Source organism: Pristis pectinata, chromosome 4 (genome assembly GCF_009764475.1).
Source record: "Pristis pectinata isolate sPriPec2 chromosome 4, sPriPec2.1.pri, whole genome shotgun sequence".
Taxonomy (NCBI): Eukaryota; Metazoa; Chordata; class Chondrichthyes; order Rhinopristiformes; family Pristidae; genus Pristis; species Pristis pectinata.
Genome location: NC_067408.1, coordinates 101345032 through 101565010, shown reverse-complemented (window position 1 = coordinate 101565010; position 219979 = coordinate 101345032). Strand labels below are relative to the sequence as shown.

The window sequence follows — 219979 nt, the reverse complement described above, 5'->3', positions numbered from 1 at the left end:
GAGTGGAGGTAGAGACAGAGGCTGGAAACACAAGAGGCTGTAGATGCTGGAATCCCATAAGTAAGGAAGATGTTAAGTGGAACAAGACAGGGAGGGATGATGGGCATATTGAACCAGGTGAGAGGGGAATGAAACTGAGTGACGGGAGTAGGGCACAGGAATTCAGGTTACCTGAAATTGGAAAGTTCAATTTTTGTACCACCATTAGGCTGTAGATTCCCCAGGTGGAATACGAGGTACTGTCCTTCTAGTTTGCGTCTGGTCTCACCCCGGCAGAGGACAAGGCCGAGGACTGACAGGTCGGTTTGGGAATGGGAAGGGGAGTTGAAATGGCATCCAACTGGGAGGTCAGGATGGCCATTGTGGACAGAGCACAGGTGTCCAGCAAACAGTTCACTAATCTGCGCTTAGTCTAGCCAATGTAGAGAAGGTCATATCAAAAGTACCAAATGCAATAGATGAGGTTGGAGGAGGTGCATCTGAACCTTTGTCTGACTGGGAAGGGCTGTTTGTGTCTCAGGATGATGGTGAGGGTGGAGGTACAAGGCCAAGTGTTGTATCTCCCATGGTTGCAGGGGAACGTGCCAGGGGATGGGGAGGGTAGGAATGAGCGAACCAGGGAGTCATGGAGAGAGCATTTCCCACAGAAAGCAGAAATGGATGGGGAGGGGAAGACGTGACTGGTGGTGGGATCCTGTTGCAGCTGGCAGAAATGATGAATGATGATGTGCTGGAAGCGAAGGTTGGTAGGGGGAAAGACATACCAGTTCAACTCCCCTGCCCATACTGACCCATCCTCAGCCTTCTCCACTGTCATGGTGAGGCCAAACACAAGCAAGAAGAACAGCACTTCATGTTCCATCTGGGTAGTCTATAACCCAATGATATAGAACAGGAACAGGCTCTTCAGCCCATGATGTCTGTGCCGACCATGATGCCAACCCAAACTAATCCTACTGCCTGCATGTGGTCTATATCATTCCATTCTCTGCCTCTTCATGTGCCTGTCTAAATGCCTCTTAAATGTTACTACTGTATCTGCTTCCACCACTACCACCATCCCATCCTGGCAGCACAGTTCAGACACCTACCACTCTGTAAAAAAAAACCTACCTTGTAAATCTCCTTTAAATTCTCCGCCTCTCACCTTAAAGCTATGCTCTCTGGTGTTTGACATTGTTGACATTACCATCCTGGGAGAAAGACATTGACTCTCTAACCTATCTATAACTCTCATTCCACCCCACCCCCCCACATTGTTCTATCAGGTTGCCCCCTCAGCCTCCAATGCTCCTGAGAAAACGATCCAAGTTTGTCCAACCTCTCCCTATAGCTAATGCTCTCCAATCCAGGCAGCATCCTGGTGAACATCTTCTGCACCCTCTCCGAAGCCTTCACATCCTTCCTGTAATGTGGCCACCATTATTGCACACAATACTCCAAATGTGGCCTAACCAAAGTTTTATACAGCTGCAACATGACTTCCCAACTGTTATAATCAACACGCTGACTAATGAAGATGGTATGAACATTGAATTTTCCAATTTCAGGTAACCAACACTCCCTGTGCTTCTGTTTCTTACCTCAGCTCTACCTCCCCTCCCACCCCACTGCCACTCAGTTACATTCCCCTCCCCACCTGGTTCCATCTGCCCATCATCTCCCCCCTCACCTGGTTCTACCCATCGCCTGACAGCTCCTCTCTGACCCCTCCATCTCACCTCTACAATCTGTCCTGATTCAGGGTCTCGACTCAGGATGTTGACTACCTCCACAGATGCTGCTTAACCCAGGGTTCCAACAGCAGTTTATTTTTTTGCAAAAGAGATGAATCATGCTGTGATTCATGGATGAGTGTGCCTGATATACAGGTTGACAAGTTGCAGATATCTAGTCTACGTAACAGATTGCACTCTCTGAAACACAGCTCTGCAGCAGAGCCATCTCTGGACAAAGTCTTAACCACCTATAAAAACATTATTAGTAAAGCCCATCAACACTTTCCTCAGGGCTATAGGATTTTGGAAAATTTACAGGTTCACAAGCTGCAAGAAAATGTCTGGATTTTGTCAGCAGCAATGAGCTACCACAGTTGCATTGATCCATGTGAAAAGTCTACATCTGCCTTGTGTGAATCCCCAGTGTAAATTTGTATTTCCAAGGATGCAGAGTTCTCAGTTGCATGGCCCTGTAAATGTAAGTCCTGTGACTAGGAGCGACGGAAATGAAACCATAGCTACTACCGCGCTGGCAAATACATCAAGTCCTGGTTATTCACATGGGATACGGACCCTGCGGATAACAAAAAAAATGCAGATACCTCTAAGGCTGCAATGATCTACAGCAGTCCAGTCCTCTGTGAATATAATGAACTCTACGCAAGCATCAGCTAGCAAAAGTCACCTAGCAAGTTTTGGCTTGGGAAAACACACTGCACACTCTAGTTCCAGTCACATTCTTGACCTCCCCAGTGATCCCAGTCTTGGCTCCAGCTCCAACAATTTATATTTCACTACTTGCCAGCACAGATGCAATCTATCTCAAAGCAAACAGGATTCACCAAATACCACAGGACAGAACACTGGAGGATTGCAATGTATTTAGCAACACACCCAGTAATACACGGCCGATCACGCGAGCGCGTGGATCCGCAGGTAATAAGTCAGTGGATAATTAGGACTTCATGTTCCAAAAATATTTTGACAGATTAAACTATTTCCCTCTTACCTGTCTACAAAATTACTGAATGGTTTTGAATACTTGTGATGAAAGTCACAACTCAAAAAATAAGTTTGAATATTAAACTTTGAATATTTAAGTTTTGAGACATCCAAAATTAGAATTAGAAAAATAAGCACAAATGTATTTAAAACAGGAAAAACTGCTAAATAAAAGAATTGTAAAGAAAGTAAATTTAGTAAAACTCTCCTTAGTCCCTCAAAGCCATTTTGTCCATTAAAATGAGACACTAGTCCTGCGTCAGAAATATCAGGAGCAATCTTTTGAATGGATTCCACAGTGCAAATGCTATGAAATATCTGTAAATCAGCACCTCCTCTTTACTATCCTTTACTGACTGTCCTTACCCAGACCCACAGAAAGTATTTGGAGTGGCAACTTAAAAGGTCTGTGCAATATCTTATAACATGGTGATCCAAAGCTTCCAACGGGCATTTTGACAAAACTTCCACATTGAATTAAACAGGCTCAAAAACCCTGGGAATCAGGGCGAATGTTGAGAATGGATAAGAAACCTGATCAGTAGAAGTAGCAGGTCATTAGATAGAATCGTTACAGCACAAAATGAGGGTATTAGGCCCATTAAACCTTACCAGATAAGAGCATAGTATATAATAGATAGATAGTATCACTCTCTGCCTCTTTCCATGTAACCCTGCAAATATTTTTCTTCCAAAAACCTTCTGAAAGACAATTGATCTGATTCCACCACTCCTCCAGAATTCCAGATCCTAGCCACTTTGTGTGAAGAAGTTTTCACTCATGCCATCTTTGGTTCTTTTGCTATTCATCCTGAACCTTCAACTTGTTCTCCATCCCTCCCACCAGCAGACATGGTTTGAAAAACACGATGACACTGGAAGAACTGTGCTTTTCTCCATGGATGCTGCCTGGCCTGCTGAGTTTCTCCAGCGTCATCATGTTTTTCATTTAGATTCCAGCATCTGCAGTCCAGCAGATATGGTTTATTTGTCTTGTTTAGAAGCTTCATGATTTTGAATAATTCTATCAAATCTGCTGAAAGAACCACAATATCTCCCATCAATCCATGTAACTGAAGTTTTCCACCTCTAGGATCATCCCAGTAGGTCTTCTTGCCAGCTCCTCTAAAGTGTTCACAACCTTCCCAAAGTGCCATGGTTAGAAATGGAGACAACTCCAGTTACAGCCCAATCAAATGCTGATGTTCCTTGCTTTTACACTCAATGCCTTTTTAACTTCCAGGATCTCATATGCTTTTTTAATGACTTTCCAAAACAGTCCTGCCACCTTCAAATTTGTGTGGACATATACCCCCAGGTCTCTGGTCTTTCACTTGCTTTAGAATTATGCCTGTATACCGCCTCTTCTCATTCATCTTACCAAAGGACACCATTACACACTTCTGACTGTTAAACTTCATCAGCCATGTTTCTATCTATTCGACAATCATGCCTATGTTTTTTTGAAAACGATCACTGATCTTTTCACTATTTACCACATTTCAGGTCAGTGTCATCTAAACATTTTTATATTTTAACCATATACATACACAAGTTAAAATTATTAATGTGCTTTATGAAAAGTTGTGGACTGAGCAATGAACTCTGGGGATCCCATTCCATATTTTCCTCCAGCCGGAAAATCAATTTCCCACTACTTTCTACTTTTTGTCACTAATCCAAATTCTGTATCCAACATATTTTTTCCATGACGTTCAATTTTTGTTGACAAGCCAATTTATGAACTGCCATCTAAAAGTTCACACACATCAACAGTATTGCCTTCTTCAAAAAAAAATCTAGTTAGCAAAATTTACCTTTAATAAGTTTGCGCTGTCTATTCTTTATTAATCTGCATGCCCATCTAATTATTAGAACACCAAAACCATACACTACTTCACAATAAAACTGGACATTGACTAGTCACTACACTTCCAACGTGCTTAATCAAGGAGTCCAGAAAGACACTTGAAATGGGTAAATTCTCTTTTCTGTTCCAGAAAAATCACAAATAGAAAAACACATATGAAATTAATGTAAAGATATTTAAAAAAACATGAAAAGTTAATCCTGATAATAGCTTTAAATCATGGAAGTAGAAGATGGGAATACATATTTAAAGACTACTAACGAAAACATATCCGAATGTTTCTCCTAGGCAGGGCCAAATTACATGGAAGAGCGAAGCCTTTGAAGCAGTAGTCTGGTTGTTTCCATAAGACATAGGAGCAGAATTAGGCCATTCGAGCCTGCTCTGCCATTCGATCACGGCTGATTTATTTTTCCCTCTCAACCCCATTCTCCTGCCTTCTCCCCGTAACCTTTGACACCCTTACTAATCAAGAACCTGTAAACCTGCACTTTAAATATACCCAATGACTTGGCCTCCACAGCCATCTGTGGCAATGAATTTCACAAATTCACCACCTTCGAGCTAATGAAATTCCTCCTCATCTCTGTTCTAAAGGGATGTCCTTCTATTCTGAGGCTGTGCTCTCTGGTCCTAGACTCTCCCACTACCGGAAACATCCTCTCCATGTCCACTCTATCCAGGCCTTTCAACATTCAGTAGATTTCAATGAGACCCCCCTTCATCCTTCTAAACTCCAGCAAGTTCAGGCACAGAGACAGCAAACGTTCCTCATACATTAACCATTTCATTCCAGGATCATTCTTGTAAACCTCCTCTGGACCCTCTCCAATGCCAGCACATCCTTCCTTAGATATTCAGGCAACAAGTCAACACTGGTAGTTCTGGAAAAGGCAAGTCCATATTTTAAAATTGTTCTCAGTAGTGAGCCAAATACGCTTGCTGCTGACATAAGTTATGGCCCATTCAGAGTTTGGTGAAGCAGAAACAATGGTTGTATGACATGCCAGGTTGATAACATAATTGATAATTTGGTTGAATGCAGAAAGCTCAAAGGGGAAGTGAGAAAGAAAGTAACAAGAGTAAAACAAGAACAAGCATGCTGCCAATGTCAAAGTTGACTTTGGGCATCTAAATGGCAAGAGGACTGGTTAGGAACCAAAAAGATGCAAGCTCATGGAAACACTGAGTATGAATGGAATACAAAATGAACACTTTATGTTGGTCTTGACCAAGGGAGAGAATGTTGGCAAAATCACAGTAGAAGGCGAGATGTTAGGGAGAGTGTGAAAATTAATAGTAGTTATTAGAGATGCAAATAGAACTGAGAATGCTTAAACTAGATAAAATACATAGTCTGGAATGATCCTTGGATGTTGAGGGAAGTTGGGGTGGGGATTCTAGGAGTAGGTGTAATCATCCTCAATATGGGGTGTTGCCAGAGGGCTGGAGACTGGATGCATTACACCCTTGTTCAGAAGTGACGTGAGGACAATCTGGCAACTGCAGGCCGGTCAGTGTAATTTTGATTTAGAGGAAGCTTTTGGAAAGAACTAGAAAGCTTTAACAACTTGGAGATGTAAATTCATAAAAGAGAGCCAGCACTGTATTGTTTAATGGCAAAACTGTGTTTGACTCACTTGGTTGAATTTTTTTTTGATGAGTAAGTAGGGAGGGTTGAAGAAATTAATGTGGTAAATTGAGGAGGTGACCAGGAAGATTGATGAGGGTAGTGCAGTAGATGTGGTCCACATGGATTTTAGTAAGGCATTTGACAAGGTTCTACATGGCAAGCTTCTTCAGAAGGTCAGAGGGCACGGGATCCAGGGAGGCTTGGCTGTGTGGATTCAAAATTGGCTTGCATGTAGAAAGCAGAGGGTTGTGGTGGAGGGAGTGCATTCAGGGTGGAGGGCTTTGACTAGCAGTGTCCCACAAGGATCGGTTCTGGGACCTCTTCTTTTTGTGATTTTTATTAATGACTTGGATGAGGGCGTAGAAGGGTGGGTTGGCAAGTTTGCAGACGACACAAAGGTCAGTGGTGTTGTGCATAGTGTGGAGGACTGTGGAAGATTGCAGAGCGATATCGATAGGATGCAGATCTGGGCTGACAAGTGGCAGATGGAGTTCAATCCGGAGAAGTGTGAGGTGGTACACTTCGGAAGGACAAACTCCAAGGCGGAGTACAAAGTTAATGGCAGGATTCTGGGTAGTGTGGCGGAGCAGAGGGATCTGGGGGGTCATGTCCACAGATCCCTGAAAGTTGCCTCACAGGTGGATAGGGTAGTTAAGAAAGCTTATGGGATGTTAGCATTCATAAGTCGTGGGATCGAGTTTAAGAGCCTCAAGGTAATGATGCAGCTCTACAAAACTCTGGTTAGACCACACTTGGAGTACTGTGTCCAGTTCTGGTTGCCTCATTATAGGAAGGTTGTGGAAACGTTGGAAAGGGTGCAGAGGAGATTTACCAGGATGCTGCCTGGTTTGGAGAGTATACATTATGAGGAGAGACTAAGGGAGCTAAGGCTTTTCTCTTTGGAGAGAAGGAGGATGAGGGGCGACATGATAGAGGTATACAAAATATTAAGAGGAATAGATAGAGTAGACAGCCAGCACCTCTTTCCCAGGGCACCAATGCTCAATACAAGAGGGCATGGCTTTAAATGGGTGGGAAGTTCAAGGGAGATATCAGAGGGAGATTTTTTACCCAGAAAGTGGTTGGGGCATGGAATGCACTGCCTGGGGTGGTGGTGGAGGCAGGTATATTGGTCAAATTCGAGAGATTGTTAGATAAGCATATGGATGAATTTAAAATAGGGGGATATGTGGGAGGAAGAGGTTAGATAGACTTTGGCGAGGTTTAAAGATCGGCACAACATCGTGGGCCAAAGGGCTTGTACTGTGCTGTACTGTTCTATGGTAAAACTGCTCACAATACTGGTCTGACCAATGCCTTATAAAGCCTCAGCATTACTTCCTTGCTTTTATATTCTCCAAATGAATGCTAACATTGCATTTGCCTTCCTTACTACTGACTCAACCTGCTAGTTAACCTTTGGGGAATCCTGCACTAGGACTCCCAAGTCCCTTTGCACCTTTGATTTATGAATTCACTCCCCATTTAGAAATTAGTCTATGCCTTTATTCCTTCTACCAAAGTGCATGACCGTACACTTTACTATGCTGTATCCATCTGCCACTTCTTTGCCCATTCTCCCAACCTGTCCAAGTCCTTCTGCAGACTCCTTGCTTACTCACAACACTACCTGCCCCTCCACCTACCTTTGTATCATCCGCATACTTAGCCACAAAGCCCTCAATTCTGTCATCCAGATCATTAACATATAACGTGAAAAGTAGTGGATCCAACACCGAATCCCTGCAGAACACCACTGGTCATTGGCAGCCAAATGAAGGCCCCCTTTATTCCCACTCTTTACCTTCTGCCAGTCAGCCTATCTTCTATCCATGCTAGTACCTTTCCTGTAATACCATGGGTTCCTATCTTGTTTAGCAGCCTCATGTGTGGCACCTTGTCAAAGGCCTTCTGAGAATCTAAGTAAACAACATCCACCGACTCTCCTTTATCTCTCCTGCCTCTTACTTCCTCAAAGAATTCCAACAGATTTGTCAGGCAAAATCTTCCCTTCAGGAAACCATGCTGACTTCAGCCTATTTTATCATGAGTTTCCAAGTACCCTGAAACCTCATCCTTAATAATGGACTCTAACATCTTACCAACCACTGAAGTCAGGCTAACTGGCCTATCATTTCCTGTCTTTTGCCTCCCTCCCTTCTTAAAGAGTGGAGTGACATTTGCGATTTACCAGTCCTCTGGAACCATTCCTGACTCTAGTGATTCTTTAAAGATTACTACTACTGTCTCCACAATCTCTTCAGCTACCTTTTTCAGCACCCTGGGGGGTAGTCCATCTGGTCCAGGTGGCTTATCTACCTTCAGAGCTTTCAGTTTTCCAAGCCCCTTCTCCTTAGCAATAGCGACTACATTTGCTTCTGCCCCGACTCTCTCAAATTTCTGGCATGTTGCTGGTGTCTTCCAGTGAAGACTGCCGCAACATACTTATTCAGTTCATCCGCTATTTCTTTGTTCCCTATTACTATCTCTCTAGCGTCATTTTCCAGCAGTCCGATGTTTCAATGGGAAATGTAGTTTATTTTTCAAGACAATGTAGCTTATTTTATAAAAATGACCCAATTTTTCAGCGTGTGCCATCTGTGGCTGTGTTGGTAGGACTTGCCCGAGATCAAGTCCCACTTCTGAGATTTGAATCTAATCAGAGACTTTAGTGCTGCACTTTTGGATGGCGTGTAAAATTATGATGCAAAAGACCTCTTGATGTTATTTTTGAACAGCGGGAGAATTATCCAGCTTTCTCAATCAATATTCCTACAATAAATAGATTCTCTAATCATTATCATACCTCTGTAGCAGCATGCTGTACACAAATCTGTGGCACTGATTACCATTCAACTGTATTTCAATGGCTATAAAGCAGCTCTGAGATGTCAATAATTTCATTGTTCTTGCCATCTGAGCAGAAGTTTGGCTCTGTGTGGAGGTTGCAGATCGGTGAGCCTATGTAAATGACCACTTAAGCACCTATTGGAACTAAAATTCATTACGTGAGCCATGGTCAGATTCAGTGTCAATGTAACTGCACTGTGTAATAAAGTGACCTGTACGATCCGTTTGTAAGACAAGCTTTTCACTGTACGTCGGTACAAGTGACAATAATAAACCAATACCAAGGCACTCCAACGGGGGATATTTTTCGTTTCCCACTCGTGAAGAAGAGCATGGACATCCTCTACGGGACGCGACAGGTGCTCTATTAATGCAAGCAATGGGCCCGAAACGTCAGCTGTTCGCTTCTCTCCATAGATGCTGCCTGACCTGCGGAGTTCCTCCAGCACTTTGTGTGCGTTGCTCTATTAATGCAAGGCTGACTTTCTTACCTGTAACTGTGAGCTGCAGCAAGACAGGACCAACTTGCAAAGTAACCCGTTACAGCACCGAGCCCTCACGCAGGACTTGCAAGAATAGCCGAAACTGAAAAAAGAAAAAAATAACCTCGGTGCAATACAAATAAACCTTTTAAACAAGTAGCACCGCCCTCAATCTCGGGGCGCCGGCAATATACATCAAAACGCATGCGCTTGAACGGACCATCGGCAATACACATTAACACGCATGCGTACTAACGGAGCGTCGGCAATACACATTAACACGCATGCGTACTAACAGAGCATCGGCAATACACATTAACACGCATGCGTACTAACGGAGCGTCGGCAATACACATTAACACGCATGCGTACTAACGGAGCATCGGCAATACACATTAACACGCATGCGTACTAACTGAGCGTTGGCAATACACATTAACACGCATGCGTACTAACGGAGCGTCGGCAATATACATTAACACGCATGCGTACTAACGGAGCGTCGGCGATACGCATTAATACCCACGCGTCCGAATGAGGGTTACGTGAATGCGCATGCGCTCAAACGGCACCTTAAGCAGGTTCTAGTAAATTCTTCCGGGTTGTCGCACGTTAAGCGCTCCCACGGTCTGACTTCGGAGAAATCCAAGCCTGGGCTGCTGCATCTGCCGGGTAAGCTGCATCTTATTGCGTGGAGGTGGTACACCTGATTGCAGCGGCGCCGTGTGTTCTTTCTCCCGTTTCGGAGCTGTTGCATTGCGAGGAGTCGTGTGGTCACCATGGCAACGTGGTCCTGTTGCAGAAACAGCGCCATGGGTCCGGGCGGCGTGAAATACAGAAACAAATAAAGATGCTGGAAATACCGGGCAGGGCGGGCGCCGGCGTCGTCAGCGCTCCGGGGTTGCCGTCTTTCATCAGGTTCGGGAAAAGTTGCTCAAAACACGTTCAACGCACAAAGCGCCGGAGCAACTCAGCGGGTCGGGCAGCATCTATGGAGGGGGAATGGACGGTCGACCTTTCGGGTCGAGACCCCTCCTCAGGATTGGAGCACAGATGCTGCCTGACCCGCTGAGTTCCTCCAGCGCTTTGTGTGTTGCTCCAGATTCCAGTCCTGTTCTTCGCCACCCCCACTTCTTTGCGTCTTTTATCAGAATCGTTCACTATCACTGAGTTATATGACGTGGAATGTGTTGTTTTGCGGCAGCAGTACAGTGCAGACATAAAATTACTATAAATTACAAAATAAATGACAGGAATAATGAGGTGGTGTTCATGGACCATTCAGAAATTTGATGGCAGAGGGGAAGAAGCTGTTCCTAAATCGTTGACTGTGGGTCTTCGACTTCCTGTACCTCCTCTCCCCGATGGTAGTAACAAGAAGATGGCATGTCCCAGATGGTGAGGGTCCTTGGTGATGGATGCTACCTTCTTGAGACACCACCTCTTGAAAATGTCCTCGATGGTGGACATCTCACTTTTTTTTCCAATTCTGATGAAAGTTCATTGATTTGAAACTTTTGCAACCTAATCTGCTGAATATTTCTGACAATTTTCATTACTTATTATTTCTAATTTTTTTTGTAATTTGACACCACTTCTCTTTCAGGACAGCCCACCTTCAACAAGTTCATCTTCACTGACAGGGTTTTTGTTCATGTCATTTACCTCATTTATCTTCATTGCTTTTTATACCTCGTGCTTATAGGTAGCTGGCTGCTGAAATACATCTTCAAAGCTGCATCTTTTTGCTCAACTGCCTCTGGCTTTTATTCCACAACTATTCCAACTGAAGTTGCACCTTGACTTTACTGTCCTCTAAGCTCATTTCTTTGGCCAAGAGTCATCCTCCAGCATAGTGGACCCAAGCTTCCCTAGATATTTTATTTGCAGACAGCCACTGTGACGATGACCTCTTCAATTTTTCTGCTTTTGTACATTATGTTCATCAGTATCCAGGCCAACCTCTGACCTTGTACAACGTGATAGGTGATCACTAGCTCCTCCTATCCCCATCTGGACCATGATCTAACCACTGAATATCAGCTATTATTTCCCAGACCACACTTCCAGGAATCTTCCCACTATTGTTTTCTATCCACAGCTCACTCTACCTCCTTCCCAAGGTACACACGTAGGCTGCAATGTTCAACCCAATCTGTCCTTTCCTTGTGGCACTAGTTTCCTCCTTTTTCTCTTGCATATTTGCAATGCTTACATGACATTTTTACAGCTTGCTGTTTCCTAACCTCAACCTGAATAATTTTCATGTAGGATGTTTAATGCTACTAACGTTCATCTTTTACCAGGACCACCTGTAGGCCCTTTCCTTGTTGAATCACTTTCCCTCACCTGGCCAAACTAGTTCTTGCAATGAACACCACTTCCTTTAATAGCATGCACTTCCCCTATTTTAGTTTTAAAAATAGGTGCTCTTATGGTAGTGGGGGTTATTTCATGTCTTCATGGGATATGTGGAAAATCCTTTCAATACTATTCCGGTTCCTTTCCTTGCTTTTTTCTGATTGATTGTGCTGATGCCTCTTGTTACCCTCACTGCAAAATTATCAACTTAGTCAAATTCTACTCTCTCCTTTGAGTGGCTGTTCCTTTTCCTGTGCTTTCACTTTCACTTTTTCTCCTCCCTCCCAAAAACCATAAAGGGGCTCTCTTTGCCCACTCCAGCAACCTCCCTAATCACTGTCCTATGTCCTCTGTGTTGTTCTTGTATACCTGTTGAGAAGATGTGCTACTAAATATTGCTTTTTTCATTCTAGCTATGGTTCAATTACACATCAAACACGGTAGTGAAAGCCAATTTTTGCTTGACACCACAGTAGATGTTACAGTGGAGGATCTAACCAAGCAAGTATCAACCATTTACAATGGCAGACTCAAAGTGGACAGGGTTTGTTCAGGTGAGTATTTGATAAGCTCTTGAAAATATGTTAGTAAATTGGTATGAATAAATTAGAAAGGTAAGCAAACATCATTAATTGAGGCATTATGTTTAACTGTTTTGCACAATTAAGAAATTGACTCTCACCATCCATTACTGAAGGATTATCATAGCTGAAATAGCAATTGGATACCAAAGGGATGGGTTTATAATCTTATGCTCTTGTACAGTTTCTGTTTGGAATCAACTGAATGTAATCAAAGTGGAAATGCTTAGGAGAGTAGAATGACATTTGTAGAACCCTTATTGACATTGATTCTGAAATCAGTAACTTGGCACAGGCAGATAATTCAGGATGAAATTTCTCTTTATTTACGTGGTTCATTTTTACAATCCAGAACAACGAATGTTCTGCTGGAGAAAATCGGCAGTCCAAGGGGCATCTTGGGGGGAGGGGAAGGAATGGTTGATGTTTTAGGTTGAAACCCTGTATTAGGACAGAGTGGAAAGGGGAAATAGTGTTTATAAAGTGGAGAGGGGGAGTGGTGAGACATAGGGCAGAGATGGTTGGTAGACTGGGGGGGGGGGGGAAGTTGGATGATGGGCAAATCGAGGCAGGTGTGGGGTGGTGAATGGAATCATGAGGTGAAGGAAGTTGTGGAAACGGGGACAAAGATAGGGGAACTGGAAGAGGATTTTGGGGAGGGGGGCGTGGGGTGAAACCAGAGGTGAGGGTTACCTGAAATTGGAAAACTGAATGTTCATACAATAGGGTTGTAGACTACCCAGGTGAAAGGAGACATTGTTCCTCTAGTTAGCATTGGGCCTCGTGCTGGCAATGGAGAAGGCAGAGGATGGACAAGTTGGTGTGAAAATAAGAATGGGAATTGACATGGCATACAACTGACAGCTCAGGAAGGCCATTGCAGCCAGAGTACAGGTACTCTGCAAAAATCACTTGCCTAGTCTCGGTGTGCTTGGTCTTGCTGATATAGAGGAGGCCACATTGAGAGAACTGAATGCAGTAGACTGGGTTGGTAGGTACCCACCACCCTTTGTGTGGGAAAAGTTGCCCTCAGATCTCCTTTAAATTCTCACCTTTAATCTATGTCCTCTAACTTTCAGACTACCCTACCTGACTATCTATCCTTTCTATGGTCCTCTTAATTTTATAACTCTCTAAAATGGTAAATTGGTTTATTATTGTCAAAAGTACCAAGGTACTGTTACGGGTCAGGTTGATATTTGGTGAATGTCCCTTTAAGGCACCTGGACAGTAGAGTGGTGGTGTGTGTGGTGTCATCACGACAGCAAGATAATAACGTGCTAAGTGAGTCAAGGAGAGAGAGAGAGAGAGACACTGACTGCTGGTCTTTGTAACAATGGATGAAGAACAATAACTGTGCTTGTCACTACAATCTATGTATGGATTTTTGGAGCAAATAAGTGGAGTCCACTTTGTCGTTAACCTGTAGTGGGAAACAGGTATTTCTGTGGGCGGCCACGTATCGAATGCCTTCGGGGTGGCAGATACTTTGGAACAAAGCAATGGAGATCAGTGATTGAGGTGTCATATGGGTTCCATCGTGGAACATGTGGATTTTGTAATTTCTCTCTACATTTTCTCTTCAGTCAACGGTGGTTTTGCAAAAGCCTTTGCTCACCTTTCACCTGATGACTTGCTGAACTGAACTTTGAGAACTATTCCTAGACTTGGGGGTTTGGGAATTTGCCACACACACACTTTGAGTTTAGTTTTGGGGATTATGTTTGCTATCTGATGTTTTTACTTATTATCATAACTAGTTATTAATAAAATAGTTTCTAACACTTATACATGACTCGGTGTGTTTCTATTGTTGCTGGTACGTAACAGTACAGTGAAAAACTGTTTTGCATGCCAGTCATACAGATCATTTCATCAGTGCATTGAGGTGGTACAGTGAAAAACAATAACAGAATGCAGAATAAAGTATTACAGTTACAGAGAAAGTGCAGGCAGACAATAAAGTGCAAGGTCATAACAAGGTAGGTTGTGAAGTCAGGAGTCCATCTTATCATAGTAGGGGAACTGTTCAATTGTCTTATAACAGTGAAATAGAAGCTATCCTTGAGCCTGGTGGGGCATGCTTTCACACTTTTGTATCTTCTGCCTGATGGGAGGGGAGAAGAGAGAATGTCCAGGATGGGTGGGGTCTTTGACTATGTTGGCTGCTTTACTGAGACAGTGAGAAGTGTAGACAGAGTCTATGGAGGCAAGTCTGGTTTCCATTATGTGCTAAGCTGTGTCCACAACTCTCTGCAGTTTCTTGCGGTCTCAGGTAGAGCAGCTGCCACAAGGTCACCCCTCAACCTTCTCACTGAAGCATGAAAAACTCGCAGCCTATCTAATTTTCCCTTTTATCTAAAACCCTCCTTTCCAGGCAGCATCCTGGTGAATCTCTTGTGCACTTTTCCTAGTACTACCAAATCCTTTCTATAGTGTGGTGACCAGAAATGCACACAATATTTCAAGTGTGGCCTAACCAATGTCTTGTACAGCTGAAACATGATGTTCCAACTCCTATACACTGAACCCCTGCCTGTGAATGCAAGCATGCTAAACGCCTTCTTCACTACTCTATCCACATGTCAGTTTCAGGGAGCTATGAACTTATATGCTTCTAATGTCCCTGCCATTCACTGTATACGTAGTTGTACATCTGGCTCTGATTTACTGTTAACCTGAACTGTTAAATCAGAACATATTAACAGCTTCAGATCAGAGGGAGGGATCCACCCAATTTAGCTGGGATCTCCCAGGTATTCTACTCCCACACCAACTTGCTTTGTGTATGTTGCAACTACATCAGAATGCTCCAGCTTTCACTTCCTTATGCTATTAATTTTATAATTCTGCATTCTGATTGTTTGAGATAATTGCTTATCCTATTCACTCAGAAGATAACGTTCCATTTCCACCATTCTTTTGGTTATGTGGGTTTGAATATACATGTTGGTCAGGAAGCTAAGAAAATTCTCCTGCTTTGAAAAGTGCCATGTTGCACACCCAAGACTATCTTTGCAATGTCTATTTAATAGCAGTCCATCTGAATGATAGCACCCCTTGACTGCACAGCACTCTCAGAATTGGACTGAGATTCTGTTTTGGAATTTTTGCTGAGTCTCTGGAATCTACAAACTTTTGATCTATTGATGACTGTGACACCAACAAGTAAGGACTATTGCTCAAGTAAATACATGATCTGTTGTGATGAAAATCCCTATGGTTTGGTGCAAGTGTTACTTGGAAAACTGTGTTCAACATCATATTTATAAGCTTTTAAAATGGTGTTTCGTTTTGTAGAAATAAGTGAATTGGCAGAGCATGGCACCTTCCTTCCTATTAATATGCAAGGACTGACAGATGAGCAGATAGAAGAACTCAAACTGAAAGATGAGTGGGCAGAGAAATGTGTACCAAGTGGAGGATATGAATTTAAAAAAGATGAAATTGGACGGAGAAATGGACAAGGTAAGACGGTGAAGGTTGTTAACATTCAATACCATTTGTGGCTTTTTGGTCCTCCATGTTTCGTACTCTGACTGAGAAGACTCCTTTCTAATTTGCTGTACTATTGGGACAGATGAAGTTGCAGAAAATGAGAACTGCTGCAAGCTAAAATTAAGTTTAAACTTAAAGAATTCTATGGAAATAAAAATTGCAAAACAACCATTAAAGAGCCATCTTAAAGATCGGGGATTATTGGTACCGATTGTTTTACTTTTAAAGGAAGTTGATGTGAAAATTTATTTGGGAATTTAGTCTGAAAATGTATAACCTTTTCCTTTACTTCCAGCTCCAAATCAGTCAATGAAAGCAGTTTTAACAAGGACTAAAGAAGAGGCTAAAGCGCTTATTTCAAAGGTACATTGGGCAATCTTAATGATAAAAAAACAATGCACTTTACAACTCAAGTATAATCACTAACTAATATATTGTAACAAGTTAGCTGATTTGGGCATAACAAGGTTGCAGGAAGCAGTGAAGTACAAAATAAATACCGTTGACTTTAGTGTTGTTGTTTGTGGGTTAAGTATCGTCCTGGACACCAGGAAAACCAACTTTTCTGCCTTTTTTTTTTGAATGCTCCTTTGGGATCTTGAAAAGATAAAGGACCTTGGTTTAATAAATCTGAATGATTCTACCTCCTGAAGCAAAGTTCTTTCATTTTAAAAAGAGTGTAAATGGATTGCTTGTCATCTTCTATTAAATGCTTGTCTCAAAAAGAAAGTTAAAATCTAAGTAATAAACAAGATCTAAACTTAGGGGCTTGGGAAATAAGTACAGTAAATTATTCATAAAGAAGTATTGTAATTAATATAGGCTTTAGAGCAGTTTTATTGGGATGTCTTGTTTTAGGGGCAGGAATAATAATGACATTGTACATTGAGTAATTTGTTTTATTTTAAAAAACTTTACTGTAGAATGATGTTCCAAAACTAAAGAATTCAGAGAATTAATTTGACTATCCAATTCTGTTTAGAAAGCCTTCAAAGGATGAGATCTTATCATTTATGAATGCAAAGTATCATGCATGACTTTCAGTAATTCTTGAGATTTCAGAAGTTTGAACTTCAAGATGAAAAGCCACTTTCTTCTATATTGCTGACCATTCTAGGTGTCAACAAAATAGTTCAAAAGAATATTATAAAGTGTCTCTCTCAGAATTCCTTAACCATAGAAGGATGGAGTTCCACTGTGTACAAATCTTGGAGAGAAACTGTTTGTGATTGAGGCTGGTACATATTGGAAAATATGCCAATTTAAATTTATCCGAAGCCAGAAAATTCTTCACCAGATCTTTTGTGCTCTAATTTCAGAAGAGAAATTGATTTTTTTTTCCAATCTTCTCGCTCCTGAAGTAGTGCTGAGTGGGAAATAAGTGAACAGAAATTAGAGAGGGGCACACTGTTCAAACCAAGGCTGTTTAAATTTAACTAAATTCAATTATTAATTTGTGCATAAGCATCACTAGTGTTTAAGTATTAGTAGTTTTAATGCATTACTGGTTTCTTCAAAGAATCATAGAAATATACAGCAGAAAAATGGATCCTTTCAGCCTACCTCCCACATGCTGACTGTGATGCCTACCTGCACTAATCCTGTTTGTCTGCAGTTAACCTGTATCCTTCTGCCTTTCCTATCCATGTACCTATCCAAACACCTTTTAAACATTGTAACTATATCTGCCTCCACTACCTCCTCTGGCAGCTTGATCCAGATATTCACTGTGGAAAAACTTACCCTTCAGATCTCTCGTTGTCTTGGTGTAGCAGCCAGCATAATCAAAGACCCCACCCATCCAGGACATTCTCTCTTCTCTCCTCTTCCATTGGGTAGAAGATAAAGGAGCCTGAGGGCACGTACCACCAGACTTAAGGACAGCTTCTACCCCACTGTGATAAGATTATTGAACGGTTCTCTTATACAATGAGATGGACTATGACTTCACGATCTACCTTGTTGTGACCTTGCACCTTGTTGCACTGCACTTTCTCTGTAGCTGTGACACTTTACTCTGTACTGTTATTGTTTTTACCTGCACTACTTCAATGCACTCTACTAACTCAGTGTAACTGCACTGTGTAATGAATTGACTTGTATGATCGGTTTGTAAGACAAGCTTTTCACTGTACCTTGGTACAAGTGATTATAATATACCAATACATTTCTTCCCTGTGCCCTCTAGTTCTAGATTCCACTGCCCTGGGGAAAAAAGATTCTGATTACCTATCCTATGTTCCTTAATTTTATAAACCTCTAAAGTCACCCCTCACCCATGTATGGTCCAGTGAGAATAAACCTAGCCTATCCAATCTCTCTGGTAGTGTGGCAACCAGAAATGTACACAATACCCTAATACTTAATTTTAACATGCCAGAAAACAATTTTGATCCAATGAGAGACATTTCATGGTCTTCTGAGCAGTTAGTTTTCTATTTAGTTTGAATGTAATGAAATTCTATGATTGACAAATGTGTTGAAAAACTGTTCAATTACATCATTGGCACAGTTAAGCCTGATCTAACCCTCTATTCTCCTCATGTCCACAGACTCTTGCTTTCTAGCAAGAGTTTTTTTTTATTTCTGATTGAAAGCAGAAATCTTTAATTTCTTTCCTGAGCTGACAATCACTTTTCTTTCTAGGCAATTGCCCAAGTTGAGTTGAGCTGCTTCTGTGTTGCCTGGTTTAAACATACACTTAAGGGTGATTCTCATTGAGAACCAATATTGAAGGTTTGTTAACTTAGTTATGACGGAAACAGACATTCATCTCCAGTGAAAGCTTGGTTCTCTCTTTTTTAAGAAACAAGTTCAGGCCAATGTATGTGTAACAATGGAGATGGTTAATGAAGCACTTGACCAACTGCGAGGAGCTGTTATGATTGTTTATCCCATGGGGCTTCCACCACATGATCCAATCCAACAAGAATTTGAAGGGAAAGAAGATCTGTCAGGACTACAGGCAAGTAGAAAACCATATGTACCATAAAAGAGATAACTGATAGATGAGAGGAACTTGAATTCTATTTCTTCTTTGGTTTACAGCTGTATTTGTTTTGGGGGTAAGTGAATATTTACAGCTTATTTTTTTTTAAAAGGTTCAATAATATGGAATCGAGCAGCTAATGATAAAAGGATTGTTTCATGCTGTATTAGAGGTTGTATTAAATATTGTATGATCATGTTATTTTTGTAGGCTGGGAAAATGGTGATTGAAGAGTCCGAGGCTCGTCTGTGGTGGGCAGGAAAAGAGTTGCAAAGAGGAAAGAAACTTTCTGATTATGTTGGCAAGAATGAGAAAACTAAACTTGTTGTAAAGATACAAAAAGTAAGTGCATGGGTGAAAGAGTACTTTAATGCAGTCCCAGCCTGGTACTTAAAGGATTTAATTGCAAATATGAGTTGAATAAACTTGCTTCCTTTTTTTCCCCTATTGAGTTGCGAAATTTGAGGAGTGACCTAAATGAGGTGATTTTTAAAAAAGCAATTTGGCAGACAGAATAAACATAAAATTAGATTCCCAGAAGTAATTTTAAATTGCTTTGAAGTTTAAGAATAAAATCAAAGAGTAAAAATATCTGGAATGTTTTCTTTATTTCCTCTTTTATTTGAACCCCACTACCACTTCGAATTTAGGGTATAGTAGGAGAATGGATGTGAGGTAGTGAAACTGAGTTGAGTAAATCCTGGTAATTTTGATCTGTTAACTTTTAGACATGCCCTAATCATTCAGTTGTAAATACGCTATCTTAACCATCTTGAGGATTGAGGGCTTTTGCCATGTTTCCCTGAAACTTCCACAAAATTACAGGAGACCATTGGCAGAACCCAACAGAAAATTTTCCCCCACATTCTTTCAAAATTAAGATGTAAAGAGCACATTAACTGATAAATGTTTGCTGATGATTCACCTGGTTAGGACAATGAGAAGTGAGGCCATAGCAGATAATGGGTACAGTACCTGTTCTATGCTGATCTTGGCTTGCTAGAAAAAATATTTTGTATCTACGTGGTAGAAGACACTGAAATCCATGGGCTAAAGGGAGGCTGGAAATAAATAAAAATCAAAGGTTCTCGACGAGTAATTAAGGAGAAAGCCATGGAAGATGGCAGGTTCAGAGAGGAGTATATGAATAATCTGGAGCAGGTTGGTATTAGGGTGCTGGTGGTGTTAGATGTTATGGGATGCATGAGGGTTGATAAATTCCCAGGGCTAGATGAGATCTATCCCAGTTTGCTGTGGGAAGAGGAGATAGCTGGTGCTCGGACAAAGATTATTTGCATTTTTATTAGCCACAGGTGCTAGAAGAATGGAGGGTAGCTAATGTTCTTTTATGAAGGGCAGCAGGATAATCCAGGCAACTATATGACAGTAAGTGGTATCAGTGGTAGGGAAATTATTGCAGAAAATAAGGGGTGGGAATCATGTATATTTGGAAAGGCAGGGGCTGATCTGGGATAAATCAGCATGGCTTTGTGTGGGGCAAATGCTGTCTCACTAATAAAGTTTTTTTTGAGGCGTTAAGAGGAACTAAGACGATTGATGAAGGCAGTGCAGTAGACATCGTCCATATGGACCTCAGTAAGTCATTTGACGAGGTCCCATGTTGTAGGTTGATCCAGAAGGTTTAGGCACATGGCATTTAAGGTGAGCTGGCTAATTGGATCAAAAATTGGCTTGGTGATAGGAGGCAGAGAGTAGTGGTGGAAAGACACTTATCTAATTGGAAGTCTGACCAGTGGTGTACTGCAAGAATCTGTGTTGGGACTGTCATTTTTGTGATATGTATTAATGACTTGGATGTGAATATTGGAGGAATGGTTGTCAACTTTGAGGATGACGTGAAAATTAGTGGTATTGTGGTTAGCAAGGAAGGTCGTCTAAAGGCTACAGATGGATATAGCTAGAAAGTTGGGCAGTGTGTTGGGCAGATGGAACTTAATCCCCTCAGATGTGAGGTGATGCATTTTTGGGAAGTCAAATAGGGATAGATACAGTAAAACTAGAGAAACAAAGGACTGCAGATGCTGGAATCTAGATTCCAAATACAGTAAGAGGTAGGGCACTGCAGAAACTTGCTGAAACAAAGGGATCTTGGGTTCAAGTCCATAGTTCCTTAAACGTGGCAACACAGGTAGATAGGGTGGTGAAGGAGGCGTATAGCATGTTTGCCTTCATAGGTTGTGGCACAGTATAAAAGTTAGGATGTTATGTCCTTGAGAATAACCTGAACACGTCTAAAGAAAGCCCACTGGAGTAAAGCAGTGGGGGGAAAAATTAGGACAGAAGGGAAAGAAAGAGGAGAAAAGTAGTATTTCTTTTTTTTAAAAAAAGACAGTAGTGATAAAATAACAAAAGCAGCAAACCAGGCAGCTTTAGGAACTGAATGCTAATCAGTGGGTTGGTTTTATTTACAGCAAAGTCATGGTGCTCCAGCTAGAGAGCCAGTTATCACTGAAGATGAACAGAAGCAAATGATGATGTATTACTACAGAAGACAAGAGGAACTCAAGGTACAGTGATTTTATCTACCTTGCATGAAGTTTTATCCTTCATTTAATCTGAAAATCCCTCTGCTATTCAGTATGTGAAAGGAAGAAACCAGAGAATTATAGACAACCTAACATCAGTTGTCATGAAATTGTTGGAGTCCCTTACTAAGAGGGACTGAACAATTTGAACAGATACCCAGGTTTGTCAAGGATAATCATGCAAGGTGCACCGGACATTTCAGGAGTAAAGTTAGGAATTGCTTTTCTCTGTGTAAAATGTGGCAAATAATTGATGCTATTTCTATTTTTTAGCAAGCTAGTGATTGATAAGTTTCACGACCAATGGCATCAAGACATGGGGCAAGGACAGATATATGGAATTGGGCCGAACATAATTCATGATCATGTTAAATGATGTAATAGGCTGAAGGTCTAATGGAGGAAGCTGTATTAAACCTGCACATGGTTGGAAAATAGGAATTCAGAGTAAAATGGTTTGAAGGCCTTCATTGTTAAAAGGATTTGAGTGAAAGTTCAAGGTTATGTTGCTACAGTTGTAATGTTGGTGAGACCCTATATCTGAGTTTGTGCAGTTTTAATATCTAAGAATGGATGTTTCTGCCATAGAGGGAGTGCCACAAGGAATATAGCAGATTAATTCCTGACATGGCAGGACACGAGAGATTGGGTTGATCACTGAATTAAAGCAGAATATTAGTGAAATCACAGGAATTTATAACATTCTAGCAAGCTTGTATAGATTAGATACAAGGATGACATTCCCGATGCTGGAAGAGTCCAGAACTAGGGTCACAGGCTCGGGATGCAGGGCATGCCATTTAGAACCAAGATCAGGAGAAATTTCATCGAGAGGGTGGTGAACTTGTGAACCAAGAACAGAGTATTAAAATGGATGTTCAACCATTGATCGTGCTGAATGTAGGACTGAATAGCCTGCTGTTTTCTAAGGCTTTGTTAAAAATAGAGTGGCACAAGTACTGTATCATGTCCATGTAAACTGTCTAAGGAGAACATCAGGATTCTAATGAGGAAATGTCTCCAAACAGTTACTTTTGTCCAACCATTTAATCATTGTGATGTGGCCACCTCTATATCAGTGAGACCAAGTGTAGGATAGGCAACCATTTTTCAGAGCATCTTTGCTCTGTCTGCAATGGTCATCTTGAGCTTCCAGTTTCATGTTATTTCAGCTCCCCTTCCCATTCTCACCTGACCTGCCTATCCTCTGCCTTCTCCACTGCCACGGTGAGGCCAAACACAAAATAGAGAACAACATTTTGTGTTCCACTTGGGCAGTCTACAACACAATAGCATGAACATTGAATTTTCCAATATCAGGTAACCTACACTGTTCTTTTCCCCCATCCACCTCTCCAGTCAGGTGTCTCTCCCTTTGTTCACTTTTTCAACCATGCCCCCCACCCAATTTACCAAGACAGTGCACTCCCCACCTAGTTCCATCTGCCCATAACCTATCCATCTGGTTTTCTTCTTCCAATATTCCCAGTGATCATAGGCCTTGCCAACCCAATGTCTTATGTCAGGAATCAACCTTGTATATTCCTTGTGGCACTCTCTCCATGGCAGAAACATCCCTTCTATGTTTCTATCCTTCCTATGCCCTCCCCTTCTTCCACCTGATTGCATTTGCCCATCATCCCTCCCTTATCACCTACCAGTCTCTTCCTACTCTTCCCCCACCCAGTTCCATCTACCTAATCTTTCTTCACACCCCCACCCTATCTGGTTCCATCTATCATCTACCAGCCTCTGTCTCACCCTTCCCTCTCACTTCTATATACTGGCCATCTTCCCTCTACACTCTCAGTCCCGACGCAGGGTCTCAACCTTAAATGCTAACCATCCCTTTGTTTCCAGGCTGCTTGACCTAAGTTCTTTCCAGCAGTTTTTTTTTTGCTATTCACTGCTAAGTCAGTGTCAGACCATGATATGATTTAAGGAATTCTCATAGTGTACGCAAGACCTAACATTTGGCTGTTAGCAGTTTGTGTCCAAGAATGAGTGCTGAAATTTGGATTTGGAGCACAATTAAACATTTCAAACATATTATTGTACTATTTATGCAAGAGCAATCAAGAAGAATCAAACAGTCTCTCTGTCTTATTGGCTATAATGTAGAATGCCAGATAAATAGTCATATGGAGAGAGAACCAGGTCAGTGCTAGAGTTCTTGGTCTGTGCTCACTTAGTTCATAATAGCCACAGGAATGGAGGCATTACATTTGGTTTGTTTCTCTAGTCAAGCAGGAGAAAGTCAGAGCTAATGTTTCTCAGTTATCTAGTCATTTCTGCTGACATCTGCACTTGAGCACCTTGATTTGGCATAGATTTAATCTTAGCTTCTCTCTTCCCACAGTAGTTAGTCATCAGGCACTTACTGCCAAGGGTTAAATTGCCTATCCTCAAAGGGAACCAGGGAATCAGAAGCTGACCAACACAGGAGTGATGCAATTCCTCAGCACAATTTTTTATTTTCTTAAAGATAGAGGAAAATTCTGTTGGGAGCTGCCACTATTCAATTTGCACTTCTCAAAATGGATAATGTTATGCAAATTATCAAACAAGAATTGTAAAGAAATGAAGCATCACAGCTTAAAAATGTACTAGGATACAAAGACAGATTTAACATAGCTTTAAGGAGTTACTAAAATGCTTTATGACCAATGAAGTATTTTTGAAGCATGATCATTATTATAACATGAAACGCAGCTGCCAATTTGTGCACTACACCTTTGCACAAGAAAGCAATGTTTCAATGACCAATTGATTTTGTTTAAAAAAAAATTTTGAATAAGGGATAAGTATTTAACAGAACACTAAGCAGAGCTGCTCTTGAGTGGAGTGCTTCTCAGTGTGTTAGCTGATAAATGCCACCCAACTGTATAGCACTTCCTTGGTACTCCCCTTGAATGTCAACACAGAATTGGAATGGGACTTATTACTGAAACCTTCTGACTTGAAGCTACAAACTTGAATGTATCATCCATTGTTCAAAGGGTTATATTTTCTTTTCTAAATAAAAACCTGTTGGTTTGAAATGCATGTTTAAGATTTTTTTTTAAAAAGGAACATTTCTGACTTGATTATTTGAATTATTTCTTTCCAGAAACTTGATGAAAATGATGATGAATCTTATCTTGATTCAGCTTGGGCAGATAGGCATGCTCTGAAAAGGCAGTTTCAGGGTGTAAAAGACATCAGGTGGGGTCCTAGAAAATAGTGGCAATCAACTCGCATGGTAAACTTTGTTGCTTTACTACCACAAACAATGAGGATGCTACAATATTCCTATATAAAGTATTTGCATTTAAGAAAATCAATAGCTAATGAAATAATCCTCCATGATTTAAGCGTCTTTCACCTTTTGAACAAATGGAAAGCTCTAGACTTTCAAAATATTGTTAATGGTAAATTTGTATGGTAGATGCAGTTCTTTAGCCTAATTTTATATATTTTGGAATTCTGGAACACTTGTATTCATGTTAAATAAATATTTATTTTCCAATTTATATTTTGTTGTACTTTCTGCAGGGTTCATACACAGATTAAAAGTTTAAAGGATTCTGCAATAAGACATCTTAGATATGTAGGAAAAGGTCACTGGTTCAAATTTTACTTTGAGAAAAATGCTGAGGCTGTCAGAACTTGCTGTTAAAAGTTGAAGAGCAACTTCTGTATTATGCATGTGCACATTTAAAAAGTTTGCTTGATATCTAATAGTGCTTACCAATATCATACATAAACCCTTCAGTATCTCTTGTACTTGAGCACATGTATGTTGCAAAGTGGAAATCAAGTGCAAACATTCTGTATTTCAGTTACGGCATTGTTTTCTCCCCCTCTAATTCATCTCACTCCAGACAAATTATCTGAATTAACAAGCCTTCACAACCACCTCTCAGCCAGTATAAATACATTGTCATTCAGTTTCTCAATCTCCACCCTATCAGAGGCATTCTCTGTTCTCCCTGTCCCCTTTTTCTGCAACTTCAGATGTGCTTTTTTTTCTAAATCTCCATCTTGAAAGTTATCAACTTAAGTCTTCCCCCAGATATGCTACATGACCTGCTGTGTATTTCCAATATTTCTCAATTTCTTTTAAGTGCTGAACTTATCTGGCTTTGATTAACATGTTTTGCATTGTTATTGCACTATTAATTAAATTTTATCTTTATTTAAATATTTAAGTTGTTTATATTTCTGACATTTAGAAACAAAGTCTTTGATAGACAAAAACATTTGCTGCATTAAAAATGATTAGGCAAGCTGTCAAGGAATGCTGGGGGTGGGTGAGGAGTACCTCGCAATGTGATAATCAAAGACTTTTTGAAGGAAGGCTATACCACCTTGCTGGATGCCTCTTGGATACAGAGGTCAGTTGTCCAACCCTGCTCATCTAAAAAAATAGTGGTAGAGATTATGGGTGGTGAGGTCAGGCAGTGTCTAGGATAATCCAGCCCAATGTTTTCAATGCAAACCAATAGTGTGAATAAATTTAATTAATAGTGCAATAACAATGCAAAACATGTTTATTAAAACTTTCAAGTAGGAGTGAATTTTTCATCTTTGGGCAGTCATAATTACTAACAAACAATCCCTCTGCCCTGGTAATTGTAAATTTACAAATCTGGATACACAAGAACAGTTTTTACTCTTACTTATCTGTCTCTTAAATGTGTTCTTCCATTTTACTTCATCAATCTTTATTATTTCACTTTCTAAAGATGACTTAAAACTTATTTTTGCTTTATACTTCATGGTCTAGATTCTGTTCATCAGAGGATTCTTCTGCAGGTTGTGGGGGCCTCTATTTCCTCACTGTGTTCATATTGTCACATAGCCACTATAGAGACATGCTAGTGAATCAGGTGCCTGATATCAGTAAGTTTCTGCTTTTAAGAAAAGACACAAATGCCAGGGCTAGCATTTAACAAACTGAATACCAAGCATGATTTTTTTCATTACTGACTACAAAATCTAGATTATTAGGCTTTGGTTTTCCCAAACTGAATTGCCATACAGCATAAAACCACATGGTTTATGAAAAATCATTTGTTATAGGTTCATATCATATTTCCAGAAAGCAACTGATAAGGTGCCACATAAAAGACATCCATAAGATAAGGATGCATGAATCTGGGGGTAATGTATTAGCATAGAAGATTTGTTAACAAATAGAAGGCAGAGAGTTAGGATAAATGGATGCTTCCCTGGTTGGCAATCAGTGGTGAGCGAAATGCTGCAGCGGTCAGTGCTGGGCCTGCAAGTGTTCAAGATATACATTAATGATTTGGAAGAGGGGACAGAGTGTGGAGTATCTAAATTTGCTGATGACACTAAATTGAGTGGAAAAGCAAATTGCGCAGAGGACGCGGAGAGTCTGCAGAGAGATCTAAATAGGTTAAGTGAGTGGGCAATGGTCTGGCAGATGGAGTACAACATTGGTCAATGTAAGGTCATCCACTTTGGAAGGAAAAATAGATCAGATTATTATTTAAGTAGTGAGAGATTGCAGCATGCTGTTGTGCAGAAAGACTTGGGAGTGCTTGTGCATGAATTGCAAAAGGGTGGTTTGCAGGTGCAACAGGTTATCAAGAAGGCAAATGGAATGTTGGCCTTCATTGCTCGAGGGGTTGAATTTTAAGAGCAGGGAGGTTATGCTGCAACTGTACAGGGTACTGGTGAGGCTGCACCTGGGAGTACCATGTGCAGTTCTGGTCTCCTTATTTGAGAAGAGATATTATGGCTTTAGAGGCGGTGCAGAGGAGGTTTACCAGGTTGATTCTGGAGATGAGGGGGTTAGCCTGAGGAAAAATTGAGTCGCCTGGGACTATACTCACTGGAATTCAGAAGACACAGGGGATCTTATAGAAACATAAAATTATGAAAGGGATAGATAAGATAGAGGCAGGAAAATTGTTTCCACTGGTAGGTGAGACTAGAACTAAGCCTCAAGATCATAGGAGAATAGCTTCAAGATTCAGGGGAGTAGATTTAGGATAGATGAGGAGAAATTGCTTTTCCCAGAAAGAAGTGGATCTATGGAATTCTCTGCCCAGGGAAGCAGTAGAGGTTCTCATTATCTAACTGTTTCTTAAATATATAATAATTTTGCATAGTAGGGGAATTAAGGGTATTGGGGAAAAGGCAGGTAAATGGAGCTGAGTCCACAGCCAGATCAGCCATGATCTTATTAAATGGTGGAGCAGGCTCGACAGGCCAGATGGTCTACTCCTATGTTTTTATCGTGTACTTTTCCTTTTTCCTTATGAATTTACTTCAGTTTGGACAGAAGGGGGAGCTATCTTGAAGGGGAAAAAGATTGTTTTCCACAAGATGCAAAAGCAATTTTTTCAAATCCCAGTAACAAGCTGATAATCCAAACTGAAGAGAATTTTTTCTTACAAAATTCAGGTACTTAAATTTGTTGCATGACCATCTTGTGACAAATCATAACTTTTTAAATAGACCAATGAATGACCTTTAACTGTAGGTTGAGAATTTTTGTTGCTTACATAGTTTATTTTAATGTTTGAACTACAAGTAGTGACTACAGGCTTAGAATGGTCTTCTGCACTCAAGTTAAAACCTGATGGTCAAATTATTTTCAAACCACTTGCCACCTTAAATGCTGCCAAACGATAGTCTACTAAACAAGATGCTTGCAGAACTAGAAGATGGGTCTGGAGGTAGATAAGAAACTAGTTGAATCCTCATTGACAGAAGGATATTATGAATGGCAACAATTTGTTCTGGTTACTAGTAAAGTCCTGTAAGGGTTCAGTACTAAGATTGTTACTCTTTCCAGTTTTTATTATTGATGTAGTAGAAATTAGGGGATACTGTTCATGGGTTTGTAGAGAAAAAAAAAGTACAAGAACATTGCATAAGGAACAACTACAAGCACAAATGATCCAAAAGGAATAATGCACATGCATCAGAGCATGTAATAAATGTTTTATGTGAATGGGATTAATGCTAAGTACGTGCAAACCTTACAGAGCTTGCAGTTTAAGACCTGAGTGGAAAAGGAAATTGTCTGTTGTGGATATTAATTTCAAGGTTGATAATCAATACAGAGAGGCTACAGCCAAAGCAAAGATTTCTTTGGCAATAGGATATTGTTATGAATCCAAGCAAAACAAAAAGGTACAACAGTCCTAGTAGGGCCAGTTTTGTTCCCCTCATTAGGTAGACTACCTATCATTACTTGTCTTTTCATTTGTCATTCATTCATAAATTCAAACTCATAGGCCATTATTATTTGAAAGGAAAAGTATATTGAGGAATATCATAATCAGGTGGGATTCAAGGAGTGGTATTGGATCTGTTGAGAAGGTATGAAGAAAACTGCAGGAACATATTTGTGCAAAGGACCTATTTCTAAACTGTAACATTACATAATCATTATTGCATGTTTTTCAATTTGAAGCTTTCATTGAGCATGTAGTTTTTAAATATTTCTTTTACTTTCATTTTATTATTGCAATCATTCAAATTGTCCTGTTGGGGGGGGGGGGGAGGGAAGAGATATCACTAAATTAATATTGCAGTTCCAAACAGTCTAATTTTTAACGCAAAGGTGGCCTCTTGAATAGTATAAAATTTGGTCATTAAGTCAAGAGGGGCATCTGTTTCTAAAACCTAGATATCTTGCAGAACTTAATTTGCTCTGGGTTCAAAATGGAAAAGCCTGAGCACACAGTAAATAGTTGAGGGTAGTAAGAGGAAGGAGCAGAGAGCAAAAGTAAAATACACAATAGACAGAAAGCAACTGTGACTTGGGTGGCGATACGCACAGAGATTGATATGGGAACACTGAAGGACAAGATGATATCTACAGGGACAAACAGGGATAAAAAGGGGAAAAATGACAAAAATAGGTACAGTGAATGTTTTTTTGAGTACTATAGAATACATGTGCCAAATGAGGTCATGTTAGACCAGGGTTTTGAAATATGAAAAGTAAAATTATCTTGCTCAGTAAAAAGTGTGCCCACTCGAGTTGACATGTAGGCTAGGTGTTCTGACTTTTAATACCCAAATAAGGCTTGAGCTCCTTTCACTGTTTGTGCGCACATAACTAAAGCAATGTCTTGGAACATATTTACTAAGCAGTAACCTGGTCCTGAACTTGAGCTATTAGACTTGGTGCTGTTATAGTCCTTGATGCCACTTACATATATTAGACTGATAAAATAATTATTTTCCCATTCCTCCTTATAGCTTTGAGTTAACTGTGTATGCAGTTAGACAGTTGACAAAATGCTTTAAAGACAAGCAAATAATCTGAGAACACAAGGCTATACATAAATTCTACACCTTTAAGTGGGATCTCAATTTGTAATGTATACTTAACAGCACTGCTAAAAACATTTAATAATAATTGCAGCTTCTGAATTGATTTGAAAGAGAAAAATATACATGTGTCAGGTTTTGTACTATGGCTAATTGAATTAAACTCATTTTTGGGGTAAATTCTTGTCATTTTAGTAAGTACATATTATGTAAAATGGCTGGCCATTTAAAAGATTGAAGAGTTTGGTAGTCGTTAGTAATTCAACTCTTATTTCCATCGGCTTCAGTTGCTCATTATATTCTTTAGTAAAAATGACGCACTGCAAAATAAGAATTTCACTTTGTTTCACCTGAGAAATTCAGTGAGAGTGCATTTGAGTAGCATCTTTTAACAATAAACTGCTAAAGGACATCCTTCTTTGAGAAAACTGGCTGGGTGGTAATAGAATTGACTGATTACACAGTTGAAAATGGTTTTAAAGTGGCCTTTATAGGTAAGAGGAAAGCAGCAAGGTAGTTGATGAGATTCTTAGCTTCTGGGAATCTGCCATTAAAATTCCTGCTTCCAGCTGATGGTCACATTTAAGAGGCATTTAGACAGACACAAACATGCAGGGAATTAATACAGATCATGTGCAGGCAGACGTGCTGTTTAAATTGGCATCACAGTCAGTACAGACATTGTGGACCGAAGGGCCTGTTCCTGTGCTATACCGTATTATGTTCAATGTTCTAAGTGGTGCAGCAATGGGGGAAATAGCAGTTGGATTTGGGGTGAAGATTTATATTGCACTTTGGAAGAATTTGCTGGATGAGTCTAAATTTGAATTTACAGTTAAAATTCTGATGTTATGGGTATTTGTTCTGTTTAATTGTGCCCACAGGTAATCTGAGCATCTTTTAAAGAAGTTGACACTTCTTTATATACTTGTGCAATAGCATAGCCTAGGAACCAAACAATCCATCTACTCGATCTAGTGTTACATTTTTGTACTGTTATTGTTTTTACCTGTACTAACTCAATGTAACTGCACTGTGTAATGAATTGACCTGTACGATCGGTATGCAAGACCAGTTTTTCACTGTACCTCGGTACAAGTGACAATAAACCAATACCAATACACCCTGAAAACGGACACCAAGTTGACACTTGACAAGGTGAAGCTTCAAATGAATGAATAAAGTTTCATATCAAGTAAACAATTAAGATTTTGGCTGTTTGAAGTAATATAACTTTATTTAATTGAATGAACTAATACTACCTCATGTTTTCCCTCATTAGTTGGTTGTCTTAAATAGAACAATAGGACCAGCATCTTAACACACAGAGGGAGGGTAGGGAGGCTGTGGCTGCCCACCAGACCAGGCTGTGTTAATGCTTTGATACTTTGCTCAATCTTCCTTGCTGCCATGTAGCACTTCACCTCCAACAAAAGTCCTACAGCGTGGAGCTCATGGGAAACAATTCAACTAGTGGTGACTACACTCCAGACCCAAGGTCACTCCAACCCCAGTGGTCAAGCTACAGTATGCAGCTGATGCTTGGGTGAGTGCACGCTCAGAAACCAAGCTCCAAGCCATCATTGACTCACTCATCTCACTCATTACACAAGAGGATGCAACTTATAATCAACATTTGCTAGACAGAAGACTTCTACTGACCTACTCCCACTGCATAACACTCTCCTCCAACAATAAAGGTTCACAGCAAGACTGTGGAACACTTCCCACATCTTCGGAGATACCCATTTGTGAAGACAGTCAGTGATGACAATATGTACTGATCACCTTAAATGCACCAGCACACCCTATTCCTCAGTCAACCAAAAGCTATTTGAAAGTCAAGACCTCAGACTTTGCACAAAACTGTTTACAGGGTAGCAGCAATTGGTGGCCTCCTGTATGCTTGTGAGACTTCCCTACAGTAGGCACAAGGCACTGGGAAAATTGCATCAATGCTGCCTCTGCAAAATCCTCCAAAACTCACTGCAAGGTTAAGCAAAAATGTCAGTGTCATCTTCCAGGCCAGCATCCCCAGGATTGAGGCCCTAATTACACTCATTCAGCTACATTGGGCAAGTCACATTGTTTGCATGCCCAACACCAGGCTCCTGAAACTCTCGTTCTATTCAGAGCTCTGTCACAGGAAGAGACAGCAAGACATTGAAGAGACTGCACTTGGAGTATTGTGTGCTGTTCTGGTCATTATACCATAGGAAGGATGTGATTAAACTAGAGGGTGCAGAAAAGATTCACAGGGATTTGCCAGGACTGGACAGCTTGAGTTATAAAGGAGAGACTGGATAGGTTAGGACTGTTTTCCCCAGAGTGGAGGTGACTGAGGGATGACCTTACAGAGGTTTATAAAATCATGATGAACATAGGCACAGTCTTTTCTCCCCCAGGGTAGTTTTAGAGTACATAGGTTTAAGGTGAGAGGGGAAAAAATTTAAGGGGATCTGTGGGGCAAGTTTTCCCACAAAGAGGGTTGTGGGTAAATGGAATGAGCTGCCAGAGAAAGTGGTAGAAGTGAGCACAATTACAACATTTAAAAGACATTTGGACAGGTACACAGCTCAGCACATCACAGAAACCAGCCTCACCTCCATGGACTCGGTCTATACTTCTCGTTGCCTCAGTAAAGCAGCCACTATAATCAAAGACCCCACCCACCCCAGACATTCTCTCTTCTCCTCTCTCCCATCAGGCAGAAGATAAAGGCCTGAAAGCACATACCACCAAGCTCAAGGACAGCTTCTATTCCTGCTGTTATAATGGACCCCTAGTACAATAAGATGGACTCTTAACCTCACAATCTACCTCTTTATGGCTTTGCACCTTATTCTCTGCCTGCACTGCACTTTATCTGTAACTGTAACACTTTATTCTGCATTCTGTTGTTTTCCCTTGTACTACTTCAACGCACTGATGTGATTTAATGACCTTTAGGGATGGCATGCAAAACAAAGGTACCTGTGACAATAACAAATCAATTTATATGGACAGGAAAGGTTTAGAGGGATATGGACCAGATGTAGGCAGATGGGACTAAGGTAGGCACCTTAAATGGCATGGATGAATTACGCCAAAGGACTGTTTCCATTCTGAATAACTATGACTCTACCAGGTGGACAGAGAAAAAGGTCCAAGGATATACTTAGAACCCCCTTGAAAAATGCAACATCCCAATTAGGTGTTGGGAGTACCTGGTCCACAACTCCTCAAAAGAAGCATTCAGGCAATATTAAAAAAAACAGAAACTGCGCATGGGGAACGCACAAAGACCGTATTTAAATAGCAGGAGCGGCTCAGTTCTTCACAAACTCTCCATCCACTTGCTTTATCAAGCACCTCCTGCCCCATCTGTGGAAGAATCTGCAGTTCCCATAACAACCTTAGAACCCACAAAACTGGAGTAAAACTAAGTCAACCTTTATCCCGCCTTAGAAGTCAATGATAAATAAGAGGAGAACTCAGATGATGTTTACAGCCATGCAGATGGTAGCAATTTTGAACACTTCTATTGAATCTTCCCTTAACTTTCTGAGAACAATTCCAACCTCTCAATCTTTCCATATCACTCAAGTCCCCTATCCCTGGTAGAACAGAAAATTTCCTCAGACATTAAAGGCTTTTGTTGTTATACAGTACATGCTATTTTAATGCACTGTTCTCTTGGAATCCAGTATAACTGTCTATTTTGAATGGGCTGCAGACAATTCAATGGCACTTATCTTCATTAATTATTGTAGGCACACTGTAACTGATTCTCACAAGTTGTATGAAATATTCATTGGCATTTTAACAAAAGCTTTATTTCCTCTAGTTATTTCAGATCAAATTCTCTGCAGGTGTTGGCTGGTATAACTTAACTGATATCAACCTTCATGCTATGCCATTTTGTCTCTGCCAAACAAGTAAAAACACACCAAATGATTTTCCACAGTAAAATAGCTCAAGTGTGCTCTTTGGAACCAGGTGTATTTACTTTTGAGTTACAAATGTTAAGCACACTTCCTTACAAGTTTTATCCTGCATATTTGTAATGTGGATTGCCTAACCTTACTATGAAGGAATTTCAGGATTTTTGAGTTAAGGTTCTGTGTGGGTGTGCCTACAATGAGGAAAAGGATTAAGTAACACATTACTCTGACTCTGCCCAAATATGGTAACTTACTTAATTTAAAATAGGAGTCTTTCTCATGAAGTGGCAGTAATTTTACTTGAGCTTGTTTAAAGCCTTGACTGTTTCAAGGGAAGGAAAGTATATATTAAAGAACAATACAACGTGGGTTGGCAAAAACCAAAATTTCATTTTTTTTGTCAAACTCTATGTTTTGACAACTTAAAATCCCACCTTTGTTATGGAACTAAATTAATACATAGCTGATATATTTCAGTTCTGATAATTTAATAGGGCCTTCTTTTGAGCTGCTGAATAAATAAAATTAATGATTAAATGAAAATAAAATAATTAGTTTATCGCCATGAAAAAATATTCTGTACTGCTTTGTACAATTTTGTATTAACTCATGTACTGTAGTATTGCTACTGGGAATAAAATATGATCTGTTTCTCCTCCTCAATTCAAAGCTGATTAATCCAAATTGAAATGGTGCAGGTGTCTCCCATGCCATTTTATGGTTTCTACATTCTGCTGAAAATTTAGATTTTTCTCTATGCAGAAAGATAGATTTACAGGCATAAATAAACGTGATCACAAGGAAAATAGCAGATCAGGCAGTTAATAACCAATTAGCTATAACAGGGATGTCCTAATTGGGGCAGGGTGCGCAGAGGGGGAAAGAGGTTGAGAAAAACTTCAATGCTATTAATATTGTCTTTGAAAAATATTTTTTAAACATTCTCATGAAACACCTTGGGATATTTTGTTATATTAAAAGGTGTTAGGCATATACAATGTTACCAATTTCCTTATTGCTGTTCAGTGCTGGATCTTCAGATGACAGATTTCCACTGGTCCACATGGACAAAAGTTCTTTATCTTTATTACTTCATATAACCCACACATTAGTATTTGATGAAACCCGTTTTTACCATCTATGTTTTCAGAGAGAGATTATCAATGCACTATTCCATCTGCAAGAACCTAATCTTCAAACAAATCCAGCTCAGGACAAGAATGTCTATTAAAGTCATTAACTTTTACATTACCATGTTAAACTGCTGTTGAAGGGAAAGAAAAAGTGAAGTTGGCACTGACAGTTAGCTCTCAAAAGCAATGCAAGTAGATGTGAGCTCCAAGGAAAGAACAGGTTGATGTCACTCTGTGGGCCCCAATGAATTTCTGGGCCAGATTGTCTGGCTATTATCAGATTACTATCTGTGGGAGTTTCGTGCTTAATTTGATTGCATGTTTTCTACAATACAACAGTGTATATAACTCAAAGTACTTCATTGGATTTCCTGAGAGTGACACGAAAGGCACCACGTTAATATAAACCCTCTTTAAACATGCACCCCCTCCACCACTGGCACAGCATGGCTACAGTGTGCAACAATCTGAAGGTTGCACAGCAGCAATTCATCAGGATGTCTTTGGCAGTACTTCCCTCCTAAAGCCACAGGTACCAGCACTTAAAGTACAAGGAGAGCAAGTGCTTGTAGTTCATTACCTTAGAGTTACACATCATCCCCACTTGGAAATGTGTCATTTGTTATTCACAGTGTGAATAACACAGTGTTATTGTGGCACAGTGTGTGATGTGCCACAAAGTGTCTTCATCACACACTGCAACAGTCCAGGAATTTGGCAACCCACTATCTCATTGTAAGGACAGGTTAGGATAGGAGGTAAATGCTGACCTTGGCACTCATTCCCATAAGCAATGAAAGAATAAAAATAGGTCAAAACTCCTGAAATATTTGCTCCTCAATTCCCTGCCAAGATGCTGCCTGACCTGTTGAAAGTTTCTGCCATTTTACTTTTGTATCAGATTTATAATACCTGCCAATGTATAGTTTTGCCCTAAAGCTACATCAGTACAGAAGTCCAAACTTCTTTCATAATTCCTCCCACTTTACTAAGTAATTTACGCCATTGATCAACCTTTTCAAGTTTCCATAAACATTAAATATTATAAGGACCACGAGTATAAAGGACATCTAAATAACAAAATGAAAGTAGAAAAGTCTGAAACCCTATTGTAACATAACAAATATGAATATTGAATTTGAGTTATCAGATGTACATAAACCCATTTCACAGGGGCTCAATTTATAAATAGTAAAATAAAAATTAGTAGTGTAGCGGTTGCTACCGCAGAATAAAACAAGACTCTACTTGGAGGATTGCCAAACAGAACTGGTTTATTTTCCCGCCTTGCGTGGGCCCTTTAAGGGAGAATGTTCCCGCCCAAAACAACCGGCAATGATGTAAGTCCTACGTCATCAGGACTTTCCCGCGCGCGGGTTCTCCCCGTCGCTCGGAAAGACGAGGCCCGCCGCCATCTTGGGCCTCGTCGCTCCGACGCCGCGCGACCCGACTGCCGAGCCGGTTCACCCGACTAGACGGTGAGTCGCCACACAACCCCCCCCCCAGAACCGGCGATGCAGTCCCCAAGGTCCGTGGGCTGTGCCAGCTGCCGCTTAGGGGGGCGGCTTCTGCGTCGCGGCGTGGCAACCTCGACAGGCTGTTGCAGATCCAAATGGGCCGGTTTGAGGCGGTCCGACGTGAAAACCTGTTCCCTGCCTCCAATGTCCAAAATAAAAGTGGATCCGTTATTCCGTATGACTCGGAACGGTCCCTCATATGGTCGTTGCAATGGCGCCCGAGGTGTGCCCCTGCGAACGAAAACAAACTTACAGTCCCGTAGTTCCTTGGGCTGGCAGGATGGGGCTTGACCGTGCCGTGAGGTGGGAATCGGGGCCAAGGCGCCAAGCTTCTCGCGCAGTCTTTGTAGGACTGCTGGGGGTTGTTCCCCTTGGTCCCGAAGGGCAGGTATGAAATCCCCGGGGACAACTAGTGGCGCCCCGTATACAAGCTCAGCTGACGAAGTGCGGAGGTCTTCTTTGGGGGCAGTGCGTATGCCGAGCAGGACCCAAGGCAGCTCGTCAACCCAGTTAGGACCCTTCAGGCGGGCCATCAAGGCCGATTTCAGATGGCGGTGAAAACGTTCAACCAACCCGTTTGATTGAGGATGGTAGGTCGTGGTGGTGTGCAGCTGCGTCCCTAGCAGGTTCGCTAATGCAGCCCAGAGACTGGAAGTGAATTGGGTGCCTCTGTCTGAAGTGATGTGGGCCGGAACGCCAAAACGTGAGACCCAAGTTGTGAGCAGCGCCCGGGCGCAGGAATCAGTTGTAATGTCAGTCAGGGGGGGTTGCCTCAGGCCACCTCGTGAACCGGTCCACGATGGTAAGGAGGTACCGGGCTCCTCTTGAAACCGGCAGAGGGCCCACGAGGTCGACGTGTATGTGGTCGAACCTCCTACGGGTAGGCTCGAACTGCTGTGGTGGGACCTTGGTGTGTCGCTGGATTTTTGACGTCTGGCAGTGCGGACAAGTCCTGGCCCACTCACTGACCTGTTTGCGCAGGCCATGCCAGACAAACTTGCTGGCAACCAGTCGGACAGTAGATCTGATGGACGGGTGCGCCAACCCATGTACCGAGTCAAAAACGCGTCTCCGCCAGGCTGCAGGGACTATAGGGTGGGGCTGACCAGTCGCAACGTCGCAAAGTAGGGTCCGCTGACCTGGACCAACCAAGAAATCTCGGAGCTGCAGACCCGAGACTGCGGTTCTGTAGCTGGGCAGTTCGTCGTCGGCTTGCTGTGCGTCAGCTAGGGCCGTGTAGTCGACACCCAAGGATAGGTTGTGGATGGTTGGTCTGGAAAGTGCATCAGCAATGACATCATCCTTTCCGGAGACATGTTGGATGTCAGTTGTGAACTCGGAAATGTAGGATAAATGTCTCTGCTGACGAGCTGACCAGGGATCGGAGACTTTGGAGAAGGCAAAGGACAGAGGCTTATGGTCGGTGAAAGCGGTGAAAGGCCTGCCTTCTAGAAAGTATCGGAAATGCCGGACCGCCAGATACAGCGCTAGAAGTTCCCGATCAAAAGCGCTGTACTTCAGTTCGGGCGGTCTAAGGTGCTTGCTGAAAAATGCCAAGGGTTGCCAGTGGCCTTCGAGTAGCTGTTCCAGTACCCCACCCACCGCGGTGTTGGACGCGTCTACCGTGAGGGCAGTCGGGACGTCAGTCCTGGGGTGTACCAGCATCGTGGCATCTGCCAGGGCGTCTTTGGCCTTAATGAAAGCAGCCGCAGCCTCGTCAGTCCAGGTGATGTCCTTGCCCTTACCAGCCAGCAGCGAGAACAGAGGGCGCATGATACGGGCTGCTGCAGGGATGAAACGATGGTAAAGGTTGACCATCCCAAGGAATTCCTGTAGGCCTTTGACTGTGTCGGGGCGGGCAAAATGGCGGATAGCATCCACCTTGGCAGGTAGGGGTGTTGCCCCATCGCTGGTGATTTTGTGGCCGAGGAAATCGATAGAGTCAAGTCCGAATTGGCACTTGGACGGGTTGATCGTGAGGCCGAAATCACGGAGGCGGGAACACAGCTGGCGGAGGTGGGAAAGGTGTTCCTGGCAGTTACGGCTGGCGATCAGTATGTCGTCCAAGTAAATGAACACGAAGTCCAGGTCTCAGCCTACCGCGTCCATCAGCCGCTGGAAGGTCTGCGCGGCGTTCTTAAGGCCGAACGGCATCCGAAGGAATTCGAACAGGCCGAATGGGGTGATAATCGCAGTTTTGGGGACGTCATCCGGATGGACCGGGATTTGGTGGTATCCCCTAACGAGGTCCACTTTGGAAAAGATGCGGGCCCCGTGTAAGTTCGCTGCGAAGTCCTGGATGTGAGGGATGGGATAGCGGTCCGGGGTGGTGGCGTCATTCAGCCTGCGGTAGTCGCCGCAGGGCCTCCACCCTCCGGTGGCTTTGGGGACCATGTGCAGGGGGGAGGCCCAGGGGCTGTCTGACCTGTGAACAATCCCCAGCTCCTCCATGTGACGGAACTCTTCCTTTGCCAGGTGGAGCTTGTCTGGAGGTAATCGTCGTGCTCGGGCATGAAGGGGTGGCCCTGTGGTAATGATGTGGTGTCGTACCCCGTGTGGGGGCCTAGAATTTGTAAACGAAGGTGCCAAAATCGATGGGAATTCGGCTAGGAGCTTGGCGAAATCGTCGCCAGAAAGGGAAATGGAGTCCAGGCGCGGGGCTGGTGGGCTGATTTCTCCCAGGGGATAGGTCCAGAGAGTGCTAGAGTGGACTAACCGCTTCCTTCGCAGGTCGACTAACAGGTTGTGGGCCCGAAGGAAATCGGCTCCTAGGAGTGGTCGGGCGACGGTGGCAAGGGTAAAGGTCCAGGTAAAATGGCTGCCGCCAAAGTGTAATTGAAGCGTATGGGTGCCGAAAGACCGTATCGTTGTACCGTTGGCGGCATTGAGTAGAGGACCTGGTGGCCTGTCACGAGTGTCGCGGCCTGTCGGGGGCAAAATACTGACCTCCGCTCCAGTATCAACGAGGAAACGCCGTCCAGATTTCTTGTCCTGAACGAAGAGGAGGCTCTGTCGGCAGCCAGCCGCCGTAGCCATCAGCGGCGGCTGGCCCTGGCGTTTCCCTGAAACTTGCAGGGTGGGCGGCATTGACGGGCCTCCGCACCCCACCTCTGATGGTAGAAGCACAGCTGGTCACCCGTGTCGTCGTCTGCATTCCTGGGGCATGGCTGCTCGGTTGCTGGGGCCGGGCGAGGCGGGCGTTGGGCTCGCGGCCTGGTGATTTGACTGACGGACGAACCGCTCTCGCGCTTGGCCCTCCACAGGACATCTGCCCGGGCGGCCACCTCACGGGGGTTGCCGAAGTCGGTGTCAGCTAACAACAAGTGGATGTCATCGGGGAGCTGTTCGAGGAAGGCCTGTTCGAACATCAGGCAGGGCTTGTGTCCCTCGGCCAATGCCAGCATCTCATTCATTAGGGCGGATGGGGATCTGTCCCCCAGGCCATCCAGATGAAGCAGGCGGGCGGCGCGCTCATGACGGGAGAGGCCGAAGGTCCGGATCAAAAGGTCTTTGAAAGCCGGGTACTTATCTTCCTCCGGAGGCGACTGGATGAAGTCTCCAACCTGTGCGGCTGTCTCCTGGTCCAGAGAGCTAACCACATGGTAGTACTTCGTGGAGTCGGAGGTGATCTGCCGAAGGTGGAATTGCGCTTCGGCCTGGTCAAACCAGACGCTGGGCCGAAGTGTCCAAAAGGTGGGCAGCTTGAGGGCCACTGCATTGGCTGCTGCGCTGTCGTCCATTTCGCGGGTCCAAAAGCCGTTTGGACCGTCGGGGTCACCAATGTAGTGGTTGCTACCGCGGAATAAAACAAGACTCTACTCGGAGGATTGCCAAACAGAACTGGTTTATTTTCCCGCCTTGCGCGGGCCCTTTAAGGGAGAATGTTCCCGCCCAAAACAACCGGCAATGACGTAAGTCCTACGTCATCAGGACTTTTCCGCGCGTGGGTTCTCCCCGTCGCTCGGAAAGACGAGGCCCGCCGCCATCTTGGGCCTCGTCGCTCCGACGCCGCGCGACCCGACTGCCGAGCCGGTTCGCCCGACTAGACGGTGAGTCGCCACAGTAGGAAATATGAGAATTGATACAGTATTTAATTATTCATAAATTTGCATAACAAAACCACACTCTGTAAATGTAATATTAAGTAATAATTTCAGCTAGAAGAACAAATAAACCCAAGTCAATCTACCTGTCCTAATGCAAATAGGGAAAGCTCAGAACTTTCTCCTTTATAGTTTCTACAAAAGGTTCACAACATTGACTTCTGTTCACACCAGCAAAACAAGGAATTATTGTTTGTGGTTTGAAAGAAATCAGGGGAAACATACCAGCAATGCAATTGGGGACCATTATAGAAAGGGTATGAATTTCTTCACATGCCTGGCCATGATTGCACTTGGATGTTGAGTCTCAAAGTCAAAGTTACGTTTATTGTCATATGCACAGGTGCAATGAAAAGCTTACTTGCAGCAGCATTACAGGCACATAGCATCATTCACAAGAAAAACATAAACTAAACATAAATTATACACAATTTTTACAAGAAAGAACATAATTAGAACAGAAAAATCAAGTCCATTTTAAGTGCAAAGTACTCACAGTGTTGCTAAACTGTAGTGGTGATTAGGGTTTTGCCAGTCGGTTCAAGAACTGAATGGTTGAAGGAAAATAGCTGTTCTTGAACCTTAGTCTCAGTTACATTTAGTTTAATAAAATTTCTTATAGTTCTATAACTCAGTGCTTAAAAAGGATAGCATGGAATTAGGAAGACAAATTTTTGAAAGAATAAAATTAAATACTAATCTGCCTAAGCATAACAAATCTCAGTGTGGAAAAGCATCTGAAAGTTCTGTGGCATGTTCACTTTTTAAAAACACAAATCTTCAACTTGGTACATTAAAAAGGTGGAGCATCAAAATGATTTTCCCATTTTTGTGGCAATAATGGTTTTGTACATCAGTAAGTTTAAATAATAATGACAGAGAGTGAATACTCAAGAACGCAAGAAATGGAAGCAGGATTAAGTCAAATCAGCCCCTAGTGGTTGCTCTGCCATTCATAGGATTGTGCTTGATCTTTTACCTCAGTACCACTCCTGCAGTAACCTTATGTTCCCTTGATTTCCTCAATATCTAAAAGTTTATCAATCTCTGCCTGGAAAACACTGAGTGGCTGGGCGTTCACAGCCCTCTTAGATAGAGAGTTTCGAAGATTCACCGCCATTGGAGTGAAGAAATTGCCTGTTATCTCAATCACTAACAGCGCTGTGATTATTTTGGAGATTGCAAATCCTGATTCTGGATACCTCAGCCAGCGAAAGCATCAAATCCATATCTACCATCTGTAGCTCCTAAGAATTTTGTTGTTTCAGTAAGATCACCTCTCATTCTTCCAAACTCAAGAGAATATAGGCCCAGTTTGCTTAATCTCTCCTCATGACAAACTCGCCACCCCAGGAATCAGTCAAGTGAACCTTTGCTGCACCCCATAAATTACAAGCATGTTCTGGAGTAGGTATACCTGACCTATACACAATACTCAAAGTAAGGGGTGTCTGAAATTGTAACACCAAAAAATGTTTATCCTGAATAACTGATTTACTCTCAGCTCCTGAATCAGTAATACAAATTACAAAAGAACAAAAATCAAAATCAGCTGGTTGAATAGTTTTAGTTACTTTAGAATGTTTTGGAAAATGCAGAAAATATCTTGCAGCTATACTGTACTTACTGCCAGGGTGAACAAACCTACAACACATCACAAGTGTGGTAAAAATCAATATATTTGGAAGGTACTATAATTTCCCACATTTTTCTCCCATCATCTATATTACAGCCTATTTCTGCTCGTTTGGACTCAACGTCTTTCATAAACATAGGCATTTAGTAAGTACTCAAATTAGCACTGAATGCAGCCAGAGAAATTGGGGACTGATTAAAGCAAAATCTTTTTTTTTTGGGGGGGGGGTTTCTGACTCATTGTTGGTCTAGGTGTACCTCTGTGTTCATGCACTGTTTACCCATTAATTTTGCTAAATTTAGCAATAGTGCAATTAGCATACAATCAGCTTTACTTAATTGCCAACTTCATCATTTAGTAGTGAAGTGTGTGCAGTCACCGCGAACCTTGAAGTTTTCCATTAAGCAGGTACAGCAATCTCTACAATATGGATAGCCCCCATTTCTGAAAGCTGTTGCTTTAAGGCAACAAGTTCAAAAAGATCCCTGGCAACCAGCAGTGATAACATAATCCAGCCATCTCAGTAGCATATCACACTGAAAAATTCCCACAACAAAGCATGAAGTTACAAGTATTATCATTGTTTTTTTTAAAAATAATTTCAGAGTGAAATTTAGATAGGGCATAGAAGGGAGTCAAAGTATGTAGCAATCATTTTGAAAAATACTATAATACTTTATAGCTGATTATATTCTGAAATATAAACCAGAATTATAATCCATACATTCTAGGAGCAAAGATATTTCTAAACAGCAATTATGGTCAAGCACTTCATTAAGAACTAACTTACACTTCAACCAAAAAAACATACCCAGGCTAGATTATAGAGATTTGCGAGTAACCAAATTTCTTGTCAATTAACTGATTACTATTGCAAAGGCTGCACAACAACCTAACTGTAGAATCACTGACAGCACATTTTGGAGCTCAGTGTTTACTTGCATATGTGCTTACTCAAGAAATTGCTGCAAATTTCATGATGTAATCACAAGATCACAAGATAAGGGAGCAGAAGCAGGCCATTCGGCCCATCGAGTCTGCTCCAAGGAAAAGGGAAAAAGAAATGGGGTGGGAAAAAAAGAGAGAAAAAAAAACTATTCTAATCCCATTTGCCAGCCTTATCCCCATATCCCTTGATACCCTGACTATTTAGATATCTGTCTATCTCCTCCTTGAATACCCCCACTGATCTGGCCTCCACTGCTGTGCGTGGCAAGGAGTTCCACAATTTCACCACCCTCTGGGTAAAGAAACTTCTCCTCATCTCTGTCTTGAAACTGTACCCTCTAATTCTAAGATTGTGCCCTCTGGTCCTGGACACGCCCACCAAGGGAAACAGCCTAGCCACATCTACTCTATCCTTACCTGTCAACATTTTAAATGTCGCTACGAGGTCCCCTCTCATCCTTCTGTACTCCAGCGAGTACAGTCCAAGAGCCGACAAACGCTCATCATACTTAAGCCCTTTCATTCCTGGAATCATTCTCGTAAATCTCCTCTGAACCCTCTCCAACGTCAGCACATCCTTCCTAAGATGCGGGGCCCAAAACTGCGCACAGTATTCCAAATGAGGCCTCACTAGCGCCCCGTAGAGCCTCATCAACACTTCCTTACTTTTATACACTATACCTCTCGAGATGAATGCCAACATAGCATTCGCTTTCTTAACCACCGATCCAACCTGGTGGTTAACTTTTAAGGTATCTTGTATGAGTACCCCCAAGTCCCTTTGTACTACCGCACTATCAATCTTCTCTCCTTCTAGATAATAATCTACCCACTTATTTCTACTTCCAAAGTGTACAACTGCACATTTCTCAACATTGAATCTCATCTGCCATTTCCTTGCCCATTCTCCTAAACTGTCTAGGTCCCTCTGCATTCTTTCTATTTCCTCTATGCTCCCTACTCCTCCACTTATCTTGGTGTCATCCGCAAACTTAGCCACACAACCATTTATTCCATCATCCAAATCATTGATGTACAAGGTAAAAAGGAGCGGCCCCAACACCGACCCTTACGGCACACCACTAGTAACCGGTAACCAACCAGAACGAGATCCTTTTATTTCCACCCTTTGCTTCCTGCCAACCAGCCAATTCTCCACCCATTTTGCTACCCTGCTCATAATTCCATGACCTCTCATCTTATTAATCAGTCTCTTGTGAGGCACCTTATCGAAGGCCTTTTGAAAGTCTAAATACACAACATCTACCGCCTCTCCCTTATCCACCCTACCTGTGATTTCTTCAAAAAACTCCAATAGGTTGGTCAGACAGGACCTCCCCTTCACAAAACCATGTTGACTAGGTCCTATCTTGCCTTGCGCCTCTAGGTATTCGGTAACCTCCTCCTTGAGGATAGACTCCAATAATTTTCCCACCACTGACGTCAGACTAATAGGTCTGTAATTGCCTTTGTGCTGCCTCCCACCTTTCTTATACAACGGAACTACATTCGCTACCCTCCAGTCCTCCGGAACCATGCCAGAATCTATCGATTCCTGAAAAATAATCGCCAACGCCTCCGCTATCTCCACAGCCACCTCCTTCAGAACCCGGGGATGCACCTCATCCGGTCCGGGAGACTTATCAGCCTTAAGCCCCTTTAGTTTTCCAAGCACCTTCTCCCTATTAATCTCAATTGAACTCAGCTCCAATTCGTGAGACTCCTGACTAATGGGCACATTGCTTATGTCCTCCACGGTGAAGACCGATGCAAAATATTCATTCAATTCCCTTGCCATCTCACTATCATCCATTATAATACCTCCTGCACCGTTATCAATTGGTCCTATGTCAACCCGTGTCTCTCTTTTATTCCTTATGTATTTAAAAAAACTCTTAGAATCCTTCCGAATGTTGTCCGCCAGCTTCCTTTCGTAACTCATCTTTGCTTTCCTAATGACCTTCTTAGTTTCTCTCTGCAGATTTTTAAAATCGTTCCAATCTTCTGTTTTCCCACTAATTTTTGCTACTTTGTACGCCGCCCCTTTTGCTTTTATTTTATCCTTCACCTCCCTCGTTATCCACATCTGTGCCTTTTTTCCATTCAAAACCTTCTTTTTTCTTGGAATATATCTGTCCTGCATTGTCCTTATTTCCTGTAGAAATTTCTTCCATTTTTCCTCTGCCGTCCCTCCAGCTAACTTACTCCTCCAATCAATTTGGGCCAACTCATCTCTCATACCTTTGTAATTTCCCTTATTCCACTGAAATATCGATACACCAGTTATCAGCTTCTCCTTCTCAAACTTGAAACTAAACTCAATCATATTGTGATCACTTGTTCCCAGTGGTTCCTTTACCTTTAGTTCCCTAATCACCTCGGGTTCACTACACAGCACCCAATCCAAAACAGCCGATCCCCTGGTGGGCTCCTCAATAAGTTGCTCCAGAAAAACATCCCTTAGACATTCCACAAACTCACTCTCCTGAGTACTACCGCCTTGCTGCATTTCCCAGTCCACCTTCATGTTAAAATCCCCCATAATTATCTTCACATTGTCACTCTGACATGCTTTTTCTATCTCAATCTGCAACTTATGGTCCACTTCCTGACTGCTGTTCGGGGGCCTATATATGACTGCTATTATTGTTCTTTTACCCTTGCTATTTCTCAGCTCCACCCATAAGGATTCCACCTCCTCTGACCCAATGTCCTTCCTTTCTATTGATTTTATATCGCTACTAACCATCATGGCCACACCTCCCCCTCTGCCTACCCTCCTATCCTTCCTATATACTGTATACCCCTTGACATTCAGTTCCCAATCACATCCATCATGAAGCCACGACTCAGTGATTGCAACGATGTCATATTTATTAACCTGTAGTTGTGCCACTAGGTCATCTACTTTATTCCTGATGCTACGTGCATTTAAATATAGTATGTTTAGACTGGTATCTGCTATTGATTTTATTGTACCTGTATTGATCAGCAGATTATCCTGACTTTCTACCTGTCCATCCTTCTTACTATCTTCGCTACCTACTATCTTAGTTTTGCCATTATTGCCACCAAAAACCCTGGGCCAATAACCTGTCATGTCAGATAGAATTTAGTACATAACAAAACACCAGATTAAAAAAATTGCTTCAAAGTTCTGTTATTATTTTTGCTTCACTGGAGCCTTTCATTCCAATCTAGTTAATAATCTTTAGTTGCACCCAGCCTCATCCCTTGTACTTCAGAATGTTGTTTTGCTCAGTGTATGATGGCAACTTGCCATTTGAGAGTATCTAAATAGAGATCTGAAGGGAAGTCTTCCTCAAAAGTAGAAATGATTATGGTTACCTCCTTTAAATGGGTTTTCCTCTCCATCTTCTGCCTCCCCCCACCCACTGAAATTTATAGCACAAACATTGACAAATATGGTTACTTTCACTAGTTTATCATGACTAATGCAGAAGTTAGAGTAAAGTAAAGTTACTTGGGTATCTAGAGAAGATTATTCAGAGGAATTTGAAAGAGTTCTGGAATGCAATAGATATTATTGAAGATGACAGAAGAGTTCAAAAGGTAAAAGCAAGAGGATATGCAAACAAAAAATGCAGACTCCTTTCTTCAATCATTTGTCTATCTTTGTACTTGCTCCTCTTTTCTCAGACATTCTCTCACTCCCCAATCCCCAACTCATTGACAGCAAACTCCCTTATACAGAAAGGAGGGAATTTATGTCCAAAGCCAGAGGAAGTGGGCAAGATACTAAATAAGTACTTAGCATTGGTATATGATGATATTCTAGGGCATGTTGATATCAAGAAGGAGGTCGTGTTGAAGAACATTAGGGTAAATAAATTCCCAAGGCCTGATGTGATCTACCCTAGGCCATAGAGAGAGGCAAGAGAGGAAACTATTGGGACCTCGTCAGAGATCTTTGTATCTTCTTTAGCCTCAGGTACAGTCCCAGAAGTTTGGAGAATAGCCAATGTTGTTCCTTTGTTTAAGGAGGATAGGTACAAACAAGGAAATTATCAGGCAGTAAGCCTTACATCAGTGGTAGGTAAATTATTGAAGATTCTTAAGGATAGGACTTACTCACATCTGAAAAGCATGAACTTATTAGGGATCGTGGGCTTGTGCGGGGGAGGTCAAGCCCTATAAACGTTAGAGTTTTTTTTTGAGGAGGTGACAAAGATGGTTTTGTATACATGGACTTTAGTAAAGCATTTGACAAGGTCCCTCATAGTAGGCTGATCCAGAAGATTAAGGCATATGGCATCCATGGAGACTTGGGAGATTGGATTTAAAGTTGACTTGGCCATAGAAGACAGAGGGTAGTGGTGAAGAGGTGTTATTCTGACTGGGGATCTGTGACCAGTGGTGTTCCACAAGGATCAGCAGAGGGAACCTTTGGACAAAAATGTAGGCTGATTAGTAAGTTTGCAGTAGTGGGTGAGAAAGATTGTCAAAGGATATAGCAGGAATATAGATCAATTGAGAATATGGGCAGAGAAACAGCAGATGGAGTTTAATCTGGGCAAGAGTGAGGTGTTGCAGTTTAGGAGGTCAAACGCAAAAGGAAAGTATACAGTAAACGGCAGGACCCTTAAGAGCATTGATCTTGGGGTGCAAGTCCATACCTCCCCGGCATCACAAGTAGATAGGGTTTTAAAGACAGCACACGGCACAATTGCCTTCATCGGTCAGGGGAGTTGAGTATAAAAGTCGGGAAATCAGGTTGCAGCTATATGAAATGTTGGTTAGGCCATATCTGGAGTATTGCATGCAATTCTGGTCACCACATCACAGCAAGGATATGGAGACTTGAGAGGTTCACTGTGATGTTGCCTGGATTAAAGAGTACTAGCTATAAAGGAGAGGTTGGACAAACTTGGATTGTTTTCTCTGGAGCAGAGGCGGAAAAGTATATAAAATTATGAGAGTCATAGATAGGGTACAGAGTCAGAGTTTCTTACCCAGGGTGGAAATGTCAAATACCAGAGGACATAGATTTATGGTAAGAGCTGGAAAGTTGAAAAGGAGATCTGTGAGGCAAGTTTTTTTGTGTGTTTTTTTTTTAAACACACACGGAAAATAGTAGGTGCCTGGAATGCACTGCCAGGGGAAGTAGTGGAAGCAGAAACGATAGCAACATTTAAGAGACATTTAGACAGGCCAGGGATGGAGGGAGTGAGATCATGTGCAGGCAGACGGGATTAGTTTAAATTGGCATCAAGGACAGTGCAGACATCGTGGGCGAAAGGACCTGTTCCTGTGCTGTACTGTTCTATGTTCTATCACTACTAGGACTCTCATATTCAAGCACAAACTCAGCAAGAAACTGCAGAGAGTTGTGGACACAGCCCAGCACATCATGGAAACCAGCCTCCCCTCCTTGGACTCTGTCTTTACCTCTTGCTGCCTTGGTGAAGCAGTCAAAGACCCCACCCACCTGGGTCATTCTCTCCTCTTCCATCAGTTAGAAGATACAGGAGCCTGAGAGCACATACCACCAGGCTTAAAGACAGCTTCCACCCCACTGTGATAAGACTATTGAACGGTTCCCTTATACAATGAGATGGACTCTGACCTCACGATCTACCTTGTGACCTTGCACCTTATTGCACTGCACTTTCTTTGTAGCTGTGACACTTTACTCTGTACTGTTATTATTTTTACCTGTACTACCTCAATGCACTCTGCACTAACTCAATGTAACTGCACTGTGCAATGAATTGACCTGTATGATTGGTATGCATGACAAGTTTTTCACTGTACCTTGGTACAAGTGACAATAATAAAACCAATACAAGTTACACAGGTGTGTCCTTTTGTATGCCTACTTTGAAAAGCATTAACAACCCCAAATTGAGGGAAAAGGCATGCTGTGATGACCCACTACTGTACATGGACAAAATTTGTTCTCCCATTTCATTATGATCTCAGCATCCTGTTGCACAACATTTGAGACCAAATGGACAACCAATAACAAGACCCTTGAGAGAACAGGACTACCATCTGTGCTCGCTACAACTGATGCTCACAGGCTTTACTGGCTCAGACAGGTGGACCACAGAGCATCTACTGAAGACTCTGCCCCCTGCCCACCTCAAAACCCACAGCACCATAGAAGGGCAAAGCTCCAGCACAGCAACAAACTCATACAGTCTTCAGTATTCACATTGAAAACAGAAAACTCTGCCCAAAGGTGCCAAGTCTGGAGAAGCAGTGTCAAGTCTGGTATAGTCACTGTGGATGGTCAGAGAGCATAGATAGAAGACCACAGGTGAACTAGGAAGTAGATTGTGGACCACTGTCCCTCTGGTAAGAGAACCTGTTGACACCATGAGAAGGTTTCACTTGTGCATCAGGTGCTTCTCCTACAACCCTACCCAATGCCATTGACTTTGTTGCATCTTCTTTCTCCTGAGATCTTATGATCATGGAGTTGCAGATAGATACAAATACAATTTGTCTTAATTTAGTAAAGGCCTTTCTGAAACCAATTCTTTGTAGTTTACTCTTTTTTCTTTAGCTTTCTCAACCAGCGTAAATTTAGTACTTTGCTACTTCTCTGGTTAGCATGAACACTATCCAGTCTTAATGACACCCACATTGCTACTGCATTTTGAAATGCAGAATCAGCTACTTGTTTTGCAAATCTCCCAGAACTCTGACTCCAAGCATGATTTTTCAATCCATTTCCTACCAACATGGGTTTCTGCCAGGCTATAAACTGAAACAGTACCAAGTTGAACTATACAAGTGAAAGGGAAAAATATATACGAAGACACAAGAGATCCTGCAGACGCTGGAATATGAAGCAACACACAAAATGCTGGAATAACTCAGCAGGTCAGGCAGCATCTATGGAGGGAAATAAACAGTTGATGTTTCAGGTCGAGACCCTTCATCAGGATTGGAAAGGAAGAGCACAGAAGCCAGAATAAAAAGGTCAGGGGAGGGGGAGGAGCACAAGCTGCAAGTGATAGGCGAGTCCAGGTGAGGGGGGAAGGGGGGATGAAAGGGAATGATGTGAGAAGCTGGAAGAGGCAAAGGGCTGAAGGAGGAGGAATCTGGTAGGAGAGGGCAGTGGACTATGGAATAAAGGGGAGGCAGTGAGGAAAGAGGGCAGGTTTTGAGGGCGGGTGAGGGGAAAGAGAAGGCATGAGGGGGCCCACAGGAATGAGGGAAAAGAGGGAAAACAAAGGGGGGGTGAAGGGAAAACAGAAGGGAGGGGTTACCAGAAGTTAGAGAAATCAACTGTTTATTTCCCTCCATAGATGCTGCCTGACCTGCTGAGTTCCTCCAGCATTTCATGTGGGAAAAAATATATAATTTTCTCTCTCCAGATAAGTTGAACATAATTAATGTGAAGAACTCAATTATTATTTTAGAATTTGTAGAATATTTTGGTAATGCAAAACATAGTTGAGAGTTTCCAGGGTCCTTAAATAGTTAGGAGCCCATGTACTGAAATAAACGATAGCTTAAATGACAGAAGGGGGGTCTTGATCAATATGGCTAGTTGCAATTCTATTCTGCATCTGTATTCAAGTGATCAAAGCAATATATATCCATTCAGATTTTGTCTCAGTGGTCGGCCACAAGATTCGGTGGTTGAGGGAGCTTTTATTTCCCATCTGGATCTGGGATACCAGTTTAGCAAGAAATAAATCCCAGACCAACAAAAGCATTGTCTTCTCGGTAACCTGAGGGGACAGCAGGAAGGCAATTAATGTGAGAAGCAAAGAAGAGGACTTTATAATATTCTCTGTACTGTTGCATTATCATTTTACAGCATATATACCAAACTTCAAATTAAACTTAAGAAAATAGATGAGAATATACAGCATTTTACCACATAGTTGTGGCATACTACATTTCAAAGTTTGAATAAACATTTGAAAAATTACAGTATGCAATATTAAGGACCAGCTTGTGCAAAAGGATACAATAGCTGTATTATTTGGATGAAATCAGGTTACTTGTTATTCAGCTTGTATTATGCTAGAATAGGATCCCATAGGAATCAAAGGGTGTATTTGTTTTAATGGTAAATTAACAAAACACAAAAGAATTGTGAGATCTTAACAGCATGCATCTGTTCACAGTGAACTTGGTGGCCTTCCAATTAAACTTGAAAAGGAGAAACTGCAGTCGTATAAATACATGATGCAAGTGAAAATGAGCACGAGAGAGGACAGATGTTCATATTTATACACTTCAGTAATTCAACCATTTTAACTTGTGATGATCTGGCCAGTGTTCTCATTCATTAGTCAATCCTTTTGTCAGTGATGCCGCCTGACTTCATTTTATAGCCCGTTATAGTGGTCAAGCCCTGCCACAACTGAAAGGGAATGGAATGTCACCACCTGCCCCGATAGCCTCCAACGCACCTGAACCCACAGTCACCATTGCAGATGTCAGATCAGTTTTCCGGAGAGTGAACCAGTGGAAAGCAGCTGGCCTGGATGGTGTTCCTGGCCGTGTCCTCAGATCTTGCACAGATCAGCTGGTGGGGGTATTTGCAAACATACTTATATGCTTCAATTTGAGCTCCTACCTGCTTTAAGATGACCACTATCATCCTGGTACCCAAGAAAAATAAGGTAACATGTATTAATGACTACCGCCTGATGGCTCTGACATCCACCATGATGAAGTGCTTCAAGAAGCTGGTCACGGCACACATCAACTCCAGCCTCCCAGACAAGCTCGACCCACTACAATTGTCATGCCAAAACAGGTTTAGGGTGGACACCATCTCCCTGGCCCTACACTCATCTCTAGAGCATCTGGACAGTAAAGATGCCTACATTAGACTATTATTTATTGACTACAGCTCTGCCTTCAATACTACAATTCCAAGCAAACTCATCTCAAAACTCTTAGTCCTGGGGCTCAACAATTCCCTTTGCAACTGCATCCTCGACTTCCTGACCAATAGACCACAATCAGTGAGGATAGGCAGCAACACCTCTGCCACAATTATCCTCAACACTGGTGCACCACAATGCTGCATCCTCAGACCCCTACTCTACTCCCTATATACTCATGACTGTGTGGCCAGATTCTGCTCTGACTCCATCTACAAGTTTATAGATGACACCACCATAGTGGGCTGAATTTCAAATAATGACGAGTCGGAGTACAGAAAGGAAATAGAGAGCCTAGTGGCATGGTGTCATGGCAACAACCTTTCCCTCAATGTCGACAAACAAAAAGAGCCGGTCATCGACTTCAGGAAGGGCCAGTTGTGCACACACTCCTGTTTACATCAACAGTGCTGACATAAAGAGGATTGAGAGCTTCAAGTTCTTAGGAGTGAACATTACCAATAGCCTGTCCTGGTCCAACCACATAGATGTCACGGCCAAGGAAGCTCACTAGCGCATCTACTTCCTCAGGAGGCTAAAGAAATTTGGCATGTCCCCTGTGACCCTCACCAATTTTTAGGATGCATTCTACGGTGCATCAAGATCCAGATGCATCGCAACTCAGTATAGCAACTACCATGCCCAAGACCACAAGGGACTGTAGAGAGTTGTGGACACAGCTCTCCGCATCATGGAAACCAGCCTCCCCTCCGTGGACTCTGTCTACACTTCTTGCTGCCTCAAGAGAGCAGCCAACATAATCAAAGACCCCACCCACCCCAGACATTCTCTCTTCAGGCAGAAAATACAAAAGCATGAAAGTATGTACCACCAGGCTCAAGGTCAACTATCTCACTGTTATGACACTACTGAATGGTTCCTTAATATGATAAAATGGACTCTTGACCTCACAATCTACCTCGTTATGGCCTTGCACTTTATTGTCTACCTGCACTGCACTTTCTCTGTAACTGTAACACTTTATTCTGCATTCTATATTGTTTTCCCTTGTACTACCTCAATGCACTGTTGTAATGAAATGATCTGGATTGACAGCATGCAAAACAAAGTTTTTTTTAAACTGTACCTCAGTACATGTGACAATAATAAACCAATTTACTTATTTAATCTGCCCTTCCTTTTCACATGATAAAGCTCAATCACTTCCTCATCTCCGTAGAGTGTAATCCCACCCTACTAAATGAATACATGATGCCTACTATAAAAAAGACATACATACTAGGTTCCACACTTGTCAATGCTCCAGATATGACTAACATAATGCACTCTTTTCCATTGGAAAATATCCTGTGTTGTCTGATTACATACTTGAAGGCTTCTGTCAGTTTTCACTAGTGGAGGAATATGGACCATATGCAGGCAGAAGGGATTAGGTATCATATTGTGCTTAAATAGTTCAGCACAACATCATGGGCTAAAGGGCCTGTTCTTGTGCTGTACTATTCTATGTTCTGGATAGTGTAAAAGCAAAGGAGGGACTAGTGTTACAATGCTTATGTATTAAAATATATTGCTTCCAGCTTTCATTGGTTTGACACTAATCAATTTAGTCTTCCCACCCCCTCCCCCCCAAGTAGATGTGGTGATCATTAAAAATAATAAAAATCCCATGCAATCCTGCAGCTGGTTTGAGGAGTTCACCATCAATTAACTGACCACAACAAAAGATTAATATTTATATTGTGCTTCTGAAGTTAATGTTCAGTATTGGTCATGTGTACTGAAAAGCTAATTCCTGGTTTAAGAAGATAGCTAGATTTTTGATTTGTTCTTCTTGTGAATAAAGTGGCATTAGAGGACTTCAGATAATCTTAATCTAGAATTAAACCAAGATTTGTTTTGCAAAGTTTGCTGCTACACAGCAGTTATTTATGGAAGATAAGCATATTTCCAGTTGTTCTCTTCCTCTACTACTCTTGCAAGTCTTTAGGGTTAGGCCAATTAACATGAATGCTAAAGCTATGGCTAGTGAAGAAGATTGTCAAAGGATTCAGCAGGCTATAAATGAATTGGAAATATGGGCAGAGAAATAGCAGATGGAGTTTAATCTGGACATGTGTGAAGTGTTGCACTTTGAGAGGTCAGATGCAAGAGGGAAGTATACAGTAAATGCCAGAACCCTTAGGAGCATTGATGTACAGAGGGATCTAGGAGTGAAGTCCATAGCTCTCTGAAAGTGGCAACACAATAGACAGGGTGGTAAAGAAGGCATATGGCATACTTGCCTTTTATTAGTCAGGGCATTGACTATAAAAGTTAGAAAATCATGTTGCAGCTGTATAAAACTTGGGTTAGGCCATTTTTGGAGTATTGTGTACAGTTCTGGTTGCCACATTACAGGAAGGATGTGGAGGCTTTGGAGAAGGTGCAGAAGAGGTTCATCAGGATGTTGGCTGGATTAGAGAGTATTAGCTATAAAGGAGAGGCTGCACAAACTTGGATTGTTTCCTCTGGAGTGTTGGAGACCAAGGAACAACCAGAAGTAAGTATATAAAATTATGAGAGGCATAGATAGGGTAGAAATGTCAAATACAAGAGGGCATAGCTTTAAGGTGAGAGTGGGAAAATTTAAGGGAAATTTGAGAGGCAAAATTTATTTATTTTACACAGAGTGATTGATGCCTTGAATGTGGTGCCAGGGGAAGTGATGGAAACAGATACAATAGCAACATCTAAGAGACATTTGAGCAGACAAGGGATGGAGGAATATGGACCATGTGCAGGTAGGTGGGATTAAAGTTGACATCATGGTCAGTACAGACATCGTGGGCTGAAGGGCCTGTTCCTGTGCTGTACTGTACTGTTCTGTTTTATGCAAGGTCACCACTAAAATATCCTGTTTGAATACCAGGTAAAACATAAAAGGCTAGCCTACAAATTTAGATTGCAATACTCTTTCTTCTTTCAGTGTTGTATCAAACTTTCTTCCCCCTTCCCTACCCACCACCCACCCCCCACCCCCCAGAGCTGTTAGAAGCATTTCCAGATTGAATTGTGCCACCCTGGAAATTCAGCTGGATACTCCTAATCATTGCATTACACCAGTGCAACTCACATTTCCCACCTCAACCTAATTGTCAGGTTTTTCCAATGGTCTTGGAACAATTTGATTTCAGTAATACTGTTTCCTCTGTAGCAGCACAATTTAAAGAGGATCTACCCAAACGAATCTCAGACTAATGCTAGGAACCTAATCCAAGTAGATTGCCTTTAATTTACTTGTGTGTGCTTCCAGTCCTCCATGATCTATCCAAACCTCCCAGGTCTCCAAACCCTCAGGTCTCAATCCACATCCCTATCAATTCCCAGGCCTCAATGCACATCCCTCCAGTCCTGATCACCCCACTTCCCTCCAACCCCTATCCCCTTAATACCTTGGGTCACAGTCCATGACTCCCATCAGTAGTATCACCAGCACTGTGATCATGGTCAAATCTCTGGGCCTTCATTCAACGACACTACATCTATCAAATGTGTTACCTTGTAATTTTCTGGACCTGCCTACTCTTAGTTGGGGTAGGAGTCTTTCAGTATCAACCAAAACTTTGGACACTGCAGAATTTCTAAGCAATGGGCTCAGAACCAAAATGCTATTGATATTGTGAAATGATGGATTAAAATGCTCTTTTGAATTTATAACCAATAAAGTTTAAAGCTTGTTGTATATTTCTGCTCAAACCCTTTATCGTTACTCAAGTTTTACTCTTTCAGTAGACTTCCCAGCAAGCTATACATTGACAACTTGCATAATAAATGGATTCAGTACAAGAGGAATTGGTCAGTTTTGCTTTTGATAAAAAGCAAAAACATTATGATTAGTTAGGTTTTTCTAGTCCAGCAGATTTTATGGTATCAGCTTTTCTCTCTACTATGAATAGAAAAAATTGGTGAGTATTCCAATACTGCATTCCCCATCACTTCCAGGTTTCACTTTCTCAACTCGAGCAGAGGTGAACTGAGGAGAGTCTGAAGTACTCAGCTAGGTTGATGTGATTCACCCATTACTATATTCACTTAATGGAGCAGATCTTCAACAGACCTTCCACACAGGTTTGTCCAACTGACCCTTGGAGCTCAAGTTGAAACCTTCTTAAAGGCAGCAATGAGTCTTCTTCTTCTCAAATAGCCCCTTGAGTTTGAGGACAGCTTGCTTTCACTCCCATTTCTGAGTAGTAGAAGATGCCCACATACGAATTATTTTAATGTGCGATGGCTGTTGTGCACCCGCTGCCACACAGACTTAATAAAGGGAGGTCTTGATTCAATAGCAAGGAGGTCCAAGACAAATGGAGATCAGGCTTTGCTACAGAGTTAGCTCACACTCACATGGACACAAATGCACATGCCATTCCTCACTAACTATCCTAATCTCCTCCCTCCTTTAGCCCCCTCCCCTTGAGTCACACCCCACGTTTGGCCCCTCACTCAGTTCCTTCCCCCTTCAGTCACCTCCTTCCAAAAGTACGTGCAGAAATGATAATAGGACCAATGACGTTATTTTACCCTAAATTCTATGAACTCCATTTTCTTGTTCATCTTTAAGAATCAATTTAAAGTTCAGTTTGTCATCTCATTCTTCCAGGTAGATGCAATTTGTTTAATGAAGACCGTTCACAAACCTTGGTTGTAAAATGTATTGAATGCATTTTGGAACTCACAGCAGACCCAAATTTTCAGTTATATTCAAGAAGGCTCCTCTTGCTTTATAAACTACTTTTGGAAGCATTCTACTTCAGAATAGTTACTGGGTCTGAAAGTTTCAGAATGAGCTTATCCAATAGATTTGCTCTGCATGATGTTGGCAGGAAGCCAGATAAGTCGTACAGCACCAGAAAAATAGTTACCCTATCTTGCACTACTAATCCAATGGGCACCATGGACCTAATTGCTTTTTCTGGGACCTGTTTCTCAGTCAAAGCATTTGAGAGATTTTTTTTTCTTTACATGAATGAAATTTGCATTCAAGTCTACAACACATACAACACTAAACATGCCATAGAAAAGTGAACACAACTCTCAGCCTTTATCAACCAGTGCTTTTTGGCAGACACTACAAATTTGCTGTGTAGTTGTCCACAGTCTTATTTAAGAAAGGCCCTGTTTGCCAGAGTTGATCAATTTATTGAATCTAGCAGTGATCCCACACATGGCAATTCTAAACATTGTGGATGCTAAGTTCTGCAGTGTTGTGGGCACTAACAATTGTATCTATCTGGCACCGAGTGCCAGAAAGGTAACCATCCCCTCTCCCACGCTTATATTAATCCTAAAGGAGCAGCTTATTTATCACATTACTTTCTTGCAAATGTAGTTATAATAAGCCAACATTGCTAATGGTGCTTTTGTACTTCATTAGAAGTGGTTCAGTTCAGCTGCAGAGCAGATGGGCAATTTGGTCACAGGATGACAACGGAAAGTCACTCCACTAATACCTCTTGCCCAGACACCAGTGAGGCAGTGGGACTCTAGAATCACATATCAAGGCAAGATTAAGCAAAACTCTGAGATGTTCAAAGGAAAGAAAATATGATAGGAGGCTTTTATAATGTGTAATGCACAAAGCTTTAAATATGGCATCAGAAGTTTGGAAGATGCTTTTGAAGTTTTGGTTCCAAAAGATAAAATGATGAAATGACTGCTGTCTCTTTGACTCTTTAAAGTGTGATATCTGACATGTGATGAACCTTCACCAAGCTTTCATGGTTAGATATTGAAAATAACTTAAAGAAGAAACATTCATTAGTGTCCTAGATTTTTCAGTGTCAACCAATACCACTCACCTGACCTGGCTCACAGAGTGATCTATGTGATGAACTTGCCTTTTTCTGATATCAGTTCCTGTCAATTCAATGGGATCTCTGACACTTAGCAACAGTAAAGTCAGAAAATGACTTAGCATCACATTGTTGAAAATATCAGAAGATGATTCTTCAATTTACAAAGCACAAAATAAACACTAGATGGTAGTTTGATATTTCAAGTACTAAATTAAAAATTGATCGCAATTTGAACTTTTTAATCATCTAGAAAAATTAAAATCCATGCACTCATAAAAATAGATTGAGAACATGATGAGAAGCACACACAAAATGCTGGAGGAACTCAGCAGGTCAGGCAGCATCTATGGAGGGAAATAAACAGTCGGTGTTTCGGGTCAAGACCCTTCTTCGGGACTGTAAAGGAAGAGGGCAGAAGCCGGAATGAGAAGGCTGGGGGAGGGTGGAGGAGCACAGGCTGGCAGGTGATAGGCAAGTCCAGGTGAGGGATTGGGGGGGGGGGGGGGGGCGGGATGAAAGGGAGTGATGCAAGAAGCTGAGAGGTGATGGGTAGAAGAGGCAAAGGGCTAAAGGAGGAGGAATCCAGTAGGAGAGGGCAGTAGACCATGGGAAAAAAGGGAAACAGGTAGGGAATAGATGGGCAGGTCATGACGGCCAACCCGAAATGTCAACTGTTAATTTCCCTCCATAGATGCTGCCTGACCTGCTGAGTTCCTCTGGCATTTTGTGTGTGTTGCTCCAGATTCCAGCATCTGCAGAATCTCATGTCTTAGAAAATGATGAGTTACCAGGCACTAATTCCGCTATTAAAACTCTCACACCTTGTGCAAAGAAATTCAGGGTATTTGATTTTAATCTGTGAATAACTGAATTTTTGACTAAATCACTGCTTTCCCTAGATTGCAAACTAGAAAACAGAAGAAATACCAACCAGCCTGCAGGGGACCAATTCCCCAACTTGCTCCAATCCTTATCACCTTGGTTCGCTGACCTAGGTTACCTATTGGCTAAGCAACACCTTGATTTTAAACTTCTCATTCTTGCTTTGAAATCTTTTTAAATCCAGTCCTATCACTGCTCCCAAGGGATCAGCATTCCTCCAGTTCTAGATCAAGCCAATTTTAAGATCACTACATCTACTGAAACAGAACCTCTGGAATTCCTGGAAGTTTCATCACTTCTCTTTTGATATATTCCTTATATTCTGCTTCTTACATCTTATGTGGCTCAGTGTTCTGACTGGCATTGCTCCTGAAAAGTGACCTGAGATGTTTTGCTATGTTACAAGGAACTATATAAATGGAAAAATGTTGTCATTGACTGAAATCACCAATAGCCATTCAGGATTTCTGGATTAAAGCACATATGCAACAATTGTGAAGTTGCTGTCAGTTTCATGTTATAATATTACACAGTGACAATTTCATCAACATTATTCCTGCAAAATCTGGGTGCCCTTCAGGGGATGAGATTACCTAAGAGTATTATACAATAACATTATTAAAGGATCCAAATTTGTCACTAATTAGGACCATAGCAAATGTATACCTACAGCACATAGCACAGTTATACTCTGGAGGCAACATTGTTAGTTAGGCTGTGCTAGAACTCTAGGGACACTATCTGGGCCATCCCATCTTCTCACAGCTACTATCGGGCAGAAGGCACAGAAGCCTGAAGTCCCACACCACCAGGTTTAAGAACAGCTACTTTTCTTCAACCATTTGGTTCTTGAACCAACCAGCACAACCCTAATCACTGGAGTTTAGCAACAATATGACCACTTTGATCACTTTGCACTAAAATGGACTTTTTTTAAAACAAGAAAGAACATAATTGGAACAAAAAATTAAATTGTTTAATTTATGTTTATGCTTCTCTTGTGAATGCTGCATATATAATGCTATGTGCCTGTGATGCTGCCGCAAGCAAGTTTTTCATTACACCTGTGCATATATGTACTTGTGCATATGATAATAAACTTGATTTTAACGCTGCATGACAGAGATATTTAGCACCAATATCAGTCAACTATCATGATACACTCAACATTAAAGATCAATGCAGTTGTAAATTTCCTGCATTTAAGCCATGGAGACCTGGCAACAGCTTGATTTATATGTTTATTTCAACTGGCTGCTCTTAACGGCTCACTATGAATAAAGTGCAGAGTATCAACATAATCCTTAGACCTTACTTCTCATAAATCAAAATTTAAAAGGCTCCGAGATGTGGCTGAGGGACTGCACAAGCCTCTGGATATATTTAAGTCTTTGCAGTTATTAATTTCTTAAAATTTAATTTTAAACTGTTAAGTAACAATGTAGGCAAGAGATAAATTTTACTACTTCTGTAAAGCAGAATGATTTGGCAATTTTAATATTTAAAATATAAATGGAGAATTGAAAATGAGCTTTTATTGCTAGTAGGAATGTCAAAAACAAACAAAAAACTGGCATTATTTCCACAAGAAATGATTTACAAAGTGTACTCAATGTTTGGCACTCAATTACTCTGAGATATTCACTGCAGGATTTTTATCATCGGTACAAAGTACAATACTGGAGGACCAAAGAGCTCACAGAGTGGTTGATGCTGCTCCCCAAATTTCTCTTAGAGTTGCTGTAAGTTGAAGATCACCATCATCGTGCTTGCAGGTGGATGGAATCTGCACTGAGATTCTGAGGGCAGCCACTTAACTACTGCTTGCAGAGGACAATAGCAATGACTTTTCCGATGACCAGCTTGTTTGCAGTTATATCACAGCCTTGAGTGAGAAACAATGGCAAGAAGTGGTCTACCATTTTCTGAAATGTCAAACCAGAAGAGAAATGCTATCTTCATGAGGGTGAACTTTGCCATCAAGAATGAACTATTGTGGGGTCTCAGTCAACACCTCGTGACTCTCCAGCTCTCTTTAACACAAATCAGCACAACAGTCATCACCGTATATGGCCCAACCAGAGAATCCACAAAGGGGGCCAAGACTTCTAGACCTTGGAATACAAACGTACTGGCCCTATGGATTCTTTTGGAGAGTGAGGGGTTTGGAAAACAGCAAATCATGATCATACTCAATATGATCCTGGTCAAATCACATAGATGCCACGGCCAAGAAAGCTCACCAGCGCCTCTACTTCCTCAGGAGGCTAAAGAAATTCGGTTCGTCCGCTTTGACACTCACCAACTTTTATCAATGCACCATTGAAAGCATCCTATCTGGATGCATCACGGTTTGGTATGGCAACTGCTCTGCCCAGGACCACAAGAACTTGCAGAGAGTTGTGGAAACAGCCCAGCGCATCACGGAAACCAGCCTCCCCTCCTTGGACTCTGTCTTTACCTCTCGCTGCCTTGGTGAAGCAGCCGGCATAATCAAAGACCCCACCCACCCAGGTCATTCTTTCTTCTCTCCTCTTCCATCAGGTAGAAGATACAGGAGCCTGAGGGCATATAACACCAGGTATAAGGACAGCTTCTATCCCACTGTGATAAGACTATTGAATGGTTCCCTTATATGATGAGATGGACTCTGACCTCACAATCTACCTTGTCGTGACCTTGCACCTTATTGTTTACCTGCATTGCACTCTGTAGCTGTGACACTTTACTCTGTACTGTTATTGTTTTTACCTGTTCTACCTCAACGCACTCTGTACTAACTCAATGTAACTGCACTGTGTAATGAATTGACCTGTACAATCAGTATGCACGACAAGTTTTTCCACTGTACCTTGGTACAAGTGACAATAATAAACCAATACTAATAAAGGAGGCTGCAAAGTAAGTGCGTCACTGCAAGCTTAGCAGATAACAGATTCCTTGATGAAAATTAGTGAAATGAACTAATTAACAAGGCTGGGACTCAAGGTTACTTCTTCAGATTGCCACTAGGCCATTGAACCTGTTTTAATTTCAACCCACCCAGCCCTTCAAAATCACCAAAATCCACCTAGGCTTTTCAAAAGAAAGTCGAGACAAAGGATTTCTTTTGGAGGACGTAGATTTTGGAAACCTACTGCCGCTGCTTTATGAAGCTCCATCTTGTGGTGGAAGTGTGCAGTTGCTGGCATGACCATGTATCATAAAATATTGACGCGGAGTTAAGGTAGGTTGCAAGCTATTCAGAAATTTAATAACACAGATATGTTCCTATGTGCCAACTTGAAACACAAGAGAAAATTGGCAAGCGTAGCCATTTGGCATACCACATCACTGTAGCCTCTGGATTCACAGCAAAGTATTGTGGAGAGTTCCAGACTTTAGCTGCGCTGTATGGCAGGGCAGCATGTAGGCGAGGCATTTTTCTCACACAAAAAAACCCTGTAAAATAATTCAACCAATACTGCTCGTCAGCATTTGGTTACAGAGGAGTGCTGGCAGAAGCTTAGAAACAGATTCAATGACTACCCTTTTGATTGTGAAATGAATGTGATGTGATGGAATAAGGATGGAAAGATTAAAAAAAAAGAATGAAATGAAATGACGGTAGTACTCTGCAGTAAGGCCCTTGAATTATTGCCAGATGAAAGGTGATCTAAGCTTATGCAGAGCTTTGGCTTCCTGGAGACAGAATATGAATGCAAATAAAATAAGCCAGCTAAGTTTACGTGTTTTGTGTAGATTCCATTAGCAAAAGAAAGTAGGCTCACTACAAAGCTGGGTGGCATTTCCATTCAATCAAGTATAACAGAGACGGGCAATATAATAGTACAAAGCTGACTGAACAAAAAAAACTCAATATTTTAACTGTGCTCAAATCATTACCAGTTTTATTCAAAACTTGCCAAATCACATAAAAAGCTTTATGTTTAATGTAAACCTAAAAGGATCAAGGGGTCATCTAATTTCTGGTCTATGCACAAGACATCACACAGAAATAATTGTATTTGGGAAGTGACTGCCTCTAACTGCTCTTATAATCTCCCCCACCCCTACAGAATTCTTTTGTTAAAATGTGCTATAGCGCAGTTAAGAAGGTTGTACTTCCGGAAACTCTACTTGGCCTAAGCTTCTGAAAGGTCTGTCATGTGGTGTGGCAGCTGACCTCTGTCACTGCAACAGAATGCGGCTCTCATTCTTCACCAAAGTAAGACACATGCCTGGCCTCCATAGCAATGCCTCTCATTAATCCAGCCCGCACTTCACCACAGCCCAAATGAGGCACTTAATTCCACATCACAGATCAAAGCAATAAAGCATTGATAATAACGTTGACCACTGACATTTTGCCAGAGGTGTGTTTGATTCTGATTCATTACAAGTGTTGTGTGCTGTCACGTGTTTTCTCCTCATCTCCTTTAAAATCTCGTTTATCTTTTTATAGAAAAGTCAAAGTAGGCATATTTTCATTTCCTTAGCTATTTAATGTAAATGCAAGAGCCTGTGATGATATAACTTGTATTGATAAAACTTAGATTCTTTATGTATTGTAAGCATGTGGATTCCTAAACTCCATTTTGATTGTGAAAGGGATTAGAGTCCCGTAGTAATTATAGTTATGAGAGATCATTCTGAAATCTGAAGGAGCCTAAAAGTTTGAACTAGTAAAGGTAAATGGTTCTAGGACTTAAGCCCATAAAAACCTGTACTAATGTAATAATGTGGAGAGGAGTCACACCAGTTAGTCCTGGTGCCAGAAGAGAGTTATTTTTTGCAAAAAGGTATGTTTTTGAACCTGTTAATTTCACCCCAATTAACTGTGCATGGTTTCAGGAGTCCTGCATACATGCTAAAACTATTAGTGCCATCAGGTGCCATGGTTGCCTTCTTAAGGGGAGATGACCATTGATTGAAGTCACTGTGCACTTGAATCACTCACAGCAGCATTGGCAATGGTAACATGGATACAGTCCTGATGCAGGATCTCGACCTGAAACGTTGACTTACACCTTTATCTCCACAGATGCTGCTTGACCCACTGAGTTCTTCCAGCATTCTGATTTTTGTTCCACATTCCAGCATCTGAAATCTCTTTTGTCTTTATGGATGCAGACTCACCAGTTCCTCAGTATAGACATCAAAAACGTGGCGGAAGAGGAACTACTCTGAAGGGATGTCCTGCATACAAGGAAGCCATAATGATTGGCTCAGGTTAATTTTTTGATCACAGGATCTCTCTGTTAGAATAGACAATTCTAATGCATTGAATGTCAAGAAGAAACAGTGGGACTTCATTAACTACAAATAACGATTGCCAGGCACAAGCATGACGCAATAGTGATCTGTCACTTATCAATTCAAAATGAAATGGTAGCAAGATCTTGTTGCACATACCACCTCCCAACTAGCCACTCTTTAATGTATTGAAGAGCTACAAAATACATAGTAAAAGCAGGTTCAGCGGTCACCTCCTCTTCACAGTTTCTCCTCCTCAACCTCACCCTGGCCGATCTCCTGATGTTGAGCAGCACGCAAGGTTTAAAAAAAATCTGGCCACTGTGTGCTCAAGCCCACAATGGCCAGATATTTTTATATATATTTACAAACCTTACATCTGACGATGCGATCAGGGAATTTTCACCACTGCACTTCCTAAAGAGCTGTGCGTGCAGTCCAGCACTCCCTGAATCTTTTCGAAAGCCAGTGACATTGGAAAATCCATGTCTCAAATGACCACTGGTCTCTTGTTCAAGGAGGCAGCAGCAAGCTTAGATGGCAAGATGGTGTCGGATCATGGCGACTTGTTGCAAGCTGCTCTCTGCAGATCCCCTCGTTTACTTCTATTATAAACCAATTCCAAAATTTCCATCCAGAGTAGAGTATCCAAGGCATTCTGCAAGTAGTAGTTCAAGTTCATGTTTGTGTTTATTGTCATAAGCATAAATACACAGGGTATAAATGCCAGGAAAATTAGTTTTTGTTTTGCAGCAGCACAGTACGCTAATGCTGTGATATGTGGCTTATGTGCATTGGCTGGAATATTCCAGAAGCTAAATGGTTCTGGATGACAGTAACCTTCACCTCTCAGGCAACAGTCCAAGTTTGGAGTTCCATCTGTTGGTGACAGATTTCCATCTCATAGCCTTGGAAAACCTTAATCTCCGGCCACACTGCTAATCACCTGAGAGCCAGGTCTTCTTCTGCCCTTCTTCCTGCATGAACTTTACTGCTTGGCCCTAAATGGCCCCAGTACATGCATGGAAGTGGCTGATTTGCATTGTACTGTGCATTTGCAAGGTACTGTGCATGGAGACAAGATTCCAGTCCTGATGCAGGGGTTTGATTTGAAATGCCAACCAGTCCTTTCTCCCTACAGATGCTGCTTGACCTGCTGAGTTCATCCAGCAGATTGTTGCTCAAGGTACCATGCATGTTTCACAAGAGATTTTAAGATCAATTGCATTGTGCTTAAAAACACCGTTTTTGCTGTATTCAAAACTAGAAGGTTAAATACAATGCGGGAAAAGTACCTGAGCAAGTAGAGTTCCATATAGTTTGTGTGCAAGATCTACAACTAATTCAAAAGCTCATGCACAAGGTACTTAGCAAAGCTGACATATATAGTTATTTTAGCCCAAAATCAAATGTATTGATCTAGATGGGGTCTGACAAAAAAAGGTTCTGTACAAATGAAACATCACTTAACTACTTTCATGTTGCAAGGCTATTAATGGAGAGGCCAACTTTCCATTAGACTTTTTGATTAATTTTTTTAAAAATACTTTTCCATCATGGTTTATACAGGGACACCATAAAATCTACATCTTGCATAAAAGCTTCTAGCCCTCACCATTAAGAAAGTATACTTATAGGTTTTCTCAGATCCAAATCTTACAATCTCACATCAAACACCATCTGCCTTGATACTGCCAGATCATTTCCATATGCTTGCTTTGGAGCAAGTGCAATGCATATTCAAGAGAGTGATTCCTGGGATGAAGGGTTTGCCCTATGAAGACTTGAAGACAGTCTTTAATATCTCAGAATTTAGAAGAGCACGTGATCTTACTGAGACGTACAAGGTTCCAAGAGGTTTGACAAAGTATTTGGCAAGAGGCTGCTTTCTCTAGATGAAAGGTCTAGAACTGGTGAGCCTAGTCCTAATATAAAGGATTGCCAGTTTAGGAATTGTGACAGGTTTCTTTTCTGAGGGGTTAGTAAATCTTTGGAATTCTCTACCCAAGCTGGAGAGTACGGAGTCATAGAGTCTGAGAATTGTACATGTCCATGCCATCCTTTTTGCCACTCTACACTAATCCCATTTGCTTGCATTAGGACTGTATCCTTCTATGCCTTGACTATTTAAGTACCTATCTGAATGTCTCTTAAACATAGTGATTATATCCAATTCTACCACCTCCTCTGGCAGCAAGTTCCAGGTATCAACCACCCGACTTAAAAACTTTCCTTCCTCTCAGTTTAAACCTAAGCCTTCTTGTTTTAGATACTCCTACCACGGGGAAAAAAAGATTCTGACGATCTACCCTATCTATGCCTCTCATTTTTATATACCTCTATCGGCTTATCCCCAAGTCTGATTCGCTTTCTTTAACAATTCATCCTGGATTCTGAATTGTTGGGTGTATTCAAAGCTGTAATTGATATTTTAGACTAAGGGATACAGGGAAAACCAAAAAAAAACAGGTACAGTGAAGTTGAGGATGGAGCAGATGAATGCTCTGCTCCTGCTCCAAAGTGTATTCTAATGTACCTCCATGTCTCTTTGTAAATTCTTGCTTCCACTTACACAAATTATGGTGCCAACAATGGCTACAACAGCAGATCAGAAGTTAGTTATTCTGGGAGAGGTGATTCACCAGCTGATACTTCAAGGTGCTTCTAATAGCTACAAGGGAGAAGGCAGCAGTGTGATGGGATATTCTCTAGTTGCTTGGATGAGTGAAGCTCCAACAACTTTAAAAGCTTGACACCATCCAGGACAAAACAACTCACTTGACTGTCAGCTCATCTACCATGCTAAATGTTCATTTCCTCCCCCATAGGTGCACACTAGCACTGATGCATTTTATCTCTGACAGCACCTGTCACATACCACCAAGAAGGATAAGGGCTTCACCTGGTGCAGGTTTCCCTCCAAATTGCACACCATCTCTTGGAAATATATTGTCATTCCTTCATTGGGTCTAGGCCTGGAATCCTATGGAGTTCCATGGGCCATGCGAGTGCTGTGGAGCTCTATGGGCTATGGAAGCACTACAGGAGTGCCTTCATCAGAAGCACTGCAGCAGTCCAAGGTAGAAGCCCACCACCAACTTCCCAAGTGCAATTAGGGATGCTATCAGCAACACTCAGAACTCCCCAGAAAATTAATAAATAAAAATATAACTTGGCCTTATTTGCAAACCTGCATATACAAATACTTCTTCCTCTAATGGTATTAAAGTACACAGGAAGAAGGGCAAGAAACTGAGTTGGGTCATAAATCAGCCACAATCTAATTGAATAGCCAAGGGTTAAATTACCATTTTTGTTTTATTTTTATTCATATTTAACCTGTGCCAAAATATCCAATACGTCACCTGGGCTGCCCTAATAATACTTTGGAAGCACCCTCAAACAGAATCAGAGCACAGAAACAGGCCGTTTGGCCCAACTACTCCATGCCAACCAAGATACCCATCCAAGCAAGTCCCACTTGCCTGTGTTTGGCCCATGTTCCTCTAAACCTTTCCTGTCCATGTATCTGTCCAAGTACCTTTTAAATGTTGTTAATGTACCTGCCTCAACCACTTCCTCTGGCAGCTCATTCCATATGCAGCATATTACCACTCTGGGTGAAAAAGTTTTCCCTCAGATTCTATTAAATCTCTCCCCTCTAACCTTAAACCAATGCCCTCTAGTTCTTGATTCCCCAACCTTGCGAAAAAGACTATGTGCATTTACCTTACCTATGCCCCTTATGATTTCATACACCTCTATAAGATCACCCCTCATTCTCCTACACTCCAATGAATAAAGTTCAAGCCTGCTCAACTCTCACCATATCTCAGTCCCTCAAGTCCTGATAACATCTCTGTAAATCTCTTTCCAGCGTGATGGCATCTTTCCAAAAGCAGGGTGACCATAACTGAACACAATATTCCAAATGTGGCCTCACTAACGTTTTGTACAACTGCAACATAACATCCCAACTTCTATACTCAATGTCATGACTTTTGAAGGCCAGTGTGCCAAACGCTGCCTTCACCATCCTGTCTACCTCTGACACCACTTTCAGGGAACCGTGTACTTGTATTCCTTGGTCCCTCTGTTCTACAACACTCCCAGGGCCCTACCCTCATTTGTCTTCCCAAAATACAACACCTCTCACTTTCTGAATTTAACTCCATTTGCTATTCCTTGGCCCACTTACCCAGCTGATCAAGATCCCACTGTATTCCTTGATAACCATCTGCACTGTCTGTGACAACCCCATTTTAGTGTCATCGGCAAACTTGCTAACCGTGCCTTGTACATTCACAAAATTGTTGATACAGATGACAAATGACAATGGGCCTCACACTGACATCTGAGGCACACAACTAGTTATGGGCCTCCAGTCCAAAAAACAATCTTCCACCATTGTCCTCTGCTTCCTACCAACAAGCCAATTGTGTATCCAATTAGCTAGCTCTCCCTGGATCCCATGCGATCTAACTTTCCATAGCAGCCTACTATGAGGAACCTTATTGAAGGCCTTACTGAAGTCCATATAAACCACATCCACTGCCCTGCCCTCATCAACTTTCTTGGTCACCTCATCAAAAATCTCAATCAAATTCATGAGACATGATCTCCCATGCACAAAGCTGTGCTGATTATCCCTAATCAACCCCTGTCTTTCCAAATGCTTTTATGTCTTATCCCTTAGCATCCCTTCCACAGATGTTAGGTTTACTTGTCCAGTTCCCAGGTTTTTCTTTGCAGCCCTTCTTAAATAAAGGCACATTAGCCACCTTCCAGTCCTCTGGAATCTCACTTGTAGCTAATGATGCATATACCTCAGCCAGAGCTCCCGCAATTTCTTCTCTAGCTTCCTAGTGTTCTTGGATATACCTGATCAGGCCCGGAGATTTATCTACCTTCACATGTTTTAAATACCTCTGCTGTAATTTGGACTATCCCCAAGACATCCCTATCAACTATCACAAGTTCCAAAATCTTCATGTCTTTCTTCACGGTAGAAACAGAGGAGAAATATTCATTGTGGACCTTGCCCATCTCCTGCAGCTCCACACAAAGCTGCCCACTTTGGTCTTTTGAGGGGCCCTATTCTCTCCCCAGTTACTCTTTTTCCCTTAATATACTTATAAAGTCTCTTTGGATTTTCCTTAATCTTCTCTGCCAAATCAATCTCATCCCCCTTTTTGCCCTCCTGATTTCCTTCTTAAGTACACTCTTGCATCCCTTATACTCCTCCAGGGATTCACTTGATCCCAGCAGCCTGCACCCGACCCATGCCTCCTTTTTCCTGGCCACAGCCAGAATGTTCCTCGTCATCCAGGGTTCCTCACTCCTACCAGCCTTGTCTTTCACTCTAACAGAAACATGCAGACCTTGAACTCTCGTTATCTCACCTTTAAAAGCCTTCCACTTGCTGGACGTTCCTTTGCTTGCAAACAACCTACTTCAATCAACTTTGCAAGTGCCTGTCTAATATTGTCAAATGAACTGCAGTAAATCAAGCAGAGGCCATGCAATTCCCTATTCAAGCTAATTAGTTTCTCTAGTAACTTTTAAATGAATTAAATTCACAAATTCCTCTCCATATTTTAAAATAGTGCAAAACATCATCAGTACAATTGTATGAAGGATACAAAATACACATTTAAGATTTCTGCATTCTCCATTACAGTCTCATCAGCATCTATATTTAATTACACACATCTTCCATTAGTGTTCTCTTAATACCCATAGAAGCTTTTGCTCTCTGAACTTCCATTTCTAGCACTCGTGCAAACCTTTACTTTCACCTGGTAACTCTTGTTAACTGTAATTGCTTAACTACACAAATGGTCTTTTCACCTGTGTGTATGCACGGAATTCAAATTGTGCTTTGATCTTCACTGGTTTCTGTAAATTAATAGATTAAAGTTCAGCAGTTAATATTGCAATGGGAATTTCATTCTTGCTTACTGCATCTTACCCCAATCCATGTGGAATCATTGCTGAAAGTTAGCATAGAACACTTTTGAAATTTTACAAAAATAGTTTCAGCATTATCTATCTTCATACTTTGGCTACTTTTTTGTGAACGTGTTTTAATTTTGAGCAGTAGTGATTTTTAATGTCAATCCTGTTATTGTATCTCATTGACATGACAACACTCAATGCTCCACCAAAGAGCTTATTTGTATGATATTCATGAGTGGGCCATGTAATATCCAGCAAGCCTGTTTTAAGTGTCATGATGTTAGTATTTCTTAAAACGGTGACTGCAACATGAACCTCCTTGCTCTCAAGAAAGAAATCTAGTTAAATTTCTTGTAACAACATGTACACATCTCTTTCACAAGCTCACAGTTTGGTTTTCCTATGTTCTGTTCTAAATCTCATAATTAACTTTGTAATGTCTGAATTATGAAGTACTGTAAACTTTTCTATTTACTCAGTCATACCATTCCATAATGTTAAACACATTATTATGGTACCCTGTAATCTATGTGATTCTAACAAAACCTTAACCTTCAAGTGTTTCATTGCATTTGTAGTTCTTTATACTGAACAGAATTTTTTGCGCATTCACATTGTACTATGTCTAAAGCTTCATTGTTCTCTCAATAGTGTAGTGTCCACTAGTGCATACAATACTCTCACTGAGGTCTTCAGGTTTTACATTAAGTTCATCACCACCTCTTGGATTCTATACGACCTGTGATAAAAAGCAGAACCTTTCCCAGGACCTTAAATTGCAGAAGCAGCAAAATATTGCTGATGCTAGAAATTTGAACGGAAAGAAAAGGACCATGCTGAGAATGTTAACAGTTTTCTTTTCTCACTCAGGCTGTCTGACTCAAGAGCTTCCAGCATTTTATGGTCAACTGTAGAAGGTTATTCCTCCCCCAGCTTCCTCTTTCACAGAATATCTCCAGGATTTCAAAAATTTTCAAAATTCCAGCTTAACATCAATTAATTACTTGTCTGCTGATCGGATTCACTGTTTTCATTGTCTGTGTTTTATACTGTTCATCAACCTGAGGTTTGGTCTCTCACCTTGATTTCTCAGCATATTTTGTTGTTTCTAAGTATTCTTTTTTACAAAGTGAAATTTCTCACGTTGACCCATAGTAAACATATTCACATTATATCATTGAAAATGTTCTGCCATCATGTGGTTAAACTTCAGAACATGTTAATATCCTGACTTTAATCCTAATAATTGTATTTCTTCTGAAAAATTCTTGTTTCAAAAAATTTCTGCAATGTGGATTGTACTCTATGGTAAAGTATTAATTTTGACTTTATTACCTGATGGGACCTTTGCTATTTCCTTTCTCCACAATAAACTGGAAAATGCTACCTTAAAGGTTTAGATCCATATAAGCAGCCAAAATTTAGTAAGTGCATTTATTGGAAACCTCATTCATTTCCTATGACTCATTCATATCAAGACAGATTTAAAATGCTAGGAAATGATCTATGCTCTGGTTGTACACTTTGTACATCATCTATGATTGTGTTCCTTGCCACATATAAACACAGTTAAGTTGTTTATGGCCTCTTCTCACCCACAATTCAGCCGAGAGCTTAAAGTCTCTGATGGAATGGGGCTACTAGAGTGGAACATTTTACATCAACCATCACCTATAGGAAGTGATACATTTCCTCCCTTTGTCAAACTGGAATTCACTTATCACAACACTGGAAGCCCATTCTATTGCATAGCAGGAAATTTCATATACAACCGACTTTACTTCCAAAGGCAAGTCTCCTTTCCAGTGAATTATATTCACTTGTAATGAACTATGCACACAGAACTATTTAATCTTCTGAAAATTATATTTCCAATGGGGTTAAGAAGACCTGATTTAATATTACTTTTATATTGTGGATATTTTTGTACTACAAATGTGGAGGTGGTTAAAAACATCCAGATGCAAATGCTGAAATACCCTTGCCAGGTAACTCTGAACCTGAAGTTCCACAAAAAAATGTCCAGCTTGGTATCAATCTCAAAAGACCATACACAGGAGTGGTTAGGTAATTTGCCGGGGATACTGGATTCATGTGGATCAAGACACTTGTTTCCAATGACTCCCTTAACGAAGGCAAAGTGCACCAGCATTTTGCATTCTTAATGTGGGGGGGTGGGGGGGTTGCAGAATCCAATTCAGACTCAGCATCCCATATGGGACTCTCTTCCACCAATCTCACTCAGTTTATTAGCTGCTCACATTAGGTGCATGATGGGTTGAACTTACAGAAAAACCTAGCTTTGGATTTTAAGATAAGATTTCTTTATTAGTCACACACACATCAAAACACACAGTGAAATGCATCTTTGTGTAGAATGTTCTGGGGGCAGCCCGCAAGTGTCACCACGCTTCCGGCACCAACATAGCATGCTCACAACTTCCTAACCCATAGGTCTTTGGAATGTGGGAGGAAAACAGAGCACCTGGAGGAAACCCATGCAGACACGGGGAGAATGTATAAACTCCTTACAAACAGCAGCTGGAATTGAACCCAGGTCGCTGGTGCTGTAATAGCATTACACTAACTGCTACACTACTGTGGATTTTGTCCCGAGTCACATTCCATCAAATGTCAGTGACCTTTAAAAGGAGCAGTCCTTCTGCCACATTTTAAATGGAAAACGTGCCAACATCTCTGGGATTGTTCTGTGGCTTTCCTGTCCACATGTCATAAATACTCCCCCAAGTGTTATTGGTAAAACTACATCAACGAGATGGAGGCGGGTTAGATGTGTGTTTCACAGCAGTTGGACTATTGTACCACAGGTAAAGACAATTTTCTCATTCAAAGAGGGAGGCTACAAGCAACTTCTCCCATAAAAGAGTAATTTCCTTCAAAATACAGTGAATGGAGGATATTTAAATATATCAAAAAATAATCATCATTGATGGCAAAGTGGCCAGCAAACATAATTGATCGATGATTGATAATTCACTTCTCTACAGGCTATGACCTGTCACTATATAGAATTTCTCTTTCTAACCTTAATTGTTTCATTTAAGCTTTACATTGCTAGCAACTCTCCAATTTTCAAATTTTTCAACTCATGATTAAAATAGAACTGATATTATTGTGTTAAACCTGCACATTCAAGATTATTTTTCCCCCTACTCAGGAACAGCCATTTATTTGCTCAGACTTGTCTCACATACAATGAGATCATACCTGATTCAAGTCAGTGTACCTGCCTTCCTTCAACCCCCAATAGCTTTGTTTTATAAAATTATCTATCAATCTCAGATTTAAAACTAACAAATTGTGGAGCATAAGTTGGCATCTACAGAACACAGTTCCGAATCTCTCCTCTCCCATCATGTATTTAAAAGCATTTCTTAACTTCTGAAAAAAAGTCTCAAATCTTAAGACTCTGTCCCCAATGCTGAGTCCCAACCAGTTTAAACTCTTACCATTTCCACTTCATATCTTGACAATTGCTATCATATTGTCTCTTCATCTCAGGAAAATTTAATTCTGAAGAATCTTATCTCATAATTTAACCCTTGGGGTCTAGGTATAAATATGGCAAAACTGACAGTAAACACTGACTTAAACAATCAAAGGAATTCTCATTCTTTGCACTCACTTTTGGCTCACTTCCATCCATCCTTGTCCCCAGTCTCTTGTGCTTCATTTCTTAGACTTCTCACAATTCCTTGTTTCTCAAACCAAAAGCTTAAGTATCCTATTGCTCTTTGAATTGATAGAAGGGTGATTGACTGAAGGGAGATTTAAAACGAGACATGTCAGCGTTTGCAATCTTGATTGCATAACAGTTCTATTGTTCAACTGCAATGTAGGATTTTTAGCATTTTTGTTAACCTGAATTCCACCAGCAAAAGAATGGAAGCAAATACACATAATACATAAATTGCCCATTTTAATTGCAGTTAAAGTTACCAGCAAAATGATGAATAATAAATATTAGAACATTTGAAAATTGCTATCCCTGTTAAATATTTGCCCTTGCTGTTGAAGTAGATGCAGTGACCCTAAAGACCATTGCCCCAGCTCCCAAACTTCAGAATACATATTAACTCTAATCATTAGAGCAGTTAAGGATTAATGAATATTCAAGCATTGTAAATTGCGACAGATGTTGACAATCTGCTCTATCCAGACAACACAAAAAATATATTCAAACCTACCTCACTAAACTTTTGGAACTTTTATGAAGAATAGGGCCAGGAATTTAGTTAAAACTTTGTTTGATAGTAGATCAAATCCTGCAGCTGAAGGACTGTGCTCACAATTGCCAGCTGGTTCTCACTGGAGTACTGTGCATGGATTGTTCTGGATTTCTTTTGATGAGATTTCTTTGCAGAATCCTCTTTCACATCATAGTAGAAGCATTATATCACTGAGGTTCTCTGGTGGCTCCCTTGACAATTTCATCACTTTCTTGGCACTCAACATATTTCATGATTCAACAAAAAGAGAATTGGTTCTGATGTAGCTGAAGCAGAAATTCAATTCAGCTGTTCTCAGGTGACACATTCCTTCCTCATCTATGAAGTACTTCAAAAAGGGGCACAGTTTTCATGTTTGACCATATTTTTGTAACTAAATTTTCCTCATCTTTTGATAGCACAAACATATTCCTTCAATTGCAAGAATGCTTTGTCTGAAGTCTTGAACGAGACCATTGCATTTGAAGAGTTCAATTCTTTAGCTAACTGGCTACTTATTACACAAAGGCTTAAACAGTGATAGTTAATAGGCTGTTCAACAATGAAAGGTACTACAATTATGCCTAATCCTATGGTCAATCATTATTCTCACATCATGTTAGGTAGTGATACAATAAACAAATTCAAGTTCTTGTTTGGTCAGCATTTCTTCCAAAATCATGTTAAATAGATTTGTCCTGTTTTATGGTCTAAACTCAGGAAGCAGTATGGTACAGTGAACTCCTTTTCTGAAATCAATGACCCAAACTTAGGAAGTTTAATGCACTTTAAATTTCAGCACGTATGACAGAGGATGAATTTTTTTATCTGAAGACAAAAGGGTTTGCAGATGCTGGAATCTGGAATGAAGAGAACAGAATGATGGAAGTTGTACAAAGTCCTGATAAAGGGTCTTAACCTGTAATGTCTACATATACCTTTTGTCCCCATGGGTGGTGCTTGACCACTGAGTTCTTCCAGCTTTGTTTTATGTTCCACAGATTTTTTATCTTCATGATTACTCCAGAGATAATCAGCCACAGATGATACTCCTGAATTAACATCAAGCCACTAACCATATTGATCACAGGAGATCAACCCATAAATATCATTTTTTTCTTAAGCAAGAATTAGTGTATAATATTTAGAAAGAAGAATGCTTTTTGACCTTCCCTAGCTAGCTGTGTCACTTGGACCAAATATTAGCACTCTTTGTCAGCATCATACAGACTAAGTCAAAATACTATAGATGATAAAAATATAAATTAAAAGCAGAAAGTTCTGGAAAAGCACAGCAGCTTGGAAACAAAATGGGAGGAGACTCCAGACAATGCAGATGGTGTAATCTGGTGTAAAAAGCAATCTGCCGGAGGAACTCAGTTGATCAGGAAGCATCTGTGGAGGCAGAAACATAGTCAGCATCTCAGGTTGAGACTCTGCATCAGGACTGGGAGTGTAGAGGGGAAATGGCCAGTATAAAGAGGTGAGAGGAAAGGATGAGGCAGGGGCTGGTGGGTGATAGGTGGAGCCAGATATGAAGGGGAATGATGGACAGATGGAGCCAGGTGGGGGAGAGGCAGAGGTGGAGTTCGGAGACAGCGGCTGGTGGGTGATGGGTGAGAAGTATATAAAAATTTCTTCTCAGAGACAGTGGTGAATCTCTGGAATTCTCCACCCTGGCAGGAGATGGAAGCTGTATCATTGGATGTATTTAAAGTGGAGGTGGAAAAATATTTGATAAATCAAGGAATAAAAGAGGTTGGAGAAATGGCACAGAAGAGGAGTTGATGCCGGCATAAATCAGCCATGATCATATTAAATGGCAGGGCAGCCTTGAGGGGCCTGATGGCCTACTCCTGTTCCTATTTTCTTGTACCCTTATGAGGTCCACCTTTTCAGTGCCCATAATAAATCTGTGCCACACCGCTGGATTGCTGCTGAAATATGACAGGAACTCATTTAAATACTTTCCTATTTAGTATGAAAGGCAAAATGAACTGTGGCATTTCAGCTATAAATCTTAAATAAGCTGTTGATTATGTGGAGGATGCGTCAGTACTAAACATGTTCTCCCACCATCTGACAAGATACTCAAGGGAGACAATAAGTGGATTCAGGTGAGGTGGGGGGGGGGGGGGAGTGGGAATAGCTACTTCTGCAATGTTTGCACTTTTGTTTGTGTTTCCATTTCTCCTTCATGTGAATCAACTTATGCAGCATGAGATGGCAACTATTAACTTCTTCCAAAATCATAATACAAACCTGGTGTACAAATATCTGGTCCAGTTGATTATCTGAGATCATTAGAACATCACAATAACACTTTGAAATATCTTCAATAAACAAATTTGCATTAACAATACACTATTAAATATGCCCAAATATTTTAAAGGAAATGTGCACTGTAGATATTACTGGAATGCATAGATCATAAAAATTGAAAATAATAGCTAAGTCTATAACTCATGAAGTAACAAAAGAGGACATGGTAAAACAATGCAATACTGATTTGAGTCACAGAAGCTCTCACGCCTGAGGGACATTCCATAATTTGATCAAATTATAGAACATAGAACAGTACAGCACAGGAACAGGCCCTTCAGCCCACAATGTTGTGCCAAACTAATTAAATTAGTAATCAAATGCCCAAATAAACTAATCCCTTCTGCCTACACAATGTCCATATCCCTCCATTTCCCACACATTCATGTGCCTATCTAAGAGACTCTTGAATGCCCTTATCATATTTGCCTCCACCACCACCCCAGGCAGCACATTCCAGACACCCACCACTCTCTGTGTAAAAGAAACCTGCCCCGCACATCTCCCTTAAACTTACCCCCTCTCACCTTAAATGCATGCCTTCTGGTATTAGACATTTCAACCCTGGGAAAAAGATACTGGCTGTCTAACTATGCCTCTCATAATCTTTTAAACCTCTATCAGATCTCCCCTCAGCCTCTGCTGTTCCAGAGAAAACAAGCCAAGTTTGTCCAACCTCTCCTTATAGAACATACCCTCTAATCCAGGCAGCATCCTGGTAAACCTCTTCTGCACCCCTTCCAAAGCCTCCATGTCCTTCATGTAATGGGGCGACTAGAATTGAATGCAAGACTCCAGGGGTGACCTAACTAGACTTTTATAAAGCTGCAACACAACTTCCTGACTGTTGAACTCAATTGCTCGACTAATAAAGGCAAGGGTGCCATATGCCTTCTTTACCACCCTATCAACCTGTGTAGCCACTTACAGGGAGCTTTAGACTTTGACCCCAAGATCCCTCTGCACATCAACGCTGTTAAGGTTTTCGCCATTAACAGTGTACTGTCTCTTTACATTTGATCTCCCAAAGTGCCACACTTCACATTTGGCTGGGATAAACTCCATCTGCTATTTCTCCACCCATATCTGCTACTGATCTATTTCCCGCTGTATCCTTTGCCAGTCTCCTATGCTATCCACACCACCACCAATCTTTGTATCATTTGCAAACTTACTAACCCACCCATCTACGTTTATGACAAACAGCAGAGGTCCCAGTACAGATCCCTGTGGAACACCACTAGTCACAGACCTTCAGCCTGAGTAAGTCCCATTGACCACTACCCTCTGTCTTCTATGGGCAAGCCAATTCTGAATCCCAATGGCCAATTCACTGTGGATCCCATGCATCTTAATTTTCTGGATGAGCCTCCCATGAGCGACCTTGTCGAACGCCTCACTAGAATCCATGTAGACAACATCCACTGCTCTACCTTCATCAATCATCTTCATCACCTCCTCAAAAAACCCAATCAAGTTAGTAAGACATGACTTGCCCTGCACAAAGCCATGCTGACTGCCCTAATTAGGCTCTGATTTTCCACATGCTCATAAATCCTCTCCCTAAGAATCCTCACCAGCAACTTCCCTATCACTGATGTGAAACTCACTGGTCTATAGCTACCAGGAGTATCCCTATTTACCTTCTTGAATAATGGACATTATTAAATAATGAAAAATTATTTTAACACTTTTTGAAAACTTAATTTAATATTAGAGACCTTCTGGATCTTCAGTGGCTGTGGTTATGTGTGATTTTATTTAGTCTTCCATTGCTCTTTTTACAGATTGTACCAATGCTTCTCAATGACAATTAATTGTTGGATATAAATGTAATTCCTGAAATGATCTTCAATGAATACCATAGAAAATATTGGTGGCTGCATCATTTTCCAGTTTCCTGCTTGGGTTGAATGGGGTAAAACTCAATTTACACAGTTCAACTGATGTCTTCCAGTAACAGGAGACAGTATTCGGAAATATAAGATCAAAACAGGTGAGGCTGTCTGCTGACTTCATAATCTTAATTCTTCATTTGTGATATTCGTACTGGTGATACAGCAAAAAATGCTGGGCAGATATTTCTAAGTACCATTTGGTAGATTAAACTGTTGGATTCATCTTTTCTTAAATTGAAAGACATGTTTTGAAATAAGGACAAGAACACAAGAAAATAGGAGCAGAAGTAGGCCAGCAGACTCTTTAAACCTGCCCTGTCAATCAAAAAGATCATGACTGATCTAACAAACAAAATGCCGGAGGAACTCAGCGGGTCAGGTAGCATCTATAGAGGGTAATGGACAGTCGATGTTTCAGGTCGAGACCCGTCATCTGGACTGAAAGATAGAGGGGAGAGATAGCCAATAGAAAAAAGGTGGAGGGAAGGGGTGGAGCAAGAGCTGGCAGGCAACAGATGGATTCAGGGGAGGGGTGGGGGGAGAGAATGGTGATAGGCAGATGGGGGAGGGGACAGTGGCTATCTCCCCTCTATTTTTCTGTCCAGATGAAGGGTCTCAACCCGAAACATCGACTGCCTGATCTGCTGAGTTCCTCCAGCATTTTGTATGTTGCTCCAGATTCCAACATCTGCAGTCTCATGTGTCTCCTCATGGATGATGTATGCTGGCCTCAACTCCTCTTCAGTGCCACTTCCCCATAACATTCAATTCCTCAATCCTTTAAATATTTGTCCATCTCCACCTTAAGTATATCTAATGATCTGGCCTCCACCACATCAAAAGCATTTTAAAACCATCTTTAGCATCATTACTGTGTAAAAGAGTAAAGCAATAATGCAAAATACTGATATTTAAATGTCAGCAGGTGCTATCATCAAATCAGCTAGTGAAAAGTGGTACTTCTGCATAATAGGGCTACTCTGGAAGAATAAATATTTACACTGCTGCTTTTATATGCAATTAGATACTGTATATTCAAAAATTTTCAATGGTAGGTTTTATGGCCATAACAATATTTTTAGCAGGAGTATTACATCCATGGTACATTGAAACCATTCTCTAGTCCTTTAGCTTTATGCTCTTTTTATTCAGACTATGAGTGAAATGTACAACCATAAGCCTAAAGATTCTTAATATGGTCAACGACAGAATACATCTCAGTTTCAGAATGATTATGATGAATGACTAGTCTGATCCAGTGTACAGTGTTCTGAAAATTTTAAATTTACCATAAACTAGGTGAATTCATAAATTGTTCACAGTGGTGTCCCTGAAGCTGAGGTCTGGCCAAAAGATTTCACCTTGTTTAAAAAATATCCATTTTTGAATTCACTTGATGCTTTTTATGTCAATTTCCTTCATAGAAGGAACTTGTAGCTAAGGAGAGATCTATAGAGATAAAATAAAAATAACTTTATCATTATAATAAAGGCTATGTTGAAATATGTCTATCATAGCAAATTGCCAATACATTCACACTGATGACTTTGATTTCCTTAGTTATCAGTAATACTGATTAAGGTCCCTTATGACAGGCACTTCTGAACCTCCATTCATCCAGATTTCTTGTATGATCCTGTCTCGACGTTCTATCCTTTCAGCTATTTCTGCTGCTTCTGCACTGTTGGATTCCGGAGTCTCATAAAATTTTGTTAATCCTTCAAAAGTAAAGTCTGAGGAACTCTCTTCTTCATCATCATCATCGGTACTTTCAACTTCATCACAATTGTTGTTGCCTTCAATATCACAATTGTCCTGACAACAATCCATTTTCCTGTGGTACGTTTCTGATAAGTCCACTCTCCTGTGGTAGGTTTTTTGCAGGTCTACTCTGCAGGATACTTGAATCACTATTGCACACAGTGTGAAGATTAACCCAATGCATACACTGGATACAAACAACAAACCAACCATTTCTGGGTTACCTGCAACAACACAAAAAATTGTGCTATCATTTGACACAATTTATAAATAATGGAGAGGGGAGGATTAGTATATGATCCTGCTTGTGTAGAGTAAATAGAGCACTTTAAATTGACCAGCAAATTGCACTACTTTGCATCTCATTGGCAGATTTTTAATCCTTTGAACGTCGAGCTCCTTTCACATTAAATCCGCATTTATATACAGCTATTTTCCAGCAATTTTTGGGTCATTATTTTGACAATATATCTGTCACCCATATGTATGCCCTTGAATAAGACTTACATTTTCAAATCATAGTTTACAGGTTGGATAAAACACAGGTATTTTTTCTCTTTAAGATATAATATGCTTCCACAAGCAATACAGAGAGTGGTAGGTGCCTGGAACACCTTGCCAGGGGAGGTGTTGGAAGCAGATATGATAGTGGTGTTTTAGAGGCATTTAGACAAGCACATGAACATGCAAGGAATGGAAGGATATGGATCATGTGCAGCAGATAGGTTTAGTTTAATTTGGCATCATTGTCGGCATAGACATCGTGGGCCAAAGGCCTGTTCCTGTGCTGTACTGTTCTGTGTTCTATGTTCAATATTCTGTTTTTATGGGATGAGTAATTTTGTAACTCTTCCTTATAAATATGGCATTGTATTAACCATTTCTTGCTCAGCCAACATAGTACCTCACTCTATTCATGTTTTTATCTCGAAATATTTGATAATGAGTGAAAAATGATAAATAATGAAGGCTATCAATATTTTCGTCCTCCTGAATTACAATATTTCAGTCAGATCTAGTAAAATATATAATTTAAATATTTGAATCTTTCAGAAAGTTTTTTTTTGAATTAAGTATTCAAACTACCCCCGTCCAAGATTTTGTTATATATTTTGAGCTTTATTAAGTTTTTTTTAAGCTAGCATACACAATTTAGCACACAAACACTGCATGATTTTTATAATAAAATTGAAAATATTGGAGATGTTCGACCTTTTCTGTAACTTTGTTTAGTTCAAGTTTTTCTTCAAGGATCACTTGCACAAGATCACTGTAAAGTACAGTATTAGCTCTACATCAATTAGAATATACTAAAATAATGAACACTTACTTTTAACATAAGCAAATATAATGAGGGTGCTGATCACAATTTTTCCTTCTTTCATTGAAAATCTGGATTCTTGAGGGCCCAAGGACCTATTGGCTACATATGTAAAAAGGTAAAGAAAATTAATTGTAATCGGCAAAGAAAGAGCTTGTATCTCAAAGTGATTTACATGCCAGTATTTCAAAGTGTGGTCAGTATTTCAACAAATACTGCAAAGAAAGATTCCACAAATGGCACTGAGATAAATCACCAAGTTGCTTTATTTTTATTTCAGTGGTGTTGCTTGGTTGAATGTTGGCAAAACCCTCTTTGAAAAATAGAGTTTTTATTGAAACAGCAAGGACAAGGTCATTGTATGGACACACTTCCAGAAATTTCTGGTGCACAGTGTCCAGGGAAATTCATGCCTTTGGTGACTTTGGGATGCAGCACTCAAATTCTAACTTTTCCCACCCAGAGAATGCCTTCTAATGAGAGGTCAATCTGGTTGTCGGATAATGTAAAAGGACCTCTCAAAGTTATATTGTGCTTTCACTTCCCTGCCATTCTATTTAAAGATATGTGGAGCAGTTTCAATGCTGCCTGCTATAACATCTAATAGAAGACAACAAAGATCAAAGCAGGGATGCCAGAGAGTTCAGATTACACCTATGACTGTGTGCACATGTTAGGACCAAGAATGTCAAAAATCTGTGGATTTACAGATTCAACAGGAAGACATACAGACTTCTGCAATATGAAAGCCCTTATAGACAACCTACAGCATCATTGATGACAATCAAGCTAAGAACTGCCTTCCAGTTTTACACTTGTATGCCAGCACAGGGCATAACTAGAATATGTTTATATGGCGCACACAGATAATAGAACAGTACAACACAGGAATAGGCCCTTTGGCTCACTTTGTCTTTGCTGAACATGATGCCGAATTAAACTAATTCTCTTCTGCCTGTACTTGATACATATCCCTCCATTTCCTGCATATTCCTGTGTCTATCTAAAAGCCTCTTAAATGTCACCATCTTATCTGCTTCTGCCACTATTCCTGGCAGCCTGTTACATTCAATTACTGAACAGTTATGTTGAAATGATTCTGCAAAGAATGCCAGTAAATATCCCAAAATATCATGTTATCAGTGACTGAGCCCTTACATGAGAGGTAATTGGTTATAAACCTACCATTTTTATTATAAACCCATGAAGGGGTAAGAGCAGAGAAACCTGGATCAGCTTCCTGTAGCAACATTTTGGAAACTGAAAAAGATTTATAAAGTAAACCAATTAAATAAAAAAATAGCAGTTGCATCCATTTCTGTCTTAATGGAGCTTATAAGCCATACAATATCCTTACAATACATAGTAACATAGGTTTTCTTATACTGCCATTTTATTGATGTTAACAGCTGTTGGTAGATGCCTTGTTTTGGGAATTTTTACATTGTTGTTTACTGGAAGTCTACATTACAGATTATTCCTGTAAAATGACCACTTATCTCTTGTGGTCCATAGGGTATATTTCTCTATTTAATTTTTAATTAGACAATAACACGACTCTGTGACTGTTCTCAGAAATTTTACAAACTGCACATGAGTTCTAGTTTCATTAAGAGGAGACAGACTGAAATGCATTTCACCAAATCAAGACATAATTTCAAATCAGTAACTGTTTCATATAAAATAAATCTATGAACAACTTGCAATTTTCACAGGAAAAACATTAAATTTCCCCACGTAACTGAACAGCTGAATCTTTGAAACACAATAAGTAGATAAGTTTATTATATTTCAAAATGCAACCTCACTTTCACAGACAGTATACCTAGACCTATTAAAATGTGATAGGATCAGAAAAAAAGTAGCAGACTATCCATTGGAGAAGGTTTCATAGATTGAGAATAGTGACATTCATAAAGGGTTTTAAATCTGGGGATTTGTACTTTGAACTGGGTGTGCAAGGCAGCGCTGAATGCAGAATGGTCCATCAATGATGAAACTTTCATCCAAGCCTTTCTCATCTCTAAAATTTTAAAATTTCCAATGTACTTGGCCAGTTTTATTTCCCTTATCCTCCATGAAACATAGCCCATTCTGTATGAGTGTCACTCTTCCCAATCTCTGAAGCCTTCTCCAATCTTACAATCCCCCTTCATCTCCCTATGTTTTCAATCTGCCCTCTTATATGCCCACTCTAGAGTTATGGAAGGATAGGATGAGACTCTATGGAAACTGACCTCAATGGTCTTTTGAGTTTTTCTTGAATATACAAAAATCATAAATGTAACATGAAAAATCAAACTTTTTTCCTTTCTAGAAGACATTCTTAAAGTTGAAAGGGATGAACTTTTTTTGACTTAAGGGAAAATAATCAAGTTGGATGTGCATGTCTTCATAATGATGATGTCAAAACAAAATGATACAATATTATATTTCAATTTGATCACACCATTTGTAAACAAATGATAAAGTGCTTTGTCAAACTCCTTTTCACAAAGACACTACTCTTTTGGGAATAATGCTAAGACTATACATGCTTATATACTGGTAGTTAAAACAAAAGTACTGAATGTATCCATAGGAACCATCCAAACAAATAACCTTCCATTGTGGCATGCAAGTTTGAACATAACTGTCCACTTATTCAGTGACGTATGGGATAGCAGAGCTCCACATAATAACTGGCTTTGCTATCTGAATTAACGACTCCCAGCAGAAACTAGTTCAGGAGTCTTCCTTCATTTGTTTCAATTTGACAAATCCACCAATGTCTAATTCTGTTTCATCTTTTAATGTAGCAATTTGTCTTCACGCTCTGCCCCAGCTTGCTAATCTATATGCATGAGATAACACTACTTTCTTCATATTTGGCTGTTAAATAAAAATCATCCTTCATAGGTAAGTAGTTATTGAACAGTTTAATAAAACTATATTTGTTGAACATGATGAAGTAAACCGTCCAATGAGGAATATTAAAACAACTGAGAACTTAGATAGAAACATAGAAAACCTACAGTACATACAGGCCCTTCGGCCCACAATGTTGTGCTGAACATGTCCCTACCTTAGAAATTACTAGGCTTACCCATAGCCCTCTGTTTTTCTAAGCTCCATGTACCTATCCAAAAGTCTCTTAAACAACCGTATCGTATCTGCTTCCACCACCGTTGCCAGCAGCCCATTCCACGCACTCACCACTCTCTGAGTAAAAAAAACTTACCCCTGACATCTCCTCTGTACCTACTCCACAGCACTTTAAACCTGTGTCCTCTTGTGGCAACCATTTCAGCCGTGGGAAAAAGCCTCTGACTATCCGCATGATCAATGCCTCTCATCATCTTATACACCTCTATCAGGTCACCTCTCATCCTCCGTTGCTCCAAGGAGAAAAGGCCGAGATCTTAAGGAACTGCCTGATTTAGTTGAATTACTTTTTCTTTATTTCCTCATGGGATTATGAATGTTGCAGGCAAGGTCAGCATTTAATGCCCAAGCCTAATTGCCCCTAAAAAGATGATGGTGGGCTACCTTCTTGTAATCTACAATCCTTGAAGGTACACCAGTACTATGATTAGGCAAGGTGTATCCGCCAACAATACAGATATATTTGAAAATCATATTAGCATGTGACTTTGGGAGAACTTGTAGGTATTAATGTTCCTAGATGCCTACTTGTTCTTCTCTTCAATTTGTGAGATCATGTGGAAGACAGTTCTTGTTGCAGCTTTGGATTTCGTCACTGGTGCACACCACAACTACAATGAATCAATGGAACAGGGGGTGAATGTTCAGCATGGTAGAAGGGCCGTCAGTCAAGCTTGGTCCTGGATGATGTTGAATTTGTGGAGTGTTGCTGGAGCTGGAGTCAACCTGGCAGTATCCAGACATTAGTCCTTCTGAAGTGATATTCTCAAGGTGACATGATAGACCTCTTTCAAGTATGTTAACAAGTGTGATGTTATTATATGGCACATTTGATCATGCATCTATAGCTATGCATTTGTATCTAGTCTGGAAAGGACCTTGAATAAACCAGGCTCTCCATGATCCCCACATATTGCTCTACACACTCTGCATATTACTTCACTGCAGACTGATGGAGTTTTATTACCCACGTTGGATTCATCCTGCTTTTTGTGGACGGCATGTAGTTGGACAATTTTCTACCTATCAAGTAGATGCCAGTGTTATATCTGCTTGAAGCAGTCTGGCTAATGGTGTGGCCAGTTTTGGGGCACAAGTCTTCACTATTATAGCAGTGTGTCAGGTCCCATAAACTTTGCAGTATCCAATGCACTCATTTTTTCTTCATGTCATGTCGAACAAAACAAGACCCCTCAGGAAGATCATTCATTCAATGTGTCTGGCTGAAGAATAGTTGCAAGCACTTCAGCCTTGTCTGCTACACTTGTGTGCTGGACTCTGCCATTGGGAGGGATATTCATGGGTCCTCCTCTAGCTGTTAACTTTGTGGTCATTATTACTAATACTTGAGGGCAGAGCTTGTTGTCAATGCCAGTGACAAGTTACTTGTGTTCAGCACTAACCTATACATAACCTTTTGTGGATCCACTGGTGTTGAATTGCTGGTAACTGCCATCCAAATCCTTAGTGATGGGGCCAAACATGCTGTGAAGGCCATGTGTAACCTATTGCGGTCACATCCTACCAATATAAGCTCACCCACTCTGAAAGAACGTTCACCACTGGCAAACCAACCAGTCAGCTGCCAAACCTATGAAGGATTTTAAATGCTGCTAAATTTTCCTGACTTCAGAAACAGACAAATTATTTAAAAACTATTAAAAATAACTGAAACAATTAAAAGTAGAATGATTAAAAGTTTACAAAAATAAAAATTCAAATAACTTGAAAGTACTTTTAAATAAATGAAAACATGAAAGTAAAATTAATTGAAACAAAGTATATTAACTTAATCCTACCCTTCTCCCTGGCAACTGTTCCTCTCCATTTCAATGGATAGGCTCATGGTTCTATGTCAGATCTAACCTGCCAAAGGTTCATCAGGCAGCCTCCCTGGTACAACTGATGGCAAATTGCAGTAAATACACGTTCTGCCATCAGGGGTTCAGTATCTGAGCATGGTCATGGAATCATTGGTGAAACTCAGCCAGCAAGTTCGTCTGCAAATCCCAAACTTGGTAGCACTTACACTGAGAAAGGCCAGCACTTCTGTGTGGAATTGTTGGTATTTCCCAGCAAAGTGCTGCCCACTGAATTCTTCTGTGATTCAACACTGTGAGATCCTGAATCAAAAGTACTAAATTTTATCAGTCATCACATAGGCAAACACAACATCAAAGCTATCAGTAAGATTAGGAATTTGCTGGTGTGGAAAATTGCAGCACAAAGATTTTAGCTGCAATTCAGTGTGAAGTATGAAGATATAAAATACTCTGAATTAGTCATAGTGTTGTACAGCATAGAAACAGGCCCTTCAGCCTACCGATTCAGTGCCAACTATCATGTCTATTTATACTAATCCCATTTGCCTGCATTAATTCCCTTAGCCTCTAGGCCTTGCTCATTTAAGTATCTGTCCAGATGCCTCTTAAATGTTGTGATTGTTCCTGCCTCCAACACCTCCTCTGACAGCTCATTTCAGACACCAACTATTCTTTGTATGAAAGTTCACCCCTCAGGTCCCTTTAAACCTTCTCCCTCTCACCTTAAATCTATGCACTCTAGTTTTGGACACCCCTACCATGGGAAAATAGAGTCTGGCTATCTACCCTCTCTATGCCTCCCATTATTTTATATACCTCTATTGTGTCACCTCTCAGCCTCCTTTACTCCAGGGAAAACAGACCCAGCCTATCCAATCTCTCCTAATAACAGACCCAGCCATCCAATCCAGGCAACATTCTTGTGAATCTTTTCTGCACCCTCTCTAGCTTAATCACATATTTCCTGTGATGTGCCGCACACAATACTTCAAGTGTGGCTTAACCAATGTTCTGTACAACTGTATCATGACATCCTAACTCTTGTACTCAATGCCTCGGCTGCTGAAGGCAAGCATGCCTTATGCCTTCTTCACCACCCTGTCCACCTGTGTTGCAACTTTCAGGGAACTATGCACTTGTACCTCTAGGTCTCTCTATTCAACCACACTCCCAGGGCACTGCCATTCCTTTGCTCACTTTCCCAGTTGATTAATATTCTGTTGTAACCTCAGGCAACCTTCTTCATTGTCCACTATACACCAACTTTGGTGTTCTCTGCAAACCTACTAATCATGCCACTTACATCCTCATCCAAATCATTAAAATATATGACAATGAACAGAGGACCCAGCACCGACCTCTGTGGCATATACCCGTACTTCTCTGTTGTAACAATCTGATGGGATGCATATACAACTGTCATCCTTCAAGCCTCTAAAGCTGCCATTGTTAGTCAACAAAAGCAGCTTATGAAGATGTGTGTATATTTTGTCAGTGCCTTTAACAGATTTATCTGCAGACAGGCTGTTTTGTATTGAATTTTCAATTCTGATAATTCTTATAAGAGCTTTGACAAGCCGTGGAAGGAAATTTAAAAAAAAGCTCTTCTGAAGTCTGATCCACTTCTCCCTGAAAATAAGTATTTTAAAGCAGAAATGATTTATTCTTACCACATATATAGATGACACTGAGATACTTCTGCATTCCAGGTAAACAAGGGTCTCCAAAATAGTGGCTGCTGACAACAATTTTACAGTTTTGTTTACCATAACAGCTTGTTGCTACGACTTCCAAGGCAGTGTGTGACAAACATTCTGTAATACAGGAAAACAGGATATAAATTAACAAACACATGAACCATCCACATATGGCAGTGTAAGTTAACTCCTAATGTGCCTCCAAAATGGGCAATGAGTCATATACTTCGAGATGGCAATTAACTCCAGTCTTGCCAATGCAATCACCAGCCACGACAGGTTGTTTGTGTGGGTGGATGAGTTGGCAGAAGGGGGTGCTGAAGTGGATGCAAATCCAAACCAGTCATATTTCTGATTGTGTCTTTACATTACTTTTCTTGAGTGTTTGAAAATTTTTTTATCTCTTAAATTGTCTTTTAAAATGTTTATTTTAATGTTTTAAATGTTTCCCTTCTCCTGATCACAACTGATACATGACTAAGTTAGGGGATTCTCTGGACCATTTCAAGATTATGGTTATGGACCCACAGGCAAGCCATCCCATACCCTCACCATAAGATGGCCGCTAGAAACAACAATATGCTATCAATAGGGTGCCTTTTTAGGAAAAGGTGTTGTTCACAATATTTTGTGTTTTCACTAAAAAAATTCTACAATTATTTTGCCCTTGTTACACGGAGAATGCAAAAAATCTGTAAAAGCAGAGATGAATTAACTTTTACATCATTTGATTGTGATTACTGGCTTTGTTAGTACTTCTGACAAACAGTGGTCCAGCAAGCCATTGTCATGGATTAAAATAAAAATAATCTAATTTGTGTCAATCCTTACCCTCTCTCAAAACTCAGAATTTATGGTCTAAATCTTTTCATCCTTTTAAAACAACAATTTCCTCACATTTTCTCAACCATGTGCTGTTCTCCAGCTGTGATTGGAGAGGTGAAAACCTGTCTGTTGGCAGAACGTTGCAAATCCACTTGTGTTCTTTTTTTTTGCTCCATCCTAACCTCTGCGCTGCGACCCTCGGATGACTCATTAAGTCTAGAATGTAACTGGACCACCTCCTCAGTATATTTTTCAATACTGATGTTCTGCTTAATAGTTATATTGCAGATTTTATCGAATTCAAGTAGCTTTTGTTTCAAACTGACACCTGCTCCGAAGCATAACCACAGCAGTGCTTGATATTTTCAGCTCAGCATGTGGTCTGAGACCACTAGAAGCACAGTCTCACAATGAAAATACTCACATGATCAGACAGCATCCGTGGAAAGGTGATCCGTGAATCCTGGACCTGAAAATTCCACTGTTTCTCTTTCCACAGATGCTGCCTGACCTGCTGAGTATTTCCAGCATTTTCTGTTTTTATTTCAGATTTTCAGCATCTGCAGTTTTTTTTTTGATTTTCAGTCCCACACAATGCTTTAACTTCACATCAGCTGTTAAGATACTAGCAACCAAAATGAAACAAAATCTTTTTTGAACTTAATGGTGATTAAAAAAAATACTGACTGCTCTGTGAGCCTTATGGTAACACTACAAAATTTATCATTTGGATACCACGAAAGCTTTGGTGTAAACATACATTCGCAATTCCGTACCATGTGGGATGGATTCTACAGAAGAATTCAACGTTTTTCCATCTTTATAGATAATGTTTTAGGTTTTAAGTTATGATAAATAAAAGATGCTTTCAGAAAAAAAGCTTGAATTAACTATCTCCCTGCTGTATTTAACAAGAAAGTAGGATTGTTTTAATGGCTTTGGGTATTTTATGATGTAAAATCAGTGCAGCATCCAATCCAAATGTCATTTTGTTTGCAATTGATCAGAAAATGAGAAAGAGTGAAAGAAAGCAAGAGAAAAAGAGAGAGAGAGAATCCTGGGGTCTCTCTTAGCATCTCTACAATTGTACTAGGCTCACACCTCTTACTGCTAAGACTGGATCTATACTCTAGATTAGATGATTCTGAAATCCATGGTCCCGAAACAGAAGCGAACAAATTAGAGATCGTTTTTCCCCCTCAGGCCATATCAGATTTTCCATCACTTTGTTAATTAAAAGCTGTCACTTCCTCAGGAATTCATGAAAAATCTATCAGATTTGGCTCCGAATCAAACCCAAGGTTAACACGTAATCATTTTGACACTGGCTGTAATGCTTCAGCAACATTATGTTTAAAAAATGCAGAGCTGTTGTAATGACCCTGAATTCCCCTCCTGGAGTTATTAAACCCACATCTCAATTACTATTCTGACCAAACCTAAAGTTGAAAGGAAACACTTTTATCCATGAAGGGTTTAGGAGAATTTGCCAGCTGTGTGGACTTCTTTGGAACCATCATGGAATCCTTAGTAAGATTTGTGCCTGTCTTGGCTGCTGACACTGAAAGTCATCCAGTTGTGCAAATACTTAGCTCAAGATCTACAGTCACTGCCAAGCTGTTTGCTGCTGGTGACTGAAGTTTTTATGAAAATAGTGAAGCTCCCCCTGCGGCAGGTTGTGATTGTGATACAGATCCTACATGGTGTGGAAAACAAACTACTGGAGGAACTCAGCGGGTTAAGCAGCACCTGTGTAGGCAAAGGGATGATTGACTTTTTGAGTAGTGACTCTGCATCCCTTTCCCTCCACACATGGTGTTTGACCCACTGAGTTCATACGGCAGTTTGCTTTTGCTCCAATTTCTAGCATTTGCTGTCTATTGCATCTCCCTTATGGTGTGGCCTTGTGAGTGGACTTCTGTGATATAACGGGATCATGTGAAGAATGCTGGGTGGTTGGCAGAACAATACTTTATTAGTTAAGCTGCAGCTTGCAGCTCAGAAAATTGTCAAGGTTGTCAGTCTTTCAAAGTTTGAAATACAAAATCTGTTCAAGACAATTGCAACAATTAAAAACCTAAAAGAATTAAATTGTTAAAAAATTAAAAATACTAAAGTATTAAACAAAACATTCAAATATTCTCAAACAATTTAACAAAAAAATCTAAATTAACTTGTATCTTATTCCTTGCAGATATTCCTCTCCATGGAAGTGAATGGAGAAGTAGTCTCTGTGCCATGTCCAACATAGTGGGGAATCGATTTAATGTTGTGCTCCCTCACTGGGCTCCATGAGTGTCCTGCATCACAGCACATTGGAATGAACAGAGGTGACTTGCTGATTGCAACCTCGGGATTTCTGTGATAGCATGAAAACCCAAAGCTGTGCACAGTAACACAAGGGAAATGTCTGCAGACACACACGCAAACGGTAGTGTAGCAGTTAGCATAACGCTATTGCAGCACCAGCGACCCGAGTTCAATTCCGGCCACTGTCTGTAAGGTGTCTGTACGTTCTCCCCGTGTCTGCGTGAGTTTCCCCCCACATTCCAAAGAGGTACAGGTTAGGAAGTTGTGGGCATGCTATTTGGTGCTGGAAGTGTGGCGACACTTGCGGGCTGCCCCAGAACACTCTACGCAAAAGATGCATTTCACTGTGTGTTTTGATGTACATGTGACTAATAAAGATATCTCATCTTAAGTGTCAACATGTACCCACAAAATCTGGGACAGAAATCTGGTTAGTTCAAAAGGCTGATTGGCATTTTTAAACTGAGACAAGAGAGACTGCAAGTACTGGAAACCTGGAGCAACACACAAAATGCTGGAGGAACTCAGCGGTCAGGCAGTATCTATGGAGGGAAATGGACAGTCAACATTTTGGGTTGAGGCACTTCATCAGGATTGGAAAGAGGGAGGATAATCAGTATATAAAGGTGGAGGGGGGGGTAAAGGGGGTGGAGCAAGAGCTGGCGGGTGATAGGTGGATCCAGGTGAGAGGGGGAGAGTAGAAGTGACAGAGGGCTGAAAAGAATGGAATCTGATTGGAGAGGACAGTGCACCATGGAAATAAAGGGAAGGTGAGGAGGGAAACTGGAGGGAGGAATATGTGGGTGATGTGTAGATCGAGAGGGCAGGGGACGGGAAAGAGAAAGGGTGATGGGGTCAGTGGGATAATGGATAAAAGGGGGACACAGGGGACTGGTTACCAGAAGTTAGAGAAATCGACGTTCATGCTGTCAGGTTGGAGACTGCCAAGACGGAATAGGAGGTGCTTGAGCACCTTCGGTCCATCCACCATACAGCCAGGATCTCCTGGTTCTAGCATTTAAATTCCACTTCCCATTCCCACACCGACATGTCTGTCTACGTCCTCCTCTACTGCCAAGTTGAGGCTAGACACAGATTAGAAGAACAGCACCTCATATTCTGCCTTGATAGTCTCCAACTGGATGGCATCAGCATCAATTTCTCTAACTGCCAGTAGCCACTCTCTCCTGTCCCCCTTTTTCCCATTTGCTTGCTTTTGGAGGGGCTCATTAAATAAACATATACATACAATCTTACACATCCTCAATGTGCTTAACGACTGGGGACAGGAGGAGCCAAGATTCTGGTGGCCTCACCTTTTGTCCCCATTGCTCATGTCCCTGTGCTATTGAGGTATGAGTGCAACAGTCTCAGTGAATTTCTGGCGAATATAAAGAAGCTGAGATCAGTGTCAAACAACTAACAATGTAGAAAAAGGCTCAGCTATGTTGCGTCCTCAAATAACAGATAAACTCAACCTGGGTCCTGATGCAGGATCTCCATCCAAAACATTGACCATCCTTTTGCCTTCACAGATGCTGCTTGACCTGCTGAGTTCCTCCGGCAGTTTGTTTTTTGCTCCAGATTCCAGCAACTGCAGTCTCTCGTGTCTCCAATCCAATCTGGCAAATTACCACTCAACTAGTCTACTCTCCATCATCAGTAAGATGATGGAAGTTTAGACAACAGTACTAATTGTTCATCAATAACCTGCTCAGCAATGTTCAGTTTGAGTTTATGCAGGACCACTTGGCTTCAGACTTCATTGCAAACTCATGTGGACCACAAAGCTGAATTCCAGACGCAAGAAGAGACGAAGTGCCCCTTGATATCGAGCCAACGTTTGATGGAGTGTGGCATCAAGAGTGCATGTAAAACTGGAAAACTCTCCACTGTTGTGCCTCACAAAAAGGAAGATGATTATGGTTGCTGGATGCAATCATCTCTTCCCCAGGGCAGTGTGCTAGACCTTCAGTCGTTTCATCAAAAACCTTCCTTCCATATTGTCAGGAATGGGGATGTTTGTTGGTGACTGCACAATGGTCAATTCCATTCAAAACTCCCCATTAGTTGAATCACCTCCTTTCTGCATGTAGAAAAACCTAAGCAACATTCACATGTGTGTTGATAAGCGGCATGTAACAAGTCACCACCATCAGCATGCTGAGTGTCACCACTGAACAGAAACATTACTGGACCAGCTCATTCGTGACCAGAAGAAGTACAAGTTCAAGTTTATTGTTGTTATAGGTATACGTACACAGAGTATAAATATCATGAAAATTAGCTTTTTGCAGCAGCAGCACAGTGCATTGCAAACATGACAAACATAAGTTATATAAACTCAAATTGACATAAACTATACATAACTTACACATGCACAAAAATAAACAACAAAATAAACACACTTACACTAGTGCAAGTTGAGAGAGAGAAAAAGAAATATAGTCCGAGGTAGTGTTAGGGTTTTTCGGGTTGGTTCAGGAACCTGATGGCAGTGGGGAAGAAGCTGCTGTTGAACCTTGAGGTGTGGGTCTTCAAGCTCCTGTACCTACTCCTGATGGTAGCATTGAGAAGAGGGCATGGCCCGGATGGTGAAGGTCCCTGATGATGGATGTCACCTTCCCAAGACATCACCTCTTGTAGATGTCCTCGAGGGTGGGGAGAATTGTACCAATGATGAAACTGGCTGAGTCCACTACCCTTTATTGTTCCTGTGCATTGGAATTTTCATACCAGGCCATTATGCAACCAGTCAGAATGCTTTCCACTGTACATCTGTGGAAGTTTGTCAGGAGTTCTTGATGACATGCCTTAAACTTCTAACTCAATAGAGATGCTGGTGCACCATCTTTGTGGATGCAACTATGTGCTGGGCGCAGGATAGGTCCTCGGAGGTGGTGACACAGTGTACCTCTGTACCTCCCTCTGCAGACCCTTTCCACCGCAGTCCCATCAATGACGACTGGTACATGTTCAGCTGACTTCCACTTCCTAAAGTCCACAATCATTTCCTTGGTCTTGCTGACGCTGAGCGCAGGGCTGTTGTTATGACACCACTCAACCGGCTGACCTATCTCACTCCTGTACGCCGCCTCGTCACCATCCATGATTCTGCCAATGACAGTGGTGTCATTGGCAAATTTGTAGATGGTGTTGGAGCTATGCTTAGCCATACATTCATTGGTATAGAGAGAGTAGAGCAGGGTGCAAAGCACGCAGCCCTAAGGTTCACCTGTGTTGATGTTCACTGAGGAGGAGATAATATTTGCAACTCGCACTGATTGTAGTCTCCCAATGAAGAAGTCGAGGATCCAACGCAGAGGGAAGTACAGAGGTCCAGGTCTTGGGGCTTGATGACAAGTTCGGAGGGGATGATGGTTTTGAACGCCGAGCTGTAGTCAATGAACAACACCCTGACGTATGTGTTCCGGTTGTCCAGGTGGTCCAGAGCAGAGTGGAGAGCCAGTGAGATAGTGTCTGCTGTAGACCTATCGTGGTGATATGTGAACTGAAATGGGTCCAGATCTTTAATGAGGCAGGAGCTGATTTCAGCCATAACCAACTTCTCACAGCACTTCGTTATGGTGGGTGTAAGTGCTACTGGACGGTAGTCATTGAGGCAGGTCACCCTGTTCTTCTTGGGCACTGGTACAATGGATGCCATCTTGAAGTAGGTAGAATCCTCAGACAGCAGAAGTAAGTTGAAGATGTCCCTGAACACTCCAGCCAGTTGGTCAGTGCAGGATTTTAGCACTCAACTAGGTGCACCGTTAGGGCTGATGTTTTGTGAAGGTTTACTCTCCTGAAGGATGTCTTGAAGTCAGCCTCTAAGACTGAGGCTGACTTCAGAACTGATACAGGGTCATCGGGTGCTGTGGGCACTCACACAGGTGTGTCATTATTCTGCCTCTCAAAGCGTGCATAAAAAGACAATAAGCTCATCAGGGAGTGATGCTCATTACTGTTTATGCTATTTGTTCTCACCCTATAGGAGGTAATGGCATGCAAGCCCTGCCACAGCTGTGGAGTGTCCATTTGTGTCTCTGGCTACATCTGGAATTGCCTCTTCTCTCATGTGTTAGCCATCTGGAGGTCATACCTGGACTTCTTGTAGATCTCTGGATCACCAGTCCTGAACACCACAGATCTAACCCTCAGCAGACTATGAATCTCCTGGTTCATCCAGGGCTTCTGGTTTGGGAGACTTGATTTGTTTTTGTGGCACACACTCGTCCATGCTGGTCTTGATGAAGTTGGTGACAACTGTGGCATATTCATTCAGATCCATTAATGAATTCCTGAATATGGTCCAGTCCACTGATTCAAAGCAATCCTGTATGTGCTCCTCCGCCTCCCTTGACCATACCTTCATGGTCCTCTCCACTGGTGCCCCACCCTTCAGTCTCTGCTGCATGCAGGAAGTAGAAACACGTCCAGATGGTTAGATTTCCCAAAGTGTGGGCATGGGATGGTATTTTCTAATAAAAACAAAAAATGCTGGAACTACTCAGCTGGCCAGGCATTATTAGAAGAATCCAATTGTTATTTGCCAAGCACTGCTTAATTACTCCATTTGTACAATGGATTTTGCCTTGTGCATTAAACATAGTCCTGAACTAATTAATTAGCCAGCCAAGATAATGACATGTGTTTTAAGGGCAAGAAAATTAGCAGCGTGTGCATTTCAAGCTAGGCTGAGCACCATTAAGGTAATCTGAATGCATGTTCAGAGTGTTTGTGCGACTGTGGATGTACGCAATTACTGCTTTTGCATAATGTGGACACTGCTATCCATTATATGCCAATTGAGTCCTTAAGGCATAATTTGTTTGCCAAGTAACATTGAACTGTGGATAATTGTGGGCATAGCTCAAAGTCCCCTTGATAATTTGGGTGAAATTCTTAGCCACTGATTTGATTTTGCTTTCCATTTTGCGTACAAAGCTTGGAGCATCGATCTGTGCCATTTTAGGTTTTTAAAGAGGCTTGAAAACAGGAAAATGTAAATTGACATTGAATTCAATAAGGGTGGAGCAATGATGATAAGTTTTAATTTGGCGATAGTAAAGCCATCTCAGATAAATATGGAGTGATAACGATTACTGATACAGTATGTTATATACTGTACAATTTCTTCCTTCTTTTCCATTGTTTTTTCCTCCACAATATAAATGTGCCACTGTAATGATGTTGACCAATCTGGGCCAATGTATGGTCTCAAGCAGTATTTCCTTCGAAAACAGTGGGAATGTGGTATGAATCAATTTGCACAGTTTAATTTTGTTCCGAAATTTCCCTGATGCTTAATGTACAAGACTGGCAGTTTAAAAATACAGTATTTAACAATAAATTGATAATCATAAGTGATTATAAGAGATAGAAGAATGTGAACACCTCTCATCTCTAATGGATATTTTGGGAACCAATATCAGCACTAACTCAGAGGTCTGAGAATAGAAAAGGAAGATGCAGACCAATGATGCTGCTTCTCTGCCCCACAAGCAACTCAGCTTGAAATGTTACACATTAATCCTGCACGAAAAATTGACGGAAAATTCAGGTAATCTTGTGCTACGTAGAACTGGAATGAGATTACTTACATGTTTGGTGCTCTGTTACACAACGACCGTAAGAAATATGAGCAGGAGTAGGACATCCAGCCTTTGAGCCTGCTGCACCATTCATCAAAATGTTGGTTGATCTTCTACCTCAGTGCCATTTCCTTTGATTTCATTAACAACCAGAAATATATCAAAATCCGTTTTGAATGAACTCATTAACTGATCCTCCACAGCCATCTGCGGTAGAGAATTCCAAAGGTTCACCGCCCTCCAAGAAGATATTTCTCCTCATTTCAAATAGCCTATCCCTTATTCTCAGACTGTGACGCCTGGTTCTAGATTCCTCAGCCAGTGGAAACATCCTCCCTGCATCTCAAAGAATTTTGTAGGTTTCATTAAGATCACCTCTCAGTCTCCATAACTCTACAGTATCTACTCAATCTCTCCATATACAACAACCCAGTGTCCCTGGAACCAGTCTAGTGAATCTTTGCTGCACTCTTATTTCAAATATGCAGTTTGTTTTTAGGTAAGGAGACCAAAACTTTACATGATTCTTCAGGTGTAGTCTTGCCAAGGCCCTATATAATTGCAGTAAGACATCTCTACTCCTGTACTAAAATCCTGTCATAATGAAGGCCGACATAACATTTTACTTCTTAATTTAAAAAAAAGATGCTGCTTTCCTGTTTTGTGCACCAAAGTGGATAACTTCATATTTTTCCCCATCTGCCAGGTTCTCACCCAATTGTTTATCATGTCTTTACATTTTCCTCCATGCTCACAAACCCATCTTGTTTTTGTTTAAATCATCAGCAAACTGGGAAATATGCATTTGGTTCCCTCTGCCAAATTATTGATACAGATTGTGAATAGATGGGATGCAAGCATCGATCCCTGTGGTACTCCACTAGTCACACCCTGTCAACCTGACAAAAAAACATTTATCCCCACTGTTTCCTTTATTTGCATTAACCAGTTCTCAAGTTCCTGTACTTTCATATTGCCAGGCCTTATCAAAAGCTTTCTGAAAATCTAAATACAGCACATTCACTGGTTTCTTCTCAACTATTTTACAAATCATATTCTCAAAGAGTTCCAATAGATTAGCCAAACATGATTTCCTTTGCATCACTCCATGCTGCCCTGTACAATTCTATTATTTTCTGGGTTTTCTGTTATTACATCCTTCATTCTGGATTCCTGTATTTTCCCTACTACTGATGTTAGGCTAACAGGTCGGTAGTTCTGTTTTCTCTCTCCGTCCTTTTTGAAAATGGACTTTTAAAAAATGTTTTCTTTGTTTTAATTGTGTTCTTTCTTGTAAGAATTGTGTACAATTTATGTTTAATTTATGTTTTCCTTTTGAATGCTGCTTACGTGACCCTATGTGCCTGTGATACTGCTGCAAGCAAGTTTTTCATTGCACCTGTGCATACATGTACTTGTGCATATAACAATATGCTCAATTTTGACTTTGACGTTGAAGGCACTAGCCCACCTTACTGAACAACTGCAGTTTCTTACTAAACTACACATTTTAAAAAAGTATTAGGCTCTGCAGTTCACTTTATCACTGCTGTTGATTTAATGCTTACTGGAATATTACACAGTTTGCAAGGAATCCAATGATAACAAGGACAATTAAAGTCTTTACGTGACTATATTTATTTTTCATAAATAAATATCAGAAAATTACCGTAGGCAAGTTTAGATGACAAACTTTATCTTATTCTTCATCTGGAGTTTAAACCAAGTGATTTTGCTAATCAAAATTCCTTTAAATCTGTGCATGAACTTTATGTTTAATAAATTGGCAAATGCACATTTTTTGAAACTTGTAGTTTAAAAAAAATTTCTAATGTGTCTATTTTCAAGTTATTTTGAAGAACACTCTTCTTGGGGTTTGAAATAATGCCAGTTACATTTTGTGTAAACAAATGTTTTCCTGTCAGTTACAAAGACATTAGTTACATGCTTACTAGCACGGAATTCCAAGTGTATTGAACTGCTGACTTTCCAGAGAAAAATGTGAGCTGTGTAGGGGGTGAGTGACAGCCAATTGTATATGGAGAGTAAAGACAGCAGGATATAGCTTCCACTTCCTTCCTTTTCTAAAGAAACAGTAGGATCTTTTCAAGACTTCAGCAACAGATTTTTTTTTCTGATATTTTCTTTGTATTTTTGGATTGAAAAGCTCAACATTAACTCAGAAACAAAGACTCTTCCTTTACACGAGAAGGCATTAACTATTTTAAACTCAAGTAATCCCTTCATGGTTCTTTCAGTTAGTTTGGTGCAAGTTTGAAATGGCACCATACCGAGTAAGGCTAGATTCAATTGCTGGAAAATCCTGAGCTAGCTTTGGCAGTGCAACCATTGGTCTCACTGATTCTGGACTAAGAGGAAATAATCACCCAGAGCTCCTCTGCATGAAATACTGTTTGTTGGGCTTTCCTAAAATGTGCATTTGCACCCATTACCTCATTTTGCACAATTTTAAGATGGTTGATGAGGGGTGCTACATGGCACCCCTTTTCTCTCTTGTCAATGCCTTTGACTATAGTGGACTGTAGACCTGCCATGAATGTGCACTCCTTACTCCTGCTGACTTTGTGCCAAAGTTGATTGTATGAATTTGGTGGGCTCCACAGTCTCTCCCTGGTATAAGAACCAAAACTAGTTTCAGCAAGTCACAGAGGTATTTCAATGCAATTTTTATTTAAAGAGTTGCTGGCAACCTACATGCATTTGATAACTGAGCAATCAGTTGAATGGGGTTTTGAACCAATTTAAATTTGTATCTTCTGTAGCAATGTTGGATGCAAAATGTGTCCAGGGTTGCAATAATTCAAAATGATGAAAATACATCTGGTAATTACTTTCATTATTTTAATATAATTGCAATATGCTTGCTTAAGTGGTTGGCAATGGCTAGATAATGGAGACTGACAGAGTATATCCCCACTTAAAATAAGAAAGATCTCTCTTAATTACTTGGAAGGCCATTAATATCATGAAATAACACTGGTCCGGAGATGATTCTAAATTGCTAACTGACACAAATTACTCAATGAATTGCACTGATTCACAGTAAGCCTCTCAGAAATGGTAACTCAAAGTCCCCAATGAGCTTTGTGAAATTACTGCTTTTATGCATTTATTGTCAATGGCAGACACAAAAAATTCTGCAGATGCTAGAATCTGGAGCAATACACAAAAAGTGCTAGAGGAACTCAGCAGGTCAGGTGAAGGGTCTTGGCCTGAAACGTCGACTGTTAATTTCCTTCCATGGATGCTGCCTCACCCGCTGAGTTCCTCCAGCACTTTTTGTGTATTGCCAATGGCAGTTGTCTCAGAATGCGAGGGATGCCATTTAACCTTTTTTTCTTTGAAGTTTCTGCAATGCTGCACAAGATTTCTGGTCTGGAAAAGGAACGTTAAACTCTGGAGTATCATTCCCACAGGTGGTAACTGATGTTAGAGATTTTAGAATTTACATCTTAATTTTCCAGCAGATCGTAGTATTCTCTTCAGTCCTTTCTCCATCCTTATCCAATCTTTCTATGTCCCTTTATTTTTTTTTGTGTATTTGATTTGACTTGATTATCCCATTTACCTCTTTGTTTCTTTTTTAATCCTTAAGGAAGTACACTGCTGGCATATTTGTTCATCAAAGTCTCATCTGCCCCATTATTAATGGCACATCTAGTAACCTACAGAGCAAAATGTTTTGAGTTGACAGGAAGGGGTAAATGCCTAACAGGGCACACCACAAAATCTGAGCAAATAATGAACCAATGTGGAATATTCTACATTTTATGTATTATTCAGTATGTTGGAGATTGGCAACAACTAACAAATAGCCATTATCCTTTCTATCGCCAGCTAGTATGTGGGAATGTAACTATCACAGAAAATAGCATCTGTATTTATTATTCCTTTGCTGATGTTGCAATCCTGTATGCCATCTGTCGATAAAAGGCTTCTGAGTCAGCTTCCATTTGTTTTTGAGAAAGTGGTTGTGCAGATTCTGGGGACCCAGTTCACTAACTATGGCTTCTACAAGGGTGTTTATTTTACTCTTATTTACATCTCCTCTGGCCATACCTCTTGTTATTCACTAAACTTTACCAGCAGGTTCCAGCACCTGTGGGCAGGCATGGTAGTGTAGCGGTTAGTGTAACACTTTACAGCACCAGCGACCCAGGTTCAATTCCAGCCACTGTCTGTAAGGAGTTTGTACGTTCTCCCCGTGTCTGTGTGGGTTTCCTGTGGGTGCTTCGGTTTCCTCCCACATTCCAAAGACGTGCAGGTTCGGAAGTTGTGGGCATGCTATGTTGGCGCCGGAAGCGTGCTGACACTTGCGGGCTGCCCCCCAGAGCACTACACAAAAAATGCATTTCACTGTGTTTCGATGTACATGTAACTAATAAAGATCTTATTTTATCTTATCACTTTTATCAATTTCTCCTGTCCTCCATCCTACCACAAATGCTACCTTCTGTTCTCACCACCTTTTTCCATTCTCTGCTTTATCTCTTATTTCTCCTGGTTCTGAAAGATCTTCTCTCTCCACAGATGTTGCTTGACTAGCTGAGCACTTCCAATATTTTCCATTTTATTTAAGTTACATATAGGTTCACTGGTGCCCATATTTTTTAGACATCATCGGTGTCCTGAGAGCTTGAAAATGTTACCCATAAACACACACAGACTGATGAAGAAGTTTCCATACTTCCTAACAACATAAAAGAAAGCCAATTCAGTCCATCAAGTCTATGTTGACTCAAGAGAGCAATTCCAATCCCCACTAAATTTCACTGTAATCTATTCTCCCCATCTTCCTACAAACTCCTCTACCACCCACCCCTCATTCACCTACACACTAGGGAAAATTTACAGTGGCCAATTAATCTACCAGCACTTTTCTGGAATGTGTGAGGAGGCCAAAGCATCCAGGGGAAACCCATGCATTCACAAGGAAAACAAGCAAACCCCAAACAGCCAGTACTGGAGGTCAGAAATGAACCCAAGTTGTTGGTGCTGTGAGGCAGTAAGCTCTACTAGCTGCACCACTGTGTTGAGCTGGCATGCTTGCAGTGAAAGTCAGCCTGTCCTGTTATTGTCAACCTTATAGACAGCATAGCTGGTAAAGGGTTGCTGACTTTCAGTGGGAGACTGCACATGATGCTGGAACACAAGTTTAGGTGGTCTAGGGTAAGATCTGGCTGTGGACTGCACCATCTTAACATGATTGGCAGCTGTCCAGGTGGCTAATTGACAGCCTGCAGCATGGGCACTGGTGGAAGAGGTGTGCTGTCTTCCAAAGAGATGAGCAAGTTTATGCTCCATGGAGCTACTGCCAATTCTGCAAGACTATGCTTCAGCGATCCTAGTAACCTGTTGAACGCTAGCTTGCTAGACAGCTGTGACAACGCTGGAAAATCCCTTATGCACTGTAATCAACAGCCTTGATGTCAGCAACGGAGCATGCATGGCAGAAAAGAAAGCAACACACCCAACGGTGCTTTACAGAAGCATTATCGAATAAAATCTAGATCCTGCCTCTGATTGTGTGTCAGTTTTCCTGCAAGGGAAATGTAGGAGGGAGTGCCGTACAATTCTCTTCTGAAATGGTTGAATAGTTAGCAGAATGTGTAAGCTGCAAGATCTTAGTCTGAGGCTTACAGCAGTGCTAAGTGTGTGTGTGCGAGCCTATGAATGTTAGGTATGTATTCTAGTTGATAGTGTTGGTGAATAATGGTGAGTGGTGAACCAAGGAGTGTCAGATTCACTCTTTGAACAACTGCCAGGACTTACTCTAAATAAAAATAGACTTTTCTTTAAAAGATGCAATCTAGCATTAAGCTGTGCCAGCTTGCTAAACTGCTGTGGGCCACTCATGATATTGACCTCCTCTTGATGCATTCAGTACAAATGGGGTGGTCAATGCTAGCTGTGCTGAAATCATTGTAATTAACAGGCAGCACAGCAATCAAACATGTAGTCATTAACACATTGCAATCCTCAGGTCTGTTACTGTTACACCATTTTCAAGCTTGATCTGCAGCCAAAAGTGCCTCAGGTACCTGCCTCCATCCCATAGTTTTTACCCTGTTCCCTCAACTTACCCGAAGGCAGAATATAACCCAAAGTTCATCCCTGTGGACTTAGTTAGCTGCCTTTGATGACACTTTATAAAGGTTGTTGGTTGTGTACCTAAGAAGTGATGTGAATTAATTTCTATTATATCATAGTTTTGTAACTTGATGTATTGACTTAACTCCTTTTATGCCAAAGATACAAATTTACATGCAGTTTCCATGGTAATTAGTGGTGTGCTGCAATGTTTATAACTCATTTGGTAATATTCTTTCATTGCCAAATTATGTCACCACGGAGAATTTGCTCGGACAAGTGGTCATGTATACCTTGCTTCTAAACCATTTGTTACCATTTGATCTTTATAGTAAAAACAGAACAAAGGATCAAACTTTCAAACAATATGCATGCCCTTAATATGGGACTATTTTGCATGCCACCAATAGATTCTGGGACACTGCTGCAAATTTCTTTTGTTCTCAGGACCAGGTGATGCAGTGCCTTCGATTATTGTGTCTGGATTGGAGGATAGCCCAGGTTGCTGGGGATGAAAGTCTGTTCTCTTTGTCGTTCCCCAGTATTCAAGGTAAAACTAGTCCAGATAGTCGCAACCCACAGGTCATAATGTTACTGTTCAAAACTACACGTAATTAAAAGACACACCCTTTCTCTTAACCACTCAACAATGAACAGACAAGGATTAGGACCTTGTGAAGCCATGGAAGGGCCCAGATGGAAACACTGCACAGGTGATTATGGCCTACAGTTCATATTTTATGTAGCCCATACCAAAACACACCACTGAGTCAGGTCACTTCACTTTTTGTAGATCTTGACAATTTTTGTGAAAAAAAACATTGATATTAAAATTTTAGGAATCTATCTTTCATGTCCAATTTCTCTCAGAAGTCTTTTGGTTGTCAAATTGGAAGCTATCAATTCTCTAGTGTCTGGGCTGCTCTTCAAAATAATCTGAATATGTAAGTTGCAATCCTAAACCTGTTTTAATACTTTCTCTCAATTAAGCAACAACTATGTGAAGCCTGACAAGTGCCTGCTTTGCTGGACTAATCTGGGTTTGCAGCAACCTAAGCAGGGGTTCTCAAAGAGATTGTTGAAGCTGATCATAAAAGCATAAGCAAATGTTTTTATGGTTTTGTTTGTATAGAGCCAACAGGTGCTGCAGGTCGTCACAAGTCAGCCTTGCCTTGTTTGCCTCATTGTCCTCACAAATTACAAGTCGTCTGTGAGACCACACTTAAGAGTATTGAGTGCAGTTCTGATCGCCCAGTTATAGGAAGGATGTCATTAAACTGGAAAGGGTGCAGAAAAGATTCACTTGGATGTTAACCAGTTACTGGAGGGCCTGAGATATAAGAAGAGTCTTGATAAGCTGGGACTTTTTTCTCTGGAGCGTAGAAGGTTGAGGGATGACCTTATAGAGGTATATAAGATCATAAGGTGGATGGTCACAGTCTTTTTCCCATAGTAGGGGAGTGTAAAACCAGAGGGCAGAGATTTAAGGTGAGAGGGTGGTTCACACAGAGGGTGTAGATATATGCAATGAACTGCCAGAGGAAGCTGTAGAGACAGATACAATCACAAGACATTTGGACAGGTACATTGATAGGAAAGATTAATAGGGATATGGGCAAAACAGGCAAATGGGACTAGCTCAGGTAGACACCTTGGTCAGCATGGATGAATTGGGCTGAAGGGCTTCTTTCTGTGCTGTATAACTCTATGAAATTATTTGAGAATTATCTTAGAATAATTTTGATTTAAATCCATAGATCTTTCCATCAATGTTTTCAAAATATTTACATTCGTATGGCCGGTGGTGGAATCCTACACATGCTTATAAGCAAGTGATGCAAAGCTTTCACCTGAGGTCCAAAAGTGAAGCTGAAAGCAGACAGTATACCTGTGGTGCTGCTTTGCTGTTAGTGCAACTCCTGATATTGAACTAGTAGCTACAATATAAATGCGTCCCTGTTATGGTGAAAACATACAGTAACCACTGTCTACGATATAATGGGAACAATTGGACCATTGATCTCAGCTTTCCTGAATAAGTTCATTACAAAGTTGACAATGTTTGCAAAAAAAATCTTTAAGTATGAACTTGTTTGATGACCAGAGAGTTCTAAACTTGACTCTTCCAATTAGATTGCTACTGGGTGTTCTATATTTACCTTCCACAGTCAGCACACCTCCAAGAAAATTGGATAGACTCTAAAGCACCTCAGAACACACCAAAGTAGTGGTGGCAAATTTGCTGTATTTCTTAGGGTAACTAGATTGCCTGCAAACTCTTCAACAGGAAAATGCGTCCTTAACGCAAGCTCCCTGTACTTCACTTTGTATTAAATTCCTTCGTTTTTTCCTAATGTTTAACTTTGTATAAGCCATTCATTTTCTTCCATTGCAATTTATTCGAACCAAGAGGATAAGTTGGTGTCAATTTTGGTTTCCTCACCTGAGAATAGCAATAGATGCACTCGCAGAACTCAGGTTGAAATATGGAATAATACACCATGGGTCAATTTGGACATAATATCATCTCATCAAACTCGGGCATCTACTTTTCAATATTCTGTGAAGTAACAGTCTTCTATGTGCAATCTGGAGAAATTAAATAGATATATCAGTGGCACCACTGGTAGAACTGCTGCCTTACAGCACCAGAGATCTGGCTTCAATCTTGACCTCAGGTGCTGTCTGTATGGAGTTTTCACATGCTCCCTGTGACTGCATGAGTTTCCTTCAGGTGCTCTGGTTTTCTCCCACATGCAAAGGTATGAAGATTGGTAGGTTAATTGGCCATTGTAAGTTGCCCCTACTGTGCAACTGAGTAGTGGAACCTGGGGGGGGGGGGGGGGTTGATGGGAATGCGGGGAGAATAAAAGAAAAGTGCTCAGTGTAAATGAGTAGTTGATGATTGGCATAGACTTGGTGACCAAAGGGCCTGTCTCTATGCTGTATCTCTCTATCTTTATATACCTTTCTATATCTATTGTATATTCAGAGTATAATATGCAAGATAAATTTATTCATGTACATTGTTAGGTTTAGTAGATAAGTCTGGACATGACTAAAAGATAAACATTTGTAAATCCTTTCCCTTTTCAATGTTTAATCCACATGAAAACTTCTTTATGTTATTGAACAAACAAAAAAATTGTAATTGTTACAACATGAAGTAGTTTTGAAATGAAATTCAAATTATCAACACCAAACTAATTCTAGTTATTGATTCTGACTTTGGTAGTCTAATCGACACCACAAACAATGCTAGTCACTCCAGAGGCACCAAATAAAGCAAATTGCCTTGCCAGAACTTTACCAATTTTGAAGAATGATTTAACTTGGAAGCCAACTTAAAAACAGGATCTGTAAAAGCCTACATTGAGTTTGCAAGTTGCACTGTCAACTCTCTGCACAAAACATAACAAAGATTTGTGCATGCATGTTGTCTGGCATCCCAAGTCCAGAAATTGGACTTATTGCCCACATTTACAGGCATTAAACCAACAATGGTGCTCATTCCATATCAATGTGGCACATCTGCCACATTGCAATGAACTACTGGCCTAAAACTCATTGTATCTTTCTCTTTGGTATACAAGAAAATGAATGGTGATTAACGAGACTGCACCGAAAAGATAAGTCTCAATTTTTCTTTTGCTTTTCTCATTGTATACCTAACCAGGTACTAAGTTGAGACACTAATCCTGATTCGATCACTTACCCAAATTTCCTGAGAACCTAGGCCACAGAGTAAACCAAGATCTTCCATCAATTTCTCAATAAAGGCAATCTATCCTTGAAATTCATGGTTAATTTTGATTTATTTTATCACTTTAAACAAAAAGTGAATTTCAAAACTTTATACTTTAAACAGTATCCTTCAAGTTTACCAATTTTCCACCTATTAAGAATCAAGCTGTTACTCTTTTTTAGTAAACATTTGGATAAACATTTGCTAGAAAAGCTGTATCTCTGTATGACTTACCAATACCAGGCAGCTTAAGGTTTGAAGGGCAAGCCTTATTTCCATTTGACATTCTGCCATATGTTGCTGAATAGATATTAATCAATGCTGAGTTTTTACAACGAATTTTAAGTTCCTTGCCCTCACAGGCTAATTTGCTTTTGTATTCCTCTGCAAGAAAAAGCAATGTGTTAAACCACTGCTGCACTTCTGAGTGACAACAAATCCAAGTGTTGCTTATAACATTAAACTCTAGGTTCTATTTACACATAGATTACATCTAAAGTTTGTCACTTCTTCTTCCATCTGTCTGTGGAACACTTGTGAAATCATTTTAAAACCAACTTTAAAAATTAATGTCATTGAATTTCCCAGTCCAATTAGGATATCATAAGAAAGATGTTACTCCTTTAAAATAATTAAGGAGATTGGTCAGAAAAAATTACTCTTTCCTGAGTTCTTGCTGGATACTATTTAGCACATATATAGCATAGAGTTAATTCTCATTTTCCCAGCTTTAGGTTTTAAATTTAGAGGTCCTAAAATTCAATCGCATATACTGCTTGCTTCTCATCATGGTGGGAAACTAACAAGTGTTCCACATAATTGCATTAATATCTCAAAACTGTGTTGGAAAGAAGGTTCCATTTACTTCCCATGAAAGTTACAGCAAGAGACCAAGATAAATCTTTAAGCAATTTCCAGTCCATAGTTTCCTTTTATCAGGCTACAAGACCAGAGAAAATATTAATTGTATTTAATTATTCATGAATCTCATCATTAGATCCTCAGAGTCAACCTATAACTAAACAAATGTGAAGTTAATTTTTCTCAACTGTCTTAGGGAGAAGTTTTATTCAAGTTGTAACTGTGATTGCAGGTGAAATATATGCTTAGTGCTTAACAGGAATACAGAATTCTTTTTTTTTGTCATTTAAGGGCTGTTATATGGGAGGGCTTTTTGATATCAACATCATGCGATTACTCATCCATCTTGTTGCACTATAAGGTGCTGGTTACATCCTCACAAATGCTAATAATTGGCAAGAGCCAAGAGATTTAAAAAAACACTTTTTTTAAAACAATAATTTTTTAAGTTATGTCTTTCAATGTTAATTGTCTCTCATCCAAGATCTAAAAAGGGTAGATTTCATTAATGGTTAAATTGATGAAATATTTTCTTCACTCTTGTGTCTTGTTACAAAGAAACAATGAACTGGAAAATAGCTCGACTTCTCTTGTAACTTTGGTAGAGGTTAAAAGGGAAATTATTCCTACTATTGAAATCTTGTAAACAGTGTCTTCAGACATTTACACTCTGCAACATTGTGGTGGCACAGCTGTGTTTAGTGCAATTACCCTCTACATAACAGAAAGGAATAAGAGACATTCTATAGAATGCCATTCACATAGAACACATAAAAATGGCTGCTGATGCATGGAACTAGACAGAGAAAGAAAATCTGGATTACTGACATCACACAAAACCGAAAGGATTGGAACTAAGAGTTGTAATGCACATGCCAGTTATTTATATGCCAGGATTTTTGACTTTGGTAAAATCCTTCTCCATTTTTCACTGGAGCGTGGTGACTCATTGCAAGCTGCAGATCCACTCATTCCAATTCCAGTTCCAAGGATGTTCTCTCCATGCCAATGACCCATCACAGTCCCAGGCAAGCATTCGGACTTATTTTCATTTTTAACTTACCAAGGAGTTGTTCTCATAAATTTTAGATGCATACAGCTGTGCAATGCAGTATGGCCAGAGACCTGCATGAATGTTCTCCTATAGTCTTACAATTGCTGATCATAGAATTATAGAATGACAGAAATCTATGGCACAGAAAGAGTTCATGCAACTCATTCTTTTGCATTCTATTTAGTACTATTACACACTTCCTCTGGTGACCAGAACACTACATAGTATTCCAGCTGTGCACAAACTACTGTGCAGCTGGCTCCGAAACATGCCTATGTGATTGTCTCTTCGCACTGTTAATCAGTGAAAAATACAGTGGATTATTACACTGCAGACATACCCCTCAGATGCAGAAATGACCACATAGATTGTACACTTTTGTTTTGCCTTTCTGGGAATTTGGTCAAACCTGTTCTTAATGGCCATGAGCCAATAGAAAAATACTGGCATTTAGATATTTCATTCAGAGAAGTCACTGGATTACTTACAACAGCACCATGAGGGTGTTATGAGAAAGGTTCTTTCAGGTCTCAAAAGTAGAGGTATCTGGACACGTAGCCTTGTATTTTGAAAAGGAGAATTTATTTACAAAGACAGACACGGGAACAGAATGAAAAGGAATGGATGCACACTTGCACTTGGGTAATCGCGCAACGTGAGGGGAGTCGCAACGGGGGTGAAGTGCATACACACACACAACGAACTGGTACAAATGATCAAGGAATAAACAATACATTGCCTGAACCTCCAGAATCTGGAGGAGCAACGGCTCTACGCTACTGGGAATCTACTTAAGATGCCCCTAGACCCCTGGGGAAGTGCACCCTCTTACCAGTGGTCCCTTGGTGTGGTCTCGACCCCAGCAGCAATCAGCAAAGAGGAAGAGCTACCCATGTGTACCATCTTTTATAAGGCTGGAGAGCTGGGTGGAGCCCGCTCAGATAATTCAAACAAGCCAATGATTCAGGGTCAAGAACAAAGGTGTGTTACAAAGCCAATCCTTAGGTGTGCTTTTGATGGGTGGGGCAGAGCCAAACCTTTGATTGACATTGGTATCACTTCCGACCGAGTGGGCAATGCTATCATCTGACCATGGGGGTCAGTAGTGTTGTCACGGTCATCTGATAGCCATGGCCTTTCATACTACAGAGGGGTGATCTCTGAGGCTGTTGTTTTGGGATAGACAGAGCCTTAATCTGGATTTAATTAAGCCATAATCAACTCTGGGATGCACTTAAGCAAGGTGAGACTTATGCAAGGGGTTTATGAGAAAGGACTTAAAGACTACTGCGTAAAACTGCTCCACTCCTAACTCCACTCCCAGGTTTATTGTAAAGAAGTTAATGAAGAACAAAGCTTGTGTTTTGTGTTCCAAAACCAAGATTCTACTACATATGGGCAAGGATGTAACTATGTTGTCTGAAATTCTGTCTTTGAGTTAACTGTGAGTGTGTGACATTATCTTAATGGAATATAAATTTGTAATAAAAAGTCCCTATGCCAACAAAATATGACTAAAGTAGAAATGTGTTCCTTGTCTAGGCATTAACAATTCCCACTTTAAGTCATTCAGGCAGGAAAAAGATTTGTTTCATTAATGCAGTGGGTTGAAGGCCATACCACATTTGGAACATGATGAAATATAAAACTGATGTTGACTATCCAGGCTCTCTATATTTGAACTACTACCCCTGCAAGCTGTTGATAGTTGTCACTAATTTCTGGTGTCAAGAATATTATCACACAAACATTTCACCTTCTCATCTAGAACAGATCAATTGAATAAATTGCCAGTTGGAACACTGTCACATGTAGGGCTATTAAACTGGAGTGCAACATGTTCAAGTCGTGCTTATCCTTGGCTAGAAATCCCAGGGGGGTGATCAATCAATAAATTAACCCTGTTGTCATCAATGTGGAAAAAGATATGATGAAATTAAAAGAACAAATTAAAATAGAAACCATTACATTGACTGATAGGTACTAATATTTTTAAAATCTGAATTAGGGAATTGTTCGGAAGACAAAGTCAAAATAAACAGATAACTACAAATTAACTTTCAATAATACAAGCTTTAATTATTACTATCACATGCAAAACACATTTCTCTAATAATATAATTTTCACTTTTCACTCTCAAATGTGAACTGCAAGGCTTAATGAGAAAATGTACGTTCATTAAACTGTGCAAGTATTACTTACTGGGCTTGCATTTATAGGAGACAAGGAGGTATTTGCTGGTGCCTGGACAAGGGTCAAGTCCAAAAACTTTTCTATTGACTGGGAGCTGGCAAGATTGTTGGTCCTGGCATTCATCCAGTATTTTCTGGCAACAATGAAAGTAAGAAGACATGTTTCAGGAATAAAAGGTATTATCTACAAGTACAGACCCATGCACTATTTTCAGATTGAATATATGAGCTAACTAGTTTTCACAATAAAGGAACATTAAGTACTTTGTTATAATAAACAGAGTAATAGTCTCAAAATCTTAGCATAATCAGGCAAAAATTATGTAATGAACTCATGGTTCTATTTTGGCAACAATAATTAAGATAATTAAACATCACCTTGACTGTGAGCAGTCTTTCAATAATTAGACCTAGAATTAGAATTGATGTGCTGCTGGCAATCCAATTCATTCAGCAAGTTCAGATACAAAATGTTCCTGTAATGTCATTAATTGGTTCATGCTAATCTCATGATGCTTTGAGCCACTTTACCCTAAATGTTTACATACATCATCCATTATTTCTTTTTTATTAAGTAATTGTACTTTTATTTTTGGTCTCTATTTTGAAATTATCCCTGCACATGACTAGGTCCTGATCCACTCGGCTCTATTTTTCTCATCCTAAATCTTCTTTTTCTCCATGAATATGAATAGTTCGACCCCAAATATTATCTATATTCGCCCCACCAATCAGTCCAAAGTAACCCCATTTGCATTCACTCTACAAATTTATAGCTTCCTCGCCCGACCTTAATGCACTTGGCTTTATTAGCACACAACCACTCTCCTCGATGTGACAAACAAAATCTAACGTCTTCCTACTACCTAACCCTGAATGGTTTTGCACTGCAGGCACCAGCTCCTTTGAGGCCAACAGCTTCTGATCCAAGTTTAATTTTTCTCCTTCATCTTGCCAATTCCTGCTCTCTTCAATTCCTGGCAATACAAGGTTAATTGTATTTAAATTTCTGTCTTACTTCCACTGATACTTTAATTTATCCACATCTGACCATAGATAAAGCATGCTAGACTATATGTGGGGCAAGATATACATCATTTTCACTGAGGTAAACAAAGGTCATTATTTTTAATCAAGAAAATAAAGAATATAAGTGTATATGAATCTGGTTGTGATTGAGAGGTGATCATTTTGTATGTATGTGAGACCCTGACCTAGTACAAAGCAGTTCAATTGTTAGGCACCCCCAACAACTCCTTCAAATATTTATCTTATGCTTAATACAACGAAGGAGGCCTTTCACCCATTGGGTTCATGCTGGCTCCCAGGGGTGAATTCCATTAATCTCTCTCTCTCTCTCTCTCTCTCTCTCTCTCTCTCTCTCTCTCTCTCTCTCACTCGCTCTCTCTCTCTCTCTGTCACTCTCTCTCTCTCCCTCTCTCTCTCTCTCTCTCTCTCTCTCTCTCCCTCCCTCCCTCCCTCCCTCCCTCCCTCCCTCCCTCCCTCCCTCCCTCCCTCCCTCCCTCCCTCCCTCTCTCTCTACACCCCTGTAAATCATTCTCTCTCTCACATCCCCATCAACATACACACTCTGCACAGACTGTCCTCAAGGTCAGGATGGAACCCAAGATCGTGGAACTGTGAGGCAGCAGCACTAACTGCTGTGTCGCTTTGCTGCCCACCACTCCACCCCAATGCAGAGGTTATATATACACAAAGTGCAGGAACTTACCAAGGCTTCTTCAACAACACCTCCCAAACTGGAGACTTCCACAACTTGGAAGGACATGGGCAGCAGCCACATGGGAATGCCATTACTTGGAGGTTACTCTCTAAAGCACACACTATCCGATCTCTGAAATTTGTCACTGTCTCTTTATCATGACTGAATCCCCTACTCTTCAGTGTAAAACTGCAGTTGTTCAAGAAGGTGGCTCACCATCACCTCCTCAAGGACAATTATGGATGAGTAATAAATAGATGCAGTGTTCATATTTTGGAAATGAATAATGACCTGTACTTTGTTTTCTCCACTTTCCTGAAAGTGAGAGACTTAGGTTGCAGAGAGACTTAGATAGTTTAGGATCATGGGCAAAGAAATGGCAGATGAAATTCAATGTTGAGAAATTTGCAGTTGTACACTTTGGAAGAAGAAATAAGCGGGAAGGTTATTATTTAGATGGGGAGAAAATTCAAAGTACAGATGTGCAAAGGGACTTGGGGGTCCTCGTGCAGGATACCCTAAAGGTTAACTACCAGGTTGGATTGGCAGTAAGAAAAGCAAATGCTATGTTGGCATTCATTTCGAGAGGTATAACGTATAGAAGTAAGGAAGTGTTGATGAGGCTCTATGGGGCACTGGTGAGACCTCATTTGGAATACTGTGTGCAGTTTTGGGCTCCTTACCTTGGGAAGGATGTACAGATGTTGGAGAGGGTTCAGAAAAGATTTACGAGGATGATTCCCGGGATGAAAAGGCTAACATACGAGGAGCGTTTGTCAGCTCTTGGACTGTACTCACTGGAGTATAGAAGAATGAGAGGGGACCTCATAGAAACATTTTGAATGTTGAAAGAACTGGACAGAGTAGATGTTTTTTTTCTTGGTTGGTGAGTCCAAGACTAGAGGGCACAGTCTTAGAATTAGAGGGTACCCATTTAGAACAGAAATGAGAAGAAATTTCTTTAGCCAGAGGGTTGTGGATTTGTGGAATTCGTTGCCACATACAGCTGTGGAGGCCCGATCATTGGGGGTGTTTAAAGGAGGAGATTGATAGGTATCCAATTAGTCAAGGTATCAAGGGATATGGGGAAAAGGTTGGAAATTGGGGCTAGATGGGAATAGTTTAGCTCATGGTGAGGTAGCGGAGCAGACTTGATGGGCCAAGTGGCCTACTTCTGCTCCTTTGTCTTGTGATCTTGTGAAATTATCATGGTCATGGAGTCATGGAAACAGACCCTTCTGCCCTCCCTGTCCATGCCAACCATTAGGTACCCTTTTACACTAACCCCATTTCTCCATTCCCATCAACTCCCCCTGTGCCCCTCCCCCCCTCAGATTCTATGATTCACCAACACCCTAGGGGCAATTTACAGTGGCCAGTTAACCTACCAACTTGCACAAGATTGGAATATGGGAGGAAACCAAAGCATCCAGAGGAACTCCTCGTGGTCACAGGAAGAAATTGCAAAGAAATGGAGGTCAGGTTTGAACCCACTGTGAGGCAGCAGCTCTACCAGCTGCACCAGTCTGCCAGTCAAATTTATTAAGCTACACTTGTTTGTCCAGGCAATCCCAGAATCGACCTTGAGTAGTGGCAGGGCCAGGAACATGCATTATGAGTGTGGTAAGAAAAAGCCTCGCCCATGAAATTCCTCTGTAAGCCTTTGATTGAAAGTAAAATCCTGTCCTAGCTTTTCCATCTGTCAAACTTTTCCAATGTTTCTATGTTTAGAAACACAGAAATTTTCCTGAATAAATAAATAATTTGGAAATGGAGAAACACAGGCGTCTAAAGCACTTAAAACCTTTTTAAATAGTGTCATAGGGTCATAGAGTCATACAGCATGGAAACAGGCCCTTTAGCCCAACTTGTCCATGCCAACTGTGTTACCCAACGAGCTAATCCCATCTGTCCACTTTTGGCCCATAGCCCTCTAAACCTCTCCTACCCATGTAATTATCTAGATGGCTCTTAAATATTGCCACTATTTCTGGCAGCTCATTCAGAATTAAAGACAGTACAACCAGGAAACACTTAGCATTGGTCTGACAGTAAGTTCACGATTTCTGCAATCAGGTAGGAGTTATAAAACTTAATGGAACTCATGTTATGAAATGCTGGCAGGCCTGTGCAAGACCAGAAAATTGCAGGCCAAAATAAAGGACAGTGTGTGCAAGAGATTATGAGTGCCCAATCCCATCTCTTTACCTTCCTGGTTAATTCTTGCTCAGCATGGCCTCTATAATTTTTGCAACTGTCATGAAGTTCAAGCCTTGAATTTGTGTGGTGCAATGTACTTTGCTGTTTTTATTTAACCTTAACCTATCATAATCTTTAATTTCTTTATTGAATCACTTATTAACCATCTCATTTTCAGCTAAACATCTTAACTAAATGCCTTCCTCCTTGTGAATCTATACTGCAAGTAAGTTGCTTTGGAGATGAATTGGACACTATAAACAGGCTGTCATCCAATCAATAATGCAAATTTACAACAACACATCTGATAAATTACATCCTATTTCTGATTTTCAAATTGGATATACATATAGATTAGAAAGTTTCAAGCATGAGTATTCTTATCCTGAATCAGAAAGTGCAAATGCTGGAAAACTGAAAACACTTTTCTGTGTTCAAATGAAAAATCATGAACCCAAAGTTTTACTTCTGTTGCTTTTTCCACCTGAATGAGATTTTCCCACAGTTTTTGTTTTTTACCTATTATTTTGAGTTATTAGAATAGAATGATTAACTTTTAGAAGTGTATGATGTCAGACAATTATTATGTGCAAAATATGCTGGCAAAATTGGTATAATAGAAATAATGCAGACCAAGCACTGGAAAATGCAGCCTTGAATTTCTACAGGATTGAACATTGACAGAACTGTATCTAAAACCCAAATGAGTGTGGACAGTATACTTCAGAAAGCTGTGGTGCCATTCTCCATATGCATGAAGGATTCACAAGTGGAACTCACTGGATTTGTGCAGTGACATCAATTGACATGTGGAGACCACTAACACCACTCTTGTGATTTTCTACCATGAATGCACAATTCATAAATTGCCAGGCCTCAATTGTAGGAATAGGCATGGTTCCACATTACTTAAAGGGCTCATTGCAACCCAGGCCACTTTCAGGGAGTCCGGGTGTAAACTCATGACTTTTTTCCTCCCAGATGATTCTGAAGCCATCCATGTTGAAGGCAAGTCACTTCTTTGCTATCCAGGGTGATCGAGACCACTGCAATTTTCCCCTGGGTGCTCACCTCCAATATCATTTACCTTCAATTTGGATGGCCTCAGAATCATCTGGGAGGTATTAGAGGCACATGGTGCTTATCCTCATAACCCACCTGCCACCTGAGGGCAAATCTGCCTCCAAACTAGCCTCACTGGTTAAAAGCTCCCACCACCATGGGACATTATGAATAAAAATTGAACTTGTCATGTGACTTTGGTCCTGATATGCATTTTACATGCGATCATGCAAATAAAGCCCAGGATCCATGATTCTAACATAAACAATACATTGTACTTCATCTGTGCTGGAATATTGTTCCACTGAGGTCATGACTCTCTGATGCTGCTTCAATGTTTGCTTTTACAAGAAGAAGAATTTCTAACCCTGAATCTCAAATAGGGTGGTCTATGGCCAAACAGTGCAATCCACTGTAAAAAGCTCACTGATTCTTGTGGACATCTATCTAATACAGAAACGATTCAAAAAGTGCCACCTAAAACATAATTTTAACATAAACCTGTGTAAATACATTTGTTCCTCTATTTGTTGTGTAACATTGTTAGAGTAGTAACACATATCCAGTAATTTCTTGTCCTACCTGTAAAGTGGTTGGTGCTGTGCAGTTTAAATTTTCTTCTACAGTGTTTCCAGGATTTAAGCTTGGACACAAAAGGGAACTTGGCACCTTGCGTCCATAAAATGCTGACTGTATACTTATTGTTGTATCTCGAGGACAGCGTAGCTTTAGGCGGCTGCCATCACAAGCTTGCTCTGTATGGCTACGTAAAACTTTAGATAAGTAATCTATGGGGGATAGAAAGGACAGTATTGAGTACTTTAAAAAATGTATTTTAGGTGAGATTAGAAATCTAAACCTCAGTGTAATGCAATAATTGCAACATCAATAGACAGACCATATAATAGGAAGGCAATTAGTTTATCATATACAGCTAGGTAGTATTACATTAACAAAATTTGGTCAGTAATAATTTGACTGACAGAGTGACGGTAAGGCAAACAGATACTGAGGTGCTCATTTACAGTTCATCTTTTCTTTCGTTTCATTGTCATCCATTTGCTAACTTTATCACCACAAAATCAAGTCTTAAACTTAGCCCCAGAACTAAAAGCCAGATGTTCATTGATTACCATGAATTCTTGGTAATCATTAAAAGGTAAAACAAAGTGTCGAACTGGTATTAAGTCCTGAGAATAATAGTAACTCAAACAATTTCCATCTATCTACAAAAAACTTTTACTGCAACATGACAAAAAGCAATACTAGTGGGCATTGTACACCTGACTCACTACATACCAATATTAAATCAACACTCTCAATAAAAGCATAAGAAATGGACCTCACACCATCTTCATCTTTCAGTAAGTTCATGGCATGTCCACTTTCGTGCACTAAACCCATATCCCTTGGTTCCCTTAGTATTTAAAATGTTGTTGATTTTTGCCTTGAATATACTCAACAACTGAACCCCCATGACCATCTTGGGTAGAGAATTTGGAAAATTCGCCATCATGCTGGTGAAGAAATTTCTTCTCATCTTTGCCCTGAAAGGAAGTCTCTTAATTTTGAGACTGTGATCCCTGGTTCCAGACAGTACAGTCAGGATAAACATCAACTCTACTGTATTTTGACTCTTGACCTCACAATCTGCTTCGTTATGGCCTTGCACCTTATTGTCTGCCTGCACTGCACTTTCTCCATAACTGTAACACTTTATTCTGCATTCTGTTATGTTGCCTTGTACTACCTCAACGCACCGATGTGATGAAATGATCTGTATGGCTGGCACGCAAGACAAGGTTTTGCATGCCATCCATGCATGTGACAATAATAAACCAATTTACCAATATAATTTACCTATTTGCTCTGTCAAGCCCTGTAAGATTTTTATACGTTTCAATGAGATCACCTCTCATTCTTGTAAAGTCCAGGAAGTATACACTTAATGTGCTTAATCCTTCCTCACATTACGAACTCACCATTTCAGGAATCAAGCTGGTGAACATTTGGTGAACTCTCTTTATCACAAGCATATTCTTACTCGGTTGGGAGACCAAATCTGTGCACAATATTCCAAGTGCAGTTTCACCAGGGACCTATATAATTGAAGCAAGACTTCTCTTCTTATACTCTTAGCAAAGCTAGTAAGGTCCATTTTCTTACCATTATTACTGGTAATCTTTGCAAAACTATTAAAGCTTTGGAAAGATAAAGAGAGGCAATACCAATTAAAAGGTGTCATTTTAAAATGTACCAGAAAGACAGAGAACTAAGGGTGCACAAACAGGGACCTCTGAAGAAACTTACCTGAATAATGCTAGGGATAAGGGACTTTGATTGTGTGAAAAAATGAGAGAAAATTGGATTGTTTCCTGAGAAAGGGGAAACAGCATTATCACTATTTATCACTTATTTCTCTCCTCCCCCACCCCACCCCTCCAAAATTTTCACAGAAAAAGTTGAATTTAACCCCCTTCACACAGATGTGTCTTTGGGTCTTAATGTTCTGGACAAGTTGGAACACTTTATCCAATCCCACTGAAATCCTAAAACTATCTCATTATCAATCAATCTTCACTCTTCCCATGAGAACAGGACAATTGATATAATTTCTTGTCATTATCCATTTGCTCCAATTATTCTAGTAATTCTTCTCTGTATCCTTTCAATTGTTGCAAAATCTATTTTGTACTATGGTGACCAGAAGTCATGTAATTTGCATGTGATCTTTGTGTGGTCATACCAATGCTTTATAAAGTGTCAGTGTTACAGAAGATTTGTAAAGTGTGAGAATCACCTTACTGTTCTAGAGTCATAGAGTCTTACAGCATGGAAACAGGTCCTTCAGCCCAACTCATCCAACAAGTTGTGTTGCCCAGCAAGCTAGTCCCATCTGCCTGCGTTTGGCCCATAGCCCTCTAAACCTCTCCTATCCACGTACTTTTCCAAATAGCTTTTAAACATTGCTAATGTGCCTGCCTCAACCAAGACAGAGAATTTTTGTTCAATGGTGAGTAGCTAAAAAAATTCTAATACTTGTTTTGTTAGTTAGGACTAAGAGATTTCTTTTGTTTTCTATGCTCATTGCTTTCTTTTAACTAACAGTTCCTACCTGCATAATTTGTTCCCATCTGAAGCTCTTTTCCTTTCTATATATTGAATTTCTTAGTTTTCTAAGAATTCTCTAATACATCTTGTCTGGTTCCTGAGATTTATCTGCCTCACATCGCACAGCTGTTCTCTGCCAAATTTCCAAGGAGATTCAAATCTTTCAGTTATTGATGCTTTGCAGTTTTCTATCTTAAAAAGTTTGTATTTTAATCTACATACTTGTGAATTCTAGCTCCAAATTAGCCCAGAGAGTGGGGATTTTTGATGATGAATGTTGCTTTCTTGAGGCAGCACCTCCTGTAGATCCTACTGATGGCGGGGTGGGATGTGCCTGTGACATATTGGGCTGAGTTCACTACTCTCTGCAGCTTCTTACATTCCTGTGCATTCAAATTGCCGTACCAGATCAGGATACTTTCAACAGTACATCTGTAGAAGTTTGTTAGAGTGCTTGGTGACTAGCTGAACCTTCTTAACCTCCTAGGAAAGTAAAGACATTGGTGTGCCTTACTTGTGATTGCATCTATGTGCTGAGCCCAGGACAGGTCATCCGATATGTTAACACACAGGAATTTAAAACTGCTGACCCTCTCCACCCCCTGATCCTCCAATGGACTGGTGCATGTTCACCCTCCTTCCCCTTCCTGAAGTCAACAATCAGCTCTTCAGTTTTACTGACGTTGGGCCAAAGGTTGTTGTTGCAGCACCACTCAACCAGGTGTCCTATCTTGCTCTGGTAAGCTGACTCGTCACCACCTATCATTCATCCAACAACAGTGGTATTGTCGGTGAATTTGTATATGGCATTGGAGCTGTGTTTAGCCACACAGTCATGTGTGTATAGAGAGTAGAGCAGGGATTAAGCACACAGCCTTGAGGTGCACCTGTGTTGATAGTCAGTGAGGAGGAGATGTTGTTACCAATCCTCACTGATTGAGGTCTGCCGATGAGGAAGTCGAGTATCCAGTTGCAGAGGGAGACAGAGAGGCCCAGGTTTTGAAGCTTGATGATGAGCTTGGATGGGATGATTGTGTTATGGAAGCCAAAGTGCACGACATCCAGCATATAGTTCCTTCCCCTCACCTTCAAAGATATCCAATAAATAACACTGCCAAGATTTTGCAGGAATGCCTATTGATTATCTTTCATTATATTTTTCTATCCAAATTCTCTGTAACTGTATATTTAAATGTTTTCTATAATTTTCTCTGCAATCAATATTAAATTAATCATTTCAGGTTATTGGGTCATTTTTGCTGCAATTTTTAAAAATAGGAGTAACATCTGTCTTTCCTCAGTTTCCAGGCTCCTCTCCAATATTCACTGATTTCTGGAAGATCTATGTCCTGCGATTTCCTCTCTTAGTTCTCTAAGGATTCTCAGATGCATCTTGACTTGTTTTCGAGATTTATCTACCTCACAGCTGTTCAGTAATCATGCTGGTAGCTACATAAATAGTCTTTCAGTTTCCCTCTGCATCACCTCCGAGTAGTCTTTCCAGTTAAAAACTGACACAAAGAGCATATTTTGTAGCCTTTGTATCACCTGTTGTGATAGGTTCACCTAATCCCAGTTTCAGTAGCCTTTAACCATCCCTTAATTTTCCTTCCTTCTTAGTATATCTAAAAATAAATTATTATTGTCCTTTATTTCTCATGTTACATTCAAAATGGCACACTTGGCGTTTATTTTCTGGAGCTTCTGGAGCTCTTCTGCTGAAGTTGGTGTGGACTTCTAGAATAATACCAGTGACCTTTCTGGACTTTGCACAATACTTTCACCCAAATTTACTACAGATAAACTCTAAATATGATGGAAGGATTCTGCAAATCTCTCATGGAACAAAACACATAAAATAATCTCAAACTAATAATTTCCGCCTGGCAATTCCTGTCTGGTCAACCATTGGATGGCCACCTTTCCTCATTTGCTCACCCTTAAGTACCAAGCTATCATACATTTGGAAAAAGCAAACTGCAAAAGGCAAAATGAAAAAAAATAGAAAATAACAGATTCCTCAAATAATTATTACATCAATTACAGATGGCAATTATTAAGTTCCAGCTGAATACCTTTATGAAGCCCAAAATGTAACTGATGATGATAATTTTGAAACTTCTCTCAAGGATTAAAACTTTATATGTTGGTTAATAGATATATTTACTAGCTCCATTTAGAATGCTCTCATCATGCATCAGGAATCTGTGGTATTTCGTTTCAGATAAGAGTCTCCTGCTTTTTCCACTATGGCCTCCTTTAAAAAAAAATGTTCCATTGCTCTACTGTGCTGCTCTTTCGTGATTATGTATCTCCACACAAAAATAATATACTGATAAAACCAGAACATAATGAAAACCTGATATTTCTAGTTCCACAAAGTTAAGCAAACTATGGCTGATGATAATCATGAGTATTGCACAGGCCCAAACAAACAGTTCTGGTCTGTCTGTTACCACTAGAAGTACATAATTATTGAAGCATAAATTATATTACAATAGATCATGATCAAAGAAAGTTAAGGCAGGAGATATCTGAAAAAAGCATCTGCCTGCTGTGCTACTTGATGTACATGTAGTATGGAATAACAAGGCAAATGACAAAACGCACATTGATTAAAATAAGCGGAACATGTTTGAGATGGTTGATAAGAAGAAAGATTGCAACTTCAGCATCATGTATAGGATAAAATCAGTACCTTGGGTATACACTCCTTAAAACACAATCAAATTTCTGTTGCTAAAAGGTGTTCTGTAACTGGTAACAGCAGAAGTAATATTTAGGAAGATTGAAAGGCAATATTTAGCCAATGGTTTTGATAATAAACAGACCAGTAAAAACTCAACTGATGTTTCTTTCAACAGTTGGTACCTTCTCAGGTTTGGGGTCCTAGTGCATCATACCTCCCCTTGTCTGAGGATAAGCCACTTGGCAAACAGCTTGTAAGAACACAAAAATGGAGAAAAAGGACACAAGCAAAACACTATGGACTAACACAAGGCCGAAAATATTGTTCGATAGAGGTTTTTAAAAAAAATATTTTGCAAGACGTTTTTTATTGTTGGCAAAACCAGCATTTATTGACCATCCCTAATTGCCCTTGGACTTATTCTGTCATTCTGGTGGAGGTACTCCTGAAATACTGCTGGATTGGAAAGATGCACAATTAAAGCTAGTGACAATGAACGAATGGTGATATGTTTCTAAGTCAGCATGGTGTCCAACTTAAAAGAGAAATTGCAGTTGTTGGGATTCCCATGTAACTGTTGCGCTTATCCTTCTCAGGGTTAGAAATCAAAGGATATTAGAAATGCTATCAGAGTAGCCAAGGCAAATAACGGCAGAGTATTTTGTTGATAGTGTACAATGCAGTCATGCTGCACTAGTGATAAAGGAACTACATGTTCAGAGGGGGAGGATGAGGTGCCAATCAACTAGGTTTTCCTGTCCTGGATGGTGTTGAGGTTGTTGAATATTGTTGGAGCTACACTCATGCCTGCAAGTGCAGAGTGTTCCACTTCTGATTTGTAGACAGTGGGAAATGTTTATTGTATTAGGAGTTGAGTCACTGGTACAAGGTACCCAACCTGCATTGTAGCTGCAATATTTATGTGGCTAGCTCAGTTGAGTTTCTGATCTGGTAACTCCAAACATTGGATACTCAGCACTGGTAATCTCATTAAATGTCTAAGGAAGGCAATGAGAAACTTTCTTGTTGGAAATATTTTCATTATTTCATCAATCCATGAGAAATAACTAATTTGTTCATGGTCTAGTTTGCAGTTTGTCAGCCTACAATAATAAGTGTCTAGCATGTCATGTTGAAAAGTTAAAAATACTTCACTGAAAGAGATGTATTGAGATTAATTTGAGCTTGTGAGGAAGCAACTTATCAGCTGAAAAGCTGGTTACTCCTCTCTCGTGAAGGAGCTCTGTCTGCAAACTTATACTGTATTGTTCTCACTTTTGCTATTTCATGCCTCTACCATCCAGAAATCAGAGAGGTTCCAAAACCATGCACTATTTCATTTCTTCCAGTGTAAGTAGCATTAAGTACTTATGGACAGCTTTAGACCTGCCATTTAAATACTTCAATGAGATTTCTGTCTGCTTCAGATTGATGCATGGATCACTCTTTTGAAGGATCTCTCAAAATGGCATGACTGGATTAGTTCTGTGGAAATAGCGCAATAAGTAGAGGATCATGATTATTGGAGTGACCAACAAAGCTGTCAAAATCAACTTTGTTAAGTCAGTCTTACATGCCAAAATGGGCAATGGGAAATTAGCAAGAATAACTTTGCTTAACAATGGTTAGGACCTTGTGAAATACAAATATAAAGGGAATTGAAAACTGATTTTGAATGGTTTAATGACTGCATTAAAATATCACACTACATAATGTTGGCTGAACACTTTAAGCCTGAAAATGATGTCTGAAAATGATGGTTTAAAAATCTCCTATTTCACATCTATTTAGACACATCTTCCCTACCTCAAAATATTTATTTGCTGTGATGTATTGCTGTGCATATAACTTAGAAAGTGTTATACTATGCATTCCTTTTGGTTGACTTCCTCAGTTCAAGCCATTCCAATGGAGTAAATTAAGAAATAGATTTTTCTATTTTATCTCATATAACCGTTATTTTTGTCCCCAATTCTGGCTGTTATAAATTTGAGATGTTGCTTGGAACAGAATACCTAAGATATTGTTTTAGGTCAGTTTTTCAGAAAGGAACTGTATTAAATATGTCAGCATAATCTATCCATTCTCATCAATATAGTAATATAAATATCAAAAATACTTTTTAAATTTTTAAAAAAATTTTATTTACAGCGTGGTAACAGGCCCTTCCGGCCCAACGAGTCCATGCCGCCCATTTTAAACCCCAAATTAACTTACCCATACGTCTTTAGCATGTGGGAGGAAACCAGAGCACCCAGCGGAAACCCACGCAGACACGGGAGAATGTACAAACTCCTTACAGACAGCAACGGGAATCGAACCCTGATCGCTGGCGCTGTAATAGCGTCGTGCTGACCGCTACGCTACCGTGCCGCCCTTAAATGTACTTAAATGTAATATTAACACTACAAAGCAATACAAACAGCTATCACCTTGGTGCTTGATAGAAGATTACAATAAGACATTGGGATTAAAAAGCAGAATCTAGATAGATGCCTACTTGGCCAACCCATACAATTATTCATATCTATTGGTGTTATTCTATTCTTAAAGACAAGGATTGTGGCAAGCACAGTAGTGTAGCGGTTAGCGTAATGCTATTACAGAGCCAGAGACCCGGGTTCCATTCCAGCCACTGTCTGTAAGGAGTTTGTACGTTCTCCCCATGACTGCATGGGTTTCCTCCGGGTGCTCTGGTTTTCTCCCACATTCCGAAAACATTTGGGTTAGGAAGTTGTGCGGATGCTATGTTGGCACCGGAAGTGTGGCAACACTTGCGGGCTACCCCCAGAACACTCTATGCAAAAGATGTATTTCACTGTGTGTTTTGATGTACATGTGACAAATAAAGGTATCTTATCTTATTTTCCTACTATACAAATTCAGTTACAAGCACAACACCAATCATAGTTTTCTCTCAGAAGATTAGAAATCATTATAATGATAACTTTTACCTTTGCAACAAATTGAATGAAGACATCAATAAATTCAGCATTCCCACTGACAACTGGTATAATACTGCCCTCAACCACTAAATTGGAGAAACCAGATCAAGGCAAGTGCAGTCACCATGGAAAACTACCGAGAGCCCAGGCTGAGGACCATAGACGAAGCAGGATGCAGAATGTGCATCAACCTCCACTGGTGAGTAAACTTGCAACCACTGTGGGATGGTTTGCCACTCCCCATTGAGATCTTGTCACAGCCCACTGCCCCAAGCACCACTGGCTAACAGAATTTCCCACATTTCTTTACATCTGTCAAGATGTTGGATGGATTTCATTCACTTCTTTAGACAGACATAGCCCATTTGTACCAGGTACTGAGTGGAAAAGCCTTTCAAAGGTTGCTCAGGAGAAGGTTTTTGGTATATTCATTAACAAAAGGATTTTTTGAGGGTCAGATGGACATTCATGCTGTGCTTGCCGAATGAGAAAAGGTTTATGGCCAATAATCAGTCTTGTATAAATTTATACTTACTGACAACTCCCAAAATGGCAGCAACTGGATTAGTTCCGAGGACCCTATTATTCAATATGACTTAGGTTACTTTCACAAGATTTACTGAGACATGGTCAAAAGCCAGGAACAATACCACTGCTATTTACAAATGTTGACACTTCACGCTCTGAATATATCTATCATCATTGTAATATGGCTAGTTGCATTGCAATAATGAACTTTTATGCACACTACAGCAAGATATTGAGGCCAAGTGACCTGAATTGTGGTGTCAATAACCCATGCTTAATTTTCTCTGTACATTATCTTCATACAATTCTTTTAATTAGTAAATTGCAAAGATTTCCTTTCAACTCATTATTATAGCATACTTCATAGTTAAATATAACAATGATATTTAATCATAGAGCTAGGAAAAATGTAATTTGATGTTTGAATATTTCAGAATGTAGGTGTTGTAAAACCGGGCTGAGAAAATCCATAAACAAATCTTGCTCTTTAAGTAGAACTGGGCTTTATTACACTGACGTGAAGTAGAGCATTAATTGAATTATGATGCAGGTCAGAAGCCAAAAGTCCAGCTCCCTGAAAATTAACGGAGGTTAAGCAAGCTGAAATTTCTCTGACTTTGCTGCATCATTTAGAGTGGTGTGCTGGTCTAGTTCATATGTTCCAAGATGACCTGATCTGGCCTGAGGTGCCTAAACTACTTTGGAAAATGATAACAGGAAAAATATGTTTTTAAGATTTAAAATAGTTTATAAAACAAAAGAATTTACATTACCAAAATCTGGGAACATTTGAAATCCAACATGGTCTCAGCCCGAGGATGCCGAGTTTTGGATATTGTATCTGTAGAAAACTACTTCTAGTTTGAAATAAAATGAATCAAACAATATTATATATACTGTTGATTCAAGGGCCCATTTGTTGCAACCAGTTATGAACTTGTTGCTGCACATGCATTCAATACAAATTCTGAAACTGAAGAAATCCGATTCCAGTTGTCAGCATACTCAAGAAAGAATAAGAAAGGACTTGCATTCTGGCTAAGTCAACACGTATTGCTTCAATTGTAATTTAAGAAAATACAAACATAAAGAGTAGCCTATTTGCTCCTCAAGCATGTTCAGCCATTCAATAATCATGTCTGCATATTTACATCAACACTGTTTTCTTGTCCTACTTCCATATCCTTTGATTGCCTAAGTATCCAAAAATCTAGCAGTCTCAATCTTGAACATATTTAATGACTAAACATCCTCATTCCACCAGGGTAGAACCTTTTGAAGATTCACAAACCATAGAGTGAAGAAATTGTATTTGTTATTTTCATATTTAAAATATTCATATCACAATATAAATGCTGACATATTATCTTGAGATTGTTATCTCTAGTTGTAGAAAGAGATCTATCTCAGCATGTGTTCATATGAGATCACCACCCAATCATTTGAACTTAAGAGAACAAAGGTTTATTCTACCCCATCTCTTCTCACAGGGCATCCCTTTCATTAAAAGGAAATGAAAGATTGGTATATATAGTACACTTTGCAATCTCATGCAATGAAATACTTACTGAAATGTTGTCCCCATCTTAGTGTGGGCATCAACCTGCTAAATCCTTGTTCCACCAACTCTAAGGCAAGTGTATCATTCCTTACAAACTATATACAATATTCCAGGACTAATGAAAGGTCATAGGCCTGAAATGTTAACTCTGATTCTTTCTCTGCAGATTCTGCTTGACCTGCTGAGTTCTTCCAACATTTTCTGTTTTTATTTCACATTATTCCAGAGTAGCCAAACCAAAACCATTTATTAGTGCAGCAAGTCTTCCTTGCTTATTTTTCTTCAGACTAGAGGGATCAAGAAACATGGGGAGAAAGGTGTAACACATATTGGATCTAGATGATCAACTATGAATGGCAGAGCAGGCTTGAGTAGAATAGATGAGGGAAAACTAGTAGGTGTGATATGTTTGGACTTTTAGAAGGCTTCTGACAAGGTCCCACAGAATGGTTAGTGTGCAAAATTAAAGTACATGGAATAAGGATAAAATACCAACATGGATTGAGAATTGGTTAACAGACAGGAAACAGAGCAAACAGATCTTTTGCCAGATGGCATATGATGACTAGTTGGGCATTGCAATGATCAGTGCTTGGGCCCCACTACTTACAGTATGTATCAATGATTTGGATAAAGAAACTAAATGTAATATTGCTGAGCTGCATTCTTCTTACAGTTGTGCAAACAGGCTCCAACATAATTTAGATTAGTTGAGTAAATGGACAGATGCATAACAGATGCAGTTTAACATGGATAAATTGAGGTTATCCACTTTGGTTCTAAAAACAGAATGATTGTTTATTATTTGTATGGTGTTAAACTGGGTAAAGAGAAAGTGCAATGAGACCTGGCCATTTTTACACTGGTCACTGAAAGCAAGCTCTCAAGCGCAGCAAGCAGTTAGGAAGACAAATGATATGTGGCCTTTGTTGCAAGAGGTTTTGATGGCTGTCTGGTTGTAACCACAAAGGCCTTTGGTCCGACTCTATCTGGAGTGTGTGTGCAGTTTTGGTCTTCTTATCTAAGGAAGTATGTTCTTACCATGGAGGGAGTGCATTGAAGGTTTACTAAACTGATTCCAAGATGGCAGTACTAATGTGTGAGGAGATATTGAGTTAGTTAGGTCTATGTTCACAGGACTGCAGAAGAATGAGAGGGGATCTCATAAAAATCTATAAAATTCTAAAAGAATGAGAAAGACTAGATACAGGGAGGCTGTTTCTCATGACTGGAGAGTCCAGAACCAGGTATCGTTGCCTTAGAATACGAGGTTTGCCATTTGGAATGGAGATCAGAAGAAATTTCTCCACCGAGGTGGTGAATCTGTGGAATTTTCTACCACAGAAGACAGTGGAAGCCAAGTCATTAAATATATTCAGGAAGGAGGTAAATATATTTCTTAAAGCTAAAGGGATCAAAGGATATGGGGAGAAGGGGGGAACAGAATAATGAAGTGAATGATCAACCATGGTCGATGATTCGTAGAGCAGGCCCTAGTAACAGAAATGGCCTACTTCTGCCCTTATAATATGTGTTTCTATATGTAATGGCATTCAAATCCCTCTGAAGGAATTTAAGTCATCTGTAAAATAATCATCTGTTAAACAATATTCATCTCTTTCATATTTCTGCATATAATTTGCCATCTGCCACTTTCATGCCCAATCACTTAGCTTGTCCATAGCCCCTTGCAACCTCTTTATCTTTCTGCTGGCCACAAAAAAAAACCTGCTTCATTTTATGGTGCTACCCTGTTTAAATTATTTAAACAGACTTTTCACAGAGGGCATGTGATGCGAAAATATTCCCATAGTCTTTGAGCGTGTGCAGGGCACAGCAAGGTAGCAAACATGGGTAAATTACCCCCAACTGTAATCATTAAGGGGTGTGTGTGTGTGTGTGTGTGTGTGTGTGTGTGTGTGTGTGTGTGTGTGTGTGTTTATGTGTGTGTAGTCCAAAAGAGGTTACATTTAAATTCTTGTGCATCTCCTACCATAGTTTTCTCTCAGAACACATGGTCTAATTTGAAGCCATTTTATTGTTAATTATGTCAGGATCACAGATGAAAATGTTTATATTACATTTAATTTACCATCAAAATTTCCCATCACCAATAATGTTGAACTACTTTGTGCTGTGGATAGTGTAAACTGTTATTCTGCTGATACCTAAATAGCTACATAAATGATCCTACCATTGGAGTCTCTGTATTCAGGATGTGACTTCTGTTGCATTGCCTTTTCTCCATTTAACTTACAAAATAAAAACTGGAAGATCAAGAACAGGCAGGGGTAGAACAGGGTCTGGGACCAAGAAAGGACTAGGGAGCAACATCAAGTATGCCCAGCACTTGTGGCTGAGATTATAGTAAATGGTCAGGTGGGGCCATTGCAACTGACAACAGCTGCATCAATATCTGTTAGCAAGTGAAAGAGCAAGAAAAGGGAGAACACACATCAGTCAAGGTGACCCTCCAGCACAGTCAGTGGCTAGGGAAGATAGAAGGGAGTCAAAATATCATTAAAGTGGCTGTGCCATGAATGTACACACAGCATGTCAGGGAGAGCCTGAGGCAACAGTGATAGTCAAATCCTGTTTTAATGGCAAATATTTTAGGAAAAATAAAAAGAAATAAAACCAGATTTTGAAACGTAGCAAATTTGTTTACAAAGTGCTTAAAAACCTGGCAATAGAATCAGTTCAACCAGTTGGAAACCAACCTGCAAAATGCCAAGTATCTAAAAGAGAAAATTTAGCTTAAAAAGTTGAAAGCAGAACTCACTTGAACAGAAAATGAAATTCTCTAAACATTTTCAAAAGCACTCTTGAACAATGTTCATATATTCTGCTCAGGGCACTGTGCAGCTAGATTATTCAGTTACAGCATGACTGATTTACAGTTTTCTATTATAAATATGGATATAAGAATTTATAATGAAAAAGAAACACTGGCACTGGAAGTGTGACAGCAGGGAGTCAAATGGCACAGACAGGAAGTCTGTACAGACTCAGATATTCAATATATATCATGCATATTACAAGTTTCCGTTCTCATGGAGAAAAGCACAAAAGAAGTTGGTGCAAAATTACAAAGCTTTTATACTTTTAGAGTAATTGAGTCATAGAATTGAACGGCTTAGGAACAGGCCCTTTGGCCCACCATATCTATACTGACCATCACACCTATCTATGCTAATTGCACTTGCCTACATTAGTTCCATATCCCTCTCTGCCTTGCTCATTCAAGTACATGGCCAGATGCCTCTTAACTGTTATTACTGTTCCTGCCTCTACCACCTCCTCTGGAAGCCCAGTCCAGATACCAACTACTATGTGTGTGAAAAAAATTACCCCTCAGATCTCTTTTAAACCTCCTCCCCCTCACCCTAAACCTATGCCCTCTAGTTTTAGACACCCCTACCATGGGAAACAGACTCTAGCTATCTATCCTATTTATGCCTCTCATAATTTTATATACCTTTATCATGTTATCTCTTAGCCTTCTTTGCTCCAGGGTAAACAGACCCAGGCTATCCAATCTCTCCATATAACAAGCCCTCCAATGCAGGCAATGTCCTTGTGAAATCTTTTCTGCACCTTCTGTAGCTTAATCCCATCTTTCCTGTACTACGGCGAACAGAACTGCACATAGTACTCCACATGCAGTCTAACTAACGTTTTGTACAACTCTAACAGGATGCCCCAACTCTTATACTCAGTGCTTCAGCTGATGAAGACAAGCATGCATATGCCTTCTTCACCACCCTGTCTCTCTATGTTGCTACTTTCATGGAACTATATACTTGTATTTCCCCCAAGGACTTTCAGTTCAACGACACTCTCCAGGGATACCTCTGCACCAAGTTTTCCTGTCTCACAATTACTCTGGAAACTAACTTCAAACTTCCCTGCTATAATTACGTCTCCTTCCAACCCTGTGAAAGCACAACATCAGGGTGTAATCATAGCACCCTAAATGTATGTAATCAATTTACAACATAAAATGCAGGTATAAAATTATACAATAATTATATAATGATTTTCTCTCAGCTCTGTAGTAATGATGTGCTTTCACACTGCTATAAAATCAGATGTAAATTGGCATGGAAGGGACCAGCAGGTGTAATGTCAGCTTAAGTCAGGACTGTGTTGAAGTGTCACTTAAATAATGATGTGCTAAAATCTTGATGAGATAATATAAAATTAAGTTGCCTTAATATGGTTTTTGAGCTGAGCTATATTAGTTATTTTCCCTTAAAAAAGCAACTGTAAAATTAAGTTCTATTTTCTCACTTTGTCTCCTGGTATTTCAAAGGCTTACCTTATTTCTCTTCAAAATAACTATGGTCACCTTTTATTAAGTTCTAGATTTGTGAACATCATTCACAGGCAAAATCTATTTCAAATCTGACTGAGTGGGCCCAAATCCTGTCAGTAACTTGAATGTTTTCTGGAGGAAAGTGAGATCACAAATGTACTCCATCTGCCTGACCCTTGCCCACTCACTTAACCTAACTATATATCTCTGTAGACTCTCCACATCCTTTGCTACATCTATTTCTTGGTTTATTGCCTGTGCCACTGTAATATTATTATTTGGTGGCCTATAGACAACTCTCACCAGTTATTTTTTCCCTTTACTATTCCTAAGGGCAGGCACGGTAGTGCAGTGGTTAGCATAACATTATTACAGTACCAGAGACCCAGGTTCAATTCCAGCCACCGTCTCTAAGGAGTTTATACGTTCTCCCCATGATTATGTGGGTTTCCTCCGGGTGCTCCTGTTTCCTCCCACATTCCAAAGACGTACGGGTTAGGAAGTTGTGGGCATGCTACGTTGGTGCCAGAAGCGTGGCGACACTTGCTGGCTGCCCCCAGAACACTCTACGCAAAAGATGCATTTCACTGTGTATTTCGATGTACATGTGACTAATAAAGACATCTTGTCTTGTCAATATAGGCACTCCATAACTCAATTGTAATAATATTAAGTGGAGCACAAAATCATAATGGACTGACTGCTAACTTTTGTGCAGGGTTTCCTGCTCTTCAGTGTACTGCATTCATTATTTGGGCAGTCAAAGAGTATAAAGAAACTGGGCTAAGAATATAAGAACAGTTTTCTTTTCTTCAATACATATAAAATTTATAATTTTTTTTACACCAGATACAAACTTAAACATGAATGAATTACAGTATCTTGATCGTGGGAAAGAGAAAAATGTGCCAAAAAATAAACAGATACTAAAAATAGAGTACTCCTACAAATTCTTAGTGAATGCCAGTTTCTCTTTGTTTGTTTTCCTCCTCTAATGTACTTTAAGTTGCAGTGCAATGTTTTGTAAATATTACTAGGCAATTAATTGCCTAAACATATATAATCTTGACTATTGTAGGTTCCTGTTTCAGATAAGAATATCTAAAGCCAGTCAATATAAAAAAGTGCCTTGTTGAAAGGAACAGGGATCTTGATCATGATATCATAACATAGCAAATTAGACTTGTCTGACTCACTGAGAATTTCTCAAAGAAATGACCCACTTTTGATACAATTCCAATGATGCAATGTAAATTAAAAATGTCATGTGAAGTTAGCTTTTTGATTCATACAAAATAGAATTATATCAACCATCAGAATGGTTTAGATTCTACAAATTTTTGACATTATGCATGATTAGCATAAAAATGGCATTGGGATTGATTATATTCAAAAAGTACATGGCAAAGTTATGCATAAATATGTGTACTTTATTAATCATCTTAATTAAGAAAATGAATTCAAAACAGATACTGAGCTTGAAAACATCACAAGTGAAATCTGCATTGGAAAAATGGCAGTAAAAATATATGTAGCACATACACACTAAAGTTCTGACTTCTCAAGCTACTGCAGATATGTCTCCATTCCAGTGATCTTGACTATGTTCTTTGTGATATAACCTAAAATTGAATATCGTAAAGATATGTCTGGATTAGAATTGAATTCGTAATTGTTTCAGTATCCTGAGCCCATGCCCTGGTTAGAGAAATGTGTGTCTATTTCAAATACTGTTCATCAAAATTAAGTTTTTAGCACCAACTATTATTTTAAGTTAAAATTCTACTGAAGAATGCCAGATAAATAAGCTTTCATTTGTTATGGATTATGGTTTACAGCTTTACAAACGCAGCAATGAGGAAAGAAAGGGCTGGATTTTGTTTTAAAAAAATGGCAATGTTCATGTGGTTTTAAAGCATGCCTATTGGGCACTCTTGACCCAATCAGATTTTAGTAGCTAGTTTTGGTAGGCCTTCATTAATTTAATCACTAACCTGCTCTCCTTTTCACCCTACCCATGGCTCCACTCTCCACTCATGGTATTGACTCCCATCACTCAATTTCCCCACCACTTGATCTCAAGATCCCGAGACTTGACCTTCTCTGAATCCCTCTCCTGACTGCCAGTTGCAAGACCCTACTCATCATCTATCTCTCTGACCATTCATCTAGACCTGGTCTTTCTCCCTCATCACCCCTTGAACCCCAGCCTTTGTCCCAAACCTGACATAAGGACTGCAGCAATATGCATTTTGTCCTGTGGTCTGCATTGTTAAATGCCTAGTTCAACCATAATGCCAATTCTGCAGTGTCCAATATCTTGGGCCTTCACACTAATTCACACAACTTCACAGTAGTAGCTCTTGCAATTCTCCCTGCCAAGTATAAATACATAGTTCCCTGAAAGTGGCAACACAGTTAGACATGGTGGTGAAGAAGGCATATGACACACTTGCCTTCATTGGTCGGGGCACTGAGTACAAGAATTGGAACGTCATGTTAAAGCAGTACAAGACGTTGGTGAGACCACACTTGGTGTATTGTGTGCAGTTCTGTTCGCCATGCTATAGGAAGGCTGTGATAAGCTAGAGAGGGTGCAGAGAATATTCACAAGGACGTTGCCAGGATTGGAGGGCTTATGTTATGAGGAGAGAATGGATAGGCTGGGACTGTTTTCCCTGGAGCAAAGGAGGCTGAGAGATGACATGATAGAGGTTGATAAAATCGTGAGGGGATGGTCGCAGTCTTTTTCTCAGGGTAGGGAAGTCTAAAACTAGAGGGAATAGATTTAAAGTGAAAGGGGAAGGATTTAAAGGGGACACGAGGGGCAAGTTTTTCCACACAGAGAGTTGGTAGATATGCAGAACGAGCTGCCAGAGAAGTGGCACAATTACAATGTTTAAAAGACATTTGGACAGGTACACAGATAGGAAGGTTTAGAGGGATATGGGTCAAATGCAGGCAAATGGGACTAGCTTAGGTAAACGCCTTGGTCAGCATGGACAAGTTGGGTCAAAGGGCCTGTTTCCATACTGTATAGCTCTATAAATTTGCAAGCCACTCGCCCATGACCAGAATGGTCTCTGGCATGCCACTTCACATCAGTTAGCATACCATTGAAGACAATTATGAATTTTAAGATATCTTGATTAGTCACATGTACATCAAAACACACAGTAAAATACATCTTTTTGCGTAGAGTGTTCTGGGGGCAGCCCGCAAGTGTCGCCACTCTTCCTGTGCCAACATAGCATGCCCACAACTCCTAACCAGTACGCCTTTGGAATGTGGGAGGAAAACAGAGCACCCAGAGGAAACCCACGCAGACACAAGGAGAACATACAAACTCCTTACAGAAAGAGGCCAGAATTGAACCTGAGTCGCTGGCACTGTAATAGCGTTACGCTAACTACTACACTACCGTGAACAACAGGTTTTTTGTTAATGGTTGCTAATTAACCTCTTTTGGCCAGAAAATAATTCTGGAATCTTGTTCCTTCAAGTAATGAATTGTTTGGTGAGAATTTAAAACTCTAGATTTTTTATTAGTCCTTTCCCTTGCCTTCACATATCTTTTTATTTCTCTCTAGTCCAACTCCTTTTTCCCTCACTCTATGTTTCTTTCAGTTCCCACTTTGGCACTGAATTCATTATGTACTTCATTCTCCTACTCAGACATTCTTCTGTTTAGTGCTTAGCCCCTCAAATTCATTGCTTAAGAAGAAAGAGCAATGCCCTACGTCCTTGTTGCCATCACTGTGCCATTTTTAAGTTCATACTTACAGCAAATATGTGGGCATTTTATGGGATTACACCATATGTATTATTACCACCTTAAACAACTACAATTACCTTACCAAGATTATCTTGACTGTAAAATGTTTCATGTATTTTATACTTCAGCTTCCTTAACATTTTAAAACTTTAATAAATATGACATCCAATTTATAGAATTCATACAGGCATAATTATGAGGTCATTTTCCATACATTATGTAATGAGTCCCACTTGTACATTAAATATTGCTTCAAACTGGGATTTTCCTTTATACTGGAGAGATTTCACAATAACTAGGCAAGGTGCCAAACATTACTGTTTCCATTTTGTGACAGCAGCAGTACATACTTTAACAATGTGCTTGGGTAAGAACAGACACAGTGCAGAGCCTTCTCTCTACCTCAATATGCCTAATACTCAAAGATAACCCTTTACTGTCAGATTGTGACATTTACATTTCCCAGATACTGTCTCTTGTTCTTTTGAAGAATGTTGAAACTGCATTAACTCAAATTCCCTGCTTGCTACTGCAACATTAATGTCAACTTAGAACTTAATGGAGACTATTATATCCTATTTAACTTTGACCCTTGATAGCAGCATGAAAAGTTCTCATCTCAGAAGCTTTTGTTGGGTTAATGCCCTTCCTTTTAGCTGAGAGCATTTTGATTTCACTGCATGACCTGGAAAGGAAATCAATATTTCTGTTAACCACACCTGCCTCCCTCTCAATCCACTTATATCTACAAATATAGTTTCTGACATTGCCATTTATTAAAAGATTACAAAACACAGATCAACATAGGTTTGCAACCCTACTGAAACATTTTATAGATCTCCATTTTAAACCTTAAAATATTTTAACTGAATGATCTTGTTAAAAAATAAAATGTTATTTTGTTGCATAAATATTCATTTTAGTCACATATAAATCCAACAAATCATTCACTCATATTACCAGGGAGGAGGTACTTGAAGCCTTACAGCGCATTAAGGTGGATAAATCCCCAGGGCCTGACTGTGTGCATCCTCGGACTTTGTGGGAGGCTAGAGAAGAAATTGCGGAGGCCCTTGCAGAGATATTTGCTTCGTCATTAGCCACTCTTGAAGTTCTCGGAGACTGGAAGGTGGCTAATGTTGTTCTGTTGTTTAAGACGGGTAGTGAGGACAAGCTAGGGAACTGCAGGCTCGTCAGCCTGACATCAGTGGTGGGGAAATTACTGGAGGAAATTCTGAAGGACAGGACCTAGCAGTATTTGGGTAGACAGAGTCTGATTAGGAGGAGTCAGCATGGTTTTTGTGCATGGAAAGTCATGCTTGACAAACCTTTTAGAGGTTTTTGAAGAGGTAACCAAAAAGACAGATGAGCATACGGCAGTAGATTTTGACTATTTGGACTTCAGCAAGGCCTTTGACAAGGTCTCGAATGGTAGGCTAGTCTGGAAGGTTAGGTCCCATGGAATCCAAGGAGAGCTAGTTATGTGGATTCAAAATTGGCTCAGAGTTAGGAAGCAGAGGGAGGTGGTTGTAGGTTGTTTCTCAGAATGGAGGCCGGTGACTAGTGGTGTGTTGCAGGGGTTGGTGTTGGGACTCTTGTTATTCATTATTTATGTAAGTCATTTGGATGCGAATGCACAAGGCTTGATCAGTAAGTTTGAGGATGATACAAAGTTAGGAGGTGTTGTTGATAGTGAAGAACGTTATCATAGATTACAGGGGGATCTTGATCAGTTAGGGAAGTGGGCCCAGGACTGGCAAATGGATTTCAATACAGATAAGTGTGAGTTGATGCATTTTGGAAAGTCAAACCAGCGTAGGACTTATACTATCAATGGTAGCGCACTAAGGAGTGTAATGGAACAGAGGGACCTAGGAGTACAAGTGCATAGTTCGTTGAAAGTGGCGTCACAGGTATACAACGTGGTAAAAACGGTGTTTAGCACACTGGCCTTCATCAATCAGGGCATTGATTATAGGAGTTGGGACATTATGTTGCAATTGAATAAGTCATAGGTGAGGCCACATTTGGAGTATTGTGGACAGTTTTGGTCACCCTGTTATAGAAAAGACGTGCTTAAACTGGAAAGAGTGCAGAAAAGATTTACAAGGATGTTGCCAGGACTAGAGGGCCTGAGTTATAGGGAGAGGTTGGTGAGGCTAGGTCTTTATTCCTCGGAGTGTAGGAGAATGAGGGGTGACCTTACAGAGGTTTATAAAATCATGAGAAGCACAAATAAGGCAGATGGTAGCAGTCTTTTTCCCAGAGTAGGGGAGTCCAAAACTAGAGGGAATAGATTTAGGGTGAGAGGGGAAAGATTTAAAAGGGACTTGAAGGGCAATTTTTTCATGCAGAGGGTGGTGAGTATATGGAACGAGCTGCCAGAGGAAATGGCTGAGGCAGGTACAACAGTACCATTTAAGAAGCACCTGGATAGGTACATGCAGGGGTGGGGCTTAGAGGGATATGGGCTGAATGCAGGAAATTGGGACTAGCTGGTGGGCACCATCGTTGGCATGGACTTGTTGGGGCCATAGGGCCTGTATCCATGCTGTATTGCTCTATTACTTGATAACTTATCGTTACTGAAGTAATTTTGTTTTATTGGTCTCAAACTTATAAATAGATTACCAAAACTGGAATGGATGTTGTTGGAATACACATTGAAGTTTATAACATTGCAGAAGTTAAGAAGTTAAATTATTTTTGCATTCATGCAGTCCCTTTATCATGTTAAAACAGCTCCCAAGCATTTGGCATTGTTAAATAATGCAGAGACTATTGCATTGACAGGTTGTAGTTTTTACAGTGTCAGTGAACAAAAAAGCTTCAAGGTTAAGGATTGTGAAAAGAATAATGCATTCTGATCAATATAGCTAAAAGCACACAAATTCCATTGTAATGGAATCTAACTGAGATATGATTGTGCACAAGTAAAAATTAAAGTGCCAAAACTAAGAAATTTTCATTAAAATAAAGTAAAAACATAATTGTGTTTTGTTTTCACCTTTACAAAAGTAAACAGAAATATTGTACTGATATCTTTACATATTTTGAAAGCTTCAGTGCCCCTATAGCAACAGCTTAACTCCATGTTGACAGGAGTTAAGGAATCCTCGGGCCTGGATTTTGCAGCCAATTGTGAGCTGACAACACACACTGCTGACTGTAATAAAAATGGCACACTTTAGTGATCCTCACCGCATCCACTTGGTGAAAATACTGAATGATTTTTCCACAGCATACCCTTTGATGTTGTGGCATCATGAGTGTATAAAAGTGATACCACGTGGGATATCTCTGCTTTTATTCACAACAACTGCGCATCACTAAACCATCAGAATTTATTGCACATCCTTAATTGCCTTTGAGAAGCTGGTGTCAACTACCTTCTTGAACCACTGCAATCCTTCTGGCTCCAACACAGCGTTGTTGGAGACTGTGTTCCTGGACTTAGATCCTACAATGATGAACGAATGATAATAAAGTCAGGGCAGAATGCAACTTGAAGGGAATTTTGAAGATGTTGGTGTTTCCATGTGCCTGCTACCCTTGTGTTTCTTGCAGGCTTGGCTTATGGTACTGATGTAGTCTTGGTAAATAAATACAGTGCATTTTGTAACTGGTACACAATATAGCCACATTGAGTGGAGTGAATGTTTAAGGTGATGTAAATGTTGCCATTCAAGCAAGCTGCTTTATCCTGAATGATGTCCAGTTTCTTGAACGTAGTTGGAATTATACTCAACCAGGCAATTGGAACATATGGAATTGGAATTGGTTTATTATTGTAACTTGTACTGAGGTACAGTGAAAAACTTGTCTTGCATACTGTTCATACAGATCAATTCATTACACAGTGCATTGAGGTAGTACAGGGTAAAACAATACAGGATGCAGAGTAAAGTGTCACAGCCACAGAGAAAGTGCAGTGCAGGTAGATAATAAAGTGCAAGGTCATAACGAGGTAGATTGTGTGGTCAAGAGTCTATCTTATTATACTAAAGAACCATTCAATAGTCTTATAATGGCAGAATAGAAGCTGTCCTTCAGCCTGGTGGTACATGCTTTCAGACTTTTTTATCTTCTACCAGATGGGAGAGGGGAGAAGAGAGAATGTCCCAGGTGGGTGGGGTCTTTGATTATGCTGGCTGCTTCACCAAGGCAGCGAGAAGTATAGACAGAGTCCATGGAAGTGAGGCTGGTTTCCATGATGTGCTGAGTTGTGTCCACAACTCTTTGCAGTTTCTTGTGGTCCCGGGCAGAGCAGTTGCCATACCAGGCCATGATGCATCCAGATAGGATGCTTTCTATGGTGCATTGATAAAAGTTGGTGAGTGTCAAAGGGGACATGCCAAATTTCTTTTACCTCCTGAGGAAGCAGAGGCACTGGTAAGCTTTCTTGGAGGTGGTGTCTATATGGTTGGACCAGAACCGGCTATTGGTGATGTTTACTCCTAGGAACTTGAAGCTCTCAATCACAGCACCATTGATGTAGACAGGAGCATGTGCACCACCCCCTTTCCTGAAGTCAATGACCAGCTCTTTTGTTTTGTTGACTTTTGGGAAAGGTTGTTGTCATGACATCATGTCACTAAGCTCTCTATCTCCTTCCTGTACTCTGACTCATCATTATTTGAGATATGGCCCAGTATGATGGTATCATCTGCAAAACTGTAGATGGAGCTAGAGCAGAATCTGGCCACACAGTTATGAATGTATAGGGAGTAGAGTAGGGGGCTGAGGATGCAGCCTTGTGGGGCACCAGTGTTGAGAATAATTGCGTTGGAGGTGTCGCTGCCTATCCTTACTGATTGAGGTCTGTTGGTCAGGAAGTCAAGGATCCAGTTGCAGAGGGAGGTGTTGAGTCCCAGGTCTTGGAGTCTGGTGATGACTTTGCTTGGAATTATAGTATTGAAGGTGGAGCTGTAGTCAATAAGCAATAGTCTAATGTAGGTGTCTTTACTGTCCAAATGCTCCAGAGATGAGTGTAGGACCAGGGAGATGGCATCTGCCATAGATTTATTACAATGGTAAGCGAATTGCATCATTCTTCATATGTCATCATTCTTTGCACCTGTGGTTTGTAGATACTGGAAAGCCTTTGGAGAGTTAGGTATTGTGTTATTCAATGCAGGGTACTCAGCCTCTGGCCTGGTCTTGTAACCTGCTCTGTATGCAGCAGATCCAGATACTGTATGTTTCTGTCCCACAGGAAACAGCTAGTGAGGGTCTTGGCAATAGTAATGATGTTAGATATCGTGTAAGTGTTCAGGTTACAGATTCCTTGAGTTATACAGCACAGAAACAGGTTCTTTGGCCCAACATGTCCCTGCTGACCAAGATGCCTATCAACGCTAATCCCATTTGCCCCATATCCCTCGATACCTTTCCTATCCACGTACCTGTCCAAACGTCTTTTAAATGTTGTAATTGCACCTGCCTCTACCACCTCCCCTGGCAGCTCGTTCCATATACTCACCACCCTCTGTGTGAGAAATCTGCCCCTCTAGTCCTCTTTAAATCTTTCCCCTCTCACCTTAAACCTACACCTTCTAGTTTTAGACTCCCCTACTCTGGGGAAAAAGACCATGAATATCTACCCTATCTCTGCCCCTCATAATTTTATAAACCTCTATAAGGTTATCTGTCAGCTTCCTTTGCTCCAAGGAAAACAGTCCCAGCCTATCCAGTTGCTCCAATCTCAAACCCTCAAGTCCAGGTAAAAGTCCTGTGAATCTTTTCTGCACCCTCTTGCTTAATCACATCCTTCCTGTAGCGCGGCACGCAGAACTGCACACAATACTCCAAGTGCGACCTAACCAATGATTTGTACAACTGTAATATGATGTCCCAACTCCTATAGAAGGTTCTCTCTTGTGAGCCACTTATCTGCCCAAGCCTAGATTTTGCCCGACTCCTGAAGGTATATGCGGTTGAATTTTCTGAGCAGCTTTGAATGGAAATACTACCATCTTCAAATTCCCCATTGTGAACCTTCCCCTTTCTGACCTTGTGATGGAAGGAAGGTCAATGATGAAGAAGCTAAAATCAGTCAGGCCTACAACTATCCTGAGGAACTCTCACAGTAATGTCCTGGGATGGGATCCTTATGCAGGGTCTTGACCAGAAACATCGATCATCCCTTTGCCTCCACAGATGCTACTTGACCTGTTGAGTTCTTCCAACAGTCTGTGTCTTGCTTTTAATGACCTGGGATGATTTGATTCACCTTTCACAATCCCAATTATTCACTCTCACAAAAACAGAAATGCTGGAAGAACTCAACCAATAATGCAGCATCTGTGGGAAGAGAAACCATTAATTTTTTGGGGGTATGGGACCCTTCTTCAGAACTGGGGGAAGAGTGGAGGGTTCACAGTTTTCAACGAAGAGCTGAGTTGGGGTGGGATGGGGTGGGGGAAGGAGTCAGATGCAAGAGAAAACACTTTATGGAGATAGGTTAAGACAGATCAGGTGATAAGGAGCATTAGTACTGAGCATCAATGAGGCAGAAATAGGATGAGAAAGGGACATAACCATAATAATAGGAACTAATGAGAGAGCAGTTTACCTGAAGTTGGAAAATTCAATGTTCATTCCAAAGGTTTGCAAAGTGCCTAGTTGGAAGATGTTGTTGTTCTAATTCACTTTGGACCTGACTATGACAGTGGAAAAGGCTACAGACAGATAGGTCAGAATGGGATTGAGATGAAGAATTAAAGCGCCATGCAGCAGGAAGCTCATCATCACCCCTGTGGACTGAATGCAGGTGCTCTGCAAAACGATCACCCTATTTATGTCTGGTTCCTCCTATGTAGAGGAGGCCACATTGTGTACATCAAATGCAGGAGGAGACACAAGACACTGCAGATGCTGGAATCGGGAGCAAAAAAACAAACTACTGGAGGAACTCCTGACCCAAAATGTTGACTGTCCATTTCCCTCCACAGATGCTGCCTGACCTGCTGAGTTCCACCAGCAGTTTGCTTTTTTGCATCAAATGCAGTAGGCTAGATTGGAAGCTGCTTTGCCTGGAATAATTGTGTGGTTCCCTGGATGGAGGGAAGGGAAAATATGAATTGAAAGGTGTTGCATCTCCTCCTCCATTATCTCATGCAACCAGAGGTTCTTTTTATTTCATTTGCTATTGTATACAAAATCTAACCGTGAGTAAATTTTATACAAAAAACATTAATAAAATGAAATTAAGATTTTTATCTACATCCATCAAAACTGGAATGATATTAGCAACACCTGCAGAAGGAGGACCTGATCTTGATGAATTTTCTAAAATAAGCCCTTCCCATTTATTTCCATTCATTTTCTCTGCATGGAAAACAACTTTATGAAGACAAGCCTATTTATTAATTTCCTAGGAAATATAAAATATAGTGAGCAACATCAGTTATGTGACCATTAAATGAATGCTCTGTAACAAGGAGTACAGTAACTGGGTGGAGGACAATTATTTTAAAGATGCATCAGAGCAGGAAGTTTATGAAGAGTAAACTTCATGATATAGTGAGTAGCATCAGTTATGTGACCATTAAATGAATGCTCTGTAACTTGAAGGAGTTACAGAGCGTTCATTTAATGAAGAACAAACTTCTGTTATGTGACTATTGAAGATTTTAATAGAATACTGAGTGAAATATTGTTTTCAATATACAACAACTCAATAAAAAGTGGACACCAATTCTCATTTACAAAATTAGAAAAATTATTATTGTTTAAATGATCATTGGTAGGCATTGTGTGCATTTGAATTATTTGGCAGCCATCCTGCAGACATGCCAGATCTTATGATGACTCACAGAATGAGTCAGTTGGCAAACGATAGGGAGGTGCAGCCGAATGACCTACTAGTTCAGGGGAAAAGTGTAAAAGCAGAACACTTTTTTTTTGCTTCTGCTTACCCCATCGTCACTTAGTTTTTTTCTAAAATTTCTGCCTTTCAAACAATGAAACTAATTGTTAAAATGGAATGAAGTGTATCAAGATACGGGAAAGATTTAGCAATTGCATTGGCACAGGTACTGTAATTTGATTGGCAACTTTTTGTGCTATATATTCAGTGATTGTATATGTGCTTATATTGTTTTTTCTTAAATGTTGCCTATTATAGTCACTGGAAATCACTCTGGTATCAAAACCCAATATTCTTTAAACTGAACATGAAGAACAGTAAATATACAATACAATCCAGCTAATAATTGCTAAATGTGGAGAACATGAGAAATATCACCAGTTTCATCGCTTTGGGGAAAAAGCCCTATAACTGATGTACAACAAAGCAGATGCATACCCTGTTGAGTAAATGATGCAACCACAAATGTCTAGGTTTTTTTAAATAGATTGTGATATTGCAGTCTGTCAATAGTATGTTGAGTTATTATAACTCAGAGAAATATTAAAAAAAACCCTGTAACTCCCCAGTCAGAATATTAGTATGATTTCTTGTGACTATTATTATACAATTGAAAAAATATATCTTCCTTTGGAATATAGAATGGAAGTACATACCCTGCCTCCCTCTACTCCCTACAAATTAACTGCAACAGCGGGAGGCTCCATGTACCACAGAAAGCAAGGGTGAAGTTGTCAGGTGAATCAACTCAGGCTACTCCAACATACTTAAGGATCAGTAACATGGGATTATTGACAGACCCATGGGAACATTATGCCTTGGTATTCCCTCAGCTGTGCAGTACTGCATATCATTAGAATTTCTAAAGGATGTGGAAAAATGTTGAAAGTTCTATAAGTAGCAACATAGATGAAATTCAGAGAGAAAAGTATACATTTTTGCAATGTTTTGTAATGGTTGCAATGGCAAAAAATAACATGACACAATAGTCCAAAGAAACTTCACTATTCAAAGTTCCTTTATTTTTGCAGTCTGAGAACAGGAGGTAAATATTTGCTTTAATCATCCATTGGGTGGTGTCCTATTGAAGACTTGAAATTGACTTGATGAAATGTAATTTGTTTGAGGCATATGATGAAGGATAATAAAATAAAAACAACTTTCTCATATAATAATGCAGGTGAAATGGAAATTGCTTAAAATGGATGATGGCACAAAGCAAAACCTAGCCAGCAGCTTTGAAAAAGAGTTTTGGACTTTGACTCTAACATAAGACCAGAAAATAACAACAGTTAAACTTCATAAAACACGTATCATAGAAATTCAGTGAGGTAGGAATCACCAACATAAATGCAAAGGAGTGGAACTCCTGCTCTTCCACCTCTAAGTTGGAGAGAACTTTTATTCACTGCCTTCTACTTGGGACTGTTTTGCTAATAATTCCTGTGTCATTTTATAAAGTGTAAATGTTTACAAAATCATTTACATCATTTTCATGGTGGAAGATTTTGACTGAACTATACAATATGAATATTGATATAATTATTTAGATACAAAATAAATCAACCTCAGATCCTGGATGCTGGGTTATTTGCATAGACAGAGCAAATGATACAGGCTAGGATCTGTCTTGAGGCACTCCTAGATTTACTGGAACTGAAAAAGAAAAAAAATACTAATTTGGCTCAAGTCAGAGCCTTTCAACCCCTATGTGAAATAATTGATTCCCTGCTAATTAATTAGTAACCAATTAACTGGTTAATTAGTAAATGCATTGTGCATTTCAGAAGCCAAAGAGAATAGTCACAGCTTATATGATCTTTCCCTTGTCCTTTCAAGGGCACAAAAAGAATAGTTTTCCTTGGGAATCACTGTGGAAGTCCACCCTATTTTGCCCCCTTGGTATGGGGAAATTCCATCCCTTACATGAATTTTTTTATATAAGATATCTTTATTCGTCACATGTACATTGAAACACATAGTGAAATGCATCTTTTGAGTGAAGTGTTCTGGGGGCAGCCTGCAAGTGTCGCCACGCTTCCTGCACCAACAATAGCATGCCTGCAACTTCCTAACCTGTAGATCTTTGGAATGTGGGAGGAAACTGGAGCACCCGGAGGAAACCCACGCAGACACGGGGAGAACGTATAAACTCCTTACAGACAGTGGCTGGAATTGAACCTGGGTCGCTGACGTTGTAATTGTGTCATGCTAACCACTACACAGCATTGCCAGTTTCCACCTCCTGAGGCAGATATTGAGCCTTCTGACCCATCAGTCCTGGAAGCATTGGGTACACAACATTTTGTAAAATCAGGAGCATATGATAGTGGAGTTTTCCACAGTTACTGTTATGTATACAGTTTAACGTGTTATGTATTTGTCCTCCTAATATCCCCAGCTAGTGTAGCAGTTAGTGTAACGCTTTACAGTGCCAGTGACCCTGGTTCAAATCCGGCCACTGTCTGTAAGGAGTTTGTACGTTCTCCCCGTGACTGCGTGGGTTTCCTCTGGGTGCTCCGGTTTCCTCCCACATTCCAAAGACATACAGGTTAGGAAGTTGTGGGTATGCTATGTTGGCGCCGGAAGCGTGGCAACACTTGCGGGCTGCCCCCCAAATCACTATGCAAAAAGATGTATTTCACTGTGTTTTGATGTACATGTGACTAATAAAGATCTTATAATTTTGAGTAGATTATGTAACCTTAAAAAAGCCCATCTAGATTTCTGCAACTCTCATCTGCAGGAATGGACCTAGTAGGATTAAACAGTGGCTATTTTCCATCTGTTAAAATGATATATTAAAAAAACGTCCTTTCTTGAATAAAGATTCAGCTGCTTTATATTTTTAAATGCTCAAGATTCCTTAAGTAATCAATTATTCTGTACAGCCATAACATATTATCCACAGTGTTTTACTCACTGCCTTGTTCTTGGGATTGTTTCACTAATAACTTCAGTGTCATTTTATAAATTATAAAAGTTTACAAAATCACTTTCATGATGGAAAATTTTGAACAAACTATACAGTATGAATATTGATATAATTTAGATACAAAATCAATCAATTGTAGACATTATGAAAGCTCTGAATGACTGCATGGAGAACTTAGGAAATAATAGTTTTAGAAAGATAAATATTTCACACTTCTTAATAAAACAAAGGTATTGCAGCAATAGCCAGCTTGGCACAGAAATACATTAAGTGGATTTATTTGTGCACCATTGACATTGTGCTGTATTTGCACTGCAGACTTCTAGAATGTTGATCTGATAATGGTGCAACAATGAAAATATCTCATGAGGGATCTCTTGAACATTATGCCTCAAGGTTCATCTCCATGACCAATGAAAGGAGGAGCATGGAACAAACAGAACAAATTGAGGAAAAGACAGAAATCGAGTGGACATTAACAGGAATAGAAAAGATAAGAGAGTAAAGTAGAGAAAGACAACAGAAAAACACAAGTGAAAGCAAACTTTGTGGACAACATTCTAAGGGCCTGACTTCCAGCTATTTCTGGTCCAGAGTGTAGAGGTGAGCAATTTTGTTTTTACAAGGCACAATTATATCTTAGCACCACAGGCAATCTATGGTTGAAAAATTAAGGCAGATCTCTTGGAAGCCTGGTTGGTGAAGACCTACTCTGCAGACTTACTGGCTGTCAAGGCCACCAATGTGATTGAATGTTTTTGTATTGTCTTTGGCATTTGCAAATATTAAGTAACACTCAGAGCATAATTACTTGACTTTCTCCCTTATGTCTCCCATTACAAGGATGTTGCCAGGGCTTGAGGGACTGAGTTATAGGGAGAGGTTGGAAAGGCTAGAACTTCATTCCTTAGAGTGTAGAAAACTGAGAGGTGATGTTATACTGGCGTATAAAATCATGAGGGGCAGAGATAAAGTGAATGCACTCTAGTCTTTTTCCCAAAACTAGGGGGCATAGGTTTAAGGTGAGAGGGGAAAGATTTAAGAGGAACATGAGGGGCAAATTTTTTTTTACACAAAGGGTGGTATCCATGTGGAATGTGTTGCCAGAGGAAGTGGTTGAGGCAGGTACAATAACAACTTTTAAAAGACAGTTGGATAGGTACATGGATTGGAAAGGTTTAGAACGTTAAGGGCCAAACACTGGCAAATGGGACTAGCTTGGATGGGACATCTTGGTTGGCATGGACCAGTTGGGCCGAAGGGCCTGTTTCCATGCTGTTTGATTCTATTTGTTTGAAAGCAGCTGCTCTGCTTGCACCAGCTTTAACCCAGGCTTAGCAGGCAGGTTTTGCAACTTGAGAGCTGAGAGGCCTGTGGGAAATTGTGTTGTTATGATGGACTCCACAGGAGGCCCACCAAAACAGCATAGGCTCAGTCACAGACGGCCAAGGGTGGATGGAAGATACCACTGCTGGTTGGGCTAACAATACTGGAAACTGCGACTTCCACTGAAGATCTTCTCCAATGTATTTTCAAGGGAAATTTGAATTCACTTTAAAAAAAACTGTTCTGTTTAATTCAATATGTCACATGTAAAATTCTCATAAATACATTGTTTGTGAGGCAGAGTAATTTGAATCAATTTCATAATTCTTTTTTCATGCCCTTAGGTGGAAAACATCACCACTCTGTCCAATTCTGAGCTCACTCTGCACGCACACATACCATTGAATAACGTCAAGTTCAGCACACCTAGGTTCAACAGTCTTTTGCAGTCTTACAAGAAATGGTCATTTGGTCATCTTTAATACAGTGCAAGTATGCATATCTTGTGCCACCCTATAACACCATGAATGATAATAGAGAAGAGACTGTCCATTTACACAGAAATTCCAGATGCTACACAATGAGCAGTTATTGGCTTGGTGCCAAACTTGGTGATTTTCATATTAAGGCCTGCATACACCAGGAACCAAGTTAGAATTTCTCAAACTATGAGAGGAAAATACTATATTAATTGACTATTTATGACATTTATAAATAAAATTATTAAAATATATATTACAGCAATATTCTTTGGTACATTTTCTCTCCTGCTAAAGTTACACTTATGGTTTAGAGCTCTTGAGTCCTGAGACCACACATACTTTTTATAGATAAATGAAACTTACTACAATACGCTGACATCACAGTGAAACTCCTGGTTGACATTTAGAATTACACAGTTGCAGTTGCTGACATGTCTGAGTTCCAACTGTAACTGAACCTTTGATTTGCAAATCTGTGCATGCTTACTTTAATTAATGGAATTATTGGTATGTTCAATAAAGATAGGGTAGGAAGAGGTAATTCGTCAGAGGGGTTTTTAAAGATTTCATAAAATTGTCCAGCAAGATTGTTTTCAGAAGCTAAAATTAGGCGAGTTCAGAAGATTGTTGCTCAGTTCATAATATCTTGTAAGGATTTTTTAAATAATCTTGCATATATAGGATCAATTTTCAACTACCATCCTTCTGATTCTTGCCTAGATTGTAGGTGTAGCATCTAGGTTCCCTCATTTATGTCAAAGATACACATGTTACAACTCTTGGGTGGAGGTACAACTTGTTGAGCTGAGCAGCACACCCACAACCTGTTTTAGACAAGCTGCTGCCTACATATGCAAACCTAGTACACTGCAAAAACAAGTTTGTAATTTTCAATTATAAGTGGATGCAATGCATATTTTGCTTGTTTTCAATAGGCAGTAAGTAACTTAAAATTCAATAAGACAAAAGCAAAATACTCTGAATGCTGAAAATCTAAAATGAAAACAGAAAATGCTGTAAGTACTCTGCTGGTCAAGTAGCCACAGTGCAGAAAGGAATAGAATTAATGTTTCAGGAGAAAGCCCTTTCGTCATACCTGGGAAAAAAAGTAAACATAACAAGTTTTAATAACTTACAGAGGCTAGAAAAACAGCATAGACAGGAGAACTGATTGAAAAATGCGTAATGATGTAGAAATCTAAATGACAAAAGAGATAAAAGTGCAAGGAGAAAGGGGGTGATAATATGACGATAAAGGAAACAGGATATGGGTCTAGAAAATGACAAAATCTATTGGGCCATGCTTTTTATCTGAAACTGTTGAACTCAATGTTACATCTGTAAGGTTGCAAAGTATGTAACTGAAAGAACACTTTCATGAGGAGGTCGAGAACATGGAGGTAAGAGTGGGAGAGAAGTGAGGGACTGGCAAGTAACTGGAAGATCACAGAAGACTGAATGGAGGGCACACTTCCTATTGGCAACTTTTCTGTCAAGTATTTTGATCATAAATTTCTATATCAGCATCCATAATGGTAATTCTCCAAGCTCATCAAACTACATTTATATCCTCCCATGAGCAGTGGTTCAATAATTTCTTGATTTTGTGTTTTCTCTCAGGCTATATTATTAATTAGCTTTAAACAACCAATTAATTCCACTTTGAAAACTGCTTCTTCCCCCCACCCCTATTTAACCCTGAATTTTTCCCAGGATGGAAATGTTAAATACTAGAGGGCATAGCTTTAAGGTGAGGGGGGAAAACCTAAAGGATATTTACATGGCAAGTTTTTATTTTTACACAGAGAGTGACAGCTGCATGGAATATGCTGCCAGGGGAGGTGGTGGAAGCAGATATGGTAGCAATGTTTAAATTGGCATCGTTGTCAGCACAAACATGGTGAGCCAAGGGGCCCATTCCTGTTTGATGTTCTACGAATATATATATAATAAGAAATCAAAATTTATAAAACATGTGGAACACATGCCAAGAACTTGGATTGTATGACATGATGATTTTGTGTGTCATGCTATCCAATTTTGATAAAATCTAAAACCTGACTGAAAATCCAGAGTCCGTGGTGTTTGTTCTGAGGTCTTCCATGCATCCAAAGCATGAAACATGCTAGACCCACAATATGGACTGTGACATCCAGTGAAGCGCAATACATACTAGCTACTACTCCAGGGATGTTCAATGGTACGTATGTGGACCTTGGTTCTCAATGGGGCACACATGTAGAGGCAGGCTTTCACATAGATTGTAAAGCCTATTTTTGTAAGACATAAAGCAGATCTGCCCGAATAAATCCCAGAACGGTTCTAGGAACCCGATTCGGAAATGTCACCTTTCAGTAACGTACCTTCCTCAGGCCACTCCTCTAGTCTAGTGATTATCACATGATATCTCCCCACCCATGACCTCCCATCTGACTTGACTTGACACTATTCCAACATGTCTCCTTATTGCATTCTCCAACTACTGACTGGCAGTCAATAGTTGTGACTGCAATCGCACCTCTTATCTCTAATGGCCATACCCCAACCAAAGGCCTACCCTCAACTACAAAACCTCTCATATTCTGAGTTTACCAATTATTGTTCCTTGAAGCCCTGAACACTGATGACACTGCCAAAACTGGCCCACACCCTTGACTACTGATCCATCCCAACTACTAATATCCACTTTCCAGCTGAATTCCTATCCCACTTCCAAGCACCAATCCCCATCCCTAAATACCAAAAGCAAGCATCCCTGGATCATCATCTTCTATCCAGTAGCAGCACATCACTTGGACACCATCCACCCAGAACACAGATTGCACCTGATTACTGATCCCCACTCTGACTGCTAACTGCATCCCTCAGCTCGACTACTAACCTTCCCCCCACCCGACAATTGCCTGCCCCAACAAATAAACCCCAACTCTCTTCCCAGTTTCCCTCTCCCAAACCTTGCTCTGCCCCTCCAGTTCAATGATTGGTGCCCAGCAATATATCCCGCCCCAGACCTCACTCTAGTTCAACCTATGGTTTGGGTTCAGTGCTCTCCCAGACCCACGTGGTTTCCATTATTCGCCAGTGCAGAGGGTGCAAAGGAAATTACTTTCCTCATGCAAGGCTGCATCAGTAACACACCCAGCCTCAGGTCTTGTGCACCACTGAACTTCCTAGAACAAACTTTTCATGGGTCTGCTGTGCATCAACAATTTAAATGCTCCTTTGTAAGTCTCAACCAATTTCTAGAGCAAATGACTTTGAAATGGGGATTGAACAGCATGTCATATTCTGCATGGGTAGTCAACAACCCGACAGCATGAACATTGAATTCTCCAATATCTGGTAAACTGCTCCCTCTCTGTCCCTTCTGTCTCTCCTCCTAATCTCCCTGGCCTCATCACCATGTCTCCTTCCCCTCCTCCACCCTCTCCATCTGCCCATAACCCACACACTCCTCCCACTAGTTCCCCTCCCCCACTGTTCCCCTCTGCCCTCCCCACCTTCCTCACTTCATTCCATGCTCCACCTTCCCTTCCTATCAGATTCCATCATCTGCAGCCCTTTGTCAACCCCACCCATCACCTCCCAGCTTGTCGTTATTTCCACTCTCCTCTTCACCATCTGCCTATCACCCATCCTCACCTCATCTTGCTCCACCTCTTCCCTTCACCTTTTTTTTATATTGGCCATCTCCCCTCTGTCTTTAGGTATGGATAAAGGGTCTTGACCCTAAACATCGACTGTCCATTTCCCTCTATAGATACTGTCTGACCCACTGAGTTCCTCCAACATCTTGTGAGTTGTATTGGATTACACCTTTCTGTCTTGGAAAATTTATTCTTTGCCCTCTACCACCACCTGATAGAAATGGTTTCACTTTGCCTTACAGAGTTAATATTAATATCATAAAAAATCTTTTTGAGCTATTTGATTTTTATATTAGACTTAATGCTACTATCAGATTTAATGCACTTTGTTCAGATTTTTTATCTTCCAAGACACTTTACAAAACATGTGATCTTTACAGGACATCTTAAGCTAACACCAGCAAACAATATTCAGCAATGACACATGATCTTAACCTACATGATATGATGTTCAATTAAATAAGTATAAAGCACGAACTTAATGTTTCACGCCTAGCTCCTTTTCTTTTGAAAATATTGCTCATTTCCTGTTCTTGTGCCTTAAATAAGTCCAAGCCTTAAGGCTCTCCAAAACCTTTACGATACCTCTCAGAAAGAGGTGTGTGAAAGCAGCCTGGAGGTAATTCATTCTTTCAATTCATTCTTTGATCTGCAGCCTCACCTTTATTATTCTTGTTTGTGGAATTACCGTGACATAAATCAGATACAGGTGAGAAAATGGAAGTTTTATCATGTTGTATTGATATAGTAGACTGCAAATCAAAAGGTCATAAGGCTGAATCAGAATCCTATCATTGTAATTAACACTCCATGATAGTTCTGATATTAACTGTGGAAAATATGTAATCAAGATGATGAATTTAAAACCTTTCAGACAAAAAATGTAAAACTATTCAAACACATGTCTCCCCGCTTTTATCTTTTCTTTGCCGAAGGGAATAATTTGTGCTGGGATACCATGACAAATGGGTTCCAGTACTTCTCCTCAGTCGAAATTATTCAAAGATGAGCCTATACAGCTTATATATTCAACTATAGGTTAGTATGAATCAGAGGTGGATCCTACTCTTCTTTAAAGTTCACACAGAAGTATGTTTTCCAGCCACGCAGCATCCGTGCAGAGTGTAATGCATCCTTGGTTACTGCTGGAGTTACTGCGTAGAAGAGCTTCAAAACAAAGGTATTTATTCTAAATGGGAAACTATCTACACATGGTGCTTACATATACATGAAGTGATGTCACTGCATCCTGTGACCACATTATGTATTTACATAACTCTACCTGCTGGACCACACTGCTTTCGGTCTTTGAAGAAAATGCCTATGAACACTTTTCACAGTTGTATAGTCACTCCAGATCCAATCTGGCTTCCTTATTCAGGTTGACTCCTCTGCTGTGCATTTACCTCTGACATTGTACTCATTCCTGGAACTGAGGATCTTGCAGTCAGTTGACTTGACTGACTGCTGTTCTGTGATTGCTGAACAGTAGATTCATCAACATACGTTGATTCAGTGTTCACAGATGTACATCACTTCAATGGTTGGAGCCATACTCCCACAAAGCAAAATAGATGTGGTTGTTGGAGGTCAGACATCCCAGCTCATCGCTACAGAAGTTCCTCAGGGCAGTGTCCTATCTTCAGCTGCTTATCTACGATCTATCTTCCATCATAAGTTGGGGATGTTTGCTGATGATTGCAAAATGTTCATTTCAATTCACAAGTCGTCAGCAAACAAACCTGCAGGATGAAAGACCTAGATAAATACAGTTCCATCAACTTTCAAGTAGCACGACAGCAGCCCACTTGATTGGTACCCACCTTAAACATTCATTCCCTGCACCACTGGTGCACAGTGGTTGCAATGTGTACCATCCATAAAATGCACTGCAGTTATTCACCTTGGCTATTCCAACAGCACCTCTCAAACCTGTGTCCTCTACTGCCAAGAAGGGCAACATATTCAGGTACATTGGAACACCATGACCTGCAGATTATTCTGACTTGGAGATATATTGCAGGTACAGGTCCTTCATCATCTCTGGGTCCAAATCCTGTTACTCTCTAAGCAATTATTTTGTGGCACACCACTGGTACATCAGAAGAGTGACTTGAACTACTTGAAATCACATAATGTTGTCATTTTTCCTTAACTAGAGGTTTCAGAGTTATTCTTTGACCGCAGATTATTGTTACATTTATGGCTGACACAGGACAGAATTCCATTCTTGGCTGCCATCTCCAAGAAAGTCACAATCTTACACATCAAGGCAAACATAAGACCTCATGAACCTTAGACTTTGACTGGATCCTTTCATCTCTTAAATCACCATGAACTGGATAGCAATCTCTCGCTGGGATTTTCCTTCTAGTATCTCTTCTTCACCATTTGACCATGACAGGCTTTTCTAACCCTGACAGACTTTTATTCTGCAAATAATGCATGGTGGAAATAAAAAAAAATCAGCCTCAGGAATTTGTTGCTTGATTGCAAATATACAAGCTTTGTTTTCAGCTTGTAGTTTTCTGGTTAACTTGTGAATGCTATAATATAAATATGCCTTGAAGTGCTCAAATGGATATCTTAACACTCAGGTGTAGATTAGAACCAATTTTTAAACTAGCTTCCATGCACTCAGTTTGACTGAAGTTATAGTGGTTGTATGAATTGGAATTGGTTTATTATTGTTACGTGTACCAAGATACAGTGAAAAGCTTTTGTTTGCATGCCATCCAGACAGATTATTCCATACACAAGTACACCAAGGTAGTAAAAAGGAAAACAGAGTGCAGAATATAGTGTTATAGTTACAGAGAAAGTTTAATGCAGGTAGACAAATAAAATGCAAGGGCCATGACGAGGTATATTGGGAGATCAATAGTTCGTCTTTGAAAGTATGATGGGTCAGTTCAAGAGTCTGATAGCAGATGGACTCTCGAGCCTGGTGATATGTGCACTCAAGCTTTTGTATCTTCAGCCAGACGGGAGGGGGGAGAAGAGAGAATAACCTTGATTATGTTGGTTGCTTTCCCAAGGCAGTGGGAAATGTGGACAGAATCAATAGAGGGGAGGCTGGTTTGCGTGATGAACTGGGCTGCGTTCACAACTCCCTGCAATTTCTTGCTGTATTGGGCAGAGCAGTTGCCACGGCAAGCTGTGATGCACCCGGAAAGAATGCTTTCTGCGGTGCATCTGTAAAAATCGATGAGAGCCATCGGGGACATGCCAAATTTTCTTTCTTGGTGTACTTTCATGGCCATAGCATTCTCGTGGTTGGACCAGGACAAATTGTTAATGATATTTACACCTAGAAACTTGAAGCTCTCAACAATCGCCACCTCAACTGATACAGTCAGGGGCATGTACTCCACCTGACTGTATCAGTGGCCTTAGTGGATCACTGGGTGAGGGACTGATTGGTTGTTCTCACATTTCACTCTGGAAAAACAATCTACCTGCACATAATTCTTCCTGAATGCTAAAGATCTCTGTCTTGGTTCTTCTTTAAAACAATACATAGAATTTCTCAGAGCATAAAGAGCTCCAGCAGCCTCTCTAAAGCAAAAGTGCATAGAGAGTTGTGCTCTTTCATATTACCTGTGACAACCTAGAAAGTTCCAGCAGCATAAAAGTTAAGTGTACCGAGATCCTGACTGCAATAGGCAATGCATTGTTGGCTGCATGGCAGGCACTGAGTACTCATTCTACAAGACCAGATATCTCTGTGACAGCCTACTTAGTGAAGTTCAACCTGCTTACCTGCTATTCCTAGGGTTCTTAGATTCTGTTAACATAGGAGTATTGGTCCTTGGAGACTCGGGGCAGAATCCTCCCTGTGCCCACCATCCTCATTCCCCTTCTACTGCTGATGGTCTCTGCACCTCACCTCCTCTTCTAATTTTTTCCATGGATTATTGAGTGATGCTGATCAAAACATTTTCTTTCCTTTAGCAACTTTTCTAAGATATCTATCAAATTCACTCCTTTTTAGGCAAAGTTCTAGGGAAACTCCCAGGCTAAAAACTGATGGATAGTTGGTAAAGATGTGAGAAAATGTTCAATAAAGTCACTTTATTAATCTTAAGAGTTATTTTCAAATACAAATTGCTGTTAGGAGAGGTTATTAATTGAACTGCTTTCCACCAAACTACTGTGCAGTTTCATTGACAATTGAATTCTCTGGTAGCTGTAATTAATCAATCTCAATGATCGGTCAATTCATAATCCCATTCCTACTGCATATTTCTTTACCAAAATTGTGTTCTGAGCTAGATGCAAGATAAATCCATGTTACACCTTGGTCACCACAGAAATGCTTTAATGCCAAAGATATCTGGAGAAATTCATCCCTACAATGTTTTAATTTGCTGCATATTTGTGATTTGTATTGCGGAAAACTGCAAAATAACCTGAAACCAGAAGATACAAATCTTTTTCTACACAAAAGCAATATAATAAAACCACAGAAGTGATGATTCTGTTGGGATTTAATGTTTCTTTTACATTGCTGAAATCCGTCATGAAGGTCATGTGACTGGAAATTCATAAACCGCGACTTGGAAGAAGGTTGGAAAAGGTTTAATGATCTGAATGGCAACTCTCCATCAGGTCGATTCTCAACTATTTAAGGAAGCAACAACCTATATTTGGATATTAATTAAGTTCCTGTGCAATTTGGTTTTTATTTTGCTAGCATTTTGTTTTTGATTTTTTTTACATTTCAGATTAGGAGCATTCACGCCTTTCCTTTTCTTGTCCCTCCCATTATTTCATCTCTTTTGCTGAGACTTTATAGATACAAAGACCTAAATAACATTATTCCTCAATTCTGCCCTAATAACTTTTTGGTAACTCATTTTGTTCTAGGGAAACCATAACAAATCTTGGCCAGAAAAAAATGACTAAGTCAAAGTAAGATGATTCTTTTTGAATATATAGGCATGATATCATGGGCCGAAGGGCCTGTATTGTGCTGTAATGTTCTATGATATGAGAGAGGATGATGCAGAATAGTGCAAGCAGACTTTGACAGAAAATAGAATCTGCAAAGACCAATACTCCTGTTTCACAGTACCCAAGAACAATTTATGGGTAGGTTCAACCTTACCAAGGAAGCCACTGCAGAAATTGCTCCCCTTGTAGAATGAGTCCTTCATCACTTGTAATAGTTTTGAAGCAGTTTTGAAGGAGCTAACACTGAAGCATCATCCCAATCATATCTATTCCCCACCTTGTGAAAAGAAACAAAGACACTGAGAGGCTATGTATCCTAAAATCATAGTTAATACAGGAAATAACTATCATACAGCACCAGCATATTCAAAGTTTTTGAAAGTGACTCAACTAACAGAATTCTTGCTTCTCAGTCAGAAAGTTCCACTCCAGTAACTTGAACACAAAACCAAAATCTAGTCCGACATCTCATATGGACATATTTATTGACTCGAAGGTCCCTCTGTTCCTCCATAACACTCAGTATCCTACCATTTATTGCATATTCCCTTGCTTTGTTGTTCCTCCCTAAATGCATTACCTCACACTTCACTGAATTAAATTCCATTTGCCAATTTTCTGTCTAACTGGCCAGACCATCTATATCTTTTTGCAGCCCAAAGCTCAAAATGATACAGTGCAATGATCAATATATTAATAATTCTGGGGTTTGCATGCAAGCCCTTTGTTCGCTATTTAAAGGTAAATGTGTCTCTTAAGAAAAGTTGACTGCACACTACACTTATTATCATGCTCATTACAGTTTAGAATCTTGGACGTACAGTGGCATGCAAAAGTTTGGGCAGCTCTGGTCAAAATTTCTGTTGCTGTAAATAGCTAAGTGAGTAAAAGATGACCTTATTTCCAAAAGGCATAAAGTTAAAGATAACACATTTCTTTAATATTTTAAGCAAGATTACTTTTTTATTTCCATCTTTTACAGTTTCAACATAACAAAAATGGAAAAGGGCCTGAAGCAAAAGTTTGGTCACCCTGCATGGTCAGTACTTAGTAACACCCCCTTTGGCAAGTAGCACAGCTTGTAAATGCTTTCTGTAGCCAGCTAAGAGTCTTTCAATTCTTGTCTGGAGGATTTTCACCCATTCTTCCTTGCAAAAGTTTTCTAGTTCTGTGAGATTCTTGGGCTGTCTTGCATGCACTGCTCTTTTGAGGTCTATCCACAGATTTTCGATGATGTTTAGATCGGGGGACTGTGAGGGCCATGGCAAAACCTTCAGCTTGTGCCTCTTGAGGTAGTCCATTGTGGATTTTGAGGTGTGTTTAGGATCGTTATCCTGTTGTAGAAGCCATCCTCTTTTCATCTTTGGCTTTTTTTTATTTTACATACGGTGTGATGTTTGCTTCCAGAATTTGCTGGTATTTAATTGAATTCATTCTTCCCTCTACCAGTGAAATGTTCCCCGTGCCACTGGCTGCAAACACAAGCCCAAAGCAAGATCAATCCACCCTTGTACTTAACAGTTGGAGAGGTATTCTTTTCATGAAATTCTGCACCTTTTTTTCTCCAAACTTTCCTCCATCCTCACCACAAAATTCAGTGTCAGAAGTTTGCAAAGGAACATCTAAAAAAGCCTGATGCATTTTGGAAACAAGTAAACGAGTCCCGTGGACTGATGAAGCTAAAATAGAACTTTTTGGCTGCAATGAGCAAAGGTATGTTTGGATTCACAGCAGAAGCTGGAGGTAAAACAAAATGCCAAAATTTCTTCACTTTCTCTTCCCTCACCGTTATTCTGGAACTATGTTTTTAGGAAGTGTTTCCTTTATTTTCTGTATAAAAGTGTATAAAACTCAAAGCTGTACAAAACTTCGGTTAGGCCACATTTAGAATTTTGTGTGCAGTTCTAGTTGCTGCCTTACAGGAAGGATATCGAGGCTTTAGAGAAAATGTAGAAGAGAATTAGAGAATATTAGCTATAACGAGAAGTTGAACAAACTTGTATTGTTTTCACTGGAGTGTTGGAGGCTGAGGGGAGACCTGATAGAATTTTATAAAATTATGAGAAGCATGGAGAGGGTAGGTAGTCAAAGTAATTTTCACTGGGTGGAAATGTCAAATACTAGAGGGCATAGCTTTAAGGTGAAAAGGGGAAAGTTTAAAGGAGATTTATGAGGGAAGGTTCTTTTCCCTTCCCTCCCCCCTCACCCCACCCCCACACACAGAGAGTGGTGCTGCCAGGGGAAGTGGTGGAAGCAGATACGATAGCAACATTTAAGAGGCATTTACACAGACACATGAATAGGCAGGGAAAGGAGTGATACAGACCACAAGCAGGCAGATGAGATTAGTTTAAATTGGCATCATTGTTGGCGTGGACATCCTGGGTCAAAGGGCCTGTTCCTGTGCTGTATTGTTCTATGTTATATGTTCTCTTGTTATTACCCTGTTAATGAAATAAAAATTTTGACATTCCCATTAGGAAACTAATTGATCTTCAGTAGTTTAAGCCCAAAATACAACTAACATGCATTATACATGCAGATTACATGATCCTATTCTCCTAGTTAAGACATTGTATAAACATGGAACGTGCTTAAGAATTCGGACCACATAATGTGACTTGAATTCTACAGCCAATGTTGCTTGCAGGAGCTGTTCCCCATTAAAAGCACAAATGCTTTAAGTCATCTGCTATTGCTAAGTTTTCAAAATGGCTGGAATTTCAAATGTTGTACACTCATATTTGTTAATTTTATAATTAATTTTGATTTTCTAATTTAATTCAAAGCTTCCAAGAATGCTTCAACCATGGAGATCTGAATTCAAATAAAGCAACTCCAATGAGCTAATTATTCAACAAGGTTGCACTACCATTATTACAACAACAGGGGAAGAACTAAAGTCTCCTCTCCCTGCTTGGTAATTTGCAATTCAGTTTCTAGTATGAGTTCAAAAGAAATGGTTGTCATATTACATTAATTGACAAAACATCAATTAATCTGGCATTCAAAAATGTTTTAGCTCTATCACAGAATATTTTTAAGTTGACAATATTCTTATAAAGGCAACTTTAAAATTATATCAGCAACTCTTTAACATCAAAATTGCCTTATTTGTTTGCCTGAATGTCTTGCTATTAGTTTCAATCCTTTTTTTCCCTGCTGTGAGCCAAGTTGAAGTAGAACTGGGGCAAAACCAGATAGGTAAAAAGAGTAACAGTAATCAGCTGTGAACGTTAAGTAGCATAGATCAACGTGGTAGGAATATTGAGCCACTACATTGGAAAATTTTTGTATTTAGTTGAACCTGCATGCCAGTGACCCCAAACAATAGACTCCAGCCAGGGATGAGATCACATGAGCTGCTGCAGCATCACATGGACATGTTGGAGAAACATGTTCAAGCTCCCAAACAAGCATGCAATTTTTGTCTTATGATATGTTTCCTGACACCAGTCTCTCAATCAGCACCACCCATATGCCCCAATTCTCCTGTGTGAAGAGAACTACAACTTCAACAATACCTGCAGCCAGGCAAAAGTGCGAGTCAAAAGCACTGATCCCCATAATGCCTTAGTACCTGTGACGTAGGTCAAAAGATACTGGAGCCCTGGAAACTTTAGTAAATTATTGGAGACTCCAAGGCAAATTCAGGGTGATTCCAGACATGCAGACATTTTCCTTCCAGTAATAGGGAACAAAGTTATATTTGCAGCAAGGATGATGGTGCGAACAATGCAAAACATGTAAACCTACTGTGTCTGTCAATCCTGGTGGATAGCATGAGCACCCTCAATTACAATTGGGATTTTACCTTGCCAAAATATTAAACAAGTAGCTTATCTCTTGAAACAAATAACCTCTCTTTGCTAACAAATATCAATATATAGATTGGTAGAATAGAAAGAAGAGAAACAGAGAAAGAATCTCTTAAGTTTAGTGGGTTGTGCATGCAGATCTATTTGAAAAAACCTTGCAAAAGTAAGATAATGGTAGAAGGAAAAAAAGTTAAAATCCCATATAAGGTACAGCACATTTTGTTCTTTGGTCATGCAGTACAAAAATAATAGTTAATCATCATCTGAATTAGAACAATAACAACGGTCTATAAATAATTTGAATGCAGTGGACTTTCACTGACCTCAGCTAACAGTGTATATAGATGCATTTTATGTAACCGTAAGTCACTGGAGTGCTGATGAAAAACACTAATGAAACCTTTAAGTATTTGACCTAATATAAAATGAACCAAATTCAATGCCATAACTATAAATACATTTATTCTCCTTTAGGATTATGCAATTTTTCTAAAAAAAACCCCTCAGATAATTGGATGAAAGTTTAATTTATTTTATAACAGAAATATGTATGCCTTTAATTAAATTACAATTATGTCAAAGAGAGAATAATAGATAAGGAGTAAAATGATTCACCAGACCATCACAATCAAATGAGTTTAATTCTTCCTGATTGTAATTTCTGTACAAGTTTTATGAAACTCTAGATATGGAAAGGAAGTTTGTAACAAGACTGCTATTTTTAGTGAACTGTGGTCAAATATGACTGCTACTAATGCTAGAATCTGCTTCTAACAATGAAGGCTGCGAGAATCATGACAGGGCAAGTTGGTGTCTACTTTCCCTCTTACTATCAGCTAAGGTAGTGCAATGATATCTGTTGTTTGTTCCACTTAATACTGCCCACGTTGTAAAACCTAGTCTCTAGTCACCTTGTTTCGCCTTGCCACTGGATCAACCTGCGTGGTAGCTGGTGTGTCATGGGTTAAAATTAAAAGTAACCATGCACAGGCAACATCTATCCCATAATGTGAAGTTCAGGACCTGGAATTTCACAACCCTTAAGCAACCATCCTGAACACTGCTCTGCTACCATGGCTCGGAAACTCAGACCTTTTGACATTGACGTTACTGTCTTGAATACAACATGACAGCCAAGAAATGGCAGGCAAGTGGGTCGGAACATTTTCGGGAGCAACAAACCAGAAAGGATTACTGTACTCATGGAGACAGCTTTGCCATAGTGAATGAGTTAGTTCAGCACTTCAGCAACTCTCACAGTTGAAGTAATGAACACCCTCGAGACCCTTCACCTCACCTTACCATGGAACCAACAAATTATGTTTATCAGTGCATATGTCCCAATCATCCAAGCATCAGATGATGCCAAGGAGGACTTCTACTCCAACCTTGAAAACTTCATCACTTACATCCCAAAGGAAGACCAACTGATCCTCCTGCGTGACTTCCATGCCAGTGTGGGAAGGGACGCATCCTTCAGCGCTGTCAAGGCCACCTATAGAATTAATTTATTAGGGAAAATGACTCTATCCTTGACGTGAGCACCCTTGACTCCATTCCACAGCAAAACGCTAAGGACAATTTGTTTCCACACTAATCAGTGGGTTTACAGTACAGCCAATCGCAGTGGACCAGTGTCAAGCAAGGCTCAATCATTGCCCCAACACTTTTCTCAATCTTTTCCACTGCAATGTAGCACCTCACCTCCAACAAACTTCCAGTGGGAGTGGAGCTGATCTTCAGAACTGATGAGAAACTATTCGACCTCTGGTGTGCCAAGTGATCTGAACCTCTACAGTTGAATTGCAGGAAATGGTTTGCATTGCTCCAAGCCATCATCAACACTCTCATGTGAGAGGATGGGCCTTACGCTCACCATTTGTAAGACACAAGGTCCCGTACCAACCTGCCCCTGCTACACCACTGCCCTCATGGTAAGAAACTGGAAAACATCAACAATTTCCCTTATCTTGGGCGCTACTTCTTGATGAAGGTGGATATCAATGGTGAAAATTGTCCAAGTTTACTGGAAGAGAAGCAAACTATCATCAGTGTCCACTCCCAAGCCAACATCCCGAGCAATAGGCCATAGTTACTTAGTTAACCACGGTGGGCATGTCACATTGTTCACAGGCCCAATACTATACATGAGTTCTGTCATGGGAAGAGATTACCAGGGAGACAGAGGAAAAGATTCAAGGATGTGCTCATAGCCCCCTTAAAGAAGTGCAATATTCCTGGGAATCTCCGGCCTATGACCACTCAAAGTAGAGAAGGAGCATTTGGGAGAATCTCAAGTTCATGTATTGGGAGAACAAGTAAGTCCTACGTAAACGGTGGAAGAAGCACACTACCTCAGAAACTACCCATCTGCTCACATTGTCAGGCACCTCCTGCCCCATCTGTGGGACAGACTGCAGTTCCCACATTGACCTCCTCAACCACCTCAAAACCCACAAAACCAAACTGGAAACAAATCATCCTTAATTCCAAGGGACTGCCTAAGATGATGACTTTCTTTTTAAGCATAGTAACAAGCTTGCCCAGCTTGGGCAACATCCTCTCACATCATTAAGTCCAGCAGCCTTTGGTTACTGTTGGGGGGATGCAGCTTTCCTCAGAGGCCAATAACAGCCAAGTTTGTGGCAGCACAGTTGGCTCTGATGCACATCAGGAGAAGGAAAAGCCGAGGTGATCAGTCATGGTGGGGGATTCTTCAGTGAGGGGAACAGGCATACACTTCTGTGGCCAAGATCGAGACTCCAGAATGGTACATTGCCCTCCAGATGCCAGAGTCAGGGAGGTCTCAGAGCAGGTACAGACATTCTGAAGGGTTAGGAAGAACAGCCAGATGTCGTAGTACACTCACTGGTACTAACAGAGGTAGAAAAAGGGATGTGGTCCTATAAAGTGATTTTAAGGAGCTAGGCAGAAGGTTAAAAAACAGGACATCTGGGATTGAAGTCTCAGGATTATTCCCCATGCCATGTGCTAGTAAGGTTAGAAATGGGAGGATAGAATACATGAATGTGGGGCTAAAGAACTGGCGCAGGGAGAGGCCTTTAGGTACTTGGATCATTGCAACTGCTTCTGATAGATGTCAGCAACTGGAATTGAGTGAGTCTCTTGAGGAATATAGAATGTGTAGAAGACAACTTAAAAAAGGAATTAGGACAGCAAAAGGGGGTCATGAAATATCCTTGGCAGATAAGATTAAGGAGAATCCCTAGACATTCTATAAGTATATCAGGATCAAATAGGTAGCCAGAGAAAGAGCGAGTCCCCTTAGAGATGAAAGGGGTAATTCATGTGTGGAGCCAGGGGATGTGGTCGAGGTCCTAAACGAATACTTCTTGTACTCACCAGGGAGAAGGACATGGAAAATGGGGAGTTCAGAGAGGGGTATGTTGATGGTCTGGAGCATGTCAGTATTAAGGAAGTGGAGGTGTTAGATGTCTTGGAACACAAAGATGGATAAGTCCCCAATGCTGGATGAGAGCTATCCCAGAATACTATAGGAAGTAAGGGAGGAGATAAGAGGGGCCCTGACAGAGATGTTTGCATCATCATTAGCCACAGGTGATGTACCAGAAGACTGGACAATAGGTAATGTTGTTCATTTATTTAAAAAGGGCAGATGGGTCGCTTGTTTCCCTGGAGTGAAGGAGGCAGAGGGGTGACCTGATAGAGCTGTATAAAATTATAAGAGGCATAGAGGGTAAGTATTCAAAATCTCTTTTTCCCCCATGTAGGGGTATCAAAAATAAGAAGACATAGGTTTAAGATGAGAAGAAGGAGTTTTGAGGGGGATCTGAGGGGAAAGTTCTTTTTAAAAACGCAGAGAATGGTTGATATCTGGAACATGCTGCCAGCAGAGGTGGTGGAATTAGATACAATCAATCACTGTGTTTAAGAGACATGTAGACAGGCTCTTGAATTGGCAAAACATAGAAGGATACAAACCTAATGTGGTCAAATGAAATTGGTGTAGATTGGCAATGGACACAGTGGGCCGAAGGACCTGTTTTTTGTATTATATAACTCAATGACTATGTGCCTCTTGATGCACACTTGCAGCAGTTGCATGCCTTTTTTCATATTCACTTCACAGATCCCTTTACGGCTTCCTATTGTTGTCCGTGTGTGATGTGGACAGTGATCCAGGGCATTTGTCTTCGTGCTAGCATGACTTCCGTTCTTGATATGTCTGCAAGCTGTAGTACTTCAATGCCATTCTGTTGAACCATGTAATTCCCATTATGCTGTGTAGATGGCACTGCAGCTGGCAGGTGACAATAGAGGGGACAGATCTCTAACATGTACAGGAGACACAGGAGCTCAACAGCTCTGTAAACTTATACCATCTTCCACTCCCCCCTCCCCCCAAACTGCACTGCAACACCACCCCACCACACCCCAACACATGAACCAAGCCCAGTTTGTCAATTGCTTTTGTACATCAGTGACTGAAAACTTCAGCAGCTCGCTTTAAGCATGTTGAAAGTTCTTAGTCAATGCTGCTGTCACTAGTTACACTGCTACCAAGAAAGTAGCAGGTCATGACATGGTTTAATTGGAAGCCATTCACTCTGACTGTGATGGAAGTGATGTGTTTCTGTCAGGATTTGGCTTTTATACTACTTCTATTTCCTTCACATTAATGCAGAGTCTAAAAAGGATGCATATTATCTCAATTATCTTTCATTTATTCTGAAGATCAGATAACTTTATGTGAAATATTTCGACGTGAATTCCTTGTTCAGTCACAATTTTGACATTATACGGGATATAGTGTAACCTTGGGAAATCATATCAGGATGAATAGACAAGTCAAAACCAGAAGAATCAAAACTATCACGTCCTTGCTTGCAATGTACACTATTTATTCATTTTGCATTGCCTGTTGGTATTCTTATTAATGGCTTGGCAATGCACCCTTCAATTATTCACAATTTAGGTAGGAGTAACATCTAGAGTAAATCCTGTCCATCGAAAGAGGGCAATAAATCCAACAGCATAAACAGAAACAAGGTCTTAAAATTACACAATCATATTCTAAAATATAGCCATGGTTTTGCAATGCTGGGGCTTATTTTCAAAGTTGTTGTATTTCTGTTCACATGACTCTCATGCTCAGTTTGATCCTCTCATTATACTTGCTATAATTCATCTCAGTTTCCCTGGAGAATTCATTTTTTTTAAAAAAGAGATTTGCTACTTCAAAATCTGGTAAAGATGACCAGTTTTTGCATTGTTATAAAAACTGAACACATTCAATAATTTCCTTTAGCAAAAGGATTGTAGCCTGTATGCACTCCAGGAAACACCGATGTGGGACATTTACTAGACTTCTGTAGGAAAAAGAATAAGCAATATATCTTGGTCTTGAGAATTAATTTTAAAATGGTGGCAACATGTTACAATTCTCAGTGCCTACAAAAAAAAACACAAAACCAGTAAATCCTAACCTTGTTCTCACATCCAACCACCCACTCCCTCCAGAAACATTAATCGCCCAGTTATCGTGGGCTATCATCATGACCATAATCTAACCTTGGCATTTAAATAAACCACTCAGCTTTGACTCACAATCAACATTTCTATTAGTGCCTTGTAATCATTTTTAAGCACTTATTATGCCCTATATAAACCAAGAATTGTAGAGCTCTGTACAGCAAGCTACTGTGCTGTTATGCTAATATGACCTTTTTTCTCTTATTTGTTGTTGTAGCAGTTTCTATCTCCCCACAGAAACGTCATTACGTTCTTTGTGGCTGCAGTCCTCCAGTTTATACCCAACAGCCTCCCACATATTTTTGTTTTTATTTTAAATAAAACCTCTGGTTATGTACATCCACTAACATGGAGTAAAGAATTATAAAATTTAATCTATATTTGATTTTTAACATTAAACATTGTTTTCATGTTCCCCAACCTAAAATCTCATAATTCTTGTGATGTTTTCATGAGTGAGATAAAGCTATATGTCTTGTGAGCAAATATTGGCAGCTAATTCAAGCATAGATGGCATCATTGCCAATATCAATCCTGCCCTTGCCTAATGTCCATGTACATACATTTTCCAATAAGAATTAATGTTTGCTAATTAGAAACGGAAACCACATCTAGTTTCTTAACCTCTTCTATATATGTTTTTTCATGACAGTCACATTCTGGTTTGCATTTGTTAAAAAGAAAGTGGTAACCAACTACAGAATCACACAGAAATACTTTTATTAAATAATTTATCTTTTATGATTAACTGCTATGACTGGGCAGTGAAAGGGTGATGACCAAAGTATTTTTAATCAGTGATGTAACAATAATGGGAAAAACATTTAATCCTTAAGATTCTATCTATTTTAAAAAGAGAACAGCGTAGATGGTTCTTGCAGTGATTATTCTCCATGTAATCAATAGTATCCACTAGAGACTGGACAGTATTTTTCAAGTATTTGAAAAACAGATTCATTTTTCTGAATTTCAAACAATTAAGCTGGGGGTCAGTGGGGGGAAATGACTACCCAATTACAATGTTGTTCTGGCTGTAAAGAGACTTGCTTGTGCTACCAAGGATATCCAGCCTATTCAATTACTCAGTGATCTGTATGGAGCACACTTCACACACATATCTGATTAAACACATATTTGGTTGTCATTTGTATATGTATAAAAAAACATAACAAATGTTTAACTGAAGAGTTTATTTTGAATAAAAGATGATTGAATATAATTTGAAAAATGCTATATATTTTTCATAAAATCCACATATTGGTGATTTACCCATGATTAATTTCCAGATTTAAAATCTTATACATGATCTGATTAGACCAGCACAGCTAACTATTTTATCTTAATTCATTTTTTTAAAAAAACAGAACTATAGTTTAAAACAAAAATGAGCACAATGTCATTAAATGGTCACCTGCAAGAATGATTCCCCATATGTTCAGAATCTGACAGGTTCAAAACAAAATCTCTATTACTTCCCTGTAAATAGGAGGACTGCTAGGGTCAGCTCATTCTACTCCTGCATTCCCTGTTGGAGTTAACTACAAAGTGTCTGTGGAATAGTCATGTTCTTATGGATTTCATTACTGATTGTGTTATGAGACACAGGTGATGTGATCTTGTCCCATCTCCTTCCTATCCTCTGTTTATAAGCTGAATATATTTATCCCAATATTTCTCATGTCTATGGAAAGTGACCATGTTCAGTCTGCACAGGTTTTAAGCCCTGTTAATTATAATGACAGACTGATCCATGCCAAGGGATGGGTTGTTTTTAAAAAATTCTGATGAGATCATTCTGAGATGAGTCAACAGCATCCATAATCAACAATCTGTAACACATTTGCATCATGTAATGTCAGTGAAAATGCAACTCCAATCCAGTACAAATCACAATGATAAAACACTTAACATGCACGGCTACCAGAAATTTCCATTGTAGAATTACCACCATGCATAATAAGTAAAGACGTGTGGATGATATTCACAGAAATTCTGGAAATAGTTAATTGATAATGATAACCTGATTCCCTCTGTATCTACTTTATGTACATATTAAATCTGATTCCATTACTTCATCTTTATATTTATAGATTCGTTTGACCCACAGAGTTCTGCTTTTCCACCTTCAAGTGCCAAATCATAACATTCTTCATTTTCATCTGCAAGGAAATGCTCTCACAATCCCAAACCCACATTTTCACTGTTTCTCTGCCTGGCTTCAATCTTATTGTCTTCCCAGACTGACTTCAGCAGCACCCCACCCCCTTGATAAGCCTACCAAAACTCTCTGTACCTCTCTAGGAACTTTCCAAAGGACCACTGGAGGCACTGTCATTGTCTCCTTGCATGCACCTATCCCAACAAACTCAGTCTCCCCTCTGTGACCATCCGCTAAAATCAATAAAATTCTTTCCACTCTATTCACCCATTCACAGTTACCTCCCCGGATCTGACCAGTGAATCAGAAATCAATTCAAGTCTCTGGATTCCTCGGTCAATTATCTGCTCACTCTAAATTGCTCATACTTGAAATAATTGACATCTCATCCACTAATATGAGCATCAGCCTCTTTGTGCACTGCTGTACTCTGGCTGCAGCACATGCTATCTAAAGTACACACTGCATCGACTTCCCAAGGCTTCCTCAGCAGCTTCTCGCAAATCTACCACCCAGTTAAGCAAAGGAAACAAACTGCTGGAAGAACTCAACAGGTCAAACAGCATCTGCTGAGGTGTGGGGGGGGGGGGGGGGGGGGGGGGAGGGGGGGAGGATGGAAAAGTTGAACAAAGGGAGAGAGAGAGAACCTGGGAGGACTGGTGGGAGTGGGAAAGGAACATAGGAGGTGTGGGTTTTCTGAAATTGGAAAATTCAATGTTGCTTGACCCACTGAGTTCTTCCAGCAGTTTATTTTTGCTCCAGATTCCTGCATCTGCAGTCTCTTGTTTCTCCATGCTGATTTGTTGACCTGCTTCTTATTCCAGACTTTATTCACTTATTCTAATATCTCCCTCTTCTGACTCAGTAATCTTTTGTCAGCGTTATGCTTCCTCTAAAGGGAGTACATGAATGCAAGTTACTTTCGGCTGGATTAAAGGGGATATTAAAATAAGTTATTAAAGTTGCAGAAATTCTAGGAAAATGTTCAATGATGTCTTTGCCATGTGCATCCTCTTACTTTTGCTTTTCCCTTGAATGTAATTAGTCTTATCTTTCCCTGGGCAGCATTTTTCTATCGTTGCTTTAAATAACTGTGTGACAGCTGTGAATTTAAGGAAACAGTTAAACACAGATTTCGAGCTCTGCCCTTGATTGACTTCCTTCAACTTATGCTTCTGAAAATCTCAATGCAATAGAAGCTGAGGAAAAGGGAATGTGCGATCAATGAATTTAGATATATCAACTACTTCTTACTCTTACCATTTCCCCCAATCCTTGCTCAGGTCTACATGCAGATCTTCACACGGTATCATGATCAACCAGGATTACTTCACCTTCTATACTTTAGAGGCAATTTAATCATATAGTACCTTAAATTAAGTGCTCAACATATAAAATAGATTTGTCAAAATCTAAACATCAGAAATACTGTATTTTCTGTGGCACGGCCTTAACATCAACTTTAAAATATTCAATGGAAAGTATCCAGAACTAGATTACATGAAGTACTGTCAACAAACCAATAAAAATGTATGATTGTTCTAACCTTGCTTTTTAACTATCTCTGTAGTGAAAACAAGACAGATATCTATTTGTACCATCCTTGAAATTAGATCAATTAGGCAAGGCAGAACCAACTAAATTCTTTGCTAAAAGCCAGAACACCTACCACAACTTGGATCAATGCTCTCAACCTGATAAATTTTTCACTGAGCACATTTTGGAAGGTGGCGCATGGGGTTGCTGGATGATGTTCACTAGACACGAATGCATCTATGGAAGGACTAATGTCCTACCAAGTAGTTCTTGTGCCTCCCAAAACTGTACATCTGCAACTGTTGCTGCAGCCACTGAAACAGAAAGGCTGCTGGATGAAGAAGGAGCCAGAACTCCCACAAAACTCTGCTGCCTTACAACTCGCCATTGATAGATGCTTCAATTATGCCTCAGTACTTACTTTTTACATGAAGATGTTTTTATTTCCCTTCCTGACTTTCTGTTCACCTCTGAGTTACACAACTCTTGTAACATCTTAAAATTATCGGAGACTTCAGGGAAAATCTGGAGAACTCTAATGTGTCAATAGAATTTCATAGAATCATGGAAACTGCCAGTAAAGCCATTGGAATCACCACGTCATTACTCAACTAAGAAGAATTATTTGTAATAAGCACACTTCCAGTTCATGGTTCACAGCCGTATAGATCAGAATACATCAAGTGTTCATCCAAGTACTTTTTAAATGTGATGAGGATTTCTGCTATGCAACGATTAAGTGTAACTAATTCCTCAGTAATGGAGATGTGAGCCTGGGAGAGGACACTGACAATGGTTTGTCAAATTCAAATTCCAGTGAATTTGAAGGATTTTGTGGAGACTGTAATGGCATCTTTCAATGCCTTGAGGTGACTGCTATAGATAGTCCAGGTCTCAGATGCATATAGAAGGGCTGGGATCACTGCTACTGGTAGACAATGAGTTTAGTGCCAGGTCTGAGGTCTTCCTTTGTGTGAACATTGATGCCCGTGCACCAGAAGTTAGTTTCCATTGGTTTTGGTCCTCCTTGCCACTGGATTAAGACCTCACTCTGTAAAGCCCATTTGGGAGTAGGTGTGCCACAACTACCCCACTTTAAAAGAAACTACGCACAGTTAATATTCACTCTGCAATGTGAACTTTGGGACCTGGAATGTCTGAACCCTCATGCACAATTGTCTTTGCTTTTCTCTTGCACTTTATACATGTTTAAAATATCTTTAGGTTTATCTTGATTTTACCTACTGATATATTTTTCAATCACTCTTTTGGCTTTCTTATCTCACACTTCCTGTGCTCTAACTGACTGTGAAGTTGCGTATTGGACACTGGCTTCGTTTTTTTGCCTTGACATCTGTAGAGGAGGCAGAATTTGCCTTCACGAACTTTTTCTTTGTGGGAACAAATAAGCTCTGAACTGGGTTTCATTCTTTAATACCTCCCACTGCTCTGAAATTAGCTGCTTGCCATATATTTTTGCTAAATCATTTCTTAGTCTCGAAAGTTTGGCCTTATTCCAAACTAGAACTTTCGCTACTGGTTTATCTTTGTTCTTTACCATTACAATGCTATTATGATCACCACCATCACAATATTGTTGCTATGCCAGCTTTATTTCCTAAAACCATGTTCAAGACTTCCTTCTCTTGTTGGTATGCCACGTATGAATTAAAAAAGTTCTTTTGAATACATCTTCTAAAAACTCTTATACTGCTTTTGTTAAAGTAGTTGAAATCTACACGTACTGCCCTTTTGTTTATGGACTTCTAAAAAAAATCTTTGCTTCTTTGTTTTTATAGCTTTCTCTAAGTGTTTGATGGTCCAGAGCCAACCATTTATCTCATTTCTTGTATCTTTCTTGGACAGCATCCTTCCTCACAACAATAATTGTTCCTTCAGCTAATGTGAAACAGCAGCAAACACTCCACCCCGTTCTTTTAACCCTATCTGTTTTCCCTGAAAACCTTGTAATCAAGAGTATTCTCTTCTTTAAACTGCATCTAATAATAGCTATGAGATCATGTGCTTTCATCCTGTATAACAGTGTTAAATAGCTAGCTATGAAATAAACAGCAATCATTTATACTCAATAAATTAACAGCACAATTGTTAGCTTAAAATTGGATTTTGACTATGCACAGTAAATGTATACAAATTTAAATTTGTAGAGAAACGCACAGCACGATAAAATGACAGATAACAAGTTTATAACTCTGCAAACTTAGTGTCTCAATCCTAAAAAAATGACACTGAAGTTATCAGTGTTTGCTATGTCTTAACAGACAGACATCCAATGACACAGATTCCGCGTTTCTTGCTATTCCCACCACAGCTAAAATTCTTTTTAAACAGCTTACAACACAACTCTAGGAATTTGATTACAAGTTCTTCTGTTTCAACATCTTCTAATAATGTTGAAAGTAAAAGGCACACTGATGGAAGTGAAAGAACAACTAAAGGGAAATGTATGCTGCAGGGTGCTGGAGCAGCAGTAAAAGGGCATTAGGGTGGTGGACTATACATTCATTTTTGTCCCAAGACACCGCATATCCTGTCTAGGCCACGTCCCCCTATAGGAGTGGAGGCCAAATACTTCCTGATAGAGAAGAGCAGTTGGCTAAAGGGCATCCTTATATGGCTTTCAGCTACTATTGTACTATTTTACTGCACTGTGCTGATGAGAGATCTAAAGTACCTTGCATGCCCTTGTAATGAGTTGCACTCTCCCATTGATATATACTTGGCTGTGTATGTTGGTTCAGCACTACCGAGCCACTAATTTTTAACGTTGAGAGAGATCAGAACCTTGAGGAGGACTTTATAACGACTTACAACTACATATTCAAAGGCAATGTTATCTTCAATTATTGACTGGTGGAACCTGCAGCAGAAATGCACAGCTGAAAAGAAAACAGATACGAAGCAGCCAAATTAGAGATACCATTGTGGTTCACACCAAAAACCAAACATAAATCTTCGTGGCATGATCTGCTTGACCCTGTGGAAATATGTTCACCAACTGTAAGTGACAGTTGCCATTCCTTAATTGCCAACCCTCTCATTAAAGTTAAGTGACATCTTGGATCATCAAATTTGCTGCTATATTAATGCCGTGTCTAGACAGGAGGGTATCAGTCAATGAGTCAGAGTTGCACAACATAGAAATGGGATTTATGGCCCACCGTGTCCATGCCAATCTTTTTGCCCATCTATACCGATCCCTTTTACCCACATTGGAACCATATCCAATTGTCTCTTAAATGAAATGATTGTACCCGATTCCACCATCTCCACTGTCAGCTGGTTCCAGATGTCAACTATTCTCTGTGTAAAATACCTTCCCTCAAATCCCCTTTAAAACTCCGAGAAACAAAGGCCTGCAAAGGACTCCCCCTTCCCCTTCCCCCACACCTGCCTACCACTATCTCTTACCTGCATCTACCTATCACCACCTTGTGCCCACCCTGCCTCCCCTCCTTTGTCCACCTATCACTGCTCTGTTTTTCCCTCCTATATATTGGGCTTCCCCTTTTCCTATCTTCAGTCCTGTAGAAGGGTCCTGACCCGAAACGTTGACCGCCTGCTTTTCTCCACGGATGCTGCCTGGCCTGCTGAGTTCCTCCAGCATCATCGTGTTTTTCCCCTTTAAAACTCCTTCCTCAAGGCCCTCTTGTCATTGATAGTCAAAATCTTCTTCTCATGGTAGGGCTATCTTTCTTATCTATGCCTCTCATTATCTTATATACTATTCAAACATCGTTCAAAGCCTACAACTCGGTGAAACATTCAAATAATGAAAATAACTCATGCTACTACCATTTAGTGGACACTAAGTGCTCAATGGGCACTTTGCACCTTAACCTGTTTTTCATTTATAATATTTAACAGCAAATCTAAAAATTTGGGGAGAGACGGAAACCACCAAAGGCTACACTGGGCTGCCAATAACCTGCACCAACTGCTAGTGTGATATTAAACTCCAGAGTTCAGTGTAATCGCATTCTTGAGTTATCTTGTACTGATGTTCAAACAAAACTGCTGTGCATTAATGTGGAAGTAACACAGTCAAAAAAAGTTACCTTAACAACTATCTTACAGTTGCGGAGATAAGTAGTTGGGAACTGATTGGCCAACAACCTATTTGCTAAATAAACATGGCACGGAAAACTCAGAGGGGATTTTAAAAAAAAGCTTAAATAGATAATAATAACAAACACAATGTTCACGTGGGTGGAAAAGCAACGGGACTTCCACTGTCACACGGAGGCAATCCCATTACCCTGACATATTTCATGCAGCGGCACAGCAAAGGTTTACAATGTCAAGGTTACCCCTACACGCAAGTAGCACAAAAAGGGGCTTTCGAACTTCCTACACGGAGAAGTGCGAGCTGCTAACGCGCCAGATTAATATTATAGAATCATTTAAATATAGATCTCAGACACGCAGCAATCAAATGGAAGATGCGAACGATTCACGTAATTGCACAGAAAACGTCCAAATGCGCTGACCGGGTACTGAGCGTTGTGTCTGTAGATTATATGCCTCTTGGACAATAATAAGACCTTACAAGGTAACTAAGTCTTATATAGAAGCCGAAACAATATTGCAACAGATACGGAAACTTTGTTTTTATGCTTTGAGATAACTGTCAAATGCCCATTAGTTCCTGTGAAAAATGATTAAATCCTTGAGAAAAGATGCCCTAAGAAAAGATACCTGAAAAGATGCCTGAAGCGTTCATCTCTTTGGTCCGGATCAGTAGAAGCAGATAGATCACGATGGCAAGCGCTGGTATCTGTCTCCCTTGACTTCCATCGGACAGGGGCATCGTGCAAGTGCAGTCAGAAGTTCACATCTTTTCAATTCCGCCCTTGTCCGCCCATTTCCAAGTGACGTCCGTCCCACGGGTCCAGCTCCCGGTTCGGGAGCGCTGCGCCAAAGGGAAAAAGCGGATGCTATCAGCTGTCACCTCGCTTCACAGGAGCCTTGGGCACGGGCACTGACCCGGGGCGCGCCCACCCGGCGGAGGCGGGGGCTGACGCAAGGCAAGCCACCCGTGGGCGCGCAGGGAAGAGGAACCGTACCCTGGGCGCCCGTGGGAAAGGATACAATCTCTCACCCCGGGGGGTGGGAGTGAGGGGGTAGGATAGAGCCCCGGCCCTGGGAGGGGTGGGGGGAAATAAGATAGAGCCCCACCCCTGGGGGGAATACGTTAGAGCCCCAATCCTGAGGGGAAGGATAGAGCCCCACCCCTTTGGCGGGTAGGTTAGAGCCCCGGCCCTGGAAGAATAGAACGCTGCCCCAGGGGAGGAGGACGGTGACCCCCCCCCCACCCCCCGCGAAGGGGGCAGGTGCAGATTCCCAGGGGCGGAAGTGTCCGGTTCAGGGTGCGAGCCAAAGCTACTGATTTTAGTGTTAAATTCCTGTTGAAGATCCAGTTCTAGTTGTGTTTCTAGTTACAACTGGAAGTTTTTACTGCAGTTACAGGTTCCTTATCGTAACTGCCAAGTGTTATTTTACGCTTAAAGCTACATCGTATGTAGCTTCTCAGCCCATCTGCTGCAGAGTTCTTTGACAAGCCACATCCAAAAATACAAAACTCGATTGTTTCCATCCTGCATTTTCGGCTACAATAGCTGTTGATCGCAGTTTACTTGCCTGTGTCTCTCGGAGGCGTGGCTCTCAGTTTCTTCCAAAAGTGTTTGGTCCCCAGTTTGCATTGATGTGTAGTGTTGGGTAAAGTATATGTTCAACACTCAGGTATTGCTCCCTGTCTCCTGCCGAATGCGGAGGTGTAATATTTACTCTGATTTTATTGGTCTACGTTATCCATAACGCCTATTAATTCTATTGCATTTCGCCAAGGAAGAGTCCTTTAAAGCATGTTGTGCTCGATTTTGTTGAACAATTGAGCTTCACGTTGCGCAATTCAGGTATTTCGTGCAGCCTACAGATGCTGCCCCAAAACGATTTGATTCGGACAATCTTCCGATTTAGTTAAGTCGCTATGGTGCAGGCTGCATTTAGGAAAACGTTAGGGCTGCCTTCATTCCCGATCTGAGGAATATTTTCCTGCGGTACTGGTTTTTCCATCACCTCTCGCCCCCGTACAGTTTCTGCAGGATTCCTTCCTCCCCCCCCCCCCCCCCCCCCCCCCCCCCCCGGGGCGGAGAAGCGATGACGCGTCCCTCCTTGTCACTTTCAGTGGCTGCTGCAAGTGCCCAGCTCCTGCCCGTTCCTTCCAACTCGGTTGCTGGAACTCTACCAACGTCGTTCGCTTTCCGTCTCCTGTTTTGCCCTCCAGAGGTGTGCGGGCAATCCTGTTGCTCCTGGTAGCTCACGTTTTACACCCACCCACTTAAATCCAAGAAGCATTAAATACCTGCGAAATAAGAAGGACATTTTAACAGCAAAACTCCTATTCCATATGTTTCGCTGTCAAATCACATTCTCGTTATTGCTTCCACAAAAGCGTTTGGATAACTTCAGAATCTTTGGGTGAAAACCTCACTGCGACTGTTTTGGTTGTTGAATTTACAACATAAGAGCGTCAGCAGCTGTGGGCGGAACCGATTGTGATCCTGTTTTTCCCACTAACCTTGAATTAATGGAGGCTACAGTTTTTCCAGGCTCTGATGAACCGCGTACGTGAACCTAATGTAAGAGTTCAGACTTAGAACCATGTAGCTAGGTATGTGACACAGAGAAAGTGAGAGTGTAATTAAATGTATACTGTAATTACAGCTCATCGTCCAAAGCCACAGGACTGAAAGTTACCTGAAAATGTAGTGCGCAAGAAAGGTGGGAATCGGCCGGGCCAGTTCATACTCAGAATAATTCAGTGTCCAAGTTACGCACCTGTGACGTCTATTGTCGTTTTGCCAAGAAACTAAAGCATTTTTCTCCCAGTTTTTAAATGTACAATGTCCGTTGCACCATTCGGAGCCCGATGCACTTGATATTTAGGTTTTAGCTTCAAAACAAATTAGCCTTTCAAATAAATGCGTCAAAAACAGGGGTTTTCCACGGCAGTCCTAATTGACGTAATTTCCATCGCAAAAACTTAAAATCTCAAAGTTGCACTCATTGTGCAAACAACACTTCGTGATTTTTCAGGTGGTATAACGTGTTTTCAAATAAAGATGTTGTTACTGCTCTACTAATTTTTAATATATAAAAAATGCTCGGGACTGCAACGCGCACCCTCTTGTGGTGCAGCTGTGAATTGCAGCCTCACCTTTCTTCCTCCAGCACTTTTTGTGCATTGCTCCAGGTTCCAGAATCTGCAGAATTTTTTGTGTCTCCTTTCTTCGACATTTATTTTTAACTATTCAGAAATTGTATAGTTCCTTTTTTTTGTTTATGCCAAAGAATAAGCATCAACCGTTGCTAAGGAACGAATGTACAATGTTCAAAAATCGTAATTCCTTAAATGTCGGTTGAATTAATCTCAATCAGATGAACAAATTCAAGGCAGTACAACTGCAAAGACATGTTGAGGGAGTTAAATGTACCTCCGCTGTAGTAATTATACCAGATATCAGTCGGGATCATAAAGTACGAAATGAAAAAAAAGGTAATATGATCTATGAGGTCCATTCCTTTCAGAGTCTGTATATCTCCTATAGTGAATTGTAAAGGACTGGCAGCTCAACGTTCCAGGATTCAGATGTTTCAGTCGCTATAGTGAAGGGTGTTAAAGATGCGGGAGTTGCACTGCTGCTCAGGGAGAATGTCACAGCGGCACTTAGGATATCCCGCAGGTCGCATCCGGCAAGGCGACATGGGTCGAGCCCAGGAATAAGAAAGGTGTAATCACTATGCTGGGTTCTACTCTAGGCCTCTCAATAGGCAGAGGGAGATAGAGGAACAGATTATGGAGGGATGTAAAAGCAACAGGATAAGTGGAGTGGGTGACTTTAATTTCCCCAATACTGACTGAGACTTCCTTAGTGCTGGAGGCTTAAATGGGAAGAATTTGTTATGTGTTTTCTTGACATCAGTATGTAGACAATCAAACCAGGGAAGAGGCCACACTAGACCTTGTATTGGGAAATGAGCCTGGCCAGGTGATCAGTGTTTCAGTGGGAAAACATTTTGGGAACAGTGATCATAACTCTGTAAGTTTTCAGGTAGTTATGAACAGGGATAAGACAGGACCTAAGGGGGAAATTGCTAAATTGGGAAATTGCAACAGTATTAGGCAGGAGCTAGGGGGAGTAGATCAGCCAGCTCTTGTTGGGTAAGTCCACATCTGACATGTGGGAGTCATTCAAAGGCCAGCTGGTTAGAATTCATGACCACTATATTTCTGTGAGGACAAAAGACAAGGATGGCAAGGTTCAGGAACCTTGGATGATGAGAGATGTTGAAAATTAAGTCAAAAGAATAGGAAGCATATGTAAAGCTTGGGAAGGTGAAATTGGACAGGGCCTCTGAGGAATATAAAGGAAGTAGCAGAGAAGTTAAACAGGGAATCAGGAGGGCTAAAAGGGGCCATGAAATATCCTTGGCGAGTAGGATTAAAGAGAATCCCAAGGCATTTTCTATAAATACATTAAATACAAGAGGGAGAGGGTAGGACCACTCAAGAACAAAGGAGGGAATTTATGCTTGGACCCAGAGGAAATGAGTGAGTTACTAAACGAGTACTTCACATTGGTATTCACCAAGGAGAAGGACGCGGAGGACAGCGAGATCAGGGAGGGGTGGGCTGATATTCTAGGGTATGTTGATATCAAGAAGGAGGAGGTGTTGGGTGACTTGAAGAGCATTAAGGTGGATAAAACTCCAGGGCCTAATGGGATCTATCCCAGGTTATTGAGAGAGGCAAGAGAAGAGATTGCTGATGCCTTGACTAAGATCTTTTTATCCTCTTTAGCCACAGGCAAGGTCCCAAAGGACTCAGGAATAGCCAGTGTTGTTCCTTTGTTTAATAAAGGCAGTAGAGACAAACAGGGAATGTTTCTAGCTGGTGAGCCTTACATCAGTGATAGAGAACGTATTAGAGAAGGAACTTAGAGATAAGATCTACTTGCATCTGGAAGAGCATAGATCTATTCGGGGTAGTCAGTATAGGGGAGGTCATACCTTACAAACGAGTTTTTTGAGGAGATGATGAAGATGATTAAGGAGGGTAGGGCAGTGGATGTTGTATGCATGGACTTTAGGAAAGCATTTGAGTAGGTCCCTCATGGTAGGCTGGTCCAGAAGATAAAGGCACATGGGATCTTGGAGGATCTATCCTGGGCCCAACACATTGACGCAACCACGAAGAAGGTATGTCAGTGGCTCTACTTCATTAGGATCTTGAGGAGATTTGGTATGTCACCAAAGACTCTCACAAATTTCTATAGATGTACGGTGGAGAGCATCCTGACTGGTTGTGTCACAGCCTGGTACGAAGACTCCAATGCACAGGATCACAAGGGGCTGCAGAGGGTTACAGACTCAGCCAGCTCCATCACGAGCACAAGCCTCCCCACCATTGAGGGCATCGTCGAGAGGGAGTGCCTCAAGAAGGCGGCATCCATCACTAAGGACCCTCACCATTTGGGACATGCCCTCTTCTCATTAACTACCATCAGGAGCCTGAAGACACACACTCAACGATCCAGGAACAGCTTCTTCCCCTCCACCATCAGATTTCTGAATGGTCCATGAACCCATGAACACTACCTCATTATTCCTTTTCGTTGCACTATTTATTTATTTTTGTAATTTATAGTAATTTTATGTCTTTGCACTGTGCTGCTGCTGCAAAACAACACATTTCATGTCATATAAGTCAATGATAATTCTGATTCTGACTTGGTAGATTGGATTCAAGATTAGCTTGGCCATAGAAGACGGGGTAGTGGTGGAGGGGTGTTATTTTGAATGGAGGTCTGTGACCAGTGGTGTTCCACAAGGATCGGTGCTGGGACCTCTGTTGTTTGTGATATATATAAGTGATTTGGAGGAAAACATAGGTTGGCTGATTAGTAAGTTTGCAGATGACACAAAAATTGGCAGAGTTGTGGATAGTGAGGAAGGTTGTCAAAGAATTCGGCAGGATATAGACCAGTTGAAAAAGTGGACAGAGAAATGGCAGGAGTGTGAGATGTTGCAATTTGAGAAGTCGAATGGAAGGAGAAAGTATACAGTGAAAGGCAGGAGCCTTAGGAGCACATATATACAGAAGGATCTGAGGGTGCAAGTCCATAGCTCTCTGAAAGTGACAACACAAGTAAATAAGGTGGGAAGGAAGGCTTACAGCATGCTTGTCTTCATTGGTCACAGTGTTGAGTATAACAATCAGGAAGTCACGTTGTAGGTGTATAAAACTATGGCTGGGTCACATTTGGAGTATTGTGTGCAGTTCTGGTTGCAGGGAGGATGTGGAGGCTTTGGAGAAGGTGCGAAAGAGGTTCACCAGAATGTTGCCTGGATTAGAGAGTATTAGTATTAAGGAGAGGTTGGACAAGCTTGGATTGTTTTCTCTGGAGCATCGGAGGCTGAGGGGTGCCTGACAGAAGTATATCAAATTATGAGAGACATAGATAGGGTAGATGGTCAGAGTCCTTTTCCCAGGGTGGAAATGTCAAATTTCTTTATTATTGAGCTAATTTTCATGGCATTTATACCCTGTGTATGTATGCTTAAGACAACAATAATCTTGAATCTGAACTTGAATTTGAAATACTGGAGGCCATAGCTTTAAAGTGAGAGGGGGAACATTTAAAGGAGATTTACAAGGCAAGTTGCTTTTACACAGAGAGTGATAGGTGCCTGGAACTTGCTGCTAGGGGAAGTGGAGGAAGCAGAAATGGCAACATTTAAGAGGCATTTTGACAGATACATGAACAGGCAGGGAATGGAGGGATATAGACCATATGCAGGCAGTTGGGATCAGTATAAATTGGCCTCATGGTTGGCACAGACATTGTGGGCTGAAGCGCCTGCTCCTGTACTGTTCCGTGTTCTCTGAAAATCTTATTGTTTTTAAAACTCCTGTTACTGTCTCCTTTTCAATGGATTCCAACATTTTCCCAATGACAGTTGTTAGGCGAGGCAGTCTATAATTTCTAGCTTTCTCCCTCCTTCCTTTCTTGAATAGGGGAGCTGCAGTTGTGGTTTTCCAATGTTGTTGGGTCCCTGAATCTACATTCTTTTCAGACCCTTCAGAATCTTCCCAGCCAGGGTGCCGGAGCCCTCCAACACAATCTTGGGTTGCATCCCGTTCCCCGGGCAGGACCAATCCACCACAGGTGGTGTCCAGATGTATCAACCTCGGGAGCCCTCCACATCTACTCCTGACCCCACGAAGGTTCAAGGCATCAGCCCAACTGAGAGCAAGAACCTCCACCGGTTATCACCTCCTGCCATCCCTCAGCTGGTGGACGAAGCGGAAATCGAGCGCCACTGACTTGCAGCAGTAGGAGAGACCGATTCCACGTTGCCCACAGTGGGAGAATTGCAGCACCAGAGGAGGACATGAAGCACCTTGACTTTCTGGGCCTTCTGATGAAGTGTCTTCAACTTAAAACATTGTTGACTTAACTCCCTGGGCCTGCAGAGTGCTTCCAGTAACCTCCCTTTCTATTTCAGATCTCCAGCATCTCTAGGTCTTTATTATTATTTTCAGTGACTTGCAGGCTGTATAACTCGGTAACTCAATGACTCTTCTTGAGAGTTGGTGTTGCACTCATCCAGGCAAGTCCTCACCTGTGATTTGTAGGCTCAAGCTCCTTCTAGGAGGGCATTAAACTACAAATCTCACAAAGCACCGCGGTGGAGCAGCGGTCGGGGCTGTTCCCCGAGGCCCCGCGCTCCCGGGAGGGGGCGGTCGCGAGCGCCTGGGTGCCGGGCGCGCGCGGCAGGTGACGTCACCGTTTGGAAGGCGGACCCGGCCAGCGAGCGGCTGCCGCGCTGGTTTGCAGCCATGTCTCGGTCCCTGGCTCTGTTCGCGCTGCGCCGCACTCCGCTGGGCAGCGGCAGCTATGGCAGCAGCGCGGCCGCGGCCCGGGCTCTCGCTGCCGCCGCCGGCACCTTCCGTTGCTTCTCGGGCACGGCCGCACGGGCCAATGGCTTGCGCAGGGGGTTCCTGGTGGGCACCGCTGCATTGGTCGGGGCGACGGTCGCCGGCTTTGGGCTCAGTCGCAACAGGGCTCTGATGGCTTCAAAAAGCCCGGTCAACCGAGACCAGCAAGCGTTGAATGAAATGTTGCAGAAATGCAGTCACTTCATGTCAGATCCGGTGACCGATATCAACAAACTGCTGGAGAACAAGGATGAAATTAGGACCAAGATGGAATTGCTGATCATGGAGGTCCAGGCTGATGTTTGCAAAGCCTTGGCTGAAGTCGACGGTGGTCAGGCATTCAAAGTAGACCGATGGCACCGCGAAGAAGGTATTTCACAATCCAAATCTACGTGCTGGTAACCATGTATGTCAAATGCAGAAGAGGAAGTTGTTAGGAAACCAGTTATCGATGAGGATGCGAAAACAATGTGAATGTAGCGTACAAATGTTGTTCTTTGGCAGACATACGCTCAAGGTTTTGGGACGTTATGTCATGGTCAGTTATTTTGAGTAGTTTGATTTATTTTTAAATTCAGCTGCGATTTGTAACTTGGATGACGGAAGAAGTAATCATCGGGTTACTTTTTACAAAAGTATAGTCAGGTTACAGAACCACACTCATGGTTATTTTGCCTGATCTGACTTTCATTGCAAGTTGATATGAGTACTGGAGCAGGGATGTCTTGCAGCGGCTGTACAGACTCTTGGTGTCAGGCATGTTGTGAGCTGTTTTGGTCTCCTTATTTGGGAAAGGATGTTCATGCGTGGAGGAAGTGCAACAAAGGTTTACTGGACTGATTCCTAGGTTGACTAGACTAGACTTACTAGAAGAATTGAGTCCGTTACCCTGTTGTTCAGTGGAGTTTGGAAGTAAGAGAAAGGATCTCGTTGAAAGCTATAAAATTCCAATGGTATTAGACATGCAGGGAGGATGTTTCTGACGTCTGGGGAGTCCAGGAACGGGATTCACAGTGTCAGGATGTGGAATATGCCATTTAGAACCCTGATCTGGAGAAATTTCTTCAACAGGTGGGGAACCTATGGAATTCTCTAACAGAAGGCAGTGGTAGCCAAGTCATTAAATGTGTTGAAAGTCATTGAAAATCATTAAAAGTCATTGATTTACTAATGTTCAAAAGATATGGGGAGAAGATGAGGCCAGCATTCTGAAGTGGATGATAAACTATGATCATATTTGATTAGTGGAGAGGGCCCGAATGGGTGAATTCTGCTCTTTTTTTTATTGTTATACATTACAGGAGATTAGCAGGGTAAATATTAGAATAGAAGAGGTCAAAAGTACGCACACTTCAGTACCCCAGCTGGAATGATGTCTGGTCTCATAGAGTTTGCTGTACTTAGTGCTATCAGCCATATATATGGAGTGAATCAATCTGGCTGAAGACCAGCTTCAGAAATGGTGAGGATCTCAGAAGAAAGCTGAGATGGTTAACAATTCTGGCTCGTCGTAGTTGTGAATGCTTCAGCGCTGTCTTTAGTACTCACGATGGTCCCCACCAGTGTTGAGGCAAAGAATGTTCACATATTGGTATTGGTTTATTATTGTCACTTGTACCGAGGTACAGTGAAAAACTTGTCTTGCATACCGATCCTACAGATCAATTCATTACACAGTGCAGTGACATTGGGTTAGTACAGAGTGCATTGAGGTAGTACAGGTAAAAACAATAACATTACAGAGTAAAGTGTCACAGCTACAGAGAAAGTGCAGTGCAATAAGGTGCAAGGTCACAAGGTAGATTGTGAGGTCAGAGTCCATCTTATCGTATAAGGGAACCGTTCAATAGTCTTACCACAGTGGGGTAGAAGCTGTCCTTAAGCCTGGAGGTATGTGCCCTCAGGGTCCTGTATCTTCTACCCGATGGAAGAGGAGAGAAGAGAAAATGACCTGGGTGGGTGGGGTCTTTGATTATGCTGGCTGCTTCACCAAGACAGTGAGAGGTAAAGACAGAGTCCAAGGAGGGGAGGCTGGTGTCCATGATGCGCTGGGCTGTATCCACAACTCTCTGCAGTTTCTTGTGGTCCTGGGCAGAGCAGTTGCCGTACCAAGCTGTGATACATCCAGATAGGATGCTTTCTATTGTGCATCGCTAAAAGTTGGTGAGAGTCAAAGGGGACAAACTGAATTTCTTCGGCCTCCTGAGGAAGTAGAGGTGCTGGTGAGCTTTCTTGACCGTGGCATCTACGTGATTTGACCAGGACATGGCTGTTGGTAATGTTCACTCCTAGGAACTTGAAGCTCTCAACCCTCTCGACCTCAGCACCGTTGATGTAGACAGGTGCATGTACACCGCCCCCTTTCCTGAAGTCAATGACCAGCTCTTTTGTTTTGTTGACATTGAGGGAAAGGTTGTTGTCATGACACCATGTCGCTAAGCTCTCTATCTCCTTCCTGTACTCCGACTCATCGCTGTTTGAGGTGCAGCCTACAACGGTGGCATCACCTGCAAACTTGTAGATGCAGTTAGAGCAGGATCTGGCCACACAGTCATGAGTGTATAGGGAGTAGAGTAGAGGGCTGAGGACGCATTAGGAAGGGATGCGCTGTTGTTAGCTGTGCAGCCCAACTTCGTCTTGTAGCACGTAACAGTCTCCTCATATTAGCTGTTTAATTGTCTACCGTTATTCATGAATATATGCAGCAAGAAGGCAGAGCTTTCTTGTGGAATTGCTATCTGTTACATCCTGGTTTTGTTGTTCAGTAACTCGGTTGTGACGAAGGGACTTTGACCTAAAACAGTTGCCCTGTTTTCTCTTGAGTGTGGAAATTTCCAACATTTTCTGTTTTCATTCTAGATTTCCAGCATCTGCAGATTTTATGATTCCCACAATTTTAGTGCCACACAACAGGATCGAAGGATCCTATTACCAGTCTACATAAACCTGATTTTCATATTTTGAAGCTTTTTTGTGTGAGCATTTTTATATAACACTTCTTCCAAAACAATATACCCTTTGTAAGATGGAGACACAAGAGATTCTGCAGATGCTGGAATCTGGAGCAACACACACAAAATACTGGACAAACTCAGCAGGACAGGCAGCATCTACGGAGAGAAATAAACAGTTGACGTTTTGGGTCAAGACCCATCATCAGGACTGGAAAGGAAGAGGGCAGAAGCTGGATGCAGTGTCCAGAACTGTTCAGTGTATTCCAGATGTGGCCTGATCAATGCTTTGCAAAATTTCCTCTCCTTTATATTATAGTTCGAGTTATAAAAGGCTAACATAAGCTTGTAATCTCAATTATGGTACAGTAATAATTTTAGGAGAAGATACCTCTACGTTGCTTTCCACAATCCACTTAAAAGCAAATGAAAATGTGAATACTCAATAAAGTCTGTTTGGGTGAATGTCCTATGCAGAAATTTTGTATTCATCGCAAACGTGTGACCTGGGAGATTAAATTAATTTTCTTTCAAAGTATTACATTGTGGCTCGTTTATTATTGCAGGTGGTGGTGGTATAAGCTGTGTGCTTCAAGATGGGAAAGTCTTCGAGAAAGCCGGGGTCAATGTTTCTGTGGTATTTGGCAATCTTTCAGAAGAAGCTACAAAGCAGATGAGGAGCAGAGGAAAAGTACTGAAGTCAAAAGATGGTAAGGGAGAAATCCTGGGATGTAAAATTGGGGTCAAAGGCACCTATTGTATAAAACCACAAAAGCCATTGGGTATTATAGTAGTTCCTCCCTGTCTATGGCAACACTTCCCATCCCTAATGCTCCAACTGTACTCCTGAGTCCTCAGATCTTTCTACCTGAACCCGCAACCCACCACCACCACCCCCCCCCCCAATCCCCAGTCACAGTGCTCCCTGGGTCTACTTACCACATATCCCCTTCCACCAATGCTTTGTGGTTTGCTACTTTGCTATATGATCCTTCACTGGAAACTTTTGCACTTTCTCGCAATTCCATCCAAACACTTACCTGGAACTTGGAGTACACACCTGTATGTGCTCCAACTCCAGTTGAGGTCCGGAATCTGGAGTTCCTCCAACCTCCCAATTTCAGCACAGCATATTAATACTGTGAATTTAGTGGTCCAAAGTAGGTGTATCTTGGAGCTTTTCTTTCACACATGTCACTGAAATTTCGTCCTTTCTCTTCGTCCAATCGTTCTTGATTTCTTTTGCACTTTGTGTAGCTTGGACTTTTTGCATACATGCCAATCAATTAAAATTGAAAAGCTGCAAATAACTTCAAAAAATCTGATATACACATGTTATTCCCCCCTGACTAAACAAAAATGTCAACTCCTTAAAAAATGTTAAATAGTTCTTTAATTTAACAAATCCTGCTTTAAAAAAAACAGTTGATTCACGGTGACTAAATAAATCATATTTTGTTTTATTTCTTGGGCTTTCAGGATTTTTATTGTTATTTTGGAACCATGTGCCAAAATGGTTTGTTTTTCTCTGTAAATTGACAGAACTGATTGTTGTCTCCAAATTGGGTATTAATGGAGCAAGTTCTTGCTGATAGTGGGAATAATAAAAATGTATGAAAGGATCCCCAAAGTCCTACTGCAATAGATTCTACATGCCCTTAAGTGTATTGTTCTGCTCATCTCAATACTGTTTATTTAACCAACCACACATCACACTCTACAGTTTAAACTCTTGGTTTCCTTCTCGTGTATATCTGTCTCTGAACCTATTATGAGTGACCAGTGACTGACAGCTAGCTCCTGGCATTTAAGTGGTTTATGTAACCTCGTGGAACACTTTGCAAAACTGGACAACTGGCTCCTAGAACCTGTATTTAAAAAAGAATATAAAATGAGCTTGAGTGAGGTTCTTCACATTCCTCGTTCCCTTGGCCCTAAATATTAATGAATTTATGGAATCAGAAACTCTCCATTTGCGCATCTTTGAGTCACATCATAAAGTTTGTTCTTAACATCAGCTGTTTTACTATATAACCCAAATTCAGTACTATCCCTAAGGAATTCCAAAATTAATTTCCTTTTTGAGGGCTTAGCAGTTTGAGCGAGGTTGTGTCTTGAGGTAGATGCTATCCTGCTCTTAAACCAAAAACTGGCAAATATGAGAAATCTGAAACAGAAAATCCTGGAAGCATCCATGGAGAAAGAAACAAAATGAATGTTCCACCTAAATGACCGTTCATCGGGACTACGTAAAGTTAGAAGTGAAACAAGTTTAGAGGTGTACAGAAAATGGGTGGGGCAAAGGGAAGAATGCAGAAGGTCTGCAGTAGGGTGAGGAACAAGAAGGGTCAAATAACACGCGTGTTGTTATTGTCAGCTGAAAGAGGGTGGTGATAGCTGATGAACAAAAGATGTCATGGAGAAATGTAAATGGGAGGAGTCAAAAGAAATCTCTCATTACCAGGAAAGAAAGAAAACATCAATACAGAAAATGTGAGATTTAAAGCTGGAGTGCACCCAGTCAGAAGATGTGGTGGTGTTTTTTGAGATGTTGAGTTTTGGAACAGGATAGACGGCAAAAGAGAGGTCTGGGTGGGATAGAGAATTAAATTGATGGGGAACTGGAAACTTGGAGTCACCCTTGCAGACTAAATGGAGGTTTTCTGTAGGTGGTCATCCAATGTTGAAGAGTATGTAGCAAATGCAGTATATTTAATTTATAAGATGATGTTTTTGCTGCTTCACATGGACTGATTGCTTGGGTCCCTGAACAGCAGGAAGGGGGTGAAAAGACGGGTGGTCATATGGTCGGGTGCCATGACAAGGGGAGTGGGTGTTGGTTAAGATAGAAGAGTGAATCAGGGTTTCCCTATTCCTTAAGAACATTTAAAGATAAGAGGAAGGAAAAATATGTCTAATGTGGCACTATGTTCATCTGGCATCACTTTCACTTTGGATTGTTCAGTTTTTCTTGGTCCCAACCCTATCAGAGACCTCTTTTACTTTCTCTGCCCCTCCTCCTTTCTCTGCAACTTTATGCTTGTTTTGTTTCTAGTATCCAGTGTTGATGAAAAGTCATTGACCTGAAATACAACATCTGTTTCAGTCTTGACAAGATGCTGCCTGACCTGCTGATTATCTCCACCATTTTACATTTTTATTTTTCATTGTTTTCAAGAGAAGTTTTATGTCCCTTTTCAATTGTAGCAATGAGCTCATCAGCTACTCTAATATCAGTGCCAGCATCATAGGATCAGTGGCTCAATACTGAGCTGTCAGTGGCAAAATGTTGCCATCACTTTCTGGTCACATTCACTTGGATTATTTGTGGAGTACCATGTGGTCCTTTTTACCATGTAATAAAGCCTAAGGCTTATTTACAGCTGTGAATGTTAAGTTGCCGCTGGCAGCCACCATGCAGTCCATTCTCATAGCACTGCACCTCCATCATTTAATGGAGCTGGTTTGATTTGATCTGAGCATAATGGAATTTTTTATAAGCCTAGAAGTTCTGGCTTTGGTGCAGGATATAAATGTGTAAAGTCAAATCTTCAATAAACATGTTGAATATAGTTTAGTCATCCTTTGTTATGTGTTGTGTTGGTTTGCAGGGAAGCTGCCATTTTGTGCCATGGGAGTGAGCTCTGTGATCCATCCCAAGAATCCTCACGTTCCAACCATCCATTTCAACTATCGATATTTTGAAATTGAAGAAGGAGATGGTAATTACCTACATTAAAATATTCTATATATTTGATTGTAGATTGCTAATTTATTTTTGTGTGCAGCAATATTGTGTCTGCTAATATTTTACCTGAATTGCTTTATTGACGACAAAGTGGGGCAATACTAGGATGTATATTGTGTGAGTTACTAAATGGTTTTAATTTTTTTAGTACAATTTTGAGCATTGTTGACGCAATTGATTTCAAAGGTTCTCCTTCCTCTCAAGGTTACTAATGCAGAGGGCAATACTTATTAATAATCAAAAGGAAATACAGTTTAGCTATAAAATATTTTGATATGCATTGCACATCAGATGATCAATTTTGCAAGCTACCAGTAAGTCATTGTCTCTGATCAGTCACCCACCTTGCCATGTAGCATGGGAACAGATCCTTTGGACCAATAAGTCCATGCTAACCAACACCCACCAATTTACACCACTCCTGATTTTTATTCTCCGCATGTTCCACCAACTCCCTTCAAGTTCCAATGCTTGCTTACACACAAGGAGCAATTTACAGTGACCAATTAACCAACCAACTGGTACACCTTTAGGAAGAGTGAGGAAACTGGAGCACCCAGAGGAAACCCCACGCAGTCATGGAGAACTTGCAAACTCCACACAGACAGCACCTGAGGTCATGATTAGACCATAGCTCTACTAGCTATGCCACTGTGCCACCCCTTAACTCTTAGCCAGCCCCTAGCTCTCAACTATGTAAAGCCATTCTTTTTGAGAAGGGTTATGTAATAAACAAAAATGTGACCTAATTAATTTAAAAGATTTTGGATAAACCAACATAATTGGAGTTTTCTAACTTTCATGGGGATATGCTCACTTGTATTTAAGCTTTTTATGCACTTGTCTCAAGCATAAGATTACTGAGTCATCTGTTAGAGAAGAACTGCTAAAGTTTTCATGTTGGACTTCAACTTGTGTTTTTTTCTCTAGTTGGTTGAAAATAAGGCTAATGATTTGTTGAGGGGGAATATGTGGTGGTAGTGCCTGCACTTGTGTAGCACAGTTCCCATTGCTGGATGTCAACACTCTAAGCATTTACTCTTCTCTTGCCAGCACTTCTTGGAGTGAGCCCAAACACACAACCAAACCTAATTCGTAGGTCAACGTGCACTTCACTTCTAAGAGGACTCCTGATGTTGCACTACCCTGGCGTTTTTGATCAATCTCCAACTTCCACATGTTGGGAGTGTTTAGAGTAGAGCTTAAACTTTCCAGTTTTGACTGGTGGCATACGAAACACCATTAAAGAGCAAAAGGTCACTGCTATGAATTGAATAATTGTGCAAATATGAAATAAGTCTTGCTATTAGGCTGCCTACTAAGCTCAGCAAATTCTTGTCTGCTAGGTCAAAAAACATGGTGGTTTGGTGGAGGGACAGACCTTACCCCTACTTACCTGAATAAAGATGATGCTGTTCATTTTCACAAAACCCTCAAGGAGGCCTGTGACAAACATGATAAAAGTTATTATCCAGCTTTTAAAAAATGGTGAGTAAAATAGATAATGTATCTCTCTTAACAAAATAATAGATTTTTCTAGTCTAACAGGGAATTTGTTACAAAATTTCTAAATGCTAGTGCAAAGTTGATGTAGGCTGATTTTCATAATTGTTCAACAGGAGCTTTGGCCTCATGCAGTGAGTAAGATAATTGATGGGTTGGGAAAGACTCAACAGTTTTGGGAGGGTTCAAGTGGTTTGTTAATCTTTGCTTGCATTGAAAGGCAGGGAGGGGAAAATGGATATCACTGCCAAGAAGAGAAGGAAACAAAAAGGCAGGCAAGGTTGGCAGTAAGGGAGATTAAGATTAACCTTCAGGCCTGAAGTACTGTGACCTGGGCACATTGACAAGAGTTGTAATAGAGATAAGTGACTGAACTTTTTTGGTATCTGTAAGATTATGCCGAAACTCTGTATGTGAAGGCAGATCACCGTGACTTTGGGCTAGGAAGCCATTATCAGGGGCAAACAAAAGGTTTATAATGTTACTCCTTGTCAGTTACTTGCCAATTTGTAGTGGGTGGGTCACTCTGTTTAAAGCTAATGTCTCACTCATGATTAATGACGAGAAACTAGCTGTATGATTTCCTATGCACTCCAACTGTTTGAGTGCTCCAAAGTTTGAACTTTTTGATCATGTTCAACCATGTGGAAAGTTTTAGCAGTTTCCTGTTGCTCAATCTTTGGTGTTTGAAGTTTCTACCATTTTCTAGCATCCTTGCTAGTCACACCTGAATTCACAATAATGACACCCATTTCACCCTAGTGATGGTATAAGTTTGTATGTAAACATGTAATGTGTGAGAGTTAGGCCATGAGAATGCAACCTTGAAGACAACGATGTCATGTTAAATACATTAAAACATCACTGTGCACTTTGCCATAAATGGAAAATTAAAGGCATCTTTAATTTTTCTAAAGTTTGAGCTCCTCCATAAGACATAGGAGCAGAATTAGGCCCTTCGAGCCTACTCTGCCATTTGATCATGGCTGATTTATTTTTCCCTCTGAACCCCATTCTCCTGCCTTCTCCATGTAACCTTTGACGCCCTTACTAATCAAGAACGTATCAACCTCCGCTTCAAATACACCCAATGACTTGGCCTCTGCAGCCCTCTGTGGCAATGAATTCCACAGATTCACCACCCTCTGGCTAAAGAAATTCCTCCTCATCTCTGTTCTAAAGGGACGGCCTTCTATTCTGAGGTTGTGCCCTCTGGTCCTAGACTCTCCCACTACTGGAAACATCCTCTCCACATCCACTCTATCCAGGTCTTTCAATATTTGGTAGGTTTCAATGAGATCCCCCCTCATCCTTCTAAACTCCAGCGAGTAGAGGCCCAGAGCCATCAAACATTCCTTATACGTTAACCCTTTCATTCTCAGGATCATTCTTGTAAACCTCCTCTGGACCCTCTTCAATGCCAGCACATCCTTCCTTAGATATGGGGCCCAAAACTGCTCACAATACTCCAAATGTGGTCTAACCAACACCTTATAGAGCCTCAGCATTACATCCTTGCTCTTATGTTCCAGTCCTCTTGAACTGAATGCTAACATTGCATTTGCCTTCCTTACTACAGTCTCAACCTGCAAGTTAACCTTTAGGGAATCCTGCACTAGGACTCCCAAGTCCCTTTGCACCTCCGATTTCTGAATTTGCTCCCAGTTTAGAAAATAGTCTATGCCTTTATTCCTTCTACCAAAGTGCATGACCGTACACTTCCCTACGCTGTATTCCTTCTGCAGACTCCCTGCTTCCTCAACACTACCTGCCCCTTCACCTATCCTTGTATCAGCCACAAACTTGGCTACAAAGCCATCTATTCCATCATCCAGATCATTAACATATATCGTGAAAAGTAGTGGCCCCAACACCAACCCCTGCAGAACACCACTAGTCTCTGGCAGCAAACCAGAAAAGGCCCCCTTTAGTCCCACTCTTTGCCTCTGCCAGTCAGCCAATCTTCTATTCATGCTAGTACTTTTCCTGTAAAACCGTGGGCTCCTGTCTTGTTTACAGCCTCATGTGCGGCACCTTGTCAAAGGTCTTCTGAAAATCCAAGTAAACAACATCCAGTGACTCTCCTTTGTCTATCCTGCCTGTAACTTCCTCAAAGGATTCCAATAGATTTGTCAGGCAAGATCTCCCCTTAAGGAAACCATGCTGACTTTGGCCTATGTTATCATGAGCTTCCAAGTACCCTGAAACTTCATCCTTAATAATGGACTCTAACATCTTACCAACCACTGAAGTCAGGCTAACTGGCCTATCATTTCCTGTCTTTTTCCTCTCTCCCTTCTTAAAGAGTGGAGTAACATTTGCGGTTTTCCAGTCCTCCGGAACCATTCCTGACTCTAGTGATTGTTGAAAGATCACTACTAATGCTTCCACAATCTCTTCAGCTACCTCTTTCAGAACCCTGGGGTGTAGTCCATCCAGTCCAGGTGACTTATCTGCCTTCAGACCTTTCAGTTTCCCAAGCATCTTCTCCTTGGTAATAGTAACTACACTCACTTCTGCCCCCTGACTCTCTCGAATTTCTGGCATGTTGCTGGTGTCTTCCACAGTGAAGACTGACTCAAATACTTATTTAGTTCATCCGCCATTTGTTTGTTCCCCATTACTATCTGTCCAGTGTCATTTTCCAGCGGTCAGATGTCCACTCTTGCCTCTCTTTTACTCTTTATATATCTGAAAAAACTTTTGGTATCCTGTTTAATATTATTGGCTAGCTTACCTTCATATTTCCTCTTTTCTCCCCTTACTGCTTTTTTAGTTGCCTTCTGCTGTTTTTTTTTAAAAGCTCCCCAATCCTCTAGCTTCCCACTAATTTTTGCAATATTGTATGCCTTCTCTTTTGCTTTTATGCTGTCTTTGACTTCCCTTGTCAGCCACGGTTGCCTCATCCTCCCTTTAGAATGCTGCTGCTTCCTTGGGATGAACATCCTGCGTCTTCTGAATTATTCCCAGAAACTCCTGGCATTGCTGCTCTACCATCATCCCTGCTAGGGTCCCCTTCCAATCAACTTTGGCCAGCTCCTGTCTCGTGCCTCTGTAGTTACCTTTACTCAACTGTAATACCAATACATCCAATTTCAGCTTCTCCCCTTCAAACTGCAGAGTGAATTCTATCACATTATGATCACTGCCTCCTGAGGATTCCTTTACCTTAAGATCCTTAATCAAATCTGGTTCATTGCACAACACCAAATCCAGAATTGCCTTTTTCCCTAGTGGGCTCGACCACAAGCTGTTCCAAAAAGCCATCTCATGGGCATTCTACAAATTCCTTCTCTTGGAATCCAGTACCAGCCTGATTTTCCCAATCTACTTGCATATTGAAATCCCCCATGACCATTGTAACATTTCCCTTTTTACATGCCTTTTCTATCTGTTGTTGTAATTTGTACCCCACATCCTGGCTACTATTTGGAGGCCTGTATATAATTCCCATCAGGGTCTTTTTACCCTTGTAGTTTCTTAACTTTACCCACAAGGATTCTACATCTTCTGATCCTATGTCACTTCTTTCTAAGGACCTGATTTCTCTTTTTTTACTAACAGAGCCATCCCACCCCATCCCCTCTGCCCAGCTGCCTATCTTTTCGATAGGATGTGTATCCTTGGATGTTTAGCTCCTAGCTGTGATCTTCTTTCAACTACGACTCTGTGATGCCCACAATGTCATATCTGCCAATTTCTATCTGTAAAAAGATAGTAAAATTACACCAACTGTCTCTTGATGATCTTTCATATGGATGGTAAAATTTGACATTAACAATTGGCACTTGAACATACTCCCATGTACAGAAATCAATATATAATTGCTGTTGGCTGAGGAAGAGTCCTCCTTATTTTTAGCAGTTTAATGCAAACAAAACAAATGATACTCCCTCCATAATTGTCCTTAATTTGTTTTCCTTTTCTCCACCACCCTTTTTTGTTCTATAAGGAAGATATCCAAAACTGCAAGGTATTATTGAGAACAAGCTGAGAGTCTACTATCACTTCTGGATTTTTCCATTATCAAGTATTTCAGCATCTGTATCTTTGCTGTTCTCTACTGACCTTGCATGCCTGTCCCAAAACATTTTGGGGAGAGTGCCGCATGTTTCACATTGGAAACTATACATTTGATTTTCCAAGGCAAAGGAAGAGCAACATTTGAGATGCCTGTCTGATTAACCAGCACTGGAAGTGCTTGACGTCCAGTGCCGCTCTACAAGAACATGCAGCAGAAGAGCACAGGCTTTTATTTTATTTTTTTTAGAAACAGTTTGGATATGTTTACAAAAGTGATCATAACTGAGTTATACTGCAAGTGGATCTTCACCTTCCTCTACCACTCTCCTATTACTCACTCTAGCAGCTGTTATGGCCACAACTGCCCATGTAATTTGACATTGGAGGTGTTTTATCAATTGGCCTTAATTCATCTGATGAATGCCTCATTTGCTGGAACAAGTAGCTGGATCTCCTTTCCTCTGAGTGTTTGGAAGCTGCATCCCAGCATGAAGCAATTTTGTAGAATTCCATTTGTGCTCTATCACTCAATGCTGTTAATTCAATATGTAAAAATTCCATCCAAACTTCTTATGTGCCAGTTATTTGTGCTTTTTTTTTTCATTTTTAATACATGAATCCATTCTTATGCAGTTTGTGATCTTCCCTAGCCCTGTAATCAGATTTGCTTTCCAATTCTGGACCCAAAGTAGTAATTACAATTATAAGCATGTTAATATGTACATTATCATATGCAACACAGTGGTAGTGTTTAGCTGTTGCAGAAGTGAGAGAAAAAGGAATTAGAAATGTTTATCAATATGTAATCGCCTTCTTCCCACTTTCCCACATAAAGGTGCGATAATTATTTTGTCATCAAGCATCGTGGAGAGCGGAGAGGAGTAGGTGGCATATTTTTTGATGACTTGAATTCTCCCTCAGCAGATGAGCTCTTAAAATTTGTACGTAGCTGTGCTCAGGCAGTAGTTCCTTGTTACATTCCCATTGTGAAGAAGCACCTCCATGACTCTTTTACACCAGAGGAGAAAGCATGGCAGCAACTCCGCAGAGGCAGGTAGGTTGAATGAAATCCTTAAAGGAAAGTACCTTGCAGAAGCTGATTATTTAATCACTGTGTGGTAACTTGGAAGTATATTCTTTCCCATAAAAAGATACTTGCATTTATAAAGTATCTTTTGTTTGCCTTTGAGAATACATAAAGTTTTCTATAATCAATTAAGCTCCTTTGAAATATTGTTATTGTAATATTTGAAATGCATTATCAAATTTGCACGCTGCAAGGATCTACATACAGCAATGTGATAATCAAATAATCTGTGCATTATTAAAATTAAACACAGAACAAACATAAAATTGTCTTAAGTTTTGCATGATTCACAGCTACAGAGAACCACTGTTGAACCAAATAGCATAACAACATAGGAAATTACTGTAAATGTGTTGCTCATCTTCAAGACAATCTTCAATTCTATGTCAATAGTTGCTGTCATCTTTTTGCAAGAGAATTTTTCTCGGTAATGGGCTCCGTATATTTCTTCCCAGAAATCAAACTCACCATGGTGCGAGGAGAGTATTCCATCTGACACTTTCATTCACGAAAGTTGATTCATACCCATGATCCAACATAATAAGTGATAGGAAAGATTTTTAGTAAATGCCTTCATTAGCTTTTATTTTAGCCAAAGAAGATCAGAGTCTGGTTGTTAAATAGCTGCAAATAATTGGCAACACTTAGTTTCATTAAGATCAATGTAGTAGTAATCTGATGCTTTCTTTTTTTTTCCTTATGACATAGAAGAAGCCATTTTGGCCCATTGAATCTATGCTAGTTCACAGAGCAATCCTATCAGTCCCATTACTCTTAATTCCTGTAACCTGCTCTGCACATGCCCATCAACTCCCCTGTGATCCTCCTGCCAGGGATAATTTACAGTAGCCATATAACCTACCAACATGTCTTTGGAACGTGGGAGGAAACCAGAGCACTTGGAGGAAACCAATGCAAACTACACACAGAGCGCACAAGAAGTAAGGATTAAATCCAGGTTGCTGGAGCTGTGAGAAAGCAACACTACCTGCTGTGCCAATGCACTGCCCAGATGTGATTTGAAGCACCATTATAATTCATAAGCTCTTTTTAAGTCTGTGATGGTCATGTTAGTTATTTAACTTGATGCTAATATATAACTTCCCTTCTAGCAACTGTCTTGGGTAACAGCATTCCAAATGTACTTTTTTGCAAAAAGTAATTGGGATGGGGAGGAATGCACATCATTGGCATATAATGTGCATGACACATATTTGCAGTAGGAAATAAACAGCACAGGGGTCTCCTTTCAGATAGGAACTCCATTTAAATATGGAGGAATAGCAATGTATTCCTTGCATTTCACAGGGCCTTAATGAACTCAAAGGTTTACCCATGTAGAGTGGGAGTGAATAGTTAATTTAATAGCTATTTGATGCAGAAGTGTTGATTTAAAGGGACACATTCTATAAACCAAGAATTGGTCTATATGTTCTATAAATGTTGACCAATTGATTGCAAGAAATTTTAGTGCCCCATATTGCAGAGCTCCTTGCATCTGGAAATTTGATCAAGGAAGGACATTCTATTTTATTTATGATTTTTGCTTTTGAGGTGGAATTGGAACAATGAAACGTTGCCTTTAGGTGCCTGTAATTACAGGAACATAACAGCAGCAAGAGAAGGCCATCTGGCCCCTTATGCATGTTGCCCCCCAGCACATTGACTGAGCCTCTATTGTATTCCAGGTTAGAGAATTCCAAAGATGTATCTTCCACTAAATGAATTAATTTCTCCATGTCTCAGTCCTTAATTGTTAATCCCTTATTCTGAGACTGTGACCTCTTGACTCAGCCATGACTGATCCTTCACCTCATTTCCCCTTTCCCATGTGATTTTTCATATCCCTTGATGGCATGGTGTTCAAAAATGCTTTGCTTTTGATCTTGCAAATGGGCAATTCAAATATTCTAAACCCTGTGAGTAAAGAAATTTCTTCTCTTTATCCGGGTGCTATGATGCCTGGTTAGTAATTCTGCAGCCAGGGAAACAGCATTTCAGCATTTTCACAGTCAAGGAGGAGGCTCCCATGGGATGCTGTAAGGGTCCCAGTAGCAGTGTTATATTTGAATTTCAGCCATACTGCATATTTCTATTATGCCTCATGCTTTATCTAGACAGGTTACCCTGCTGATGAAGAACACGTTGAGTCAAGTAAGGCAACACTTATAAAACTGAGGAATTAAGTCATGGTCAAAAAAAGAATGAGTTAGCCTCTCAGGTGCACTAAACGGGAAAGCAAACTTTTTTAAATAATGAGAGATTAGGAGAAGTTGATACTCGAAAAGACTTGGGTGTTCTTGTATACCAATCAATGAAAGCTGGCAGGCGTGTGAAGTATGCATTAAGGTGGGCAAATGGAATGTTGGGTTTTATTGCTGTAATTGTATAGGGCCTTGGTGAGAGCTAGAATATTGTGTACAGTTTTGTTCTCCTTGCCTAAAAGATGTACTTGCCATTGAGAGAGTGCAGCAAAGGTTCACGAGACTAGTTCCTGAGATGGTGGCAGTACCATGTGAGGGGCTATTGGGCGGACTAAGTCCATATTCTCTACAGGTTAGAAGAATGAGAGGTGATCTCATTGGAATTTACAAAATTCTTGCAGGATTTAACAAGGAGAGTATTTATTGTGGTTGAGGAATCGAGAATAACAGGTCACAATGTCAGAACATGTGGTAAGCAATTTAGTACTGAGACGAGAAATTTCTCCACTTAGTGGATGTGAACCTTTGGAATTCTCTAACTTGGAGAACTGTAGAGGCATTTTAAACAGCAATCAATAAAATTTCTGGATATTTAAAAGAATTGAGGGATATGGGAAAAGTGCAGGAAAATGGCAATAAGGTAGTAGATCAGCCATGATCAGAACAGGCTTGAAGGGCCAGGTAGCCAACTCCTGTTTCTATTTCTCATGTTATGGGTGGGCTTTGTATATGAGCTGAGGCAGAAATGGAAGTCCACAGAAATACTTCTGCATTTCCAAGGAAATATTTTCAGTTTGGCGGGGGTTTCCATTTCGAGATACTGATAATATCTGCCATTTCCCAGTATTTAGGGAGTTGTCAAAGTATCGCTAGCCCTTCAAATCAACAGCAGCAGCTGGCTGTCTTGAACAGAGAAGGAATATGAAATGCAATATGTTCAAAAATATAAAAGGCAAATAGTTTCATTGCATTTCCCATATGTAGTTGATACAAGAGTTGGCTCTCCTTTTTCAAGCAAAATTTAGGTTATTCCTTCGCAGGCTGGTATGAAACCAATGAATTGTGCAGTGAGGTAATCGGGCCCAATTTACTTGAGTTATTATTACTAACTGCCTTCACTGGAGGTTGTCCTGATGCAGAATATTTGAAAATTTAAAATTTGTTGGGCCAAATTTGAAGGAGTGTAAGAACTTGAAGGTGAATGGCTTGTATACAAAGTTTCAAAATATCTTTTGTGTGCCTCTACTTTTTTGCCATGATTGTGAGGACAAGGATGTCAAAGAAGAGTAGAGGCGGCAAACAAAAATGAAGCAAATTCTATGAAAAATTGATATGCAAAAGAGTTCCAGTAGATGGCAGTGTGTATTTGGTCTTCATTTGGCCAGAACAATTGGCTTGAAGCTTCTTTGGTGAAGAAAGAATAGTCATATCCTCTTCCCACAGCCTTGAAAATACTTTTTAATGATAGAAAGTGTTGAGAATTGGTTGATCTTCAAAAAATTGTTTAAAACTGCAGTAGTTTTTCCAGATTTTAGTCCAGTACCATGCAATCAAATTTAATGCAGAAAGATGCAATCTTTGTGTTTTGCTGTAATTTAACATTACCATAGTGTATTGTCAGATTTCTCTCCTGCCTTCCTACCTACTGCCATTTGTTCTTTCCCTGTGATCTCTTTCAGATATGTAGAATTCAACCTTGTTTATGACCGAGGAACAAAGTTTGGTCTGGCAACTCCAGGGTCCAGGATAGAAAGCATTCTGATGTCTCTTCCACTGACAGCGAGGTACAGGTTCATCACAAACACTGACTGTCTCACTGTCTTTGTCTATTAACCTTCTAGTATTAAATGCAGGTGTACTGCCATCATTTGGACCTACAGCTTGGGGCCATGTTGATGGATTAAGTATAATTGTGCTGGTACTTGCTATATAAAATAACATGTATACTTCAAGATTCTTGAAATTTCATGTTTTGAATTACACAGATGTAAGACTTTTACCAACTATGTTAGTTTTGCCCTGCTGTGTATTTTACACTCTCATTTTACTCTGACCTGAATACTTCCAAATCTGAAAACTGCATTCCCAAACTGCATTTCATTGTGTTGTTGAAATGGACATTGTTTGTGAAATTATCCATTCCTTCTGCAAAAAGTAGCAAATGGCTGCCCTTACTTTTCCACAGCTTTCCATATTTTACCCCTCCGTCTTCTCAATTGATCTTTATCTTTTGACTTGCCTGTACTCCCTAATTATGGTGAAAAAATACAGACAATAACAGGTATGTGATGGGTAAGGTGTACATTCAATACAATCATTCTGTCTGGGTCCGCAAGCAGAAAGTGATGTGAAACTTGGACAAAATGATGAAGGGTGGAGCTTTCAGAAGGATTACAAGAAACGAGAAAATAGTGCATATCCAGAAAGGCAGAACACCTGTTGTATGCTAAACAAGCATCAAAAATACATTACCTTTTTCTTGAAACATGGTGATCAAGGCCAAGTCAAACAAAATTGCTGGGAAATTTATCCCCTTTTGGTAGTGCTAAACATACTATATTAATCCTGTGAGTGTGTTCCACTTCGATTCTAAAATTCATCCAGTTGAAGGCAGTGAAATGGATTTGGGAGAGACATTACAACATCCTGATGCTTCTGTATAAAATTTTAGCTGTACAGATGGAGGGTAAATTTATAGTTTGGAGTTGGAAACTATTCTTTCCATACCAATGGTCACTCTTGTTTTTGTTTTTGCAATATTGGCTCAAAGTTCCTGTTAAAATAATAGTGAGGTCCAAAATAAAGGCAATCTTTATTATAGGAAAGCTTCCTTTTCCTTCCATCTCTGTAACTTGCTTGACATGGAATTTATCCAGTCTAACTTGGTTTCCTTGTTCAGACCTTATAGTTATTATTTCCCAGCCCTGGTTATTCAGCCATTTCGTTGGTGATTTTGAAATCTCTCATTTCTAGTGATTTCCACACAAAATGAAGTGGAGATTTAACAGATGAACGAAGTGTAACCACTGGTACATGGAAAGCTGCACAGTTATGCAGTTTTTGTTAAAGAGACAAAGTTATGCATATTATTAAAGTCCTGTCATTTTCAAAAATAGAAATGGATGTCAGGACTGTAGTTCATTCATATTCTATGCTTGTTTTTTGTTGTGCAGATGGGAATATATGCATAATCCTGCCAAAGGCACCAAAGAGGCAGAAATACTAGAGATATTGAAAAACCCCAAAGACTGGGTCCATTAATGTGGATAAACAAGGGTAAATGTGAAAACTGAAGACTGAACTTCTCTTTCTTTCTTTGTCAAATATTAACAAAATGCAATTGCTTTTTTCGTCCAAAGACAAAGTGCTGCAATTATTTTTAAGAGGATTGAATTCTTTTGAAACTGTGTTTAAATGCACTTAGCATAAATATGTATTGCCTTTTTTTAATTCCAAACTCTCCATCTCAACCCTGAGTTGATTGGAGGTGCAGAGTAAACAGTTTCTGAAGACTGAACTGATGTCAAAATTTCAATGTACTTCATGCTGCATGGAGAGAATTGGAAAACAAGAGCCATATCTCAAAGTTAGTCCAAGCAAAGTATAAATTTTGCCTTGATTTAAAATGAATTGTTTAGCCTTTCAAGAATTGTTGCATGTTTTCTAAGTCTTATGCATTTTTTTATGTAACTGGTCAATTTTATTATAATGGGAATAAATGAAAAAATCAATGGAATGTGACTACTTTTAATGTGCTGTTAATAATTATCCCTTGATAATTAACGGGATATAATAATCATTTTTCCAAAGTTGAAACTGCTGTTTATATTTACAAACATTTAGAAAAAAATTATGTGCAGAAATAAATATATGATAGAGATTCAAAGTTTTTATACCTTGGAATTGATGAAAGGACATCATTTATCCAGGAAAAAAACATTACAATGGACAAGTTCACAAATCACTTTTTCTATTCCCATGCACCTTTTTTTTTGTTACTTCTGTAACATTTCAGAACTGTTGATATTCCCTTTTGGTGTTGGGATTTTTAAATGGTATATGCATTGAAATGATAATTGTTTCAATAATATGAGATTTAATATGACAGTTTGATATTAAATTGCATGTTATTCACTGAATACAATAAACAGCCACTCTGGTTTCCTATAGAGTTTTGTCTTTCATGAATATTGTAAAATACATTCTTTTAATCAGATTCAAGACTTAAACCATTGGTCACTGCATGCTCTTTATGTGACTTGCTTTCTTGTTATTTGTCATTTTTGCTTTTTCTCCCAGTGAATGTAGGAAATTAGCATTTTATTTAGAGTTCCTTATAGTATTCCATTTGAAATGGCTGAAAAAATCTGGATTGTCGTTTTTCATTACCTTAGTAGATTGGCACCTTTGGAAAATAATTCAAACTCAGAATTAATGTATTTATTTATAACAAATTATATTAAATAAAAGGATTATATTTTGCATTTCAGGCACTCAAATGTATTTTTGGAAAGGTTTTTATTTGTGCATTAGTGCAGACATTGTTGATAACATTTGTATTTATTATCCATCCCTACTTGTCTGAGGAAGCGGTTAAGAGTCAACCGCATTGTTGTGTCTGTAGTTGGGGTAAGGATGGATTTGGGGGAACTGTTGAGTAGATTTACCAGAATGATACATGGGCTCAAAGGTTTGTGTTAGGATAGATTAAGCAAATTAAAATTTTATTACTAGAAGTTAATATCTTTGAGATTTCAATCAAATTTATGGGGAACTGACGGTGACTAGACAGAAGATACGTCCGCTTGCTGGGAAATCTAGCACTAGGATGCATAGTCTAAAGATTAAAGCCAGCCCTTTCAAGAGAGAAGTTACAAAATCATATTTACGCACAGAAAATGGTCAAAGTTTGAAAAACTCTTCAAGCAGCATCAGTGCTGGGTCAGTTGTTAATTTTAAACTTTGATGATTAGTTGTCATCTTGTTGCAGATGGAACAGTTTTGAGAAGCTAAATGGTCTATTCCTGTTCTTGTGTTCCATGCTACTTCATGCTATCCTGTTTTCCCCATGGAACAAGTAGGCTGTTAGACACTTCAATAATGTTAAAGAATTCTTTCATGTGAATTCCCTTTTTTGTTTTTAATGTTTTTTATATGGGACTTTAGTTCTTCTCTCTCTCAAATGAAAACAATATTGTCTGTATATCCACATTCTTTAGAGGCCACAATCTGGTGACTCCTCTGCTAGCCTGAGCAAAGAAAACCTGTAAGATTAGCATTTCCTAATGGGTATGCCCTCTTATTTCCATTCTAATAAGTAGTACTGGCACCTTTTCCAGTGCCGTGATATAATAATGACACCAGAAATGAGCATAGTACTCTAAGTCTATTCTAACCCAAGTACACAAGAACATGAGAAAATAGGAGTAGGCTACCAGGCCTTCAAGCCTGCCCTGCCATTCAGTATGGTTATAGCTGATCTATACTGGTCTCAACTCCCATGCCAGTTCCCCATAACGCTCAATTCCTCAATCTTTCAAATATTTATCTACCACTAGTTACATCCCTCCAGCCTGGAAATGACCCATTTATTCCAACTCTTTTCAGAATGGGATTTATTATCCAAGTCAAAGTTGAGTTTATTGTCATATGTACAAGTACATGTACGCACGGGTGCAATGACAAACTTACTTGCAGCAGCATCACAGGCAAGTTTCATCATATAAGCAGCATCACAAGAAAAACGTATACACAATTTTTACAAGAAAGGAATTGGTTTATTATTATCACTTGTACTGAGGTACAGTGAAAAACTTGTCTTGCATACTGTTCATACAGATCAATTCATTACACTGTGCATTGAGGTAGTACAAGGTAAAACAATAAAGCAGAGCAAAGTGTCACAGCTACAGAGAAAGTGCAGTGCAGATAGACAATGAGGTGCAAAGCCATAACGAGGTAGATTGGGAGGTCAAGAGTCCGTCTTATCATACTAGGGAACTGTTCAATAGTTATAACAGCTGGATAGAAACTGTCCTTGAGCCTGGTGGTACGTGTTTCCAGGCTTTTGTATCTTCTGCCTGATGGGAAAGGGGAGAAGAGAGAATGTCCTGGTTGGGTGGGGTCTTTGATTATGCTGGCTGCTTTACCGAGGCAGCGAGAAGTATAGACCGAGTCCATGGAGGGGAGGCTGGTTTCTGTGATGTGCTGAGCTGTGTCCACAACTCTCTCTAGCTTCTTGCAGTCCCAGGCAGAGCAGTTGCCATACCAAGCTGTGATGCATCCAGGTAGGATACTTTCTATGATGCATCGATAAAAATAGGTGAGTGGCAAGGGGGATATGCCAAACTTTTTTAGCCTCCCGAGGAAGTAGAGGCGCTGGTGAGCTTTTTATGCTGTGGCGTATATGTGGTTGGACCAGGACAGGCTATTGGTGATGTTTACTCCTCAGAACTTGAAGCTTTCAACACCACTGAAGTAGACAGGTGCATGTGTACTGCCCCCCCTTCCTGAAGTTAATGACAAGCTCTTTTATTTTGCTGACATTGAGGGAAAGGTGGTTGTCATGACATCATGTCACTAAGCTCTCTATCTCCTTCCTGTACTCCAACTCAATGTTATTTGAGATACGGCCTACTACAGTGGTATCACCTGCAAACTTGTAGATGGCGTTAGAGCAGAATCTGGCCACACAGTCATGAGTGTATAGGGAGTAGAGTAGGGGGCTAAGGACACTTGTGGGGCACCAGTGTTGAGAATAATCACGGTGGCGGTGTCGCTGCCTATCCTCACTGATTGCGGTCTGTTGGTTAGGAAGTCAAGGATCCAGTTAAGAGGGAGGTGTTGAGTACCAGGTCTTGAAGTTTGGTGATGAGTTTGCTTGGAATATAATATTGAAGACGGAGCTGTAGTCAATAAACAATAGCCTAACACTGATGGCTTTACCGTCCAGATGCTCCAGTGATGAGCGTAAGGCCAGAGAGATGGCATCCGTCATAGACCTGTTTTGATGTTAGGCAAATTGCAGTGGGTCAAGATTGTCTGGGAGGCTGGAGTTAATGCATGCCATGACCAGCCTCTCGAAGCACTTCATGATGGTGGATGGCAGAGCCACCAGTCAGTAGTCATTAAGGCACGTTACCTTGTTTTTCTCAGGTACTGGGATGATAGTGGTCTTCTTAAAGCAGGTGGGAACCTCAGATTGAAGCAGGGAGAGGTTAAAAATGTCTGCAAATACCCCTGTCAGCTGATCTGCACAGAATCTGAGGACACAGCCAGGGACGCCATCTGGGCCAGATGCTTTCCGTGGGTTCACTCTCCACTCTCCGGCTGAGGTTGAAAGGGTTGAGAGCTTCAAGTTCCTAGGATTGAACATCGTCTATGTTCAAAATGTGCATAGAATGCGTTAAACTCATCGGGAAGGAATGCGCTGTTGTTGATGATGCTGCCGGATTTCGTTTTGTAGCCCGTTTATAGCATGTAAACCTTGCCACAATTGATGGCTGGTCTGGGACTCGATTTTGGACTGATATTGTCTCTTGGCATCTCTGATAGCTTTATGGAGGTCGTATCTCGATTTCTTGTAAAGGTCAGGGTCACCTGATTTGAATGCTGCTGTCCTCGACTTCATTAGGGAGTGGATCTCCCGGTTCATCCATGGTTTCTGGTTTGGGAACACCCTGATTGTCCTCTATGGTACACAGTCCTCAACACACTTGCCGATAAAGTCTGTGATGGTGGTGATATATTCATCTAGGCTGGCAGCTGAGTCTTTGAACATGGACCAGTCCACTGACTCAAAGCAGTCACATAGAAGCTCGTCTATTTCCTCAGACCAGCACTGTATGACTCTCTGTACTGGATCCTTCCGTTTCAGCTTCTGTTTGTATGCAGGGAGAAGAAGCACCCAAAAAAAAGAACAAAGTCCATTTTAGTGCAAAGTGGTCATAGTGTTGCTGAACTGTCATGATTGGGGTTTTGCCAATTGGTTCAAGAACTGAATGGTTGAAGGGAAGTAGCTGTTCTTCAACCTGGTGGTGTGGGACTTCAGAATCAGGTTTATTATCACTCACATATGTCGTGAAATTTGTTGTTTTGCGACAACAGTACAGTGCAAGACATAATAATTACTATAAGTTACAAAAATAAATAAGTAGTGCAAAAGAAGAATAATGAGGTAGTGTTCATGGATTCATGGACTGTTCAGAAATCTGATGGTGGAGGGGAAGAAGCTGTTCCTAAAAAGTTTAAGTGTGGGTCTTCAAACTCCTGTACCCCCTCCCCGATGGTAGTAACGAGAAGAGGGCATGGTGAGGGTTCTTAATGATGGATGCTGCCTTCTTGAGGCACCATCTCTTGAAGATGTCCTTGATGGCGGGGAAGGTTGTGCCCGTGATGGAGCTGGCTGAGTCTACATCCCTCTGCAGCCACTTTTGATCCTGTAAATTGGAGCCTCCATACCAGGCAGTGATGCAGCCAGTCAGAATGCTCTCCACTGTACATCTGTTGAAATTTGCAAGAGCTTTTGGTGACATACCCTCAATCCCCTCAAATTCCTAACAAAGTAGAGCCACTGGCATGCCTCCTTTGTGATTACATTAATGTGTTGGTCCAAAGATAGATCCTCTGAAATGTTGACGCCCAGGAACTTGAAGCTGCTCACCCTTTCCACCGCTGATCCTTCAATGAGGACTGGTGTGTGTTCTCCCGACCTCCCCTTCCTGAAGTCCGCTATCAATTCCTTTGACTTGCTGATGTTGAGTGAGAAGTTCTTTTTTTCAATTTTTTAAAAAAAATTATTTACAGCGTGGTAACAGGTCCTTCCGGCCCAATGAGTCCGCGCTGCCCATTTTAAACCCAAATTAACCTACCCGTACGTCTTTGCAATGTGGGAGGAAACCGGAGCACCCGGAGGAAACCCATGCAGACACGGACGAACGTACAAACTCCTTACAGACAGTGACAGGAATCGAACCCCGATCGCTGACGCTATAATAGCGTCGCGCTAACCACCACGCTAGTTGTTGTTGTGACACCACTCAACCAGCCGATCTATCTCACTCCTGTATGCCTCCTCATCGGTATCTGAAATTCTGCCAACAACAGTAGTGTCATCGGTGAATTTATACAGTAGATGGTGTTTGAGCTGTGCCTAGCCACACAATCATGGGTGTAGAGGGAGTAGAACAGTTGGCTAAGCATGCATCCTTGAGGTGCGCCTGTGTTAATTGTCAGTGAGGAGGAGATGTTACTATCAATGCGCACTGACTGTGGTCTCCCGATAAGGAAGTCAAGGATCCAGTTGCAGAGGGAGGTAAAGAGGCCCAGGTTTTGAAGCTTGTTGATTGGTACTGAGGGAATGATGGTGTTGAACACTGAGCTGTAATCAATAAACAGCAGCCTGACGTATGTTTTGCTGTTGTCTAGGTGCTCCAAAGCTGAGTGGAGAGCCAGTGAGATTGCATCAGCTGTAGACCTGTTGTGGCAGTAGGCAAATTGCAGTGGTTCCAGGCCCTTGCTCAGACAGGAGTTAATTCCAGCCATGACCAAACTCTCAAAGCACTTCATGACATTAGATGTGAGTGCTACCGGGTGATAGTCATTGAGGGAGCTCACCCTGCTCTTCTTGGGCACCTGTATGATTGATGCCCTTTTGAAGCAGGTGAGAACCTCCAGCTGCAGCAGTGAGAAGTTGAAGATGTCCTTGAACACTTCAGCCAGTTGGTCGGCATGGATTTTCAGTACCCTGCCAGGTACACCATCAGGGCCTGATGCCTTACGAGGGTTCACCCTCTTGAAGGATGTTTTGATGTCGGCCTCTGAGACAGAGATCACAGAGTTGCCAGATGCTGTGGGGATTCGCACAGGTGTAGTGTTATTCTCCCTTTCAAAGACGACATAAAAGGCTTTGAGCTCATTAGAGAGTGAAGCATCACTGCCACTTACGCTGTTAGGTTTTGCCTTATAAGAAGTAATGGCATGCAAACCCTGACACAGCTGTCGCGTGTCCGATTGTGTGTCTGACTTCACATGGAATTACCTTTTTGCTCTCACAATGGCTCATACATGGACTTCTTATAGGGCTCTGGATCACTGGTCTTAAACACCACAGATCTAGCCCTCAGCAGACTGCAGATCTTCCGGTTTAGGAAAACTTGGTATGTTCTCAACGGCACACACTCATCCACGCAAGTCTTGATGAAGCCAGTGACGGCCGTGGCATATTCATTCAGATCTGAAGATGAATTCCTGAATATGGACGAGTCCACTGATTCAAAGCAGTCCTGTAAACGCTCCTCTACCTCCCTTGACCATACCTTCGCAGTGCTCACTGCTGGTGCTGTGGTCCTCAGTCTCTGCCTATACGCCAGGAGTAGAAGTACAGCCAGGTGATCGGACTTGCCAAAGTGCAGGCACGGGATGGCACGGTAAGTATTCTTGATGGTGGTGTAACAGCAATCGAGTGTGTTGGCTCCTTTGGTTCCGCAGGTGACATGCTGGTGGTAGTTTGTCAGAGACTTCTTCAAGCTAGCCTAGTTGAAGTCCCCTTCAGGCTTCTGTACCTCTTGCACGATGGTAACTGTGAGAAGATGGCATGATATGACGTATATGGTGTGAATTTTGTTGTTTTGTGGCAGCAGTACAGTACAAATGCATAAAATTACCGTAAATTACAAAAATAAATAAATAGTGCAAAAAAAGGAATAAAGAGGTAGTGTTCACGGGCTCATGGACCATTCGGAAATCTGATGTGACATCCAATTTTCAATCCATGCTAATGCACTTCCTCCAATACTTTGGGCTCTTAATTTATTCTCCAGACTCTTGTGAGATCTTGTCAAAAGCCTTTTGGACATTTAAATCCACTATATCTACAGGTTCCCCTCTATCAACGCTCCCTGCCACATTCTCAAAGAATTCGAGCAAGTTTGTCAAGCTTGATTTATCTTTCACAAAACAATAATTCTGAACTCTTCACACAGTAGCAGTCACCTTTCCTAAATAATTAGGTATTTCCTCTTTGGTTATTGACTCTTACATCTTACCAACAATAGATGTTAAACTAATTGAACGATGGTTCCCTGCCTTCTGTCTTCCTTTTTGAACAAGGGATCACACTGGCTGTTTTCCAATCTTCTGGTACCCTCTTGATTGTGTACAAGGTGAATAAAACTTGTCTGGTCTTAAATTCTATCCCATTAAAATTGAATCCCTATGATTTTGTTTTGTTTTATTAAATTTCATTACTGCTTTAAGGGATCTGTGTATCTCTGTCCCAGATCCCAATGTTCTCCTATCCCATTCAGGCAGGTTCACAAGATTGGAAATAGATTAGCTTTGTTTCTTGCTCCATTTCTGATACTAAATCTGCTAGTTTTGATGGGAGATGAGGCTGAGCTTTAATTAACAAACATAAATTGGGATTCTATAACTCGCATGGCAGCCTGAGAGAATTTTGAATTATACCCTGATCATAACTCTTCCATTACTGCTGTGTCAGGTTGGGTGGTCAGTCAGGCCCACAAAGCTAAGTTCTTCATGTAAAACAATCACACAGACTTGGGGAGCAAGAGTGCTACCCTGAAGTTCCCAGAAACTTTCCAGTCCTAACAGGTGGCTTCAGGCTGTCCAATTTGTATCTTGACTTGCCAGCTGGATGTCTCTTTCTGTCAGGAAGCAAACTAAGGGGACTGAAATGAGACCCATCATTTAAAATCTGCCAGGTTCACAACTTACTCCACAAAATTGCTGCATGATCCCAAAAGCAGCTTCCCCACCCCAATCTAGACTCAAATAAAATAAGCCCCAAAGTATTGTTCATGAACTGCTTCTCTCTGCTGTTTTTTTTTGAATAAATATATTAAGAGATGTCTAACAGGCACCTGTCCTTTGTAATATCAGCATACTTTTCTCAAATTATGTGGCAACAAATATATTTGTTGAAATATTCTCTGGATATTCACTTTAATTCATTAGTTTTTATACAAATTAGTGGCATAAAATGAGCATAGCACCATTATTTGCTTCAAATAATCAATATTAAAAGGCTGAATTAATCCATTACATTTTTAAGTTTGATTCGATGAATCTTTGATACAGAAACTCTAATGTGGAAATTGGATGTTGTTTTCTTGCTGCCTGTTACATTTTTCTCCCTAAGGCTATTTTCAAAGTTGCAATGTGTAACTGAGGAGTCATAGAATCATACAACTAGTCCATGCCGACCAAAATGCCCATCTAAGCTAGTCCCACTTGCCCGCTTTTGGCCTATATCCCTCTAAACTTTTTCAATCCAAGTGCCTTTTCAATCTTGTTAATGTACCTGCCTCAACCACTTCCTCTGGCAGCTCATTCCGTATGTGGATCACCCTCTGGGTGAAAATGTTGCCCCTTAGGTTTTTATTAAATCTCTCCCCTCTCACCTTAAACCTCTGCCCTCTAGTTCTTGATTCCCCAACCCTGCGAAAAAGACTGTGCATTCACCTTATCTATGGCCCTCATGATTTTATACACTTCTATAAGATCAAACTATGTTCATGATAAGATTTTTAAAAAAATACATTATTTGCACAGTTGGTGACTCGAGTGTTAAGATTGCCTGGTACTTCACCATAATTATGAGTACCAAACTCCCCCCTGCTGATGGATAGACAAAGCACCACTATAAACAGTGACCTTGTTGATGGTTCCAGAACCAAACTATTAGATATACTACATATCTATTTGGAGGCCAAATTCGAATACAATTTTAACGTTTTTGTCAACCTGAAATAGTTTGTGGAAGAAAATATTTATAGCCAACGCTGCAGCAGCCAAAGAGAGGTGCCTATGCCATATGACTCGCAACTGTCAATAGCCTTGGAAAACAGTGTGAATGAAACAAAAGCTACAGTGGTTGATGAAGAAGGTCTTTGGCATGCTTGCCTTCATCGATCAGAGCATTGAGTATGAGGGTTGGGATGTCATGTCACAGCTATACGAGACATTGGTGAGGCCAGTCCAGATGAAGGGTCTTGACCTGAACCATCAACTGTCCATTTCCCTCCATAGATGATGCCCGACCCAGTGAGTTCCACCAGTTCTCTGTATGTTGCTCCAGATTCCAGCATCTGGAGTCTCTTGTGTCTCCATTGGTGAGAGAACACTTGGAGTATTGTGTGCCGCTCCAGTTGCCTAGCTATAGAAAGGATGTTATTAACCTGAAAAGGATGAAGAAAAGTTTCACAAGGGTGTTGCCAGGACTGGTTGGCTTGAGTTACAGGTGCTGCACATGAGGCTGCTAAACAAGATAGGAGCCCATTGTATTACAGGCAAGGTACTAGCATGGATAGAAGATTGTCTGACTGGAAGAAGGCAAAGAGTGGGAATAAAGGCAGCCTTTTCTGGTTGGCTGCTGGTAACTAATGGTATTCCATAGGGGTCAGTGTCACTACTTCTCACATTATGTGTTAATGATCTGGATGAAGGAATTCATGGCTTTGTGGCCAAGTTTGCGGATAATACAAAGATAGGTTGAGGGGTAGGTAGTGTTGAGGAAGCAGGGAGTCTGCAGTAGGACTTGGACAGGTTGGGAGAATGGGCAAAGAAGTGGCAGATGGAATACAGTGCAGGGCAGTGTACGGTCATGCACTTTGGTAGAAGGAATAAAGGTGTAGACTATTTTCTAAATTGGGAGTGAATTCAGAAATCAGAGGTGCAAAGGGACTTGGGAGTCCTAGTGCAGGATGCCCTAAAGGTTAACTTGCAGGTTGAGTCAGTAGTAAGGAAGGCAAATGCAATGTTAGCACTCAATTTGAGAGGACCAGAATATAAAAGCAAGGATGTACTGCTGAGGCTTTATAAGGCATTGATCAGACCACATTTGGACTATTGTGAGCAGTTTTGGGCCCCATATCTAAGGAAGGATGTGTTAGCATTGAAGAGGGTCCAGAGGAGGTGTGCAAGAATGATCCCGGGAATGAAAGGGTTAATGTATGAGGAACATTTGTTGGCCCTGGCCTCTACTCACTGCAGTTTAGAAGGATGAGGGGGGATCTCATTGAAACCTACCGAATATTTAAAGGCCTGGATATAGTTGATGTGGAGAGGATGTTTCCAGTAGTGGGAGAGTCTAGGACCAGAGGGCGCAGCCTCAGAATAGAAGGACATCCCTTTAGAACAGAGGTGAGGAGGAATTTCTTTAGCCAGAGGGTGGCAAATCTGTGGAATTCATTGCCACAGATGGCTGTGGAGGCCAAGTCATTGGGTATATTTAAAGTGGAGGTTGATAGGTTCTTGATTAGTAAAGGCATCAAAGGTGACGTGGAGAAGGCAGGAGAATGGGGTTAAGAGTGAAAAATAAATCAGCCATGGTCGAATGGCGGAACAGAATCGATGGGCTGAATGGCCTAATTCTGCTTCTATGTCTTATAAGGAGAGTTTGTATTCTCTGGAGCATACAAGGCTGAGGGCTGTCCTTACAGAGGGGTATAGATAAGGTAGATGGTTACAGTATTTTTCGCAGAGTAGGAGAGTCTAAAACTAGAGGGCATAAGTTTAAGGTGAGAAGGAAAAGATCTAAAAGCACCACACAGAAGGTGGTTGGTATATGGAATGAGCTGCCAGAGGAAGTGGTAGAGGTATGGGTAGGAGTACAGTGTTTAAAAGGCATTTAGACAGATATATGGATATGAAGGGTTTAGAGGGATATGGGCTAAATGCAGGCAAAAGGGACTAGCTTGAATTGGCACCTTGGTCAGCATGGATGAGGTGGGCCAAAAGGCCTGTTTCTGTGCTATATAACATTATGACTCCAGGACTCGAATAAAATGAGGAAATTTCCCAAGAAAAATGCAGTGAGTAGAGAATTACATATAAATTATCTGCATGAATTCAATCTCAATCATTCAGAATCAGAATCATATCACTGATATATGTCGTGCAATTTGTTTCTTTTCCAGCAGCAGTATAGTGCAAGACATAAAGACATAAAAATTACTATAAGTTACAAAAGTAAATAAATAGTGCAAAAGAGGAATAACGAGGTAGTGTTCATGGATTCATGGACTGTTCAGAAATCTGATGGCAGAGGGGAAGAAACTGTTCCTGAAATGTTGAATGTGGGTCTTCAGGCTCCTGTACCTCTTCCCTGATGGTAGTAATGTGAAGAGGGCATGTCCCGGGTGGTGAGCAATATTCACAGCAATGCAGTTACCAAACTTCATTGATAGGGGAATTTCCTAATCCAATCATCTCCACTCTGAATGACCACAGCATTGTCATTTATTTTGGGTGTTAGACTTGTGACTCAATGGCAGAAATGCACAGCTCATTCTTAACATGAGAAACTGTATAACTTTGACATTGTAATAAAGCCCTTGTCTGTTTCTGGAGAAACATGATGATTATGTTTGTCATGTAATTTCCAAACATTGCCTCTGTCAACTTTCCAACAGCTGTAGCGATTAGAAAGCCCATCTTTGTGTACATATGGCATAAAATTGCTCTTCAATCCAATGACCACTGAAAGTATTTTGGAATCAGTTTTCCAAATTCTTCTATTTGGTTAGCTTGTTCCATACAATAGATTTTGGTATTTTTACTCTGTCTCCTCTGGCTTCTTTTATACATGATATACTCATGACCTCATGGCCAGGTTCTGCTCTAACTCCATCCACAAGTTTGCAGATGATACTACCATAGTGGGCCGTATCTCAAATAATGATGAGTCAGAGTACAGGAAGGAGATAGAGAGCTTAGTGACATGGTGTCACGACAACAACCTTTCCCTCAATGTCAGTAAAACAAAAGAGCTGGTCATTGACTTCAGGAAAGGGGGTGGTGTACATGCACCTGTCTACATCAATGGTGCTGAGTTGAGAGGGTTGACAACTTCAAGTTCCTGGGAGTGGACATTACCAATAGCCTGTCCTGGTCCAACCACATAGACACCTCGGCCAAGAAAGCTCAACAGCGCCTCAGGAGGCTGAAGAAATTTGGCATGTCCCCTTTGACACTCACCAACTTTTATTGATGCACCACAGAAAGCATCCTATCTGGATGCACCACGGCTTTGTATGGCAACTGCTCTACCCAGGACCGCAAGAAGCTGCAGAAAGTTGTGGACACAGCCCAGCACATCACAGAAACCAGCCTCCCCTCTATGGATGCTGCCTTGGTGAAGCAGCCAGCATAATCAAAGACCCCACCCACCCGGGACATTCTCTCTTCTCCATCAGGGAGAAGATACAGGAGCCTGAGGGCATATACCACCAGGCTCAGGGACAGCTTCTGTCCCGCTGTTGTGGGACTATTGAACGGTTCCCTTTTACGATGAGATGGACTCTTGACCTCACAATCTACCTTGTTATGACCTTGCACCTTATTGTCTACTTGCACTGCACTTCCTTTGTAGCTGTGACACTTTACTCTGTATTCTGTTACTGTTTTTACCCTGTACTATCTCAACACACTGTGTAATGAATTGACCTGTATGATCGGTATGCAAGACAAGTTTTTCACAGTACCTCGGTACAAGTGACAATAATAAACCAATACCAATACCAATGTACTAAATGTGTTTACACGTTTGAAAAGTGCCGATGATTATACCTATGGAGCTCTAAGCACAATTAGGCCAACTTCACTCAAACAACTCATTATCAGATGATGTATCCAAGTCAAATGACAGATTACAACATCAATTAATATATCTCTAATTTTACTTTTTTCAGGTTAATTTTAAGGATAAATATTAAGCTAAGATTTCCTGGCAATTTTATTTTTTTGCAAATAACAACAGAAAGAAGAGCAATATCTGTTTACTTTCTCCATGAAATTTTATCTTTGTTTGTCTCCCATTCCCTCATTCTGTTCACTAGTTTTCCTGCAAATTCTTCCTCCTTCACTTAGTTCCAATATAGTTTCACTTGCTGTTAACTGTGTTTCTGTAATATCTGTATGTCTGATACTTACCTTCTATCTGTTTTCTGGTGCTGTAAGTGCCCCATCTATTTGTTTCCTCTGTCACTGTTCTCCATTTGCTCCATCTGACCCTAGGATTTTCAGTCACTAGTACTAAATTTGTGTGAAAATAGATTATATTTGTGTCTACCCATCTGGTCCCATTGAAGGCAATGGATTGAATGTGAAAAGGTGACAACAATTGATGACTGAATTCTCTTGTGCATTCAGTGACTGACAATGAATTTCTCCCACAAGAATGTAGGACACTGCCCCACTCAATTCTACAGGAGTGTTGCATTCTTAGAAGGGCTGTTTTTACCTGAGGGGTTAAATCAAAGCCCCACCTGCTCTCGTAGATGGCAGTATCTCAAAGAATAGAGGAGTTTTACTTGCATTACTCTGAAAAATGTTTATCTTAAGTCTACGTCATTAAAACAGAGTATCTGCTCATTGGTGCATTACAGTCTATCCCTCTTTTTTCTGCAACACAATACTACTGTACTTCAAAAAGTTTTTCATTAGTTGCAAGGAGTTTCAGAGGTTGTGAAAAAAATGTTGCATAACGCATGCTTCTCTATTTTGTGTGTCCTTACCTTTAGAAATTGTCTTTTGAGTTTGCTCTGATAATAGCATTGGTGATAAAATTTATATTTTGCAAGCAAGGAGACACAAAAGGAATTAAAACAACTTCTGTGTGCATTGTTAAGAAGCAAACTAGTACATTCAGGCTTTAAAGTATGGTTACAGACAATTAAAATAGAAAGGCATGTAAATGTGAGTGCATGCAAGTTGTCATTCATTTGCAGAGATCTAGAAAACCTCAAAAGTAAAAGTCTAATTCAAAGATTAAAGTACTGGAAATGGTGCATAAAGTAAGCCTGAGGCCACAGAGAGAGGAGAGGCCCGTATGGGGTGAAACTTTTGGGAGGATTATTAAAAAGATGTCAAGACCATAGAGGAAACACAGAGGAGATTCACCAACATAATATAGGAATGAGAGGCTTTAGATATGAGCAAAGGCTCAGTGGAACAGAGAAAGTTTAGAGAAAACCACATAGAAGCTGTCAAGACGTGGGGTATTTTGACAAGTAAATAGGCAAAATGTATTTCTACTTACAATGTCACAGTTATTATTTGAGTTTATTGTCACTAGAATGAAGTCATAGAAATGATGTTTATGCAGAAAACAATTAGATGTACCTCTGACCAGAAACAGTGACAGTTTTTTTACAAGGTGGAAAATACTTGAAGATCAACTTAAAAGGCTAACTGGAAAATAGAGTGGGTTTGGACAAGCCCAGATGCAAGGATCTCACTGGCCACTCACCACATTGTAAAATTCTGTGATGAAAACATTCTACAACATCCATTTTTGATCTGTGTTCATGTGGATGACTGGCTGAATTGGCAAGTACATAAGAAATATAGTAATGAAGCTAAGAGGGCCAAAGAGATGTTTTCGTCCATTCCTTTTTTTTAAACATTATCAGGAACAACGCTCAATATAAAGAAGGATCTCACCAGCTTTGGTCTGTGGTCAGGTTAAATTTTGGTGATCCTAGTCATTTCCCAGTGATTAGGAATCTAGACAATTTTAATTGCTTACTCATCCTGTATCTGCTTGACATTTAGAGTCAAAATTCCCTTAGATATCACAAAATATATTCAAAGAATGTAGTCTACAAAATGTAGCAAGGCAGAAAGTCATGACTGCAGTGCTATAAAATATGCCTATGATCAGCTTATTCAATTTTCTGTGCCCCTCTCTGTCCTTAACCTATTAGAAAATCCACGTTCTGATGAAAGGCTATCAACTTATCTCCACAGGTGCTACTTCACCTGTTTCATAATTCCAGTATTATCTATTTTTTAAGAATTTTTGAAAATCTGCAATATGAGCAGATGAAACATATTCAGTATAAACCCACTACTGATTCAAATAACTTGACGATTTAGTGTGAAGAGAGTATATAGACTTCCCCCTCTTTTTTCCCTTTGTGTTGTAAATTACACAGTAAAATGATTTGATTTACTCTTGCCACTGCCCAGAGGGTAGAGGTGATTGCTCAGATACCATCAATTTTGACTTTTACTACAGCTTAGGTTTCACATACTCCAAAGCAAGGCATTTGTGGAATTCTGTTTCTATGTAATCCTGTTCAGTCCTATGTGAAATGTTTGGGGAAAAAATGAATATTAAGTCTTCTAGAATTACATTGTATGAAATGTACCTTTTGTCACGAACCAGCAACAAAAGAAACACACTGAGCATGATTCAGTGTTAAAAACTATTTTATTAATCACTACTATTGATAATACGTAAAATAAAAGTAAAAATGTTAGTATGTTAGAATTCAAGAATGTTAAACCTCGAACGTTAACCCCAAAACTAAACTCTTCGTGTGTGTGTGTGACAAAGTCCAAAACTCCCAGTTCCTGAATGGTTCTTAAAGTTCAGTTCCGCAAGCCATAAGGTGAAACATGAGCAAGGGCTTCTTCAACAACCACCGTTGTCTGAAGATAAGATGTAGATGTAGAAAAACATAGAGAGAGTACATACGAAATCCAAATATTCCATGATGGAACCCAAACGACACTCCAGTGTTTACTCGGTAGTGACTTCCTCACCCCGAAAAGCATCCGAACCGTGGTCGTCCACACACAAATACCTGTTTCCTTCTACAGGTCAGCAACAAAGTGAACTCCACCGGATTACTTCCAACTTCCATACATGGATTTCAGTGGCAAACACAGTTATTGTTTCTCATCCATCGATAGAGAAAACAAGCAGGCTGGTGTCTCTCTCCCTTCTCTCTCTCTCTCCTTCTTCTTCTGCCTTCTTCAACAACGTCATTACGTCCTTTATCTTCTATTGACGTAAGCACGCCCCACACACACATACACACACACTCTCTATCTTAAAGGGACTTTCACTGAGTCCATAACATTTTTTTTTAAAGCGTTTTTATTTATTAATAAAATGCATTACTTTGCCCTGAAATAGTTGTCAACAACATCCTTGGCTTGTGAGTCCTTGCCATAATCCTTGACAACAACACAGCTGCAACCCACAACTTTGCGAGGTTTCCCTTCTCGGTCTATTTTACATAGGCCTACCCATTCACCGAGTTTCTTGTTGTCATCAACCTTAATCAGGTTGATCTGATGTTCAGCACAGAGTTTCAGAACTCGGTAGTGACTTCCTCACCCCGAAAAGCATCCGAACCGTGGTCGTCCACACACAAATACCTGTTTCCTTCTACAGGTCAGCAACAAAGTGAACTCCACCGGATTACTTCCAACTTCCATACATGGATTTCAGTGGCAAACACAGTTATTGTTTCTCATCCATCGATAGAGAAAACAAGCAGGCTGGTGTCTCTCTCCCTTCTCTCTCTCTCTCCTTCTTCTTCTGCTGAGTCCATAACACTTTGCAACAACTGTTAAATGTGGCTTTGAAAGGTTCCTTCGTATTTGATGTATGTAGCTGTTTCTTTGTTCTTTTGAATATTGGATTAAATGTGCTGCAAAAGGTTCAACTCTTTGCGATGTAGGAATGATATATTGAAAATATGCCTCTGACTACTTGCTCAAATTATGATAGGCATTTTTTAAAAAAACACACAAAGTAGTTGGAAAAAGTCATTAAAAATCCTCACGGCCTGACTTAGAAAAAAAATGTTCTTTATGAAATAATCCTTGAATATTTTTTCAGTGACTATACAGCACTGAGTGATATTGAAGCATAGGTTTCTGGAAGGTCCTGATGTTGAAATGGACTTTGTGCACTGAAGGGACTGTTTCTGTGCTGTATGCCTCTATCTGTACCTTTGGATCCCATGCACATAAAACCTTAAGTGCTGGTTGTTTGAGACCAAAGTCATCAGAAGTATATTTTGATGAGTGTTTGAACATATACACCAACTGACTGTATGTAGAGTAGTGGCATGAAGATCAATATCAGCCATTCTCTTCCCAAATCTTCCACTGGGCCATCTGGGAAAATCGGTAAATGTGCAAGAGTTAGAGTAGTTCAACACACATGACTCTGGAAACCAGTTACACAGCAGAGAACCAGGGAACAGGTTGCAAGCTCAGCTTCTGAGTAAGGCAAATAGGGTGTGGCACTATGGGAGGGAAATACAAAATATAAAAAAATGAGAAAAAGGAATTGATCAAAATTTGAAAAATGAACAAAAAGGACTCACCTTTTGTGTCATTATAGCAGTCACAGATTGGTTATGATGTGATTAGTGACATAGCAAAATGGTTGTCTTTAAAATTCTTTGCCTGTAAGTTATCAGAACAAGTTTGTGAACATTTTACGATTGCCTGAAGCTGGTTGACATCTGAGATGGAGACAAGGCTGTAGACTCTTCTTTTCCAACAAACCAAAGAGCAAAGACGTATCTGTTAAAATTTAGTTGCTCTGCAGCCCAGTACATAATTTGTGGCTAGCTGCAGTCTGTTATTTCAGTATTCTGGGCAACATCTTTAACTTATATGTCCTATTTGCATGCAGAATTAGCAATTTAGAGACATGTTGACCTCAGCTGGCAAAAAAAAAAGTTCTGAAACAGCTGGCTAGGGTTCAGCTAAAGTTTATTAACTTCAATGTAGCCACAGGTCACATTATTTAGGTGGGTCATATGCCAGACAGCACACTGTTAGTGTCTCAGGAAATGCTTTAACTTGAAGAATGCAGATTTCTTGAAGTTCAGTAATGACTGCAATCAGAATACCATTTAATGTAAATGAAAGTGTGTTTTAATGCTTATTTTCATCTCAGGAAAAAAATATGTTTGCACAGGGTAATGATAAAACTTGGAAAAGAGCACTAGAGCAGAACGTTTCAATGTGTTGATAAGTTGTGAAAAAGACCTGTTAGAGAAGTGGTATTGAACAATTTACGTTGACACTTTAAGTTTTAACCTAAATGGTGAGAGTAATTCATGGAAAAGAATAAATCCATTCAGCCTATCACCCAAATTGTATGCAGTCAAGATGTATGAGACCACTGACTATGTTTATAGCCCACGGGACAAGGGCAAGGATTATAAATGGCATCCATACTGATTTTTAGAATTAGTGCAGCAGAAGCTCCCAACAAGAGCGGTGGAAGGTAACTGCCGACTGGTACATTCCAGGCTGCAGGAGTACGTGCTGAGGGACACACTGAAGCTGGGTGCTGCCAACGCAAGGGCTCGGTGGGGAAGGACTACAGTTTAGGGTTCTTCTGCCACTGGAGAGGGAGGGGCAGGGTCAGGCAAGAAAACCCCTTAAATATTGTAAATACGGGACTGGGTAGCCCCCAGGGAGCCACACGAGTGGCATCGGTGCTGTGTTTTTTATATAAAAAGGTAACACTAATGATGGATCCTTACACGAATGTAAAGGTTTGCACTGTTTTATTGTTGTATATAGTTTGTTTTTTATGATAGATAAAGTTTATTTTGGAATAAAAAAGTAACACTAATGATGGATCCGTACATGAATGTAAAGGTTTGCACTTGTTGTTGTATATAGTTTGTTTTTTATGATGAATAAAGTTTATTTTGGAATTTAAAAAAAATAAGATTTTGCTGAGATTTTACAATCTCAGCAAAAGAGGGTTTAAATTCAATAAATCTGCAGCTGTACATTAGGCCTGGCTCATATCAAAAGGTTACAGACAAAGGTTATGATTGCTTAGAGGACCTGACTGTGCAAAAGTATTCAATATAAAGGGTTACAAATTGCAAACTCTTTGCAAGCTACTCTCAACAGATCTACTCATTAGATCTATTATAATCATTCTACTCTTTTAAATCTAAATTCTAAGACGTTATACTCTGCATTCTTTTATTTCTTTTCCCTTGTACTACCTCAATGTACTTATATTTTGAAATGATCTGTATGGATGGCTTGCAAAACTATGTTTTTCACTGTATCTCAGTACATGTGACAATAATAAACCAATTCCAATTCCAGTTGTGCTGGTGACAAAAAAAATGCCAAATTATCCTGTAATGGTGCAGGAGAGATAAGGTGGGGAACAGTTATCCTTTGACACTGCATGGTTGAAGCTCCAAGCAACAAATGTACCAAGGAAAGAAAGAACACAGAATTGTCACTGGTGTCAGTAAGTCTGCAAGTTATCTCTGCCATTCCTTTCGTCTACATGCATTTTTCTTTTCCTGCAATGCTGTTGAATAGCTAACACTGACTTCTGCATTTAGGCCTAATGGGGCCTACTTCTCCCAGGTGCACCGTATGCTCATTCATTGAGGATCGGCCAAGTGAATGAAAGTTCAAGGACATGGAAATGCTCAACATTAAGTCTCCCACACACCTCTCTAAGACAACCAGACGCTTCTGGTCCTGGTGAAGCTTTTCTCTCCCACAAGACCCTGCAGAGATTCAGGTGATAGTTTAAATTTGGATTCTCTGGCTGTGTCATTGCAGTACAATAGTGTGTTGCAATGATTGCTGGATTTTCAGCTATTTATTGTTAAAAGTAACTGTTATTATGTCATTCCAATCACAAATAGTTCATGAGGTTATAGATGTTTTGAGTGAGTAAGCAGGTAGTAGGTAAGGAATTCAGAACAAATGTACAGGGTTCAGTTCC

General features: G+C 40.5%; 3 protein-coding genes and 1 long non-coding RNA gene across 7 annotated transcripts; 2 read left to right on the top strand and 2 right to left on the bottom strand.

Annotated features, from left to right (window-relative positions):
* The first annotated feature begins 10119 nt into the window (after positions 1-10119).
* cfap298 (cilia and flagella associated protein 298) lies at positions 10120-25040 on the top strand. The gene is made up of 8 exons (XM_052015349.1): positions 10120-10227; positions 12330-12470; positions 15798-15965; positions 16291-16358; positions 18802-18960; positions 19195-19326; positions 21417-21512; positions 24640-25040. The coding sequence occupies exons 2-8, from the start codon at positions 12332-12334 to the stop codon at positions 24751-24753; spliced, it is 876 nt and encodes a 291-aa protein (XP_051871309.1). The 5' UTR covers positions 10120-10227; positions 12330-12331; the 3' UTR covers positions 24754-25040.
* LOC127570080 (uncharacterized) lies at positions 17020-76196 on the bottom strand. The gene is made up of 3 exons (XR_007956297.1): positions 74052-76196; positions 73490-73622; positions 17020-17361 (listed from the first exon to the last, which is right to left on the bottom strand). It is a non-coding gene; the product is annotated as an uncharacterized LOC127570080 (long non-coding RNA).
* A 304-nt stretch (positions 76197-76500) lies between these two features.
* On the bottom strand, positions 76501-175393 carry eva1c (eva-1 homolog C (C. elegans)). Of its 4 annotated transcripts, none has more exons than XM_052015345.1 (9): positions 175270-175393; positions 173604-173817; positions 116298-116503; positions 110742-110865; positions 106858-107007; positions 88012-88155; positions 82560-82634; positions 81384-81476; positions 76501-80277 (listed from the first exon to the last, which is right to left on the bottom strand). In XM_052015345.1, the coding sequence occupies exons 2-9, from the start codon at positions 173713-173715 to the stop codon at positions 79856-79858; spliced, it is 1326 nt and encodes a 441-aa protein (XP_051871305.1). In that variant the 5' UTR covers positions 173716-173817; positions 175270-175393; the 3' UTR covers positions 76501-79855. The 4 variants fall into 4 exon arrangements, with proteins under 4 accessions (XP_051871305.1, XP_051871304.1, XP_051871307.1 ...); XM_052015344.1 differs by lacking the exon at positions 175270-175393 and adding an exon at positions 174546-175026; XM_052015347.1 differs by lacking the exons at positions 82560-82634; positions 175270-175393 and adding an exon at positions 174546-175027.
* Positions 175394-180664: 5271 nt separating this feature from the next.
* On the top strand, positions 180665-200594 carry cpox (coproporphyrinogen oxidase). The gene is made up of 7 exons (XM_052015000.1): positions 180665-181279; positions 184427-184570; positions 187472-187582; positions 188955-189096; positions 193970-194188; positions 198105-198209; positions 199599-200594. The coding sequence occupies exons 1-7, from the start codon at positions 180811-180813 to the stop codon at positions 199684-199686; spliced, it is 1278 nt and encodes a 425-aa protein (XP_051870960.1). The 5' UTR covers positions 180665-180810; the 3' UTR covers positions 199687-200594.
* Positions 200595-219979: the final 19385 nt, after the last annotated feature.

Coding starts and splice junctions, on each gene's coding strand:
- cfap298 (XM_052015349.1), top strand. CDS start 12,332: ATGGTTCAATTACACATCAAACACGGTAGTGAAAGCCAATTTTTGCTT. Junction 19,327..21,416: donor TTGTTGTAAAGATACAAAAA/GTAAGTGCATGG, acceptor TTTTATTTACAG/CAAAGTCATGGTGCTCCAGC. Junction 21,513..24,639: donor GAAGACAAGAGGAACTCAAG/GTACAGTGATTT, acceptor ATTTCTTTCCAG/AAACTTGATGAAAATGATGA.
- eva1c (XM_052015345.1), bottom strand. CDS start 173,715: ATGCCCCTGTCCGATGGAAGTCAAGGGAGACAGATACCAGCGCTTGCC. Junction 116,504..173,603: donor CGCTTCAGGCATCTTTTCAG/GTATCTTTTCTT, acceptor TATCCCCCATAG/ATTACTTATCTAAAGTTTTA. Junction 80,278..81,383: donor TATATTTGCTTATGTTAAAA/GTAAGTGTTCAT, acceptor GTGTTGTTGCAG/GTAACCCAGAAATGGTTGGT.
- cpox (XM_052015000.1), top strand. CDS start 180,811: ATGTCTCGGTCCCTGGCTCTGTTCGCGCTGCGCCGCACTCCGCTGGGC. Junction 187,583..188,954: donor TGAAATTGAAGAAGGAGATG/GTAATTACCTAC, acceptor CTTGTCTGCTAG/GTCAAAAAACATGGTGGTTT. Junction 189,097..193,969: donor TATCCAGCTTTTAAAAAATG/GTGAGTAAAATA, acceptor TCCCACATAAAG/GTGCGATAATTATTTTGTCA.